The 268,054-nt window shown below is 44.6% G+C and overlaps 3 protein-coding genes across 4 annotated transcripts; 2 read left to right on the top strand and 1 right to left on the bottom strand.

Moving 5' to 3' along the window:
* Positions 1-22,569: 22,569 nt before the first annotated feature.
* CHGA (chromogranin A) lies at positions 22,570-59,507 on the top strand. 2 transcript variants are annotated; one of them, XM_048485619.1, is made up of 8 exons: positions 22,570-22,880; positions 24,010-24,056; positions 38,850-38,943; positions 39,424-39,492; positions 42,209-42,307; positions 43,770-44,306; positions 45,536-45,984; positions 58,908-59,507. In XM_048485619.1, the coding sequence occupies exons 1-8, from the start codon at positions 22,835-22,837 to the stop codon at positions 58,989-58,991; spliced, it is 1,425 nt and encodes a 474-aa protein (XP_048341576.1). In that variant the 5' UTR covers positions 22,570-22,834; the 3' UTR covers positions 58,992-59,507. The 2 variants fall into 2 exon arrangements, with proteins under 2 accessions (XP_048341576.1, XP_048341577.1); XM_048485620.1 differs by lacking the exon at positions 39,424-39,492.
* Positions 59,508-66,027: 6,520 nt separating this feature from the next.
* On the bottom strand, positions 66,028-218,695 carry ITPK1 (inositol-tetrakisphosphate 1-kinase). Its single transcript, XM_048485251.1, has 10 exons — positions 217,849-218,695; positions 183,342-183,366; positions 123,581-123,706; positions 106,876-106,993; positions 82,154-82,252; positions 80,594-80,634; positions 77,888-78,053; positions 74,116-74,183; positions 72,116-72,278; positions 66,028-68,871 (listed from the first exon to the last, which is right to left on the bottom strand). The coding sequence occupies exons 1-10, from the start codon at positions 217,941-217,943 to the stop codon at positions 68,552-68,554; spliced, it is 1,221 nt and encodes a 406-aa protein (XP_048341208.1). The 5' UTR covers positions 217,944-218,695; the 3' UTR covers positions 66,028-68,551.
* A 31,179-nt stretch (positions 218,696-249,874) lies between these two features.
* Positions 249,875-263,590, top strand: TMEM251 (transmembrane protein 251). The gene is made up of 2 exons (XM_048486788.1): positions 249,875-250,031; positions 262,694-263,590. Exon 2 carries the CDS (start codon positions 262,710-262,712, stop codon positions 263,103-263,105), a length of 396 nt encoding a protein of 131 aa, XP_048342745.1. The 5' UTR covers positions 249,875-250,031; positions 262,694-262,709; the 3' UTR covers positions 263,106-263,590.
* Positions 263,591-268,054: the final 4,464 nt, after the last annotated feature.

Raw genomic sequence — 268,054 nt, forward strand, 5'->3', positions numbered from 1 at the left:
CTTTGCTATGCAAATAATTCTCTGTTGAATGTATTGTCAAAGGCTTTCACGGCCGGAATCACTAGGGTGTTGTGGGTTTTCCGTGTTGTATGGCTGTGTTCCAGTAGCATCTTCTCTGGACATTTCGCCTGCATCTGTGGCTGGCATCTTCAGAGGATCCTCTGAAGATGCCAGCCACAGATGCAGGCGAAACCTCAGGAGAAAATGCTGCTTGAACATGGTCATACAACACGTAAAACCCACAACACCCTAGTAATTCTCTGTTGTCTGTAATGTTCTCAAGATACATCTGATTATGCAAGACAACTGAGGTTGAAGTGCAAAATTGTTATATATTTCTGTAAAAAATAACATTTCCAGTAACAGTTATGTTAACATTTCCAGTAACAGTAAAAGGGATGGGTGGAAGAAGGGGAAAGTGAGGATGATGTATGAGTCTGAAATTGTGTGCATCGAGGAATGCTGCTGTAAATTTCGTTGTGTGTGCACAATGACAATAAAATGCTTATGCTTATGCTTATGCTTATGATAACAGTTCAAAGGAAACATTTATCTGCACAACCTTGCAAGAGAATGGTTTTCTTGGCTAATGAACAAAAAAGGTATGCCTTGTGGGGTTGAGTATAAATATATGATCAGATTCTGTCTCATCCTCCCAATGGAATACATTAGTTATAATAAATGCAGAGCAGATGCTTTTTAGTGTCCTCTTCAGAGTCTTCCATCTTCCTTTCCTGCTTATTTTCAGGTCCTAGAATATCTATGACATGAGAGATGTTTAATGTGGTGATAATGTGCAGACAATTTTTATTCCCTAGGCTCCCATGCATCAGGGAGGTACAGCACCCCCATCACACATGATACAATGTCCTCATGGTAGCTACGAGGATTTCATAAAGTGCAGGTGTTTTGTGCTCTAGAAGAAGAAGAAGAAGAAGAAGAAGAAGAAGAAGAAGAAGAAGAAGAAGAAGAAGAAGAAGAAGAAGAAGAAGAAGAAGAAGAAGAAGAAAAGGAGAAGGAGGAGGAGGAGGTGGTGGTGGTGGTTGGATTTATATCCCCCCTTTCGCTCCTGTAGGAGACTCAAAGGGGCTTACAGACTCCTTTCCCTTCCCCCCTCACAACAAACACCCTGTGAGGTAGGTGGGGCTGAGGGAGCTCCGAAAAGCTGTGACTAGCCCAAGGTCACCCATCTGGCGTGTGTGGGAGTGCACAGGCTAATCTGAATTCCCCAGATAAGCCTCCACAGCTCAAGCAGCAGAGCGGGGAATCAAACCCGGTTCCTTCAGATTAGAATGTGCCTGCTCTTAACCACCAAGCCACTGCAAAGGTTGTTTCTCCCTGATATTTCATATACAGAAAAATAAGACATAACTTTTACTTTTATAGACTTGGCATTCAAAACGTACAGTGTAAAAATAAGCATAGAAATTCCCTTCCACCTAAATTAGCACCCTTAAAAGCTTGATGCTTTGACTGTTTACATTCTCTCTTGGTCAAGCTGGCCCTAGTAACATGTCAACCTCTGCTAACAATCCCCTGATCTTCTTTGATTGCCTTAGGGGAGCTTTGCATTGAAAGTCAAAGTTCTGGAACATAAAACTATGTCCTGTCCCTTTAATGTAAGCTTCATGGAATGTTATTTACCTGATGATGACCAGCTTCAATTGCCCATTTCTATACATTAAGCCTCTGTTAAAGGAAAAGGCAGTGGTGTGCCCCATGTCCCCAGGTGCACGCCGTTTTGTCACGTGATAGGGCGCTGGGCACCCCCACATGATGAAATAGTGTGTGCCCGAGTTGCCTGCCATCAAGCCCCGCCCCCTCCCAGCCTCCCTGCAGTAAAGCAGGGGAGGCACTCCCCACCCACCCTCCCTGCCGGCTGGTTTTTGCCCTCTGCAGACCCTGGGGAGAGCAGAAGCCAGCCTGCAGGGAAGCAACGGGAATGGGGCGGGCCAGCCCCCCAAGCCCCACCTTCCCCTGGTCTCCCTGCTGGCTCCCTGGCTCCAGTAAGTGGGGTGTGAGGGGGGTGGGGAGGTGGTCATGCCCCCGGGTGCAATTTAGCCCTGGTATGGCACTGGAAACAGGACATCTTTTTCCAGGCCTAGCACCAGTGGTTGCGAAGAGACATGCTCCATCATATGTTTTTCGTATGTCCCTCCTCCAAAAGTTTCTGGGTCAGAGAAGCAAAGAACCCCCCCTCCCCAAAAAACCCCCAGAAACAAAGCTTCAAAATACCTTCCTCCTTTGTGAGAGCCAGAGTGGTATAGTAGTTAAAATCAGCAGACTCTACTCTGGTGAACTGGGTTTGTTTCCTCACTCCTCCACATGAAGCCTGCAGGGTGACCTTGGGCCAACTACAGCTCTCTCTGAGCTCTCTCAGCCCCACCTCCTTCCTACTTTGTCTGTTGTGGAGAGAGGAAGGGAAGGAGTTTGTAAGCTGCTTTGAGACTCCTTGAGAAAGGTGCGGCATTAAAACCTACTGTTCTTCTAAAATGCTTGCATGCATATTCTCAGAGGTGTTTGCAGTATTTGACAACATCTGTCCTTTATTAATTGAGCATCTCAAAGAAACATAGCACTCTAATTTTCTGGGTGTGTTTCTTTCCGCTGCTTTGGTTTGCTGAGTATTCCACAAGTGCTTCAGTACTGAACAGTAGTGTTTCTAACGGGCCTGGAGAAAACAAATCTTTTTTTTCTCTTTCATATAGACTGAATGTGTGGAAATGAGCGGCTGAAACTTGTCTTGCCATGGGAATAAATAACATCACCTGGTAAATAGCACCCATCAAGCCTCTGTTATTTTTTTTCTTTCTGGAAATTGGCAAGCCCATGCACTTGAGCAAATGCATCTATCACTGCAGACTTAACCCACAGGGCTAAAAGAATAATGGAAACCTTAGATTGTGTTGCATTTTTTAAAAACCCACATATATTTGGCAGAGCAGTTTTCAGCTAGGGTTTCTGGAGCTGCTCGCACATTACTCGGTGTTGTGTTATAACAGTCATTTGCACCTTGGTGCTGGGGCGTGGGGGTGGGTGCGTAGATAAGCCAATTCATTTGAGAACGATTGCAACAGCGCAATGATAATGCAAAGTCCCGCCACGTGTGGATACAGACCTCGGCTTCTGCATCTTTAAGAGTTTAGTTTAGTTTATTCAATTTATATCCTGCCCTCCCCTGAAGGTCTCAGGGTGGCACACAACAATGGTATAAGTAACAATATCAATATCAGCAATATCAATGCTAGCAAACATCAATAAGCATCACAATGTACAAAAACATTCATAGACATGGGCAGAGGTGGGATCCAGCAGGTTCTCACCAGTTCCCGAGAGTGGGTTACTAATTATTTGTGTGTGCCGAGAGGGGGTTACTTATTGGGTCTGCTTTTCCATTAGAAATTCCATTAGGTCCAAAAATCATAAAGTCCTGTTGTTTCCTATGTGGCCGGTTAGCGAAGGTAGAAAAAGGGAGATAATTCTCCCTGTTGGGCTGTTTTAGAAACATGTTTTAGTAATATGGTAAAGTTCCTTGTTTAAGGAAAGTATCCTTCTTTTGATTTCTAGAAACAAAATTAAGTATTTGAAAGTATTAAGTATTTGACAGGCAGTCAATTAGAGGAGAAGTAGTTGTTTCTGTTGGCAGTAGACGATAGGACTTGCTATAATGAGTTTAAATTATGGACAGAAAGATACCAGCTCGAAATTAGGAACTTTTTTTTTACAGTAAGAGTTTTTTACAGTAACAGGAAAATTATTAATGCCCCGCCTCCGGAATGCCCGGCCATGCCCCTGTCGTGCCCCGCCCAGCCCCATTGGTGCTACGCCACTGTTTGAATCCCACCACCATGGGAACCTGTTACTAAAATTTTTGGGTCCCACCACTGGACATGGGGAATAAAGTCAGCAAAATAACAAATCACAATATCGTACTTATAAAGTATACCATCACACAAAATTTATCAATCACATGACACATTAGTTGTGTGATGAATACACCTCAGACCATGAAACTTCCGAATTGAGATACTGAAGCTTAAATCTGGTACCTTCTATAAGCAAGGCAAATGCGCTACCACTGAATCTCTGCTGTGGCCCCAAGCCAGACATCAGCTCATCAGCTGCACCTGTGTGGCTGGCAAAAAAAAGGTATCTGCTGTTGTTGCTTGTGAAGAGGTATTGAAAGCACGAACGTTTCATCAATAGACAGAATGGCTAACTCCGATTTTCACGCATTGCGCACAGATTTGCATGTGCATTGGGTTGTTTTTGAAAGTGGCCCTTTAAGCAACTACAGCTATCAATTATCTTTCTTCTTTTTTTAAAGTACGGATGCCCTAATTGCAAATACAAATCTTTAGCTGTGCTGGGGCTATTAACTACATCCGGCACTGCTGCTGCTACTATAAACTGGACAGAAGGAACTGTGCCAGCAGGACTGACTGGGGACTGCTTGGCCATCTGTAGCTCAAATAACATTGCCAGTGGCTGTCATAGACCTAATTGTGAAAAGGATTTGAATTAAGTGCTGCTGCAGCTGTGGGGCGTCCAGCGTCCCGTGTCTCGGCACAGTTGAAATACTTGTAAAAGCTGAAAACTGGACAACTATAATATTTTTTTATAGAAGAAATTAATTTGGGGTCTGTGGAGAATGAATGAGGGAAGGACTCTCCTATAAATTGCAGACAGTTGAAATCTAATGTAACTGCATCTGAAATGGAGAAAGATGAGCTTGGAATTATTCTCAGTGCTAGCAGTGACTATGCTGAATTTGTGACTTGAACTAGCAGGACGCTGAGATTCTGAGCTGGAGATCAATCTTGTTCTTTTTAGTCTCCTGACTTGCTGGAAGTTGCAGCAGTCCCGTTTCTCCTACCTTTTTCTCCGTGGGTTTTGTTGTCTTCTCTTCCTCTGCCTGCACTAACTGCAGCTGCACAGCAAGGGAAGGGACAGCGGGGACAGTAGATCCAGAGGAGATGAACAGATGGAAGAAACCACATCTGCTTCATCTCCATATGGTTTTGGAGATGGGCGGCTCAATCCTCAGCCCAAGGCAGCTGGGGATGGCACTTCTGTGGTGCTGCCCCTCTGCCTCCAGAGGGCTTTCTGGCAGCATGGGGAGGGAGAAAGATCCCCCCCCCCGCACAGCCCTTCATAGAGTTTAATGAACTTACACCACTTACAAAAGCGTGGTGTAAGTCCAAGTCCCAGGCCATGGTACAACTGCCTGCCAAACTGAGGTGGAGGCCAACTAACACCCTAGCCTGGCCGTCTGGCTGCCCCCCACCCTCCACAGCATATGGATGGATACCAGTGCAGCTCTGAGGCAGCCCAGACTTCTGGGTTTCGCCGCCATGAAGCTGAGGGGCAACCAGCCACCAATGCCTTTGCCCCCTCAGCTGGCTGCGGTGCCCCTTGTGCTGGTGAAGGGGGCAAACACATCAGTGCAGCCTTATTAGGCCCCAGTGATATGCCCCCCCCCCCCCCAAATAGGACTGGGCTGTTAAAAATACAGGGCAGCTTGTGATTCTTTGCTACCTCTGAAGCCTTTTCCCCCTCCCCACTAGCGTCTGCACCTTTTCCTTCATCTCTGGTTCTCCTCTTTGGAAAAAAAAATCCAAAGAATTTGCTGTGAACTGAGAACAGGATAATATTACACTGAGGAACAGGGATGCACACGCTGTTCAACTTGCACTGTTTAATTTGATTGTAGAGGTGACATGTCGAACGTGTTCTGTGGCCATAACCTATCTGGGAAATGCAGTCTAAACACATCCTCTCCCCTGGGCCACTTAGATAAATTAAATTGTAACGTATATGACATTTTTAATGGCTATTTTATCTTACATCGAAGGATTTAAACCCTCACCCTGGTTTTCTAAACAGAGAGAGATCAAGATTTTTTTTTCTTCCTCAGCCTTGACTGAGAACAAGATAACGGCCTCATTAGACTGTTGAATGTTGTTCCTTTTGGAAGCAGATACCCTGTCCCCTCAGTGTTTTCTTTAACGGCCACATGGAGCATTTGTGGTAATTAAAGTAAGCTCTGGGCCCATTTGCAAGGACAGCCAAGGTCACTGTTTTGTCTGCATGTCACCATTGTTCCTCAAGGTTAGTGTATTTTGGACACAATTTCATAAAGTAAGATTTAAAACACAGGCTGCCTTACTTGGCCACTTGATCTAATTTGCGGTGCTGTTCGCAGATTTGCAAATAAACATCCTCCTCCCGCCCCCAAATAGAACCTAAAATATAATCTGACTCGCTGCCCAGGTGTGGGAAAATGTTGGCTCAGTTTCTGACAATGAGCATTCCAAGCCCCTTCTCCTGAATTCTCTTAGCAGCCAGCTTGGTTAAGGAGGTGTCTTAGCGCAGGCCTTTGAATGAATCATAACATTGGCATTATGGAAATCTGATTCCATAAAGTATCACAACTGTATTTATAGACAGTGGTCACAATCTAGAATTCAAACCTCCACACACGTATCAGTCCTCAAACTGCTCCCAGTAACAAGCCAGAGATTCCCTGTGGTTGTTCTTGGTGACAATCTCCAGTGACAACCCAGAGGTTTACTGGGGTTGGGACTGTTGGTAGAGTGCTAGTTACACAGAGAAGCGGCAGACTCTCTGATTAAAGGTAAAGTTAAATGTTTATTAGGGAACTACATTTCAGATAGGAAAGCTGAAAGGTGATTTGCCATTGCCTTCTCCTGCATAGCAACTCTTCTATTCCTTGGTGGTCTCCCATCCAAGTACTAACCAGAGCTAATTCTGCTTAGTTTCTGAAATCTGACAAGATGAGACTAGCTCAGGTCACATAGGTCAGGACAAGATTGGGTCAAGGGGCTTTTTCGCACACACGGTTTGTTCTTGATTTAATATATGAGGTCGTCACGGTTTCTGCCTTTTTTTCGCACACACTTGAGCCGTAATGTGGCCCAACCCCTAATCTGTCGCTCATTTCAGCCTTTGTCTCACATTTTTCCTGTCGCTCGATAATTGTGCAACTTTCTTGGATAAAACGGATTCCCCCCACAATCTGGTGCCTAGGTGCAAAACGCAACTGGAACAAGCAACTGCGAGGGATCATGCCCACTGTGCAATGCGATTTCTTCCAACCAATCAGGATGCGGTAGAGCTTGCCAGTTGCGCGCGCACATTTCACTGTTTCGTTTCTGTCTCACTCTCCTCCCACCCCTCCTCGCAGTCACTCATGCAGTGCATTGTTTCCAATGCCGCCCCGATATCTCGAGATAGCGAGTTCTCAACGCAGTGGTACACTGAGATAGTGAAATCATGCTGACTCATTAGCTCATTAGCTCATGTTGACGGGGCCAAGCGTCACACAGAACACGCCCTTGGACAGCACAACAGCCAATCGAAACTCTCGTTTGTACTGCATTCCAGGGCAATGCAAAACCAAGGGGTTTCTGAAGCATCAAGAACATCCACAACAACCTGGTGATGTGTGAATGATCTCGAGCGACGAAACAGCAACAAAAAGGTCAGGATGTCGATGTGGATTGTCTTAATTCAAGAACAAACCGTGTGTGCGAAAAAGCCCTAGTATTGCCACATGCCTAGCACAAAAAATGTCCTCATCGAGGCTTAATGGATAAGTGGGTGCTGGTGGACAGGGAACACACAAACTTCCCCGTACATATGGCAGCCAGCTTGGCTTTGCTGTAATCTTTCCTAGAACACCAAAGTTTTGGGAAAAGATGCAGAAAATTCAAGGAAAAGCTGTGTGGCTCATGGAAGCAGAGGAAAAAACACTTTTAACATTAATTCTGGGGCAAATCAGCAGTCTGTAAATGGCCCACGGCAAACAGGATGCTGGACTGATCCAGCGTGTCCGGCTCCTATGTGCTTCCGCCACACTGAGTTCTGTGAAGGAAGAAAGAAAGTATATAAGAAGGAGATGTGACTTCCTTTCTCTGGGTCTAAAGAAATGCATGAAAAGCAGCCTTGAAAACGATTCCTTTTAATGAGCTGGCAACTGGTGAGATTGTGCACAAGGCACTTATGTTACTGCCCAGCCTGAACAAATCAAAATAAGACTTTGGGGGATGAAAGCAGCCATTTCACAGAGTTCTGCCTTGCTGTGCTTTGATTACACAATTGCCAGATGCCCACAAGAACTCCTTTTCCCCAGCCAATGATCTCTCTCCCCCTCCCTTTCTCGATATTTGCTGCTGTGATGCTTGAAAGCCTTCCTTGAGCGTTCTATATTGCTTACCTCTTGGTGTTGGTGGGCCCTTCCTGGTACATCTTAGCATCCAGTGGTGAGCGACTGCATTGCTGGCTTCTGCACATCCCCACCACGAATTGAAACAACAGATCCAACGTCAGAACGGCTGGCAGTGGCTTGCCAGGCTGGCTTCTGCCTTCCTCCTCAAGTGACTGGCACAGAATAGGAACAGCAAGGAAGCTGCCCAGGATTAATTAATAGATCCTGCATTAGCCAAGGAAGCCAGTCGAGATGCCAAACCCAGCTTGAAAGTTCTAATCTCCAAAGAACACCCACAGTCTGCCAAGTAAAAGCATTCCAAACACGTGTCCAACATGGCAAAATAGACCTTTGGCTGCTGTTACCCAGACCGTGTCCATTGGCAGAACTGGGGCCCGTTTCCCATATGCATTTGAATCCCACTTGGTATCTCTTATACTTTCATTTTGAATTTTCCCCCTTTACTTTTGAATCTATGCCCACGAACATCCATATAGAAAAAAAGTCAATTCTGTATTGGCTAAAAATGGTGGATTACAGTCTGAGAAAAATTTGTCGGGATCCTCACTCTGCCATGAAGCTTGACCTTAGGACAGTCAGTATTTCTCCTAGCCAAACCTACTGCACAAGGTTGTTGTGTAGATAAATTGGGTTTGGAAGAACCATATATGCCACCTTGAGCTCCCAGGGAAAAGAGAAAAATTAAAAGTACTAGATTTGTGGCATGGGAGCCATCATGGTGGTTAAGAGTGGCAGACTCCATTTTGTGTGCTGCAGCAGATTCGCTGTGGAGATTCCCCAAGGAGGTTTCCTCTGCTTGCAGCTCATCTGTTTGTTATTTCAAATAGGAAACAGATGAGCTGCAAGCAGAGGAAACCTCCTTGGAGAATCTCCACAGAGAATCTGCTGCAGCACACAAAATGGCGGGCACCACTGTGAACCTGACAAGAGCTCCGTGCAGCAGGCAGGAAAAAGATCAATTTTGGCTGGCAACGCTTGTGTTCTCCCACACTGTGGGAGCACAAAATGACAAAATGGATCTTTTAATAACATCTTAAAGGGCCTTTCCCCACTCTCCTCGTTCCCCTCCATGCCGCGCGCTTCTCCCAGCGCGCAGCATCCCAGGCGCGCGCCCGGCCGTCCCCACGACCCCGTGCTCTGCGCGGGGCCATCAAAAGGCGCCGTTAAGAAGAGCGCCTTGGATGCTGCGCGCTGAGGGGTGCGACAGCAGCCGCTTCGGGGCGTCTGCGCTGTCGCCGCCCCTCTCAGTGGGGAGTGCCGAGGGACCCCGCACTACTGTCCTCGAGTAGCGCAGGGCTTAAGGTAAGTGGGGAAAGGCCCTCTTAAAGATGTTATATTTATGCTGGGCAGAAGCCACCACATTCTGCCTTATCCTAACTGATCTCACAAGATCACTCTCAGGTTAAATTAATACTTTGCTGGCAAAAGTACAGTGGAACCTCGGTTTTCATTGCCTTCAGTTTTCATCGATTTTTTCAGTGAAAAATTTGTCTCGGTTTTCATTGATTTGCCTCGGTTTTCATCGATTTGCAGTAAGGTGCAGGGGTTTGTGGAGAAAAATCACCTGGACAAAGCTGTTGCAGGCCGTGTCTGCAACTTGTTTAACGACAATGTCTTGCCCCATTTCAGACAAATCTTAAAGAGGCGTCAGAAACAGAGCTCTTTGGACAGCTTTCTGGTGCGACATTGGTCCACTGGCTCTGAAGCTGGTCCTAGTGTTATTGTTTGTTACTGTTTTCAGCATTATTCAGCATTAAACAGCATTAAACACAGTGGCGTAGGAGGTTAAGAGCTCGTGTATCTAATCTGGAGGAACCAGGTTTGATTCCCAGCTCTGCCGCCTGAGCTGTGGAGGCTTATCTGGGGAATTCAGATTAGCCTGTACACTCCCACACACGCCAGCTGGGTGACCTTGGGCTAGTCACAGCTTCTCGGAGCTCTCTCAGCCCCACCTACCTCACAGGGTGTTTGTTGTGAGGGGGGAAGGGCAAGGAGATTGTAAGCCCCTTTGAGTCTCCCGCAGGAGAGAAAGGGGGGATATAAATCCAAACTCTTCTTCTTCTTCTTCTTCTATGTTTGTTCACCAAAAAATGTGTTTTTGGTATGCTTTTTGGAGTGCCTAGAACAGATTAATTGGATTTACATTGATTCGTATGGAAAAGTTTGCCTCGGTTTTCATCGGTTTCGGTTTTCATCAATTCTTTTCGGACGGATTGCCAACGAAAACTGAGGATCCACTGTAATTCTGGAATTCTAAAAAGTGGCCTATGAAAATCAGCCTTCTGTCTATAGCTATCTTTACCCCTTGAGCAAATATGCCTCATTCACATAAGTTTTCCCAGTCCCCCCCCCCCCACTCTACTGTCGTTGGGGATCATTTTTCTAATTGCAAGCAAGAGTGCAGTTTCTACAAGCCACTTTTAAGCAAAGCAAATTTGTTCAGTCTTCTCAGGTTCTGCATTAATATTAAGAAGTTAAATATACTTAATATATGATTGCTAGATTGATGATGGCAGGAATCTGGTATCTTGTCAGATGGACAAGCATATCACTTAATGGCATGCATCACTTCCTCCCCCTTAGGGACCATTAAACTAAATTGGTGATGTCATTTTCAGCCCTTGAAGATAGGCATATGTGAATGCAGGGAATAAGCACATAAGAAAAGCCCCACTGGATGAGAACAGTGGTCCCTCGAACATTTCCTTTTCTTTCCAAGGCCTTTATTGGCATCTAGGCTATAAAGTATTGCATAACATACCAAAATTTAAAATATACAGAGATTTAAAATAGATAAAAGAAGTCATACAACACAACATTGCATGGCATTAAAAAGAGTTAGTACTGTAGTCGACCCACGTGGTCAGCGCAAGAACGAGACGAGACGCGGAGATAACATCTGGTGGAGATCGCCAGCAGCGGGAGCCCGGAGGTCCGTGTTCCTAGCGAGTCTCCCGCCTGCTGGTTCCTGGCACCTTTTATTGTTATTCTATCGGGGACGTGTAGGAGGGAGGACCGGGGGGAGTTCCGGGAGAGCGGGAGGCGGGAGGTCGGGAGATCATCATGTGATGCATGATCTCACCTGGCTACGTGCGGAGAGGAGCGTAAGCGTCTGAGCCTAATCCTCACCTGGGGGCAAGACCATTGTCCCTGCGCCCGGTGATTGAGCCAGATAGTTCATGACCCGTGACTCATAGGGGGATGAGGAGTGGGGGTGCGGTGCGACCAGAAGGCCGTAGGTCCGTTGGCGTCCCAACGTTCTACTACGGTGCTGCTGGGTCAGCAGTGCATTACTACAAGTACTATTGTAAAAAGGACCAGAATAAAAATTAGCACCCTTTCTTTGGAAGACAGAGCTTAACGGCTTCTGGAGAAATTTAGCTACATTGTCGCGTGTTTCTAAGACGGGGCTATTTTGTAATCAAGATCAGCTTGGAACTATCAGACCCTCTGTCTTATATACTTCGCTTGAATTTCATCGTAGAACGGGCAGTAGAAGTAAGTGTGCTGTACAGGGGCAGAGTCTTTCTATAAAAGTAACGTTTTGGAATCTTCCATAAAGGAGAGCAGATGGCAAGGTGTTGAATCTGGCCAGGGAAAAGGTCTTTGGTGATTTGGATTTTGAAGAAAGTAAAGCTAATCAGCCGTTTGGCCAGGTTTAATTGAAATCTTTAAGCCCAATGGAAAACAGGTTTTTAAAGCCATAGTATAAAGTTTTTGTGCTGCCGATTCCAAGAATCTAAATGTGATTGCTTTAAAGGCCTCAGTAGCAGAAAGCTCATATCATGAATTCGTGTGTAAACCAATGGAGCTAATTTTTCTGGTCCACCTAATCCAGATTCCTGTATCCTGCATTGACTTCAGAAGGCTGGAAACCAGGGCCAAAAGGCTGTCCCTCTGTTTTGTTTCCAACTCACAACCGGAATTTAGAGGTCTCCTGCCCCTGAGCATGGGGGTTATATTTGACCTTTGATGGATCCATCTCTGTGAATTCGTCTAATGTTCTTTTAAATTCATCTCACCAAGTATCCATTGCTATGTCTTTGGGCAGGGTATTGATCAAGCATGGACCAGGCTAGCCTGATGTCATCAGATCTTGGAAGCTAAGCAGGGTTGACTTTAGTTTGGTGAAGAGAAGGTTAAGAGGTGATGTGATAGGCATGCTTAGATATTTGAAGGGATGTCATGTTGGTAAGGAAGCAAGCTTGTTTTCTGCTGCTCCAGAGACTAGGGCCAGGAGTAACGGGTTCAAGGTGAAGGACAAGAGATTCCACCTAAACATCAGGAAAAACTTCCTGACAGTAAGGTCTGTTCAACAGTGGAATGCTCTACCTTGGGGTGTGGCAGAGTCTCCTTCTTTGGAGGTTTTTAAAGAGAGCCTAGATGGCCATCTGGATGGCCAGGAAGTGCACTCATTGCAACCTGGCTAATGAGGTTACGATCCTGCAAGGACTTAGTCCTCCTCAGATGCAGACGCCCCATTTCACAGAGCCTTCTGCCATACCAAGCAGCAATGCGAGCACATCTCCTTTGTAACTGTAGGCTCTGCCTTTGCCTTCTTTGTGCTGCTGGCTCGTTACTTGGCTCTTCTGAGATTCCTGATGGCTCTCAGTTGCACAGCATTAGGTTGTGCCTTGGCTTGCAGAGAAAGTGCTGGAGCTGGTTCTGCTGCATGCACCTCTTCACGAAAAGCCAGCTCTGGTTCCACAGTGTCTTCACATCAGAATCCTTAGTTTCCAAGGACTGGCTCATGACACATGGTGTGAAGAACTTCCTTTATCCTGATAAATTTCCTTTATTCATTGGGTGCCCAAGGTCTAGTTTTATGGGCAAAAGAAAGTAGGGGGGGGGGCTGTTTCTCGGCTATCTCAATGCTATGCACAATCTTTTCCCCTTTTGTCGGAATCATCATGCTTGATTATGAACTGATAGGCCCCAAATTCTTTAGCTTTTCCTAAAAAGAAATGTTCTTCAAGTCCTTGACCGTTTGGTGGCTTACAAGCTCCTTTCCCTTCCAGTCCTCCCAACAGACACCTTGTGAGGTAGGTGGGGCTGAGAGAGTTCTGAGAGAACTGTGACTAGCCCAAGGTCACTCAGCAGGCTTCATGTGGAAAGGTGGGGGATCAAATCCAGTTCTCCAGATTAGAGTCCACTACTACACCCATCTGGCTGTGATATCCCTACTACCGTCTTGGCCAGGTTTCAGAACACAAACTAACCAGGTTTGTTTGAGGGATGACCTCCCCATTGCTTGCGTGGCAGATTCCATTTCTGGTGCTCGTTCTCCCCGTTAATCCGCGTTCCGGCAGGACCTGGTTGCAAGTGGCATAGACCCCATTAACACAGTTCAGAGCTGATCCAAGGGGAGGGATGAGGGTTGAAACCCTGACTCGTTTCCCGCCCTGGAGTGTGACGCAGAATTTGGGCAACCAATCAGCGCTGCAATGCCTTTCCTTAGTTTTGTTTCTGCTTTTGCGATCAGCCAGCAGAATGGAACGCAAACATTAAACAGTCAAACGTGTAACTTTGAATCGTTAATGGTTTACACAGGTAATGATTAACTGTTTGCGCAGTTAAACAGTTAAATGTTAAACTTTTACACGCTGGTTTTTTGATCACGCCCCTACAATGTACATTTCCACAGTGGGAAAAGGTCCCGCCCCATCAAGGCACGCCAGCCAATCAGGGGAGACCGGCAAAGCGAGCTCGCCTGGTAGTGGGGATTGCTAAGAGTTCTGCAACCAGGTGTGTCTGCTGTGTGCTCGCTGCGGTGGGGAGGGAGAAACTCCGATGAAGAGGACACGGTTTCACAACGAACAGGTTTGGATCTGCGTGCAAATTTCAAGTGGGGATTCGACCATCTATATGACAGATAAAGAATGGCAATTCACACATAATCCCACAGACAGAAATTTCAGGCTTCTGCAGGCTCAATGATTTTTAATGGAGTATGTTTCTAGATTCTGCTCCCTGTCAGGTGTAATGCATATGCCTGTGTCAAGCAACTTTGTAACATTCTTTTCCAGTCACTTGGATCTGGGCTGCACAGAATTAGAAGGAAAACTAGATTCAGAATTTCCCAATAAACTTTGCTACTCATGAAAACTGCAACCACATTTTCAGAGACGTCATAAACTAGTTTTTATTGAGTTTCACTTAAATTTTGTACATTCGAACTACAGATTTTGTTTACTTGTCACCATTTCAGAGCAATAAACACTACCAGATGCTGTTGCAAAATAAGGATTTCACACGCTTTGGTCTCAGAAGGTGAATCAGTGTTGCGCAAAACCGAAATATACATTGGTGAATACACGTGATAGAAAGCTATTTGGGGGAGGAATTGTGTCTCAGGAGCTGAAAACACACTTTGCATGCAAAATGTTCTCGGTTCAGTTCCTGGAATCCTCACAGGGAAAGATCTTCCATTGCCTGAGGAAGCGGAGTGCTGTTGCTAGGTAGAGAGGCTGTTTCATTTGTTTGTTCAAAGTTGTAATACATCAGGCAAAGAAACCTATTTCTATTTACACTCCAGTGTGGCAAAAGAAAAAAAATCATAAACCCCCCAGTTAAATTATCATCATCTGAAATCAGTAGGCAAAACTGGCCTTGATTTGTGGCCACAGATAGTTCAGTTAGGCAAGACAACACATTCCTCTCATTCATTGTCAGCACATATCACTCACCATATTTTCGCTAACAGTTAAATTATTGCCAAGCCTACTCAGCCCAACAGTGCTCTCCTAAGCAAAGGGGTGGGGCATGTGAGTAAAATGCTCTCATAGAATCATAGTTGGAAGAGACCACAAGGGCTATCAAGTCCAACTCCCTGCAATGCAGGAACACACAATCAAAGCACTCCCGACATATGCTGATCCAGCCTTTGTTTAAAAACCTCCGAAGATGGAGACTCCACCACTCTCCGAGGCAGTGAATTCCACTGTTGAACAGCCCTGACGGTCAGGAAGTTCTTCCTAATGTTTAGGTGGAATCTCTTTTCCTTCACCTTGAATCCATTACTCCGCGTCCTAGTCTCTGAGGCAGCAGAAAACAAGCTTACTCCCTCTTCGACATGGCATCCCTTCAAATCCCTCTCAAGTCTCAGACAATTTATAGCAACCCAGTAGAGGTTTCAGGGCAAGAGATCGACAGAGGTGGTTTGCCGTTGCCTGCCTCTGCATCGTGATCCTGGTATTCCTTGGTGGTCTCCCATCCAAGTACTAACCAGAGTTCGTCCTGCTTCGATTCTGAGATCTGACGAGATCAGGCTAGCGTGAGCCATCCTGGTCAGAGCCCGAAGCAAAATTACACCCTTCTAAATCCATTGACACTAATATGCTTGGAAAGGTGTGATTCTATTTAAGATTGCTCTGTAAATCTTGCAATCTAGGCTTTGCTTCCAGATGATGAAACTGGACTCAACTGGGCCAAACCAGTGAGAGCTGGAATACAAAATTCATCAGGAATTATGGGTTGAATCCAACTATTATTTGCATAAATTCCAGCAAGCAACTGTGGGAAGTGTGAAGCCTACCTAATATAGCCTAAGGAGCTGCTTTCTAACTGAAGTGGTGAACAGGAAAGGTCACTTTAGCTGGAGGCAGGCTCCAAAGATAAGGGGATATGCTGTTATCTGCCAGAGGAAGATTATGTCTGCTAATAGAGAAGGGGTGTCAAACTTGTGGCCTGGGTCCCAGATCTTATCAGGCCCGTGAGCTGACTTCCTCCAGTACTGATCTGGCTGGTTAGCACACTGAGGGCTCACCAGCTGAGGCAGCCATTCCTTAGCTGAGGTAGCCACCCCTTCCATGCTGATCTGGCCTGGCAAGCCTGCTGTAGACTTGCCAGTGAGGCAGCCACCCCTCCCAGTGCCAATCCCCCCACAGTGATCTGGGCTGACAAGTCTGTTGTGGGCTCACCAGCCAGGGTAGTGCACCCTCCCCCACCCCCCGGACCTGGCCCCAACCAAGTCACAATTATGTCATATCCAGCCCTTGTAACAAATGAATTTGATACCCTACAGTAGAGGAAAGAGGTCAATTTGACAATTCTCCTCCTTCCCACTGTACTGCACTCAGTGCTGTTCTCGGGGTGGGGGGTGGGGGCGCTGAATGGAGTTTTTGGAGGGGCACAGTGGGCTGCAGCAGCAGAGGGGAGGCCGGAAGGTTCCATTCTGCATTGGTTGATTGGACGTAAGCCAATTCCACTCAGGGTTGATTGGATGCAAGCCAGTCTCTGGTACTGCACAAATCTATACGTATTTTGGATAAGACTGTGAGATGCTCAGCAATTCGTGTAATTAATTCCAGGCTGCTACAAACACAGCCGAGGCAAAGAAAATCAAAGGGCTTCAACATCAATTCACCGCTGACCTAAAAAGACCGTGGGAGACAAATTCTGTTTTAAAATGCAGATGGATGACAGTCTAGCTTTGAAGATGTTATATTTAAGAGAATTTATTAGTATGTTTTGACATTCGTTGCTTATGCTGTGAAAACAGCTCTATTTCTGGGGAAATGGGAGGAACTGTGGGAGCTATTCTACTCCCATGAATCAAGAGCTCAGAGATGAACCATAGGATAATCACAGGGTACCTTGTCTGCTTGTGTTTTGTCTACCTGTTCAGGCAATAGAAGTGCCTCATTTGGCAAGGAAATCAGGGTCAGCAGGATTTAGTGCAGGTTCACCTGGCCTGTTAGGTGGAGATGTCCCACCAGGCCTTTGGTTGAGGCAGCTTCGATTTTGTCCAGTGCTGATGGCCTCCCAAATCCACCTCTCCCAAACCCACCCCTCCATCCTCTTCTTCCACTTATTATGTGTAGTGTGATTTTGTATTGGGAAGACCAAGAGGATGCTGATGGAACTCTAGAAGCTTACTCCAATGAAAGGGCCACAAAAGTTGGAGGAAACTCCTTAGATGGGAGGAAGGCTTTAAACTTCAAGCTGACTGGAGTGGAAAGACAGGGGTACGATCATCCACTATATAACTATAATGATCAGGACTAGTGTACTAGATAGCAATTATAAATATGAAACCATAAATAAATAATATGAAATAAATATGAAATATGAAATAAATAAATATGAAATATGCTGCTACTATCATCAACACACATACAACAACACTCCTGTGTTGAGCTCCTCCTCCAACACCTGATCGTGTCCTGAAGTCTGTGCCTTGACGATGGTTAAGTAAGCTGCGTTAATGTGATACTGAATTATCCATTCGCAGCGGATTATTTACATCTACTGAAGAAGTAATCTGTGAAAATGCTTTGTTGTCTCGAACAGCGTTCTAGAATGGCCTTCTGCTGATTACTTCGTGTTCCAAAGAAGAAGTACAGCATCCCTCTAGTTCCCTGTCATTGCAGTCAAGACTGTTATTAGGATAATTGTTTGATTCATATATGTTTTGTGTACTTTTATATGGTGGAAGGTTTTGTATGTTTATACTGTTCTAGAGCAGGGTAGGGAACCTGCGGCTTGAGAGCCGCATGCGGCTCTTCTGCCCTTGCACTGCGGCTCAACAAGCCAAGCCACTGGCCCCATCCTTGCCCGCCCTGCAGGCAGCAGGGCAGACGCATCCATGTGCTTCTCAGAATGAGCAGAGTAAAAGGTAAAAAAACCAAATATATACAGTGTTATATTTATTTTAAATATCAAAAATTATTTGCGGCTCCAGGTGTTTGCTTTTCCCATGGAAAACGGGTCCAAATGGCTCTTTGAGTGTTAAAGGTTTCCCTACCCCTGTTCTAGAGTATTAAGCCACCTTTATTACTTTTTCACTTCACTAAGTAAATGGTTTAGCTCAACACAGGAGTGTTGTTGTATGTGTGTCGATGATAGTAGCACATAGTATCACCGCAGTTCCCTAAGCTGGTTCAGATCTGCATTTATTTTAAAGATATACAGGGTAGGACAACTGACGAGAACCCTCAAAAGGATATGTATAGGAAAGCTGACCAGCAGTAAAGAGCAGAGGAAGAAAAGATCTTAGGCTCATTTGGGCCTTCGGGTATAAGGGAGATGAAAGTTTTACCCCTTGTAGCCCACTGCCTTCATAATGGCACTTTCCACCGTCACCACTAGTTCTCCAGTGGGTGTTCATGGAGGAAATGTGGGAACAGAGAAAATAAGGCCAGGGAAAGGTAAACTTGGGAGCAGCAGGCAAAGGAGAGGGTTTACCTTGCCAACTTTATGGTAGTGTTAGCATGGCCTTCATCCCCTGCCTTATGAAATATTGGATTTTCATATCATTTCTTACACTGTGTGCTATAAAATGCCAGTTTCCATGTTTGTATGGGTGGATAGCAGAGTGTCCAAGCTGAAAGCAAGCCTAAGGCAAAAGGTCTGTTTGCAAGATTAAATCAGTGAATGAGTTACTCCAGTCAATAGAATCTGGAAGCCTCATGGACTATGGACATATCTTGATTACCACACCCCGCTAAGCTGTTGTGACACAATGGATCCCAGAGAACTCCCTTATACTAAATGTTCCATTTAATCTACCTTTGAGAAACCATTTCCTCAACTATTGCTTCTTCCCTGCATTTCCTCCACCTTTCAGATACAATCACCCTAACCATTGATCCCTTCCTGATCCAATCAAAGCCTCGGCCAAATTGAATACCAGGGCAGAGTCCTTTAGAAGACTCTCTATTCAAAAGCCCATCAAGGCTTTCCTGATATAATCAAGAACCAATCGACTCTATTATCCCAGGAAGTAGAAACAATAGACAGAGCTATTAATTAGCTAAAGCCAGCAATCCCAGCATGGGAAGTCCCAACAGACACAGGAAAACGAAACTGAAACTTACTTGTTCCCACTCTTACCTGTGCAAAAGGTATAAAAGTACTGTGCACCCCAGAGTCAGTGGCTAAACCTCCCTTGGTATAGTTGGTTTGAGACACGATATCGTCCTTCACATTGGTCTCTATGCTGGCATAGGAATCCTTGCCTTCTTCAAGATCTTCTCTGCAGAATTTAGGTAACGTATAAGTCCCCTGCTCCCCTCCTCCAAGTCTATCATCCAAACCTATCCCTCTCCTCCCTTTTTATATCATTTAGGAACTGTGTGTATGCTTCTCCATATCTTACTGTGTGATTGTGTACAACCAAAACTAATATAAAAGTATTTTAAACTACAATTTGGTCTCTTGTGTATTCTCTGTAGAACGTTTCTAAGCCAATTCTGGTGTAGTTGTCTATAAGATCCCACCCAGCCTGCCTCTCGCACTGCCAAGCTGAGTAATTCCCCATTGCTATTTAAAAATAAGTTCTTATACAGTTAAGCTGGGTAACAGTAGTAAAAGTCTTTTACTGAAAACATTTCATGTAAGTCTCTTCTTCTTTTTTTGGCGGCCTGGTACTTTTAGGATTGCGTAATCAAGGCAAACAAGGGGGTTCGGGTTTGTTTCAGAAAACTGTCCTTATTTGTCATTAATGTATGTTTTAATGCCACCATTCCTCCTAGAAACTCAGGGTGGTCTGTGTAGTCTCTTCGTCCCTTTTTGCCCTCACAGCAGTTCTGCAAATAGGTAAGGCTGAATGTGTGTTTGTATGTGTGAGTGGCCCATGATTACTAAATGAGTTTGTGGCAGAATGGAGTTTTGAGCCGAAGATTCCCCAGATCTGGTCCCATTATTCTTACACACCATACAAGACTACCTCCAGTTGAGTAAGGAACATTAAATTGGGTTATCTGAAATGTCTCGTTGCTCATTTCTTCACATAGCCCCCACCTTAGCACACATGAAACCAAACCCAAATATATATTTAGTGGTACAGTACCTCCAGCAAACTTGGTAGCTATTCATAGAAGACTGTTCAAAGATCTGAGTGCATGCTATTTCTCTGTGCATTGCTAAAATCCACCAGGCTGGTTCTTTATCTTTCTTTGCCACAATTTCAACCCTTGCTCAATGAAAACAAGATGTGTTCCTTCTTCTGCAAGCAGGTGTGTGTGACATTCTTCCACAATGCCTTGCAAATCATTTTCTGATTGAGAACACTCTGGAAACAGCAGGTCTCAGGAGATGGGTAACAAGGCAGAACAGCTAGACACAAATTGCCAAAGCTTAGGGGGTTTGATGAGAACTGAGTCTGTGCCTGTGCATAAAGAGTGAAAGATGATGGCCAAAATATTAAATTATTTGGACAAGTCCCCAACTCTAAGGAATGTGCTAAGGGAAAAAATTCTTTATAGATAGAAGCACTTTTTTACAATGCTAGCAGTGTTAAGTAGGTTCCAGAGTACAGCTTTATGGAAATTAAGCATCAGGTCTAACTCATTCTACCTATGCCTTGCACCAACACAGAAAAATCAATCAACTACCAATGAATGCGAGTCCTCTGCTGTGCTCAGTGCAGTTTTCTTAATCTATCTCTGGTGGTTGTCAGAGCACTTTCTCTCAGCAGAAGATTCCTTTGAACCAGAGGAAAAAACTTTGCTATCAGAATGGATTCAACCCATTGTCTGTAAACTGATATTTTTACTTCACCTGCAGTGCACGACTAAGCAAAGCTATGCCCCTTTAAGCCCATTGATGTCAACCAGTTTGGAGGATGTAACACTGCTCAGGATTGCATTGTTGGGGTTTTTTTTAAACACCCAAATTATTTGGTCACTTGGGGTTCATAAACATTTGCATTTGTAATGCCAGAGAGAAGTATAAAACAAACAAACAAATAAATTGATCTAATGTATACAACTTCAACTGACCTTTATTAGGCATAACAGTAAACATAAAACAAAATACAGGACAGCGCAGGTGTTAAAACAAGACATAAAACTGGATAAAGCATGTAAGGTTGGTAAAGAAGAGGTGATCAAGCTTCCATTATGTCAGTCATGTATACACAATGACTTGTGGCAGAATATGTAAACTCATTCTGTGGGGGAGGTGTTGTTTTGGCCATGTCACAAAAATACTATCTGAGACATTCTGTCTTCAAGGTCCCATTTACATACATGAAAGTAATTGCTGGGTCCTGCCACCCTCAAGGGATGAGGCACATGTCCGATTATCCTCCAGCCAATTGTATGACCTGGGTTAGAATTTCTCTTGTGTGGGCACATTCTCTTCCAGCCTCACAAAGGTTCCTGGTTGCCTGGGTATTTAGCAGAAACAGAGCTCCAGCTTTACTGTAAGGTGGCTCTAAGGGGAAAACTTCATAGTACACAAATACTCATGTAACAAAAACCCAGTGACTACTGAAGGAGGAAAAACAGTTCTGGCGGGCCTTTGGGGGTGCTTAACACTTTCCTCACCTGCTGCTTCTCTGCTTCAAATTGTCCATTCCCAAACAATTTCTCGACTGCTAGGATAAGAACCCCATAGTGCAGAGCAGCAAACTGCAGTACTGCAATCCAAACTCTGCTCACAACCTGAGTTTGATCCCACTGGAAGACAGTATCAGGTAGCCGGCTCAAGGTAAACTCACCCTCCCCTCCTTCTGTGGTTGGTAAAAATGAATGTGCAGCTTGCTGAGATGGGGGGTAAGGTGTGGGCTACTGGAGACGGCAATGGCAAACAATCCCATAGACATAGCTTGCCTAGTAAATGTGATGTGACATCAACTCATGGGTGAGTATTGATCAGATGCTTGCACAGGGATGCTTGCACACCTCTTTACTTACTAATTAGAATGCCATGTGATGTAGTAACCAAGCCCAAAGTGTGTAGACGTGCAACATGCTTGTCAGTAAGGCAATATCAATTATTTTAGTTATGGGCCATGCAGGGGAGGGGTACCATGATTTCAGGGATGTTTTGAGGAGGACAGGGGAGAGGTTGCAGGGTGTGGGTGCAACAGATTCAGACGGCAGCCCGAGCAACTCAGCAACATTAAATTGCCCCCAGTCAGCCTGCTTCCAGAGTATTTGTCGCTATTCATTTTTATTATAGTTGGTGTCATGACAGACAACGTCCAAACGCTGGCCTTTCCCACCTCGGTTACCCTCCTTCCTTTGGCATCGCTGGTTCGACTGGACTTGAAGTCTGAGCCATGAGCCGCAGCCAGAATTTTGAACCCAACCATCGTGCCTGAGAGGCCAAAACCGTAGCGGGGGAGTCGAGCAGCCGTACCAGCCGCCGGGCGCCTTCGGAACGCAACGCTGCTTGCCCCCTAGCCGCGCTTGTTGGGACTCCGGCTCCCGGCTGCGCTTGGGAAGGAGACTTCTCGCAATTGTCAGCAAAGGCGATATTGGCCGTAGCCCTGCTGGGAGGGGGACGGACAGTTTCCTCCTGACGCTGTTTCCGGATGCGGGGAGCGGGGGAGGCCAGGGGAGGGGAAAATATATAAAGGAGGCGGCTGCTGCAGTGCCCCGTCGCCAAAGGCTTAAAGAAGGAGGGGAGGATCGAGGGACGGGTTCATCCGCCTGGCAGCTCAGCTCAGCTCACGCCCAATGTCATCCTACGCCTCTCTCCAGCCCAATCCCGCTGCCAACGGCTACCTCTAAAAGCCCGGCCCTCTGCAAGCAAGCCAAAGGAGAGCCCCCACCCCCACCCCATACACTCACTCTCTCTCTCTCTTTCTCTCCACCTGCCGCCCCGCAGCCTGCCGCTCCCCTTTCCAGCAACATGACCCGCGCAGTATTTGTGGCTGCGCTCCTCCTCGCAGTGCAAGGTAAGCCCGCAAGGCTGGCGGGGAGCCGGGGGGCCAGAGAGACAACGGGCTTCCGGGGCGCGTTTTGGCCAAGCGCGCTTGCCGGGGATCGTCCGCCGCATTGGGCGTCCTTTTCAGCACCAAGGACAGCGCTAGAGAGCCTTTGCCCGCCTGCGGAGGCGCTCGGCTAGTTCAGCCCAAGCGTGGAATGGAGACCCGTCCTCATCAGTCCAGCATCTTCGGGTGGGGGAGGGGGAAGAAGGGTCCTAGTTTTGGAAGGGGAGGGGGGACGTTGTGTACCTGTGAGGAAACCTGAACGGGCTAATGCAAGAGGGTAGCAGGATCACAGTTTACCTCCTTTTCAGCGTAAGAAACTTTGAAAGTTGGCCCCTTCTCATCATATCTTTTCTTCTGGGCTCCTTTTTCAAATAACGATTTGGTCTTTAAAGCGACGGCCCGCCTTCAGCTTCATTGCCTTTTTAAACTCAATGCCTTTGGTTGTTGTGGGCTTTCCAGGCTGTGTGGCCGTGGTCTGGTAGATCTTGTTCCTAATGTTTCGCCTGCATCTGTGGCTGGCATCTTCAAGCCCGGAAAGCCCAGAAAGCCCACAACAACCAGTTGAGTCCAGCCACGAAAGCCTTCGACAATACATCAATGCTTTTTCTCTTGATTTGGCTGCACATTCTTCCTCTTCTATCTCTCTGCTGGTCTGAAATCCATACCTAGTGCAGTCATAAACAACTAATGGACTGGCCAACCAGGTTTCTGAGATCCAGGAAGCTGGAAAGATTCTACCACTGTCTTCTGAGTGATTTATCGCATATCCCTTGCCCATATGAAACCATTACTGCGATCTTCAGCTTTTCACTCTGGATGCCTGTTTAAGTGATTTGAGACATGGATCCTATCACTGCCCCTAGTTTTAAAGACTGGGAGATGGGAACAAATTGGTGATGCTGAATTTTGTACTTTTTAAATTGCTTGTGTGATCAAGATTAGTCCCAGTAATGAATCTCTGTGTCAACATCTTTTTTTAAAAATGGCTTTCCTTAGCTGAATTTTGAATGCCCTTGAGTCAGCTGAGTGGAACCATTTCAGGAAATATACCATATTAAATGTATCCCCTTTCTCTCTTTTTTCTTGTTTGCAGTAAATTCACTTCCAGTAACAAGTCCAACGGCTAAAGATGACCCCAAGGTGAGTTGTTGGAACAAAATAGTTAACTATAAGAGAATCGCTTATACTGTTATTTATTAAGTACATATATGGAGCCATATTTTAGAAGATTTCCTTGTAGAGTCATTGAAATGTCAAGAAGGAATATCTACACATTGCAATTTAGGCATATACCTGTGATTTTTAAAGAATGCTCTTTTAAAAATATGAATGGAACAAACAGATGTTTAAAATGAGGAATACTTGTTAGAAGGTCAGGCCACAAATCCCAACCCAGCAACAAGCCTGTTGTGGGTTTGTTGTTCAGTAATGTGTGTAACGATCATTTAAAGAGATTTTCTTCCCTTGTTTCCTGCTCCTCTTTAGATTTGGTGGGATTACACTGCATGCTGGAGACATGAGTGTGGATTTCTTCAGTGCAGTTCCATAGTAGTAGATGCTGCTCTTGAGTACCTCAAGGGATACTGCATTAGCTTTCCAATTATATCCAGTCTAGCTCTGTAAGCCCATTGTGGGCTAACTTTAACCCCTTGCAGTTAATGCGCTTAAGTGTTACTGGTAACACAATTGAAAAATGCCTTTATTTTAGACAGCATATCGGTTTGTCAGGCAACCACAGATATTATAGAAATGTATCATTGAGTGATTTAAGGGGCATCAGTGCTTAGATAATCAGTGGGGTAAATATGTATGCAGACCACATAGACTTGGATCCACTGGAAACAGCATGAAAAGGGTGTTGGAAGTCTGCAGAGGGGGTGGGACTGGTACTTCTATCCACTTTACACCTGCAGGAATCATCTGCTGGCCCCAAGCCACAGACTGACATTGAAAAATGGTTACAAGGGAGATGAAATAAATTAGCGCTGAAACAAAGGATCAGTGGTGCAACCATGGTTCCATAAAAATTGACTTAGGAGCTTGCAATAATGAAGACGCCATGAGGAATGCTACCCATCTTTAAAAATCTAGCCAAAATCTTCCATTTTTAATTGCTTTTCGTTAAATATATTGGACAAAATATGTATTTGACTGGAAGGAATGTGTGTGAAATGATACATACTGACTGACTCAGCCTTTAGAAGGGCTTAATGCTGTTGAGAATGGCACTGGCACTGTCAACTGAGACTATTGTTCATTAGCACTATCTACAGTTACCTGCCCTTTGCTTTGGGGTGCTGGTGGTCACGTTTCAGCTCTTGGAAGACAGGAATAGTCACACAAATGCATCTGTTTCTGTGCTTGCAACTTGTAGTCTTAGAGAAAGTGGTGTGAATACACATTCACAATCACATTAGAACAGGGGTCTGCAATCTGCGGCTCTGGAGCTGCATATGGCTCTTTCAGCCTTATACTGTGGCTCTGCGTGGCCTGGAGTCGGAGGGTAGCGTGGGCGTGTCCTCCAGGCCTACAGAGCAGCGCTGGAAGGAAAGGTGAGTGGAGGGGCTGAACTGGAGGCGGCTCCATGTGGAGCCGCCTCTCCGGCTCAGTAGATCTTCAGGGCCATGGAAAATGGTTCCAAATGACTCTTTGGGTGGTAAAGGTTGCCTACCCCTGCATTAGAAGTTTGATGAGGACATACATCACCACCCACACTCTGAAGACCATATGCTGCTTCTCATCCAGATGTGCACCAACAATGTAGATAAGTAGCCAGATGCATGTTCAAATCAAGTCTGCCCATGCTGTTCCCAGCCCATGTGGAAGACTTGTTCCTTTTGGAGCAGCAGTGGCATAGTGGTTAAGAGCAGGTGCATTCTAATCTGAAGGAACCAGGTTTGATTCCCTGCTCTGCCACCTGAGCTGTGGAGGCTTATCTGGGGAATTCAGATTAGCCTGTGCACTCCCACACCCACCAGCTGGGTGACCTTGGGCTAGTCACAGCTTTTCGGAGCTCTCTCAGCCCCACCCACCTCACAGGGTGTTTGTTGTGAGGGGGGAAGGGCAAGGAGATTGTAAGCCCCTTTGAGTCTCCTAAAGGATAGAAAGGGGGATATAAATCCAAACTCCTCCTCCTCTTCTTCTTCTTCTTCTTCTTCTTCTTCTTCTATTGTTTTGGCCATGTCAATAAAAAATAATATCTGAGACATTCCCACCTCAAGGTCCCATTTACATACATGAAAGTGAATTTATAATCCTGCTCACCCTCAAGGGATGGTGCACATGTCCCATTATCCTCCAGCCAATTGTATGACCTTAAGAATTCTCTGTAATAATATCTCTTCCAGCCTCACAAAGGTTCCTGTCGCCTGCATTAGCAGAAACAGATTCCAGCTTCTTTACTGTAAGGTATTCTAAGGGGAAACTTCATAGTACACAAATACTCATGTAACAAAACCCAGTGACTGGCTGAGGAAAACAGTTCTACATGGCCTTTGGGGGGGTGCTTTTAACACTTTCCTCACCTGTTGCCTGCTTCAAATTGTCCATTCCCCAAACAATTTAATTGCTAGATAAGAACCCCATAGTGCAGAGCAGCAACCGTAGTAATTGCAATCCAAACTCTGCTCACAACTCCGAGTTTGATCCCACTGGAAGACAGTATCAGGTGTAGCCGGTTTCAAGGTAAACTCCACCCCTCCCTCCTTCTGTGGTTGGTAAAAAATGAACGTGCAGCTTGCTGAGATGGGGGGTAAGGTGGGCTACTGGACGGTAATGGCAACAATCCCATAGACATAGCTTGCCTAGTAAATGTGATGTGACATCAACTCATGGGTGAGTATTGATCAGATGCTTGCATCAGGGATGCTTGCACACCTTTACTTACTAATTAGAATGCCATGTGATGTAGTAAATCCAAGCCCAAAGTGTGTAGACGCGGCAACATGCTTTGTCAGTAGCAATATCAATTATTTTGTAGTTATGGGCCATGCAGGAGGGGTACCATGATTTCCTTTGTGGGATGTTTTGAGGGAGGACAGGGGAGAGGTTGCAGGGTGGCGGGTGCAACAGATCCAGACGGCACCGAGCAACTCAGCAACATTAAATTGCCCCCAGTCAGCCTGTTTCCAGAGTATTTGTCGCTATTCATTTTATTATAGTTGGTGCTCATGACAGACAACGTCCAAACGCTGGCCTTTCCCACCTCCTCGGTTACCCTCCTTGGTATCGCTGGTTCGACTGGACTTGAAGTCTGAGCCATGAGCCGCAGCCAGAATTTTAACCCAACCATCGTGCCTGAGAGGCCAAACCGTAGTGTGGAGTCGAGCAGCCGTACCAGCCGCCGGCGCCTTCGAACGCAACGTTGCTTGCCCTGCTAGCCGCGCTTGTTGGGACTCCGGCTCCCGGCTGCGCTTGGGAAGGAGACTTCTCGCAATTGTCAGCAAGCATATTGGCCGTAGTCCCTGCTGGAGGGACGGGACAAGCCTTCCCGGACGCTGTTTCCGGATGCGGGGAGCGGGGGAGGCCAGGGGAGGGGAAAATATATAAAGGAGGGGCGGCTGCTGTGCCCCGTCGCCAAAGGCTTACAAAGAAGGAGGGGAGGATCGAGGATGGGTTCATCCGCCTGGCAGCTCAGCTCAGCTCACGCCCAATGTCATCCTACGCCTCTCCAGCCCAATCCTGCTGCCAACGGCTACCTTCTAAAAGCCCGGCCCCTGCAAGCAAGCTAAAGGAGAGCCCCCCACCCCCACCCCCCCCACCCCATACACTTCTCACTCTCTCTTTCCACCTGCTGCCCCGCAGCCTCGCCGCTCCCTTTCCAGCAACATGACCCGCGCAGTATTTGTGGTTGCGCTCCTCCTCGCAGTGTAAGGTAAGCCCGCAGCGTTATGGGGAGCCGGGGGGCCAGAGAGACAACGGGCTTCCGGGCGCGTTTTGGCCAAGGCGCTTGCCGGGATCGTCCGCCGCATTAAGGTCCTTTTCAGCAACTAAGGACAGCGCGCTAGAGAGCTTCGCCCGCTTCTGCGGAGGCGCTCGGCTAGTTCAGCCCAAGGTGGAATGGAGACCCGTCCTCATCAGTCCAGCATCTTCGTGCGGGGAGGGGAAGAAGGGTCCTAGTTTTGAAGGAGGGGACGTTGTGTACCTGTGAGGAAACCTGAACGGGCTAATGGCAAGAGGGTAGCAGGATCACAGTTTACCTCCTTTTCAGCTGCAGAAACTTTGAAAGTTGGCCCCTTCTCATCATATCTTTCTTCTGGGCTCCTTTTCAAATAACGATTTGGTCTTTAAAGCGACGGCCCGCCTTCAGCTTCATTGCCTTTTTAAACTCAATGCCTTTGGTTGTTGTGGGCTTTCCAGGCTGTGTGGTCGCGGGTCTGGTGATCTTGTTCCTAATGTTTCGCCTCGCATCTGTGGCTGGCATCTTCGCCTGGAAGCCCAGAAAGCCCAATAACAACCAGTTGAGTCCAGCCAATGAAAGCCTTCGACAATACATCAATGCTTTTTTTTCTCTTGATTTGGCTGCACATTCTTTTCCTCTTTCTATCTCTTGCTGGTCTGAAATCCATACCTAGTGCAGTCATAAACAACTAATGGACTGGCCAACCAGGTTTCTGAGATCCAGGAAGCTGGAAAGATTCTACCCACCGTCTCTGAGTGATTTATCGCGATATCCCTTGCCCGAAACCATTACTGCGCATCTTCAGCTTTTCACTCTCTGATGCCTGTTTAAGTGATTTGAGACATGGATCCTATCATCGTCCCTAGTTTTAAAGTGACTGGGAGATGGGGAACAAATTGGTGATGCTGAATTTTGTACTTTTAAATTGCTTGTGTGATCAAGATTAGTCCCAGTAATGAATCTCTGTAATAACATCTTTTTTTTAAAAATGGCTTTCCTTAGCTGAATTTTGAATGCCCTTGAGTCAGCTGAGTGGAAATCCATTTCAGGAAATATACCATATTAAATGTATCCTTTCTCTTTTTTTTTCTTGTTGCAGTAAATTCAATTTCCAGTAACAAGTCCAACGGGCTAAAGATGACCCCAAGGTGAGTTGTTGGAACAAAAATAGTTAACCATAAGAGAATCGCTTTATACTGTTATTTATTGGCACATATATGGTTTCTCATATTTTAGAAGATTTTGTAGAGTCATTGAAATGTCAAGAAGGAATATCTACACATTGCAATTCTTAGGCATATACCTGTGATTTTGCAAGAATGCTCTTTTTAAAAATATGAATGGAACAAACAGATGTTTAAAATGAGGAATACTTCGTTAGGTCAGGCCAATAAATTCCCAACTCCAGCAACAAGCCTGTTGTGGGTTTGTTGTTCAGTAATGTGTGTAACCATCATTTAAAGAGATTTTCTTCCCTTGTTTCCTGCTCCTCTTTAGATTTGTGGGATTACACTGCATGCTGGAGACATGAGTGCAGGATTTCTTCAGTGCAGTTCCCAGTAGTAGATGCTGCTCTTTGAGCACCTCAAGGATACTGCATTAGCTTTCCAATTATATCCAGTCTAGCTCTGCCCATTGTGGGCTAACTTAACCCTTGCAGTTAATGCTTTTAAGTGTTACTGGTAACAATTGAAAAAATGCTCTTGGTTTAGACAGCATATCGGTTGTCGTATAACCACAGATATTATAGAAATGTATCATTGAGTATTTAAGGGGCATCAGTGCTTAGATAATCAGTGGGGCAAATATGTATGCAGACCATTACAGACTTGGATCCACTCGAAACAGCATGAAAAGGGTAAGCAGTCTGCAGAGGGTGGGATCGGGCACTTTATCCACTTTACACCTGGCAGGAACACCCTTGCTGCCCCAAGCCACAGACTGACATTGAAAAAATGGTTACAAGGAGATGAAATAAATTAGCTGAAACAAAGGGGATCAGTGGAAACCATGGTTCCATAAAAAATTGACTTTAGAGCTTGCAATAATGAAGACGCCATGAGGAATGCTACCCATCTTTAAAAATCTAAAATCTTCCATTTTTAATTGCTTTTCGTTAAATATATTGGACAAAAATATGTATTTGACTGGAAGGAATGTGTGTGAAATGATACATACTGACTGACTCTCAGCCTGAAGGGCTTTAATGCTGTTGGAGACGGCACTGGCACTGTCAACTGAGACTGGTTGTTCATATTAGCACTATCTACAAGCTACCTGCTCCTTGCTTTGGGTGCTGGTGGTCACTGCCAGCTCTTGGAAGACAGGAATAGTCAACTGAAGTGCACACATTCACAATCACATTAGAACAGGTCGCACCTTCGCGGCTCTGGAGCTGCATATGGCTCTTTTCAGCCTTATACTGTGGCTCTGGCGCGGCCTGGAGTCGTGGAGGGTAGCGCATGCGGTCCTCCAGGCCTACAGGAGCAGCTTGGAAGGAAAAGGTGAGTGGAGGGGCTGAACTGGAGGGGCGGTTCCCATGTGGGAGCCAGCCTGCCTAGTAGATCTTCAGGCCATGGGAAATGGTTCCAAATGACTCCTTTGGGTGGTAAAGGTTGCCTACCATTGCATTAGAAGGTTGATGAGGGCATACATCACCACCCACACTTCTGAAGACCATGCTGCTTTCATCCAGATGTGCACCAACAATGTAGATAAGTAGCCAGATGTATAAAACCAAATCAAGTTCGCCCATGTTGCTCCCCAGCCCATGGAAGACTTGTTCCCTTTTGGAGCAGCAGTGGCATAGTGGTTAAGAGCAGGTGCATTCTAATCTGAAGAACCGGGTTTGATTCCCCTATCTGCCACCTGAGCTGTGGAGGCTTATCTGGGGAATTCAGATTAGCCTGTGCACTCCCACACCCACCAGCTGGGTGACCTTGGGCTAGTCACAGCTTTTCGGAGCTCTCTCAGCCCCACCCACCTCACAGGGTGTTTGTTGTGAGGGGGGAAGGGCAAGGAGATTGTAAGCCCCTTTGAGTCTCCTAAAGGATAGAAAGGGGGATATAAATCCAAACTCCTCCTCCTCCTCCTCCTCCTCCTCCTCCTCCTCTTCTTCTTCTTCTTCTTCTTCTTCTTCTTCTTCTTCTTCTTCTTCTTCTTCTTCTTCTTCTTCTTCTTCTTCTTCTTCTTCTTCTTCTTCTTCTTCTTCTTCTTCTTCTTCTTCTTCTAAATCTTTGATGAGAGGTTGAAAAGTAAATAAATAATGGACAGTATCTGACAACAGGCTGGTTGAAGTTCCTCTAGCCTACGGATCTTTCCCCCAACAAGTGAATCTTCCACTGGAGGAAAAGCCACGTGAGTTGGAAGAAAACGCTTCTTTGAAGGGAGGAAGGCTTCAGACTTTTCTTGTCACAATGACAGGATACAGGCTGATATATTTACAAGTCACCTCCAAATCTGGACTTTGAGACAGTTGTGTGGAACAGAGGCTCTCTGCAAAAAGGACTTTGCATGCCTTAAGACTGAAGCAGCAGCCACTGTTACATTTCCTACCTTCTCCCTACATACATTTTCTGTGAACAAGCAAAATTCTATAATGCTCTGTTCGATGTGGGACTTTTTCCAAATCGCTGCCTTTGTTCAATGTATCTAAACAGGCTTCCCTAGTAAGTGCCAATGGCATTGAACTGCCAGTCCCAGTTTCTATGTTCTTCCCCATCTTTTACTATTGTGTGAATAAGCCCTTGTTGTGAGCTTCTCAGCTAGATTAATTTTACTTAATCTCTCCAAAACACTATTATTACTTCCAGTCCTGGAGATCTAAGAAATATGGCATGGTCCTCTCGCTGCCAACCTGGACCCTGAAGGGCACCTTTGTCTGGATTGCGCAGCATGCCAAGCAGCAATTGCAGAAGTGTCAGGGCCTTTGCTATGATTCCGCTCTCATTTGGGAGAGGCCCACGTGGCCTCAAATCTCTATAATTGTGTAGTGTTTCCCAAGGTACAGAGCAGAGTAACATTTTCCAGGGTACTGCACTGTGCAGACTGTTCAGCGGTGGCTGTTTGAGAGGAGACTATACTGTGTTCCACAGAACCCCCACCCCCCCCCCCCCCCCCCCCCCCCCAACCCCCCCCCACAAACCCCCACCCCACCCCCCCACACCCCCCCCCACCCACCCCCCCCCCCCCCCCCACCCCCCCCCCCCCCCACCCCCCCCCCCCCCCACCCCCCCCCCCCCCCCCCCCCCCCCCCCCCCACCCCCCCCCCCCCCCACCCCCCCCCCCCCCCACCCCCCCCCCCCCCCACCCCCCCCCCCCCCCACCCCCCCCCCCCCCCACCCCCCCCCCCCCCCACCCCCCCCCCCCCCCACCCCCCCCCCCCCCCACCCCCCCCCCCCCCCACCCCCCCCCCCCCCCACCCCCCCCCCCCCCCACCCCCCCCCCCCCCCACCCCCCCCCCCCCCCACCCCCCCCCCCCCCCACCCCCCCCCCCCCCCACCCCCCCCCCCCCCCACCCCCCCCCCCCCCCACCCCCCCCCCCCCCCACCCCCCCCCCCCCCCACCCCCCCCCCCCCCCACCCCCCCCCCCCCCCACCCCCCCCCCCCCCCACCCCCCCCCCCCCCCACCCCCCCCCCCCCCCACCCCCCCCCCCCCCCACCCCCCCCCCCCCCCACCCCCCCCCCCCCCCACCCCCCCCCCCCCCCACCCCCCCCCCCCCCCACCCCCCCCCCCCCCCACCCCCCCCCCCCCCCACCCCCCCCCCCCCCCACCCCCCCCCCCCCCCACCCCCCCCCCCCCCCACCCCCCCCCCCCCCCACCCCCCCCCCCCCCCACCCCCCCCCCCCCCCACCCCCCCCCCCCCCCACCCCCCCCCCCCCCCACCCCCCCCCCCCCCCACCCCCCCCCCCCCCCACCCCCCCCCCCCCCCACCCCCCCCCCCCCCCACCCCCCCCCCCCCCCACCCCCCCCCCCCCCCACCCCCCCCCCCCCCCACCCCCCCCCCCCCCCACCCCCCCCCCCCCCCACCCCCCCCCCCCCCCACCCCCCCCCCCCCCCACCCCCCCCCCCCCCCACCCCCCCCCCCCCCCACCCCCCCCCCCCCCCACCCCCCCCCCCCCCCACCCCCCCCCCCCCCCACCCCCCCCCCCCCCCACCCCCCCCCCCCCCCACCCCCCCCCCCCCCCACCCCCCCCCCCCCCCACCCCCCCCCCCCCCCACCCCCCCCCCCCCCCACCCCCCCCCCCCCCCACCCCCCCCCCCCCCCACCCCCCCCCCCCCCCACCCCCCCCCCCCCCCACCCCCCCCCCCCCCCACCCCCCCCCCCCCCCACCCCCCCCCCCCCCCACCCCCCCCCCCCCCCACCCCCCCCCCCCCCCACCCCCCCCCCCCCCCACCCCCCCCCCCCCCCACCCCCCCCCCCCCCCACCCCCCCCCCCCCCCACCCCCCCCCCCCCCCACCCCCCCCCCCCCCCACCCCCCCCCCCCCCCACCCCCCCCCCCCCCCACCCCCCCCCCCCCCCACCCCCCCCCCCCCCCACCCCCCCCCCCCCCCACCCCCCCCCCCCCCCACCCCCCCCCCCCCCCACCCCCCCCCCCCCCCACCCCCCCCCCCCCCCACCCCCCCCCCCCCCCACCCCCCCCCCCCCCCACCCCCCCCCCCCCCCACCCCCCCCCCCCCCCACCCCCCCCCCCCCCCACCCCCCCCCCCCCCCACCCCCCCCCCCCCCCACCCCCCCCCCCCCCCACCCCCCCCCCCCCCCACCCCCCCCCCCCCCCACCCCCCCCCCCCCCCACCCCCCCCCCCCCCCACCCCCCCCCCCCCCCACCCCCCCCCCCCCCCACCCCCCCCCCCCCCCACCCCCCCCCCCCCCCACCCCCCCCCCCCCCCACCCCCCCCCCCCCCCACCCCCCCCCCCCCCCACCCCCCCCCCCCCCCACCCCCCCCCCCCCCCACCCCCCCCCCCCCCCACCCCCCCCCCCCCCCACCCCCCCCCCCCCCCACCCCCCCCCCCCCCCACCCCCCCCCCCCCCCACCCCCCCCCCCCCCCACCCCCCCCCCCCCCCACCCCCCCCCCCCCCCACCCCCCCCCCCCCCCACCCCCCCCCCCCCCCACCCCCCCCCCCCCCCACCCCCCCCCCCCCCCACCCCCCCCCCCCCCCACCCCCCCCCCCCCCCACCCCCCCCCCCCCCCACCCCCCCCCCCCCCCACCCCCCCCCCCCCCCACCCCCCCCCCCCCCCACCCCCCCCCCCCCCCACCCCCCCCCCCCCCCACCCCCCCCCCCCCCCACCCCCCCCCCCCCCCACCCCCCCCCCCCCCCACCCCCCCCCCCCCCCACCCCCCCCCCCCCCCACCCCCCCCCCCCCCCACCCCCCCCCCCCCCCACCCCCCCCCCCCCCCACCCCCCCCCCCCCCCACCCCCCCCCCCCCCCACCCCCCCCCCCCCCCACCCCCCCCCCCCCCCACCCCCCCCCCCCCCCACCCCCCCCCCCCCCCACCCCCCCCCCCCCCCACCCCCCCCCCCCCCCACCCCCCCCCCCCCCCACCCCCCCCCCCCCCCACCCCCCCCCCCCCCCACCCCCCCCCCCCCCCACCCCCCCCCCCCCCCACCCCCCCCCCCCCCCACCCCCCCCCCCCCCCACCCCCCCCCCCCCCCACCCCCCCCCCCCCCCACCCCCCCCCCCCCCCACCCCCCCCCCCCCCCACCCCCCCCCCCCCCCACCCCCCCCCCCCCCCACCCCCCCCCCCCCCCACCCCCCCCCCCCCCCACCCCCCCCCCCCCCCACCCCCCCCCCCCCCCACCCCCCCCCCCCCCCACCCCCCCCCCCCCCCACCCCCCCCCCCCCCCACCCCCCCCCCCCCCCACCCCCCCCCCCCCCCACCCCCCCCCCCCCCCACCCCCCCCCCCCCCCACCCCCCCCCCCCCCCACCCCCCCCCCCCCCCACCCCCCCCCCCCCCCACCCCCCCCCCCCCCCACCCCCCCCCCCCCCCACCCCCCCCCCCCCCCACCCCCCCCCCCCCCCACCCCCCCCCCCCCCCACCCCCCCCCCCCCCCACCCCCCCCCCCCCCCACCCCCCCCCCCCCCCACCCCCCCCCCCCCCCACCCCCCCCCCCCCCCACCCCCCCCCCCCCCCACCCCCCCCCCCCCCCACCCCCCCCCCCCCCCACCCCCCCCCCCCCCCACCCCCCCCCCCCCCCACCCCCCCCCCCCCCCACCCCCCCCCCCCCCCACCCCCCCCCCCCCCCACCCCCCCCCCCCCCCACCCCCCCCCCCCCCCACCCCCCCCCCCCCCCACCCCCCCCCCCCCCCACCCCCCCCCCCCCCCACCCCCCCCCCCCCCCACCCCCCCCCCCCCCCACCCCCCCCCCCCCCCACCCCCCCCCCCCCCCACCCCCCCCCCCCCCCACCCCCCCCCCCCCCCACCCCCCCCCCCCCCCACCCCCCCCCCCCCCCACCCCCCCCCCCCCCCACCCCCCCCCCCCCCCACCCCCCCCCCCCCCCACCCCCCCCCCCCCCCACCCCCCCCCCCCCCCACCCCCCCCCCCCCCCACCCCCCCCCCCCCCCACCCCCCCCCCCCCCCACCCCCCCCCCCCCCCACCCCCCCCCCCCCCCACCCCCCCCCCCCCCCACCCCCCCCCCCCCCCACCCCCCCCCCCCCCCACCCCCCCCCCCCCCCACCCCCCCCCCCCCCCACCCCCCCCCCCCCCCACCCCCCCCCCCCCCCACCCCCCCCCCCCCCCACCCCCCCCCCCCCCCACCCCCCCCCCCCCCCACCCCCCCCCCCCCCCACCCCCCCCCCCCCCCACCCCCCCCCCCCCCCACCCCCCCCCCCCCCCACCCCCCCCCCCCCCCACCCCCCCCCCCCCCCACCCCCCCCCCCCCCCACCCCCCCCCCCCCCCACCCCCCCCCCCCCCCACCCCCCCCCCCCCCCACCCCCCCCCCCCCCCACCCCCCCCCCCCCCCACCCCCCCCCCCCCCCACCCCCCCCCCCCCCCACCCCCCCCCCCCCCCACCCCCCCCCCCCCCCACCCCCCCCCCCCCCCACCCCCCCCCCCCCCCACCCCCCCCCCCCCCCACCCCCCCCCCCCCCCACCCCCCCCCCCCCCCACCCCCCCCCCCCCCCACCCCCCCCCCCCCCCACCCCCCCCCCCCCCCACCCCCCCCCCCCCCCACCCCCCCCCCCCCCCACCCCCCCCCCCCCCCACCCCCCCCCCCCCCCACCCCCCCCCCCCCCCACCCCCCCCCCCCCCCACCCCCCCCCCCCCCCACCCCCCCCCCCCCCCACCCCCCCCCCCCCCCACCCCCCCCCCCCCCCACCCCCCCCCCCCCCCACCCCCCCCCCCCCCCACCCCCCCCCCCCCCCACCCCCCCCCCCCCCCACCCCCCCCCCCCCCCACCCCCCCCCCCCCCCACCCCCCCCCCCCCCCACCCCCCCCCCCCCCCACCCCCCCCCCCCCCCACCCCCCCCCCCCCCCACCCCCCCCCCCCCCCACCCCCCCCCCCCCCCACCCCCCCCCCCCCCCACCCCCCCCCCCCCCCACCCCCCCCCCCCCCCACCCCCCCCCCCCCCCACCCCCCCCCCCCCCCACCCCCCCCCCCCCCCACCCCCCCCCCCCCCCACCCCCCCCCCCCCCCACCCCCCCCCCCCCCCACCCCCCCCCCCCCCCACCCCCCCCCCCCCCCACCCCCCCCCCCCCCCACCCCCCCCCCCCCCCACCCCCCCCCCCCCCCACCCCCCCCCCCCCCCACCCCCCCCCCCCCCCACCCCCCCCCCCCCCCACCCCCCCCCCCCCCCACCCCCCCCCCCCCCCACCCCCCCCCCCCCCCACCCCCCCCCCCCCCCACCCCCCCCCCCCCCCACCCCCCCCCCCCCCCACCCCCCCCCCCCCCCACCCCCCCCCCCCCCCACCCCCCCCCCCCCCCACCCCCCCCCCCCCCCACCCCCCCCCCCCCCCACCCCCCCCCCCCCCCACCCCCCCCCCCCCCCACCCCCCCCCCCCCCCACCCCCCCCCCCCCCCACCCCCCCCCCCCCCCACCCCCCCCCCCCCCCACCCCCCCCCCCCCCCACCCCCCCCCCCCCCCACCATTGTAGTTCCTGAACATCTGGAGAGCCGCAGGTTCCCTACCCCTGGTTTAGACAATACTTTACGCCAGGCGTTCGCAATGCATGTCTCACAACCCCAGCCTTGTCCAATGAATGAATGGGTACAGTGAATTCTGGCTGCGGTTCGACCTACCCCATTAGTTATTATCATTACAGCGTTCATTTTAAATTTTACATTTTAAACTGGTTATTTTAAAATGTGGATTTATATTTTAATATCTATGGATTGTTTGAATTGTGTTCTAACCAGCCCAGAGCCCTCCAAGGATAGGATGGGATATCAATCCAAGAATAAACTGTGCATTTTTAAAAGTAGGATTTTTATTTATTGACTAGCTGGCCCGGCCACGCTTCGCTGTGGCGTACGGTGGCGAGGTAGGAAAGGACCCCCACCACCCCCCCCCCCCCCCACCCCCCCCCCCCCCCACCCCCCCCCCCCCCCACCCCCCCCCCCCCCCACCCCCCCCCCCCCCCACCCCCCCCCCCAACCAGGGGTAGGGAACCTGCGGCTCTCCAGATGTTCAGGAACGACAATTCCCATCAGCCCCTACCAGCATGGCCAATTGGCCATGCTGACAGAGGCTGATGGGAATTGTAGTTCCTGAACATCTGGAGAGCCGCAGGTTCCCTACCCCTGATTTAGACAATACTTGAATAGGGACCATTGGCAACAGAAATCAATCATCACCTCATATTAATATTAATAGTTGCTTTAATAATCTAGCATGGCACATAACAGATTTTTTAAAAAATATGTATAAGTTGTGTGTGGTTGATGATAAATTTGTTTGGTGTAAAGAAAGAAATAGTGCTCTATGATATGCAGAGTTCCCTACCCAATTCCTTTTTTTTGCTTCTTTGAGAGGAGACCAATATGAACAAATGATTTCTGTAAAAATCTCACAAAAGAGGATTGTGCATAGATGCAAAATCAGATATTAAATATTGCCCTGCAAAGCAGCAATATTAATTGTTCACATGCATGACTTATACATTATAATGTGAACTGCAGTTTTGATTTAACTTTGGAAAATCTTGATAGGTTATGAGAAAAGGGTTATGAGAGTCAGAGTGGTTTAGGGGTTAAGAGCAGCAGATGCTGGGTTTGATTCCTGACTTCTCCATATGAAGACTGCTGAGTGACCCTGGGCCAGTCACAGTTCTCTCAAAACTGTTTGTTCTGCTGCCATTAGAGAACAGATGTACTTGAGAGGTAGGTGGCTGTAACCACGGGAGTTAAGAACTCACAGTGGATGTAAAAAGGACATGGTGGAAAGGAATGTGGATGGGTGGGCATAATGGGGCCCTTGGGCAGCTCCCCATAAAAACTGGAACCATCCCTGAAACCATCTTTTGAATGCCAAAGAAGGCTTTGCAGAAGGGACTTGCAAGAAGGATATGGGGGAACTCTCCTAGTGCAATGCCATTTTATGTGGCTGTCATATCTATTGACTCCAAAAAGGAAGAAAAAGGAACTGGAACGATGTCAAATAAATTACTACAAACTCCACCTAGACTCAACAACCTTGCAACCGTTTCCACTGAAATGTTGACCTGAGAAGACATAGAAATCAGATTGGTGGGAAGGAGCCATAGGGTGACAAACAAGGCTCATTGAATGGAAGTGCCTGGATTTGGACCAATCAGAATGAGATGAAGACTCCTCTGCATCTGCATAAGAAGAGAAGGGAGGACAACATGCAGGCTTGACAACTAACTAGGACTGCAGCCATCTACAATAAATGGAGATTTGTTCATTGCTTCTGAATTGAGCCTCATGGGTGTCAAAGTTATCCCACTGAGGTAGTGAAAATACTACCAGCTAAAGGGAGGAGGGAGGAGGAGGAGGGAGGAGAATTTACACAAAGCAGGCTTCGAATCATGTAATTTTAAACTTCGCCCTTGTATTTTTCCCTTTAGGTAATGAAGTGCATTGTAGAAGTCATCTCAGATACAGTGTCAAAGCCAAATCCACTCCCAATCAGCCAGGAATGCCTAGAAATCCTTCAAGGAGGTAGAATTCCTGTTTTCTCCACTATCTTGGATTTATTTTGGTTCCTTTAATTAATCTGCTTGGATTGGGCTGGATCCTACCAGCTTTGCAGGGGTTCATGAAAATGAAGTCTCACCTGATTCCCCATTCCCATCTGGCTATTTGTCCTGGCGAAAATCTTTGCATCGCTGAAAAAGAAAATCCTCTCTCTGTTTCATGTGTCATCAAAAAAGCTGGTAGGATCAAATCCAAAAGAGGTTATAGCCTTAGCTTTGATGCAATCAAGGCAACGTCAGCAGAGTCTAATAAAATATCAGATATTAATTGCCTCCAATTAAATTGTTTTTTTAATAGGCCATCATGGAGAATTAAAAAAACAAAACAAACAAAACAAAACCTCAACCAACAGATCTGCTAATGGAACTATGAAAGGCAAAATGCATTGCCTATCCGTTCATACTGCTGCCGGTAAACTTCCATAACGAGCTTTTTTTCCTGCAGATGAAAGAATCCGTTCCATTCTTCGGCATCAAAACCTACTAAATGAACTGCAGGAGATTGCAACCCAAGGTACTATTTTGTGGGAATGATGGGAAGTGGTGACTAGGGAGTAGCACTGTGCCAAAACATTTGTTTTGCATTAAAAAGGTCTCAAGCTCAATTCCTGGCATCTCCCCTTCAAGGAATCTTGGGCTGGGGGACAGAAGTAAGATTGAACTAGCTGGTGTTGAAATCACTAGAGTGCAGGAAATTAAGAAGCAGGAGCGAAGCAAGGGTAAAATCTTCTTGTCAGTATACTTGATTTTTGTTTGGTAACAGAGGCCCCTTCCACATACGCAGAATAATGTGTTTTCAAACCACTTTCACAACTGTTTGCGAGTGGATTTTGCTATTCTGCACAGCGTCAAAGAGCATTGAAAGCAGTTTGAAAGTGCATTATTCTGCATGTGCAGAAGGAGCCAGACATTCCCCACCCCTGCCACACACACATACATGCACTCACTGTTTTAGTTATGAAGAGGTAGAGGATCCACAAGGGAAAAACATGCTAGTAGAGGGCTTGGTTGGTGGTTCTTGGCAACGTTATCATCCACAACGTCATCATCCATTCAGCCCTGCCTGTATGGCACAGAAACAGCCCCATGATCTTGCAAAATATAGGGAATTTTATTCCTTGTATATCTTATGTATCTGCTCAGCTTTGCTTGGGTTGCCAAAGAGCGTCTTGTGTTTGCTCTGCAAGCGAGCATTTTGATTGCCTCCTCTTGGTCCAAGAACTGGCATGGAGGATTCCTTGAGCTACATCCCGGAGATTTCCTTTCAGCCAAACAGGGAGAACAATTACAGCTAAAAATATGTCTCCTATTGAAATGCGGAGAGAGAGGAATAATTAAAACAAATAGTTTTACTAACATATTTATTGAAGCGTGATCAATTTTTAAATACCATTAAAATTAACCCCATTTAAAATTGCGTACATGTTTAGTGTTGGATTTTGTTTCATTTCCTAAATAAGATGTTGAAAGAATTGAAATGCTATTCCAGTCAAAACTCTGATTGCATAAATCTATCATATTTGTTATTCCCATCTGCTCTCCTCACCTGTAATGACATAATCAATGACTTCTGTCTAAAACAGCAACATATATCAAGCTACACAGTACCTCCAATGGAACAGCCGTTTCTGTTTGCAAAACTGGGAGGTGGTGATCTCCACAAATTCCCCCTCCCACTGCAGAGACCCCCACATTGTTCTATAGAAACAGGAACAGGAACAAAATTTAGGTGTACGTGACTCAGGAGGCTGTAGATGGAGGGGAAAGTGGGAAAATCCTGCTCAGATTCTTGGATGGTTGGTTTGGTCTCCTGATGGTTGGTTTGGTCTCTTTCCTTGCACAACACAATTTCAAACCAGACTCAAACTGGAGTTTGAGGATCTGGTTTACTAGGAAGGAAGCATGTGACCAGTGACTGTGGTTATCTACAAAAGCAAAAGTCTTTAATGACCTCCCTGCCCATGAAAGAACAGGGAGGAAGTATGGAAGAACAGAAGCTGAGGTATTGTCGAAGGCTTGCACAGCTGGACTCAACTGGCTGTTGTGGGCTTTCCGGGCTGTGTGGCCATGGTCTAGTACATCTTCTTCCTAATGTTTCACCTGCATCTGTGGCTGGCATCTTCAGAGGTGTATCGCAAAAAGAAGTGTGTTACACACTGTGTCCAGAAATTTGAGGATTTCCCTGGCTTGTAGAGTGCAATAGTTAAGAATGTCTGAATAGGATCTGGGTAGCCCTGGGAGTCTCAACTTCAGGATTATTATTATGATAAAATGGACAATAGGGGAATGATGTAAGCCGCTTTGGGTGCCCACTTGGAGGAAAAGTAGGGTGTACATATCTAATTAATAAATAATAAATAGTGACAAACCTTGGTTTGTCTTTACATCAGAAACATGCCAGTGTGTAGTGCAAACTTGACCAAAATCATTGAAGTTCTCTGAGGTTCACACATTGCTTAATGTTCTTTATGGGGGCCCCACCATCCACTGGTGGCCAGAGGGGACATGGCAACCCTCTATTCCGTACACCTCCTGACTGGCAGCTAAATATCTGAGTGACTCCACTGCAGTGGAGAGAGTATTATAAAAGTTCACCCTGTTATATTTGTGACAGCCCATTCTCACCCGCAACCCGCTGTTGTCTTAGTGATACATGGACCCCTGAGCTTCCCCTCCTCATGTGCAGTGTCAGACTGAGGCCTGGTTCACCCATGGAGCAAACGCAGGCTGAAGCCGATTGAGGGGTGTGGGCAGTGGCTAGAATGCATCGCTTTAGACTGCAGGGAGTGGGATGGCATATTTGTGAACCTGCGTTAAAAACGACAAACAAATGGAAAACTAGTACAGCAGACAAATTGTTTAGCTTAGAACTTTCCTCTGTGATGTACTGCTTTTCTCTCTGAGGAGGGTTTTTTTAAGGGGTGGGAGTTAAAAGGTAATCCCCCCGCCCCCGCCCCTCCCAGCTTGCAGTCTAGAAAGCCATTGAAGTCCTCTTGTAAAAAGAGTATGTAAAAACAAAAATAAAACAGAGTGCGGCCCATTCCACCACCTCATTTTCTCTTCCTTCTTTCCCCCCACAAGTTCTTTTCAATTCTTTTAGTGTAGGTGACTGGGAATGGGTTTTTCAGGGTACATTTATTGCAGTGAGAATGTCCTGAAATAGTGTGTCTTTTCAAAGAGAAGATCTGTCAGAGTGCGATTTTCCCCTCCCTTTCTGTGTGTTGACACAGGAGCCAGCGAAAGGACGGAGCAGCAGAAGAAAAGCAGCGGTTTCGAAGATGAGCTTTCTGAAGCCCTTGAAAGCCAAAGTAACAAGAATACAGAAAGAGGTTAGTGTCAGCCTAACCCATACAAAAACCAGGCAGAGTCCTGTAAATGTGTGTGTCACTTCCAGTGGCCTTAGTATGCTCTTACATATATGCATCTGCTCTCCACTGGAGGTCTTTTCCACACTAGCATAATCAGGGGACCTCCATGTCATTTTGACATTGAAATACCTGGCTAGTTCATGATAGTGGGAATCATCTATAGTTAACTTTCTGCGGCCCAAATAGCAAATGCTGAAATTTTCCTCCTTCATCAACTTCGCCTTTCCTTTATAACCTGAAAATGAATGTCAAACTGGCTAAAACAGGATGAGAAAAAATCTTGGTGGCATATTCTTGATGGTTCAGTTGTGGCATATTTGGCAGGACTGTGGTTTAGGCCTAGAGCTGTGGACCTAGGCTAATGGAATATCACCCCACAACATGGCTATACCACATTGTGTTGCAGAACAGGTGTTTTGGATGTTCAGAAATGCATAATAATACAACATGATACTTTATATATTTAATAGCACTTTTTATTAGTACTCAGAGTAGTGTGTGTAGACAGACAGACAGACAGATGAGTGAAGGGAGAGAGAGGGAACTAGTCAGGTATTTCATCCAAACCTAATTCCCCAACTTACTACAGCCATAGTAGGACCCCATGATCTCCGACATGGCAATTTTGGGAAGTGGTCAGGGAAGCCCTTCTTCCTTTTCTTAACCAATAAGGAAGCTGGTTGCATCCAACCAGGGTTGCCGGCCCCCTAGTGGAGGTAGGGGGTTTCCCACACCATTATTCCTGTTTCCTACTGCCACTCAGAGCAGAAGTTGGAGAAAAGTTTTTTTAAAAAAAGTTGCCAGGGTGGTAGCATGACACATCACTTCCAGATCGCCCCCCCCCCCCCCAAGAAGTGATGTTACACTTCTCTAGGAATCATCAGAAACTCTTTGGTTTTACCATAGAATTTCTGAGGATCCCTGGAGAGAGATGATGTTATTTCCTGGGAAACCCAGTAGTAATATCACATCATTGCTGCCACATCATTGCTGCCAGCTCCCATGTCCCTGCCCCCTGCCCCCTACTCCCATTCTCCTATTTGCCTACACTTGAACATATTAATTTCCTTACATTCCTAAGTAGAACTACTTCCTCAAGACCAGAGTTAGGATTACAGTGTGATATCTTCAGCCTGTTCTGAATGTAGGACAAGAGCCATAAAAACCCTCTAAATAAATAAATAAATGATACCTATGCTCTGGTTTCTAAAAGAGAACATCAATATGTTTCTGTTGTTTCAATATTAGACAGTTCATCTATGTCTGTTTTGAGTTATAGTTTTCCAAAGCTCTGTTCCCCTTATAGGGGTGGAGAAATCTAAGTAGCGGTTTGGGCATTTTATGACAGGATACTGGGTTAGCTTTCGGTGAGAATTCAGCTTTCACACATCTTTACTGCTTTCTTTATCGTTTTGACTTGCAGATCTACCAGAGGGGGTCCCTAATGATGAGACCACCAACTTATTTGCGGAGCTACAGACAGAGAGAAGTCAGATGGACAATGAAAGGGATATTTCAAAAGAGGACAAGAGCAATAGCTTGGAAGAGAGAGAGACGAGGGCTCAAGAAGTTGACCCTGAAGAAGCAAAGGAGAATGTTGTAGGCTTTGAAAGCAATGAAGTTGGCGAGACTGAAGAATTGCCTTGGGATGACACGGTTGACAATCATATCCATGACGACCTCGGAGACAATGGAATGCATGAACAGGGACACCAGGAGGATGAAGAATCTGCAGGGAGAGAGGAAGCAGATGCATTTGAGGAGAAGAAGCATATTTCGGAAAACAGTCAAGAGGAGAGCCATGAAGAAATAGAGGACACCATCCAAGATCATGCTGAAAATGAAGAGGAAGACGAAGAGGAGGTGGAGGAGGAGGAAGAAGAGGAAGAGGAAGAGAGAGGGACCTCTGAAGAGGAGCATGCTGCTAATGAAGAGGATGAGGATGATCAAAAGGAAATTGGTAGGTTATGTCCAAGCCCTTGGATTGGCTATGTGTTGACTATATTTACCAACATTAACATCTATCTGAACTTTACTGGGCATGTTATCCATTTTATGAAAGAGGCAACATCAGGAGAAACCCTTGGTCAAGGCCCCATGGCCTGTTCTTGGTCCTCCAGAGTAACTGGTTGGCCATCATGTCAGACAGGATGCTGTACTACTTGAACCCCAGGTCTGATCTAGCAGAGATCTTCTTATGTCTCCTAAGTCCTATTAATTTCCTAACAGACAAGGCAGTTCCACCATGACCCAAAACTTAAATTGTGATTTTAAGCACTCTCATTTGGAGACAAAGGTCATTCAAATGTTCAGAATTCTCAAAATTGCTCTGAAACAGGAAGAACTGTGCATGGGGAATTTGTGCTGCTTGCATTCTTTTCTTCTTGTCCACATTTGTTCCTGACCTTTTGCTTCTGATCTTGTTCAGTACAGAAGTCTTGTTCTCTTTCCTTGTTGACTTGAGTGACTTCTAGTCCAGCCTTAGGTAGAGTTATTCCAGCTTAGGGCTTATTGAAATGAATGATCTTAGACTTATTTCAGTTGATTCATATTCTGAATTCTCACAAAGAGAGCAGAATTTTGCCATAATTAAGCATTTTATTTTTACATCCCATTAACTTCTACTGGAAGGACTTAAGGATATGTTTCCCTTGTTTAGATAAAAAGTGGGACATGAAAATGTCTAAATTTGGCTGCGCTCTGATATATAGGTCAGCATCTGCTTTTTCTCAAACTGACTGTCCATAAAACCGAAAAGATACACCTTTGGTGTCATTTGTATATTAGTCTTTAAAAGCTTCTAGATTATTGTATGAATTTGTATTCAAAATATTTTTAGCTTCCTTACAATTCCACCGTAGACGGTAAAATGAACCTTCACAGCAGAAGCATAGCTATAAGGGGACAGGTGGGTGCGTCAGGCACCGGGCACGCACCAGTGGGGGTGAAAAATCGCCCCTTTTTCCCTCCACTCCCCCCACCGCTCCCCCCCACTTACCTTAGTTTAAAAGCAGCCTGGTGGGAACTATATTTCCCAGAAGACCTTTCAAGCCCCACTCCCTGGGGCTGGGAGCCATTTTTCCCCAGGCGCCATTTTCCCTGCTTCATAGATACATCTGGATTTAAATGCCTGGGATTTTTAACATAAAGATCCATGTGTAATTTGTTCTGTACTTTTTATTTCTTCAGAAAATGAAGACAATAAGGATTCTGAAAAGGATGACAAGTCTTTGGAGGAGAGAGAGAAATACCGTAGCATGAAACGAGGGAGGCATCACTCTCTGGAGGAAAGCAAGCAACCAGAAGACCTTTCCCATGCCAGAGATACTGATCGTGATGAAATGGAAGAGGAGTCCCCCAGAGATTTAGAAGATGCCAAGAGATGGAACAAAATGGACGAGTTGGCTAAGCAACTGAGCACGACAAAGCGTACAGAGGAAAACGAAAGCGATGAAGATCCAGATCGGTCCATGAAATTGGCTCTCTGGTCTCGCAAGGATGATGTTCGTAACCCTGAGGAAGAGACGAGGAGCCCCCAGGCGCCCCACTCGAAAGAGGACACCAGCGAAGGAAGCTTCCCTGTTGCTTTGCCTGAAGAGAAAAAAGACGAAGAAGGAAGTGCAAACAGAAGAACAGAGGTAGGGCCCTGTGTTTTCAGTCATTTGCTGCTATCATTTAACAAACTCTTGTCAAATGTTAGGAGACCGTAAATGGAGGTTTAATATTGTCATGAGTTCAGCCCTAAATTATGACCTAGTGCTAGGCACAAATATTCATTTAGCTCCAATTCTAGCTCTTGTTCTAGATTAGTGAAGGTTCATTTTGGCAACTCTGTAGTACCAGTCATAGCCCACAATCCATTGGTGTTTCTGTGGATCATCTGGGCTGGTATGCCCGTAACTACGCCAAACAATTGGGATTCACATCCATCAGCAGTTTGGCAAAGAGAACTAAATTAGACGCATTTACCCCTTGCGCCTGTTCCCTCTTCCCACACAAGCTGGTTGGGAAGCTGGCGCTTTTGTTCTGACGGGGTCACAACCACATAGCCTTGCCTGCTGTGGTACACAAGGACATTATTGAGATACCTGAGGCTGGATTAATATATAAACAACTGAGAAGAGGTATCTGAATATGCAGAAATCCAGACCTTATCTGTGGCTGGTCTGAGTTTGCAGCTTTTGTGACTGGCATGGATCACTCTATTTACCATTATATTTAGTGATAGTGTCATTGACAGATCTCACAGCAAACCCCACATCCTGCATTGCCAAAGGCTAGCCATCTAAATTACTCACCAATCTTCTTTTTCTGCTTTTGTGTAGGCTATGATCTATTGTGGAAGTTCCTAGCTGGGCGGGGGAGGGGGCAGGGAGAAGGGGATATTGACACTGTGTTGGTCTAGTTGGGCGTGGAATGCTATACTCTAGCCCAGTCTCATCAGACCTTGGAAGTTAAGCAGGGTCAGTACTTGGATGGGAAACCACCAAGAAAGACTTTGCACGGGAAGACAATGGCAAGCCACCTCTGCTTCTCAGTTGCCTTGCAAGCCCCTTGACTTGGGCTCCCTTAAGCAGACTACAGCCCAACAGCACTTGACACACTCACATTGGTCTAGTTGGACTAGCCCTGAGGGAATAAGGGGTTTTGGTCCAAAATTAGAATAGAAGCACTATTTTCAATATTTAACTTTGAAATGTTGAGGGAATGCAATCCCCAAATCTCCAGCCCCCAGATCTTCCCTTTGCCCGTGCTGCATCCCTAGAAGGCAGGGCTCTCTGCCATTTTAAGAGAAAAAGGAGAGTTTGGATTTGACCCCACCTTGCTCTCCTGTAAAGAATCCCAAAGCGGCTTACAAATTCCTTCCCTTCCTCTCCCCACAACAGACACCTTGTAAGGTAGGTGTGGCTGAGAGAGTTCTGAGAGAACTGTGACCAGCCCAAGGTCACCCAGCAGGCTTCAAATGTAGGAGTGGGGAAACAAACCGAGTTCACCAGATTAGAGTCCGCTGCTAAGTGGAGGAGTGGGGAATCAAACTCAGTTCTCCAGTTCAGAGTCTACCTGCTCTTAACCACTACACCATGCTGACTCACAGTGTGGATAAACAAGCTCACACTTCTCACCCGAGTGGCAATACCACACCCTCTGAAATGCCCCTCTCTTGAAAGGTAGAGCGGTTCTCTCCTCCTTCACACCTGGCAACTCCAGCTGTTTGCCATCAAGTTGCAACCAACTCATAGCGACCCTATGAAGTTCCAGCTCATGGGGTTTTTAGGCAAGAAGTAAGCAGAGGAGGTTTGCCACTTCCTCTGTGTAGCAACACCAGTCTTCCTCCCATCTAAGTCCCAATCCTGCTTAGCTTCTGAGTGCTGATGAAATCAGGCAAACCGGTCGATTAAAGCAAGGATTGGAGCAAACAAACAGGAGGTATGTTGGCCTTAACAGCAACTTCTTTGCTATCATTACTGAGAGTTTTCCAGCGTTCAACTCATCCTTGCTTAGCACACAACATCACCCTGTTGCCTAGGAGCTAGTAAGATGCCCTCAAGACACCAGGGAGGCAACAGGAAACCTTGGTGCCAGTCTCTCCAGAACCAGCCACAGAAAAACAGCCCTCATGATCATTTCAGCAAGCAGAGGGAAGAGGTGGGGGTGGGGAGCGCATGTCTCACTGGTTCAGATTCAGTCGGCTGTCAGGGTCCACACTGGTAGCGGGGGGACTGGAATTTGTTGCAGACGGGATTGCTGGAGATCCCTGATGCATGAAAACCATTTGGGTCTCACTGCAAACTGCTTTACAGTCACAAATTATTTTCCATTCATACTACCAGCTGGGGCCAACGGAATGGAAAATAATGTGTGGCTATAAAGCAGTTTGCAGTGAGACCGCCAACTGTTTCACGCCGCAGAGAGAATGCGCTGCACTTCTCTATGTTGGCTTGAATGTTTTAAATTATTTTGTTTTTAAAAATGTTATAGATTGAAATTAACGAAACCCAGTCTCATCAGAAATTAACAAAACAGAGAAAAGAAACTAAAATCAAATCCCAGTTACAGTTAGTTCCAAACTGGGGGGCAGGGTGGGGAGTGCCTCTTGGAAATGGTGTGGACCTGTACCAACACGTTTGCCCACCCCAGCAGCATACGTGGCATCTACGCTGGTGGGGAGGGCCAACAATAGTTTTAAAAAGGGCTTGGACAGATTTATGAAGTTGATCTATGGCTACCAATCTTGATCCTCCTTGATCTGAGATGGTAAATGCCTTAGCAGACCAGGTGCTCGGGAGCAGCAGCAGCAGAAGGCCACTGCTTTCACCTCCTGCATTTGAGCTCCCCAAGGCAGCTGGTGGGCCACTGCGAGTAGCAGAAGCTGGACTAGATGGACTCTGGTCTGATCCAGCAGGCTCGTTCTTATGTTCTTATGTTCTAACAGGGCAACATGCAGGTGCTGCACAGCTCTGCGGAGGCCAGCCTGGAAAAGGCTGCCTCCCCCAGATCCATACCGGCATAATTGAGGACAGCGGCACAACTAGGGGCAAGCTAGGGACTTTCCTGAGGGTGGAGTTGACTTCCACTGGGTTTTTGGCCTGGGAACATTCCCTACCCTGGCTGCAGACTTATACCATGGGAAATCGTGGCTCAAGGCTGTTTGGCCTATGGAGTCATTTGGGCAGCAGGAAAGTCTTTGTATATCCCTCCTTCCTACACTGCCCAAAAGCCCCTTATTGCATGGTCCCTGGTCGCCAGACTCTCCCACCCTCCCCTGGCCACCAGATTCTCCCACCCTCCCCTGGCCATCTCTGGCCACCAGACTCCCCCATTCCCCGCAATCTGGATTGGGCTGTAAGAGACAAAAACATGTTAAACATATTATATTCTTTAATAATCAAGAAACAATTCCTACTAATAGCTATACTTAATATGAATTCTTATTATCCAAAATATATTAAAATACTTGTTTTTTTTACAAAATAAAGATTATACTGAAATATGCTCATTTTTCATAACAGGGTTAATCATTTATATATTTCCCTTCTAACCCCTTTTCAATCTAACCTATCGTCAATGAAAATTTAAAAATAAATATAATTTCAACAATATCCTTCGCTTCTCAACACTATTATTTTTTTGAAAGAGTACACATAATATGCTTTCCATCTAGCATGAAATTCTTTAATTGGTCTCTTATTCACAAAATGTGCTCATTTTGCCCTTGTTGCGCATTAGTTTATTTTCCCAGTTATCTTGACTTGGGTCATTTTTCTGCCTTATATTTTGTGGCTGCCATTAACAACTATTGATAACAACTATTGATCTGCTAGAACACGGCCATACAGCCCGGAAACCACACAGCACCCAAGTGATTCCGGCCGTGAAAGCCTTCGACAATAAACTATTGATAAAGTTCTTCTGAAATATTCGGTATATTTTTTGGCAATACGCCTTTAGCAGCACTTTACAAACCCTCTGCTCCCCCACTCCCATTTCTGTGCTCCCCTCCAAATTGTGCTCCTGTGCTTCAGGGGACCCATAGAACATTGTGGGTCTATGTAAGGGTCTGCAGTGGGTAAAGGGACTCAGTAGCAATCACTTTCTCCTGCTCTACCAATGGCAATGCATCCATCTGCAGAACTGCTGTTATCCCAATGGAATCGCAGTTTGGGATCCAGGTCATGTATTCCGCTGAGGAACAGTGCAACGGCGTGGATTGCTATCAGAAATCCTGAAGCTTTCATTTTAAAAAGCAAAAATTCTAAATTTGAATAATTGGGCCCAAAATGTATGTTCCCCTGGTACAGAATTTTGTTTTTTTCTTTTTGAAAGGACAGCATGTCTACAGTACACAGTTGTCCTTAGATACTGCCATCTGCACAGAATCCAATTGCTGCCAGGGTTGTCCAATACCAACAGCCAGGAAAACCAAAACCAGATCCAGCCCCTCTTTAAAACTTTCCATGAACACCTAGTGGGGCATTTCTGCAGACTGCAGGATTACAGTCCATATAGTTAAACTACTTCCCCTTCCTCTCCCTCTGCTGTCCTAAATTCCCCCCTCCCCTAATGATTCTTGTGGATGACAGGGACTCCCAAGAGCAGCATTTCTGGGGAGGGGGTATTTGGGGCAGTGGCAGCAGGCAGGTTGAGGGAAAACAGTGTCTGTGGAAATGCTCTGGTGCATAGGTGTCAAACTTGTGGCCCTCCAGATGTTATGGACTACAGTTCCCATCATCCCCTGCCAGCATCATGCTGGCAGAGGATGATGGGAACTGTAGTCCATAACATCTGGAGGGCCGCGAGTTTGACACCTGTGCTCTGGTGGATTCAAGCCAGCAGCTTCTGGTGTGTGTGGATGGTTTGAGTAGCTCAGTCATTCTTAAAATGTGGTCCAGATACCTTTAGGCATTGCCTGTGTTCACCGTGGGATGAAATAAATAAGAACCACAAAAAGGCCGAACCAAATTCCCTGTACCTGTGCATTAATTACATGGTCAACCTTTTTACCAAAAATGGGTGGATCAGCTAGTGTTTTGGTCTATGTTCCTGAAGATTTAAATTTTGCTTTGAGCCAGTTTCAATACAGTTTGCATTTCTTCTCTGCAGTATGTATTGCTTACGGGTTTACTTCTTGAACAACACTTTCCCAGTAGCATTGCTTCAAAGGGGTCATCCAAGGACATTTGCCCTGGGGGCCACCATTATAGGTCACATGGGGCACACAATGGCCCCCCACAAAACCACACCCTGCTGCCAGGCCAAGCATGAGTACAAATGCTTCAGAAGCCCAGGTTACACAGAACCACACTGGCTCTTTACATTAATAAAAGTTGTTTTTTTAGCAGGCTTGGTCCTGCCTTTGGGCTATATTTAAAGTTATGGTGAGCGTTTTTAAAATTATGAATTTTAACTGTAATGTAGGTTTAACATGTTGTTGTTGCCCTGAGCCCTTCTGGGATGGGCAAGGTATACAAAATAAAAATGAATTACATTTTTTAACAGCATACCCATGAGCCTTTGCTAAATATGCAAACCATTTACAGTTATTTACATTACAGTTAAAAATCATAATTTTAAAAATGCTCACCATAACTTAAAAGATAGCCCAAAGGCAGGACCAAGCTTGCTAAAGAACAACTTTTATTAATGTACAGAGCCAGTGTGGCTCTGTGTAGCCTGGGCTTCTGAAGCACTTACACTCATGCTTGGCCTGGCAAGGGGGGCATCCCCATGGGGAGGGGTTTCAGACAGGCCTGCGGCATTTTGTCTGGCTCTGGTTCCCCTTCCTACGCCTCTACACTTTCCCAATACTGAGCTAACCTCTCCACTGGGGAAATTAGTATTGGTTTTCCTTCATACACAGTTATGTAATATTATGCAAGCACCAAAAGATATTGCTGTTGCGGGTTTTCTGGGCTGTGGTCTGGTGCTTTTAGCTCCTAACATTTAGCCCATGTCTGTGGCTGGCATCTTCAGAGGCACATCATGGTGTGGCACCTTTTACCATGCCTCTGAAGATGCCCGCCATTCTTACATTCTTGCAAAGAACACTGCTGAAAAAAAGATAACAAATGCAAAGCTATCTTCAGGTTGGGTTGTGGGTTTTCTGGGCTGTGTGGCTGTGGTCCAGCACTATTTGCTCCAAACATTTCATCCACATCTATGGCACAGCGTAAAGTAACTATGTGGTGGGGAAATATATTTTGTCCGCCCCACTCCATGCTGTGCCACAGAAAAAAACACACATATTACTGTGACATGTTTCTGAAGATGCCAGCCACAGATGCGGGCAAAAGGTTAGAAGCTAGAACCACCAAATCCACAACAGCCAGTTAATCTCAGCCACGGAAGCCTTCTACAATACACACCAAAATATATTTTGGAATGGCATGGTGAAAGCATCAATTCATTGGGACAGCAATGGGGAAAATTTATGGTAGGGATTATTAGAAAACAATTAGAAATCAAACAACAAACATCATAGGGTAAGGTGACCAGATGGTCACCTTTGTGAACCAGGACGGGCGGGTAGGTGGGTGGATGCGGATGCGGATGCGGCATATATCATCGCCAAGCCACAGGAGCGCCTCCCGTTTCCCGCCCTGTGACAGGGCGGGAAACGGCAGCCCCCCAGAAGGCCATGCTCCTATGGCCGCGCGCTGGAGGCTGCCACACTGCCTTGCGCCCCAGAAGGCAGTGCAGCAGCCTTCCAAAAATTGGGACAATTGAAGTAACCCACGGGATGCGGGACAAATTGTCTGGTCATCCTATCATAGGGCTATTACGTAAGTCTGCAGTGCAGCTGTGTTTGGAAACCTGTTTGTTTTGCTTCATCTTAGAAAAGATTTTGTAGAGGCGGAAAAGGTGCAGAAAAAGGGTAACCAAAAGATGTAATAGATTAGAGCATCTCCCCTTGAGGAAAGGTGCTTAAGACTTTTTAATCCAGAAGAAAGATGATTGAAGAGGGTGCAGGATTCATAAAATGACCAGGGTGGAGAAAGTACAATCTTTTCTCCCAGTCTCATGTGATTAAAGTGGCGTCTAGAGAACTAGCTGTGTGTCAGGAAAGCTTATGCTAAAATAAATTTTCCTAGTCTTTAATTGACCGCGGGAGTTCTGTTTCATTTTATTAGTTCAAACGTCATCCAGCAAAATTGTCTGGCAGTCGGACAAACCGAAGGAAGTACTTCTTCACAAAACATAACATTCATTTCAGGCGTGTGTTGGTTGTACATTTCTAAGTGGACCTTTGATCCCCAGTTATTAAAGGCTGCAGTGATGGACAGGCAGCTTTTGTGGGGGTGCGTCAAGTCACGGCCAAAGAGTTCTCTCAGAACCCTCTCAGCCCCATCTACTTCACAAGGTGTCTGGTGTGGGGAGAGAAAGGAAAAGGAGATTGTAAACTGCCTTAAATCTCCTTATAGGAGATAAAGGCAGGTTTAGGATCCAAACTCTTCTTCTTCAACTTATGGCGACCCTGTTGGGTTCTCAAGGCAAAAAACATTCAGAGGTGGTTGGCCACTGCCTATTTCTGCATAGCGATCCTGGTATTCCTCTGCTTAGCTTCTGAAATCTGAGGAGATCAGGCTAGCCTGGACTATCCAAGTCAGGGCAGGTGGCATCTGGAGGAACCCATTTCCCTACCATGGGAAATCAGGATGTTGGACTAGATGGGCCTTTGGTTTGATAAGGCAGGGTTCGTATGTTTTCTTATCATTTAGGTAAACAGAGGCCACAACCTGCATGATTGTATGTAGTATAAATATTAATGCTATCATCATATCTTCTTTTTGCCCTAAGGTGTTGTAGCAAAATGGCACGTGCGAAATGGTTCTTACACATCTTTAGCGTAAGAGTCTTCTCTGTTTTAACACGCTGCTTGCCCTGCCTTGGCACTGAGAAAGAAATGTAGCCCAGCAAAGGAAGGGTTTCCTTTGATCCTGCAAAATCCTCTTTCCTTAAGTCACATCAACATATTACTGGCTAAGCTGTTTCTCAGTGATGCCGGCCCTTTCAGTACGCAGGCAGCAGAGCTGGGGACTTCCGACAGGATGCCGGTCTTCTTAAACAAGGCCGGAAAGAAGAGATGGGAGGAGAAGCGTGAGCTCCCATTTCTGCAGACTGGGGCACAGACACCTTGTTGGTGCGGAATGAGTTCTGTGGATGGGTGCACAGGCACTGAGCACAAATGGGACTGATTCCATGTACAGGTTAAACATGGGCGGTCAGGGAACTATGGGAACAATTCGTTGTGGCTCTACCCCATGACAATGTCCCTCCAGCCACGTCCTCATTACCCCCCTCCTCCCTCAGAAACACCTTGAATTCCCCCCTGCTGCTTTTAAGCTTTAAAAAACCCTCAGAAGGTAAGAACATAAGAAAGAGCCTGCTGGATCAGACCAGAGTCCATCTAGTCCAGCTCTCTGCTACTCGCAGTGACCCACCAGGTGCCTTGGGGAGCTCACATGCGGGAAGCAATGGCCTTCTGTTCCCGAGCACCTGGTCTGCTAAGGCATTTGCAATCTCAGATCAAGGAGGATCAAGATTGGTAGCCATACATCGACTTCTCTGCCATAAATCTGTCCAAGCCCTTTTTAAAAGCTATCCAGGTTAGTGGCCATCACCACCTCCTGTGGCAGCATATTCCAAACACCAATCACATGTAGCGTAAAAAAATGTTTCCTTTTATAATTCCTAACCACAACCCCTCCCCCCCACAGCATTTTCAATGTATGCCCCCCCTGGTTCTAGTATTGTGAGAAAGAGAGAGAAAATTCTCTGTGTCAACATTTTGACCATAGGAGCAGCAGTGGCATAGGAGGTTAAGAGCTCGTGTATCTAATCTGGATTCTGCCGCCTGAGCTGTGGAGGCTTATCTGGGGAATTCAGATTAGCCTGTACACTCCCACACACGGCAGCTGGGTGACCTTGGGCGAGTCACAGTTCTTCTGAGCTCTCTCAGCCCCACCTACCTCACAGAGTGTTTGTTATGAGGGGGGGAAGGGCAAGGAGATTGTAAGCCCCTTTGAGTCTCCTACAGGAGAGAAAGGGGGATGTAAATCCAAAAGAAAAGAAAAAAGGATATATTTTCTACCCCATGCATAATTTTATAGACTTTAAGATCCATTATCTCATTGACTCCAACCCTTGATATAAGTCAGCTATAAATTGTCATTTATTAAGCACAACCCAATGTATTAGGAGTGACTGGACAGTCTTAAATGGTTATGATTGCCATGTTAACTTATTTGCTACAGCAACTAGTAGGTAGTCATATATTTAGGGATAACTTTTTTCCTGATTATTGATTCTTTTGGTTTTAAGTGGTTTTTTTGTCTCCAGTAGGGCTTGATATTCAAATAACTGGATAAGTCTAGTTTTTACTGAATATTTACTAAAAGGGGTTGAGGGGATGCATAACAGCATTTGTAGGAATAGCTCCAGGCTAGCCTGATCTGTCAGATCTCAGAAGCTAAGCAGGGTCAGCCCTAATTAATATTTGGATGGGCAACCTCAAAAAGAATACCAAGGTCACGATGCAGTTTCTCCAAATGGATCTGAACATCTCTGTTGCCTTGAAAACCCTACGGGGTCACCTAAGTCAGCTGTGACACACACACACACACACACACACACACACAGGAACTACCTGCCCCCAGTTTCTTCTCTTAGATCATTTTTAAAAACTGTCTCTTTAAAGGGGACAAATCTCTCCAAAGAGCTATTCACAGAGCACAGGGATTTCACAACTTTAGATCTTCTACATCAATGCAATATGGGCGTTCTAGCTTCTCTTAGATCTTAGGGAGCTGGCTAACAGCCAGTCTCTTGGATGAAGATGCTCTTCAGGTGTTGTATTTGGTCTGACACTCCTGGTCTTTGAAGTAAGGCATTGCAAACTGCAAAAAAGTAGACGAAGAGATTAGATGGAAAACTTGGAAATGTGTTGCGGTAGCGAATAATAATGAAGAGGGACATGTGACCCGCTTTGTGCAATGCTAAGTATGGACTTCTTTGGCCCTTGAATTTGTTGAAATGCTTTCAGCAGTAGTTGTCTGCCACCAATGGAGGTCACAGCCATCGGCGCCACTGCATTAAGAAGTGTGCTTTACCTTCGCCCATGTCTTTACACAAGTTCACGGTCCCCATGATTTCCATAGAAATAACGGAGGCGTTCCCTCCAGATACAGGATTGCACAGTTCCCATCATCCCCTGCCAGCATCATGATGGCAGGGGATGATGGAAACTGTAGTCCATAATATCTGGAGGGCCGCACGTTTGACACCTGTACCATAAACGCTTTCTAGATACTATCAGTTAATGGTTAAACTCGGATGCGGAAGACTCATGTTCAAACTTCCATCTACTAGGGGAGCTCACTGAGTGACCTTGGGCAAGTCACCCTCTCAGGTATCGTTAGGATAAAAGCGAGGCAAAGAGAATGATGCTTTAAGCTGCTTTGTGTCCCTACTGACAGATAATATCTAATTAACATAATTCAGTAGCTACAATTCCAGATGTGAAGCCTTGGCCATATATGCCAAGAGAGGAAGTATGGGGAATGGTTAGAGCCAGAGGTGGGATCCAGCAGGTTCTCACAGGTTCCCGAGAGTAGGTTACTAATTATTTGTGTGTGCCGAGAGGGGGTTACTAATTGGTGATTTTGCCACGTGATTTTTGCCTTAGTTACACCCCTCCTCTCAACAGTAGCGCGCAGAAATTGAAGCAGTCTAGCAGGAGGTGCACCCGCGTACGGAGCAGCCCGCGCTCTGCCTGCATTCGCTTCCTCGGGCCTAAGAATCGCCATGCGCTAGCGGCATGGTGTCCTTTGCCACAGCCCCCGCCCCCAGAATGCCCTCTGCCTCCGAATGCCCGCCATGCCCCCTCAGTCGGGTGTCCTCCCTTAATTCCCAGCTCCCATTGGCGCTTAAGTGCTACACAGTTTGAATCCCACCACCATGGGAACCTGTAACTAAAAATTTTGGATCCCACCACTGGTTAGAGCATCTGGACTCCAAACCTCACATAACCTAAAGCTCACAGCATGGCCTTGGGCCAAGCATATACTCTCGTTTAACCTACCTCACAGGGCTGTAGTAAGGATCAAATGGGGACAGAGACGATGAAGGAAGAGCAGGATAAAAAGAAAGGGGCTATGTTCATAAGCCACAAATGTCTTATAACCATAACTGTATCAACTGTTTTGATTGTTTCCTGAACTGTAGCAACGATTTCTATGGCTTGGATTGTATAACGTTGTCCTCCTTGCGCTTATCTTCCCTTCTCTTTCCCTTCCCTTTTCCTTCCCTGCGGCACTCATTTCCTGCACTGTTAGGACTTCTGTGTGCACAAGATAGACATTCTTCAACACACATGGAAGTTCTGGCAGCATCTACTGTCCCCTACTGTTTGTTCCCTACTGTCCCACACAAAAATCAATAGATTTTGCTGCAGGTTCCCAATCCCCAAGAAGCAACGCGCCATGGAGATTGTACTCAGTGGACTGCTGTGTGTGTGTGTGTGGGAGGGAGTTTTGCTCCACTGTTGGGAGTTTAGTTTGAACTGGATCCAATCCAGTCGTTTGACTTCTTTCGTAACCAAAAATACGGGCCAGCCACAGAGGCCCAGTGTGTATGTACATAGGCAGTCTTTTAAATAACAAGAACAGGCAGAACAACACTGAAATGTAAGAGGAGTTTGTATTGTCGAAGGCTTTCATGTCCGGATTCAACTGGTTGTGGTGGGTTTTCCGTGCTGTGTGGCTGTGGTCTGGTGGATCTTGTTCCTAACGTAAGAGGAGTTTGTTCCCTACTGTCCCACACAGTTACCTATTCCAGACTACACCAAATGGGTCGTGGGCCCTCTCCATTGTTTATCAGTGTGTGACTTGTATCATGACTGTGTGGGGAAACAGCATCACCCTTCCCTCATGTTCTTTTCTTGACCTGAAACAGTATGTGTGTGCGGGGGAGATAGTGTGGTCCACTCCTGGCAAATGGACCAATGTGGCTATACTTCCAGTAGCTCCCCCCCTTCTGAGGTCCTTTTCCTTCCCATATTTACTGCGGAAGTTTATTGAGGACTCTGTAATTAGGGTAACTACGTGCATGGGAATTGAATATAAATCTGTTACAATGCAGGATTGGGATCCTGTACCCTACTTGCGTATTCTAATGAACATTCAGGTTTTGCAACTGACCTATGTTGATAATGTTGCTGCAGCAAAACATAAACCAAAACCACATTTCTAGACACCTTAATCCAGAGGTGGGAGCTAGCAGGTTCTCACAGATTCCCGAGAGTAGGTTACTAATTATTTGTGTGTACTGAGAGGGGGTTACTAATTGGTGATTTTGCCACGTGATTTTTGCCTTAGTTACGCCCAGTGGTGGGATCCAAAAATTTTAATAAGAGGATCTGATGGTGGTGGGATTCAAACAGTGGTGCTGCCGCACACACGCACCTTTAGTCCCTATTGGGCAGGGAGGTTGCTTTAGTAACCCCTTCTTGGCACTCAGAAAAAATTAGTAACATAGAGAAGTGGTGAGAACTGGTTGGATCCCACCTCTGGTTACTCCTCTTGTAGCAGTAGCTGCAGAATCTTGAAGCAGTAGGCCAAGAGTGAACTTGAAGCAGAAGCGCCGCGAGAACTTCTTGAAGCAGGAGGTGCAATCCGGGCGTGCCCTGGGCAGCCTGCTTCTGTGTGCATTCATTTCCCTGCCCAAGGATCTCAGCACATGCTGCTGCATCCTCCTTAAGCCACAGCCCTCACCTAGGGAATGCCCCGCCTACTCGAATGTACCTGGCCATGCCCCCATCGCGTCTCCTGTTAGCCCCATTGGTGCTATGCCACAGTTTGAATCCCACCACGGGGACCTGTTACAAAAAAAATCTGGATCCCACCACTGCCTTAATCTCAATTTTCCGTAAATAGAGACCAAGCGAAAATCTTGTTGCCACCTCCCTCTTTCCCTAGTGGAACCTCGTGGCCCCACAAGACACCCCCCCCCCAAATCCGCTGAAACAGTTTGCATGAAGCAAATTGCATTCCCTTTTGTCTTTCAGGAACAAGAGCTGGAAAGCTTAGCAGCAATCGAAGCAGAGCTGGAGAAAGTAGCCCAGAGGCTCCATGCCCTGCGGAGAGGCTGAAACGTTTCAACTATTTGTCACCTGAGCAAAAAAGCAAGAGGTTTAACTCACCCTTTGAAAACACTGCAATTTATTTTATTTTTATTTTTTAAACGGAGCAGGGGCATTTGGCATAGGAAGCCAATTATCAGTAGAAAACAGACTTTTTTTTCCTGTGTGTGTCTACAGTAGTTCTGCGCTTGAATTGCTTGCCGTTTGATTTTGTGCTCCCTTTATTGGCTATTGATTTTCTATTGTAACTTTTGGATTACAGCAGCAGTGTAATTTACTCATATATTTTCTGTTGAAGGGGGAAAGGGGGGGTAGATTTGGGGGTTTTCCCCTCTTATTTTTGATTTTTTTAAAAAAAAATTTACAAGCCATGACAGCTTTCTAGAATGTTTTACTTCTATTATTAGGTTTACTGAATAAAATAACTTGCAATAATTTGTTAATCTTTTGATTAAAAAAAGTGAGAGAACTCTTAATATATTCTATATAGAACTTGAGGACAATAAAAAATATAATTTTGGGCTCCTTCATTTGTCTCTCTTAATCTTTCATAACCCCTCTGATTGTTCTACAAAGCTTTGGATTTTGACCAGGGAGACTTGGGTTCAAATTTCTAAAAAGGTAAAGGTTCAAATTACTAAAAAGGTAAACTGCACAAGCCCTGAGTCATTACTTACTCATGGGATGGCATCACATCACAACCTTTAGTGGCGTAGGAGGTTAAGAGCTTGTGTATCTAATCTAGAGGAACCAGGTTTGATTCCCAGCTCTGCCGCCTGAGCTGTGGAGGCTTATCTGGGGAATTCAGATTAGCCTGTACACTCCCACACACGGCAGCTGGGTGACCTTGGGCTAGTCACAGTTTTTCAGAGCTCTCTCAGCCCCACCTACCTCACAGGGTGTTTGTTGTGAGGGGGGAAGGGCAAGGAGATTGTAAGCCCCTTTGAGTCTCCTGCAGGAGAGAAAGGGGGATATAAATCCAAACTCTTCTCTTCTCTATGGGGTGGTTTGCCATTGTCCTCCCCAGTCATCTATACTTTACCCCCCAAACTGGGCACTCATTTTACCAACCTCAGAAGGATGGAGGATTGAGTTAACCTTGAGCTGGCTACCTGAAACCGACTTCTGTTGGGATTGAACTCGGGTTGTGAGCAGAGGTTTGACTGCAGAACTGCAGCTTACCACTTTGCGCCATGGGTTTCAAATTCATGTTTGCAGTAAAACTTGCTGGTAACCTTGTGAACTTTCAGCTGTTGTGAGGACAAAATGGGATTTCTGCCAAGTGTGACACAGCAAATTTCTTGAAGAAAAAGCAGGACATAAATAAAAACACAAAGTAGGGCATTTACTTCTATTCTTATTTTAAACAATTGGTCCCCTGCAGATGGCTTTGTTTCCCAACTCTCCAGTAGTTCACCTTCATTCCAAATGTGTCCTTGTTTGATCAGATATAGACTTTAGTTAATTTGAACTTCTTTTAAAACATGGGAAACACACCAAATAACTATAAGGAATGCAATAGGTTTTTTCCCTGTGCATTTTAAAAAACAGATCCAGAAAAAGTATGCAAGTGTATATATAACTCCAAGATCGAGGGGGTCAACACGGCTATTGACAACTTTCTCCCCCTACTTTATTGATTCCTAATTTCAGCCATGGAATAATTTGGGTGCTGTGTGGTTTCCGGGCTGTATGGCCGTGTTCTAGCAGCATTCTCTCCTGACGTTTCGCCTGCATCTGTGGCTGGCATCTTCAGAGGATCTTAGCCTTCGACAATACATGGAATAATTGGTTAGCAAGGTGGAAATAAACTGGAAAAGGACTATCTACACATGATAATAATAATTTAACAGGGCTATAATTTGATATTCCTTGTGAACCACCATAAATTTAACTCAGAAATAGCTGAAAGGGAGATCAACATGGTCTTTCTTCGAACTTTCAGCTGTTAAAAAGAACTGTGTTCCTTGAATGTGTTCCTTGAATGTGTGTTCCTTGAATGTGTGAACTGTGTTCCTTGAATGTGTTTCTCAGTCAGATTTGGACGTAGGTAAACTTCATTTTGTCAGTGGTGATACGCCTTCACTGTTTATATTTTCTTCCCAGAATACAAGTACTTTGAAAACCCAATCCTTTCCCAGATTACTATCCACCACGTCCCACCCTCAGCCCCTAGCTCCTTCCAGTCACTGACAAGAATGCAGGATAAAGTCATTATAATAAGGCATTTATTTTTTTTAATCGTGTATTTGAAAAAGGATAGTTTTTGTCTCCAAAGCAGACACAAACAACAATAGAAGATAAGTGATTTTTTTTTTTACTTTACTGTTAAAAATCAGAGTTGTTCTGTCACAGCCTGACTTTTTGGCAAACAAAAGACAAAAAATGGGACAAATTACTATTCGAATCGATGGTAAGCGAGAAAAGAAAAGCACCATATTATTTCAAAAGGACGTCTGTCATGCGGTACGATTAAAAAGTCCAGGAGCTGATATTTTTTGGTTTTTATATAGACAATAATTTTTTAAAATTTATATTATATTATATATATATATATTTCTTGTATATGCATTGTGTGTATATGTATCACACACACACACAAATTAAATACAAAAACAATTTAGTTTTTCATAAAAGTAATTTTAGGAACAGGACCAAAGCAATCACAACACTCACTAATACTATAAAAACTGGGTTTGGGGGCGGGTGGGGGGGAGATCAGTCACATACTGACAGAAATGTTTGCATTCGGCATGAGTAAAAACATGGTCCCAAACAGGTTGGACTCTGATCTGGAACAGACAACGCTGAATATGCCTTAACACGCTCACATACACACAACATTAATTTTCACTGAAAATCCTCATTGAGTAGCATCCAATAGTGTCTTTCCTTTGATGGTGATACCTTGATGGCAGATACCATCAATAGAAGGCCCCAGTGGATCCAACTCATTCATTCTTTATCATTTTTTGATGCTAAACTATCAATAAAGAGGAGACCAGTAAAATGGAATATTTTGGGATCTCCCTTGGAGGATGCCCATAGACTGAGGAAGGGATTACCGAAATAAATATTTTTTTAAAAAAATACATCTAAGGTATTTTTACAGCACTGCTTGTTTCTCTATCAGTCTTTTTTCATCTGTTTTTTTTTCTACAAAGAGATAAAATACCTCTAGTGTTCTTGTGGGCTCCTCACAGTTAGAAATATAGAAATCACTGTTTTATACTTACATATCTGCAATGTTTAAATACTATATGATTCATCATACACTGAAATTGTATATTAGGGAGTAACTGTGGAGATAATGGAAGATTAATGTGAATGGGGCAGGGTCACCAAGAAAAAAGGAAGACGTGATCATCTCCAGCCCCCCCAAACTTTACTCATTAGGAATTATGAATGGATTTCAGGATCCACTCTGTTTTTACTAATTAAACTGATCAACACACCCCGAGCCAGGTGTGTGTTTTTTCAATTTAACAGCCTGAACAAGGTATTAGATTATGTTCAGTGAGACCTGGTCTGCACAAACAGAAGAAAACCAACATGCCCTGTCAAAATAAGGTCTGGCCCCTGGAAGCAAGTGCCACAATTATTTGCTATTCTTTGAGGTAGCACATAACTTTTTTTTGCTGTCCCTGGATACCGTTTGGTCTGACAGCAGTTGGGTTTTAGTGCACTGATTACTATCTCATATTAAGGAATGCCCTAGATGTCAGGGGGAAGCCGCCCCCCTGATGTTCTAACTTTCTGCATACACTTATTTGTTTCCCCCACTGCACAATATTGAAATAAGCAAAACTGAAGTCTGAAGTGCTAGTCTAGGAACAAATTTCACCTCATTATCTGTGCTGAGCCTCAGCTGTGCTGGGAGGGTGTTGAAACCTGAGTAAAACCAAATATTTAATTCTGGTTAACTTAGTGGGACCATGAAGGAAAGAAAATTCTACACAAACATAAACAGAGAGAGAGAGAGAGAGAGAGAGAGAGAGAGAGAGAGAGAGAAGGAATGAAGATTGTCTTAAACAGGTTGGTTTGTTTAAAAAATCCATTCTGTGGTAAAAAGTGATCATCAACAGATGTCCAGTAGCAAAGCTCAGATGCGTTGCAGAAATAGATAATGCTCTATTTTTGCTACAAACTTCAGTTTGTCAAATTCTACCAGGAGGAGTGGGTTCTTGTGACTTTTAATTTAAAAAGTATAATTGGTTAAACAGCTAATATCCACAATCTCATACAATCATTTTAAGCCACATAAAACCCTGCAGAATCTACTCTTAAAAGAGGGAAATAAACGGAAGGTTAATGGTTTTGATTTAGCAGGTACAAAACAAAAACAAACAGGCAAAAAAAAAATAGGAGCTGGAAGAAGGGTAGACCCTTGTGATTTTAAGTTTGCAAACACAACAATAATTCATGTAATATTAAAGATACATAAACCCTAATCTTCTTGCAAAAATACAGTTCATTGCTACAAGTAATTTACATAAATAGGCTATAATTTTACAGCAGACTGAAAAGAACATTTGTTCAGTCAACTCACACGCAACCGAGTCACTCTAAGAGCGGCAATGGCTATTGCGTTACATTCACACTGAAGGTGCTAGGCTTCCTCATTTTGCTAGAAAGAGACGCTTTCATAAGAAGGTGTCAAAATTTGTTCTTGCTCACCACAGTTCTTGGGCCACGACAGCAGCAAAACACAAGTATCAAGGAGAGTCTGAAGGATGCTAGGGCTTTGCTTCCATCCCATACTTCCAGATAACGTGGGAAGCAGCCATCTGGAAAAGGGCCTAAGGCGGCCAGCTGGTTCAATAGAAGCCTAACCTGCTTTATCATGCTGCAACTTAAAGAACCCAGTACAATAAATATTTGCCAAAGAGCTGAGAAGTTTGCACTGGATTAAAGAAGGAAATGGTAGTCTCTGCAAAGAACAGCCAAGGGGTTGCATTTCCCCCCGCTGATGATGCAGTGTATTATGATTAGACTGTTTGGGTTTCTTAATCACTGTATTTTAATTGATTTGCATGTATCATTACTGCATAACAATTTAAAGTAATAAAAGCAGGAAGACTGAAATAAAAAAATTACCTACTGTATTTAAAAAAAAATTAATTTGATTTTATTCTTTCAGACTTTTCTTCAACCAATTTAGGATCAGCCTGAACGTATCATTACCATAGATTGAAAAAAATGATGATTTAGTCACTGGAGGGACACTGTAGTAGCATCTATTCACACAAAGACATTCCCATACAGCTGAAGTAACCCGTCATCAGAGCCTTCCACTATTCCAGGGGTCTTCAAACTATGGCCCTCCAGATATTCATGGACTACAGTTCCCATCAGCCCCTGCCAGCATGGCCAAGTGGTAGGGCTCATGGGAATTGTAGTCTATGAACATCTGGAGGGCCATAGTTTGAAGACCCCTGCTGACTATTCCAATGAATTATACGCTCCCATGCCATCAAGGGGCTTCAAACTGGATTTTCCACACTAAAAGCAGAATGTTTCCTACCACTTCTCAATTGTTACCATGCAAGCGTCTGCAAAGCACATATTTCAAGGGCAGCTTCATATGAATACTTACCAGGCTTAAAGTGACCAGGTTTGGTATGCATGATGCCCAGATGTACTAGGGAGATATGTCAAAAACCTGTTTCTGAGAATACAGCAACCTCATGGCTGAGTATAATTTAGTCTTATGTTGTGCTGCATTCTTAGCAAAAGATTGCTGCCTGGGAGAGATGGCACTTTAAGAACAGTGATTTCCCAAGCTTGGGTTACCCGACAACCCCCAACCTTCAGTCCACAGTTCGTGGATCAGTTCTTTTTTAAATTTTAAAGCAGATATGTACTGATGCACACATACTTCCATCCTTTACTTCCCCTCTGCCAAGTTCATAATACTTTGAAATTAGTGGCAAAACTGCTCCATGTAACTATTGCTATCTCACATATGCCTGACAACGTCAGCTTTTCCTGTTTAAACTGAGCCACACCAAAAAAGATAACAAAACACTTTGTTGTATATAGATCACTTGGTGTATGGATCTGTGTTTCACATCAGCCTGTGACATTCCACGAGAAGGACATTTAGGAGTGTGCTGTGTGGTTTCCGGGCTGTATGGCCGTGTTCTAGCAGCATTCTCTCCTGGCGTAACAATGAAGATAGCAAGGTCAATAGGTGGGAGTATCTGAATAGAAGTATCCTGGCCTTTGTTTCCTCCCATGCTATAGACTTCATTGTTACTCATACTTCTATTCAGATGCCCCCACCTATTGACCTGGCTGTCTTCTTTGTTACTCACAGACAATGTTTCTTCACCCACCCTGGACACTCCAACAGGTATATATATTCCACTTGCTTTCCCAACATCAGATCCTCTGAAGATGCCAGCCACAGATGCAGGTGAAACGTCAGGAGAGAATGCTGCTAGAACACAGCCATACAGCCCGGAAACCACACAGAACCCATGTGATTCCGGCCGTGAACGTCTTCGACAATACATTTAGGAATGTGTCAGGCTATACCACACCACAGAATGCAAGTGAACGAGGCTTTTCTGAAAGGGCTTACACAAGACAGGGGGGGGGGGGGAAGAAATAAGGTAGTGCAAAACAGGCAAACAAGAAATTTAGATGCCCTTCGCTCCATGCATGAAAAATACCATGCATGTCAAAATCCAAGAATGTTCACATGTGGTAAGTTTATGCCCGTGGAGCCTAATCACGGAACCTTTTCAAATCTCAAGCAGGCTCAAGGTCTGCAATACAATCATGGTTCAAAGATGAAAAAAAACTATTTTGTACTGATGTAATTTTCCTTTTCTGTTAGGATCTACAATTTGCAATCACACATCCTTGTTTCTTTGAGGCCTTTATGAATTAGGATTCTATGAACAGTGAGACTTGAGATCTTTTCAGGAAACAAACTGTGAGAAAAGTTAGATGTTTCATAGTCAACTCGGCTGTAATGCTTATTACATAAAATTTTGCAGGAGACCTAACTGGTGAATTAAACTGGTTGGAGCCAAGATCAGGATTGTATTTTTATAAGATTTTGCCATAAGACTTTCGAGAATTCACAAAAAATAGACTTACTAACAGTTACCAGAATGATTTGCCAACAAACATAAAATGCACAATCATATTTCAGTAGTTTTATTACAGAGAAATAAAGCAGTGCAAAATAGGCTAACCAAAATTTAGAAGGCAGCCATGTAAAGGAAAAAAAAATTCATTGTTAAAAGTAGGAAATAACATAAAAGACACCATAATTGGATCCAATACTCAGATTCATGTAAACATCGTTAGTTTTGAAATGCCTCCCATTAACTAAATCACAACAAACAGAATAGCTCCTCTTCTTGTTTTCTCTCCCTCAGCTCAAAATTTAATTTAATATTGCCATTTCATTTTGCAGGGTGGGGTGGGAGGAAAAGAAACAGAAAGCTTAATAGTAAAAAAAGAAAATCCACAGCCCAGTGATATCATATAGGGTGCTCTCTAAGGTAATCAGTGCCTGGAACTAGTCCATGTTTCTTTTCCCCTGTTCTCCCCCATTATATTTAGTAAAGTACAACATGACATCATTGGTCTCAACAGCCAATGAGATGGAGCGGGGGGTGGAGCACGTCACAACACGTTACACATTTCACCTTTTTAAATGATATTGGGAGCAGCTTTGGGTGGTGATCACTTGTCAGGGGGAAACTGTGTTCCAGCCTGCATCGCTCATAAGAACAAGGGATTTGGGGGGAAAAATAAGTTCCGATTACAATCTTAAAAAAAAAAAGAAAAGATCATGAACTTGCGAGAGGATTATGGTATCAAAGAGTTCTGCAAATCCACGCTCAACCTACTTTTCACTCCTGCCTAATGCTTGTTAAAAATGTGCACTTAAATCCCTAGCCATTTTCACTGTGATCTCTCAGCAACTGTCGATAACAGAAAGCATCATTCAGAACCGCAGCAATCCAAATCGGATTCAGAAAACCCAGATGAATGTCTGATAATGACCCCTCCGTGGAAACTTCTGAACAGAAACAGCCTACTTTTAAAGGGTGTTTATATCAATGACTAATTACTGTGAAGTCTTTATAGAGGCCTTAAAAATACACAGCAAGCCAAGCATTTTTCCTCCATATGGACACTTCTAGGCAATCCAAGAACACAGCTAGAAGGGGCAGGCCAATACATATGAAATTATCTCGGCAATCTTTTTGTCCATTTCTCTGTCCCAAGATCTTACCAGGTCTTCCTACGTTCTCCTTCCTGACCAGAAATTCAAGAATGTTGGACTTCAATGGGGGATTAAGATAGTTTATTCTTTTTTTTAAGCTGGGAGGGAGGGGGGGTTCTGGTATTACTGCTGGGGGAATATGAGCATTCACCAATACCAGCCCTATGACATAATGCATTGGGTTGGCCACGTGCGTACATGATTTACATCTTCCTTCCCCCTCTCTTAAAAAGGGGGGAGGGTACATATTATCTTTGGATGCCTTCACTGTGAGCACAGGAACTCAATTCTGCTGAACCTAAAGGCCCAAAGCTCATGTAAAATGTTCAGCTGCTTCACTAAAGCTTAGACAATTCGAGATTTAAAAAAATGTTTTCTTTCAAATAATTTAGGGATTGTTTCAAACAGGAAGAAGTTCTCAAACTTAATAACAGAGCTTTCTCTTAACAGACTTAACTAGTTCCAGCTACTTTTGATATAATAGCTGGAACTGGACAAGGTGGTACAAGACTCTCAGTTCAGTGGAAAGAAACTCTTGAACACTCCTGGTTTTGCTACTGGTCTTCGGTTACAGCCAGACAGTGCAACAGGGGTTTATACATTACCCCATCAGGAATTATTGTAGAGCAGGGGTGTCCAACTCTGGTCCCCCAGATGTTCATGGATTATGATTCCCATCAGTCCCTGCCAGTATGCCAATTGGCCATGCTGGCAGGGGCTGATGGGAATCATACTCCACGAACATCTGGGGCACCAGAGTTGGACACCCTTGTTGAAGAGAGTCAACCCAGGAGAATAAAGAGGCCAGTAGGGTAAAACGCTTGGCCTGTTCTTGAGCACAGTGAGTTGCAGGGAACATTCCGTGCGCTCTCTTGCCATATTCTTTGGGTTGAGCTGAGAGGACATTAAGAAAGGCTGTCGAATTTCAACTGGAAAATTTTCTCAAATGCAATTCATATCAATTTTGCGAGGTTTACTGGTCACGAATGATTACAAAGGAAAACAAAGACGAAACAAAAAGTTGAAATCCCCCTCCCCATCCTCCCATATTAAGGGGTCTAGTGTTTAAAAAGACACGCACACACACAGACAGACAGACACACACACACACAGAGACACAAGCATGTGTAAAATCACTACGAAGTTGCAGCAGGAATCTGATGAAGTGGACCCAGATCACTAATTTTTTTTTTCCTTTTCAAAAAATCATGTTGAACTAATAAAGATTTTTTTTAAAGTAGTAGTTGCATCACCAACCCAGCCTGCTTTGATCCAGGGGCCCGGGGTCCTCCCCCTCAGTCCATGGTGCCGGTTTGGGTTATTGAGAGGAAGCTTTCGTTGCCAATGTGGCAACGCAGTGCTGCTGAAAGCTCGGGGACACTGCCGAGTTATAGCCTAGTCTCTGGTGCTGAAGTTTCACTGAGGGGGTGGTCTCGCTGTCCACTATCCAGGGGTCTTTGCCCGCCACGCTTCGGCAGCCATTGCTCGCACAGCATGTCCTCTCTCCTGCTAAGCTGCTGGTCTGTTCGGCCAGGTGCTTACTACGGTTGAGCTGGGACACCTCGGGCGCTTGCCCCTGCAGGACGGCAGTTATGTGGTTGAGAAGGTCAGTGAAGAATTCTGAGACACCCTCGTAACCTAGAAGAAAAGAAACCGAGAAGAAATTAGGCACCGCCGTCTCCTTGGCCATTCATGCTTTTCAAAGATTCATACGCTCCTAACCTAAAGCAGGTTCATGAAGGGGACTATTCAATAATTCAAACTGCTTTTCTAAACATACTCTCTCACTCTGAATTAACTGCAGGCCACTGCTTGCAGGTTTGCATGTCATACCTCATTGCCGTCGATCACTGTGAAGGAATACTAGCCATTAGTTATTTAGTGAGTTTGCATTTCCCCATGTTTTTATAGAAAAAGCACTCCGCGAGTAAAACAAGAGCTAAACAACAAAATAAGACGAACAACAAGACGGTGAGAAAAAAGAGAGCAAGATTTGAATCCAGTAGCACCTTAGCGACTCGACAAGATTTTCAGGGTACAAGCTTTTCAATGTCAAAGTTTTCTTTGCAGGTATGTAACAATATGGGAGGTTCAACTTGAAAGCTCATACCCTGAAAATCTGATTGGTATCTTAAGGTGCTGCTGGACTTGACTCTAACTCTTCTACTGCAGATCAATATGGATAGCCTCTGAAAACACATTTAACTATTGAGTTCTGCTCATTCTCCCCCACCTTATTGTCACACCAACCAGTACCTTCCATGACCAGTTCTCCTGATTTAATGGCTATTTTAGCACTAAACTCCCAAAAATACAGTAGGGGTCCAGTAGCAGCTCCAACTCAGTGGATGGGGAGTGAAGAGATTACTGATGGGGCTTTGGACAGGATAAGGTAACCAGGCCGGGTAGAAGAGCCCCACAACAGCTTAGACCACTGGTTTTAAAGAGGCAAAGTGGGTGGGTAAAGGAAACCATGCTCATGACGCTGGCTGTGGAGCATCATTGTTGAAAAGACCCACTTGTTGAGCAATTTTCGAATACACCGTTGTGGCCCTGTTGGAGTGCTGCTGCATCGTTGCAGCGTCGTTTCTCCAGCAGCGGCCATGCAAAGTCTCCGCCCATGGTGCTGTTTTTACTGTCCTTTTACCGGCTTTTTTGGCTTGTGCGGAAACGGCCTATGTAAGACACAATGTCCAGCTGCTCCTTGATGGTGCCACTGCCACAGGCTCCCACCAGTATGCTGGCAACCCTGCTGCTTCTCTACCTGTCTAACCTGGCACAGGGTGTTGATGAGGGGGCCCTCCTAGGAGACTTTAACATTTATTCCAAGGCCTTGATCTTTGGTGTGACTCAGGATTTCATGGCCTCTACGGCAAACCTGTGCCAGTCTCGAATTACATCTGACCTCACAGATTTGACAAGTTTAGTGGTCTTTAGCACCCTGTTCGTCAAAGGAATTATCATGTGGATTCAGGGGAGTTCAATAAACTATTTTACTGGCAGAAAGATAACTGCTCAGGGTTACAGGGCCACTGGGATCATGCAAAGTAGGGGATCAATCAGGCCAGCCTGTCCTCAGATGGATTCTGAGAGGATCCTGACAGAGGAAGCAGGAAATTGTCTTGCCATATGACTGGGTGGGTAAAAGTAAGGTTTACCTTCATAGCCACTCTGTTGGGAGTCTGACTGTGGAAAGAAGAACTGAGGGAATCAGAACACCTATTTTCTTAAAAGGCCACGGTTGGAAAGCATAAACGTCATTTTTAGCTACAATATTTTAGGAAAGTTATTTTCCAGAGAATGATAAATCCTCACGACAGAATAAAATAAACATAGGATAAAACAGGAAAACCTGGACATTTTAGATACTACAGCAAAAAAATGTTAATCCAAACACATGCGAGATATATCCTGAAACTGAATTAAGGTTCTTTTTGTTGTTGAATATTTCAGTTCAGGGAATCAGTATTTTTCCCCCAAGGAAAAAGAACACATGCCGTGCTTGCTGTAGAAAATATTATTTTCCACCAGAGCCTCCCTGCAAAGAAATATTGTTACACTCAGCAGAGACGTAGCAAGGGGGGAAAGCGCCCGGTGCACTGGTACGTCCTCTGCCCCCCACATCGCCACAGGGGGCACACGCCCGGTGCATCGCGCATCCCCCCCTTTGGAGTTACGCCTCTGACACTCAGTTATATGTATATCTGGGAAAACTGAGTGGACCAATTTCCCTACACCTAAATATGCTAGAACTCGAGATATGTAAACACTCAAGTAAGAAGAATCTTGAACTCTTTTATGTAAACACACATCTTGAAACTTCTTCCTCATTCTTCTTTTACGCAGATCGTGAGATATATTCTATTGAAAAGGTTCCAGAATTTCCAGAACTTTTCTACTTTAATACTTCTACTTTTCTACTTTAAAAATTATTTTTACATCTTTAAAGATCACTTTTAAAATTGGTAATTATTATAGTTACATTCTTTTATTTTTTAAAAAATTAGTATATCTACTAGTCATATGAGCCAGCCGGGTAAAATGGTTAAAAGCAACTGACTCTAATATGGAAAACTAGGCCTGCTGGGTGACCTTGGGCTAGTCACAGTTCTCTCAGAACTTTCAGCCCACGTGGAGACAGGCAATGGTAAACCCCCTCCACGAAGTGACCATAAGTAGCTGTGACTTGATAGTCCTTTCTGCAACCATACTGGTCATATTCTTTGACTGGTGTGCATGATTGAGCAGCACAGTTTCAGTCTGTTTTGTGGAACACTAATATTGTGTGCAATTAATTCTCCACAGGTTTTTGCCTCTGGGGAGAGAAAGGGGCAGCTCATACCTACAAAGCTGCCTCATGGTGAGTCAGCCAAAGGACACTTCTAGCTCAGGGGTCTGCGGCTCTCCAGATGTTCACGAACTACAATTCCCATCAGCCCCTGTCAGCATGGCCAATTGTAGTTCATGAACAGCAGCAGGTTGCAGACCCCTGTTCTAGCTCATCCTCTCCTGCTGACTGGCAGTGGCTCCTCAGGGCCTTGAGAGGAGGTCTTTCACATCCTCTCCTATCAGTTCCTTTTAAATCAAGTGCTTAGTAAACTCAAAGTATATCACCTGCTAAAGCTAATCCTCCACAGAAAGGTGGGTCATAGAGCTGCAAGCAGGTAAACTGCAGTAGCTATAGCTAAAGGAAGAAGAAAAGATCATAGAGAAGCTGTTGGAAAATTGACTGTTCATGAAGGCAGAAGCAAAGTGGAATTTGCAGATGCTGGTAATTAAAATAAAACCCATCCATCCCATTTTGCATGGATCTAAACAGATATCGAATTAGGTCTGCCATGGGCAGAGTCTACAGGGCTTGCAGCAGCCCGCTCGTTCTCACCTGGGAATGCATTGATATCAATCACAGCGTGCTGACCAGACTGATTGTTAATGATGATGTCAATCCCGAAGAGAGACACGCCCAGGGCCTGCCGCAGCGCCTTTGAGATCGCTCGGATCACCTCGTCATTTGGCCTCTCAAACACGCCTTCTATTTTATCAAGCTACAAAGAGAAGAAGAGAAAGGGGAACAATAACGAATTTAAGAACTGTAGGATATGGATCACCTCAGCAAATAAAAAAAAAACTAATTAATCAGTAATAATATGAAAGACTATATAAATATCATCACCGTCATATGTGGAATTTATTTACTTCATTCGTGCCTTAGTTTTTTCCCTAACGGAGAATCAAAGTGGTTGATAACATTTTCCACTCCATTTTATCCTTACAACAACTACGTAAGGTAGGTGGGGCTGTAGGTGGGGTTGAGAGAAAGTGATTGGCTTCCATGGCACAGTGGAGATGTGAACCTGAGTCTCTCAGATCCAAGTCCGATGCTCTACACCACAGGTGTCAAACTCGCGGCCCTTCAGATGTTATGGACTACAGTTCTCATCATCCCCTGCCAGCATCATGCCCTGCCAACATCTGGAGGGCTGCGAGTTCGACACCCCTGCTCTACACCATGCTGGCTCTCACTACAATGCTTGCTGTTATACGCTTTAGGAATCATCCTATGTAAAATGTGTTGTTCACAGTAGGATCTAACGAGTAAATGTGCAAAGCAAGATTATTTATTTATTTATTTATTTATTTAATTTATAGGCCGTCTCATCTCCGAAGGGCTCGAGGTGGCTCACAATATGGCTGTTCTACCGAACAGCAATCAACAATATAAAATCAACAACTTAAAACACTAAACCCATTAAAACCTATGCTGGAGCGGGTAACTCGTGCAACTTTTACAGCATCCGTGCCTAGTTCTTGTTGTGGTAGGAAGCACGTTGTCCACTTGGGAGGGGGACTCATGCAATTGAATGTTGCCTCTTGCAAAACAACATCTAAACACAGAAAACTGATTTGATAAGGAGGAAGCCAAATCAGGCCCCATGTTTCCAATATGCTTATTTTCTGCATGAAGAGATTATTATTTCTTAAATGAGGGAACATTTTCTAATGTGAGCTGTTACTAGCTCAAGCAGTGCAACCCAAGCACAGCTTAGTGAGAAGCATGCTTAATTCTTCACTGGGACACTAGAGGAAGAAATCTCTCCAACAATGCATTCCACTGGTATGCACCCCAATGATTACTAAGAAGAAGAGTTTGGATTTATACCCCACCTTTCTCTCCTGTAAGGAGACTCAAGGGGACCTACAAACTCCTTTCCCTTCCTCTCCCCACAACAGACACCTTGTGAAGTAGGAGGGGCTGAGAGAGTTCCGAAGAACTGTGACTAGCCCAAGGTCACCCAGCAGGAATGTAAGAGTGCAGAAACACATCTGGTTCACCAGATAAGCCTCCACCACCCAGGTGGAGTGGAGAATCAAACCGGGTTCTCCAGATTAGAATCGCTCTTAACCACTACACCTCCCTGGCTCTCCACCTGAATAGTGCAGGGGCTTCTGTCTGCCAAGACTAGGAGAAGGATGACCTGCATCTGAAATTCTTACATAACCATGAAAACCTATCTCAGGCTGAATAATTTTGGAGACTATCCTGTTTGACTGAGTGAGCCCTTGTTCAACAGAAACAATAATAAAACACAGCACTTTAAAACGTTCAGCCTCTTCACATACGTTAATTCGTTGCATGTCTCATAGCAGCCTTGTAGGTAAGTAAAAATTACATACATCTTCCAACTGGAAGGCACTCCAGCTTGCCCTCCAAGCAAGTTTGTGAAAGAAGCAAGCTTCAAATTTATTTCCAGGCTAAACCAGCAAAGAACTGTCTCTAGCTGAGAAATCCTTTGAAAAGGAACATTGAGATCTCTCTGCTATTTGCACTGTAGCAGTGATAAGCAGTTAATCGTCTTTCAGAAAGAGACTTGTAGCACTTACTGCTGTTAAGACTGAAGAGGATTCTGGCTTTGATACGTTGTGGCTGTTGAAAAATATCGATTCTCGATCTGCAGTTGAGAGAAAGATTAAAAAGGGCGTTAAAGCGTAATTCTGGAAGCTGGGAATATACAGGTACAGTGGTAGCATAAATAGCATAAAATGCTTTCTTTTCAATTCTAAATTATCATCTTCATTCCTAATAGGATTACTAATAGGATTTTCGCTGAGAAAAACCAACACTAGGGGGCAGCGCAGTCCAGGAACTAAAAAGGGCATTTCCATCAGCCATCCACAATCTCCAAATTTATCATTATGCCTACAGGTGGGCTAGCTCCATTCCAGCATCAGTACCACAATAACCCACAGCGCAGACGGTGAGATGAAAGCCTTGCTGCAAAACAGCATGTACAAAGAACATGACCAAGTTCATTATGCCAAGACACAGTCTATTGCTGCAGGAGAACATGATATTGATGGAGCTTGGTGCTTTTTGCTTGGACAAAGACTGGAAGAGGGCTCTTCCTTTGGAACATTACTGCAGACACAACCGAGGGTGCTGCTCCTAATTAGTGATGTCCTCAGTCCTGTCTAATAGGCTCCTGAGACACCCTGTAACTGTAACTCTAACTAAACCTGCCATTGCTCCAAGGGACCTTACACTGTGATTTGATGGCAATACACCTAAGACTTGCCCTTTACTTGAAGGGAAGACATAGAAGAAGAGGAGTTTGGATTTATATCCCGCTTTTCTCAACCATAAAGAGTCTCGAAGCAGGTTACAACCTCCTTTTCCTTCCCCTTCCCACAATAGGTAGGAACTCCCACAAGAGTTCTCAGAGGACTGTCACTAGCCAAAAGTCACCCAGCACATTTCATATGTCGGAGTGAGGAAACAAATCTAGTTCACCAAACAAGAAGAAGAAGAAGAAGAAGAGTTTGGATTTATATCCCCCCTTTCTCTCCTGCAGGAGACTCAAAGGGGCTTACAATCTCCTTTCCCTTTCCCCCTCACAACAAACACCCTGTGAGGTAGGTGGGGCTGAGAGAGCTCCGAGAAGCTGTGACTAGCCCAAGGTCACCCAGCTGGCGTGTGTGGGAGTGCACAGGCTAATCTGAATTCCCCAGATAAGCCTCCACAGCTCAGGTGGCAGAGCTGGGAATCAAACCCGGTTCCTCCAGATTAGATACACGAGCTCTTAACCTCCTACGCCACTGCTGCACAAGAGTCCGCAGCTCATGTGGAGGAGTGGGGAACCAAACCCGCTTCTCCAGCTTAGAGTGCTTTTAACCACTCCACCTTGCTGGTTCTCAGTAGGAATCCAGCTCAAACTGTGAGAAATAGCCAATCATTTCCTGAACACCCCTCCCACATGCTGGCCAAGATAAGGATGCAATTCCATGGTCCACTCTTCTCAAAAAGTCAAAATTGTCCTCCTGACAAAAATGAATTTCAGAGAAAAAAATCCCACCCAACTTCATCCCCACACTCATTCATATGTGTTGCTCTGCATACAACAAGATGACAGTTTTATATGTTAAGACTTGAGAGTACGCACTATTCGTCAGACCCAGTGGGGTTGACCTGTGGCCAGCAGAGCATCCCCCTTTGCATCTTGTTTGGTCAGACTGGCTGGCAGGCATCCTGGCTGCCTGCAGTTTGGATAAGTATTTGGAATATTGGTTGTTTCTACACTCCCATACCAAACTGCTCTTCTTGCCTTTAACACAGCTTGAGTTCTACCTTGGATCTTTGGGCAAATCAAAGCACCTACATATAGCAGCTACATAGTTTGGTTCAGCAGAGAACCAAACTGAGTCAAGTAAAGGAAGATACAGGAAACAGATACAGGGTGAAACGATGCAGGAATTTCTCTCTTCCAGCAAGTGAAGATAAGATGCATTAACTTTTTTGTTTCAGGTGGCATTTTCTGTCTATGGCTCTTTAAACCACAGGTCTGTAAAATAAAGACATAGACTTGGGATACTACGAATGGATTCCATGCATGTTCAATAGTATCCGCCACACAGCATGCTTCCACTGGAAAAAATGCTGATTTTGTGCAAATGGCAATTTTAGTGGAAGGACACTCCATGGCAGACACTATCTAGCACGCACAGAAATCTTTCACAGGATACAAGTATTTCATCTAGGATTTCCATACATTTGCATTTCAATGCAGATTACATCCTTCTTCCTATGAAAAAGCAGTACAGTCTACAAGAAACAGATGTCTTTTCTGTAGACTACTTCAAACCAGATACTCTGTAACTATGGGATAACACCCCACCGCACCCCCACTGAGCATGTACATGTACCCAAGACACCTGGACGGTAGAATGCAAAAGATTAGAGATGCTCTCCTCCAAGCAACAAAGGTTTAGCAATGCAATGACCAAAACAACTATGCTAAGCAGGGATTTGGATACAATGAATTGGCTACAATGAACACTCTGCTTTTGTGGGACTGATGTCTTCCTCTTTCTTTCCTTATGTCCCCAATTCTCCGAACCATTAAGAACAAGAGGCAAAGCAGTGCCGGGAGGTGATGATGCACAAGCAAGAGAGGAAGGTGGCAGAATTCACCTCTTCCATTTTGCACCATCTCTTCTACAAATGGAGCAAAAAGCTGCACAAGAGACCATGGGGTGGGGATTTCTGCTTATTTCTCTTGAACTACAGTCCTCCATTTCACATGTCACTTTGTTCCCAAACATCTACCCCTCTGAGGTCCAGGAGCAGCTCAAGGAAGGCAGCAAGGGGAGAAATCTTGCCATGGAAAACACTGTCATTCCATTTGGCAGTCCTTGGAAACATGGAAGCAGCATTAAGGATGTTTCTGGTGACAATAGCTCCACCTTCTCCAGCCTTGACTGGTTGCCTTTAGATGAATTATTGTTTCAATCGACTGATCCTGACACACACACAAAACTGTTCCCTACTTTCATGCAGCTCTGCACAAGGACTGCATGCTGAGGAAATAAGTTGCAGAGATTTGAGAGGCCTGGAAGGTAGTGAAAGTTCAGACCCTCCCCGTCAAGCTTAAATAAAAGATTAAGAAGTGATGATGAACGAGTAAGAAGGATTTTCAACTTGAAAACTCCCGCGCTTTGATTTCATATTTCCTATCTGTAAACTGAACTTGCAAGTTTAATGTCTGTGCCATTTCCCAATACCAAGTTCTCCAGTATTTTCAACAATATCCTTGCATCTATTAATTGATGATTAAAAACAAACAAATAAATCAGGAAGACCAGCAATGATGATGATGATGATGATGATGATGATGATGATGATGAAGAGGAGGAGGGGAGGAGGAGTTTGGATTTATATCCCATCTTTCTCTCTTGTAAGGAGACTCAAGGTGGCTTACAAATTCCTTTCCCTTCCTGGCCCCACAACAGACACCTTATGAGGTAGGTGGCGCTAAGAGAGCTCTAAAGAACTGTGACTAGCCCAAGGTCACCCAGCAGGAATGTAGGAGTGCGGAAACACATCTGGTTCACCAGATAAGCCTCTTCCACTCAGGTGGAGGAGTGGGGAATCAAATCTGGTTCTCCAGATTAGAATCCACTTGCTCTTAACCACTATACCACGCTGGCCCTTGCTGGGAATGAAAAGACTCTCAGCCACCATCTACAAACACAAAAAGAGATGGAAAATGGAGAACAGGTCCCCCACTGTTCAAAAACACCATTTGCTTCTGGCCCACCATCAACAGTGTTCTTTCAGATGGATGTTTGCAGTCCTACGCTACTCTCAAAGAGACTTTACCTGAAATGCCATCTGAGAAGTTCTTGAGAGATGGCCTCTTCACCACACTGTATGACTCTCCAACCACAAAGACTTTGTAGAGGACGGCATTATGGTTGATGAAGCTCTGAATCACACATGGGGGCTTTATGGCCTTCAGGCCTTCTTGGTTGAATATGATAGCCATCTGAAAAAAAAACCACACTTGTCTTTGCCTCTCACAGACATTGCGTTGTAGAATGAGATGACCCTTCTTCCAAGCCCGTATAGATTACCAAAAAATTAGGGAGGATTTTCCACTGTCCCTAATCTAGCATGCATCTCCTTCTCCAAATTTCAACGGGCCTTTTCAAGAACTCGTTTTAATGTCTTCCCATTGGCTCTGCGGAGGGGGTGACTTCATTGTGTATCGATAGAAGCCCAACTGTGTCTTTGCAACTCTGAGGCAATTGAAATGACTACCCAGTGGTGGAATTCAGCAGGTTTGCACCCCTTCCCCAGAACTGGTTGTTAAAAGGGTGCTTGTAAACAATCAGTTGTTAAATTATTTGCATCCCACCGCTGTGACTACCCACATTCTATTTATTGTGAATTTTGTTGGGATGTTAGAAATTGGTTGATTTTGCCCTTGCTGACCAGAACTGTTAGATATTCTGATGATTTTATTGTTAACTTTTCACTTGAGGAAAAGGATATTACTAATTCCTATGAAGTGGCGAAATTCTGTTGTACAGTCAGTAGTGGAAATCTCTGTCTGGTTGGTGTAACAAAATTGTAACTTTGCTGGTTGTGTCTGACTGTCCTCTCAGGTTTTTATCTGCTGGTCAAATGATCCTAAATGAACTCAACTGAACAACTGTCTTTGTCACAGCTCACATTAATCCCAAACGAGCCTGTTATGTATATACTAATATCACAGGGGTATTTCCCACAAGGAGCCATGTGGCGTAGTGGTTAAGTGCTTGCACTGCCACTCACACGGTCAGGAGTTCAAGCCCCCTGTGGGTCAGATATCCTGGCAGCTGGCTCATGGCCAACTCAGCCATCCATCCATTCCTTGGTCGATAAATGAGTACCTAGCTCATCGCTAGGAGGTAAAGAATAGTCGGGGAAAGCAATGGCAAACTATCCCACAAAAGAGGGTTGCCTATATAATCACTGCTCACAGTGGTACCCCAGGGTCAGACACGACTAAAGGGGAAACTTTACCTTTATTTCTCACAAGATCGTACATGAAATGTGTGACATGAACATGAATCTGACTGGGGCATAATTTAAAGATTTTTCCCCCCATGCACGGATGTTATCCATGAATTCTTTCATCTTTGGCTCCACGGATCATAGTTCCATTCTGCATGCATGTGAACCGGAATATACTGACATGTATGCTTGTTACTCTTCTGTGGACAGTATACCATGATCATGCTTGCTGTCTAATATATATGGCTGCCTAGCCCATTTCCCAAACTTTTCAAATGAAGAAGCACTTTCATAGGGTGCAAAACCAGCTTCAGATAAGCCAGTCACAGAGGCTCAGGGCCAATATGCAACTGAGCACTTAAGGCAAAATCAGAGACAGATGGAAGTTGAAAGCCATTTCTTGACATTCCTTAGAGCCCACTATGTTCAGAAATGGTCAAACTGGCTTTTTAAGGACTGCCTTGTTGTTTTGGGCCTTATTTAATAGCACTTCATGTAACCTGCAAAGTCTAGGAACAGTGGCACTTCTGTTTCAAAAACTACCACAGAAAATGGGGATAAAAATTTCCTCTTCTGGACCTGTGAAAAACAGCAGCCACAGTAGACAAAAAAGAATGAGACAGAGCATGCATTGTTGGAAAGCATGTATGTCATTTATAAGGTAAGGCTTAAAACATTTCCCCTGACTTTTAATTAGGAAGTTTTAGGCCCATAATTCTTCTATGGGATGCAAGAACAGCTGTACAAAAATAAATAAGAACAGGGCCACCTCCCAGAGGAAGCTTCTGCCAGTTTGCAACACGGCTCAGACTGAACCTGAAAACAACAGGCTGTGGTAGGCACCAACTGGCCACTGCCAATGTCATCATCAACCCCTCTCCCCGAGCCCTCACTTCCAGAGCAGCTTTGCAATGGTTTAAATTTTTTTAAAAATGAATATACTAATGGCTACACGAAGCTCTGACTTGCTGCTGTGTGAACCTGTTATGCAAAATTCAGAGCTACACTGACAGTTTGGATCAAGATGATCACCCTGACCCAGTTTAGCCTCAGAGCCCTGATGAAATTTGAATGAACAAGGCTTTCTAAATTGTCTCATTCACCCTTGAAGAAAAATCTCAACAAGAACGAGCACACATTAAGGGATTCTATATAAATAGAAACAACATTTTTAAGCTTCAACAAACAGCCCTGACTGATAGTTAAGACTTTCTATTTTCATGTTCTTTGCATACCACATCTGTTTTCTTCAGAAAATATCTACTGCCACAGCAGTGCTAACAGCTTTCTGGCTAAGGGGCTACGGATGCAACACAAGAACATTTTCCTCACAGAAAGCCCCACTAAATGAAATGGAGCTTATTTCTGAGTAGACCAGCTTCGGAATGTTCACTGCTTAACAGTAACTACTACTATATTCCTATGAGTAAATCAGGCATGGGCAGAGTTTCTCCCCAATCTTGTTACTCTAAGTAGTAACCCAGGCACATTATCAGGCAGTTCCCAGAGTCTTGGGTGAGTACTCACTTCATGAGAGTTGGTTCCATGGGCCACTCTTGTCTTGCAAACTACAACAAAACAGAAACACAACCTGTGAGTGAGGAAAGCTGAGCATAACAAAATGCTCCACAGCCATTCAACACACCTGGTTTGAAACGCAGCTGTTCAATCCTGGCTAAAACTAGCTGCTGATGAGTCAACATTTTTCACCTTTCATTCCGATTGAGTTGGATAGCGGAGTGTCACCCACATAATGCAATATCGTCCATATAATCACAACGCTGAGAAGCGACCCGAGGCAGTATAAATAAAGGTCAATGCAGACTACAATGCAGTGCAAGCGGGAGCAAGTATCAAGTATAGTGTTATACCAAATGGGAGACCCAGACTCAAATTCCCATTCTGCTCACTGGGCGACCCTGGGTCAGTCACTCTTTCAGTGTAACCTACCTTATAGGGTGGTTGTTGAGAGGATAAAATGAAGAGGGTGCGGGTGGAGAATGATATTTCAAGACACTTTCTTTCCCAATTGAGTACAAAAACATGATATAATTATCTAAGTAAATATAAATAACTAGCAGTAAAGTCCATTTTAAAGTAAAAAATGGGCTCTAGATGGAGGGTGGAGGAGTGATTGGGCTGGTGGAAGAGCCGCTGCGTTTCCTAGCCACCCCCGAAACTCCTGCTGGACTGGGCTTGCTGTTGAGGGTGGAATGGGGAGGCTTGGGGTGGCGGGATGACGGAATCAGGAGGCTTGTTTGGGGTCTGGGAAAGGCTGGGCAAGGGAGTGGGGAGAGTTGGCCTGGGCCGGCAAGGCAGGATACAGCAACCCAATGCTGCCTCGGTGTGCAGCTTGAAGCTGCTGCCTGCCCTGGCTTGCTCCTGGGTTGGAGGACGGCAGGCAGGGAAGTGGGTGGAATGTCAGGAGGACCACCTTTCCACCAATCGGCACACAAGAGTGAGTCCTGCGCACCGTTTGGTGGTAATGGTGGTGGTGGGTTGTCATCTGGACATTCCAACCCTTAGTGAGTCATGTATGGCTAGAAAGCTTCAGATGATCCACAGGGGACCTGGTATGCAAACCTCATCGTCCCTCTTTCCTGCTTGTGGGTGCATGCTGGCTGCAGAAGTACCACCATCTCCTGCCAATTTAAAGAATGCTTTGTTTCCACTGCAGCAACCACCTACTTTTTAATGAGCAAAAGTAACTGACTCTTCTTCAGTTACACTTGGACAGTTTGCTCTGAATGTTATGACCTGAACTGTCCACCATCAGAGCATTTGAGCGAACCCTGCATTTGAAATTAGACACATGCAGGCTCAAATGTGCAACCGCTGTCCATAATCAAGAATACTCACCAATCCTGATAGTTCTGAGATATTACAATAAACTTTGGGAACATTTTAAAACTTTGGGAACATTTTAAAACTTCAACTTTTCAATATTATTTATGGGTGTGCTGCAGTAGCTATTCCCATCTCCCCCCCCCCCTTTTTTTTTCTTTTACACTGCCTTGGTAACCAGCATCTCCAATGGAAAAACAGCTCAGGAGTTCCCTTATTTGGGCTAGATGTTTGTTTACGTACTAAATGGGAAGGCTATTCCACTCTTCTCTATTTGCTGCAAGATGTCTTCTCCACAGGCGCTTGTCAGTTCCATAAATGGTGGTGAACAGATCCTCTCATCTGCAACACAGACAAAATGGGGGATTTAGTTAAAATCTTGGTTTCCCAGTTGGTGACACTGTGAGTAACCACCACACCATTATTCCCACAGAAAACTCTCAGAATGTTATCACTGGAGCCCCACCTAACAGCAATCACCTAGGTCAGTGGTAGTGAACCTATGGCACTCCAGATGTTCATGGACTATAATTCCCATCAGCCCCTGCCATTGTAGTCCATGAACATCTGGAGTGCCATAGGTTCGCCACCACGGACCTAGGTGAATTTCAGTTACTGAGACCATAGGATACCCAACTACACTGTTTAGAGTTAACAGTCCTACTGTAACAGGGCATGACCCTTGACCCTCACCTAATTTTGGGAGAAAAGCTGTCTATAAATGCTACCAATAAATAAAACCAGATCCATGAAGGCCATTAGTTAAGTTTAACTGATGCATCAGCTGTGATCCAGTCACAGTTACCCATGCTCTGACAGCATCCAGGCTGGCTGACTGAAATATTTTGGTTGGACCACCCTGTGAAGATCCTTTGGAAACCTTAACTGGTACAATAGGCAATTTCTTGCTGATAGGTACAATAGGAAATCTCAGTTTCAAAAGATTTACACTAGCTGCCTATCCAAAGTGTTGATCAATATCTGTAATGCTGTAACCCATGTGGAGGTAGGTTTTTTAATTATGGCCTCTTTTTCCATAAATCTGACCATCAGTTACTACTGACTTAAACATAACTGACCATCAGTACCCTAGCTGGGGTGCTGTGTGGTTTCTGGGCTGTATGGCCATGTTCTAATAGCATTTCCAAGCCATACAGCCCAGAAACCCCCCAACACCGCAGTGATTCCGGCTGTGAAAGCCTTCAACAATACAAAGTACCCTAGCTTCAGGTGGATAAATGCCAAAGATAGAGACTTCTCAACTGGCACCCTCTTCTTCACAGCAATCTGGCTGTCATCGAGCTTTCTGGACTTTAAGTACCACACAAACACCTGGATTTTTGTAGATGTTGACTTCTACTATTCTGGATTTTTGTAGATGTTTCTTGCTGATTTTTCTCTTCACTAATACCTCTTCCCCTGGTCTGATTATTTATGAGTTTTCTTGTCTGCTCAGGTTTTGTATGAATATACTAATTTCATGGTTCTGATTATTTCGTTACTGCTATTGATGTAAGTGTTCAACGTAGTGTCGAAGGCTTTCACAGCCGGAATCACTTGGGTGCTGTGTGGTTTCTGGGCTGTATGGCTGTGTTCTAGCAGCATTCTCTCCTGACGTTTCACCTGCATCTGTGCCTGGCATCTTCAGAGGATCCTCTGAAGATGCCAGCCACAGATGCAGGCGAAACGTCAGGAGAGAATGCTGCTAGAACACGGCCATACAGCCCGGAAACCACACAGCACCCGATATAAGTGTTGTTACAGACTGCTGCTGGTGACATCCTGTCAATTTATTTTCATTGGTATTATGGACTGTCTTAACTTATACAAAAGGGAACTTGTCCACTTTGAGTGCAGGATATAAGCAGTTCAAATAAATGAGTTGCAACAAATCTATAGGAAACCACACATTCAGGGCTGGAAAGGCCAGAAAGACAGTCTAAGTATAGCCATAGCCATCTGTCCCAAACATACTTTCCACGGCTCTCCATGACACTTGCAAATCAAACCACCACAACTGCAGTATACCCTGTTTCCCCTAATATAGGACATCCCCAAAAAATAAGACATAGTAGAGGTTTTGCTGAAGTGCAAAATATAAGGCATCCCCCGAAAGCAAGACATAGCAAAGCTTTTGTTTGGAAGCATGCCTGAGGAACAGAACACAGAAAAATAAGACATCCCCTGAAAATAAGACATGGCACATCTTTGGGAGCAAAAATTAATATAAGACACTGTCTTATATTCGGGGAAACACGGTAGCACAAATCAGGCTACGTCTTGACACCTTCAGGTAAGTCAAATTTCAATGAAGATAATCTGCATTTCAGAGCAACCTTAAACATGGAAGAAAGGGGGAAGGTGGAACAAGCTGACGCAGTTGGAGTGGACACAAGAAGCAAGACAGAAAATTAGGGGCATCCATTTTGACAACATCCAGCTGCACATGATTCACTTAAACCTAGAAAAACACAGTCCAATGACTGATCCCTCACCCTGTTGGAAGGTTCATCTCAAACTGTAAGATTGAAGCATACAACATCCCCAGTGTTCTGCTAAATCTGGTTCCAATAGTGTGCTGGTCAACTTGTGTGAGCAGCACAAAGCTACAACCAAGAATTCACATGATATTAGGGTTTTCCTGGGCAATTTGTATTTTCACAAAATATGGAGCCATGAGCTTGCAGGGCCAACTTTACGCTGATCATGTGACAACTCCTAACAGTGGGGTGGAGTCTGCGTTTTGTGAGAGTGTGTGTGTATGCTCATGTTTAGGCCGACCAATTGTAATCAGAACTGACTAAGAGTCAGGAGGAGTACAATGAAATCCACCAGCTGTGGTAGGGAGAGGCAGGGCTGTTTTCAGATCCTGAGGCCATTCACTTATTATAATGAATTTTAGGAGAAGCAGCCTGGATAACTTGTACAAACACAGGCTGGCAAACAGACTGATGTTTTGAGGCCGACTTAGATCTAAAAAGAAAAAAAAATCCAAACAAAGTTTCGCAGGCTTCAAAGCTTTTGTCTCACGGCTATGATAAGACCAAGCATCAGAATCTGAAAGCTACAGCGTTACAGTATTTATGAGTTTCTGCCAGAAGAAAGCTCCTGAAGTTGGTTTAATCTGAGGACTCCCTTAGTTTAGAGAGTCATGGGAACATCTCAAGCCTTGGCTGAGTTCCCGCCCATATGCCTGAGGTTCACAAATAACTCTTGTCAGCCATGCAAATTCAGCGGGATGTCTGGTTCTACCTCGGCTCCCTCCATTTGTTTCTGGTACAAATAAAAGAGGGCAGAGGGATACAGGATTCTCATGACTTATGAATCACCAGGGTGAAAAGGAGAAAACTTGTACCAACCAGGCTACAATATTGTAGCCTGGTTGGTACAAGTTTTCTCCTTTTCACCTTGGTTGTGTACCTTCCCCTTTTGCATAGCATGGAGGAATCTCCTTCGGGGGCTCTGGTGTCTACTAGCCTCCTGGCTTTTAATGACCAGGATAAGGATAGGATTTTACAATCCTTAAAAATTATTTTGGTTACTTACAAGTAAACTCCAGTGGGAGTTGTGGGAGACACAATTTTTGAAGTATAGTTATTGTAGCCTGGTTGGTACAAGTTTTCTCCTTTTCACCTTGGTTGTGTACCTTCCCCTTCTGCATAGCATTATGAATCATCAGTGCATATTTTCACCACACACACTGTACCATTGCTGCCTAATTAAATAAGAACTGGGGTGCTAGACGCTTGATTTGAAGCACTGTCGTAACTCAACCCATACACATCAAAAAAGCAGGTCAGTAGCAAATGTCATTGGCTCATGCCTCTTTCTGCATGGCTGTTCTGAAGCACGGTCACAACCGGTTGTATGTTTGCACCATGTGCCTGCGAGAGCTGATTCAGTCACAATAGCATGGTACCCAAATGCACATATAGGATGGAGAGGGGATAGTGATGCTGTAGTTTACATGAGGCAGGTAGTTGAAATAAGGGTTGCCAAGAGCAGGCCACAATATCATGGGCACCACTACATCATTTTCAAGGGAAACCTGGAGGTGACATAGAAGAACTCTTAGAACAGTGGTGGCGAACCTTTGGCACTCCAGATGTTATGGACTACAATTCCCATCAGCCCCTTCCAGCATGGCCAATTGGCCATGCTGGAAGGGGCTGATGGGAATTGTAGTCCATAACATCTGGAGTGCCAAAGGTTCGCTACCACGGTCTTAGAGTTTCCAGTAATTCCTAGAGCTACCCAATGCCTCTCCTGACTGACATAACAGTGTATGCAATTCATTCATTCATTTGTTTATTATGTGATTTTTATACTATCCTTCCCCTTTCAGGTTCAGAGTGGTTTCCAACTTCCTAAAAACACAACATAATAGATATAGTATAAATAATTTAAAAATTTTACCATTAAAAGTTAAGCTTAAAACATTACATAGAAATTCATTAGAAAATTTTAACCTCATCTCTGCTCAGTTGCCCCCGCTTCTTGGTGACATCTGCAGTTTAATTTGAACGGGGGCTCCAGCAGAGGAAATCAAAAGAAAGGAAATAGGGCAGGGGAAGGAAGGGAAAGGGGCGATTCTCCCAACTGGGGCCTTGCTCACCATTGAGATCCTCTTGGAAATATCTGAAGGAACCACAGATTCAGTAGTCCAAACTAGATTTAAATCCACTTGGTCTCAGCGCTTTTGATGGAACTAGAGACCCATTTAAGAGCATGAGTCATCGCTGGACGGCATTAGAAAATGATCTCAATTTGACAAAGGGAGTAAGACACACAAATTGCATGTACCCGAAGTGAAGTCTCTGCCTGGGAACGCATGGAACAGTTTATCCAGAGGACTTACGCACACAGAGTACATTTTCCTCCAAACTCGGTAGCCACAGGCAACTCCATACAGAATCAGCCCAGTAAGATTTCACATCATACGAAGCAGATTGCAGCCATACCTGGGCTACAGCACTTCTCTTCAGAATTCTGTCAGTGGCTGCAAAATGTTAATTTCTTTCTCCAATTAACATATCACCCAAACAGTCACAGAATATGCCTTATCGGGTTTAAATGAATACACTGCAGGCTTTGAGATCACAGCAGCTAAGCTAAAAAAGGCCTACTTGCAGTCACCAATTACTGTCATCTTTATCTCCAGCTTAAGGATGAGAGCGAGCGTCCTATTATTACTGAGGGAGAAAACACTGACTTGGGAACACAAGGGAAACAGAAGGGGGGCGGGGAGAGAGGCAAGATTTGACAGGAAATTTTTCACAGCTTCCACAAAAAAACATCCAAGGGAGACCCAGTTATGTCATACTAATCCAAGGCTTGTGTAAACCGACCCTTATCCAGCCAGCCTCTGGCTCGCCCTGGCTGCATAACAGCAGGAACTGAAAGAAATAGTAGTTTTCACAGTTAACAAGCTGTAGAAGGAACCATAAGGTAGTAACAAGGTGAGATGATGAGATTCGTTCATCGGAGGCTCATGATGTACCTATGCACAGTTCACTGCTTCTGAGATTCAGCAAATTAGACTTTCTCTTCCTATTACAGAGTCACTGGTTTTCATTTCGTACCAGTGGCTTGGTAAACAAATAAACAAAATGGAATTAAGTGGAGCTTTCCTGCGTGTACGTATGGGAATGCTGCGTGCTCTGTTTTTGTAATGTCCACAACTACTTTACTAAATAGTACCTTAGCATGACTCAAATATGTAAATCCTTCAGAAGGCATTAAGAAAACATTCATTTCCTTAAAAGCACTGTGATGTCAAAGGCTTTAATTTGAAAGCATCAACAAGCATCTACCGTATGTGAAATGCCAAGAGAAGCACTATATCTAATGAGGAACGGTCTGGTCCCTGCAAGGAAACAGCACAGCTGAACTACCCGCAGAAAGGAGCAGGGATCTTGATGTACAAGGAGCTGCCCTAGGTAAGCAGCAGATGGGTGTGTGTGATTTTGCGGGCTAACCGAAAAGGAAATAGCAACCATAAAAATGGACGGATGAGGATTAAATATATTCCAGAAATGTATGGAATAATGAGAGCAACTGAGGGTCAGTTAAAGGGGGTGGGAAAGGTGTGCTTGCTGAAGTGTTCACGAGCTACAGAGGATCCTGATGGCGGACATGCTGAAAGATGGGCTGGGATTTCCAAAGTGTTGTTCCCTCAAGGAATTCTTCCCAATTCAACCACTCTGTCTTTACAAATACTGTGATTCCATAGAAGGTGGAGTCTCCTTCTTCGGAGGATTTTAAACAGAGGCTGGATGAACATATGTCGGGAGTGCTTTGATTCTGTGTTCCTGCATGGCGTGCTGGGCCAAATCGTGCCCCCCCCCCAAATGTGGAGCCCTGCTTACTCGTAAGTAAGCGTGGCTTGCTTGAGAGTAAGCCCCACTTACTTGCAAGATGGACTCCAGCCCCTCTTCGCTGCCTAGAAGCCAGGCACGACGGAAACTCTCACTCAGCTTGCAGGCAGGGAAGAGGGGTGGGCTGCCCAGCTCCCCTGCACTGCCTACAAGCCAGGCACGAGGGAAACTCATGCCCGGTTTGAAGGCAGGAAAGAGGGGCTGCCCGTTTGGTCACGTGGGGGGGCCATCCAGCACCCCCCACAAGACCAAAAGGTGTGCGCCCAGAGACCTGGGGTACCCTATGTCCCTAGGGCTGTACGCCACTGCCTTGTGGTCTCTTCCAACTCTATGATTCTATGATTCCACAGGACAAGACAGGTTTTCAAAAAACAGAAGGTCACAAGAGAGTCCAAGCTTGATCCAAGAAGATAAGAACTGTTTTGAAGTATCAGCCCAAGGTCCATGTTGCCCAACAGGCAACCGGATGCCACTGTGAAGCCTACAGTGGGACACAAATACTGGAAGCCTCCCTGGCAGAACAATTCCTTCTGCATTTCTAGATGTAGCTCAATCTTTCAGCAGCAATAGTTGAAAAAAGGCCACAGGTTGGAAACCTTGCACTCTAGGCCAGGATCTGGACATGGCAAGGCATGGTCCTGACTTAGCCCTGATATGTAGCTTAGTAATTTATGTGAGTAGAAACCTCCAGGCGGAGCTACACGTGCACATGTGATTTGCACTTTTGTGGTGTTTGGGAAGGGCAGCTTCGGCAAGCAGGACAATGCCGAAGAAGGGAGAATATTGTACAGTGGCTAGTACAGAATTTGCAAGGAGTTTCCTAGATCAGAGACTCTCAGCCTTTTCTCCCAGTCTCTCAACCTGATCCCCCAGTCACTGTATCAAATAACCTTAGCCCCATATTTATTTATTTATCATTCAGAGTTATTCCCCACCCTTTACTACAGTCTCATAGTAGAAATAAAACACTTATTCTTCTCCAGGATGGAAATACATATGTTTACAGGGATTCTGTTATTATACTTACCATTTACAGTTTGAGGGGATACAGTTTTAAGGTCATAAACATTAAATATTATTGAGAGTAAATTTTATTCCTGTGGCTTTAATGGATAATCCCTAGCAGGTAGCGTCAGCAGGCACATCAAACATACTTGCTAGTGAGCAGAGGAAAGGGGATTGGGAGAAACACTGAGTATCCAAGGTTACTACTAGCACGTCAAAAGGTTACAGATGGGTGTGGCACATACGGTTGGCAGCACATCACATGGAGGTGGACATGAGGACTAGGGCAGACCTAGTAATTCCTAGTAATTGTTGTGAAAACCCTCCATTCTGCCTGGAGTATTCCTGTGTACCACTGGTTGGGAACCATTGCAAGCAGTCAGACACCCCCCCCCCCAGTCCCACTAATGGAAGGCACAGGTGTCAAAGACTGCCATAAAAGCAAAATATTGCTTCCCACAATATGGAAGCCTCTGGGCAAGAAGGCTGAAAGCTATTACAAGTCTTCAGGTGGCTTAAAGCAAAGAAATCCAATGAAATACTTTGTTACAGGAAACCATCCTTTGAGCACTGTCACTATTGCATAGCAACATAAATGCATTATGTTCTTTTTAAAAAAAAAACAACAACTGGACTACCAGTCATGCATTGCAACTGGCACACAGGTTTACACCTAGGCTTTTTAAAAACAAAAAACAAAAGCACACTACTGCATTCATCAGTTCAGCAGGTGATTTCTACCTGGACAGATGGGAAACATTCAGCTACTGCCAAACCAACACTAATTTTGTTAAGCCAATGTCCTTTTCAGTTCAACTGACAGCAGTCGCAATGGCTCCATTTTCAAGGATGCACTTTTCATATTTGTTTCGTGCATTTTGCCTTCAGAAAGCAGTGTTTCCCACCAGAGCCGCACAGTGGGAAAAGGTCAGGTTGGAATAGCGGCAGTTCCAATTCCGCTCAAGAGAAACAAGAAACTGCTTTCACAAAAGCATGTTAACAAGGCCTTTTTTCAACCAGTGCTCTGGACCAAACAATGAACTCAAGGGACTGTACAATACCTGTTACAGGCTGAGAGGTTTTCTTTAAAGGCACCCACATGCAAAGCCCTCAAAATATTCACAACGGCTGGAGACAGACCAGTGCTGCATAATTAGCAGTTTGTGCCCAAAAAGTTCCACAGAAGACAATTAAAATGAGGGCCACCGCAGGAAAGTATGGGCAGAGCTTTCAATTCACACAGGACTTGGAATGAACATTAATTACCTCCAAACTTCTAGGACTCTGCGCTGAGAGAAAATGAACATGGTTACACTGGGGTTTTTGACAGGTGGGCTCTGTTTAATTGGTCAGATCCCTCAGCAACTGCCCAACTCCACCAACCCCTAGGCCCAGTCATAATGTATTCATTTTTTTAATACAAATGATTGCAAGAGAGAAAAATTCAAAGGAGGCGGACTTCCGGAGAAAATGGCGCTTTGAACAGAGTCTTTGGGAGCGCTCTGTCACACACGGTTGCTGGGCAGGTGTTGGCATTAGGACAGACAGGACTTGGTCCAAGGCGAACTGGTCTGGGTCTTTTGTTTGGACCCACTAGCTCTGATCCAACCCAGAATCAGTAATGTGTGTGACAGACATTTGGCTTTTAGAAGCTTCTTTCTGTTTTTTTCACCCCTCCGTTTTCTTGATTTTTACTTTCACCTTTTCTGGGTGCTCTTCTTTTTGGATTTTCTATAGTTTTCCTTTATGTCTTGGATCCGCAGCATGATTTTTTAATATACTGTACAATTATTAAACTATTTTCAAAGAAAGAGAAACATATAAAGGACGCCAGTTGTTTTATACCAAAGAATCCAAAGTTTCAGCTCTATCGCGAAGAGAAACTATGGCTCCTTCCGCACATGCAGAATAATGCACTTTCAAACTGCTTTCAATGCTCTTTGAAGCTGTGCGGAATAGCAAAATCCACTTGCAAACAGTTTGAAATAGCAAAATCCACTTGCAAATCCACTTGCAAATGGTTTGAAAACGCATTATTCTGTGTGTGCGGAAGGGGCCATATGTATATTTACGTTAGCTTGAGACTTCCACATTTATAACCGCCTCAGGGATTAAGAACGCTCACTGTGACAAAGATTAAACTTTTTTGATTCGATTCATACAAATAAGGAAAACTCCCCTTTCTTTTCAAACTTGCTAATCTATGGAGAGACTGGATTTTAATTTGACCCGCCCAGAGCCCTTCCGGGATGGGGCAGGATATTAATTCAATAAAATAAATAAAAATATTACTCATACATTTTAATGCCAACACCCACTCCCCTTCTCACTCTTAGCAAAAGGCTATAGTTACCCATCAGCCCCACTTTTTGCAGATGGTTTGGATTCATCCAAATACCTAACTTCACCTCCTTACTCCACAGACCTGCTTTGCTGTGCTCCCCCACCCCCGAATCCAGGGGTCTGCAACCTGCGGCTCTCCAGATGTTCATGGACTACAATTCCCATCAGCCCCTGCCAGCATGGCCAATTGTAGTCCTTGAACATCTGGAGAGCCGCAGGTTACAGACCCCTGCCCTAATCAGTTTCAAGCTCCTGACGCTTGGGTCTTAGGGCTGCTGAGGGCAGTCCCCCTCCCCCCCCTTCTCTCCAGACTCATCTGTCTTGTTTTCCCCTTTGAGTTTTTCTCTATACAGCAGATAGTTTATTAAGGAAAGATTTGGGGCTGTTGCGTTAACGCATTTTAATTTTCTGTAAACCTCCATTTTGCCTTGCAGATTGATTAACTTAATTGGGTTTCTTTTCTGCTACATAAGCAAAATCCTTTTTCTGTTTAAGAAAGTTTATTCCTCCTTGTTATTCCAAGTGTTGGTCTGAATCTGCACCTTGGTATACACAGATTTACACAAGGGTACCCCAAAATGCAAGTGTCTTTTCCCATGCTAACAACGATCTTCCCACGTATGCCGATTTGGGTGCCGAAGCATGACAATTTCCAGGTACCCAACCACGATTATACAAAAGTGCCAAACAACTGCCACAGCACACAAATGATTAACACAGGAGAGAGAAAAAAGAAATGGCATTCCAATCCATACTAAAGGAGCTGGTGGCCAGATCAATGCTGTGCAAACTACTATGCCACTTAAGGAGATAACACTGTTAATCATAACATGTGGTAACTGCAAACATGAGAGTTGGGTTTAACAGCCAGGATATGAAACACAAATTGCAGATGGGGAAAACTACATGTTCAAACTCAGATCCACATTAAACATGACCTGCCAATAGAGAACACTAACATGGCAAGGTTAAAGGTATGTGGACAATTTATAACCTCACTGGCTATGTTTTTTTTAGTGTATGGGGGAATCTGTTTGTGACGAGCTCTCAAACATGCCATGAATGACCTTCAATCTGAAAAAGCCAAGGCCAAGAAGGGCTGCACCATGTGATAGTTCTGAACACAGCGCATCGTTAAGTAGCATCCCTAGGCAAGACTGTCTCAGGCCTGTATTCCCCCTCTCAGCTTTTCTGCTAGAATAATATAGACTTGGCTCGTTCAAAAGGATGTCATGAGGATTAACGAGAGGATGACTACATCACAGTAATCATTGATTACAATAATCATTGTTGTGAGAGCTTCAGAAAGCTGCAGATGGAAAATCAAACATCTTTTCAAAACACCATGTCATGCAAAAGATCAACTGATAACAGTCTGTAATATGTAGATGATTAACTGATTTTTAAACATCCTGATCCAACAACAAGGGGCCCTTAATTATCTAGGCAAAGATTTCAATGTAACCCAAACCATGGAAGGCAAAGTAGTATCTTAGAAGAGGAATTCTTTCCTGCCCACATGTTGGAGGAATGCCTCTTCTAAGGTGATACCTAGTATGGCATGTGGTCTCATACCAGAAGATATATGCTTTTTCTTCACAACTGAGTATTTCTATGCAAATTTATAGACCAAGTGATAACTAAAGCTTTACCAATCAACTAGCATTTCTGAAAACATGTGACAACTCTAACCCATCTGCTTGCCGAAGACTATTTGGTTCTGTAAAAGAGTAATCTATTCTCTCCCCTTCCAGATGCTCCCAATCCTATGTAATAGGATGCATTTATTCCCAGGAAATTATTTTGTCACTGAAAGAACATCCTGTCCTAAGCACCTGTTTCTCCAATCTGCAAGAATAATGAATCTGCTCTGAATGTGCCTGTCATTTGGTCAGCACACTTACTATTTTCTTTATTGTACTAAAGCTCTTTCACAGCATGAAAGGATCTTTTTTTTCTCTTCCTCCTCAGCTTGGATTGTGTGTCTCTGCTTCAGAAGGACATGATTAAGACTTTTACTTTTTTGTACTGAAAATGAAGGGATGTCCGTTTGAGCCAACCAACTGGAGATGTGGGGGAGGGGGGAGTGCACCCAATATTCAGTGAACAAGTAATTGTAATTTGTCTCGCTTCTTACATTCATAAAGGCACAGGCTCAAACAGAAGTTTATTCTCCCCTACAACATTGTTGCGTCCATTCCCACTGAACTGGCAAAGAAGTCAAGAGCCACCTTCTTTTGATGGGCAGGTGTTTTCAAATGGAGAATATTTAGATAGGTAGATTTTAAAAATGTGTTTGTTTCAATTTATAGGCCACTCTTCCTTGCATGGGCTCAAGGTGGCTTACAACATTAAGATATAACCTGCCTGGTGGAACACACTTCCATCAGCTGTGCGGGCCCTGAAGGATCTTAGTGATTTCCGCAGGGCTTGTAAGACCGCATTGTTCCACCGGGCTTTTGGGGAGGACAGCCGCGGATTGGATGTCCCCATGTTGTGTGCCGTACCATCATCGGCATTACCAATGTGACATCTTTTTGGTATTGTCTGTCCCCTCCCAGCCTTGGGATCGGGTGCCATCATCAGTATCATCTTTATTGGGTTTAGAATGCTGCTATCTTCCACTGAGTTGAGTTATGAATTTTAATTATTTATTAATTATTTATTGTGCAATGTGCACTATTGTTTTAGTTGTTGTTCTGTTGTACACCGCCCAGAGTCCTTTGGGGGTGGGCGGTTTATCAAATTTTAATGATGATGATGATGATGATGATGATGATGATGATGATGATGATGATGATGATAAAATCAATAAAATATAGTTGTCAGCATCTCAGCTCCATAATCACCTCTCCTGAAACACTGGGTATAAGATTGATTGCTTTAGCCATTTGGGTTTGTTTCTAGATGGACGGACAGATATATATTCAGGTACAGATCATCCCTAGGACTAGGACCTGGACCCTGTCTTTAAACTAGAACAGATTCAGAATACATCAAATGAGACATTTAACATGGAGCTATCACTTCAGTCTCATAACCACACTTCGTGCACATTATTAGAGCAATACAGAACAAAGTCCCAGAGGACAATCTTCACTTAGGAACAGAACACTTCCTCCAGTAAGTTTATTTTTACTTACTATATTCATAGTCCTCCTTTCTCTCACTGAAACTCCAAGCAGATTATACAGTGTAACAAGATGCAATCACAGAACGTTAGACATGATACGGAATACAGATACAAAGCTGAAAAATGGCATTACATCAGCAGAAAATTATGTGGTGACAACGGGACAGTACACTCAGCACAGAGATAATATGTTCTGTACGCCATGGTATAGTTCATAGTCCCGATCTCTTTCTGAAGTGCCTTTCTGGACCATTCCTTTACCTTAAATACATGCCCTCCCATTACCTTAAATAAATGTCCTCCTAAACAATTGTTTTACATGGTTTGTGGAATGCCTGAAGTGTGGAAGCCTTCCTGACTCCCACAAACAGGCCAATCACAAAATTGTCAGACTCATCTTCTGCCAAGCCAGGGTTACAAAGTCTTGAGAATGAAATCGTATAGTATAGCAGGACACCCTGGCAACAGCAAACAACTGTAAGCAAATATACACCAAAGGCAAGGCTGGTCCAGAAGTTTTAAGTCAATAAGTTCTTTACCAGCAGCGCTGCTGAGAGCCACTATGTCCCTCCCAACAAAGTTCCCTCTGGCCCCCTATGCCCCTGATCGAAATGCCCTCCTCTTCTATCTATTAATGAATGCACAACTTCCCGGCTTTCTTTGTTTCAGCCCCTGAGGATTCTCTATATCTTTACTCAGTTAACACAGCCTGCACCTCTCAATATTTCCCTCCTCCGCCTTGAATCTTATTTTGTAATTTTATATTATACTAGTGGTTCCCAGCCACGCGTTGCTGTGGCCCAGTATGGTGAAATGGGAAAGAAAGAAAAGCGAAAGCGCACGTTTTTCAGATGTTTGATTTAACAATGCTTGTGGGTGTACAATATTTCTTTTTGTTGCATTGTCTGTGCAGATGTAGAGATTGTGTGGTTTGCCAACTGTGGAACACGCAACAGATAACTGACCATGTGAGAAGGAATCCGTGTCTAGATCTAGACCGCAGAATTTTAAAGAATGGCCGTGAGGTTTGCTGATGTTGATTGCAAACGGCAATCGAATTGGGAATTACAATCTGTCAAATTGAAATGAAATATCCGTTGGAATCCTCTGTTGATGTCACTAAATTGCACGGCAGTCATGAAAGAACTTTGTGAGAAGCAAGGATGTTGCCTCATTGAAACCAACCAAGCCTCGGGCAACACGAGGGGGGTCCCGTGGTGCTTTTACCCCCCCCCCCAGATTTCCCCAGCTGCAGCTTGGGGAGGCTGAAGGAAACACAGTTGGGGACGGTGGGCTTCCTGACCAGGCGGGCGGAAAGTTATGGAGAAAGATGGAGAAGCTGCAGGTCTCCGTGGAGTTTGAAACAGATACCCGTTTGCAGTCATTGTGCCCATTTGACCTCTCCCTGCCAGATTTCCCAGTCTGCATTGGTGAAGCTTCAAAACGAAGATCTGTAATTTTACTGTGTGTCAGAGAAAGTTGTGTAAGTGAGGTGTAGATGTTGAGAAAACTGTCCACGTTAGAATATAGTCCCAAACGAATATGAGCACAGGCAACCAGAGCACAGGCAACATTGGAATTTATGAAAAATAACTGAAACAATGCAATCGGAAACATTGAAGTGGAAGCGTAAAAGTGGAAATTTGGGAACCGTACATGGATTGTAAATCGGAAACATTGAGATGGAATCGTAAAGTAGTGAGTATAGCGTGTGTTGCTGTAACGTCCACCAGATGGCGCTGTTTTTTAAAAAGCATGGTTTTACCTGTCACAGGTGTGGCACCTGTATCATAGTATAATAGTAGGTATATAAAAACATGCGCGTATTTGAATGCAACATTGTGTCAAAATTTCAAACCCATTGGTGAAGAACTTTAGGAGATTTAAGATTTTGAACAAACGAACATTTACATTTTTATTTATATAGATGTAATGTTATATTATACTAGCGGGGCCTGGCCACACGTTGCTGTGGCAATTGTCCTTCTCATCACAGTCCACAACCCACACAGATATCCATGCAGGTCCAATGATCCGCAGCATAGCCTTTTGGGGTGGTCAAATGGAATCCCTCTTTCCCTTTTCAATTCACATTGTTATATGGTGGTGTCTTTTTTTTAGTATAAGGTAACTCTTTCCATTCCACAACAGAACTGTCCAGAGTGCGAATCCCGCTGTCCATGAGGCTGGTTGACATGGACAGTCCTGGCTTGGGTAAGGCAGAACTGAGGCAAGGAGGCTATTTCAGTCAGGCAGCAGAGGCAGGGTGGTGAGGCGCTCAGATCGAAGCCAGCTCCCTGGGTTCTTAAAGGGCCATGTGCAATAGAAGCGGAGCCAGTAGTGTTGGTTCGCCCCCACTTCTTAGAAGAAAAAGGCAAACTCCAGCTCACTTTTAGTAAAAGAGAGTTGTGGCGAATATGGGTGAGGAAGTGGGTAAGTGGTGGTTGGATGTGAGGGAGGGCAGAGTGAGGTGTGTGAGGATGAGCTGGATGTGTATGAGAGTATGTTTGTTGTGTGGTAGCAGTGGGTGAGGCACAGAGAGTGAAAGTTACCTGCGTGTGAGGGGGGAGGATCCCACCTGACATCTCACATGGCAAAGTGTGTATGTGTTTCACTTCCACTCGTATTACCTAACAGCATTACCTATTTACTGTTTTCACTGCTCATCTCTGGCCATCTGCGCGAACATTCTAAGGGCATACCAACCCCTCAGGCCACAGACATGCTGCACAAACATTCTAAGGGTGACAGTTAAACACAGCCAGCTTCATGGCCTGGTGCGCCAGGAAAAAGATGTTTTACCTGGCTCAGGTATGGACTTTTGGCGATTTGAAGGTCCGATTACCTGCCCGCAACAGGGAGGGACATCATGTGAAAATTTGGGGGCGATCCGTCCAGCCGTTTCCGCGTTAGGGCATGAGTAACAAAGTCACTGTTAGCTTTTTAGATATATATAGATTATATAGCACCATAGGATATTAGTTCTAACTTCTGATCTCAGACTTCACATGTGCTTTAACTACAGCTGTTTCTGCATGGGCAAAAAAGGTCGGTAAAACTACAGTAAAAATAATGCTATGGGTGGAGACTTTGCACAGCCGCAGCTACAGAAACGCCTTCTCTCTGTGATACACCTCCAAAGATGCCAGCCACAGATGCAGGCAAAACGTTAGGAACAAAATGGCCACACAGCCCAGAAAACCCACCACAACCAGTTGAATCCGGCCATGAAAGCCTTCAACAAAGTTTTTATCCTTTATTGGCAAGAAAACAGGCCCCAAATCAAAGATATAAGACTGACAACAGCACATTTTTACAACAGTTCACACTGCCAGTTTCGTCTGTATTATTTCCAAATCATGTGAACCACCCCAGTGAAACACCAATAGCTTAGAGAAACTTTGGTTCTGCATCATAAATAGACACAGGGAGAACCCAAAGGGAGGAGGAGGAGGAGAAGAGGAGAAAGAGTAGCATAAATTTACAGAAAACAACAGCCTTGATACTATCTGGTCAGCCATCTGCCAGAGTTGTGCCTATGGAAACATTTTGAGTTGGTAAATAAATAAGAATAAGTAGCAAATCTAAAAACAAACCCACATTGCTTAGGAAACAAGACATGACCTTTCTTGGTCACTCTGGGCAGTAAAGATTCAGACCCATAAAACTTGAACAAAGATGAAGGGATTCCAAATGTAGAACAACATTATAAATCATGTTACCTGCTTCAAAAATAAATCCCTCACAGAGCCAGAATCTGATTTAACAAATGCGAGGCGGACAAAATTACATTTTCCCTTACATAAAATAATTACAGTATAAGAGGGCAAAGGAAGATTAAACACCAAAATACCCAAGGTTTCCACAAGGTCTCTGCTGTGACCCGCTATCCCCTACAAAAACGAAGCTTGTAGGGCTGAAATTAAAGCATATTCTTTCCCACTTTCTTCCTCCTCTCTCATAGAATCATAGAGTTGGAAGAGACCCCAAGGGCCATCGAGTCCAACCCCCTGCCATGCAGGAACACACAATCAAAGCACTCCTGACATATGATCATCCAGCCTCTGTTTAAAAACCTCCAAAGAAGCCTCCTCTCCTCTGTCGTTTAAAATCTGCCCAGTTTTAGAATTTAACAGGATTCCCAATTTCCAGGTGAGGCCTAGAGTTCTCCTGGAACAGGGGTCTGCAACCTGCGGCTCTCCAGAGGTTCATGGACTACAATTCCCATCAGCCCCTGCTATCATGGTCAATTGGCCATGATGGAAGGGGCTGACGGGATTTGTAGTCCATGAACCTCTGGAGAGCCGCAGGTTGCAGACCCCTATCCTGGAATTACAGTTGATCTCCAGACTACAGAGACCAGTTCCCCTGGAAGAAATGGCTGCCTTGGAGGGTAGACTCTATGGACGTGTTGGCGAACCTTTGGCACTCCAGATGTTATAGACTACAATTCCCATCAGCCCCTGCCAGCATGGTCAATTGGCCATGCTGGCAGGGGCTGATGGGAATTGTAGTCCATAACATCTGGAGTGCCAAAGGTTCGACACCAGTGCTCCATGGCATCGTACACTGCTGAGGGCCTTCTCCTCACCAAACTTCACCCTCCCTAGGCCCTCTCCTCAAATCGGCAGGAATTTCCCAACTTGCAGACAATCCTAATTACACCCTTCTTGGGTTGAGGACCTGTCTACCTGCACTGTGGAAAGAGTGACAACGTTGACTGCATAACAGTTACGACAGCGATGAGAAAGATCTCAGTCCAGAAATACATCGATGCCCAAGAAGACATCCAGGAAATAAGGTTCCAAGAGTCAAAGCTGCCTTTGCTGGAAACAACAGTGAGAGTGAGTTTAATTGTGGGAACAATGGCCTGTATCCTACCAAAATGTCAGAGGGCCAAGAGTTCTAACATCTGTACTGAACAAAACATCACCAGCACTGGCTAAAAGTCCTTGAAAGATTACAGAGGCGTAGCAAGGGGGGAAAGCGCCCTATGCACTGGTGCATCCTCCACCCCCGTCCTGCCCCAGAACGCTCCCAACCCGCCATGCCATGCCCCGAAAAGCCCTTGCTGCAGCCCCACAGGGGTGTGTGCCCGGTGTGTCGCGCACCCCCCTATCCCCTTGGAGATACGCCTCGGAAAGATTAAGAGCCTAGGACAACAGTTTCTTCTGTCTTGGCTATTAGTACAAATCTTGGAATATGTATACATAATCCCCCAAAAGCTGCACCTGAAGGATGGGAGACTGCCCAGAACTTAAGGAATTGCAGCCAGAAGGCATAAGTGGTTGCAGGTGGAAATGAAATGAGCACCTCTTTTGATCCTGGCCACTGTTCACCAGAAGTTCCCTTGAGCTGAATGGGGCCTACACCCAATAATGCCATTTTAGCTTTTGGAGGAGCGGTGGCTCACAAAGAACTCAATTTCCAGCTGCTGAGTAATGCAACAATGACCAGCCCTCCAAACAACTAACTGAGAAAATAACAGTCCAATCCAGAGCGGAGTTACATACTTGTACGCCGAGGGACTTCAGTGAATACAAAAGGGGCAACTCGACTTCGGATAGCACTGTACATCCATGAACCAAGACACCAATGCACTAATCTTGGCTGGGGGGATGTAAGAACAGATCTAACAGAGGATTTCTCAGGCAGCAGTGAACATTTTCAGAGGAAGTTTGTTCCTTTCGTGTTTTGCATTCCCTGTATTCAAGTTTGAAGGGAATGAGATACACAACACTAAGGAAGAGGTCAAATTCAACAAGCAAGAGTTCTTCTGCTTCACAAAGCCTTAAATTCTCTCCAACATAGTCCACAAATGTTGTTTTGGATCTAATCAATTGTGGGAAGATAGTGACAGGTAAGTGTAGCATTCTGGATAATGCCATTTTATTTGCATATGCTTTCCAGAATACAATCCTAGCACTGCCCAGTGACAGCCTAAGGCAGTGACTGGATTATTTAAGAATGTACTTGAGTCATAGCACAGATCAAGCAAGCAAGTCTTCCTTAGGAAACAGCACGACTTAATTGCTCCCTGTTCAGTCAGTGCAATAAATGTAAATAGGAGCCATGGGGCACTGGTGTAAATGAATGTCTGGCCAAGAGGGGCTTTGATACCATTCTTCTGAGGAGTCTTGGACCCTGTCAAAAAGAGCTTTGATAAGAGTATCGTAATAGAAGACAAGCTGGCCTGAAAAAAATTGTTCTCCATGACTAGTTTCCCCAAGCAGTTTCCAGCCGGAGGAGCGATCTAAACCTGCACAGAGCTGGGATAGCTGTGTTTCTCTGCCCTTGCAAAATAAATCAAAACCCCTGTGCTTCTTTAAAGACTAACAACATTTGTAAGTCACTGCTCACTTTCCGTCTCAGCCCCTCTTCCCTTCCCTCCCTTTGTAATCTTTTTTTCAAAGTCATTTATTTTATTGATTAAAATACAATAAACATATGTCAAACAACAAACGTACAAATTATCAAAAGGAAAAGGCTTACGATATCGGCACTCCTAACCAAATAAATGCCCTGAACACATCGGTACAATATTTTCAGTAATACTTATAATCCATGGAATGACTTCTATTCACAAAATGTTGTTATCTTAGAAAGTAATATCTTATCAATATCAATCTTTTCCATTAATAATCAATTGGAGAGAAATCTGCGTCCATATTTCCTTTTAAGTAAGTAATCCATGGATGCCAGTTTTCTATATACACTTCTGCAGGTAGTAATCTGGTTTGGTGTACTCCTTTATCGAAAATGAAAAATTGCTGGACTTTAGCTTTCCAGCCTTCAAGGGGAGATATGATATCTGTCTTCCACAACTTTGCCAGGTTCAGCTGTGCTGCCATAATTAAATGAAACGATAAGTGCGCTTGAGATTTTTTTGAAACTCTTCTCTGCCATGCATATGTAATCTTTTCTTTAAATAGAATTCCCAGTTTGATTTCCTTCCATATATCTAAGAAATTTAGGTGCGACTCCAGGAGCTTTGAAGGGCAGGGAAAGATGACATGTGACGTCACTTCCAGCTACACAACCAGACTGCAGAACTATAGAGGGAGACCCGGCAAGCCTAGCCTGATGTTATGTTTCACACTGATGAAACAATTGACACTTAGTATTTACTGGACAACCATTTCTTTTATGTGTTTGTGTATCCTTACACATCTCTGTTTATAGTAAGCATTACTGGTTAAGAGCCTGCATGAAAAAATGCTAGTTTCTGGAATTAAAGGTCTAGACTTCATTCATATTAAACAAGAACGCACAACTTTGGCACATGTAGGCGTGCAGATCTGTGCACATTTGCACACCTGCACACATGCCAATGGAGAGAATTTAAAAAAGTCCTGACGAATACCTTCTGACCTTTATGTCGGTGGCTGGGGTGATGGCAGGGTGCCTCCCATGATGCGCGCCCTTATACTCATGAACCTGAAGGTAGGAAACTGCTCAAGCGTGTGTTGAAGGAGGTAAAATACAATTCTAGGGTCACAACATCTCTGTATTCCAATGAAGGAAAAAGAAATCCTTACTTACATTGGGTGTTTGGGTAGATAAAGTTACCGCTGTACACATGAATTAATTCATAGGCTACAGCTCAACAACTTTACCCTTGGATCCTTTTATTACTCAACTTACGCAGGTGGCAAGATATTTGGTAGTGGCTCATAGGCATCAAAAAAGGTTCACAGCCCTCTGGCCCCTAAAAGTGCCTAGATTTGGTGACACATAAGGAACTAATTTTTGGTTGCATAAGAAGAGTAGCAGATACTTGCTATTTGCCAAGCCTTCCCTCCCAGCATGCAGGCCCTTGTTTTGTTTTATTAAAATATTTATATCCTGTCTAGAAGCTCTTGTGTTGCAACTCTTTCAAAATGTAAGTTTGTCTATTTTTAATCTTTTGAAAGACACTTATGGGGCCATTTTAAGCAAAGTTACACCCTTCTAAGTCCACTGACATCACCCAAGAGTAATATTATATTCACCCGAACCTCCTTGGCTTAGAACTGCACTGCTAGTCTGCTGATAGCTTCTGTTTTCATAATAAATAAAAAGGTGATTCATCTCTAGCACAGCACAAGTCCCAATTAATACCTAGACAAATCTAAGGTGTTATAATGATTAATTTCTCAACTAACAACCACACACCGCCAGCAGCTGGGATGCCACAAAAATGGATTGCATGACAAACCTGAAACCTTTGCATACAAATTAATTTATCTGTCAGGTATTCAAATTTTATAATGTTTTGGTGGAGGCTTCTCAGAGACTGAAGATGAGAATTCTAAATTGCACCAGAGACTATTATGTAAAAGAACGGAGGAATACCCTGGAGTTATCCAGGCAGTACAATTCTTTAGATCGTGTTTTGGCAAGTGGGAATGAATTCTTGTGGTAGCATGCCTCTACGGTAGCCACATTCCAAAGCTTAAATATAATCTTCCACATAATCACAAGAATGTTGGCCGAGGCATGGACTTGACCATACTGTTTTCCTTTTGCAAAATTGCTGTATGGTAATATTTTTAGAATTTTTAATCCCCCAAATTTTTAGGGAAAAATATTCTTTCTTGTTCAACATTGACTGCAGCTTGCATGGAAAGTTTTTATGTCACCTCCATGCATTTTACAAGCAAAACCTGATTATCAAGGGTAGACATCAAAACAGCAAGCCCCCCCCCCCCCAAGTTTATATCACGTGACACTGTTCACCCATTTTGCTTCTTGTCCATTCTACAGGTCAAGATCACAAAGCAAGTGGACAGGGATTGGGGGTGCAAAGAACATGACTGCAGGAGCTGGTCGGGTTTACCCAAGACATACTCCTGCTTAAGTTAGATTGCCTGATTCTGATTATTGACTGAGAGTCATTCAGAAGAACTTTTAAGATACTTTTCTAGGCTGGATATAGAAGTGGCATTGTGTCATCATGTAGTTTACAGCCAATACTGGCTTCTGTTTCTCAAGTTCAATATATCATGTTGCTAACACTGCAGAATTCGTTCATGTTTCGTTAGATATGGTGCTGTATTGGTTGAATTTCTAGGTTAGTCCACCTGGCAACAATGATAGTTAGGTTTGCCATTTGCCCACTGAAAGCGGGAAGATTTCCTGCGGTCCTCAGTCCCCGCCCTCCATAATTGGAGGAATGGGATAAAACTGGAGAGGCGTCAATGGTGAGATCCTTTAAGAATTTCCTCTAGATTCTAAGGTATTTACCATGGAGATTATAGAAATTTCCTAGAACATCACCCAGGAGTAACATTACATTCTTCTGAATCTCCACCCTCCCCAAGTACTGCCACCCAAATCTCCTGCTTTTGTTGCCTCAGAGCTGGAAACTCAAACTACAGCCTGTATGTTGTGTGTTTTAGTGCTCACAGAATTGAAGAGGGTCCCCTGAGGAGGTGACTGGGGCACCATTTCTGGGACATTCAGGAGACAATGCAAAACTATTCTGCTTGCTAGATGGAGGCTTTAATGAGGTGTAGGCATTATTGGGGGAGTCCGTAGGTTTGCCATCATTCGTTCAATGAAAAATAAAGAACCACAGAGTGATGATGAAAGTTATGAAAGTATGTAGATCATTTTTCAAGACAAAATGAAACACACACACTTGCACACATCAAACCACAAAGCAGTTAAAGTGACTAAGACAGACAACGAATGGTTTACTGCTTGTTGAGAGCTTCTTTTTGCCTAAGCCTGTGTTCCGCAACATGATGCCTACTAACATGTCTTCCGGTGGCCCTTTACTTCTACAACACTAAAAGCAAACCTTAGCTTTTCCCTACCTCTCTGGAGCAGGAAATGTTTCAGAAGAATCTTTGATTCATTGATTGCATGTCTGCCCATTCAGAAACAACTGCTTCCATAGCAGCTGATACCAATTTGGAAAGTGCCAAAAGTACCCTCAGCTTCAATACACTTTTAATGCCATCTCTGCCCTACGTAGAGGTCCTGCATGGTAGAACCTGAACACAAGACTCAAAACTGCATGTTCAGGAAGGATACACTAGCTAACACACATGCCAATTTACCTTCTACAAGTAAAGCCAATGGGCAAAATGATCCCCCAGCTGAATCCCACAAAAGTCAACAAAACCAAACTGCATTCGTTGACCATGTGGCCTAGCATAGGTGACAGTGGAACCAGCAGGAATTCCATACTCGAATATTCAAATAATCATCTTTTAATGATAGCAGTTTCTGTGGCTTACAGCCGAATTCACTTGGCCCATTGAAAACAGGATTCAGTTCAGAAAATCTTATGCCACAGTTTATCTTGTACAAGTGCTACCATAAAACGAACACGACTCTCTTTGCTCCTTTCATCAAAGCATAAGAATATTGCTACCATCCTGGAAGGCATTCTTTACAAATACTGATGCTGAATTTTTCTATACAATTATTCTGCAAACCTGGCCAGCCATGAACTGATTTGCAAGGTAGCATACAGAATGTGTTTACTTCAGCAGAGGTATCTGAACGGATGGTATTTTATGAAAATATCTTGATGTGTATCCAGTTTTCTGGCAAAATGATAAATGCTTGAGTGAGGTGTTCCGTAAGTCAATTTGCATAAAAGGATATCAAGGAGAGTCTCAATATAACAAGCACACCAGCTAAAAAGTGAATTAGGAAGATACACAACCCAGAAGAAAACTCTGCTACAGTGATCACAAATTGCTGTTAGATGTTTGCTAGATGTTCCAAACTGGCATTTAGCATTTGGCTCCTCCTGCTGTGCCAACAGAAAGCATGAAGACAAATTTAAATATTTCAAAGGACGACGACTTAAGCAACGTCCTTTGCGATTCAGGAACGCAGGCCTCATCTATCTTTATCTTCTCAGGTATTTTGTAACAGTCTTCTCAAGAAGACAAATCCATGAGTAATTCCGATCTCAAACAATTAACACTGCCAGGACACACCAAAAAAAGCTTGCATAAGTGTGGACCAGCCCTTATATGCTTTTGCAATCAGATGGGTAAACTTCATCCCATTTGGTAAATGACAAAAACCATGCAGTAAGTGATACTTCAAGGTTATGAATTGTCAAGTAAAAGCTATTCTCTTGCTGTTGATCATTGCTTATAGGATTTTTGTAAGGATAGAAAATCTCCTGAAATTTTAGTATCAGTAATTTTAGTTGCCAAATAAACAAATGGAACCATGGATGGCAGTACAGAAATATATTTGGTCCTTTTTGGAGTTGTGCCCCTTTTGTTTTGGGAAACATTTTTGCCCATTTGGCACCAACTAGCCTGGCTCACACACCTTCCGCAAGGTGAGCCAGATAAGTGCCTAGATGGCAGGGGTCTAAAACCATCAGCAGACTGCTTCTTTGCTCTGAACAACTTCCAGTAGGAAGAGACATGTTGGAGTTGCTTCATACCAAAAGCAGTAACAGCTGCAATCCCTTAGGCCCTATTCAGGGCTCAGGTCCCCAGTGAGTTAGACAGTCAGTTAAGGTCAATGTCCCTTATATTGGCTCTCTTTACTTCGCAGAAAAACTGACAGAAAAGCCATTCCAGCAAAGCAACATCTGTTTTACTGACAATGTGTGACAATAAAATATAATTACAAAGTTCCTTTACCGAAAAGTTTGTGGAACTACTCAATGTATCTGGGGAAGAGACACATATTATAGCTCCTAAGCAGCATAAATAGAGTCTCCCCAATGTCTCTCCGTCAATGCAGCTCTTTGCTCCCTGATATCATGTTCCTTTCAGTTACTCACCTGAAGGAACAGAGAGAGAGTCTGTAGCAGGAAGGGGGAATCAGCAAAGATCTCCTTCCCCAACACTGCAACCAGAAAAGTTGTTCCCTCCAAGGAGTTGCTATAGCATTGACTGAATGGCACCATGGAGTCTGAGCTACAGTCTTCACGGATGGCCTATTCATCCTTTTCAAGAGGCCACACACTCAATGTGCTGAAAATAGCTATTATTTCTGATAGTGGGCAATTTGCTTCGGCAGAAGTGAACTTGGCAACCATGTACAAAGGCAGACAGCATTCTGGACAAGGTCTCGAACACTCTCTACCTCCCTAAACATGCGAATACCACCAAGCTCAGTTGAAAAGGCAAGAGGCTTACCTTTCATATAGGCCTCTATCTGTCTAATAAGCTCATAAGACTTTGATCGATCCAGCAATGTTCTGATAGCCGGAAGGGGGTCCAGAATGATGGTTTCAGGGTGAGCATCAATATACTCCTATGAGAAAGATGAAATAGGTTACTGGACAGCACAGTAGATTGGTTGGAAACATGGAGAATGAATATAAGAGGGAGTACAATATCATGTAACAATGAAGATGCACCAAATTCAGATTACTTATCACTAATGGCACCTGAATTTCAGGTGACTTGGCAATTTATCCAACGCACTTTGCCATTTTGAGAAAAGCAGAAGTTTAGGTTAACGATTGATAGTCACATTCTGTGATTGATAGCCACATTCTGAAATAGGGACCTTGCAGGCTATGGAATATCTCCCTACTCCAACCCCACATGCTAAATGGACGTGCAAAGTAGATCAGACGCTTGAATGTCTTCCTTGAATCTCTAGTCTAGCCAAACGAACACGCTGAAATCCCCAAACATGAAATAATGAAAGACCCTCAAGGTCATTACTGAGGCAATCTCCAAGACAGCCAAATGTTTGAATAGCATTGAAGTTAATTCCACTCCTACAGAGCAACAGAGTATCCATGATGCATTGAAGGTCACGATGGCAGCGGCTGGCAGACTTAAGAATATTTCAAGTGCTCACATCACACTTGCTGTGAACATGGATAATATCACTGGACCATCTAAACCAGGATAGTGGATCTCCAGGGGCTCAGGTGAAGATCCCTCCCATGACAGTTTTGTTTTTGTTTTAAATGGGAAGACTATGCTATGCTATGATGCCTCTTCCATCCCCTACAATTACGCATTTATTTGAACAGAATAAAGAACCACAGCAACTGTACTGCTAAGTCTTATATGGTACAGAAATCGCAGCACGTCGTGAAGTGTTTCAAGGCTGCCAGAATGTTACGACAAAAGTAATTACACCAATGCATACTCAAACTCACTGAGTAATTGCTATATAACATATATAGTTCTACCTTTCATTCACTGATAACAATTCCAAAAAGTTCAAAAATAATTCAACTGGTAAGTTCAAAGTCTGATTTGGCTATAAAACCTCTAGATTAGGTTTTATTTCGGAAATCCTTTGTCAAGCCAATCTGCAATGTACAAATACAAGTATCAGTATGTACAAATAAAATATACTCATTCTTATAATTTTCAAAATCCCAAAAGGCCTTTTCCATATGCACTTACATATATTATACATAGCTTTTCTTTCTTTTCTCCTCTAGGAGCACACTGGTTTTTCCCAAGCTACATAAAAAAATAAAACACGCATATATTTTTAAATAGGTTTTATAGCCAAACTAGACTTTGAACTTTCCAGTTGAATTATTTTTGAACTTTTTGGAATTGTTATCAGTGAATGAAAGATAGAATTATATGTAATATAATAATTATTTAAATGATACTCAGTGAGTTTGAGTACGCATTGGTGTAATTACTTTTGACAGTACCTGCTGTACACCTGCCTTGATTAATATGGAGACTGCTACGACAGACAATCATGATGAATCCAGATCCATATTATTAAGCAAACACACCAAGCAAACCGGAAATCAACTTGTCTTCTTCCATATGGCTAAGCAAGCAAGCAATGGGGGAAAATATTAAAATGTTTAAATATACTGGAGTCATCTGGGCAGTGAGATCTGGGGTGTGCCCCAGATTAAACAGCATTCCTCGATTAAGGATTGACAGCTACACAAACAAAATCAGTCCTGCTCGAAAGTCCTACTGTTGTAACCGTTTTCCCTAGCCTTGTTATCACCTCCCCTCCTTGGTTTATCAAGCATACCTATCATATTTACATGCACCTCCATACAACACTTTTTGAGAAGACGGTGTTCCTGGCCTGTAATTAGCCTGACCCAGATACACTGAACATTTCTTTTCTTCCTATCTAATCTTTAACGCAATACAAGACAAACAAAAAAGGGACTTGTGGGTAGGTTTGTCCCTTGCTGGCTGATGGGAAGCCAACAAGGAAACTCCTGTTTGATTGTTCCTACAATGACATAGGAGAGCCACAGTGTACCAGTGGTGGGGGACAAATATTTGTAGAGAAGGAATAGAATAGATTACTGGGATATTTTCCATCATACCCGAGAGTTCTGAGGACCAACAATAATTTGCAGGGGCGAGGGCACTATTGACCTTCCCAATATCCATCATCCAGCCTTCCCAGGGAACCTTTCAGACTCTGTCAGCAGAAAATGAAGATCAGTTTCTTCTGCCAGAGCTGTTCTGAACTTTGGAGTCAACAGCAGTATCTCCTGGACCTGCCTCATTGGCATAGCAACCATAGAGAGCCAGTATTGTGTAGTGGTTAAGAGCAGTGGACTATCATCTGGAGAACTGTTTTTGATTCCTCACTCTTCCACATGAGTGGCGAACTCTTATCTGGTGAACCAGATCCTACACATTCCTGCTGGGTGGCCTTGGGCTGGTCACAGTTCATTTGGAACCATCTTCCTCGCAAGGTGTCTATTGTGGAGAGAGAAAGGGAAAGGAGTTTGTGAGCTCCCTTGAATCATCTCCTCCTCCTCCTCCTCCTCCTTCCATTTCAAGTGGTTTTTGCAGAGGTCCTTTCTTGAAAAAATACCCAAAGGCTTTATTTCTTGCTACTGCAAATCTCCTCCACCCAGCACCAGGAACACCAAAAGATACCATAACCAGGAACAATTTAAGCCCCATTAATAAATTACCAGGAGCAGCCATCATCCCCTGAGGCTGCTGTATCCATCTTCCATTAAATCACAAGGGTGGATCATGTCATTATACTCCAAATTACGAATCCCTGCTGCGGTGTTTGGGTAGAACAACATGCAAGCATAAATTCCACCTTTCCTACCACTTCTGCCCATATCAGGAGTGATATGGCAGCAACCTCACCACTCCCGGTAATATAAAATCCAAGCCTTAGTCAAACACTCATTGAATGCACTGGTGTTCCCATAGAAATATCCTGTCTTATTTCAAGTCTACAGATCAGATTGGAACTGGCCAAGTAAAAACCTTGTTCCTAGAGGCGTCTTAGAGACCCGTGTCAAACTGTCGGCCTTCATTCATCCTTGCATCAGCTTTAGTGGAATGGCATTAGGCATAAAACCAGCAAAACAGCTTGCATCAACAACGGCTCACAGGCAGAGCACGTGCTTTGTATCTGGAAGATCCCAAATTCAATTCCTGTAATTGAGAGTTAAAAGAAGGTATTGGATGGCAGATGTTGCAGAAAACATTTTTTTCCAAGACTCAATAGAGATCCTGGAATGATGCTTCCAGTAACAGCAGGCAGTGCCGAGCTAGATGATCAACAGTCCAACTCATTGGAAGCAGCTTCATATGACATCAGTCTTGCTCTGGAACCTTCTCTGGAACCTAGAGATACCAAAAGCTATTTGCAGCCAGTCACATACTCACATACTCTGGAACCTGTTTCTCCTAGTGATACCTAAAAGCTATTTTCAGCCAGTCACATTCATAAAAATTAGCATACACAGATGTATGGAAGAACATAAGCATAAGCATTTATTGTCATTGTGCACGCACAACGAAATTTACATATTGCCAATCTTTCTAGTACACCTCCCCAAAAAGCACAGCTTGGGAGACATACAGTTTGAAAAATCAGCAAGGCTTGTAACTTCCAGAGAGATGTGAAGTTTGAGTTGCATACTTAAATAATTGTTGCCTGGCTTTGACTGATCAGAAGGACATTAAAATTGGCATTTGCAAAATGCCTTCTGAATATCCAGAAGAAATTAAACAGGAATACAATCCTAGAAAAAAGAGGCAGTAAATTACTTCCCAGATGGGGCTCACAGACCAAGAACTTATGAAGGCCAGAATCAAGACAAAAGGGTAACTAACTCTTCTATTCCCCAAACAGTAGGTACAAAAATGTTCCATGATAAACGCCAGTTTATAAATGCACTAGCAGTAAAGTCTGTTGAACCAAGACACACAATGAGCACTACAGAACTTGGTGGGTTAAGGGTGCCTTTCTTCCCCGCTTGGACTGGCCTCACCCAGTGCCAAAAATGGAGCCCAGGGCAAATACTAAAATTGCCCCCAAAAATTGTGGGGGGGGGGGGACAGGAGCGGCAGGCGAGCAGCAGGAGCTCAGCGGGGGTGGCAGAAATGGTGGGGAAGCAGTGAAGGGTGGCAGAAGTGGTGGGCAAGCAGCAGGAAAGGGGCAAAAGTGGTGGGGTGGCAAAAGTGTGGATGAGTGGCAGGTTAGCAGAAGAGGTGGGGTTGGCAGAAACAGCGGGGTGGCAGAAGGGGTGGGTGAGCAGCAGGGGTGGAAGAAGCAATGGGGCGTAAGAAGCAGTGGGGGTGGAAGCAGCAGCAGGGGGTGGCAGAAGTGGCCCTGCTTGCACCTTGGGGGGGGCGGGGAGGGGAGGTGGAGTGGACAGGCTGCTGCCAAGCCAGGCGGGAGGGCACATTATTGCTGCTGCTACTCCGCCAGGCCCTGCTTGCTCCTGGGTCAGGGGGAGAGTAGGTGAGGGACAGCCGGGCTGCAAGGAACGCCATGGAGCAAATCGCTGCACAGGACTCACTCCCACATACAGCTTGGCTGGAACTTAGCCCTGTGCACCGATTTGTTGGAAGTGAGTCATCAGATATTCTATCCTAAAGCAATTATGTCTTAGGATAATAATCCATCTAGCTTTTCAAGGAAATAGTGAAATAGTATCACTAAGGAAAACTTAGTTCTCAAGTATTAGTTTAAAAGCTACTGTTTTTATATTCTTTGAACAATTGCTGTTTTTAATACTGTACTGTTGGTTATTTTATTATTGTACTTGCATTCTGTGTTGTTGCCGCCCTGAGCCCTGTAGGGGAGGGTGGGATATAAATATAAATAAAAACAAAAACTATGGACAAACTACAATGCAAACCAAAAAGAATATTATGTACGTTCTGACTTAGCAACAACTCACATCTAGTTAAGAAGCTGTTGTGCTACTAGGATCGTGGTTTCTTTAGCCATAGTCTTTTACATTTAGAGAGAAAAAATCCAAGACATCTTCAGCTCTTCTGAGATTGTGCAGTTTGCTAAAACTGAAAAAGTATGTGACCGTTCCACCAAGAGAAATGTGTAACTATTTTTTTAAATGCAAGCAAGGAAAATGCCCCTTTGAGCAACAGCAAACTAAAATGGCTATATTAAGGCATTACTTATTTTTAGCTTGAGCCTGGATTCCTCTAACTCTGTATTTTCAGTTAGGTCTAGGGAATAAAGCTGGTCAGGAATACCTACTATCTTATGCAACGAGTTAGCATCTGTTGGCTCAGCTACTTTCACACAAATTAAAGATTTTAGAGTAACAACAATCTTACTGCTACGGGTGGTTTGTTTTAGCGCTCACAGGAACCATTTTATTGTTACTTTGCAGTACAGTGCTATACAGCCCATTATGATGGAGGAGGGGGTTATTTTGAATACTAAGATTGTCAGAAATATTTGCCACTGTAGAGGCTTTCCCCCCCTTAAAATAGTTTTATTTGTCTCTTTTTTGTGGGATTTAAAAGTCAGGTTAGCAATTTTTCATAATAGCAAATGTAGGTTACATCAGAACAATACAGCTGAGACAGTTGAGAAGTTTAAGTTCAAGGGATAATTGTACTTCTGAATGTATCAAGAATTTCACATACAAGTGTTCAAATCTTTATTTTCCACTGAGAGGGCTTTCTCTTGGCAGTCTCTGGTTTGCTTCTTAAACCTTTGTTTCTTTTACAGAGCATTCCTTTATGTGTAGGAGTCAGGAACATTAACACACTTCCCCAGTGTATCTCTTAAACTGGCCTGGGATCACCAGGACTGGATCCGGGAGGGGGGGAGGGGCAGATGGCCAGGTGGGCGGGCAGCACGTGTACCTCATTCCCCTGGTCAGGCAGCTACTCAGAGGTGGTGAGGCTGAACTGACTAGCAGAGGTGGCTCATTCTGCTTTGTGTAAGCCCCTTTCCCCCAATTAGGCTGCGGCTTGGAGGCAGGGGAGGCTCAATTGTACAGAAAAGATGGCTTGTTCTGCAGTGCCTGTGCTCTGGTCCCCCAATTAGGCTGCTGCTAGAGAAGAGAGAGGGAGACCCTAGACCTGAGGCGGAGTTTCAGCCCTTGCTAAGACAGAAGCTGTGACTGTGAGTTGGGCAAGACTATCGTGAGTTAAGAGGAGGAGGAGCTAAAATATCCTGAGGAGATGTTCAAAGATGTGGAAGAAATAGACCCCCCCCCCCCCCGGCCAGGTAACCTTCCTTGGCCTCGCTGATCTCCCTCCTTCCTCTGACAGAGGCAACCTCCACACTTCCATCTGCAGGACCTTCCAATTCCTTGTTTTCTCACCACCACCCCTTTCAAGGACTTCATGTTGACAGAACTGTGGTAGGAATAAATTAACTACCCTGTTTCCCCTAATATAAGACATCCCCCAAAAATAAGACATAGTAGAGATTTTGCTGAAGTGCAAAATATAAGGCATCCCCCGAAAATAAGACATAGCAAAGTTTTTGTTTGGAAGCATGCCTGACGAACAGAACACAGAAAAATAAGACATCCCCTGAAAATAAGACATAGCGCATCTTTGGGAGCAAAAATTAATATAAGACACTGTCTTATATTCGGGGAAACACGGTATGTACAGTTGCCTGGAAGTAACAGTGAAGGCAAAGTGTCCTCCTGAGCTCAGTGGAGAAGGACCCTTCATGGTAAGTTCCCAATGGTTGCTCTCTCTCTGAGCCGGAGGACATCTTTTGGGCCCTCTCATAGCAGTGTCCCTATGTACTGGATGGGTCATCGTTGTCTGATTTTTGAATGTATCAAAGCACTCCTCTTCCAAAGGCTTTGTCATGTCAGCCTTCTGAGCATGATGGGCCCTGGAAGAGGAGCCAGAAGCAATAGAAATAAATCAAACCCCAGAGGCTCTGGAAACAGCCGAGGAGGTAAACAAATCACAGGCAGATAGGCCCCCAGGGCAAGCAGAGTCATAGAAAGAAGGATCAGAAGGTAATGAATCATTAGAGTGGAGGAGGCAAAAACAGAGATGGCAGCTAAAGAGTAAATAGAGACGCATCCACATTGCAGCTTGATATGGCAGAAGGCTCTGTGAACTGGAAATATCGGCATCAGAGGAGGACTGAGTACAGCATGAAGTCTTTGCACGATTCTGCCTCGGTTGGCAAGGGCATCTTATGTAAGACTAGTCTTGGGCTTGGCTCTGTCTGGGTGTAACAAGTATGATTCCATGAGAAGCACTATGTGCCTGGACTCCTCCTTAGCCACTGCCTCTAGTCTAGTTCATGCCTTGACCTCTGGACTGCCTGACCTCTGCTTGCAAATGCCTCCTGCCTTGAGCCCGGGACTGCCTGACTTATGCTTGCAGATGTTACCTGTCTGAACCTCTGTGCTGCTCAACCTGTGCAACCACTCCTCGGTTGCCTTGGCCATCTGTCAGCCGGTCGTGCCCAGATTCTAGCAGCCCAGGCTGCATCTGCAGAGCTACAGATGTTGATCTTGTAATGCCTTCCAAATCCTGACACCTATGGCCAAGTTGCCACTTTGCAAGTTTCCTGTACAGAGGCATTCTCTGCCAATGTCACCTTGGCCACTGTGCTCCAGATGGAATGAGCGGTGATACCTTTGGGAAGTTCATGCTTCTGTGCTTGGTGCACTTCCACAAAGCAATTTTTGAGGCACCTGCTAACTGTGGCACTGGGCTCTGTCTAAGATAAAGATGTTAGTTTGGTCAGTTGTAGCAGTCGTGAAAATTGTACGCTTCTGCATTAGAATATAGACCCGAACGAATATGAGAATTATCATTCATGTTTATGTGCTGCCTTTGTCAAAACCATTATTTTTGTGCATTATTTTTGTGCAACATGGTACTTTGATATAAGAGCGTTTATAGTTCTTTGAATGACTACCATCAAACTTTCAAATGGATTGGGGGGGGGGGGGAGCAAGGCTAGGTAGGCACTAGGACCCAGATGGAGCATTCTACAACAAAGAAGGCCCGGCATGCTTTATTCTGTGGCAGAGGAATATACAGTCTACTAATATTTTTTCGTGAGACAGAGTATGGATACTTCACAGCCCATGTTGGAAGGAGACACAACAATGAACAAGGCTTCAGACTTTCTGATGTGTTGAGTCCTGATAATAAACACATTGACAGCCCCTTATCCCAAGGCTGTGCCACTTGACCTCCTTCAGATGTGGCCAAAAGTGGGGGAGATATATTTGTTGTTGTCTACAGAAGCAGCAGTAGCGTAGTGGTTAAGAGCAGGTGTACTCTAATCTGGAGGAACTGGGTTTGATTCCCTGCTCTGCCGCCTGAGCTGTGGAGGCTTATCTGTGGAGCTGTGGAGGCTTATTCAGGTTAGCCTGTACATTCCAACACCTGCCAGCTGGGTGACCTTGGGCTAGTCACACTTCTTCTGAGCTCCCTCAGCCCCACCCACCTCACAGGGTGTTTGTTGTGAGGGGAGAGGGGAAAGGAGATTGTAAGCCCCTTTGAGTCTCCTTACAGGAGAGAAAGGGGGGGGGATATAAATCCAACTCCTCCCCCTCCCCTTTCTTCTTCACAATGCTGAGTTCCCTTTAGGGGTGAAGGCTGGATCCATTCTCAGCATCCTTATCCTTGTGAAAGACACAGTGATGAATTAACTGAAAGGGTCCCAAGTTCTGAGACCCTCCCAGCTGAGGTGACAACTACCAGAAATATTGTCTTCACCCTTAGGAAAGCATTCAGCTTTCAGCTTCCATATAGGAAACCGGTGAACTTGGGGCTTGCAGACTGATGATCCATCTCAGACCATTGTCCCTAAACTGGAATGTCTTCCATCATCGCTCCCCATCTGGATAGGTGGGCATCTGTGACGATTTGGTGTTGTCTCCGCACCAAATAGCCTTGCCTTGTGTCAAGTTGTTTGTTTTGGTCACCATGGAAGGCTGAATTTGATCTGTTTGGCAACTGGAATGGCAAGGTTCTCCATACTGGGAGCTGAAATAGTCTGAACAGTTGTTATAGCTTTCTTGAGTGCAGTCTTTCCAGTTCGATCATGTCCACATTTGAAATTAACAGATCCATGGGGCTGGACAATGTCATTAGCATGAATTATCTGTTTGGACAGCTGCAACCGGAACATTCACCAGAGGAAACCGCAAGAGCTCATCTGCATAGTCAGACATGGAATATAGCTTTTTAAAATAAATTCTGGAAATTGATGACTGGCCACAGGTTTTCCCCACTTTGCTTTTAGTAGTTTATCAAAAATTATGAAGAAGGAAAACTCATTTTATTCAGGCACTCACTGGGGAAGAATTCTTTGTGGCCTTCGTGTCTAGATTGGGTCAGAGGCGTATCTTCACAAAATGATGCCCCAGGCACAGAGCCCTCTCCCCGACATGCCCAATCCGCAGCCGAACACCACCACCCCCGCCCAGTGGCACTTACCTGAGGAAGTCCAGGCTTGCGTGTAGTGTCTGCATCACTACCAGAGGATGGAGTGTTGTGGTCTAACAGTGAACCACAGCCTTCCTCCTCGACAGAAGGAGAACCAACTGAGAGAATGAGATTACTACACGCTCTCAATTCATTTCAGAATCTCATCTATTTATATATTTGAGGGGTCAATCAAATACTAGGAGTGAGGGAATAATCAAACTGCTCTCAAGACATGCAAGACAGAAATATACGAGAACCAGGGCCTTTCCAGTAGGTACCCCAGCATTGTGGAGTGCTCTTCCTCAAAGAAACACACATCTGGTCCCTAATCATGCCTCTTCGTAGAGGCAAAAAGACATTTGTGTTCCACTACACTTTCAAAAATAAGCTTTATTTACATGCTGGAAGATGGATCCTGCTCTGTTTTGTTTTTGTTAGTTCTAATAACATTATTTTACTGCTTTGTAAATGCAGCAACTGAAAAGAGTGGGGTGTTGTGAGGTTTCCGGGCTGTATGGCTGTGTTCTAGTAGCATTTTCTCCTGACGTTTCCCCTGCATCTGTGGCTGGCATCTTCAGAGGTTCTACCAGAACACGGCCATACAGCCCGGAAACCACACAACACCCCAAATGATTCCAGCCACGAAAGCCTTCGACAATAAACTGAAAACAGGTTACAAATAATGATTATGTGTGAATAAATGGTTAAACAAACCACTGTTGGTATGATTACTGGCTTTTCATCCTAAAAAAAGAAAAGGAAATAAACCAGTGTTTTTCAGCCTTCGTCAGGAAATCCTTTTCACTTAGATTCTCCTGTCAAGGAACCCCTAAACAGGTGATAAACTAAACCTTTGGTCTATCCAGGTTGGTACTGTCTATCAGGACTGGCAACAGCTCTCCAGGGCCCTTTCAGCATGGGGCCAAAAACAGCGGCCCAGGGACGGAAAAACACTGGTCCCTGGGGAGCTGTTTGCGCAGCAACCCCCCGGGCCCTGTGTGGGTTCCTCGGACGCGTAAAGCCAGCTTCCACCTCCCTTCCCCGGTGAGGCGTTTTTGAAGGTGCAGCTTCCTGCTCCACTTCACTGCCACGTCCTCAAACCGGTCCTGGAGGGCTGCTAAGACCTGCCCACTCCTGACCCTGGAGGTTGGAGGACGGCAGCATGCGTGAGTCCCTGCAACCAGACAGGCAGCTGGACTGCGTCCTGCAGAGCCGCCTCGCTCGTGCTTTGCCAGCCTCTGTAGGGGGGGGGGGCTGCTTTCGCCCAGCTCAGCTTTGCGAGGGCACAGCCCCTCCCTCCACAAAGATGCAGCTTATAATTTCTGCCAGTGGAGAGGCGCCCTTTCCGCTGGGTTTTCAGGCAGAGATCTTTCACATCACCCACAGTCAGTCCTTTTATCCGACTGGAGATGCTGGGGACTGAGCCTGGGATCTTTTCTATGGAAAACTGGTGTTCTACCACTAAGCCACGGCCTGTCCCCGAACCCTACATGCTGCAGAGATTTCTGATAATTGTTATGACCCACACAGTATTATTTGCACAGCTGCACAACGCTGGGGAAAAACAGGAGGGGAGGGAGAAACTGTCTTTCGGAGAAATTTGTCTGTCATGGACAGCTTCGGTGAGAAGGCCCAGGTTTCCCTGGAACTCAATCTATTGCAATGAGAAATAAACAATTGCAGAGTTCCAACGTTAAGAGCAAGTTTATGAGCCAGTTAAAGTCTATTGTTTGCTTTACATGGACACCCCATACTTCAGGTTTTTAATAACCTGAGAAACATTAAGAACCATCTGCCAATGTCCATTGAGACATCCAATCAGTAACCAGACCTGCGTTCTGCTCCCAGACTGTTGCTAGCAACATTTCCTCCCTACATTCATTTCTAAATAGGAACTGGAATCAAGGAAAATCAACACTAATTGTTTACATCATAAGGATCACAACTGAACAGGTCCTGAACTCTCCGCACAGTATAGCACAAAGGTGCTTCTTCATAAAGAAATTCCCTGAAGTAAGATCCAAAACAGCCCCAACCCCCAAAATATTGATTTTTTTCACAGCTTATTTCGCATGTGTTGTCCACTTGATTGGTTCAAAAAATTGTTTTTGAGCTAATAACTGAGCCAATAAAAGATAGGTGTCAACAATTTGGTTTGGCCTGTCCTAGGTTACAACTACTTATACATTTTAAATATTATTTTATCAACTCGAAGACAACACACAAGTTTACTAAACAATCCCGATATATTTGCTTTACATTGGCTTTAATATTCCATCTTATTTTAACTACTGCAGCATTTTAAATGGTGGTATACGCGATCTTGAAAGCTCTTGAAATGGGAAGGTAGGGCAAAAACAGAAATAAGATTTAAAAAATTGGCTTGAGCCTTCTGATTGACTGTAATCAACAACGCCCAATCAATAACAGTCAAGATGACAATCCATCTAGTCCAGATGCCTGTTTCTAGAAGCGATCAATCAAATTACCAGAGACCAGCAGCAAGGTGGTATTATATTCAGACAAGGCATTTGACAGAATCTGCCCTGAAAGATTCAACCATTTCCAGCCTGAACTTCCTCCAGAGGCAACGTATGAATATTCTCCATTGGCATTTTGACAGCCAGCAGCCAAACCAGTACAGTGATTTCATTTCAGTGTGTGCTAGCCACTGGAATGAGAGCAGGCAATCAGTTAAAGACATACATAACTAACAGTCACATTCGCACCCTCTTTGCAGTTTGCTTGAAAATCCTGTAAAGAAAATGCCTTTTAAAGTCAATTCTGATCACACAGAAAAGAATTCATCATATACGGCATTTACATGAAGAACAAGCAGACCTACTTCCAAAAAGATAAATGGAAGGCCTAATTAATAAAAGAGAAGTAAATCTTTATATGGAACATATGCTCAGCTGCTCCACATCTAGGGCGAGATATGATACTACCCAGCACATTTACACTCAAGCGGTGACCTCCATATATCTGTCTGTGTTTGCAAAAATAGATAAATAGCTTTAAAAACACACACACATCTTGTCTAAGAAAAGGCAGCAATTAATTAAAGTGGGCATAAATTAGCTGAATGTAGACAGACAGGGTAATAAGTTAAATCATAAATGGCCATGTTAGGTTACTAATAGTGCAATCCAATGCACAGTTACTCTAGTCTAAGTCGATCAATTTCAATGGGCTTAAGACTGGAGAAACTACAATGTATGTATGTATCCCCTTCGGGGATAGGGCGGGGTACAAATTAAAATTGAAATGAAATGAAACTCCACATAAAAGTTTTAAAAAGTTAACTATTCTTAGGTAATATGTTTATTGTTTTGTAAGTTCTATAGAGCTACTGTTAGGCATAGTTAGATTTGTCTTAGGTATAGTTTAGTGATACGATGCTGTATTTTTAGATTAGTCACTAGACTAGGCTTGTTGTACTAACGTGGCTGTAGATTAGTTGGGGTCTTAGGTCATTGTGTTTTCTACAGTCTTAGGCTACAGAAGGAGAAAGTTGCCATTGATACATATTATGTCTATTTATGTTGATTATGTATGTTGTTATGATTATTGCTGCCTTATAGCTTATGATGTTATGTTTATTGATGTTCTTGTTGTTTATAATGCCATGTTTATAATGTTATGTTTATTGATGTTTTGTTGCTTGATGTTATGATTACTGATGCTTGCTATTATGCTGTTGTTGTGGCAATGTCAATACCTAGAAGCTGTGGGCAACCCGAATTTTGAGCAACTAGAGCCTAAAGATATCCCCCCCCCCCCAAATCAATGACCACAGAGGAATTGGGCCATCATGCTAAAAGCATGATGCTAAAAGCATTTTTATGAAGTGGGTACATACCTACAACCCAATGCACTTCAGGTAGAGAAGCCTCTACATTTACAGAAATTCATTGAAAGTAATTGTCAAAAGTCTGTACAGCAAAAAATGCTGCAGAATTCAAATGATTTTTGAGATAGGCCACTATGTTTTATTAATGCAAAATTACCTGCTAATTAGGACACAACAATGTATGATTCAATAATAAGCCCAGGGGAAACCCCAGCCTGTCAGGTAATTAAGAGGTCAGACAAATGCTATTTATACACTGGCAGGCTTTTCTGAGCACGTATCCTTGCCTTCTACTGCATAAGTGGGCAGCCCTTAGCAGACACTTCTCCTTGAACGAGATGTGCAGGCTGTTGCCAATTAGTGCTGAGAAATGAGGGACCAACCTCTTCCACAGTAACAATTCCAGCAGTAAGCAGGAAAGCTGGACAGCAGCCAAGGCAGAAATCAGACATACAGGGGTATGCCCCAGTAGAGAATCTTGAGAGATACGTAGCTAACTGAGAGGAAGGAATGTTTGGGTGCTGATGAGTATTAGCCCAAACATGCAGGATAATTCAACAGCTCCTCCTCAAAGACCTCTAAAACAGAAATGCCGCGCTTGGCTTCAGTAGTTATGTAAGAAGGTACTTAAACCATATATAGATTCAAGTGCACGTATTGAGAAATCCACTTTGAAAGGACAGAGTAAACTAATCTCTGGGAACAATATCTGCCTTGCCTTGTTTATTTGAAGTTTGGCTGAAACCCTCATGCAAAGTTCTTCCCGTTATTTTTTTTTTTTCAAAAATAGATCCCTCCACATAGAAAGTGATAACCAAGGGCTTGCTTCCTGGTAACCTGTTGAATGTGCAATGTTCACACAGCCAAGACTGAGCATTTATAAAGTCACAAGAGCATATTTCTGCTTTGTACATAGATTTCTCAGTAATGGATATTAACAGGAATAGCTCCCCAGATTTAAGTAGGTATGCTTTGCCGTTTGTCTCCCTGTATGTTGTGTAAAGAGCAGCTCAGCAACATAAAATGCTGCAATTGGGATTTGTCACCCACAATATTCTGACCAGGTATTGAACTCACATACAAGAAACTACCTTATACTGAGTCAAAAACATAGTTCTCAAAGTAAATATTTTCTATTGTGACTTGCAGCATTAGTCTAGGCAGGGGCCTGCAACCTGCAGCTCTCCAGATGTTCATGGACTACAAATCCCATCAGCCCATGCCAGCAGGGCCAATTGGCCATGCTAGCAGGGGCTGCTGGGAATTGTAAGTCATGAACATCTGGAGGGCCCAAGTTTGACCCTATGGTCTAGGGCCGTGGTGGTGAACCTATGGCACTCCAGATGTTCATGGACTACAATTCCCATCATCCCCTGCCAGCATGGCCAATTGGGGCTGATGGGAAATGTAGTCTATGAACATCTGGAATGCCATAGGTTCACCACTACTGGTCTAGGGTCTCAGGAAGATATCTTTGGCATTACCTACTACCTGATCCTTTTGATAGGAAATGTCAGAGACTGAATCTGAGATTTTCTGCATGCAAAGCACAGGCTCTATCACTGAGCTATGGCACTCCTCGTCTCAAGTTCATTCACCATTCTCTCCCCCCTTATGTAACTTTAGGGAGGGAAAAAAACCTTTTGCCAACACATGGAATAGCCAAGAGAACAAACTATATTCTGTGCTCATTTCAGGATAACAAAGTGCATGTCTTTAATTCCCAATTTAGTTAGTTACAACTTTTATATATCGCCTTTCTACCAAAGCATTCAGGATGTTTCATGCTCTGAGACATGATACAAAAGAGACAGTCAGGAGAAGAAAACAAACAAATAAATACAAGAACAATCAACTCTTCTGGCAGCAGTTCATTCTGAGAGGGGAGATGTTAGATGAGAGTCAGCTCTGGCAGAGCCAACAAACAAGGCCTGTGCTGTCTTGCCTTCATCTCTGCTGGGGCCAGGTGGAATGATGCTGAACCTTACTTAACTTTTCTTTTACTGCAGGATCTGCAGTACTTGATGAAGAACTACCGGAGTTAATGGGAACCACACATTATGTGCAACTTGGGAATGTCACCTGAACTAGCACCCCTATGTTGTTCACTCTCTTCGTCTCCAAAACCATGTTTTCTCCACAGTCACTAGTCAACCACACTGAGGGATAATTACAAGTTATGGGGGAGAAAAGAGATGCCTCTTTTGGGAAATGTGCCATTTACTGGGCAGTGATGCCTGAAGAGGACAAGACTCTCAGCCTTTAAGGTGACAATGGTAGAAAATAAAATTACAGAAGTTTCTCGGGGAAGCGCTTCTGGAGATGCAGTCACAGGACCAGACCTATACATGCTGCAGGACAGCAAACAACTAGACTATGCAATCTGAGCTCTATTCACAGAGTACCAAGTTTACAAGTTTATGCATGGGGTAGAAAATGTTGACAGAGAGAAATTTTTCTCTCTTTCTCACAATACTAGAACCAGGGGGCATTCATTGAAAATGCAAGGGGGGGGGGGATTAGGACTAATAAAAGGAAACACTTCTTCACACAACGTGTGATTGGTGTTTGGAATATACTGCCACAGGAGGTGGTGATGGCCACTAACCTGGATAGCTTTAAAAAGGGCTTGGACAGATTTATGGAGGAGAAGTCGATCTATGGCTACCAATCTTGATCCTCCTTGATCTGAGATTGCAAATGCCTTGGCAGACCAGGTGCTCAGGAGCAGCAGCAGGAGAAGGCCATTGCTTTCACATCCTGCACATGAGTTCCCAAAGGCCACTGCGAGTAGCAGAGTGCTGGACTAGATGGACTCTGGTCTGATCCAGCAGGCTAGTTCTTATGTTCTTATGTTCTTACAATGTCCTACAGTATTGAGGAATATTCTCTTTACAAAGATTTACTGAGGATCAGAGGCAGAGCGAGGGGAAACTGCGCCTGGTGTGTGCACACCAATGCCCCTGCCGCAGCATTGCCCCCCCCCCCGACAGCCCAGCCACGCCTCTGCTGCAGCTCCGTCCTGGGCGTCGCGCCCCGGCCCCATGGGTGCTACGCCACTGCTGAGGATACAGCAAGAGTAGGTTACACATGATCCTGCTGTCTTGCAGCACACATTTCTATGGTGTTACAGCACAGATTAATTGCAAAAGATAGCAGATTAAATAGTAACTGTTAATGAAGAAAGTTTGAGGCATATATGAATGCACTAGAGTCACTGCTTCATAATTAAAGGCAAGTGGCAGTAGTCGCTACCATCTTGCCATCCGCCTCTGCTATGAATCACAATAAATAAAATAAATAGTAATATAAATTGTGATAAATAAATAAGGCAACCCCCACCCCGCAAAAACTGTTACTCACCTGGAACCTGTGAACCAACTCCAATGACTGGCTGTCATTTTGGTCCGCTTCAATGATGACATCCGTTAGTTTGTGTATAATCACATCTAGTGGGCCCTGGTCTTCTATTGGTCTGGTAAGGTCAAGCTGGAAGAATCACACACAAAAAAAACATAAAATGAATTTATTCCATGAAAGATCAGAAATTACTTGTTTTGAAGGTGGAAACTGAGAAAATCAACTTCTAATGTAATATAAACCTAGCCTAACTAGTCTACTTCACCCACACTAGTACTTCTAGTTTGACTGGTAATGGAACTGCCAAGCAAAAAGTACCAGACCACAGCCACACAGTCCAGAATACACAACAGACAGTATGATACGTCATTTGGACCTATGTCATCCATATTTCATTAAACCTGCTAATGTTGACAGCACAGTCTATACTGGATCACAGAACTGAGAATTAATTCTGCATCTATCCATATTCTGTCAATACGTTTGCATTGGGTTCCCTGCTTCTCCTCCATGATGTGGTATAATATGGGGGAAGGCACCTAACTTCTCAGGACATTTTAATATTGCATACAAAGCTTTTGATCAGGTGCAAATTTTCTGCTGTTCTACAAGTGGAAACACAAGAAAGACCATCCGCACAAAGTCATCGTGACATGCCTCTGAAGAGGCCAGTGATAGATGCAGGTGAAAAGTTAGGAGGAAAAACTATCAGACCATTGCCACACAGCCTGGAAAACCCACAACAGCCCATTGATTTTGGTTATGAAAGCCTTCAACAATACAACTCATACTGTGTCTGTTTGTGTGCTGTCACGTCACAGCTCACTTATGGCAACCCTGTAGGCCCATTCTAGCTTCCCCCCTTTAACCTTTATTGCTTTTATTGCCCCAATGAAAGCCAAACTGCTACTCTAAAATCCTTAGGGAGGTGCTAACAATGAATACATGCAGAAGTGCTAGTTCCACCCTCTAGCAGCATGCAGACCTTAAATCCAGAAACTCTACTCAAGTCAGCTGATGACTACAACCAGTGGCGTAGCACCAAGGGTGTGTGTGTGTGATGCATCGGGCATGCACCTCTGCGGGGGCGTGGCGAGGGTGTTCTGGGACAGGGGTGTGAGAGGGGCCCTGGGGCAGTTCCCCCTCGCTCCGCCCCAACTACAACCCAGGACCCTGGTGAATCATCAGCAGACAGCTCAAAATGGCTACTGCATTTAACATGCACAGGAGGGAATCTCACAGCCTCTCTCTGAAGCTGAGCTTTTATAAAGTCGGCAGGCAGATTACTCAGAGCACTTGAAAAAAGGGGAAACAGCACGTTTAATTTCAGGTTAACCTCAACCCCTCCTAAGTTCCCTGGAAGAGAGACAGGATGCAAATGCAGCGATTAAGCTTTACCTCCTTTTTGCATGCAGGCTTGTCTTTTACCTTGTAAAAGAGCTGCAGGAGCGAAAAATAAATCTAAAGGGATGTCACTTGTACTCCTATCTAGAATTCAGTAGCTCCAGCATAAGAAAAGACATTCAAATGTGGAGTAAAAGTTGAACTTTTGAAACCAAAATCCATATTAAGAGCAATCAAAATGCGTGTGTGTTAATAGTTGAATGGGTTTAAAGTATCAGCCGGGAACAGAGCAAGCAAAACTTCGTATGGGACCGCTGTGTGGTCCTTGCTCATACAGCTGAGAAATATACTAGAATCAAACAGGGTAGGCTATAGGTTGCTTTCTTTGACCTAGAATCTGAATTTGATATGGTCCTTCAAGATAAATTAGGGAAGAAGATATGTAAGACAAATATGCCTCTTGGGTTACTTTTTCTGATTAGTTCTGCTTTATTCTAACACAGATAACAGAGTCTGTGATGGAGCAAATAGCTGTTTATTGGCAGGCATAAGACAAGGTTGTGTTCTTGCTTCTACCTTGTTGAATCTCCACATCAACGTTTAGTCCCTTGACTAAATATGCTGTCTTTGCATTCTCCATGGCTGGGGACTTATCCAATTCTAGTTATGTTACATGAAGCTTTGAATTCAGTAACCAGAGTGGACTGAGTCAATCAACTGAGATTTTTATTCAGTATTGTGCTGACGAACATCTGGTAATCAACTTTAAAAATCTAATATCTGCTAGATCTTGTAAGACAAAAATTTCATACTGGAATATATTAGGCCACTCTATGGAAGATGTTCAGTTTTATACATATTTGGAAGTTATATTTTGATATTCACTGTCTTAGACTTCGCATGCTAAAGGACATTTTTTTAAACAGCTGGTGTTAGTTATTCAGTTATAATATTAGAAATACATAGATAATTATGAAATTACTGCAGGATGAACGATCTCCACATTCATTAGGGATACCAGGTCATGTTTTTCTTTGTCGCAATGTTTGCATTTTGCGTGAATGCCTGACTTACCAGTAGATAGAGGAAATTTATTAAAACACTCCCAAATTAGGTCTCTGTTACAGTCTGCTACCATTATAGACTTTCTCCTCCAGGGAGAGAAATATATGATAAATCTCAGCCTATACACACGAAGATCCCAAGAGGTGTGGAATATTCTGCTCAAAAAGTCTCACTTACATTTTTACTGCTTGCCCTTCTCTCCTCACACTCCTTGTACAGAACTATCCAACCCAAACAATCTTCTATTCATTGAGCTTCTTGAAACTTAACACTTAAAAGGTAATGGGTTGATTCTGTGTACATAGATTTGAAAAGGAACAATGGGACCAAGGCAGTGGTGGGATTCAAATAATTTAACAACCGGTTCTGGTGGTGGGATTCAAATAATTTAATAACTGGTTGTTTACAAGTGCCATTTTAACAGCCGGTTCTGCCGAAGTGGTGCAAACCTGCTGAATCTTACCACTGTACCAAGGTCTTCCTCAGATCAGTATGTTTATTTTATAACGTTTTTGATGTGAAAAAGATGTATCTTACCTCTGCAGACACAAATTCTCGGTTTTGAGACCTGCAAACCCATGCATCTGTGATAATATCTTCTAGATAGAAAAAAATTACCCAAAATAACCTCTGGAACAGCATGGCATTGTAAATGGATTAATGGAATTCATTTACCCAAAAAATTGAACATTGTATGAACATACAGACTCATGCTACAAAATTAAAAACTAATTTTTATTTGTATTGTCGAAGGCTTTCACGGTTGGAATCAATAGGGTGTTGTTTGGTTTCCGGACTCCCCCCCCCCCCACCCCCCCCCCCCCCCCCCCCCCCCCGCCCCCCCCCCCCCCCCCCCCCCCCCCCCCCCCCCCCCCCACCCCCGCCCCCCCCCCCCCCCCCCCCCCACCCCCCGCCCCCCCCCCCCCCCCCACCCCCCCCCCCCCCCCCCCCCCCCCCCCCCCCCCCAACCCCCCCCCCCCCCACCCCCCCCCCCCCCCAGCCCCACCCCCCCACACCCCCCCCCCCCCCCAACCCCCCCCCCCCCCACCGCCCCCCCCCACACCCCCCCCCCCCCCCCCCCCCCCCCCCCCCGCCCCCCCCCCCCCCCTCCCCCCCCCCTCCCCCCCCCCCCCCCCCTCCCCCCCCCCCCCCCCCCCCACCCTCCCCCCCCCCCCCCCCCCCCCCCCCCCCCCCCCACCATCTTCAGAGGATCCTCTGAAGATGCCAGCCACAGATGCAGGCGAAACGTCAGGAGAGAATGCTGCTAGAACACGGCCATACAGCCCGGAAACCACACAGCACCCAAGTGATTCCGGCCGTGAAAGCCTTCGACGATATTCACAGTGTCCTTTGAACAGTATTCTTTTACCTAGCTAATCTAGAAAGAGTAAGAATTTAACATTTGACAGTTTAAGAATAAGATTTGGTGACCGCCCATCACATCAAATGCCTATTAAGGCAAAAGTATTCGTGCATTCTATGTATTTTATTCCAGCAGCCAATTAATGTCATAAATAAAATGTCATAAACATATTGTCATAAATATTCAAGCTTTTGAGTGGTTGTTTCAGAGTTCTCTGGCAACGTGCGCTCCTTCTGCTGAACAGAACGTACAGGGCCAGCCCAGGCTAGCTCTCTCCAAAGTCTGCATAGGGCATTCCTAAAGCAGCTGTGTTATTCCTGGGGTTACGGAGCAAGAGAAGTTTTTATACCTTATCTTGAGTTTGAGATTTCAGCTTATTACGCTGACCAAAATCAGGGTTGTGTGGAACGTTACCTTCTAAGGCAAATCTGGGGGGAGGATTGCCTCGATAATTCATTCTTGCTACGTGCAATCCCAATGCAACAATCAATATGGCTAATTCTCAGAGTGGCCAAAGTCCTGCCTTCAATGCATTTCTTTTATCATTCCTACTTGTCTAAAAGTTGCTCTCCCACTGACGCCAAACTCACTTGGCCGTTTAGCACTTGCTACTGCTGATAACGGAACTAAAGGGAAGGGACGGAGAACTGCCTATGTATAAACCTTCCTTTGTGTCAAGAGAGTCAGGCTGATCCCTTTTTGCAAAAGGCAAACTCAGACTAAGCCATTGCAGACTTAACAGAAGAGTGAAAAGTTCAGCGAAATTTATAACCTTCTCCCCCCACTTTCTACATGGCACGTTCAAGTTCTGCTGAAGCAGCAAAGGGCGGGGAAAGGAAATCCACTTTCACTGCGGAAGTTTCCCAGCCTCCTCCCACCCCCTTTCGCCCCAACTAGACAGATGTCTGCACCACTGATAGTCAAGACAGAATCCAGCTCCCACTGTGGATGAAAAGATGTCAACACACCACTTTTCAGTTCTTCACAGAGCTCACCAAAAAGGAAGTTAAGGTGATGATTTGTCATTGCCTGCTGAGATCTGTATTGCAAGATAACTTCTCCTTGCTATTTTCACTTTATGTCCAAAAGCCAACACCCCAAGTGTACGATCCCACGAGTCTTTTAATTCTACCCTGTTAAATTATTGTATTATTACATACAAACAGCCCTGACCTGGATGGCCCTGGCTAGCCTGATCTCATCAGTTCTGAGAAGCTCAGCAAGATTGGCCATGAATGGGAGACCTCCAATGAATTCCAGAGTCACTTCACAGAAGAACACAAATACTGCCTCTTTGACAGCCTGTTGGGGTTTCCATAAATCAGCTGCATTTTCTACCACCAAATACAAACAATAGTCATTTAAACCATTTACACCTCACCTTTCTCCCCCATGGGGATCCCAAGTGGTTTACGTTCTTCTCCTCTCCATATCTTGGTAATTGGATTGCTGACTGGCCCAGGCCCTCTTGGACACTAGTATAGGGTAATATTCCCCCTTCCCTGGGGCCCCTGTTCTGCTCCCCAAGTGAATCTGTTTTTGGTGCCCTGTACTTGGCTAGGACACAGTGGGGGAGACATAAGCCAGGTTCAACAGTTCTTACAATAGGTTTATTACCTGAGAGAAACAGGACCCTAACTCCTCCCTTGGGTCTATCTAAATCAGAGTACTTGCTTGTCTTGAGCAGATTTGAAGCTGTAGACTGTGTCTTCTCTTGGCTGCTTTCAAGAAAGTCCACTGTGTCTTGCTTCCTTTCAGTTCTTTCAGTCTTTGTCCAGTTCTAACTGTTATTAAACTTGACTTGTGCTCTATGGACCACCATATACTAATATGTACGTCATGAATATTCCAGTCTCCAACTACCCTTGGCACCTCACTCTGACTGACTGGCTAGAACTAAAACAGGGGATTGCTGGGTAAAGAAAGGAAACTGCCTATTAGGAAATGTCTTAAAGGGACAGGGGCTAACTAAAATATCCTCCCTCAGAAGACTTAACAATGAACTAAAACCATGCTAACTATGGGGAAACTGAATCTTAATGGGGAAATAACAAAAGCCTTTGTGGGAGCATGACAGCCCCTGAGCAGTCTCCTAAGGCAGTGCTTTCCAACCTTTCTGGTATGGTGGCCCACATGTCCAAACTTTTTGAGTACTGGGACCCACTTGGAAAAATAGAGAATGCACAACTCATTAAAGCTTCAAAATCCTGGGACCCCTTGCACAAGCTTCACAAACCACTTTTGGGTCAGGTTAGGAGACATGGTTCTGACATTTTGGTGCAGAGGGCTTTTTTGCAGGCCTTATGAACTGTAGATTGAACCTGGTTTTTCTGCATTGAAAACATCCACTCTGAACATTGAGATAAAACCGCTTCCCCAAGTTCAAAAGCACAATTGTGGATGAGTAACATAACCCACAACAAAAGGTCTCCCTCAAAACATTCTTTGTGAAATTTAGACGTCATTTTTCTGGACTGTTATGAATCATGGCAGCAACAAAGGTTCCCTCAACAGCTGCCATCCTTCTCTCTGGTCTTATCTACAAGGTTTAAAGTTCTGTCTCAAGCTTCACAAATGAGAGTTACTGCAAAGATACGCCTGCATTCAATCTCAATCTGCATTCAATCTCTACCACCCCCAGCATGAAAATGTTTTGATCCATAATTTTTAAATTATGTACAATTCAAGTAATACTTAAAATTATTTACATTGTATCAGTATTTTTTTGAAAGCTGTTCCTAGCCATGGTGATTAAAGGGAACCTCCAGCTTCAGAGGAAGTAAATCTCTGAATACCAGCACCAGGATGTAACATTAGGGGAAGAGTTTGGCCTCTGTGCTCTGTTGTGGTACCTCCAGAGGAACTGGTTGGCCACTGTGGGAGACAAAAGGTTGAACCAGAGGGATCACTGGTTGGATCCATCAGGATTCTTCTTTTGTTCTCATGGCCCTTTTAGCTGGAGATGCTGGGGATTTAAGCTGGGGCGAAGCAGATGCTCTACCACTGAACTATGGACCATCCCCAAAGGGTACTCAACCACCACTACCTCTTGTGATTGAGAGGATCTGATTTAAGAACAGTTGAGAAGAAGAGTTGGATTTATATCCCCCCTTTCTCTCCTGAAGGACACTCAAAGGGGCTTACAAACTCTTTTCCCTTCACAACAAACACCTGTGAGGTGGGTGGGGCTGAGAGAGCTCAGAAGAACTATGACTAGCCCAAGGTCACCCAGCTGGCATGTGTTGGAGTGCACAGGCTAATCTGAATTCCCCAGATAAGCCTCCACAGCTCAAAAGGCAGAGCAGGGAATCAAACCTGGTTCCTCCAGATTAGAGTACACCTCCTCTTAACCACTATGCCACTGCTGCTCCTTAAAAACTCTTAGCATGGGTCTGTTCAAGGGTTACCTTTCTCTGACGTCTTCCTGAGACTGTGTGCCCGGCTGAAGTGATCATCTTATTCTCCAGCTCCACACTGTTTGGTTTATTTTACCCAGATTCACCTATATTCATGCCCCAGGTCTGATCTTTCTGTAGCCTGCTGCTTGAAAATTTAACACGTTAATGTCTTCTGAGGCAAGTCTTGTGAGCAGAGGACTCACAGAAAGACTGTCATTAGCAAATATACATTGTGCAGGACCAGACCACCCTGGAATTCACAAGTCAACCAAGCCTTGCCGCAAAGACGTTAAATGTTTACTGCAATATATAAAGATATATGGGTGGCTGATTGTTTAACCATTTAAAAATATTTAAATTCAGCCATAAAACCTTGTTAGGGGAGAGCTTGGGTCAATCAGAGACTCTCAGGCTAACCTACTTCACAGGGTTGTGGTGAGGATAAAAACTGAAGGAAAGGAGAAACCATTCTGGGTCCCCAGAGGGGAAAGTGTTGGTAGAAAAGTGCTACCAAGTCACAGCCAACTTATGGTGTCCCTATAGGGCTTTTTAAGGCAAGAGATGAACAGAGGTAGTATGCCATTGCTTACCTCTGCTTAGTAACCCTGGGGTCTACCACCCCAGCACTAATATGGACCAACCCTGTTTAGCTTCCAAGATCTAACAAACCTGGACCATTTAGGTCAGTGTCCTGGGAAGAATGTGTGTGCGTGCAAATTGCCATCAAGTTGCAGCTGACTTATGGCAACTCCACAAATTTTCAAGGCAAGAGATTGTCAGAGATGGTTTGCCCTTGCTTTCATGGGCACAAGAGCCCTGGCATTTCCTTGGGGATCACCAATCTAATTACTACCCAGCAGCTGACCCTGCTTAACTTCTGAGACCTGCGGCTAGCCCAGACCATTCAGATTAGGGCAATGGGAAGAATAGCAGGACCTAAATATCTGCAACAATAGTAAATAATATCTTATATTCTTAGTTGTGGGCCCAGCTAAAAAGACATTCAGGAATCACACAGAACCAAACAAAACTTTAGCTGGAGAAGAAATGATTTGGACTAAGCTGGTCATCTTTGGCAGGAAGATAAGCTGTAACCCCACGCAACATGAGTGTGGAGAGAAGACAGGATGTTGCAGACATTTTTACTGCAGCAGAAGGCCATTGCTTTCACATCCTGTACGTGAGCTCCCAAAGGCACCTGGTGGGCCACTGCGAGTAGCAGAGTGCTGGACTAGATGGACTCTGATCTGATCCAGCAGGCTAGTTCTTATGTTCTTACTGGCCAAGGGAGATCTGACTAAGGAAAGTAATAACTAACTGCATATCACTGCTATCCATTCTACACATCAGTGGGTGTCCTTTCCCAGAAGGAATATTTTTTTGGGTACACTCCAGCAGTGGGACAGACTCCCATTTCTGGATGTGAACTTTCATGAGGACAGTGAGACTAAAAGGGGAGGAGGCTTACTGCTAAAAATAAATGCCTTCCTGATTTTTTGCCAAATCAAATGGATTCTATATGAATAATCTGTGTAGCAACCTGTCACAGCATAGTTGTGGTGTGTGGCTTATCTGAGAACTAGCGGAAAGGACTAAAATTGAGGAGAGTCAGATGTTGGGGCAGAAACCCCTCCTCCCCTTCCCTTCCCTCCATAATTCAAACAAAGATAATCAGTACTGACCTATGTTTATACACTTCAACTGCAAAATGTGCTATGCAAGGGACATCTCTTTCTGGTGATTATTTAAAGTCACATGGAGCAAAGAGAAATTTAACTGAGGAAAGAGTGGAATTTGGCTTGCTGGGGATGAAAACTGTATGATGGGTTTTTGTTATGAAGTAGATGACAGAAGCGCTGCATAAGAAGGTACTCATGCTCAGAGCTAATTTAGTCACTACATATTTCTTAGATATTAAACAATTTATGTTGAATTTGGAAGCAATGTAATACAACCAATTATCAAAACAGGGAATGGATATCATATACAAACCGTTCCTTAGGGGGAAAAAAGGCTAGAGGTTGGCAGAAAATCACAACTATATATTTTTCAGGTTTCAAAACTGAATAGCCCCCACTTAAAACACTTCTGGGATAAGTTGAATAGATCCCACCAGGCGCATAAGCTAAGTACAGAGGTGCATCCACTGTTCACCCCCCAAAAAAACAAATCTGCATGATGTGCCCACATATAAAAGTGGCCCCAAATCAGCATGCACTTTCATGCAAATGCCATTTAGGTGATCAACTGCTTGTACTTTATAAAAAATTCATTTGTTTCCCAAATCTATCTCTGAGTAAAAGTTACTCATATGAAAACATAATACGGTCTGCAAACCTTAGTTAGTAAATGAGAACTATCTGAACAATCCTCCCTCTCAGAACAAATTCCTTGGCAACCCTTCAATATCTATCTTAAATGTGAAAAATAGTTCTTATCCCATAATACACATACAAGGGCTCCCAGCCATGATTTGAAGGAGGTTTGCAAATGCAGGTGAAGAAGAATTTTGTTAACATTAGCCATAACCTGCGACAGAATAATTCTGAACAACGATTTGCACCAAGAGAAAATTTACATCGGGGAAGGGAATAGGGGAGAGGAAATGAAAATAGTGTTTAGGGGTGGATCACTGAATCACCAGGCAAGTGAGGAGAAGGGGTGGCATGCAAGGGGAGGGGAGGGAGGGAGAGGTGGCATGCAAGGGAAGAAAGGGGAGGTGGCCTGGCATCTAGACATGAGTTATCCCCCCTAGCGGAGGGAGTGGGAGGGGAGGGAGGGGTGGCATGCAATGGAGGGAAGGGAGGCAGGGGAGGGGAGGGGTGGGGTGGCATGCAAGGGAAGGGGAGGGAGGGAAGGGAGGGGTGGCATGCAAGGGAGGGGAGGGAGGGGAAGGGGACACAGTATTGAAGATCAAATAAAAATAATGTCAATGATCTCAAAAAATTACTTCTCCCATAACAATTCTTTTCATTTTCAATCAGTCTCTGGCTGTGTTCTCAAACCAGCCGGAAAAAACATACAGAATTTTAAATGGAAACTTGTCATTTGGTTCACGGCAGTTCCCTGCTGCTTGTTGCAATGACTGCGAACGAAATATTGAACTAATAAAAAGACTGAAGCTCTTCCAACCAGTTCCCATTCATGATGCCGTCACAAATCTGTACAATCCTCTCATCTGCTTGACCCTGGATCTTGTCACTTTTATGGACTAGCCAACATACAGGGTGAAGAAGACACCATTTCTGTCCACTTTCTGAAAAAATACATAAAATTGTCCTCTTTCAGAGGTCTTTTGTTAACGTTGGGACATTTGTATTCTAAGAACAGACTCTGAGAAGCTATTTCTCAACCCGGCCCTTTATTAATGATGAATTGTGTTACAGTGGTTACTGAGTCTGCAGAGAAAGTTGGGATGTAAATGTTTAGATAAAATATATAAGAAACAAATAAAAGCTAAACATATCTGAATAAGCTGGGCTCACACCCCATTTGCCTTTGAACACAAATCTACTTTATACTGAATCAGATTGTTACAGTGCAATCCTACTGGGGAGGCTGAATTCAGCTGTGGAGCCAGGGTGAGGCTGAATGAAAAATTGGGATATTTGTTCACAATTTCATCTGTCCTTGTCCAAGTTCAGTGATGGTGAACCTTTTTGAGACCGAGTGCCCAAATTGCAACCCAAACCCCACTTATTTATTGCAAAGTGCCAACCCAGCAATTTAACCTGAATGCTGAGGTTTTAGTTTAGAAAAAAACAGTTGGCTCTCTCTTCCTCCGCTCCACCCGCTTGAGCAGGGGCCAGCCTACTGTAGGATCCAGCAAGTCCCACGCGCACTGCTCTGTGCCTCTATAGCATCTCTACACCCTCTGCGCCTCCCCCCCCCCCAGGCAGCAGCCACCCAGAGCACAGGCACCAGGCCCGCCAGCCGAGTCCTCCCTGCTCACTGCTGTGCGCACACGTCGTGCTCAGTGGCCCAGGCCAGCCTAGATGGGTGTGTGTGTGTGTGTGTGCGCGGGGGTGATTTTCCACCCCCACATGACGAACTCCATGTGTGTGTGCCCACAGAGGGCCACCTTTGGAACCCGTGCCATAGGTTCGCCATCACTGTCCTAGTTCACTGTAGAGTTTATTTCTACACCTAACCAGAGATGCCAATACCCTTAAACTGTGTTAAAACATGTGCGTGTGTGTATACTGGGTTATCAATGAGCATGCAACACACAGAGCTGCTGAACAAGAGAGAGTTAATTTTCTAAAAAGGTCTTTCTTCCAATCTTATGCAAATGCCTTAACAGTTAAAAAAAAGCTTGAAAAGCAGGGCTGTCTGGCAGCCTTCTGTATTTGTGATGGGAAATCATTATCCTCTAACCTCTGGAGTTCAATATTTGAGGGCTTACACAATTTAATATGGCAACTCCTGAAGGAGTATTTGTTCAAAACCTACCATTACCCAGGGTTATTTTTCCCCAGGGCAAATAAGCTGTGTAGAAAGTAGTCACATGATCAATCTTGCTTACACAAAAATCTTGGTTATTGGGATAAACCTCTCCCTGCTCTACAAGGCAGGGAATTGAGAGCCAAACCAGACTTTCTGGAAGCAGCCATGTTTGTTCACATATCAGTTCGGTTTCGATCTGAAATGGATATAGGGGGAGACATGCTCATTTTTAACAACATTTGTGTGCAACCAACAAAAACTTCCTTTCCCTCCTCACCACACATCACTGCTGAAAGCTTTTATCCCTTCAAGCTGAAACATGAGAAAAGAAATGTGTGTGTGTGTGTTGGGGGGGGTGGGGGTTGAGTTCAATTCCTCTAAAAGAAAGAACCTCTCCCACAATCATTTCAGACAACACAAAGCACGTGAAAAAAAACTCCTCAGGAGGAGACTCCTTATATCTAGATGTTATGGGTTGGCCCCATCAGCCCCTTCCAATTGGCCATGCTGGAAGGGGCTGATGGGAATTGTAGTCCATAACATCTGGAGTGCCAAAGGTTCGCCACCACTGCTCTAGTTGGTCCCCAACTGTTCCATACCTCCATGATAGTAGTAATAGTAAGTAGTAAGTATCTACTCAAAAAGCAAAATTAATGTCATGGACACTTGTGTTTATTGAGAAAATATCTAAAAGGGAATTCATTGTATATTAAAAATTCAAGTTTCATATGGACGAAAGGGCACACTCCAGTAAAAAAAAAAGAACACCAAGAATGGGTCAAGGTCTATTACCTTCTATGGAAGACTGTTGGGGCAAAGCCTAAATGTCCTCTGAAAGGAATCGGGGCACTAAAGTCAAGGGCAGATTTAGATTCTAACCAAATCATGTCCTTTAATGCAAAACCTTGTTTCCGCCCATGTAAGGTAGTGACAGCTCTTCAAAAATAAAGCACATGATCACAAAATGAAGCTACTTCACTCTTTAATTTCAGAAAAGTCAGAAAATATCCTGTCCCTCTCCTCAAAACTCCCTCTCCTCAAAAATGTGTAAGCCAGAGGTCCCTAACCTCTTCCAGCCGATGAGAACATACCTTATGGGAAGAAGGAAAGCCAGAAGGGGAAATGTACCTATACACTGACAAAGGCATCATACAGTCTCTCATGGTTTACTAGCCCCCCAATCCTTCAGTGGAAAACGTTTTCATTTGAATGAGGGCGGCAAATAACAAGCCCTGCCTTATGATGTTCATGGACTCCCTTTCTGAAAAGCTCATGGGCACCAAGGGAAATATTGGTGGGTACCTTGTTGGGGATCCCTAGTATATTTCCATGCCTACTTTGTGTGAATCTCTCTCAATTATCTTGAACTTTTCTGCTTAGTTTTTCTGCATTACAAGATGTCAGTACTGGTCTGTTTCAAATTGGTCTAAATTTAGATATCAGTATGTCATATATTAGTTTCTAAAGTTTAACTTTCAGTGATGGGATGCTGTTATTTAACAATCCCAGGGTATGGTTGGAAGGCACATGTCAAAGCCATCTTGTTGAAGAGAAACAAGATTTATCAGTGCCTGGGTAAGAGACTCTTACACACACTGCACAAGTTCCATTACGGAAGTAAGACAGGTTAGAAATACATTTTGCTCCTGCCCTTCCTTCACAGTGCTCAGAGTAGTGTGCCAGAGTAGTGGGTATTCTTTCCACTTTATGCTCAAGAACAGCCCTGCAAGGTAGGTGAGGCTCAGAGAGAGCATAACTGTGCACCTGGCCCAAGGCAAGCAAAGGAGTCTCACAGGTGAGTTGCAATTTAAACCCAGAGCTCCCTGGTTCGATATAGCGGTCTAGAATCTAAAGAACATGGAGCATTTAAGGATGGGGTCCTGCACTGTAGATACCATAAGGATATTTATCCTACCATCTACACACTGCACACCCTGTTTGTCTCTTCTGCTGCAGCCCTATTAGGTCTGTTCTAGGGAGGGAATGGAGGAAAGATGGGGGTTTGCGGAGTATTGGGGAACCAACTTCTTCTGTGAATGGAAATGCTGTTTTGCCAGGGAAGCTGAGTGGTTGGGTATGTGCAGGGTATCACCAGCTCTCACCCTACACCTCCTTTCCAAGTATCTGCTTATGGCAGGGGTGTCCAACTCTGGGGGCTCAGATCTCCATGGACTACAATTCCCATCAGTCCCTGCTGGCATGGCCAATTGGAGCTGATGGGAATTGTAGTCCATTAACATCTGAAGCGCCAGAGTTGGACATCTCTGCCTTAAGGCAAAGCAGGCCAGTTAGGCACACCTGCATAGCCTGCCATCACTAGCTCTCTAGACTATACGAGGACCAGTGATGAAATGCTTAACAGAGTTTACGCAGTTCCCTGAAAATGAGCCAATTTTACTGGGTATTCAGTCCAATCAGTTTTCCTGAAAATTGAACAATGGAGGGTCCTCCCACCTCTGATTCAAGGTAATAGTATCAGAGATTCTATTATGCCCGTTTATGCATTCTATTGTTCAACAAGTGGATGCTTATCAGAGCCGATTTAGGAAAATTAGTCTTTAGTTTTGCAGGTAACAAACACAAGCCGAATGTTCCTTTAATTCAAAAGGGATTATTTTATTAAAGAGGCTAATGTTGATATTCCTCTGCGCACAGCAGGTGATAGAGAACATGGGGGCTGGGAGAACAAATTCCCATTTCAAGCAGCAATTTAGATCCAGCTATCAAAAGCAACAGGAGTTCTGCCCGTGTACAACTCCTAGCACACCGCAATGAACACTGAGCCATATGAGAACAGAAACCGTGACCTCTAAAGAGGATCTGAAGCTGAAAGCAAATATTTTGAATTTATTGAGAAATCTTCATGTAGAGGTGGAGCCACTTCAATTCTTTCTTCACATTTCTTGCACATACCCTTTGCATTAAACGTGTCAACAGATTTCACCAAAGGCATAATTCTACAAGGCGATGGATAGTGGGTAAAACTCATAACCAACCCCAACTGCTCTGTCAACCAAAACCCCGACACAGCCACTGATTCCTCCACATATATTTTCTTACCTCTTAATTGGCAAATGGAGACCGCGATGTCCTTCAGGGTGGTAAATCTGGGCCTAGAGGCTCTTGGTTGCAACCTAGGAGTCTCTACAGCTAAATTTGCCTTCCTGAAGGTTATCTTGTAATCTCCTTTTGCCAATTAAGAGGTGAAAAAATATATGTGGAGGGATCAGCCATCCTGAGCCCAGTCTAGGCTGAGGAGAGCGGGGTACGATATTGAATAAATAATTAAATAACAATCATCATCATCACTAGGTCCGAGGAATTAGCTTGTGGTGATGTATGTGGGTCGGGGGGGGGGGGATTTCTCTCTTTCTCTACTCCCCTTGTGAAACTGACTGACAGTTGATTCAAAATGAACAAAAGCCCTTGCTCAGGCAACACATACATAACCATGAAGAGTTTGGGATTTGTACCCCACCTTTCTCAACTGTAAGGAGTCTCAAAGCAGGTTACAAACTCCTTCCCTTCCTCTCCCCGCAACAGACATCTTGTGAGTTGATGGAACTGAACAAGTTCAGAAAGAACTGTGACTGGCCCAATGTCACCCAGTAAGTTTCATGTGGCGGAGTGGGGAATCGAACCTGATTCTCCAGGTTAGAGTTTACCAGAATTTTATGCAATTCTATTCTATCCCTGACTCCTGCCCCTATATCAGTTACAGTCAGGATTGCCAATTTCCAGATGGGGCCTGAAGTTTTCCCAGAATTCTATCTGATCTTCAGAAACCAGTTGCCCTGGAGAAAATGGGAGTTTCACAGATATACCACAAATTCTATGGGGCAGGCTTCTCTAGCAGACAATATTCCTACAGTAAGGATGAGGGGACGGAGCCAGGGCAGGAGAAAGGGAAACCCCTTAGGGAACATCTGGCCAGACACTCACAGAATGGGAAGTAACTGGCTGGCTGTATCCACAGCGGTGAAGGGTGACAGCATGCTACTGGGGGGGTGGGCAACTGGGAGCAGGTAGGGAAGAAGCAGCCATCAGGGAGAGATTTAAGAGGCAAAGTTCATCATGCAGGGAGAGCAGGGTGTTGCACACAGAGCTGATGATGGAGCCGGACAGTGAGGGAACTGCCCTGGGCGTGAGGCCAGTGGATGTGTGGAAGGCATATTGCCAATAAACTCTTATTTACAGTGACCCTCCAAGCCTCCAAACTCTTTATGAGACCGTGGAAGCTTTCCCGTCCCTCAGTCTCCCATGCTACAGGTGCCTTGAACCAGCCCAGCAGCGGTGACTGAGTCCAGGAATCCTTTCTCGCCCCCCACCCCTCCACAAGCCCTACCCCCAGATGTCCAGGAATTTTCCAGGCCTGAGTTGGCAAGCCTAGTTATAGTCACAGTAATTTTTTTAATTCAAGCAAAAGAGAACAGATTTGAAACAGGGGCTCATTCCGTACATGCAGAATAATGCACTTTCAAACTGCTTTCAGTGCTCTTTGAAACTGCGGAATAGCAAAATCCACTTGCAAACAGTTGTGAAAGTGGTTTGAAAATGCATTATTTTGCGCGTGCGGAAGGGGCCTGAGTGAAATGCTTCCAGCAACTGAATAAGTGGAACAGCTTTTTTGCGTGTGTGTGTGTGTGTAGACAATGAACTTAATAATTGAAAGGGGACAAAGTGAAAAGCACAGGACAACTCCCTGAGCAAGTTCAATCACTTCTGTTTACTGCCCTGATAAGATATTGGCGAGGGTGGGAGGAGGGACATTGAGCTGTGATTAGCTAAGCAGCTGAGAAGTAGAAAACTGCACCTGCACAAGGCTTTCTGGCCTTGATGCCTCAGCATATTTGAAGGCTATTACAATACTCCATTGTGACAGCTCAGGGTAACTGGCACAGTTGTCAATGGTACACCAGTAAGATATGGCTCCAAGGCACAAACAGGCTCAGATCAACATCACTGCAGCTACGCTGGACACTCAACACACAGGCCTGTTGTAGCGGCAACAGCGCCTGACCTCATAACCCTGACTAGGGGACTGGGAGAGCCTTGTGGGTTCACATGCTTTCCCCCTCCTTCTTAAATTGCATAGATTAATGGTCTCCACTGTTTCCTAGTCTGAGTGTTAACCCCTTCTAGCCCACACTGCTGTTTGCAGACAACTTCATGGCTGCAAACTATGCTTTGGAGATAATCGTGGTTAGCAAAACAAAAGCCAAAAAAAAAAGTATACATATAAAATGCTATCTGAATACTTGTGTGTTGTCAAGTCACAAGTAACTTATGGAACCCCTCGTGGATAGGGTTGCCAAGCTTCAGGTGCTGGCTAGAGGTCTCCTGGATTATAACTAATCTCCAGGCAACAAAGGATCAGTTTCAACAAGAGAAAATGGCCGCTTTGGAAATGGGGTCTATAGCATTACACCCAATTAAAGCCCTCCTCTCCCCAAACCCCACCCTCCTCAGACTCCACCCCCCAAAATCTCCAGATATTCCACCCAGAGCTGGTGAACCCTACTGATGTGGCTTTCAAGACAAGAGATGAGGGAGGGTTTACCATGGTCTTCCTCTGCACTGCAGCCCAGGCCTCTTTTGGTGGTCTCTCACCCAAGTACCTAATTATCTAATTATCTCTCACTCAAGTACCTCGTACCTTCGGGACCGCATTACCCCGTATGTCCCGAGTCGACCTCTGCACTCAGCAGAGGCCAATTTACTGGAGATCCCTGGCCCCTCAATGATGCAGCTGGCCTCCACTCGGGCCAGGGCCTTTACGGCTCTGGCCCCTGCCTGGTGGAACACTCTACCACCAGCTGTCCGGGACCACCCTGCGTGGACTCCTTGGAAGGAAGTTCGATGAGGGGCCTGCAAGGACCTAATTGTTCCTAACCGGGCCTTCGGAGAGACCACCAGCCGGCCATGAGGGTGCTCCTTGCTTTTTATCCTCCCCCCTGCTGTATAGGGTCCCTAACATCATCGGGACCCATCATTCTTCTTGGGAGGGTTGCATATGGGTTCGTGGGATACTGTTTTAGAATGTAAATTTTAAACTTTTACATGTTTATGTTTATATATGCTTTTATATTGTTCACCGCCCTGAGCCCTTTGGGGATAGAGCGGTATACTAAATCAAATAATAAATAAAATAAATAAATTATGGCCAAGGCTGTGTAGCTTACTCTGTGCTCACCTTGGTTATCCTAAAAGTTAAAAGGATGAGAGAAACTCACTGTGCAAAAGACGAGGAGGCAACACAATATGTTAAAAGTAAATATATAATATTATTGGATTTCAGTTTTTGAAACCTGACAAGTTTCTCCAAATATTGGGGATGGGGTGGGGGAGAGAATAAGAGATGCAAGTTCTTTTCTTTTTTTCTTGCAGGTCCAGCGACCACAGATGGTCACCTGCTTGTTTTGAAAACAGATCTACATGGGTCCGACCTTTTGTCTCCTTCTTTTATTGTTCCCCACACCTTCTGTCTAAATTTAGACAGTAAGCTCCTCAAGGCAGGAGTTTCTGTTTATCCTAAGCAAACACCCTCAGAACACTGTGCCTACCAGTGTCACTGCTTAAAGGAAGCAAGCAACATGGTCTATTCTAGCAGCAATGTTAATTCAACAATGCTTCCATTTGCCTTGTCCAAAGAAATGGCTTTGGATTAACATTTCAGGCCTTCTAGAAACACTGGAAAGAAAACACCCAAACACAAAAAGACATTTTAATCGGACACTTCTTGTCAGGAAAGTAGTCGCTGTACCTTCTGCACAATTAGGCTATTCTATTTAAAGCTCACTCAAGGTTCCCTGCAGATATTCAACTCCACATTTCTAACCTCCCCCCTTCCTGTTTTTTTACTGTGGTTATTGGAGAACCATTGCAAAGCACACAATGTGTCGTGCCCCCGCTGTTCAATAATGAGACTCTGTGTTCAGATGGTATCTTTATTATGAAACAGCATCAGGAACAAGCATTTAGACTTCTATTGACAGAACTAAAGCAGAAGAAGACAAGTGCCCTCCATTATACACCATGCCATGCCCCATGTCACATGATACCATGCCTGAATACCTGTTCTCAAGGGGGTAATGGCCCCTCACCAGTCCCATGGTCCAAGAGGCAAGACCCAAAGACAAGGCAGCCTTCCCCAGGGTCAACAACCTACATTCCACCACTGACAACTACAACTACTAATGAGCTGATAAGGCAGTCCTCAGGAAGCCAAAGTACAGAGAAAGCACACCCAATTACAGTAATAAGGAAGGGGGAAATGAGGAGAGAAAAGATCCCCGTCCTGGGCAGGAGAGACATGGCAAGATCAAAACAGACATGGGCTGATCATGACACAATAGCACGTCACAATTCCTAAGTGGACTTGAAATGCATCCTTTTAAAAGACAAACAATGAGATGTCATCCTTTTTAATACGAACAAAGGAACCCAGAGGCACTAGCGGGTCAAGAGCAATCTTTACAGGATACACAAATCCTGGAGTTATGTACAGTGGAACCTTGGTTTTCGTTGGTAATCCATCCGGATTACCTCGACGAAAACCGAAACCAACGAAAACCAAGGCCCACATTGGCAAGCAATGAAGCCTGCATGGGTCACCGGTTTTCGTTGCAAAATTGGCGTGCGCAGGCGAAAACGAAACACCCAACGAAAACAGAGACAACATTTTCGCCCAAAGATTTGGTGAAAACCTAAATGAACGAAAACCGATGTCAACGAAAACCGAGGTTCCACTGTATATACAAGATCCGTGCTATCCTCATTTTTGTACTACATCAGCTGCCAAAGTTCAAGCTATTCAACCGTTGCAAAGTTAAGAGATTTCCCATTTTGGCATAAAACTACATTTCCCCCAAGTTCTCTCTTGACAGAAGTTACGAAGAGTAGGACAGCCAACCAATACAATATATTGTGATGGAGATCCACTTAGATACTATTGAATGGCCATCTCCACCAGAAGGCTGGCAGTTTCATGAAAAGTGTGTGTGCGCGCGCATAGCCAATTCTTATTAGAATGCAATACTTTGCAAGAGTTCCCGAGGACTTACATTACACAAAGCCATGTCGGGCCTGCCCAGACCTGACTAGTAGGCTGCCCTGATACCAGCATTGGAACATCAGGCTATGACGGCCTGAGCAGGATTACAGCTACCACTGCATATTCTGCCAGTGGGGGAGAGGATTTGTCCAATATGCACTATATGGGGTCTAGGTACTTCCTGGGCAAAGAGCACCTAAGCCAGATGCAGACAGAATATTGCTATGGGTTCCATCTTTCAAGTGTTGCCAGGCACTGCTGGGGGTGGGAATTGCCTGGGCCTGGGCCCTGCCACTGGCTGTGGATCAGCTGCCTGGTGAAGGACTTATGGGCTGTGGAGGATGGCCCAAGCTGGCATTGCAGCAACATTGCCAGCAACATCACTTCCGGTGAGCAGTGGAAGTGATGTCACCATATCACCAGCAGCAAAGGATGCTCTAGCTCTAGCATTTGGGCAAAAACTCTTTGGTAAAAATAGCTTCTACAATACAGTTTTTGCCCAAATGCTAGAGTGTCCTCAGTGACATGATGATGTCACTTCTGTTGTATGCCGATGACATCTCTGCAACACCAGTTTACGCCTCCCCCTGCTGCTGGTAAGTTCCTTCCACTGGTGGCTAGGAGCTATTTAGCAACTCTACATCTATCTCAAACACCAAATCTGCCACTGAAATATAGATGTTTACAGTATCCTTGCTTGACAGGCCTATAAAGAAACAGCTACGCACTGGTTTACGGCAAACAAAACAAAACAAGACCTATTAGGCACTCTTCACTAACTTTACCAGGATGTTGTTTGAAAGACATTTATCAGCAGCAGACTGTTCCCATTACCTTCTCCATTTCAAATCTTTCTTGATTACATTCAGCAAAGACTTGCGGGCCAGCTAGTTGCATCTGGCCTTCTGAAAAGGTTAGGGCAGTGGTGGCGAACCTATGGCACTGGTGCCAGAGGTGGCACTCAGAGCCCTCTCTGTGGGCATGCGCACACAGAGTTTGTCATGTGGGGGGGGAAATCACCCCCCTACACACATCTAGGCTGCCCTGGGCCCCTGGACTTGAAGTGCATGCACCTCAGTGAGCAGAGAGGACTCAGCTGGCGGACCTGGCGCCTGTGCTCCAGGTGGCTGCTGCCCCGGGGGGGGGGGTGGGGGGGAGCAGAGGCGGCAGAGATGCTAGAGAGGCGCATGTGGGACTTGCTGGAGGCTACAGCAGGCTGGCCCCTGCTCGAGGGGGTTATTCAGGTTAATTGCTGGGTTGGCACTTTGCGATAAATAAGTGGGTTTTGGGTTGCAATTTGGGCACTCGGTCTCGAAAAGGTTCGCCATCACTGGGTTAGGGTTTAGTGTGAGATATCTTATGTTGCTTTATATGCTACACTACTTGGGAGTTTGGTGATTTGCTGGAACTGCCATTTACCAGAAACTCATTTGATACTCCCATCACATACTCATGCTATTGACAACTAATACTTGTGTGAAAATTCATGGAACTGGCGATGTAAACAGTAAACCAACTGGAACGATCGAACTCTGCTGCAAGCAAATATTCTAAAGAAAACTGCTTTGGATTCACTCCTGATGAAGGAAAGCTACAGAACTGAAACTTGGTATTCAAGGAGACTCCCATCTTCCTCATATTATCCGAGGTCTTCCATATGTGGCAAATGTCCAAAACAACACACGAGTTACTTGCCGTTTATTTATGTTCTTCATTAATATTCGAGTTTTCTCCCCAAGGGGACGTAAAGTGACTTGCGTGCATTTCATCCTCACATCAACCTTGGGATCACATCAACCTAGTAGGCTAAGCGTGTGTGATGGGCCCAAATTACACAACAAGTTTCCGTGGCAGGGTTGGATGTACACTTGTATCTGCCAGAAAATAATGGGCTAACATTCTGTTTAACTGTTCAGATGTACACCAAAATTCTAGTTGCCATGTGCCTGGGAAATTAAGTTCAGTAAGCATAAGTCAAAACTCTTATTTGTATAGCCTTACTAAAGCAAATAAATCTACAGACAGTACTAAGAAATCTTAGCAGCCAGTACTTCCATACATATCAATGTTTACTGTGGCTTTTTAAATACACCCACACACCATTTCCCAATTCAAAAATCTTTTCCCCTCCAGGTAATCTGGAACTAAAATTTACCTGCCACAGGTGGCCAAACAAGTAGTCATTTACAAACCTGGTATCAGTAACAAGGGAAATGACCTTCAGAGATGGTTCATCATCCCTGATGTGAAGTTGAAAGCCAAGGACAAACAAGAAAGGCACCACAACCATATTGTTAATATTTTGCCTCAATCAACCTTTCAGGAAGTGTGTAACGATATAACTGATATTCAATGTAACTGATAGCAACAGACTGTACTGACAATACCTTTAATTTGAACCTGGTAACAAATGAACAGCCAATAAAGTGTCTGCAGAATAGGAGTAAAGTATGTTCCATGTACCCCTGGATAACAACTGAGCCGTTGCATTCTGCTTTTACTTTTATGCTAATACATTGCTGCAGGGAAGAAAATTGCTTTTAAAACATTACATCTCCAAAAAAAGCAATTTAAACCATTTAGTGATTTTTCTTTTCTGTTTAAGACAGAAATGTCATGGGTTATCCAGACTCACAATCCAGAGCTGATGACCCCTTAATTACCTTTTTCATATCCTTCCAAAGTTGTTAAAAACCCTATAAAATATGCATTGTTATCTGTTGAACATCTCCAGAATAGGGGCGAAGAGAGGCATGACCCAAGTCAGTGCACTAGTATGCCCTAGCTACCCAAAAATCCCCTCAAAATAGAAGTGTAATGAGATTTTATAGAAAACTTTGTCCAACATTCTGTATCTTTCAGTTTCGCCTAGTACTAATCCTATCTAATTTTTTTAAAAAACCTAAGAAAGAGATTATATAACCTTCTTATCACTTTGATCCATTTGCCAATGCTTTTTATAGTGGCAAATCAATTTTTTCCTGATTGTCTAACTAAGCTTACCTCATTGTCCATGGCAGTATGACAATTTGGTCTTTTCCAGATAATCAACACATCCCAACTATTTCATCATTGCGCTAATAACTCATGACCACCAACTTGTGCTATCTGCTGCATACCTTAATCCAGTCCACAAAAGGTGGGAGGGAGAGAATAGTCATGCACTTTGCTCCTTTTCAAAACAAAATCTACAAGGCTGCATGGTCAGGAGGAGGACAGGAGAAACACTCAGATGGTGAACAAAGGGGAGGCTGTGACTATTGCAAGGCCTTTGAGAAAATTAGCAACCCCAAAAGCAACTGCAGAGCAGGTGAGTGAAGCTTCAAATTCCTGCCCCCTTTTAAAGTATAAACATAAGATGAGAGAACATGTCTGAGCTATAAAGCTGCTATACCTGACACTGACTGATACCATCCAAACCTTTCTCCATTTGCCTTTGCTTAAAATGGTAACGCTTGAATTAACCATGACACTGGCAAGGTACTTTCTTCTGGCAATTTCTACTTGTTTATAATTTATTAAAATATTTATACCACACTTTTCCTCTTGGCTGCAGGTGACTGTGCTACCCTTGCAAAGCAACAGTGGCTCTACTGCACAATTTAAATAAAACATTCTGTTCACTGTGCAATAAAAGGAGCATTCGCTCATATCCCAATACTTTATCCATGAATGGGGCAAGCACATGAACATAGTTGTCTCCATCTCATCTTGTTCGGTCTTCAAACCTACACAATCAATATATCCCCTTTTCAATCCCATTAGCTGGCTGTGTTATAACAGAAGATTATCTAGATCGGGGTTCCCCAACATGATTCCCAATGGCGATGTGGTGCCCATCAGGACTTCTATTGGCATGCACCAAGCTTTTCAGAAAGGGGGCAGAGCTGGGTTTTTGACTGCCCTCATTCAGTTGACAGGGTTTCCTAGAAAACCAAGACATGTGCTTCCCTTAGTGGGTGGTTCCATTCCCCCTTCAGGCTTTCCTTCTTCCTAAGAAGCCCTTCTCGGCCTTGGCCACACCCTGGTGGAAAGCTCTGTCAGATAAGACCAGCGTCCTGCGGGATCTAAAACAATTCTGCAGAGCCTGCAAGACAGCGCTGTTCCACCAGGTTTAAGATTGTGGCAGAAGGACCTCTACCAACTTTTGGCCTCCCTCGTTCCTATTCCCGCCCCTATCATTACCACCATGACCATATTGGAACTTTTATTGCCATCTGTGTTAGTTTTAATGTTAATTGTTTAAAAAACTTAATATGAAGCATTTAGTGTATTTTTACAAGATGTAAGCCGACCTGAGCCCAGAAGGGGAAAGGTGGCACACAAATATGATAAATAAATAGGTGTGTGGAGGGGGTATTTCATTTGGTTCCGCCTTCTACAGAAGTCATTTCCGGATTGGCTCCACTTCCTGTGGCAGCCACTATCACTTCCTCTCCACCACTAGAATATGCTTGAAGGCAAAAAAAAAAAAAGGACCTCTGATTGAGAGACTGACTAGGCAAATCTCTGTCCACACCAAAGTAAACAAGCACATTCTGCATCTTGTCACAAGTGCAAGAGGAAGTTCTCTTTTTGTCGGTTTATTTTTTCTAACAGTGTCTCCTTTCATTTCCAGAAGGATGTAGGTCAACAAACTGGGTCATTTCCATCCCAAATTTATGATCTGTAAGTGAATAAAATGAGAGGCTTTTAACAGCAGCTCATACAAATGTCGGCTATAGCTGTTAGCTGGGATGGCGCTACTGAAAAGCAAGCAGGGAATGTACTCAACAAGATGACAGAAGTCTGCTTCTAACAGGTGATCCGATTGGAGTGGGCTTGATGACAAATCAGTCACAGAACAGAGCAGAGCAGCCGTGACGGCTTATTTGGCATACAGGAAGCAGCGAGATGGAATTATGTTTATCTTGATGGTTACCATTGTCCCAATAAAACTAGTTTCTCTTATCCTGAGAAAAATGAATGCTTCCCAGTTTAAGCAGCTGACCTTCTACTATCCCATCACAATTTAGGGGAGAAGGGCAATAGCTTTCAATCTTTGTACCTTATGAGTACATATTCAACACTGATTTGCTTAACACATAAGCTCTTGCAGAGATTTATGAGAAACAGATGGGATCTGTGAACAGAGAGTTATTTGGTCACCATTTCTTTGCCATTTCTGGTAGCTCTATTATATCTCAGGAGTTCTATATCCATATTTCTGATTCTCGAAGATCTATGGGAGACACTTTTTCAATAGTCTTATAAATTTTTCAATAGTCTTATTAATAGATTGTTTTTAAAGTATATTTTGCTAAGATTGCCACAAGAATAAAAATGTGAAGGCCTGGGGGGATTGAAAACATCAGACTCCACTCCCAACCACAGACTTTAAAAAAATGAATTTTAAAAAGTTAATATATTTTTACTTTTGAAAAGTTTTTTAAGACAAGGTTTTACTCACACTGTGTAATATGAAAAATATATCTAATAGCTATGTATACTGTATGTATTAACAACATATTTCAAAAATAAGCTTTCTGTTTAAATGCAAGCAACTGCAACATTAATTAAGTGCAAATAACATCTGCAACAATTAAGTGCAAATATCATCTGCAACAATATGCTAGCTATAATGTGTTAAATGATAATATGTTTTTAATAGTTCAGCGTTTTCAATGTTTCCAAGTTTAACTTTAAGTCCAAATATGCTGATAGTCCTACCTATTGTGACTTTATGAGTGTGGTTCTGCTCAAATAATACACTTTTTTATTACAGATTTTTCTACAGCTTATTTTTCACCATTTAAGATACAACTGCTAAAATAGGCTACAACAATTTGCAACTCTCTTGGGTATACCTGCAATTTTTCTTATAGAAAATCAAGAAATTTATAGTTTAAAATTCCATAAGCATGCTAAATAGCACAAACTTACTTTACTAACTAAAACAACATTAGCAAGATTTGTTAATTTGGATAGGAAAGTAAGTATGACATGAATTTATTTTCCCCCCTCAAATCTCAGGTTTTTTCACACACACCTTGGTAAAAAAAGCTTTTGTTCCATGGTGTCAAATTTCTGGAGAGTTTATACCTTCAAATAATAATCGTAATGAAAGGGTACACTGTGTAATTTTATGTAAAAATAGGCTTACATTTTATTAAATTTTTCATTAAATTTCATATTTATGTTCGAACTATGTTGAGAAACGAGGGTGTCATTTCGCCAACAACCTGCCTTGCATTATTTGGTTTCTTCTCATTGTATGATCAAATCAGGGCCTCTTTTGAGTCTATCCACACTGACAGAAGGCCTCCACCACCATAGGAAAACATCTTTCCTAGAACAGCCATGGAAGGTCATTTAATTGGACATTAACAGGACAACTAAAGTCATCTGAGAACAATAGGACCCAGTTCCAGACATTTGGCCATCTAGAAAATGTAAGATTTGTTTGATTTTTTTTCAACTGCCTCCTACATATGACATTGTGGCCTTGTTTTATTGTGGCCTACCTCATTCTTGGTGCTTTTCCTATGTATAGCTTACCTCAGTGCATTGGGGGAATGCTAAAGATCCACATGCAAAGTCATTTTGAAGACCAAGTATTTAGCCATTGTAACCTAGCCAGAATATGTCATCCCCAGCCTGCGTAATTACTTCTATGTGACATGACTCCTGAAATCTGACCTTGTATTCCTTCAAAATTACCAAGATCAAAGTCTCTCCATCAAAGTCCACCATTTATGATATGATCATTACACTGCTCTGACTTATCAGGCTGTGGTAAGCATTAATAAAACAATATAAGAATTAGGACATTACAGAGACTCCCACACTTTCAGCTTTCTGCAAACTATGTAAAACAAACCTGTTCAGGAGGCCATTTTTATAATAGGACTAGGACTACATTATAATGGAATGATTCAGGTTGCCATTTCAGTAGAGGGAACAGTACTTCAGACCATAGTACCAATATGTATTAGTTGTTGCTATAGGTTTTTATCTTGTTCACACTGTGTCAAATTTATATAATACTTTTTCTTGCATTATTATGTCATGTTTAATAATTTTGCTCTGTTTCAGGTTTCTGAAGTCCTAGACTTGTTGCATTGCTTATTATAAGTCTCCTCATCCTATTGATTGTACTGACTTATATTACATAATCAACCTTGAGTCTCAGTAGGAGAGGTGGACTATAAACAACATCAAATTTACAGTGTCATCAACATGAAGCCATTAAGTTCAATGGGACTTGCTCCCCATTGAGTGTGTTTAGGATTGCTGCTGTAGAATGGTAATGCAGTACGATGCAAATAATGCCTTATCCCAAGAAACCTGGGTTTTATTATCAATTAAAATACTTAAGACTTGCACTCTCAGCAAAGAAGCTACAAATAATAAAATAAAAAACAAGACCAAGACCAATAACAAACACAATAAAAATAGCAAAATAAGATCAATAGCACAAGAGCAGAAAAACTGGCAATCAAGAAAAAATGCTACTTAACAAACAGTTGTGGGGAAAGGGTTTGGACCCTGGTGCTGAAAGCTATTGAATCCTGCATTGGTTGAAACCTCTGAGCATTTTTAAAGGGGATCTCAAATATACTGATGTAATCTACACTGGATGGGATCACAGCATGGATAACCATGGATAAGATCTTGCCCATCAGGGAGAGACCAAAACCAATTCCCCCAAATCCCCCAAAACATATACCAAAAACGTGCCACAAGGAGACCTAAGCTTTCACCTGAAGGCTCAAAGTTCCCCTCAAGCTAGGAGCCTCATTCACAAGGACTCCCCCTTAACTGGCTATTTTATTGTCCTTTGAAAAGTTATTTAGTATTTTGCAATTTTCCCCTTTCTGGAAAAAAAATTACAACAGGCTGAAAAAAGAACTGAATTGCACTACCGATTGAGAACTCTGGCAGGGCATGAGTAAGTTTAAAAGGATTAAGGACCATCAAGCTGCTCTCGACCTAAATTTTGTAAAAAAAACATGTATAAACTTAGTTCTCACTCTTTTAGAAACTAAATAGATTTCTATGTTCCCTAAAACACTTCTGACAAAGGGAACAATTTACAACAAAGACGACTGATGCTAAGTGGCGGAACAGACCACTGGCACATCTCCAGTTGTTTACAACATTTGTATCCTGCCTGTTGTGGGTTTGAGGAGGCTTCAAACAAACAAGCAAGCACTGATGAACATTAAAGCACAATTTAAAAAAAAATCAAAAGAGTAATCATGAAAAAGTGCACTCTAGGGAATTATATAAGATCTGAACACAAGGATCTCAGGAAACAGGGCCGAAAGACAGAGAACACAAGCCCCGCATAAAATCTTTGAGAGCACCTGCCAGTTAATGTTGACACCATCAATCACTATTCTAAGGCAGATTCAGGCAGATATCCATGTTGGTCTGTAGTACTAGAGCAAGATTCAAGTCCAGTAGCACCCTAAAGACCACTGCCTTGTTCAATCCCCCTAAGATGATTCCCAGATCTCAGATTCATAATATCCACCGGGGGGGCCATGCCCCATCACCACTGATGACACAGATCTAAGGGGCAAGTGCTAAGCTTTACAGTACCCCAGATTCTGTCAACATAAGTCTGGGAGAGACCTGAATTTGTCTAAGATAGGATCTGAAGATGGTCAAACAGCCTCTAGTTTGTTCACTGTATCAATACTGACAAGGAGATCTTGGCAGAGCAACAAGATTTTATTAGCAAAATAGCTCACAAAAGCCTCACAGCTAATTGCCGAATCACTAATGCTTTTGGATCCCTCAGAAAGGGAAGTTAATTGTGATGGGCAAGAGCTAGCAGATGCAGTGGAGATGGCATAATATTCCTTTTTAGTGGCCTTCACCATCATCTCATAGGATCTCATAAATGTCCTACAAGATCTTCTTGTAGTTTCGTCACAAGTGTGCTGCCAAACCTGCTCTAGTGATCTAAGCTCCATTTTGTCCTCCATAGCTCTAGTGATCTAAGCTCCATTTTGTCCTCCACAGGGTTAATGTGAAACAGAGGTAAAGAGGATGTCAGGGAGCGACAGCTTCAGAAAGATGGCGATGCCAGTCATCTACCAGAACATCTACCATGTCACCATGAAACAATGGATGCTGCATACCATTATAGAAGCCAATTGGATCCTTTAGCCTCTGCGGGCAAGCATAAATCAGCTTGCTACCTATGCAGGAAGAGGTCAAGATACCTAAATGGGCCTTCAGGGCAAAATGGTCTGACCACAGAACTCTGTCAATGGAGCCAGGCCCACATCTACCCCCTTGCCAAAGATCAAATCCAGTGCATGTCATGCTTGATGCGTATGACCTCATATAACCTGAGAGAGTCCCAGTGCTGCCATGGAACACACTAAAGCTATAACCTGTGAGGAAGCAGCCACATCAGTGTGGACATTGGTGTCTCCTAGAACTAATAACCTGGAGAACGCCAAACCTAGACCGATACTGCCTCCAGCAGGTTTGACAGGGTACCCGCCAGTGCTTCAGGCAGCCAGTCCAGACAACCTATCCACGTCACCATGAAATAAAAACGAACAGATTTGCAAAGGTAGTCACAGTTGCCAGGGTCTTTCCTTGTATCTTGCTGTCCTGGTAAAGCACTTAATTAAGCAGAAATTTCAGGACTGCAGAGCATTCCTCCATTGAGCAGCAAGGATTCCTTCCTCCTGCATTCCCTCCTGCTTGACTTGCCTTTAACTCATGTCATTAATTCATTAGACAGCAAACTTTCCATTGCACCTGCTTGTCATTCCTTTTGTGCAGCTGCAGGTTCTGGGCCACCTCCTCCGATATCAATCTCTGTACATGATACTGAACAAGAGGCACTGGTCCTCCAACCTTCTCTCGCTTGACTGCTGCAGTTTTGATAATAGCTTTTTAAATCGGGCCTATAAAATGCTGTTGTTGGTTAAAAGTTGTCTACCGTGTATTCTTTGCAACCGCCTATCTCAGGAAACAAATTTAACTTCAAGGTCAAGTGAATACCGGCTGTCCACTCAGCTGTTTGTATCCTAACAAACTTCAATCTAGAAATGGCCATTGCCAACTGTTCCACAAAACTGCCCCCTTGTGAGGCCCTGCCATGGTTTAGTCATCTCTGGCAGTGCCCCCGATGGTTTCATCTTTGGGCGCTGCCAGCCCCTCCCAGCCTTAAGGCTGGCCTTGGGACCGGGTGCCACCAATATGGGTAGTCTGTTATTATTGGAATTGATGCTGCATATTGAATTTAAATGTTTTTAGATGTTTTAAGTAACTTATTGGTTTTTATTATATTGTGAACCGCCTAGAGCCCTTTGGGGATGAGGCGGTCTACAAAACCTGATAAGTAAATAAATAAAAATAAAAAATAAGCAGGTGTGTCCAACTCTGGCCCTCTGGATGTTCATGGACTACAATTCCTATCATGCTGCCAGGGGCTGATGGGAACTGTAGTCCATGAACATCTGGAGGGCCCCAGCTGGACATGCCTGCCAAAAACATTACAACAATTAGAGATCCTTCTACAATTAACACAAATGCACGACATCTGGAACCCATGAAGTCATGAGGTCTGGCTAAGGAACCAAGGTCCTTTTGGTTTTAGTTCAAGATGCATGGAACAGGCCACCAGTTCCAAGAAGAAAATCAAACTATGTGCAGCTTAGCTTTGTTATTATTTATTATTACAAAACCATTTTCTCTGCAAGGGACTTTGTTCAATTTCTCAGAAAACTGTGGGTTTTGTTTACTAAGAGAAGCAATCGATGAAGCATTGTTTTAAACTTCTTCTCTCTATAGAAGATTGCAGCAGAATTCCTCCCAAAGATTCACAGTTTTGTTTGTCATACATGATCCATTTTGCAAGGAACTACTCCTACCTTCAATGATAGGGATGCCACTCAAAAAACATGGGCTTAGATTCTACGCTCTGCAACACTAACATCATTGCTCTCCATCCCTACAAGGAATCAAACACTGAATCAGATCAATAGGAACCAACTTTTGGCAAGCCACACACAAAACTTTGCCTAAATCTGTAAACCAGTTACATAAAAATATGTACTGCTCATCTTGTACAGTCCAAGTATATCAAGTCAGCTTAAATGGAAGACTCACTTGATACTATCTTACTAAACATATAATTGCAATGGATCTAGAAAATGCATGATAACAAACATGAAAAAGGGCATAATCTGCTTACTCTGATAGTGCTTATGACAAACCGCAATTATTTGTATAGTCCCAGATGTGAATCTCCGCACTGCAAGCTAGTTACATGATTTTCCTTATTCCTGTTATGATGATTTCACTTGCCTCCCTGAAGCTATTCCATTTACAAAAAAAGAAAGAAAGAAGCTATCTTACTCAATCTAGGAACAGTATTTAGAAGCCACTCTGCTTTCCATTCCAAGAAATCTGGATGATAAAACCACACTTCTCAGAGGTTTAGGACTTCTGACGCCATTATATTAAATTGAATTTAACCAGTTGCCAGTTTCAAGCCAGATAAGGGTTTCTAATAAAGCTGTAGGTCAAAATGCAGCAAGCCTTGAATCCCAAGACAAAGCCTATCAGGAAGGTTCACGTCTATTTAGAGGCATTCCGTGTCACAGCAAGATCTTATGCTGGGAAAACCCACATTATATACGGCTACTATTTTCACACTCATGGAAACAACAGAGGTCGAAGAGATTTCAGTCACAAGAGCTCCAGCAGTTTGTAATCATCTCCCATGACCGAGGAGCTATCCTCCATTCTGTACATTACAGGCTTGCACTTCAACTTGCAACTGAGGAGGCAGATTTAGGGTGGCACCAAAGATAGTTAAGCAAAATAGGGTTGAGTCCTTGGAGAGAACAAGGCTGGTAGTGATGAGTGATGTACATGACAAGTTGCCACCTGTAAAATCTGACTGCATAAAATCAGGCTGGAATACAGGGAGGGAATCAATATCGCTACTCTAAGAACAGCAGAGGAGAAAACGTCCTGTCTGGGAGAGGGGAGAGACATTCATGAGGTAACAGATGAGATCTGGGCTGGTCCCGCTTCCTGAGGTCTCCCACAGGGAACGCAATACTTCACTACAATGGAGCATCTACACTGCCTTGAAGCTTTTAATAACTAAGCAAACAGCTGTAGGGGGGGGGGACTTTATTCCATAACCAGATTCTTGACAAGGTCACTACCACATGCGACACTGACACTTGGCTAGCAAGTTAACAGTTCAGACTAACCAGTTCAGTCTAACCAGAAACAACATGATGGGCCTGAACACAACCCATTTGGATAAAGTGGAGTATCTAGGACTGTATGTGCATGATTTCCCCTAGCTTCAGTACCTATAGTATTTTCAACAGCTGTGTGAAGGCTAATCTTTTAAGGCACAATCAATGTTTTACAAAAGCAATGAAAAGCATGCTGCAGTGGTTAAAGCAGTGATTCCCCATTCCTCCACATGAGCGGTGGACTCTTATCTGGTGAACCAGATTTGTTTCCCCACTCCTACACTCCTGCTGGGTGACCCTGGGCTAGTCACAGTTCATTCAGAACCCTCCCAGGCCCTCCTACCTCACAAGGTATCTGTTATGGGGAGAGGAAGGGAAAGGAGTTTGTAAGTCGCCTTGAGTCTCCTTACAGGAGAGAAAGGCGGGGTATAAATCCAAACTCTTCTTCTTCATCATCTTGCATGGGTGAAAAAGGTCCATCACATCACAGCTGGCTTATGATGATCTCAGCAAGGGACTTTCAAGGCAAGTAAGAAGCAGGGGTGGTTTATCATTGCCCTCCTCCACAGAGTCTTGCTTGGTGGTCTCTCTTACAAGTACTGACCCTGCTTAGCATCCAGGATCTGACAAGATTGGGCTACACCATGCTGCCTTCTCATTATTTTTATCCTGGTGCATGCCTTTTAAGGCAAAGTAGTTTGCCTTTCAGAACTTCCCCACCATTAGGTTGAGGCTGATTTTCACTTATATTTTCAGCAGAGGTTTTTCCTATACCATCACAACAAATTATCTCAGTGTTGCAGTTGTCTTTGGGAGGGAGGGTTCCACTTTTTCCCCCTCACCCAATTGCTCCTCAGCTAGGAAGAGAGGGCAACTTGCTCAGTACTCCAGCCATCTTTTCTGACCCCAGGAAATTATGTTCCCAGGGCCACAAGACACATGAGAATCAACAGTCACATAGCTCAAGAGGCTGAAGTGGACAGAAAGAAGGAGGTAAAATCATCCTTTCTGCCTTTTCCAGCAGCAAATACATTATGTGGTTCAAATTACCAAATGTAAGCTAGTTATAGATTGGCCTAAATACCTTCACGTCTGGGAAAGGAATTTCCTTCACCAGAACATATATGTGAAATTTACAGATTATTTGAGATTGCTGTAAAATTATACACAAGAAAGTCTTTTTCCTGAAAGAGCAAACCGGTCAAAAATGAAAAATTAGTCACAGTTTAAAAGTTAAAAATGATTTAATGTGTTCATTAATTCAGCCATGCTTCGGCCTGATCCCTCAAATTGCAATTGAGGAAGTGGCTAGGGCCATCGGAAGTAAAGCAACGATGACAAGATACCATCAGTGCAAATCTGAAAGATACAGGCCTGCAACCAGATAATGCACTCAATCGAGAGAAGTGGTGTTTAAAAATCTGAGCAGCGGACCCTGCATTAGAGGGACAACGTGAGGAGGAGGAGGAGGAGGAGGAGGAGGAGGAGGAGGAGGAGAAGAAGAAGAAGAAGAAGAAGAAGAAGTAGTAGTAGTAGTAGTAGTAGTAGTAGTAGTAGTAGTAGTAGTAGTAGTAGTAGTAGTAGTAGTAGTAGTTAATTCAGCCAAAATTAAAGATGACAAGTCCTCAATATGGCAAGTTTGATTCTTTACAGATAAGTTTATGGTCAACCCAGTCTAACAATTATGTTATTGTTACTAATAAAGTTATGATAGGATTGAACTTTACAGCTGGCAAGTAAATTTGGCTGTCAAGCCAAACCAAAATTTGGGGACCCTTGGCTGTAATTCAGTGAAGCAGGCTGAAAATATTGAGAAGTTTGTCAGAAGTGTCTGAAGGACTTTGTCCTGTCTCTTAACCTCAAACTTCAGAGGGGGACCTGACTAGAGAGTCAGAGAGATAGAGGCGTCAAAGCACTGGGCATTCTTTCTCTACTGCTGTGACACAATTTTGATGTGTCGATTGCTACTATCAGGGAAACTTTCTTCCACCTTTTACACCTTCTCCCTACTCCACTTTTTCATGTTGCAACCATGAGTACAGGATGAAGGGCCTGTATATCCTTCCAGGATAATTAGACTAGAATTCACAGATGTCAAACTCATGGCCCTCCAGATGTTATGGACTACATGATGCTGGCAGGGGATGATGGGAATTGTAGTCCATAACATCTGGAGGGCCGCGAGTTTGACACCTATAAAGAAACTATACTGACTCTATTCTATCTAGAAATGGAGTTTCTACAATAAATGAAGTATATTTGTTTGAATAGATAAAAAAAAGTTCTGAATAATTTTATTCTTGGCACACACAGAGATTAGTGCTATGTGCACGATGCTAAATCAACAGATCCAGAGTCTAACAGGTTGAGGGACACAGATTCTGAACCTCCCAACTAGAAGGACGAAAGGACACCATTCCGACATACCTCAATGATGAAACAAAACATGATGAGACAAAAAATAGGTTGCTATGGTTTGTGTTGACCAAATATTTGATAACACAATATTCTAATATACATAAACTGGACTGGAAACATCCAAGTTCCTGGGCGCTGCCACCAGCGCCTTTAAAGGGGGAATAATTAGCAACAACAAAACCTACAGGGAAATATTAGCAAAATTCCTCTGCAACTGGTTGAAAGCTTCCAAAACAGATACCGAGCACAAACAACTAAGCACCCAATACAGAACTTGATAGTACATATATTTATATTTGTGCAGGAGAAGGAATAAAACAATTGGATCAAGATGCACTTCAAGACTTTTACTGGGCATCGTCGAGCCAAAGCTAAGCATTTTGAAATTGCGTTTATTTCAACAGGAGAGCTTTAAGCTTGTGCTTAAGGAACGCAATAAAATTGATGGGAGTTAGCACTGAACTTTGGCTGGCTCACCCCTTTTGATGTTTGTGCACATTGGGATGTGTGGGTTCAAGTGAATTTATGGCTGACCTTTTATTCATGAGCATTTGTATGTGAGGGCAGTGTAAACGGACAAGTCCAAATTACACACACAGCTTAGCCAAGGAAACGTTACCAGGAAGCAGCTCTCTTCACAACTATTTAATACTTCCTGTCTCACACTTAGGGAAACCACGTCTGTAAAGGGAGGGCTTCTTGACTTACTGAGCCGGTTGTCTGGCTCAATAGCCCTTGGCTTGGCCAAATGTTTGATCTTCCTAACATATGGGAAGGCTCAATCCCCCCCCCCACAAAAAAAAAAAAAAGAACACAGACAATGATTTACAAAAGGTTGTTAATGATGTGATTGGTTCTTCCAAAAACTGGCTTGTTAAATAATCTGGCTTGGCTCAGTCTCTGCCTAACCTGTCAAACTGAGCTTAATTAAAATCCCTGACATTCAAAGCAGGGCCTCAGTATGGCTATATAAAGCTTCAGAATATATTTCCAACGTTTACATACTGCAGCTATAGGCTAGTGGAATAACCCTGATGGGCAGATAGCTGAATATACATTTTAAATTAAGATTCTGAGGAGTATAAAGCATACTGGGTTTTAAAAAAAATAAATCTGAGGCTTTTAAAACCATATTAAACAATTATTTTGTTTTGGTGGATTCTTCACTTCTATTTATATTACTGAGCTGGAAACATTTTTTTAAAGTTGCCTGCTTTATCATCTACGCTTTCTCTTCATCGAGCCTGACCATTGCTGCAATATACTCCGTTGCTATGTCACCATTTGACAGAAAAACACATACACACACACAAAAATGTTCTCTGGGAAAAGCCATACATAACCTTGAAAGATATGATAAAGAAAGAGCTGAAGTGTTCAATCAGCACGGAATTGGGAGGAAGTTAGCATTCACAGCCACCAAATAAATTCACTTTGTGTTATAATGGACCTAAAAAAAATAAATACAGAACATTTTATATACGAGCCTCTTGCAAAATGCATTAAAGGAGCTACCAGATTAGATGTCAGAGATAATAATGGGATCTCTAGTCAACTTTCATTTTATTTAAAAGAAGCAAGAGAGGAGGGAGGGACTGAGGCTGTAGCTCTGAGGTGTGTGTGCATGGGGGGTGGGAGGTGGGTGGGATGCCTTCCACTTTCTATTCTGCTTTCTAGATAAAGTCTGCTGCTGCCCCCCTGCCCAGCCCTGCAAGAGGAAGAGGCCCAGCAGGGGGGGGCCGGGAGGTGGTGGGCCTGGTGGACCCGTGGCAGGCTTGCTGCGCCCCACCAGCTGTTGCCGCCCCCTGGCCCTGGCTCAACTTCCATTGGCGATGGCCCGCTGACTCCCTGCCTCGTCTTTCCTGCCCGCCTCCTCACCTGGGCAAAGCAGAGAGAATGGCAGGGAGACCTCTCCAGTTGCTGCGGAGACAGCAAGCCGCCGCCGATAAAGGTTGAGCCGGGGTTGCAGCCAGGGGGGGCGGCAGGAGCCGGTGAGTTGTGGCAAGCCTGCCGGCTGCTGCCAGCCCCCGGCGCTGGCTCAACCTCCACCAGCGGCGGCCCGCTGCCTCCCTGCCGCCTCCACAGGCATTGGAGAGGTCTCGCTGCCATTCCTGTCCAGGTGAGGAGGAAGCCAAGTGGGGAGGGCATCCCGGCTGGAGACGGGCGCCATTTTTGTTCTGTACCACTTAGTTCAGGTTTGCCACTGATCACAGCCATGAAATTTCAGGTGACACGCCAACATTCCCCAACACCCAAAAACAACTATTCTCCATGTTTGCATTTGAGTCATTTTTGTAATTATTTGATATATCTTTATACAATACATAGCCCCACACATGACTGGACCGTGTTTTTTAAAATAAATGAATATGTAAAGAATTGTTTCACTTTCATTTGAGGTGTGTGCGGGTGCGTATGACATGTCAGCAGAGTCAAGTTAGGCATTTTCCAATTTTTTGGCATGCCGAGCCCAAAAGGTTCACCCTCACTGTTCTAGTCTGACTGAGAATAGCTTTCCAGGCCCTTCGTGTCATTCACTACCTTATCATTTTTAAAGTGCCAGGAATTGAACGTGCTGCCTACCAGCAGATGCTCTATCAGTGAGCCATGGCCCCTCTTCACAGAACAAGCACCGCATGCACGCTTAAGGGGTTCCAGATGATCAATTTACTAGGCAAATGTGCTCATGAAACCTCACACTGGGCAGCTTGGAGACTGACAGAAGAGCAGGAAGGAAGCATTCCCCCCTCTAACTTTTCTGCAGCAGATCATTTCTTCCTGATGTCACTCTGCAAATTGCCACGAGGTTCTCTCTACACGTGTTCAGGGCTGGCGATATGCATCGCACACATTAACTGTTATCCCTGCACACTTCATGTGGTAGACTAGGTATTTCCACCCCCTCCAAGACTTCACCATGCTTGTATGAGTCATGAGTCAAACCCCCGCCCCCCAAAATCAGTCAGAAATACCAATGACAGTTTGCACCATTATGATGTACTTTGCTGAAGGCTTTACTCCAAAGGCCATCTTTAACTGGACTGATGGGGTCAAGGAAACGGCCTTCTCCACTTGTTATGAAACAAATGTGCTCTAGTGAGGCATGTTCTTATTTTAGCTTTTGGGAAAGCCATAAAGTCTTTCCTTTTTTTCCCAGCAAGTATTTGAAGGAATGGGGAGGACGGGAGGAGAATGAAAGAGAGAAGGGTCCGGTTTTAGTTTTATTAGGATCTTGTTCTCAGCAATTTGTTTCACTGGGGTTTATTGTGGTTTATTTATTGTTCTGTTTATGTGATTTGTTGTAAGAGCCCTAATGACTCTTCAGAAATAGATGGGGTGATACAAATGTCAAAATAAATAACTACACAGCAATGACCGCTCTGCTTTAGCTTCTTACAAGCTCCTTCAGCCTCTTGCAATAAGAATGAATCCTCAAAAAAATCACTACAGCTGTATTTGGTTCTCATAAACACACGTTTATTTGTTGGAAGGCAAGCCCACTGGTATGGTCCCTTCTGAAGACTTCTTAACTCAGTTATAGATTAGTTTAATGTAACATTCAAAGTTGATTCTTTAAACAAACTGCAGTATGTTTCTTGTTTACAAGCTAGAATTCTAAACAGGATAAAATGGTGATTATGAGAGCCAAATCTAAGGGTAATCACCCACAAAAAAACAAAAAAATTGCTAAAGGCTTTACAAACAATTCCTCAGTGGGTAAATGCATAATGTGTTCATACATTCACCCACTGAGGAACAAACTCAGGTGGATGACTGTATTAACATCAGCTTGGGGTAAGTGTTAGAGATTCAGTGTAAGATCTAGGAGACCCTAGGTCAGGGGTAGGGAACCTGCGGCTCTCCAGATGTTCAGGAACTACAATTCCCATCAGCCCCTGTCAGCATGGCCAATTGGCCATGCTGGCGAAACTGATAATAGTTCAACGCAAATTCTAACCAGGGGAGTGAGGAACCACCTCTCTGGCTCTCCCAGATCGACTGGGAACTACAATTCCCATCGGCTAGGCAGCCCCAGGTGACGTGCTGGCAGGGAGCTGATGGATGTTTGATTGACAGGAATCCCCACATTTTAACGAAAGTTTGCTCAAACCCAGTCTAGGTAGGGTTGAGCAAAACATTTTTGACTCAGTAAATTTTAGGTTCAACTTTTAAAAATCCAGAAATGTTCAGTAATGCCAAATAAAGCCACTTACTACCCATCAGCTTTATTCAGCTCTTACCTTCTTTTCTTTTAGTTTTAGTTGAAGTTCTCCCCGCCCCCCCTTTCTGAAGTCCCCGTGGACCTGGGCTTGAGCTCTGCTGAATACTCAGGGGCTTTTCTAGTGAATGAGAACCCCCCCTCCCAACCAACAAAAACAAAAATGTTTTTTCAGGTTCTTTGGGCGATTTGGACTGTATTATAATACAATTTTTTTTAAAAAAAAGAGATATCACAATACTCCTTAACCAATGAGATTTGTAAGATCTCTGAGGACAATGTGAGTAGTCCCAGAGGCCCAGTATGCCCCGGAGCCCCTGAAAAGGCAGATGGTTTGCCAACCCAACTGAACTTTTTTTAAAACTGCAAAACGCTTGAAAGAGCTTGGCGCAGTTCAAGTAAAAGCAAAACTAGCAACTTCAAAAAACGCTCCCGTTCACAACACATTGGCAGATAAACTTTGCTCGGAATCCTCTTGAATGGTTTGTCTTCTCATTTAGCGAGCTCCCAATATTTTCATCTCACCAGGCAGCCCTTACAAGTGGTAAGACTAACAACAATAATCCTGGTCTGTAATGATTTCCCTGGTGAAAAATATTTTCTAATGCCTCTGAGGCCATCAGACTCAGGGCTGCAATCAACAAGATTTAAAAGTTTTCCTTTATTTGTGTGGAGCTAGCCAACATTCTTTCTGCTTCCCTTGCACGTTGGTCCAATTCACTATTAATGTAATATTTCACCAAGTCTACAATTGAAGCCATTATGGACCATACTGTGTCATACTGGGCCCTGAGATTGTACCCCCTCCTCTCTCGCCCGCACAGGATTTTATAAAGTTAGGCTGAGAGTGGGGTTTGATACATGGGCAATGTGTTTGTGATTCCTTGTCCCTATTCTGGCAGTCCAACTTTGCTGATGGAAGGAGTGAGCTTGCTCAGTGAAACTCCCCCCACCCTGCCAACCCACATGGCCACAGGAGCAGTGGTGGGATCCAAAAATTTTAGTAACAGGTTCCCATGGTGGTGGGATTCAAACTGTGGCATAGCGCCAGTGGGGCTGGGAAGGGCACAACGGGGGTGTGGCCAGGCATTCCAGGGGCAGGGCATTCCTGGACGGGGCTGTGGCAAGGATGCAGCCGCTGCGCCGGTCCTTGGACGGGAAACGAATGCACACAGGCGCAGGCTGCCACACACGCCAGTGCACCTCCTGCTAGATTGCTTCAAGTTTTGCGCACTACTGCTGAGAAGAGGGGCATAACTAAGGCAAAAATCACGTGGCAAAATCACCAATTAGTAACCCCCTCTCGGCACACACAAATAATTAGTAACCTACTCTCGGGAACCTGTGAGAACCTGCTGGATCCCACCTCTGCACAGGAGTCTCAAGAACCTGGAGGAAACCATTTTTGGGGAGGTAAAAACGCGTGCACAGGAAAATCTTAGATATCCTTAGATTAGCATAAGACGTCTACACTTATTTGTAAAAGTCAAGCTTGTTGAAGCATGTACATCATCCTTAGTCCAAAAGCCACAGAGGTTAGTGTTGCCAGACTATTGAGCAGCTGGCATCCATATGAAAATAAACAGCCTTCTTCCCATTCCAGAGAACTTGTTCTCCAACATCAGTCAAACCTGGCGTGCCTTGGAGGGGTTCCAGTCAAGACTCCATGTATACGGACTTTATACGCTTCCTCTCCTTGGATATATTCTGCTGTTCCGTGCTTACTCAATCAACGTTTTATACAAAAATAAACCTCTCAGCATTTCCAGACAACAGCTATTCCCTGGCAACAATTAATGGAAATTCATTTTCTTCAGTATTTTACTTTAGCGGAAGATAAACTCAGCTCTTTTTCACAGCTTTCTGATGAATCCAGCTGTTTAAAAGTGTTTGGCTTTCCCTTATGAAAATAATCAATAATATGTCAAAGTCATATCTGAGTATAAACAATGCAATATACTTAATATCATTTATAAAACATTGATTTTTAAAAGCAAACAGGTTACAGAATGGCTCCCTTTTCCCCTTCAGCCTCCTAACCCCCTCCCCTGAAAAGTTAAGGGATCTTTAGGGATGTGGCCCAGGGAGGCAGCAGCAGTGAGATTGAATATTTAGAAACAGCCTAATATGACCACTGTGAAAACATGTTTGAAAGCTAACGGGGAACAAGAAAAAGAAAAGGCAGCTGCATTGTCAAAGGCTTTCACGGCCAGAATCACTGGGGTGCTGTGGGGTTTCCGGGCTGTATGGCCGTGTTCTGGCAGCATTCTCTCCTGATATTTCGACTGCATCTGTGGCTGGCATCTTCCCTTCCTAGTATCAGATCCTATGAAGATGCCAGCCACAGATGCAGGCGAAACGTCAGGAGCTAGAACACGGCCATACAGCCCGGAAACCACACAGAATCTCAGAAAAGCAGCTGTTTCTCTTTTAAAGATCAGCTAGGTTTGAATCCACTAGCACCACAGAAGACAACAAGATTTTCAAGGCAGGAGCATCCGAAAGTCAACATCCTTCATCACATTAAAGATCAGACTCTCATCTCCACAAGTGTAATCCTCTTGATTAGTTTTCATAGATGGTGTCTTGGCTGCATATTATTTGCATTTAGTCTGCCTTTCTCACTTGGACTCAAGGTGGATTACACAGAATAAGTCAGCAGAATCAACAGGAAGAAACATCCGACAGACAGTGCAGTAGGATTGGACTTGTAGAACTATGGATGCAAGCAGAGGTGAAGGAAAGCATATAACATTGAAAGAATGCAAAAGTTACATAGTAGGAGTTTACCTGAAGCAACAGAGTGCTTTCACATCCTGCAGGTGAGCTCCCAAAGGCACCTGGTGGGCCACTGCGAGTAGCAGAGTGTTGGACTAGATGGACTCTGGCCTGATCCAGCAGGCTCTTTCTTATGTTCTTAGTGTATGAATTATACAGTGGTAGATACAGTTCCTAACCCTTCACCCCAAGTTTCTTTTCCAACCACACTGTTACAGTGCAGTCCTATCTCCTGCACAAAGGGCCTTCTTGAATAGTTCAGTTTTGTACAGGTTGTAATGTTAAAGGCCCAAGGGCTCCAGCCAATTGTGTGAGTCATCCAAAGGCCATTTATCACCAACTTTAAACAATACTATAAATACCAATCAGAGTGGCGGTTGCAGGCGGTCCGGACTGCATGACCATCATGTGGTAGTTTTTGCTCCTAATGCTTCACCCGCATTTATGGTTGGTATCTTATCAGAGGCGTGTCACAGCAATCTCACTGTGGCATACATCTGAAGATGCCAGCCACAGACATGGGCAAAACGTTAGGAGCAAAAACTACCAGATCACAGCCACACAGCCCAGAAAACCCACAATTCTGGGGGTGAAAGCTTTGGACAAAATACCAATCAGAGTCTTTCACTCCAATTGGATAGAAGATGACATACCAGAACGCCAGACATACCATGCTGCTCTTAGCTTGAAGCTTAAGCATGCACACTGATGAGAACTAGAAAATTTGGGCATGAACCCACCCATAAAATTTGGATAAGGCTCCGCAAACTCCTGCTTTCCCCAAGTGTGCGGGCATATGTCCCAGCAGTGTGAATCTCCCATAGCTTCAGTTTTTCCCCTCTGAATCAGTACAAGGGTAACATACAAAGCAGAGAGCGGGAAATGAAAAAGGTGGGCAGCTTGCAGCTATGCCCAGACACATGTGGTGGGGGGTGGGGATAAAGTATATATCCTCTTTCCTCCCAGTTAATCCCAAAGTTAGTTCTTGCTTTTTAAATTTATGTTATTTGTTATACGCTTTTTTCACAAGGGCTCAAGGTGGATTGCAAAGAGCAAGGCAGTACAAACAATAACATGGGGCATTCAGCAAAAAATGCACTAGGATTTTCGAAGTCTGGTGCCACCAGAAACTGAAGCATAGCTAGAGCTTGTCATCTGAGTGGTTTTAACTGTTTTTAACCTTTATTATGTTTTGATGTTTTATTGTGATTTGTACACCACCCAGAGCCTTTCGGGGGAGTGCCAGTATAATAAATATGATAAATAAATAAATAAGTATTAACATGACAGATTAAGTGATGCAGAAATTACACAAATAGGATTCTACTTACAATAAGCTATACACAGCAGTGTAGACCACAGACCCTACTCATTCATGCAAGCAAGGCTGTGAACGTATTGTCGAAGGCTTTCCCAGCCGGATTTAACTGGTTCTGGTGGGTTTTCCAGGCTGTGCGGCCGTGGTCCACCACATCACAGCCACGCAGCCCGGAAAAACCACCAGAACAAGGCTGTGAACCATCTGGTACTGTGCAGCCTGATTACCTGTGAGGAAGAGCCCTCTTCAATAGTTCAGTATTGCCTAGTTCGTGGAAGGCCAGGAAACCGGGAGCTTTCCTGATCTCCTTGGGAAAGCTATTCCACAAGGTGGGGGCCACAACAGAGCAGGCATGTGTAGGGGCACAGTTATTCATTTTGCCAATTTAAAAGTGGGTGCCTGCAGAATCCCCTCTGGCATGAGCTAAATTGTCACGACGCAGCATAGGGAAACAGGCAGTCCTAGAAATAAGAGTGGCCAAGGCCACGAAGAGGCTTGTGATAGCATGCATTCTACAATGGTGTGGTGATCCTGGAGATGAACAGGGAATTTGGAGCCCTGTTTCTGGTCCCCAGAAAAAAGAAAAAAGGATCTAGCTAAAAAAAAACTTGTGTACTTTCTGTTACAAGTTGTTTGGCTGTTGCCAGTAATACAAGCAGGTTTCTGCTAAGCTTGTCTCAGCTCACAGTGGGACACCTTCCTGGAAAAAAAATATCAAAGCACCCCTGCTGCTGAACACAAATATACCTCCTACCAAGGTGTCCTTGTCTAGCACACTACAACCCAGAGCAATCTCTCCCTTGCAGTCAGAGAGACTAACGATTCACCTAAGGTATAGCAAGATGATTCTCCAGGAGTCCCTGGTGTGAAGAGATCCAATTGGATTTTTTAAGTGTGTAAGTTTTTACCTTCAGCATTTCTCTCCCTCTCGCTTTTTCTCTCTTTATTTTGCACTGCATGCAGAATGGTTTAGCAGCACAGAACTGACATCTTCGAGCGCTACCAGCAATTTCATGTCACAAGCTCAGTAAGATTTATGGGACTTTGTTTTGCCATGAGAAGAAATCTTTAATACAAGCCAACAGACAAAATACGTAACCCGGCAGAGAGCTGGCAGTGACCAATTATTTTCATGCTATAGGCCTGCTATGTCATCCTCTGCTTTGAAACACAGCAGAGGTTTTGCTTAATTGGCCACACAAAAATACATACAAAATGGTACAACCTTTGATGGATGTAAGAAAAGCATCAGCGATGGGACACCCCACAGGGGATTCCTAGTTAAAGAAGGTCAGAGGTGGAACAGTTTGAAGAGCAAACGAGTTGATTTGGGATGCATGCCTGGCTAGAGGGGACCAAACTGTGCTCAAACTGCGTGGCCAGTGTTATTTGAAGTCGTGAGCCAAAAAAGCAAAGAAGGCTTTTCCTTGTGTGCAGAGCTTAGCAACACCTGCTCGATAAAAATCTTGAAAGGAGTCTGTTTTTCACTGTCAGCTGAAACGGCCTTTAATTTCTGCCTTCACCGAATTTATCTTTTTTGTGCGGTTGCTTTGCTTTTAAGTTGCCCCGCAGATCATTTTAAAAGAAATGTGGTATGTAAATGCTATGAACGTAATCTTTTTTTGGGTGGGGGGGTGGGGGGGTTTAAAGGTAAAACTTGCTGCTACTTTTTCTTTCATAATTGGACTTGACCCTTCCTCAAATGGAGCTTGCAGATACTCGGTTGCTCCATTTTATCATCAGAAGTCTGGGAGCTTGATTAGGCATTGAAAGATGGAGTCTGGTCCATAGTGAGGTTTTGGGGTGAATAAGGATTTGAACCCGTCTCCCAAGCCCTAGTCCAGAGGACTCTAACTCACAGCGCCATGCTGGCTTAAATTAACATCAAAATTGAACCCCACTTTTCTCCTGCCCCGTCTCTTGCATCCCCCTGTCAAATAAATATTTAAAAACTTCCCCTCATCTATTATTTTCAGATAGATAGAATGTATTGTATTTTATGTAGCCATAGGCCATCACAATAAGTCAAAACAAAATACAAAATACAACAAAGTATAAAGGTTAAATATATAAAATACAACTGTTTATTGCATTCCTATTATTCCTTCAAAACCTATCACTGTACAATTGATTTATTTAAAACATTTTTTAGCTTTCTACCTCTCTGAACTCAGGGCGGCTTACAATCTAGATAAAATACATACCATAGAATACATTAAAAACCCACAAGATTTGAAAGCATAATTTTAAATGTGATCCTAAATAAAACCATCTTCAACTGCCTCCTAAAAGTCAAAGGGGAAACTCCCTGAGGAAACTGTCCTGTAACTGTGGAGCTGCTGGTGTGCCTACCAGATAAACTTTTTTGATTGATGAAACAGTTAGAAGGTCCTCTCCTTGTGGTCTTAATTCCCAGGCAGGAACATATGGGAGAAGATGATCCTTCACGTACCCCCGTCCCCAGCCACTGTAGGGTTTTACAGCAGATGTAGATTCAAAATGCCACTCTATCACAAAGCTCAGTAGAAGACCCTCAACCTGCCAATAATCTCTTGGCCTCAACTAACTCACAGAATTCTTGTGACAATAAGGGCTGTTCAACAGTAAAATGTACTACCTAGGAGTGTGGTGGAGTCTCCTCTTTTGAGGTTTTTAAAGAGAGGCTTGATGGCCATCTGTCAAGGGTGCCTTGATTGTGTGTTCCTGAATTGAAGGGGGTTGGACTTGATGGCCCTTGGGGCCAGTTCTATGATTCTATGAATGATTCTATAGGGACCTCACCATGTCTGATTAAATTGTTCAGAAAGAATAAAATGAGATCAAACCCTGACAAGAGGAAAGCAATACCTTTGGTGAGGTACCTCTGCTTGGGAGATCTTGCTTCCCAAGATCTTGCTTCCCACATTAAATATTATCTAATTTTCTTTGGTAAGTTTGCTAAGAGCTTAGAAATCCTGAAGAAACAGATGTCAGCAGTGACCGAAGTGTTTTTGACCAACTATATTCGTCCCGTAAACTCACTTCCTATCTGATGACTGCTCCTCTGGTTTGATGATCCATGTAACGATAATCTCAAGGCTTGACTGCTATAAGATGGTCTATGTACGACTGCCCTTGAAGACAACGGGGAAGAACAAATATGGCAAAATGCAGCAGATCATCGGTTATCAGGAATATCTTATTCATATTTTGTAAACATTGTACTGGACACCAATTAGTTTCCAAGTTTAACTCAAGATGTTGGTGCTTACCTTTAAAGCCCTATTGGTGGAGTCCATATTTGAAGGACAGTCTCTCATAATATGAGTCCATGGGCACCTTTGCTCAAGACATTACTATCTGATGGTGTGTTCTGCGGTTGCCCACTCAGGGGCTATCTCAACAGCTGCTCTAATCCCATGAAACAGCCTCCCAGAAGAAAGTAAGAATGCCCCATTTATTCTGCCATTCTGAAGGGGTCGCAAGACTGCAAGTTTTAAAAGAGAATCTCTGGAATCTCTTTTTGTAGTCTGGTTTGTTCTTACGAAAGTCATTTATGAGGTTTCTAGGCAGTTTTCCATAGTTTTAATAATCTAACGCTTGACACTGTGTTTTATATGTTTTTAATCTGTTCTCTGCTTTTGGCACCAGTTACCTGGTGAGATCATCAGTGTTTTAAATAAATATATAGATATGTGTGTGGGGCCTAGTTTCTTCTTCAGTTGGAATTCCAACCCCGAGCGCCTTAGAAGAAGAATGGGGAAATGTAATAATCACACATGTCATTCAATTACTGTGAAAACAAGTGTATTGTGGCAACATGTCTGGGCAATTTGATGACAAAAATATTTATCCCACACCGTAAGATGTCCTGCAGCGAAACTACAATTCCTAAGAAGTGGAAAGTGTATAATGCCAACCCAGTGAAGTGAGAGAGATATTCTTCATCTATGCGTACACACTGTACTGAGACAAATACCTCAGCTGTAGTGAGTAAAAAGGAGCTTGCTTCCTCTTAGGAACTGAAGTAAGGAGAGGAGACCAAGCCATTTAAGTCCTGCAGAACAGGGAAAGTAGAGGGCAAAGGAGAAGGCCAAGCAAGTGTTCTCTTTATGTACATATAAGTCTTTAGAAAGGTTCAGAAAACACCATGTTTTTGCTTCCAGAGTCCACGAGAACTTTTTGTAATTCAGGAAGCTTTTTTAAAAGGGAGTTTGTATTTAAATGGTCATTTTATTTCAAATCCGGTAGCTTATTCTAATAGAGGGAAACATTTTGAGACCTAAAACGCGGAATTGGCATCTGAGGTAATTCTAAATGCAATTTAAAAATTAAATTTAAAAAGAATTTTTAAAAAATCAGACCACTTGGGTTGGCTTCAATAAGAAGCATTTGAACGATTTTACAGAGTCACTGTGATGCAGTGATGAAGAGCGTTTGTTCCTCCACATGAAGCCTGCTGGGTAACCTTGAGCCAGTCACAATTCTGCCAGAACTCTCTGAGCCCAGATAGAAGCAGGAAATGGCAAATTGCCTCCGAACATCTCTTGCCTTGAAAACCCTACAGGGTTCTCATTAGTCAGCAGTGACTTTCCACCATCATTTAATTTTGCTCCTTTGTATGTGGTGACATCCTGCCCAGCTTTGCAATGATTGTGAGGAAGAGAGTTAATAAGAATACCCAGTCACCAACATTTTTTCGTGAACATTATGAGGACATAGGAGAGCCCTGGTAACTGACAGCAGCTTAGAAACAGAAACCAGCTTTCCAGTCGGCAGTCTTATTGTACTGCAGCATCCCACTGTGAGTGCCGCATTACAGTCAAACAGATTCCTCAGAAGCCACCGTAATTCTCAATATTAATATTTTATTGGCCTTGCTTTGCATATTTCAGTCAAGCCATTTCACGCACACGCCAACAGGACAACAGATGAAGTGCGGAGAGCAGGGAGAGTAGACATTACGATCTTCAGGTTAGGATACAACTAACGCTACGGCAAATTTTGTGGCTCCTTTCATTAGTAGTCCAACATGCATTTAAAAATCAAGGTCAGCATATCAAACAGTTTAATGAGAACTCGAAGGATGAGTCACATTTCCTTTCAAAACATCAAACACAACATTGTACATAGTTTTTTTTAATCCTATGCATACCCGCTATACCACACATCAAATTGGTTTTCCATATCCTGCATGAATAATGACAAATCAGTACATTTTATTCACTGCAGGCAAGGCATTTTTTTTTAAGTAACAGAAGGAAACAGGGGAAGAGGCAAACGCAGCCATAAATGTGGAAGGGTGAGTTTCTCTATGGTGGCATTCCAGTCTATGCATCTTAAGGTCAATTTATACATTAACAGCTGCAATACGAAAGCTGCTTTGAGTCTCTCGCTGGGACAGCTTTCCATTAACTATTTTTGACCACCTCAAACCGTTCGGATTAAACGGTTTGCTGCGCTGATCCAGTAACTCTTCCCCTCCCTGCCAGAAATCATACTTAATGCCTAAAATAACACTTCAGAATACAGAAGCCCTTTCAGGTGGGTGGAAAGTGCCATCAAGCTGCAGCTGACTGACCCCTTGGGGTTTTCAAGGCAACAGAAATTCAGAGGTGGTTTGCCATTGCTTGCCTCTGTGTAGCAACCTTGGACTTCCTTGGTGGTCTTCCATCCAACCACAAATCCATCCAATCACTAACCAGCTTCCAAGATCAGGCTAGCCAGGGCCATCAGGTCAGGGTCTGTTCCAAATACCTTCCCAAATTTTATTTTGAAAATTCCGTGTCTCTTTTGACAATTACTGTTGTCTCTATTTGGCAAGTGATGGGAAACAATAGGGGATTTTGTATCACTTTACTTCACAACCAACAGTGCAATCCTGAGCACAGTTACTCCAGTCTAAGAACACTGAAATGAACTGGCTTAGACTGGAGTAACTCTCTTTAGGATTGCACTGCAAATAACTCGAAAGTATAGGAATCTAGCATCACCAGGGCCTAAGAAATTATCGAAATTAGATGTGTATCTGTACAGTCCTGTTTGAAACTCTATGGATATATCATGGCTTAGTTTTGAAAACTAAAAATCAAGAGTCACAAGTTTAATGAGAGCTAGAACATTCAGTTCCTGACCAAATATTGATGACTGGGTAGTGGAACTCAGGATGGGCCCCCTAGAATGATGGAATATTTACACAAGGAAATATCTTACATAAAATTCGGAGGCATATGGGTTGCCTTTTTGGCATTCTTTTGATGACAGCTCTTTTGCTTCATTCCAAGAGTCTGGTATTTTGCTGTTTGCTTAGGTGACATAAAACCCTGATTTCTTCCCCTGCTTTCTGTCTCCCTGCCCCCTCATGTTGCTCCCTGTTCACCTGTAAAATGACTAAACTGTGAATAAATAGAGATTAAATAGTCAAGATTAATGTTTACACAATTCTTCACTTCTGGATAATTTTGTATAACCCAGATAATGGGCTGGGTAGAAGACTCTTATACTTGCACCTGCTCTTTTTTCTTGGGCAAGGATAATTTTTGCACCAGTGAAAAGACTCACATCAAAGTTAAACAGTGGAATTGTGGGAATAAAGTCATAGGTTACACTTACAGCATTTGCTTTTCTGAATTTCACACTGTCTTCTTGGATAACCCTAGATTCCTTTCAGTCTGGTTCCAGACCAGGCTATGACATGGAGATGATTCTGGTGGCTTCAGCTGATGATCTCTGTTTAAATTTATTTTATTGATTTTATTTTATATTCATATTTATACCCTGCCCTTCCCAACAGGGTGGGCAGCAACGACAAAATTACAGAGTTAAAACAACGATAAAACATCATTAAAACCTTTAAAACATTAATACAGATAATAGATGTGGACAAGGCTTGTGCTCATGGGTATAGTGAGGGAGGGCAATAGGGGACTTGAGTACCGGGTGCTCCTTGAGTGGGGGCAAATGCAAAGCCCCCACCCTGTCTGGAATCGGGCATCCTAGCTTGGCCTCCACAGCCTCACTGTGTTATTAACTCAAAGTCGAATTATGAACTAAAAGCTGAGTCCTAAAAGTTAATAACTAGGGCTGCCCAACTCCCCAACCTGAATTCAGTGCCCCAGCATAACCTCCAATAGCCCTTCCCCACCAGCTTCTGCCTCCCACCACCTTGGCCTGTTGCAGTCACCGCCACCTGACTCTTCCCAGTGTGTTTTTATTTATTTTATTTATTTATTATTCGACTTATAAGCCGCCTCACCCCCGAAGGGCTCGAGGCGGCTCACAACATGGCTGTTATTCAAACAGCAATCACACAACATAAAACTTAACCTATTAACCAATTAAAATTTAAGCAGAAGTTACACACCATAAATAAAAATTAAACAACAAAAGTTGTTTACCAGTTGTTACACACCAGCAGTTGTTACACACCAGGACCAACCAATTAAAATTTAAGCAGAAGTTACACACCATAAATAAAAATTAAACAACAAAAGTTGTTTTGTCTTCGCTCCTTTCTCTTCCTTCCATTCTTCCCATAGCATCTGTATGTATGTCTGCCTACCTTTTAATTAACACAACTATGGTTGCTCAGCACACATTGTGAATCTTTGTTTCTCTAACCGGAACGCAGCCTTTGATACTGTAGAGCAGGGGTCTGCAACCTGCGGCTCTCCAGATGTTCATGGACTACAATTCCCATCAGCCCCTGCTAGCATGGCCATGAGGCATTTTGAGAAGAAGCAGAGATTACGGTTTGTGCCCCAAAATGATTTAAATACTTGCTTATGGGCAGGGCTTAAAGTATTGCAGATGGAAGCCAGCTGTACAATGACAGGTATGGGCCGTGTGTTGTGGGGTCCCTCAGCACTCGGTCATCCTCCATGCTATTTAATATCATGAAAGCTCTATAGGCTTTGGGTAAGCCCTCATCAATATTCTGATGATACCCAGATCTAAATTTCTTTATTAAAATCATTGGTGGTGCTGTAGAGGTCCTGAACCAGTGCCTTACTGCTATGCTTAAATCAGTAAGAGTGAACAAGAGGAAATGGAAGGATCAAAATAGTACCCCCCTGTTTTGATGAGGTCTAGCTGATCTTTGACACTCACTGACAATTAAGATCCTGAGGATTACACTGGATCCATTACTATTGCTGGAGAAGCAGTTCATACAGTTGTAAAAATGCATTCTTCCAGCTTCATTTATCCCAGAAGATGACCTCTCATCTTGACTCAGCTGATCTGGCCATCCAGAACTGTGCTAGGGTTACCTCAAGGCTAGATTATTGTAGCACACTCTACATGGGTCTGCCATTAAAGACAACTTGAATGTTCCAGTTGGTACAGAATAGTGCAGCCTAGGTGCTATTGGGTGCTTAGGTGGATCATGCATGCAACAGCCATACTGTCATTAGTTCATTGGTTATCAGATTGAATTCAAGGTATTGGTTTTCACCAACAAATGACTTTGGACCCATGTACTTACAGAACTGCCTCTCCTGCCAAACTCCACTATGACAGGTTCGCTCATCTGAGCAAAGTCTTCTGAAAGGGCCACCTTGCAAATGGGTACAAGCAGCAGCTCCCCACTCACATATATTCTCAGTGGTGATTCTCATACTTTGGAACAGCGTGTCTCAAAAGGTCAGGAAGGCTCCCACACAAGTATATTACTTCATAGAATGAACAGAAAAGTTCAGGAAGGCTTTTTATTAAGGGATTAGAACTGTAGTAAAATGGAATAGTCCAAGAGGAATTGTAGTCTTCTGCAGTGATTATTGTTGGTACCACCATACTTTGAGGTACTGTATTATACCTTGCCTATTTTGTTCATAGTATACCTTGTCTCAGGAAGTTCATTGCACACTCTGTGTCTTAATTCTGTGATCTTAGTCCTACTGCATCACTCACTGGTTGCTCCACGCTGTCTACGCTGTATCTAGTGATCTGCCTTGAGTTTTGGCAAGAAAGGTAGGCTATAAAGCCAAAAAACAATAATATTGCTTATTGTTAAAGACAATGGGGAAAATAAACTATAATTTCAAGTCTGCCACTATCCCTCAATTTAACTTCGCTCACTAGGGCAGAAAGGGAACAGGGAGACCATATAAGCCACCTTGAACTCTCTGGAGGAAGGTCATGATCAAAAACAAGCAACATTTACTTCATTTAAAAAGACAATCCTACTGAGTCAGAGGCCAATTATGAACAGCTGTGCGGTGAAGGCAAGTGTCCGTCGCAGCAAGATTTCTTGTACAGATGTCTTTCCTCAAGCCCTGCTTTCACTTTCCATCCTCTACATGGCAAGTTACAACATTTCTAGCACAAGTTTAATTTCCTTCACTGCCAGAGCAGGTCAGATTTGCCAGTGAGCACAGCTTTGACCTGGACATTTTCCCTCCACCCACGGCCTGCCTACCTTGCTTCACCCTTCCCACTCCCTTGCACTGCGGCCCACGCCTTCCCCTTACCCCCCCTTCCATGCTACCAGCTCATTCCAGCTTCCTGTTCTCCTGGTGACATCTTTCAGTAGACAGGAAGTCAAAGTCAAAGAAAAGAAGCTCAACCATACGGACTTAGCCAAAACACACTGACCATTAAATTTCCATATTATTATATAAAACTATTGATATATCAATAAGAGAGAGAGCTTGGAAATAACAAGCTCTCTCTCCTCCTGCAGCAGCAGGAATTATGTATGTATGTATGTATGTATGCATGCATGCATGCATGCATGCATGCACGGGAAGGGGAGAGAATATCAGCTCTATGACATGGTCCCCTTCCTTCAGCAGTGTTTGGTTCAGGGAAATGTTTTGCCTTTAAGGAAAGATTATTTTTGGAAAGGGCTACAATACTGATATATTGATATAACAGTAATTAAAAGGCTTTACAAAGCCAGCAATCTTGAGACTACTGGGTGTGATGAGATCGGCCCATTGGTTACTTACCGAGAAGGGGCCTTCTGCTGATGGAAAGGAGGACGCCTTGTTTGGGTGATTTTCCAACCGGAACTCAGGGAGGCAGGATCTCAAATCTTGTTACTTCCCGTGATTCGCCCCGGACGTCCCTTTGATCTTCAGTAGACACCTGTCCGAGCAGTAATGGCACTCCCCTCTCTAGAATAACAGGAAGTGCTCCGCAGAAGGAGGTAACAAGAACAGAACGGAAAAAACAAGAACATCAACAGTAACGGTAACTATGAAACAGAGCGAAGCTAGGGTAATTGCCCTAAACAACCAGCTATGCTTATTTATATGAAAAACTGCCCATTTCAGGAGAATTGTATGGAGGAGTATTGGGGATTAATAATGATCCGGGGAGGGCCAAGGCGTCCTCCTTTCCGTCAGCAGAAGGCCCCTTCTCGGTAAGTAACCAATGGGCCGTTCTACTGGAGGAGGAGGACGCCTTGTTTGGGACCTCCCAGAGCAGTGTCCCTCAACGGGCGGGTCAGGATCAATCCCCAATAATATGCTCCAGCACCCTTCTGCCGAAGGTGGCCTCTGAAGCTGCTATTGTGTGGATTTTATAATGTCTGACGAATGAAGACACCGATGACCAGGTGGCCGCTCGGCAAATGTCTATGACTGAGGCCTGGTGTCTCAGGGCAGCATTGGCAGCCGCGCTACGTGTAGAGTGGGCCATGATTCCTGATGGTATGGGTTGGTCGACAGCTTTGTATGCTTCGATAATGCATGCCTTGATGGTTCGGCTGATGGCTGCTTTGGACATCTGTTGTCCCAGATTAGGTTGCGAAATGTTGATGCAGAGATTGCTGGATTTACGAAGTGGCTCAGTTCGAATTAAGTAGGCTTTCAGCGACCTTCTAACGTCCAAATTATGCCAGTTCCTTTCTTTAGGGTGAGTAGGATTTGGACAGAAGTTGGGAACCACAATGTCCTGATTGAGCTGAAAGGGGGATTTCACCTTAGGCACGAAGGTAGGGTCCAAGCGGAGTACCACCCTGTCTTGGTGGAAAATGCAGAGATCTTTGTGAACTGAGAGTGCCTGAAGCTCCGAGACGTGTCTGGCCGAGGTGATCGCCAGAAGGAATAAGATCTTCAAGCGCAGCCATTTCAGATGTATGGTTTGCACGGGTTCGAATGGGGACTTCGTGAGTGCTGATAACACGAGATGAAGTCTCCAGGTGGGGAATCAGTGATTAACTGGAGGTTGAAGTTGTTGAACCCCTTTTAGGAATCTCAGTACATCTGGGTGTCTGGAGGCCGGGGCTCCTTGGAAGTGAGGCCAAATTGATGTGAGGGCCGCCACTTGACAACGCAGGGTGGTGCTGCGTAAGCCTTGGTCAAAGCCCTCCTGTAGGAACAGGAGTATTTGGGAGATGTTGGGAGCTTCAGGGTTGACTGCGTGTCTTCTGCACCATCTGGTGAAGGCTTTCCACGTACAGTTGTAAATTTTGTTGGTGGAAGGTCTACGGGATGCGAGGAGGGTTTTGGTTACCTGTTCCGAGTATCCTTTGAGCTTTAACAGTCTCCGTTCAACAGCCATGCGGTTAGGTTGAACCATTGTGGGTTTGGATGATGTACAGGTCCCTGCATCAGCATGTCGTGTGGTGTTGGTAACGTGAAGGCTGGAGTCACCGCGAGGTCCAGAATTGAAGATAGCCAAGGACGTTGTGGCCAGAAGGGAGCCACTAGGATGACCGGGGCCTTCTCTGAGAGGATTTTCCGGAGGACCTTGGGAATGATCGGAGTGGGTGGAAATGCGTACAGCAAGGTTTTGGGACATGGGGCTGTAAGGGCATCTATCCCGACTGGTGCGTGATGATGGAATCTCGACATGAAGTTCGGGAGTTGGCGATTGTGGGCCGAGGCAAACAGGTCTATTTGGGGATTGCCAAACCTCTGAGAGATCAAGTTGAAGATGGAGGGATTTAGTTGCCACTCCGCCTCCTCCACCGTCTGACGGCTCAGCCAATCTGCTGTGATGTTGAGGCGACCCTGGATGTGTTCTGCCGATATCGATAGTAGATGTTTCTCTGACCAGGTTAGGATGTTTATCGCTTCCTGGTGCAATCGGGATGATCTGGATCCTCCCTGATTTTTCAGGTATGCTTTGGCAGATACGTTGTCCGTGCGGATGAGGATGTGTGATCCCTTGATCACGGGTAAGAAGTGTTGTAGGGCCAGGAATATGGCTCTGGTTTCCAGAATGTTGATCGGTAGGGTTTTCATTTCTGGGTCCCATTGACCCTGGATGAAGCTGTCCTGCACCGTGGCTCCCCATCCCTGCAGGCTGGCATCGGTGAAGACCTCTATTCGGTTCAGGTGAAGGTAGACCTTCCCTTTTTCCAGGTTGTGGCGTCGAGTCCACCAATTGAGGCTGACCTTGAGGTGAAGGGGTAGAGACAGGGAGCGGTCTCTCTTGTTCATGATCTGAAATTGGAATGGCTGGAGAAATTTCTGAAGGGGACGGGCATGAAGTCTCCCCCATTGGACCATGTCAAAGACTGATACCATGAGTCCCAGGAGGCTTGCAAGTTGGAGCAGGGATGCTTTCTTTGCAGCGATGTTGTGTTTTACGGCGGACTGTATCTTGGAGGTCTTGGATGCAGGTATGAACAGAGAGTTCCTGGAGGTGTCTATGATGGCTCCCAGGTGTTCCATTCTTTGTGATGGAGTGGTGACGCTTTTGGCAGAGTTGATTAGGAAGCCGTGTTGTCTCAGGACATCCTGGGTCCTGGTGACGTCTGCTTGTGCCTGAAGTGCATTTTTGGACCTTATCAGGATATCGTCGAGATAAGGGTGGGCGTGAATGGCCTCCTGCCGTAGGAGGGTGATGGGTGCTAGGAGCACCTTCGAGAAAACTCTTGGGGCCGTGGAGAGCCCGAACGGAAGAGCTTTGAATTGGTATTGTTCCTCTCCTATGGCAAACCGGAGGAATTTCCGGTGGGAAGGATGGATGGGGACGTGCAGATAGGCCTCTGTCAGGTCGAGGGAGGTGAGAAATTCCCCGGGTCGAAGATTTTCCACGATGGAGCGGAGCGTCTCCATGCGGAAGTGTTGTATTTTGATGTGTTTGTTGATGAATCTTAAGTTGAGGATTGCCCTCCAGTCTCCGTTTCTTTTGGGAACTGTAAAGAAGTGAGAGAACACTCCTGAGGACCGTTGTGATGTCGGGATTGGCTCTATGGCCTGGATTTGGAGCAGATGAAGGATGGCTTGACGTGTTCTGGTGGCTTTGGCTAGACTGGAGTTGTGAGGGAATGTGCGGAATCTGGGCTTGGGGATCTTGCTGAATTCTATGATGTACCCTGATTGGATGATGTCCCTGGTCCAGTTGTCTACGTGGTCGCCTGACCAAAGGGATTTGAATAACTGCAGGCGACCTCCGACTGGAGCCGAATAGCCAGGATTTGTTGTTGTTTTGGTTGTTTCTGTCGTTTCCGAAGAACTTGCCTGACTTAGGCTGGGATCGAAAGGACTGGTTATTGCTGTTGTTGTTAGGTCTTCTGCGAAAGTTCTGCTGAGACTGCCATCGTCTGCCATCCTTGGGTGCCCTGGAGAGGGTCCTGTGTGAACGGAAGGTTGAGTTGGTTTTGGAGGAGCTGTGTTCCAACCTAAAGTACTTGGGCATGGTCTTTTTGTTGCCTTTGGTTTCCACTAGGATTCTGTCAAGTTCTCGGCCGAAGAGGGTTCCTCCTTGGAAAGTGAATCCGGCTACCAGCTGTTTGGAATGGAAGTCGGCTTGCCATGATCTGAGCCATGCGAGGCGTCTGGGTACCGAGGCGGTGGCGATGGCTTTGGAGATAGCAATGAGGGCATCGAAATTAGAGTCTGCCAAGAAGGACTTTGTCAGTAGTACCCTCTCGATTCCTTCCCTAATTCCTTGAGCTGACGTTGGGATCATCTCCAAGAGTCTGCGTAACCAGACAATACCAGCTCTGGCCATAGTTGCAGATGAGGCTGAGATCTTGAAGGCCATGGCCAGGGTGTCGTGTAGTCTCTTGAGCACCACGTCCAGGCGTTTGTCTAAGGGGTCTTTAATGTTGCCCTCTCCGTCTTGGGAAACTAGGCCTCCTGATTGGAGTGCAGTGACAGGGGCATCTACCAGAGGGGTAGTAAGGAGACGTTGAACATAGTCTGGTACCGCGTACAATTTTTTGAAGCTAGACGGAAAGGTCTTGCTGGAAGCTGGATTTGACCATTCTTTCTTGGCACATCTCACAAAGTATTCTGGAAGTGGCAAGCACTCCTTGCTCTGTTCCTCCTGGGGGAAAATCTCGCTTTTGCCCTTGGGGCAGCCTTTAATAGGTTTGGATGGTGTGCTGGATGAGGCAGAGGGGTCCACCGCGTCCTCAGAATCCTTGAGGTCCAACGCAGCGATGGCCTTGGAAATCAGGAGGGGAGAGTCCTCCACTTTGAAGAATCTATGAACTTGTTCTGTAGTGAGGGGAGGGGTTTCCTCTGGGTCCGAGAAGTGGTCAGAGACATCACATTCACCTTCGCTGGCATTCTCTTCCCCAGGGAAGGAAAAGGGTTCCCGGTGTGATCTGGGAGAATTGGGGGGGGGGGAGTGATGCAGAAGTGGAGGGGGATCTGGCCCTCCTGTGGTAGGTCCTATGATAAGTGTGGATCTCCTCCCTCATGGACTTTCTAAAAAGGTCCACTAATTGCTGAGAAGAGGCTTGTTGCCAACCCCCCTGGAGGAGTGGGTCGAAAGGGGCAGTGGAAGTAGAAGCCCGCCCCCCACCGTCGCAATCTTGCCTGTTCTGGGTGGAGGTCTGATCCGCTGTGGGTTCACTTTGTTCTGGCCCCGTGCCCTCCGCATTTCCTTCCGGGGTGCTGGCAGCGTTCTGGGCCGGCTCCGGGCTTCTGGCGTTGTTTTCTTCGGAGCCCTGGGAGCCTGGGAGAAGAGAGCCGTCTGCGCGGGCCTCTCTCGCCGTGCGCGGCCGCGTTGTCTCCTCCGCGCCCCTGCAGGTGGCGCTGGAGCTATTGGAGCGGCCTCTGTGTTTGCCGGTAGCGGCCGGCGGCGGCGCATCCTCCGTGCGCGCCTTTTTCTTCGCCGGCTGCTTTCCCTTCCCGGCTTTGCGAGGCGCCAATGCCTCCTCGCGTCCCTGCTCCGCTGGGGGAGCCTGGCGGGAAGAGCGCGTCCTCTCTGCGGAGGAGCGTGAGAAGACCTCCCTCGGGGGAGAGAAATGGCGGGCGTCCATGACGCTCTGAGTTTAGCCGGGAAGAGGGGGGGCGGAATCCCGGCTTGCACCAAGGACTCCCACCCAAAACAGCCAGATAGAGAAAAAACAAGAAGGAAGCAAAGAATAGAGACAGATATAGGTTAGAAATATTCAAGCTGGAGGAGCTCGCTCTGAGTGCTGCTCTCCCTGCTAGGCAGGAAAGAATACTGAAGATCAAAGGGACGTCCGGGCGAATCACAGGAAGTAACAAGATTTGAGATCCTGCCTCCCTGAGTTCCGGTTGGAAAATCACCCAAACAAGGCGTCCTCCTCCGCCAGTAGAACTGTGCCTTTAAGAATGAGTTGATAGGCGAAGTTAAGAGAACCAGGAAAAGCAGGCCCAGGAGGGTTCTCAGCAGAAAAGCTGCTAGTCAAGGAGTGAGTGTCTCCTCACGTGTAAACAGAGAAGCACGAGGAGACCCAACTACAAGCACACTACAATGTGAAAAACCCTGAGGTAAGAATTGCATACATAATGGGCCAGAGAAATGGTCTATGGTACCCAGCTTACATTTTGAGATGCAGACCACAGGTTAGAGATATTTAAAAACAGAACCTAATGCTTACTGGGGATTTTTTTCTTTTCTTTTCTCTTGACAGACACATTTCATGTACTCTGGACACTTATTTTGCTTTTAAAAACAGCAACACACTGTGGGCAGGACTAGCCAGCCCCAAATCCTATGACATGAAATAATGAAAAGCAAGATATGATGTCATCGAGGCATACATTTCATAACCCCATATAACAGAAGGAGGAGGGGGACTAGTCTGTGCCACAAGCAGTGATGCAAGATGGAAAAAATTCTACTGCTATATTATGCATTTCTTAAACTGCATTGTTTAATAAATTAATCAGGGTCACAGTGACAGGAAACATCAACAAAGCAATTGGACAATTTCAAAGTTGTAAATTTTTTTAAGTGCCTATTCCTAGGAAGCACATATATTACACACAACAAGCATAAGTTGGTCTCCCCCCCCACATCAAATATTTCATGCTGACCACAAGTTTACATTCTGTTGCAAATTGTCAACAGAGGAGCGCATTTACCCCAACTTTTTGAGGAGCTATGAGAAGGGGTGAAGTTAAAAGTGAGGACCAAAAGTCTTGGCTTTATCCTGTTTTAGCTTCTTGATTCCAAGGAGTCACTGATCTTATTGTTTTGCTAAAGACCTCTGATTTCCCCCTCATGCTGATCCTGGGGGTACTGTTTCCAATAGGAACAATATTTCTGGGTGTATTTGGGACTGCAGAGAAATCCCACTTGGTGGACTGAAGGGGGTCTGACTGCTGAAATTTCAGTGAATCCAAGCCTGAATGATGACTTCTTTTGTCATCACGCCGGCACCTTTGGATTTAAAACTGAAGAGAAAAATAGCACTCAGCAACAACAGAGGGTACTATTGCTGCCTTCAAGCATGGAAAGAAAAAGATATAGTTCAGCAAAAAGTATTCACGAAAGTTTTTCCCACCCTCTCTCAGAAGGCTGCATTTAAGAGAAAAAAGTTTGGTTGCAAGCTTCTAGCTGGGTCTTCTGTATTCCTGCTCAGCTATTTTGAGCTACCAAGAAGCTTCTCATATTGATACACTTTGTAAAAAATAAGATGGCATACTTATTTGGTTTTGTAACTCCATTTAATTAAAATAAACATACCATATCCAGTGCTAACAAGTTTACATCATTCCTTAAACAGAAACCATGTTTCTAGCAATGCCCAATGCTATCACACCACACTGCGATCACGCAGGCTAAACACTACCTAATGAGCTGTAACCACCATTAGCAATCTAAATCAACCCTCAGAAAGCAAGGCAACATTAAAATGAAACAATGCTGTTATTTACATGTCTTACTATACAAGGGAAAGTAGCTTTTCTGTCCAATATTCATTGTAGAAAAAAATGAGAGGATTTTTTTTTACAAAAACAGCTTATAAATGTTTCAGTTGGACTCACCTGTACAACTTCTATTCCCCTTTTCCTGAAAAAAAAGCAAAAAAAGAAAAATGAAATTATTAACAGTAAAATAGAAAACACTGCATGTTGGCATTAAAGACGTTACTAAACATGTATATAGATACCAAGCTGGGGAAAGATACTTCACATTTTTAAAAAGCTGGCACCAAATTCTTGGTACCATCCCATATACATGTCCTGGGGAATAATTTCAATTGCCAGGCACTAAAGTCAAAGTTTCAGGAGTGTGGGATTTTCTCTGTACTGAACCTGGAATCAAAACGTTTAGAAATAAAAAAATATTAAGGTTACTTTGTACCTCCAAAATGTTAAGACTACCGATATACTTCTGTTGTGTAAATAATGGCAGTATAGAAGAAGAAGAGTTTATATCCCCCCTTTCTCTCCTGTAAGGAGACTCAAAGGAGTTTACAATCTCCTTTCCCTCCCCCCCACAACAAACGCCCTGTGAGGTGGGTGGGGCTGAGAGAGCTCTGAAGAACTGTGACTCGACCAAGGTCTCTCAGCTGGCATGTGTTGAGTGCACAAGCTAATCTGGTTCGCCAGATAAGCCTCCACAGCTCAGACGGCAGAGCGGGGAATCAAACCCGGTTCTTCAGATTAGAGTGCACCTACTCTGAACCACAACACCACGCTGGCTAGAAGACTGGGGCAAGGCTAGCCCAATCTCACTCAGATCTTGGAAGCGAAACAGGGTCATTCCCAATTAGTACTTGAATGGGAGACCATCAAGGAAGTCAGGGGTTATTTTGCAGAGGCAGGTAGGACAAACCACCTTTGAACATCTCTTGCTTTGAAAATCCTACAGGTCACCATGAGTCAGCTCGACGACAGCACTTTCCACTATGTAGAACAAGGATCCATTAGAAACCACATTTCAAACTTTCCAACGTTCAAACCGGAAGACGATTCCAAGTGAATACAATCCAGCAAGCACAGGCCTTTGGAGAACAAACCCTATTATCTACAAATACAGCTTCAGATGCAGAATTGTCCGACGGTCAGTGCAAATTTAACCAAAGGATTCACCCTCTCGCCAGAGAAACACGTACTGAATGATTTCCAAATATGGGGATGATACAGAACACAACATTACAGGAAGGTAGCTGAGCTCCAAAAGTTATTGATCCTTATTTGGGTGTAACCTTCCATGACCTCAATAGGGCTTGCTTTTGAATAACGTTGCATAAGATTGCAGACAACATCACCAAGCAATTTCTACACAGCCTGAAGGACCGAAAGGAACATTATGCAACGACCAGCTGTAGCTGCTTAGAGAAGACTGCAGGGTTTTTTTCCCAAACAGAGCCATTTCCATATGAAACTGTTCCAAGCGTCTTCAGCAATTTGGGTCTTATAATGAGCAACGTGGCACTGGGGCGGGGGCAGGGGAGAAAGCACTGGTAGCTCATCCCCAAAGATTCACATTTTCTCCCTATACTGCAGTTTTCAACACTGCTTTCCAAAGAACCCTGTATCCGTGAAGTGGCCAAACATCACAGCTTCCCAGAAAGCCCTTTAGAGTGTCAATTAAAAAATCGCCTTCATAGAACTAATGAACTATAAGGACTATCTGTGACCAACAATCCAATGGAAAAGGTATACCTTTGACTACTGACCAATTCACAGTAGTACGAAATCTGTGTGTGTTATTTGGGGGGAAAATTGAGTAAGTGAAGTTACAAAAGAAGGAGGGGGTTTGCCATCAAGTCACAGCTGACATTGCAACCCCATAGGGTTTTCAAGGCAAGAGCTGTTCAGAGATGGTTTGGCATTGACTGCCTTCGCATCATAACCCTTGGTATTTCTCAGAGGTCAGGAAACTTAGTTTAGTTTGTAGAACCTTAAGAATTGCTTCTGACTTCTTCTTTGTCCAAACTGAGATCTACGTCTTTGGACAAAAGAGTAGATAACAGAAAACAAAGTTAGTCAACTTGTACTACCTTTGCAAAACTTGATTTTTGAATGTAGATCACTAACAGTAATCTAGTGAATAAGTGACTGTGCCCAACTCACTGACAATAGGTTTCCTACTCCCCTACCCATCAGTTCCCCCCTCCCTTTCACGTCTGGAGCAAAATCTTCTTTAACCATTAGCTCAAACCACAGTTTGCAAGGTTTAATAATGGGAGGAGGGTATAGAAAGTACACAAGGGTACACAGGGCACTCTTTGAGACATGGGGAGTACATTGTACAGAATTCCCTAGTAGGAGTTGCAGGACCAAACTTTGACAAAGACCATGGCAAGTGTAGGAGAGGTAAGCCTGCCCCCAACAGAACCACTGATTTGATCTGTAGCAGCCTCGCAGAACAGGGAGCAGCAGTGGCGTAGTGGTTAAGAGCAGGTGCATTCTAATCTGGAGGAACCGGGTTTGATTCCCTGGTCTGCCGCTTGAGCTGTGGAGGCTTATCTGGGGAATTCAGATTAGCTTGTGCGCTCCCACACACGCCAGCTGGGTGACCTGGGGCTAGAAACAGCTTTTCAGAGCTCTCTCAGCCTCACCAACCTCAGAGGGTGTTTGTTGTGAGGGGGGAAGGGCAAGGAGCCTCTTTGATGCTGTTTGGGGTGAATTCCAGCATCACAGCGGCTGCTCATGGGGCCCCCTCCGCAAAACTCAGATTTTGCACCGGGCTCCATTTTCCTTAGCTACATCTCTGCCTGGAGGGGAGGGCAGAAGGGACTGCCAACTGCCAGCTGGGATCCCACTGGGTGGGGGGCGGGGCAGGGGGGTCTGCTGTCCCTGGCCTCAGAGAGATGCTTTTATAAGCACTGAGGCCGGGGTGGGACTTGGGGAGGCATGGCCATCTCCCAGGGTGGGTGGGGGCGTGACCCTGACCCTCCCATAAAAATCTATATCTAAGTCACTGGTACAGGCAGTGTACCAATCAAAAACCATACAAATAAATAATAACAATAATAGTAACAGTCAACAACTTAAACCTCATGATGAAGTTTTTAGATCTGTGATCTTTCCCCGATACTCCAGTACAGCATACTCTACCTAGTTCATTCATATATAATACACTAGCGGGGCCCGGACACACATTGCTGTGGCTTATTGTGGCGAAATGGGAAAGGAACAGTAGCAGCAAATCAATTGCAGAGGCCAGCAGTACGTGCTCATGCAAACACGCAGCCTGATACTGTGCAATGTCATTGATGTGTGTGCCCGCATTCCTGGGGGGGGGGGGATGGAAAGGCACCCCTCCCACACATCTAGGCTGGCTGGTCATGATCCTTTACCTGGGAGTAAGTTTGGTTGGTGAAAATGGGTGTCGCTTCTGAGGAAACCCTCTGAGGGGTGCGACGCAGCCATACAAAGTATGTCACGGTTGCTGTACCGAGCTTACTCCTGAGTAATGCGTGCCTAGTTTTCTTAACTGTAACCCAGTATTCAGGGAATCTAGGGTGCCCGGCCGCTTCCTCCTGTCCCTTGAATGTCGCCCCTCACTGTCTTCCCTCCCTCACTTCTCTTCCCTTGCATGCCACCCCTCCCCCTCCTTCCCTTCCCTTTCCCTCTGCTAGGGTGGGTGGGTCATATCAAGATGCTGGGCCCCCTGCCTCCCCTCCCTTGCAATGCCACCCCTCACTCTCTCCCCTCTCACTTCTCTTCCCTTGCATGCCTCCCCCTCCATCCCTTTCCTCTTCCTCCCTCTCTTCCCTTGTATGCCACCCCTCACTCTCCCTCCCTTCCCTCTCCCTCGTGTGTATGTGTGTGTATGTGTTTCACTTCCACTCGAGTTACCACCTACGTACTGTTTTCACTGTTCATATCTGGCCATCTGAGTGAACATTCTAAGCTGCACGAACATTCTAAGGGTGACAGTTACACACAGGCAGCTGCATGTCCTTCACCATGGAGCGCCAGGAAAAAGGCGTTTTACCTGGGCCAGGTGTGAAATTTTAGGTATATGAACATCTAAAAACACTCTCACCTGGCTGACTATAATGGCTGGGAATTTTCAGAGGAATTGGCCCAGCAGTTACTGAATTATACTACCATTAACAAAAACACTGTTAGCTTTATATATAGATAGATAATTACAGTTCACAATGGATTAGATATAGAAACACATTGCTAGTGAGCTTTCCCTAGCACAAACCTATTGTTTTCCCTAAGGTCAGGAAAAGTGCCTGCTGGGCAAGAATTATGTAGAATTATGTTGTTCCCTAAACCGTTATGTTGATGAATAACTCTACGTTCTTGCAAAGTACAAACGAGTTCGGATCCCGTGACTCCATTCCACCACTTTCTATCAGCGCAAAAGTGAGTATTCTGCAGAAGAGAAGTGCCCCCTATTAGCATAAACCAAAGGTGTATGATCCAACCCTTGTTTGGATGTCCTGGTGCCTGACAAAATGAGAAGAGGAAATGAAATAAATCCACTATATTACAATCATTTCCACAGAAGAGTGACATGACAGGATGAAACTTATGCACTCCCTAATATTCCAAAAGTAACATCCAAATGTTGAATAAAAGCAACAATAGAATGACCTGTATGCTGCTCCAGACTTCAGCAAGGTATTTAAGCAATTCACAGACCAAGGACAGATTTTCACTTGCTTGTTAATATTTGTATGGGTATAATCCAGATTCAAAACACTCACACAACTGTCAACAGCAAAAGGGCACAAGTGTGTAAAATTCAAAAGTCCTGTTGAGAAAGCAAACATTCCCCTTTGCCATACAACTGAGAAAGTATCAGGGCGCTGATTCCCCGAGCATTTATTTCTAGCCAGCTGGAGTGGTGGCCAAAAACTTAAAGAGAGACATACCCTAATATAAATAGTCACGCTTTGATTACAGGAATCGGCCTGTACTGATCTTGATTGATTCGATTTGCCCAGAAATTTCTAAACCACAACAAAGTGCCTTACAGAGGCATGATAATACTTTTCCTCTTGGCCTTACAATTCAAAACAGAGAGATTGCATCAGGGCCTTGGCAGCAGGCAAATACGTGTACAGATTTTGTACGAGGCCCGGCTGAAACCTCAACAATCTTGGCATTCAATTGAAAAGTTTTTCCAGCACTCTTTGGGGCGGCTAGAATGGAGGTGACAGATTCAGATACCGGAAAGCAACCCGGTCATACTTTCAAACCTCATAAAGGAAGGACTGAGTCATTATTCTGGACACTGGGGATTAACATTACGAGAGTTTTTGGCCACCTCTCCAGCTGGCTAGAAAACCGTGCTATTTAGAAGGGACTTATCACGGCTAACATACCAAGGATTGTTCCCCGAACATGAACTGCCAGGCTTGGAAAACCTAAACCGAAGATATATGGGTCATGGAGACCGACAGCCTCCGAGTAACTATCATTAGTTTTCAGCGGTGTGTGAGGAGGCTAGAAGATGTCAGACTGATCCTATATATCCCACTGAAACTGGCAGAACTGAACACAAACATAATTAGTATCTTCAAATGCACCCTAACAGCAGTCACTTGAAACACACCAACAAAAATCTTTTGGCTTTTCACTACAAAAACAGGAAAGGCACAAGCGAACATATTCAGAATTCCTGCTTTTGATGATATCTGGCAAACACACACAGTGTTTGCCCTTGTTACACAACTGCCTGAGTGTCAAACTAATTTTCAAAGAAAGCAGTGCACCAAATAAGACCATCAATGTTGGGGGCAATTTCGGCAAGAGTTTAAGCTTCTTTGTCTATGAGAAATTTTCACTAGTGGTTGGGACAGAAGGAAACATTCTTATTTTTGTATTGTCGAAGGCTTTCATGTCTGGATTCAACTGGTTCTGGTGAGTTTTCCGGGCTGTGTGGCCGTGGTCTGGTGGATCCACCAGACCACGGCCACACAGCCCGGAAAACCCACCAGAACCATTCTTATTTTTGATAGGAGTCTTGCCAGACACGTTGCTTTTATGATCATCCAAATTTCATTTGGAAGTTTCCCTTCAAGCACACGAAAAGGTATACAAGATATGTCAGCGGAGTAAAGCTGATGTTTTCTGGGCCACCAGCAAGGTTCCTGAGTGCTGTTAACAAACCAAAAGCACTATACTTCTCTTCTGTGTTCACACAGGACCTGAATGACCATCCCAATAAAACGGCCAAAGGACGCTACGATCAGCAATCTGCTGGTGATCTCTAGCCTGAAACATGTCTGGCTGGCCTCAGCAATTCCACAGAGCCTGTAGGACAGAGATGTTGAGAGATGGTACAATTCTCTACCATCGAAAGGACTCCCTCTTCCCCTCCCCTTCTTCTGTTGTTCTGTCTCATTGGTTGGGATGTTACGGAGTTCCAGAATTGTGTGTATATTTAAGATTAATGTTTAGCCACCATCTATGTTTTTTAATTGTTATTTAATGTATGATTTTATTGTTTTTACATGATGGAAGCCATCCTGAGCCTATGAGGGGAACAGCAGCATGCAAGCTGAAGTAATAACATAATAACTGAGTAATAATAACTGAGTAATAATAAGTAATAACTGAGTTCTGTGATGAAAGTCTGTGGTACAGGTACCCTCCAACTGTGGTACAGGTATACTTGAATTCAGAATTTCATATGTCTCAGTCCCCCTGAGGTCAACTGCAAGGACATCGGAAAAGTTATGTAAGGCAAGGCTGTTTTTAAAAATGAAACAAAAATGTTAAGACCACAACTCATAGGGATCTTAAGGCATCAGCTGATCTAAAATAAAAGTCACACTGATTATTACTGTCCCACCTTAAACAAAATAAATGATACCCTAAAGCTGTTGGATAAGTGTAGTTTTACTAATGATACCTACAAAATTATACAAAAGCAGTGATTAACTAATTATGCTGGATTAAAGAGGACTTTATTGTGGGTAACGGCATACAGATCTTACATTTGTTGTAAAAAAAACTCGAAGCCTATCCACCTAAGAAACATCATCATCCTACGCTGTGCACTGTCTCATAGAAAATATTCATATACAGTGTTTAAAGAAAATATTTTGAAGAGTCCAACCTTGACCTAAAACAGTTCATTCATTCCAAAAGAGGCATTTCACAAGGTATCTTTTTTCCAGAGTTTCCCCAAAATTCCAATTTTTCTGATAGTAAAAATTAAATAAACAAAAAGAGTAATTGAAGACACACACACAATTTTTCTAGGTTTTTCTATCTTCATCTGAAACCCAACATATCATTCATGATCAGCAAAACCCTTGTGGGATTAGTCCTATTATTTCCATTGTAAAGAATGAGACATGAAAATGAGAGTGATTGGCCACCCAGTATTATTCCACAGCAAGATAAGGGTCAGGCTAAGATCTGAGTCCAGCTATAAACAGAATAAGCTATTCACTAAATCAGTGCTGGTCCTCATGTCAGTATGTGGCTAACTTTCCCACAGAGAAAACAAGAAATAACCAAGGTAGAGGATTCGTTGTACTACAAACACTGCATGCCAATGCATGAGGAGATCAAACGTCTTCAAAGCAAGAGCCTAGAAGAGACATGACTGCAGAGCTGATTTGAGTCTCTTGGTGGAAATGTTCCATTAATTATAAAAAGCTACCTCTCATTTAAATGCAAATGGTGCACTATAACTATGGCCCAAGAAGAACAGGATGTCCTAAGTAAGAGTCCTCAGTTGCAAAACAAAAATAAAAGCAAAACACCCCCACGGCACAACCAACAGATGACTTTCTTGCTCCATAAGAATAGCCCCTTCTTAGGAATTGGCCATTGGTCACTTACAGTGAAGGGCCTTTCTTCAGGTAGACATAGGAAGTCTCTGTTGGGATTTCCTGTGCTCTGCTATCAGGAGGCAGGTTCTTGCAAAAACAATCACTTCCCATGTGACCCCTTGCCAGGGTTAAGTCCCAGTTTGCTTCCTGCCTCTGATAGAAGAGCACGGTTTTCTCAGAGCTCCATGCTGATTTACAGGCTGAGCTCAAAACTCTTCTCCTGAGTGCTCATTCTTCGTTTTTTTTGACAGGGCGGTTGTGTGAGTGTTCCTCCCCCCCATTTGGAGTTCTCTCTGGTGCGGCTCAAGTTCGTGCCTACGGGGGGGGGGGGTTCCGACAGCCCGTCCCTCAGGGACTGTGTACAACCGGCGGCGCCACTTTTTTCTCAAGCGCGCCACATCGTTTGATTGGCTGCTGCAAGGGGAGGGGTTTCGGCAGCGTTAGAGCGGGGGCCATTTTGGATGCCGCTTTTTCCTGACACGCCGTGCTGCCGATGCAACTTTGGGCGTGAAACTGAGGCATTCGGAGCAGAGCCTCTTCAGGCACCTCTTTCCCACCTTAGCCCGGCCTTGTTTTTCACCAATAGCCATGGCAGATGGGCAGTTTTCTCCCGTCAGGGAGGCTTTTGCCCGCACTGCCGCGGAATTTACCCGGGCTTCGGTGGCCAGGGCTTCCACCTCCCAGTCTGGGTCAGTCAGGAATGCCTCAGCTATTTCAGACGGCGCCTCGTCCGACCGTCAGCAACCCAATTCGGGAAGCTCTAAATCGGCGGACCAACGTCCCCAGACGCAGAATTCAGTTCTCCACTTGATCTGCCAAATCCTACCATTTTGGCTCATGTCTTATGTCGAGGTGTAGATTCAAAAAGACTAAAATAAGAGTAATGTTAAAAAAGGAAACAGTTGGCAGAAACAATAAGGTGAATTTTAACTGTTACTTATAAAGTGCTGGAAGTAAGGCATTGTACAAATATTAAATTAGGTAATTGGGAACAGAACATATTGCACTTTGCCACTCAACTATTTACTTAGTGTATATATGAAAAAACATACATGACATACAAAAGTGAACACAGTGCTAAAGTGCTACACAACAATGCTATAACATGATAAACATACATAAACTTCTACAAAGCAAAATATTCCCATTTGTACACATGATCCTTTAACAGATTCTGCGTTTTGTATTGAGTCTCTACATCCACTTCAGAATCTTTATTCAGATTCCGATCTTCTTAAAGGGAAAGAGTAACAAATACTATATACCATGTAAGTCAGGAATAAGAAGTTATCAATCCTGAATAATGTTGTTGGATATAGTTCACAGTCTACACATATAAATAATGTCACACACTATTTTGGAATGAATCATCTTGTTTAGTATGCAGTGCGTTGTTTATATTGTATAGTTTCCATTCACTGATGGTTAGTTTCATAGATTAGCCGCACCTGTATGAGCCTTCATGTGTCATTCTCGAAGGATCTTGATCGCACGTATGATTCCAGAAGGATCTTCATCAAAACGGAACACGCGTTTTGTTGCTGTTTCGAACTACCGTGTTTCCCCGAAAATAAGACAGTGTCTTATATTAATTTTTGCTCCCAAAGATGCGCTATGTCTTATTTTCACAGGATGTCTTATTTTTCTGTGTTTTGTTCGTCGGGCATGCTTCCAAACAAAAACTTTGCTACGTCTTACTTTCAGGGGATGCCCTATATTTCGCACTTCAGCAAAACCTCTACTACGTCTTATTTTCAGGAGATGTCTTGTATTCGGGGAAACAGGGTAGCAACTCTTCATCAGTGCAATAATCCTTTTGTATCCAAACATTTACTTAGCCATAGAAGGGTTGTAGTTCCCACAAATGGTGTATTTTCCCATATAGGCTATTCTGGCTCTATGTAATATTAAATTAAACAGCAAATAGTGTTTATCTGATACCTGAGACAAAATAAAGTATGCACAACATCAACTCATTCTTGATTTTTTAAAAAAAGGAAAAGCAGGTATTTTAAAACAGGTGCCTTATTTCAAAATATATCTTGCCGACATATGCACAGAAGAACAAGTGTTCCATAATTTTACTTTTCTTCTGCAGAAATGGATGAAACCACATCACCCCTGCCCAAGATCTCACTGTGTTTGTGGGCTACATCAAGCCTCACACAAAAGAAACTTGACAAGATCATTATTCTGTTTACAAAATCCCAGCAGCACCTTCCTACCCAAATTTTTTCCAAGATGCTGAAATTCAGATGAGTATTACAGCTATGCATAAGCCACAAAGAACATTTTCAGGTTTTCTTCTTAAGCAATATAGGAGCACTGCTTCTACTTCCGCTGTTGTCTGTTCACAGACATTCCACTATTGAGCAAGTGCTCACAATAGAAAAAATACATTCTCTATCATTAAGATGCCTCTCTTTTTATCACAATACTAAAGAGGGGAGAAGAACAATTATAAAGAGAAGCATAACTGGAAATCCAGACATCTGAAAAGGTGTGCCCTACACCACCCTCACATTAAATACAAACCAATCATCTCCCTTCCAGCATTTTAGTTAAGTAAGAAAAGGATGTACTGACAACAGAGAGGACCTCCAGGTGAAGGCAAATTCCATTTTGCCCTACCACATATCCAAGTCTCATCTCTCAGCACCAGCTTTCCCTTTTCTTCCCCACTGCCCCCTTTTGCCACCTCCTTCAGTGCCAGACTTCACTTGCCAATTAAGACTGCTACAGCAACCCAAAATGCTACATTTCCAACTATTTTTGCAACATCTGCCCATAGGCAATTATTTGGGGAGATACCTCCCAATTTTTTTTTCAGGAGGTTAAAAACAAAACTTTTCTGCAAAACTAGAGGTTCCCCTGGGCTTGCAGAGCCTGAAAGGACAGTCGTTGGCTGTCCCCAATAACTAGGAATGGGTATGAGATGCAGGTTAATGGTGCTGGACGGTGCTGTCAAGTCCCCGCCAACGCATGAGGACCCCAAAGAGTTTCCAAGGCAAGAGACAAAGATGATGAAGAATAAGAGTTTGGATTTATACCCCAAATTTCTCTCCTGTAAGGAGACTCAAGGTGGCTTACAAACTCCTTTCCTTTCCTCTCCACACAACAGACACCTTGTGAGGTAGGCAGGGCTGAGACAGTTCCGAAGAACTGTGACTAGCCCAAGGTCACCCAGCAGAAATGCAGGAGTGCAGAAACACATCTGGTTCACCAGATAAGCCTCAGCCACTCCGGGGGAGGAGTGGGGGGGGGTCAAACCCAGTTCTCCAGATTAGAATCCACCTGCTCTTAACCATGCTGGTTTGCCATTGCCCACATAGCGACCCTGTTTTTCCTTGGTAGTCTCCTATTCAAGTAATAACGAAGGCCAACCCTGCTTAATTTCCGAGATCTGACAAGACTGGGTTAGCCTGGGCAATCCAGATCAGGGTAACAGATTATTAGATACAGTGGTCAAAGTAGGCATAGGATCCCAGTGGAATGGGTAGCTCAAGGACAACTCCTTTTTCCAGATTTAACTGAGGTACAGATCCAACACATGAGCTGAGACAAAGAGCACAGTCTGCGGGAGCAGGGGCAAATTATGGAAGGGGACCGCCACCTTTGGAAACGTTTTAAAATATATCTGAACATTTTTAATGTTTCGACATGCAAATGGCAAGACAGCAAAGCTCCAGAAGCTTGTGCTTTCTGAATGCTCATTGTCAAAGAAACCGACCAAATGTTCTTGAGCAATTTTGAATAATTTAGTAACAGGAAGAAGTTCAGAAACATGGAAGAGTACTTCAGCAAATAGTTCAGCTGTACTTCTCTTTTTCTTCCTGAAGTGAACCGATGCCTATTAGTGCAAATCTAGGCAGAAAGAGTGAAAATTAATAAAAACTTGAGAACATTTCAAATGGAAGTTTTGCTATACAGAATGTGGTGTAGATAGAAGCAGGTACCGCTTCTGTTTAATCAAAAAAAGTTATGGATATCTAAAAACTATTTATCCAATGCTACTTCAGTCTGCGGATTCCTCACTACGTTGGTCACCAAACCCAAGCAGGTATTATACGTATCCTGAGCCACTGAGATTTAAGACTCTAACATCCTGTTTTACTGTTGGGGTACCAGTACATATCTTTACCTCCTACATGCTGGGAGTTGCAGGACACACACACACACTGATATTTAAACACAAACACGGAAACACAAAATATGGAGCAGTTGTTGACTTGGTCACTTTTACCCCCTTTGGCTACCTTGCAACACTTCAGTGTTTACACATCTCCAAAACATGTGTTGTCACTCACATGCAGGATTTTCAACCTCTCACATTTACAGCAGCCTAGATAAAAAGGAAAAAAAATCTGGGAGCTCTGTGCTATGGAAAAATACCTAAACTACATTGTATTTAAAATTTTAACTAAAGAAAGAGAAACCATCATAAAAAACAGAGAATTCTTATTCTGGACATCTAACCGCCATTTAGTAGCACAGATAAAGGAGAGTTGGTTTTTAATGTTTCTCTATCTTAACGAGTCTCAAAGTGCCTTAAAATTGTCTTCTCCCCCCACCACCCACAGCGGACAACCAGCGACATAGGTGGGGCTGAGAGACTTCATATGGAGGAATGGGGAATCAAACCCAGTTCTTCAGGATCTTCTGGTGGAATGGTGTTTCACTCTGGTTGAGCTTCTGAGAACTCCCAAACTATATATTGTTCATGAGGGGCTATTTTTGCCAGCTGTAGAGCAAGTTTTTCTGATTTCTCACCTCCCCAGATATTGGGTACTTTAAATTTGACAGGTAGACTGGTAGGGTCTGGATTTCAGACCCACTAATTCTGGAAAAATATTTTTCCCTTCATCAGACTACAGCAATCCAGCTGCAATACTTCTCTTCACAAGAGATGTGGAAAGCGCAAACCTTAAAACTGACATACGACACATCATGAGACATGGAACACAAAGAGTCCCTGTTCTCGTTCTAGCATCACACATCAGGATGAAATGAAAACCGGCTTTCCAAATCTTCACATTCAAAAAACTTTCTTTAGTTCTTCCACTTTCTGCCTTTTTAAGGGGTTTTGCAAAACAGGCGCATATTGATTCATAATGCCATTGTAAAGTCTATGTGGGCTAAGATATATATTCAATTTAAAAGCCGCTCTAAATTCCACTTGCCCACATTAACACTCACACATGGTTCAGACTACAATAAACCCAAGGGCACTCTGCAGTTACATAAATGGGACTCATTACATTTGATCATTGCCTTTAAATAAGTTTGCTTAACAATGTGAGCGACTGCACGTTTGTCATTAGATGTTCAAAGATTTTATGCCCCAGCAAATATCTACTACAGCAAGAGTCTCCAGGTATATTTGAGGGATGCAAGTCACACGTGTAAATTGGATATTTAAGAACCAGAAGTTTCTTTAACAGGCACTTCCATTTCATGGGCAGGTTACTAACGCTTTCTTGATCTCCCAAGTCAGACTCTGATCGGGAGAGGGCAGGATAAAAATCAAATAAATAAGTTAGTAGCAGTTAACGTTTTCAAAAGCATGCAATGCAAGTGGTCAGTCTTGTGCCTCATGTGATTTGACAGGTCAAAGGTTATCACCACAAACACAGTCATCACTTCGCCTTCAAAACACTAGGAATGTTAGAAATGAGACAACCATTGCAGCACAAAATCTTCCCATCTTATTATCTACCCTGTTTCCCCCAAAATAAGACCTACCCCCAAAATAAGCCCTAGCATGATTGGGGTGTGTGTGTTGGAGGATGCTTGAAATATAAGCCCTACTCCAAAAATAAGCCCTAGTTAAAGATTCCCCGGTGCAGCTGATCTGGTCACATGGGTGGCACAAAATCATGGGGAAAAAATAAGACATCCCCTAAAAATAAGCCCTAACGCATCTTTTGGAGCCTAAATTAATATAAGATCCTGTCTTATTTTGGGGGAAACATGGTATTTTCATTTTACTTACTGCCAGGAAGGAACTGATGAATATTCTTTTAATTTGAGACACTGCCACTCAAGAAAGGGAGGGTTGGTTTTTGTTGCTGCCCTTGTTACTCTGTAATACTAAAAACCAAGGCCTCCATGTATTTTGTAGAGCGGGGCTCCCCAACATGGAGCCTGCAGAGGCTGTGGCCTCTGCCAGTACTTCTTCTGGAACCCACCAAAGTGGACTGGGCCTGATTTGAAATAGGCAGCGCCTGTTCCTAGCTGCTCTCAGTCAAAAGGAAGGGTTTCCCACTGGAGGATCAGGAGGTCATGGAAGCCCTTGGGGTTTTCTTAGCCATTACGTGGTCCCATTCTCTCTTCAAGTGTTCTTTCTTAACAAGAGGAGGGAAATATCAAATTTGGCTCTGTCTCTTATGGCAGCTGTTTTAGGGTGGCCCTCACCACCCCTCACAAAATTCCAAGTGTGTTCGCAGTCTCAAAAAGGTTGGGGACGTCTGCATGCAGAAGTCAATTGTCTGCCACGTAAACTTCTGTCACAACTAAGTGTTTAAAAAATTGCCTTCTAAAACTGCTTATCAAGATAAGACATGTCAGAACTGCGCTTCTAGAGAAAACCAAGGCTGGACTGGCTCAACACTGCCATTAACCCTGAAATGTTTAAAGGCTTACTGTGATTCAGCTAATGCTTACAATATGACTAACAGGAACCTCTGCAGAAGATTACAGATATAATTGTGCCAAGAAATACTAGTTCCAGAAGTGAAGTGGCAGCCACGGATGGCTCACGTGCTATTCTGAATAGCCTACTTCCGACACACAAAAAATCTCCCCATAGCCTTAGGCATGGTTACATTGGCACTGGAAGCAACTTCATGGATTTTATTTTAATTGGGGACTGAAGCAGGTTTGAAATCATTGGACAAACTCAAGGTCAGCAAGGAATTTGCAATTGAAAGGAAAAGAACTGGGGAGGGGGGATCACACATGAGAGATCACACAAGCCCACTCTACGAAGTGAGCAGCGTGACAGCAACAGACAAGATATGGTATAGCAAGATTGTCAAAGTCATCATTTTTATTTTTGGCTGTTGTGAGTTTTTTGGGCTGTGTGGCTGTGATCTGGTAGTTTTTGCTCCTAACGTTTTGCCTGCATCTGTGATGGCATCTTCAGAGGTACGTCACGATTCAATCACATACTTCTGAAGATGGCAGCCACAGATGCAGGTGAAATAGCTTTTTAAATGCCACGAGAATCAGGAGTTGGGGGGAGGGGGCAGAACAGGGCAGGCACTAGGACCAATTGGCCATGCTGGCAGGGGCTGATGGGAATTGTAGTCCATAACATCTGGAGTGCCAAAGATCCGCCACCACTGCACTAGGACCACAGCTGAGTTTTCCACTGCAACAAAGGTCCAGGAAGAGAGTAAGGACTGATTCCACATTGAGGTTCTTTCTTTTGTTGAGATAGGGTATAGCAACTGTATACTAGCTCTACTACTGGATTTAGATGCTACTGGATTTAGAGGTGAACTTTGCAGGGTTCATCATCCATGTTCCAATGGGGAAGGACAACAGACCAAAGCAAATTTAGGCATGAGAGATAGCCTTGTATGTCTTTGTACATACTCTAGCCCTCACAACTTTCTTTATCCTTCAAGCCCCTGGCTGTCATCTCTGCATGCTCCTATCTGTCCTGCCTTCCCTATGATACCCGAACGCAAGAAGTATTCAGAAATTGTTGTGAGCTAGTAAAATGTCTTCTGCTACAAACATAGCAGCTTTAATCCAATTACATATTTTGCCATATTCTAATAAACCAAGTAATTATTTTCAAGTTGTTTCAACAATTTTAAAAGCCATTTGCTCAGCTTAACTGTGCTAACAATAGACAATCCAGTAATTTCGGGGGGGGGGGGGGGGGAGATAATTCCACACCCCTATAAAAAGGTGTTATTTTGTATCCATTGAAGAATAAAATCTAAATTTAATTAAAATGAAATAGGAGAGATTCCAAACATTCCAAATTACTTGTCATTTGGACCAACTGTTCATAAATGCTGAAGAAAACTTGAGGGTTTTTTGAAAGTTCCTGGACAAAATTGCTTGGAAACTATGGATGATTTGGATCAAGTTTAGTCTGAACTGTTGAGGGTTTTCTGAACTGTGGGGTTGTAATCTGATAGTTTTCACGCCTAACTTTTCTCCTGAATCTATGGCTGGCATTTCCAGAGGAGAGAAACACATTTCACTATGACATTCCTTTGAAGATGCCAGTCACAGATGTGGACAAAATATCAGAAACAAAAACTACCAGATCATGGCCACAAAACCCAGAACAGCCAGGTGATTATGGTCGTGAAAGCCTGCAACAATACGTTCAGAATCTGGGTTACAAATATAAAGATGCAGATTCCTACTTTCTGCAGCTTCCTTAATAGAGATTTTTGAATGCTGAAACTGTCCACTGTATGTATCAAAACACAACTTGATGTTGGAAGGTGTTAGTTATTAGAGAAAAGAATGCAACCTTTAAATAACATTTCACATTCAGGCAAAGGAGAAAAAGGAGGGGGCCCAGCTCTCAGTCACTTCTGCATCATAAGATATTCAAATAATTATCTCCCACAGGATACTGCTGTCAAACTGGAAACCCACACACAAGGACCGATACAGATTCTTAAGAAATGAACAACATGTAGTTAGCAGAAAATATCCTTCCTGTAGTCCTCTGGTGATTAATACCAGAAGCCAAAGTAATAACACTGGTATCATTCTTGGCTACATGGAGCAGAATGAACCTTTCTCCCGCCCCGCATAACCATATCCTTTTTCATTCTTAAAAATTCTTTACAGGAGCTCCTTGCATTCTTACGCACAGATTTAAACTAGAGGGAACAAGTTGGTATTAAATCACAGAATACATTCAATGACAGACTCGCTTCCAAACAAGGAAAGGCTGCAGAAAGCTACGAGCAAGTAACAGCCAGTCTGTGACACGAGTATAACCAATCCTTTCTTGTGTCAAATAAAACAGGACAAAGTTGCTTAAGAACATTCTGACTAGACAAACACCCATAAATACAGTTTCAGACCTTCCTGGGTTTATTGTACAGGTTTGATTGTATGTTTGGGAAGGGGAAGTAGAAAGGCAAAAGATAATTGAATTTTGTTCTAAGGAAAACACTACAGAGGAAAAAGTCTTGCAGAACTAGGAGAAAGAGCAAGCATTCAACTGCAGCGCAAATCAGACACTAGTAGATACTTTAGATAAACAATTTCATAGTTCTCCACAGGTTTCTGTATGAATGTCTACCCTGAAGCAATCTGACCTTTGGCTATTTTGCCGTAGGACACTGTATTTTTGCAAGAATTTCACCATAAAAGGTTCTCGTGTCACCTTCTCTCAGTTCTTGCTACATCATGAACTCTGCCTCTGGTGATTAATACCAGAAGCCAAAGTATTTGGTGCAAAAATGGTTTGACGTGGTGGTTGTAGTGAACTTCATTTTGTGGTTGTTGCAGTGAACCTGGTTTTGGCTGTGTCATTATGAACTAGTTCCTGGACCCTCTTTCAAGACAACTCCACACATAGTGTGTTACAGTAGACATTCATACAAAATTCATACAGAAAAATACATTAGGTGGCCAAAAGCAGCTTGTTGTTTTACAGCGATAAGTTTTAGAGAATGAAACAGAAGGAAATTCTCTCCTCTCCCACTGTAAGCTGCAAAGCAGCACCCTAAATGGACCTTCTATTCATAAGGCATCTGATGCCAGGTCAAGTGACTCTATAGCAATACTCCATTCAGAAAAGTCCTCTCTAGCACAAGAAAATAGAATCATTCACACAGGCTCATAATAGCAATGCACGAGCAATTTTCAAGTTCAAAGACTTGGAAAATTACATCCCGTATCGACCACAATAATTAGCACACTATTAAAGCAGCTACTGTACATATTTCACTTGAGGAACTAGAGGCCAAGATTAAGATGCATCCGTGGAGGAGAACAGTCAATAGACCTAGAAAGAAGCAATTTTTCACCTATATACCTGCTTGCGTTACAGAGCTAAATTTGTCTCCCTTATGCAGCTGCCAAAGGGTTATAAAGAATTTTAGCTTAGAGTCAATGAAGCTGAAGACTCTTTGAAGCCTGCCATATGCATGGACGAGAGTTGTTGACAGCCAAGAACATTTGTCTCCCAGAAGCAACGGTTATCATGGGTAGAGCTGGCAAAAAAAAAAAATCACATGGGTTTGGATTGACTATTACTTTTTAACTTCCAAGGCAAAAGTAGAAAAAAAAATATATGACAGGAAAAGTGTTCTTTGCCAATTCTCCCACTGAACAATGACCATTGTGCAAGTGTGTACATAGAGGGTGACAGGCTGATCAGGAAATAACTGCGCCACAGCAAGCAAGGGTGGGGGAAATTTATGAACATAATGGGTGAAGTCCATCACTCACAACTTCTAGAGGTTATAGTACTTGGGAGAAGAAGAGTTGGCTAACATACCCTGCTTTTTCTCTACCTTAACGAATCTTGAGGCAGCTTACAATTGCCTTCCTTCCCCCCCCCCCCACCTCAACAGGCACCTTGTGAGGTAGCTAGGGCTGAGCGAATTCTGAGAGAACTGTGAGTGGCCCAAGGTCACCCAGCTTGCATTATAGAGCATGAGGAGGAGTGGCGGAATTGAACCCAGTTGTCCGGATTAGAGTCTACCACACATGTGGAGGCTCAGGGAATCAAACTTGGTCCTCCAGGTTAGAGGTTACTGTGCTGAACTGCTACATCACTCTGGCTCTACCTCTCTACAAACCACGTACCAGCCCAAGTTTGGAATAAATTCATTTCGGGCATGTTCATATTTATTTAATGGTAGAAAAAATATCTGAAGATTTAACAGAACAGATGAGCTGAAATGCAAACAAACAAAATTCAGTTTCCTAATGCTTCTGTTAAGCTCTTACCCACTAGATCAGAGATGGCAAACCTTTTCGAGACCGAGTGCCCAAATTGCAACCCAAAACCCACTTATTTATCACAAAGTGCCAACACAGCAATTTAACCTGAATACTGAGGTTTTAGTTTAGAAAAAGCGGTTGGCTCCGAAGCGTGTGTTACTCAAGAGTAAACTTGGTGGTAGTCGGTGGCTTTGCTTTGAAGCAACCATGCAACTCTTCCAACGGGTGAATCACTACCCTAGGAGAGTATACTCAGAAGCAAGCCCCATTGCAGCAACCAAGCTTCCTCCCAGGTAAAGGATCGTGCTTTAGTTCTTCACATGAAAATCAGTGGGGTTTAACAGCACTTAACAGGGTTACCTACACTGCTTCCCCAAAACTAGGTCTTAAGTTTAATGTTAATAATCGAGCCCAGCGGCCCAGGCCAGCCTGGGGGGGGGGGGGCACTCTGTTTGCATGTGTCCACAGAGAGGGCTCTAAGTGCCATCTCTGGCACCCATGCCATAAGTTCGCCACCACTGCACTGGATGGTCAGAATAAAACCATCAGCACAAAACGATAGCAAGGAAACGATATATCAGCATGTACAGTAGGGTTATTTCTAAAAGGGAAACTCCTCACCAGCCTTCTAAATGCTATAAAGCTAATGTCAAAACACTTAACAGTCCAATCCTAAACAGGAAACTTAGCTCACATGGGAAGTCAGAGCCTAGAAACAGAAACCTAAAGGGAAGTAGGTGGGTACTGCTCCTTGTCAGAAGACGACAACAACCAGTGGCCAAGGAGGAAAAAGAGAAGCATTGACCACATGCCCGCTCTTGCACTCATGCTATGAAGCAAATTACTACAAAGCAGGAGGGAGGGAGTGGGGAATCTGGGGCTTTGTATTTCATTTTTGTTTTCGGCTAGGGATGTTTTAGCTATCATTGTAAGACTGTTTGAACCGAGAGGAAAGGTAGGACATAACTAATCAACTAATTACCCAACTAGGGAGGGGGTCCGAGCAGGCAGGTGATACAAGAGGGGAGTAAAGTTTCCACAAGATCCCCTTTCTGTACAAGACTCCCCCACTGGATTTTGTTTCGACGAAAGAATTTGTATCCTGCATTTCTGTGGGAGCCACAAAACCTTCTGCAAAAATAAGCACTCAAACAGAGGGGCAGCAACCATCATTCCTCCTCCCTGTGACTGTGGCAATTTTGGAGGCTCTGTCCTAGCTGTGTTTCCCACTTTTAGAACACAAGGAAGTTAGCTGCTTTTTCTAGACTCATGGTTGTAGTTCCTGCATTTTAAAATTTCCAGTTAAATTTTCAGACTATCAAATCACTTTAGACAGTTCCATAATTCACCTCTTCTTTGGAATTATTTCTTTTAGTCTGCCCGAACTACAAAACACCTCAGACCCAGGGAGCCAAGATGGCTGCTACATGGCATCTGTGCAAGCTAAACTCACTACTGACAACCAAATGCCTATTCTGCCTGTGATCACCCTGAGCAGTTTTAAACACAGTAATATACACTTGAATGGGAAGGAAAGTACTACATGATGCTATTCTCAGTACCAATGCTTACTAACACTGTTAAGATAGGACTGTACTGATTAGTTCAGTCATTACTGAGGAGACCAGGAAGAAATATCACGAGGAAAATTCTGCCAATGCAGTTCAAAGACCTAGTGTGGTACAGTGGTTAGAGTGCTGCAGCAGAATCGGGGAGACACAAGTTCAAATCCCCCGTGCCATGGAATTTTATTAGGTGACCCCGGGCCAAACATACTCTCTCAGCCTAATCTACTTCACAGAATTGCTGTTGTGAGGATAATACATAAAAGGAAAGAACAATGCTATCAGTTGCTTTGGTTAGCCATTGGGGAAAAGTGGAGTATAAATATCAAACCAACTTATAACAATAAAATAATAATAAAATAACAATATAACAAGAGCTATCCTGCAAAGAATACTAGGACACATAGTCACCCAAATATAATGTCTGCTGCCATATAAGACCAAGGGTTTTTTTTAAGTCAGTTGTAAAAAAAAATTACAACTGTGTTTTTGAATTTGTTTCCTCTTTGTTTTTAAATCCTGCCTATTTATGCCATGACAACGGAATCATGGAGTACTTTGAACCAAGGTATAGCTTTTCCTAACCGCAGAAATAATTTAGGGGTGGCGTAATGAAACAAGTGAAGCATTTTATCACTATAGTAAAAGGGAAGGGAGCGTTCTAAATGAGCCTTTTATAACGTCTTCATTTCTCTTGCCCATAGCATTAATCATCGAATATATCACTTGTTCAGTTAACAGTTAACCAGCAATTCCAACAGGATGATAACACTTAGATTAGACATGCCATATACAATATTAGATACAGTTCAAACACACAAACTTTATTAACTGCAATGAACATGGGGAAAAAGTTTTACCCACATACATAGAAATTATTTGCATTTTTAGACCAATAGATGTCCACCAGTCAAGACTTTTTAAAGGAATTCCTACTTTATATCAAATTTGCAAAGATGAACCAGTTTCATTCTATTTTCTGTACATGTTACTTTACTGATCAAAAAGAAATCAATCACTTCCACTCCAATCTGGACTCCAGTACATGTGTGAGATATCATCAAGTGTCACCAATCCATTGTTTCATTTTAGAAGTCCACGGGATATACAGTAGTGTGAATAGCCCAGACTACTCTCCCTGCTGAGGCAGGAAAAATACTGGGGCAAAGATGGATGCCAAGGCTTCAACAGGAAGTGGAAAGTTTTTGTTTCCTGCCTACCTGAAGAAGGGCTGGAAATCACTCATTTAAGATGCCCTGCCTCCAGGAAACATTTCTTCACGTAACACATGATTGGTGTTTGGAATATGCTGCCACAGGAGGTGGTGATGGCCACTATCTGGATAGCTTTAAAAGGGGCTTGGACAGATTTATGGAGGAGAAGTTGATCTATGGCTACCAATCTTGATCCTCCTTGATCTGAGATTGCAAATGCCTTATCAGACCAGGTGCTCAAGAGCAGCAGCAGGCCATTGCTTTCACATCCTCCATGTGAGCTCCCAAAGTATCTGGTGGGCCACTGCAAGTAGAAGAGTGCTGGACTAGATGGACTCTGGTCTGATCCAGCAGGCTCTTATGTTCTTAAAGCAGCTGAATTCAACATTTTTAAAGTGTCACACAATCCTTGTCTGCTAACCATAAGACATCTTTCCATTTAACATAAGGCACTTGCACATATGAATACTGCTGACTTTCTAATCTACGGTATCCCTTGCTACACAATTTTTATCATTTCATATAAACACCATGCCCACAGTTTCCCATCACCTAATACCAACAGCTCACTGTTTGGTTGTTGCAGAATAGCTAAAACACTCTCCCTCTTTAACGAGCCAAACCAAAAGCGTTATGGAACATTATAGCACTAATAGCCCATAAAAGCTATTTGTAAACTTTTACTAGGAGAAAAGAGCCTTTTTAAAATATACAAATGCCTTTGTCTTCACTAATTTCTTCTTTGACAAAGAACGTCTTTTAAGCTGGCTTTTTTCTGAAATGTGAGTAGGTTCTATCTACCCATATTGTTTTTGATACTAGTTGCTGACTGCTCCATCAAGGGCCTAGACACCAAATCTTAGCCACAAGAAAATCACCGTAGAGACTCATTGCTCATCTATGCTTCAATCAATTGTAGGAGGCAGCTTTTAGTTCCAGCCAAAAACACAGGTGGCTTCAAGAGGCGAAATAAATGGATAGAACCATACAGTATGTGTTACATTTCTTCTGGTTTTCTTCCAATTCCTAGCACCAATATCATGTCAGCCTGGCTTTCACAGCTTCAAATATCCATAAGTGTGCTAACAAAAGCAACAGGAGTAAAGGAATGAGGTCCTTGGCCTTCTATCCAACCTGGTTGACCAGGGAATTTCTTCTGAAATTCCAAGAATTCCTCCAACACTGGAAGGGAAATCCATGATAATTCTGAGGCAGCAGCAAATTCTGTCAGCATGTCTCTCTTATATCAGGACCTCCCCTACATGTGCAACTTGTGAACAGATTGATTTTGTCAGCCATTCTCTCTTGCATGTATACCAGTCCAGACACGGTACAACCTTCAAGTCGGCCCACTCAAAAGCTGTTCTGAGGGAAGTAAAGAGATGCTCCTCATTTAAACCTATTGTACTTTAACTCTTTAATTAGACTGCAACATAATGGGTTTCAAAAGGTCATTGTCTTGATTACCACAACTGCGCTTTGGCAAAGTTGAAAGGAACTTCCTACCAAATGAAAGTAATGCCTGCTCAAAATAGTCCTGTTGCTCTTCAGAATAAAAATCTACTCTGTAAGAAATTTTTAAGATTTGCATCTTTAAAAATGATCACTGTTGCAAATAAAATTAAGAGGACTATATTTAATGTACCATCGCTTCCACAGAATATTGGAGAGTCAATTCTTAATTGATTTGAATGTGTAATATTTGTAAGAGCCAGTGTAGTGGTTAAAGTGTCAGAATAGGATCTGGGAGACTCAAGTTTGGATCTCCCTTCCCCTGACAGGAGGGCATAAACTACATAAATAAGGTAGTGAATTGATTATAAATATGCAAAAGTGTTCACCACAAACAGAACACTGCATATACTGGGAGCTGTCTTTTCTTCTGTTGTGTAATTTTAAAAACATCAACCCAAATAGTCTCTTGCACATTAAATAGAATGTACGTGAGACTAAAAAGAACTTCAGCCATTTTCCCAGTGTCTGAGAATACACAGGAAACATGTCCCCAGGGTCAGTGGTAAGGAACACATGCCTTGACATGAAACGTCCCGGACTCTCAGGAAGCAAAGCTAGGCAAGAAGGTTTCCACCGGAGACCTTGGAGAGCTGCCTCCAGCCAGAATATATAGAAAAGAGGACAGCTCCTTATAACCTATACCAGGGCTGTAAAACAAGGAGCCTGGAGGCCGGATTGAGCCCCTTGAGGGGGCTTATCAGGCCCGAGAGCCAGCTGAGGCAACCCTCCCCTCCCCCATATTGCCTGGCAAAAGGGGAATTGCCTCAGCTGGCTCACAGGTCTGTTAAGCCCTCTCAAGGCAGCCTCCCCACCCCACTGTAAGATCACCAGTCCAGGAACCTCCCTCTCAGTACTGTTCTGGGGCCAGCCAAGGCAGCCACCCACCCACACCCCGCCCCAGAGTCGACCAAATCACATTTATGTCATATCCAGCACTCGTAACAAATGAGTTCAATATCCCTGACCTATATGTATCATATATAATTAAGGTGAATGTCCTCCAAGAGTACAGAAAGTTAGAACAACAAGAACTCTTGGTCCTGATTTACTGTCCTGTACAAAAAGTCCCAAGTGTTCCCCTGATGCAAGGACGTAGGTATAGATTTTTTTATGGGGTGGGTTCTGTGACTGAGCAACCACACACCAATGCGGGTTTGTACATTTGGGAAGAAGAAGTCAAGAGACCGTATTAAAAACTTTTAGAATATTTACGGTAAAAGTTTCTGTGCTTCTAAACACATCAGTGCTTTGGATTCGCTGCAGTTTGTGTTTGGTTTTTTAAATGACAGGCAGAACTAGACTGCTGCTCAGAAACTAATCACAATGAACTTCAGGTGTGTTTCAGGATGCCATCCCAGACACTTTAATTGCTTGAGGAAAAGGAGATTGGCCAGGTAGGGTTGGATCCAGTTAAAATTATGCGCTCTGGGAGGGTTGCCATGTGCCTGGAGGGGAGGGGGAGTGTGCTGCCCCTTTAATAGAAACTTATTGGCCGAAGGATGTCATTGATCACCAAGTCCTGAAAAGCTCCAGCTGCCCATTTCCACGTATTAAGCAGCTCCCATTAAAGGGAAAGGGAAGCCACCTACACAGGCACAGCCCGCATCGCACACTCGCAAACCTGCTTCGCGACAGGTGAGACTTTCTTTCCCTGGCTGGCTTGCAGCTTGCAAGTGTGCGATGCGGGCTATGCCTGTGTGGGTGGCTTCCCTTTCACTTCCATTGTGTGCGCATGCCATCACCACCACCACCACCCCCGTGAACTGGCCTCTCTATTGGGAGTGGGACTGACGCCTCTGCAGCACCGCCACCGCCGCTCGGTTGCCAGCAAGAAGACTCAGCCCAGGCCCAGGGGGAGGCACAGCTGGGGCGGGAGGGGCACTCCCCCACCGGACATATAATGGGGGGGTTAAACCTATGAATCCCCCTTACCTTCGTCCCTGCCCTGATGGCAATTTCCTGACATGCCACTTACATATCCTGCTCAGAAACTTTGCTTTCTTCCAGTTCAGAACTCCTTTGCTGCAGAAAGAAGGGGTGTGTGTGTGAATTGTATGGTGTAAGAGACGCACCAATGCTCCAACTGGGTCCGTACATTTAATGTTACCCTTTACTGACCCCACAATTGTCCCATATGTTCCACAGATAAATGGAGGCCCATAAGTGGAGTTCAGGATATCCATGACTGGTGGGAATGAGATACACCAAATAAACACATCCAACAGCCTCTAGCAGAAGCACACCTTCCTAGAAGGCAGAACCACCCAGATATGTTACCTGGTACGCAACACAGTGGCTTGATGTGGGAATCTTCAGCAACATAGTCATTCTGAATTTCAGACTTGACAGGTCTACTCAGAGATCAGTCCCATGGAATTCAATGGGGCTTGCCCCCAGGAAAGTGCCTGTAGGATTGCAGTCAATGGCTTTCACCTTTTTCCTACACAGCAACATTACATGTGCATTACATTTCACTATGGATGAGCATGGGTCACAGACAAAAGAGATATAAAATGGGGAAGGAAGATAGGACTCAGGGAGCAATTTCAGGCAGACAAGGGTGGGAGAAATTGCTGACGTCTTTCTGCTACCCACACTTTCCTTCCTCAAGTGTTTTTCTTTTTAGTTGATCTTTGGGAAAGAAATGTAGCTGAGAAAGATATTGACTCTGCCAAGCTGTTTTCAGGAGAAAAGGCTTGGAAAGGGGAAGGAATTCTGCACCTTCTTCCTGCATGCTGACTCTCCACTTTACATAATCACTACACCATACCTCAACCAGTTTTATAGCTGCTTAGCTTTATCCACATAACAAGTCATGCTGCCATTACATGCAACCAGACAAAGCGTTACCTACAGGAAAAATATAACATGATTAATTGATCTAATAAACAGAACACAGAATCTGGAAGAAACATCATAATAATAGACCAATAGGAAACATACAGAAAACATCACTAGGTTGCATTTCCATATCTACCAGAACAGAGAGTTAGCAAAAGGCTAAATCAGGGGTAGGGAACCTGCGGCTCGAGAGCTGCATGCGGCTCTTCTGCCCTTGCACTGCGGCTCCACAAGCCAAGCTGCTGGCCCCATCCTTGCTCGACCTGCAGGCAGCAGGGCGGGAGCACCAACTGCTCGCAGCCGGATGGGCCGCGCCGCGGGCTTCCCCTCTTGCCTGCCCCGTTGGAGCGGGGCGGGCGCTTTCCTGGTGGCCGGCAAGGCCGAGCCGCTGGCCCCATCCTTGCCCACCCTGCAGGCAGCAGGGCGGACGCAACCATGCGCTTCTCAGAATGAGCGGAGTAAAAGGTTAAAAAAAACCCAGTATATACAGTGTTATCTTCATTTTAAATGTCAAAAATTATTTGCGGCTCCAAGTGTTTTCTTTTCCCATGGAAAACGGGTCCAAATGGCTCTTTGAGTGTTAAAGGTTCCCTACCCCTGGGCTAAATGAAGGTTTCTTGGATAAGCCATATCAACTTTCAAGAGACTGACAGCATTCCCAATACATTACTGGTCATGAGCCCAACCCACACATTGCAAAAATGATTACTGTGCTGGTTTCAAGTTGAACATGCTCGTATACACATGCACACACCCTACTCATAACCAGCCACGTCACTTGGAAGTAAGCCCAACTGATTTCAGAAGGCCTCCCTTCCAGACAACAAGTTTATAACTGCAGTGTAAAAATTAGCAGTTTCAAAGTTGGTTTTCTAACCAAGGCCTCATCCCAATTTCTTTAAATTAGTATGGCGCTGATTTTTAACACACTCAAGGAAGAAATGCTTTCAGAATAGTGCAGAGTATTACAGAGTATGGTGTGTTTCTCTACAATAATAAGAGATGGCATGCTGGATCAGACCAACGGTCCACTGGTCCACCATCCTGTCTTTCACACTCAGCTAATACAGCCTCTTAGTCCTGTTAATTCAGAGGTTTACTGTCTCAGATCATGGATGTTCTCTTCAGTTATCATAGCTAGTAGCCATTGGTGGATTTCTGCTCCATGAATCTGTCTAATCCCCTTTTCAATCAATGTATGTGAATGGTTAGTGGGATGGGAAATGGATGGTCTTGTCAGATCTTGATCTTGTCTGATCTCAAAAATGGAGCAGGGCTGGTACCTGGATGGGAAACCACTGCAGAAGAAGGCAGAGGCAGCCACCTCTGTTTCTTGCTTGCCCTTGCTGGGGTCACCACTAGTCTGTTGTGATTTGACAGCACGTACATACATGCGCTAGCGGACATCACTACATCCATTGGTAGTGAACTCCACAATTGTGTTAGTAGCTACATTTAAGTACTGTATACATATTTTACGTATTTGCAGCTGGAAACACCCATGTACCACAAGAGTAGAAGCGACAAACACAACTACTTCATAATGTTTGGAGTTGATCTCTCTGGATCTTTGACCCAGCTCTCCAAGATCCTATTCTAACAGTCCACACTGGATCTCCTTCATAAAAATTCTCTTTCAGACAAGAAGTGAGTAGCACCTGGAGTTACAAGCTTATTATCAGGATTTTGGTTCCATCATGGCCACTAGGACATGTAGTAGTAGTAGTAGTAGTAGTAGTAGTAGTAGTAGTAATCTGTTGCTGCTGCCTTTAGCATACAATATAAAATAAAATCAACAGCTAGCATAAGGTACCTCACTGCTCCTAAAACCCGGTTATCTACAACTAACACTTGAAAATTACAAAACAGTCACGGGTAACAAGAGACACTGTTATTCAACATGCTTAAGTTTAACTTTAGAATCTAAAGTAAACTCTTCACTGGCACAAGGAAGGCATCTGACAAAGGGCTATTTAGGTTTTGCAAGCTTTCTGGAGGAGTTAATGAGAATTCCTAGGAGGATACGCAGTATGCTTGGTTATAAAAAAAGCAGATTAATGTCTCAGATCAGACTTTCTACACCTCCATCCTATCATAAGCACAGTCTCTTGTGCCTAGAGTACTATGCAAAATGAACAATAGTGCCCAAGTCAGACTATTAACAAGATAAACACAAGATTCCAATTAATTACTGAGAACTATAACTTGTGTTGCTTATTCAGAACTGCAAACAGAAAATGGAACAACATCCTGACCCATGTATAAGGAATCTCTTCCAGCACCACAGAGAAAAGAGTATTCTCAGCTACCCTATGATACATGCATTAGACCATCAGGTGAAAATACCATCCTGCTGCCAATTCCAAAAGCATGGCTCAAGAACATGAAGGAGTGAGTGACCACACACTGAGAAACTTTGAGTAAGTGCCTCAAAAGATTGTTATAACTGTTTTTGTATCTTCATTAAAAGGTAAAGGTAGTCCCCTGTGCAAGCACCATTACTGACCCTTGGGATGATGTCACATCACAACATTTACCAAGCAGACTTTGTTGACACAGTGGTTTGCCACTACCTTCCCCAGTTGTCTACACTTTTTACCCGCAGCAAGCTGGGTACACATTTTACCAAACTTGGAGGGATGGAAGGCTGAGTCCACCTTGCGTGAGCTACATGAACTGACTTCCACCAGCCTCGAATTCAGGTAGTAAGCAGAGCTTTAACGGCAGTACTGCATCTCACCACTCTACGGCACAGGGCTCTTTCCATCCATCCATCCATCCATCCATCCATCCATCCATCCATCCATCCATCCATCCATCCATCCATCCATCCATCCATCCATCCATCCATCCATCCATCCATCCATCCATCCATCCATCCATCCATCCATCCATCCATCCATCCATCCATCCATCCATCCATCCATCCATCCATCCATCCATCCATCCATCCATCCATCCATCCATCCATCCATCCATCCATCCATCCATCCATCCATCCCCTTTTCAGCAAACCAGAGGCAGTGGCTGAAGGGTAACAAAAAAGTCTACCATTTCTCTTCAAGTTATATGACAGTGTTGGCGAACCTTTTTGAGTACCACCTCTGGCACCCATGCCATAGGTTCACCATCACTGTTATATGAGGACAGCCCCCACAAAGCTGGTTTCTTCTCCATTCTCCATTTTCATGTCAATGACAGCTGATGAGAAAGGGATTGGGGTCATGATTTGGCTACCTCTGTAGTAGTTTGTATAACTTCATTAAAACAGACATTATTGACTACTCTTTGGTCTTACTTTGCTCACATTTTGGACCTTTCTTAGGACTGGTTTGCTAACCTAGCAAGGTAGCCTAGTGAGTTAGCAATGCATTAAAGAACAAGCTTTTTGCCTTGAAGCTCAGAATGAGATGGAAGATGGAATTAGGCCACTGCTTGTTTACTTGACAATTCCTCTCTGATTTTCCCGCCGCAAAATGAACCCAGAAGCTATTTGGTAACCAGCAAAGTTAATAAAACACTCCAGCACAGCTCAATTCTGAGGCAGGCATAAACTATAGTTATAGTAAATCTTGAATCACGCAAGAGAAATCATGCACAGAAGTTTACGGCAAATTCCTAGTTTCAAAAATCCTGGCCTGTAATGTGATCCATGAATCACACTTGAACATTCACTTCACGTTATTTGAGCATTGTCTTATCTAGTTCTTGAACAGGCCAAACTGGGTTACAACACATCTAAATGAGAGTCATAAAATATATATACAGTGCCATGATAAAATCTACCCACACACCAAACATTTTAATAAGGCTATGAGGTGCAGAGAGATCATGGAATGTGATTTTGGATACTAAACTTGGCTTCCCAAGAAGCTTGGCTGTTATTTTATTAAAAAAATATGTGGGTGATGCCAAGTGAAACCTAAGCAAGGAGAGCCTAAGATTTCCAAAGGTTGAGTGTAGCGCCTGAATGCCCTGCACAATTCCATAGCTCTCACTAAGTGAGCTAAAACCACAGTAAATTGAACAAAAATTAAAAAGCCATTGAGCAAACTTGATTAACTAATGCAAAAATTCCTGCTGTTAACCCAAAATGTGGATTGTCTGGGTGTGGGAATCTAGCCGTTTTAAACATGGTATTCTCACATCGATAGAGCATGCAGTCACTTCATATTTCTCACTAAGATGGCTGGAGATAACATCCAGTGCCTTCAAATTATGGTCGCAAACTGTGGCAGCAATCTGACAGCCCCCTGAATCTCACTGACCCCAATACAGATCCAGTGCTACACACTATTAACATTAAGGCACACCATGCAGGGAAGGAGAGTGCATTCATAAGGAAGGAAGGAAAAAGCATTCAACTCCACTTCATGCTCCCTGAACTACGGTCTAGCAGCCAGGGAACAGGACTCTTAAGCAGAGTTTTAAAAGGATGAGCATTACCAGGTTCATCAGAAGTTAAGTGAAAACTGCTCACATATAGATACCAGAAAACCCATTAGAACCCTTGCAAGATTAAATGTATAATCCAAAAGATAAAGTAATTATGAACCAGTATTATGTGGGGCAACGGGGTGAATTTTGATAGAGTAGGTAAACTCAAGATTCTGAGAGATTGATAGGGAACAGGTGGAAACGCTGGCCAGGATTTAGGAGCCCACAATGCACACCTTATTTCAAATCTGCCATTAGCTGGCACGTTGTTTTCACAAAGAGCAAAATGCACATTCACTGCACATTTTATTGAAGTGGAGAAATCCAATTACTTTGGTGCGGAGTCTGAAATCCCACTCCTCTATCCCTATCTTATTTATTTCATTCGACTTGTATCTCGCCCTATCCCCGCAGGGCTTGTGATTAAGCCTGTTCTCAGCTATAGTTTACTGGGTACAATAAGGAACGGCTAGCATCTTAGTGCCAGTTTAATTACACTGTTTGATATGCTACAGGTGTCTTACACACTAGCATTCCCGGAAAGAAGCAGGAAGGTTCATGAGACTGTGACAGCTATTATCTGCTCCCCATTATTATGAGCAGAATTGCCCAAGATATGGTGGGAAAGGTACACTGCATATGTGCCACAGTTCATGCTACAGGAGTGCTCTTTTATGTTTCAAACTTGCTCAGTATCACAGTTTGCAGAAAGACTGGTCACCAGTTGATGCTATAATATTAGAACTGATTTCAAAGACAGAAGAACAAGGCAAAGATGAGAAATTTCAAGAGCGCCAGCTATGCTTAAATACTAAAAAATAGATGTTTTAAAGCACTGGGGGTTGGGACACCTTAGTAGTGGTATTTGAAAAACTTGCAGTAAAAGCCCATTTATAAAACTGGTTGTAGAAAGGGGGGGGAAGGGAAAGCGCCGGCAAAGCAAACCCCCCCCACCCGGCTTCTTCCGCTCCAACTCCCCTCCTGCCCGCTTCTTCCAAGCCCCTGCAGAACTCACCGTGCACCACTCTGTACAGGTAAGATCAATCTTGGGTTGGATGTTTGGGATGGGGAGAGGGTGTGCAGGTAAATGGGAAGGGGTTCTGGTGAGCCAAGTGGGAGAGCGACTTGCCATCCCTGTTCCGGCTTGGTTTTTGAGTGGGTTTAGGGTAAACAGTAGCATGGGGAGGGCTTCTGGAGGAACTGGCCTGGTCTTTAGGAGGGGGGGGAGGCAGCAGGCAAGGGAATGGAGGGCTTTTGCTGGCCTTGTGGGGGCTTGGGTTTTGAGCTGGGAGGCAGTTTGATGGGGGACACCATCTGAGTCTTCGGGAGGTTGGACATGGTGGGTGGGGAAATGGGGGGGCTTTCTTCCAGGCTTGGCTTTTGGGCGTGGTGGAATGGGGAGGAAGTGGGAGGCTGTTGGCAGGGGGCAGGGCAGCGGGTGCCAAGGTACCCTTGCCCCACCAGACTAACTTGGTTTTTTGGAGGCTGTTGGCAGGTCAGGCATTGCACGAGGCACCAAGGTGCTGCCACACCCACCTGGGTCAGCTTGGCTTTTGAGGGTGGTGGGAAGGGGAAACTGGGAGGCTGTTGGCAGGCCCAGAAGACACCAGCGTGCTCCTGGTTTGGGGGAAGGCGGATAGGAGAGTGGATGGAATGTCACCCACCAATGGTTCAGTACGAGGCAGCTTCAAAAACAGAAAATGTCATCCCCAGTATAGAAAAATGGTAACGACTGATGAGGTAACTGGAGTCAACTCAGAAGTGGAAGATCAGAGTTCAAATGCCCACACGGCCACAAAGGGCGACCTTGAGCCACAACACTTTCTCTCAGCCTAACCTGCCTCAAAGAGTTATTATTGTGAGAATGAAACAAAGAAGAAAAGAACCCTGTTTTCTGCCTTGAGGTCCTCTAAAGAAGGAAGAACAGGATGAGAATGAATGAATAAATGAAGAGAGAGATGACAATCTTGGCCTCCGACCTAATTACAAAGTCTTAAGCATGTCTAAGCCACAGCGTCAGCCTTTCAGAAGCAGCTCCTGAAATATTAAGAGTGGCAAGAACTCCCCTCCCCCTGCAAGTGTCTGAAGCAAGAACAGGATCAAGCTGTTAACAAAAAAACATTTTAAGAAACTAGACAATCTGCCTCCATTTTGCATTTTGAAATCCTGGCCTCACCTTCTCTTCTGCACAGTGATATTAAGAGAGGTGATTTCCAGGAAATAAGAGGGAGGGACACTTAATCCTTCTTTTACTCATCCACACCCCCAGCAAGAGTTCTAGACCACACAGTTCTAACACCCACACACTACAATGTCTATCTTTTGGATCAACTTCCTAAATAATTTGATGGCATGTAAACAGGCTCACAGCTGAAAACAACACTGTTAGGGTATAACCGGATAAGCATCCATCAAGACATACACTAAACTAACCCCAAATCAGAAGGAAGAAACACGAGGAATTTCCCTCAGACTTTTAAAATTAAAATTAAAAAGAATGAATAAATACAACAGGATTATCATAGGGCAGATGGAATTTTCTATCTCTTCAAGTCTATAAGCAACATTCAAAGACTCATATAAGCCTGAATAATATTTATATTAGTCTAGAACTCCTTTTTTTTTTTTTTAAGGGAAAGGATCTGACCAACCTTTAGAAAGCGAAGAAACCTCCCTCACCACACCCTGGCGGTGTATATGTTTTACCCTGTCAAAAATCTGCTCCCTAGGTCTTCCTCTGTATGTGGTTGAGCAGATTTCTCTCCTCCTCATCCATCCCACATTTTCAACGAGTGTAACAGGAGGCCCAATAAACTTTGTTAGCTTTCTCCAGCCCTCACAAAGGAACATACGAATTCAGCTTTTCTATTTTGCCACAAAATACTCGTGAAATCTAGCTAGACGTTTCAAGAGGAGATCACATTCATTTTTCAAAGGTGCAAAGAAGACTGTCCTAGAATAGAAGCCCAGTTGTCTGGATGCTGAGCAATAAAGCCTCAATTGTGCACATTTGCTTTTAGCTGAAAATCTTATCTGGCCTAATTGACTCCTGGAATTCAGCAGGTCAAGAAAAGGTAATAAGCAACACAGGAAGAGTTGCCCAGAAAAGGAACCAGGGGAAATAATTACCTTTGTGTGAAAATTGTCTCTTGACCTGAGAAGATCTACATTACTCTTTAACCATTCGTATCTCACCAAAAAAATGAAACCTCCAGTGTCTCACCAAACCACATGAAACCTCCAGTGTCTTTAGTGAGACTAAGATACAGTAGACCTCAATACTTTGTGTTCCACACCAAGACAATCAACTCATTCATCAGTTCAGGTCTTATTAGCAGAAGCCGTTTATCGCTGCCACTTTAATTCCCAAGCAAAAGTCCATCTTGTCTTTACTGATTAAGAAGTCCAAGGAGCTTTCAAACCCAGAGCACACAAGTTTACTCAAGTCACAAACTGACACAGTGTTAGAAAAAGCCATTCATATTCTTGTTTTTCCAAAAAGCCAAATCAGGTCCATTTCAGACTAAAGCATATGTCTACAAGTACGGCACATTCAGGGAGAAGATGTGTCATCAAGCACAAATTGACCGATAGGTATATAACTCAGAAGTATATCCCAGTGAATTCATTGGTCTTAAGTGTGCTTAGGACTGCAGCCTATATTTGACTGCTTAGGACTGCAGCCTATATTTGACTGTACAAAACACCATAGATATACGCCACTTCTCCACCCATATTACCCAAAAATCTTACTACCCTGTTTGCCTGGTTCTTCGGCTTGCATGCAATTGCTTTCATGGACCAGTTGCTACTACAGCATTTAAAGGACAAGAATTTTCTAAGCAATCCAAACCAAAGCTGTCACTTCCCTTTCCCCGCTTAAGCCCTGCAAGTGTCTCTGTAATTCCCAAAGCCTCACATTTCAGCCCCCTCTGTTATTTAGTACACAGGGATGGGGAGGGAGCTCAGGAAAATTATAAGGTTGGTCACATCCTCCTTGTGTCGGGCACGGCTCTGCCTGGTTTAGGGAGTTAGGAAGGTGCCTGGCTCGGTTTCCCAAGTGGCAATTACCAAGATCTGACAAATTGCACATTCACTGGCTAACCAGAAGATGGTTGGGAGGCAAAAGGCCCACCGGTGAACGTGCTTCCAAAAAGGAAGCGAGGAAAAGGCCAAGGAGGGTCAAGTGAAGGGATCCCAGAGGAACCCGATTGGGAGGGGGGTCCTTTAACCTCCTCCACCCCACCCGCAACCCACAACTACGGTTTGTTCCTCTTACCTGCAAAGCACCGCAAACGCCTGGAAATTCAGCTTCTTGATTTTCTTTTCACTCAGCCAATAGCCCACCCTTTTCCCTTTCAGAAAGGTCTGCATCTTCCCTTCCACTCCTCCAGAGCAAGTTATTTAAAATAAGAAGAAGTAGTAGTCCAGGAGGAATGCGGAGGCTGGACCCAAGCGGTAAGGGGCCCACTTCTCAACACAGGGCGCTCATTCAGTCTTTAGGGTGCTGCAACTATGTTGGGGTGAGGGGGGGGGTCTTTTTAGAATTCCCCATGCATTTGAGCTTGCAACCAGCAGGGACCTCGCAGAGGGAGCGGGGAAGAGAGCGACCGCCCAGCAGCCATCTGGAAACTTCCCCACGCCAAAGGCTGCTTGCGAGCAGCAAGTTGGGTGCAACCCTTTTTCTTGCAGGCCCTCCGAGGCGAAGCAGATCCGGGAACGTTCCGAGGCGACGGAGAGGAGGGAAAAGCGGCAGCCGCTCTCCTCCTCCTCTGCCGGCGAAATGCAGCAGGCACAAGGCTGTGCCTCCTCCAAGCAGCACAGCCTGCGGCGACGGCAACTGGGAGCTTGCACAGCCCGCCCTACGGGAGGAGAGAAGCCGCGCTCGCCTGCTCACTGCTGCAGCCTTTCAGGGCTCCATTTGCCCGCTATTCTCCGCCGCCTCCACTTCCTCCTCCTCCTCCTCCCGTCGCTGGTCTCCACCCCCCGGACCAGCACCGAGGGGTGGGGGGCGCTCCAAGACACACCCCCGCTGCAGCAGTGGCGGCGGCGGCGGCACCTGGGGGCTCTTGGAAGCCGCCTGCTCCTGGCGTCCCTCGCCGTAGCAAGACGTCGTCCAGCCCCAGCGCCTCCAAGAAACGGGTCCAGGCATTCACAAGTGCAGCTCAGCCTGCAGGCGGCGGCAGCGAGTTGGTTGTGGCAGGGGCCGAACCCTATTCCTCCCCCTCCCCACGTTTCCTCGGAAGTAAAGCCCCGCAGAGTTCATGGAGGTTTACTCCCATGTAAATAACTCTAAGCCTGCAGCCTTAAAGACCCGCTCAGGGTCGCTGCTGAGCATGAAGAGAGAAGAGTTTGGATTTATACCCCGTTTTTCTCTACTTTTAAAGAGGTTCGGAGTGGTTTACAACTGACACCTTGTGAGGTAGGTGGGGCTGAGAGCGTTCTGAGAGAACAGTGACTAACTCCAGATCACCCAGCAGGCGTCATGTGGAGGTGTGGGGAAACAAACCCTGTTTTCCAGATTAGAGTCCACCACTCTTAACCACTACAACACACTGGCTGTCATAGGCTTCCCGCTTTCACTTGGAGAGTGTTCTTTGCTAAAAGCTGAATGCCTCTGAGCTTGCGCAGAGTATCTGAGGAATGGGTTGGTAAAACCGTATGCAGTACGAACATACAAAACAGCCTCATACTGAATCAGATGGTCAGTCAAGGTAAGTGCTTCTGTTCTCTGAAAGCAGCTATCCAGGGTGCCAGGATTTTCCCTCACCTATTGTCTGATCCTGTTAGAGGAGCAGGAATTGAATCCAAGACTTTGTACACATAAATCAGATACCCTGCCCCTGAGCCACAAACCTGCTTCTCTTCAAGGTCTCTGAACCCGTTCCACAGCAATGCACAGAAAACAGTGAACTTCCTGACTGGACTGGTAAAATTCTGACCAGCTAGCAACTCTGACAGGCGCAAATGGGATTTGTTAATTTAGTCAGTTGCAAATAAGGTTCACAAGGACTTACGCCCCAAAATGGCCAGGGATGTTACATGAGAAAATAAGTTTCCTTTGATCATACAGAAATCGCCTTTTCCACTCTGTTCAATAACCACAAGCAGTCCTGTCATACTGGGAGGTAAGGACTGGAGAGGATAAATTCCAGGTGGACGTAAGAAAAGCCCTGCGGCATCAAATCAGTAATCAGTCTGGCATCCCTTTTTACATAGCAGCCAACCAGTTATTCTGAAGGACCAAGAAACAGAGGCCAAGGCCTTCCCTGATGTTGCCACCTAACACTGGTATTCAGAGACTGACTGTCTTTGCATGGGGAAGTTCCCTTGACTAGTCACGGCTAGTAGCCTTCCATGGACCTTTCCTCCTCCATGTCTTGAACCAGCAGGGGCAACAGAGAGAAAGGAAAGGGGACACAACATTCAGGTCAATGTGAAGTCTTCTTGTGAAGGTGGGCGAGTCCCATGATTTGATTTCATATGATGGTTGGGTCTGGACAGCAGGAGAAAGGCCTAGAAGACTTCTTGGACAGGGAAACCATGGAACTTTACCTGAGGAGAATTGCTGCCACCAACAATTTGATTCAGTGTAAGGCAGATTCATGTTGTGTTTATGTTTTACTGTGACTCTTGGTGGTTTGGGGCAGGAATGGGGTCTTCTTTGACCCTATTCTATCTCAGCTCTTGCTTCTTTGATGCCACCACATTTAAGACACGTACTAGCCAATGGTACCCCCATGGATTCTTTATTTAGATCATTGAAACCACAATGCAGAAATGACTGACAATTGAAATTCATGGTACTTCTTCTGACCATTTGAGAAGAAAAATAAGTATGAAGATAACCACGTACTCTCAAAGCAAATACATGGTGGCTTCCCCATGACTTCCATTGTTGACAGCAGGTTATTACAGACGACCAGTTTGTGTGTGTAAAGTGCAGCCAACTTATGGTAACCCAGTAGGGTTTTCGAGACAAGAGACTATCAGAGGTAGTTTGCCATTGCCTTCCTCTGCATAGTGACCCCAGCATTCCTTGGTGGTCTCCCATCTGAGTACTAACCAGGGCTGACCCTGCTTAAGCTTCTGAGATCTGATGAGATCAGGCTAGCCTAGGCTATCCAAGTCAGGGAGACAATCGGTTTACCACATGGGAAACATGGGGAAGATGACTCATTTCTTAAACATGTGTTGAATTACTACAATACAGGCGACCATGTCTGGTTTTGCAGTATTCTGTGGTGGCTGTTGCTCCACCCCTAGTTCCTGACTTGTTTGCGTTGCTATGGTGTGACGATATTACTTCTACCTATCTCCCCACATATTGCTGCAGCGTTTTATCACTATTTCCTGGTTCTTTCTTTAATGATGTAAAGGTATGGACGACACGTTAAAGCAAGCCCCTACTGTGGATAATTTAAATTATGGATGCACTTCCTTTATACATATTATTTACACAACTGGATTTTGTGAGGGGTTTTTAAACTGCACTACTTTGTTTTCGACTTCTGTAAAAATAAAAAATCAGGGGGAAAATCCCCTTACATGTTCATTTTAAAGTTTGAATGTCAAAATGAAATGTATATATACACACTTCACCCAACCGTTTCATCATGCAGCATACATATAACCCCTTAAGTCCCCAAGGGCCAGGTTCAAAATCTAGTGTAACTCTAATAAACTCAAAATATAAATAGTACCTATTAGAGGTCTCTGGCCTGAAACACATCTGGCTGACCTCCACTAGGGCCAGGGCCTTTAGGGCCTTGGCCCCTCTCTGGTGGAACAGGCTCCCTAAAGAGACCAGGGCCCTGCGGGACTTGCAGAGTTTCCGCAGGGCCTGTAAAATGGACCTGTTCCACCAGGCATTTGGCCAGCCAGGTTGAGTGTGATTCCATCTGTTTAGGCCTCCAGCGGGCTTGGTGATGGGAGGGGGGCTTTTAATCGCCATCTGTGCGATGTGGTTCTTAATTAGAGTATTTATTGGTTTGTTTTTATGGATTTTTATAATGTTTTATGATGTTATATTATGTTACTATATTCTATGTTGTTCACTGCCCTGAGCCATTCAGGGGAGGGCGGCTTACAAATCTAAAGTATAATTACATACATACATACATACATACATACATACATACATACATACATACATACATACATACATACATACAATTTATTAAAATACAACACAAAGCATTTGTGAAAATGTTCCCAAAAAGATTAACACTGATTCACTAACCATTTTCTTATAGCACAGTCCTCTTCACAGTCCTTTGCAGACAGCACTGTGTGTTCTCCTTGAGACCAAGTCTGGAGCAGAGTCCCAGAAGATCCTTCTTGCCACAGCAGGATCTCTTCCTAGAAAGACACTGGATGAGTCTTCCAGCTTGGTCATTGCCCTAGGAGCAGTTCCCCTTTTCTCCTGGCAAGACAAGGTGAGGTAGCTCTGGATTGGGGTGCTTCAGTGCAGTTCTTCAAAGAGTTCAGCTATGGCAAGTCCTGTTGGCTCCTCTTTCGAGTTACTGCTGCTCTAAAGAAGATGGCTCAGCCCTTCTCAGGTACAGTGGCTCTTAAGAAAGATTGTTCAGTTCTTCTAGTGAATAAATTCATCCCTTTTGGTTCTGTTCTTTAGCTTTGCCCTTCAGAGAAGACTACCTTCAGTGCTTCTCAATCCATCCCCTCTTGTTCTTTTAGCTAGTCCAGTCCTACTTTATACCACCTTTTAGTGTTCTGGTGATCATTTCAACAACATTGTTGCCCAAAATGTTGGCGTCTGTCCTCTTTTAGAGTGAGGAATTAGCAGACCTTGTGCAGGGAGAGTCTGGGAACTATTACGAGATCTTTTATGGAGGTGGTTTCCACAAGAAATCCACAGGAAGCAGGAGTAAAAGTAACAATTTTATTAGAAAAAAGAAACATAATAAACATGCAAGCACACAAATGATAAAAGCATACAGAGAATTCACACAATACTAGGATATAGACAGAGTTGAGGGTATAGGTCTGGAATAGGTCAGGGCTATGGGGAATGAGGCAATAATTACCTTATCCTGAAGAAGGGGTCCGGAAAAGCAGAGCTCACTGCCTGCATTGAGCTCCAATAGAGATGAGGTGAAAGCAGCTGGCAGTCAGTGTAACTGAACTAGGGCAGCTCAGAAAAAATTGGGTGCAGTGTTACTAAACCATAAGGTTAGTCCAGAAATACTGAGCACTGACTGCAAAGTGGACAGCTATTTTACAGGGAAAATCGGGCCCTCTAGCCATGCTGAGTGACTCAGTCTTCCCAGGACAAAGGCAGCTCTTGTTCTCTGGGAGAAAACAAGAGGAGGACTCTTAAGCTTAATGTTCTAAATCTGTGGAATGCCTTGAGATGATTCTGAAAAGTTTTTATAATGGAACTGATGCAATTACAGCTCCAGGATAATATCAGTATAGATGAAGGTGGTCTTTTGGAGAGGTTAGTTGGGAAACTAGAAGAAGGGATTAGTTCATTAAACAATGACTGAGAGGAAGTTTTCATAACAGAAAGGAGGGAAATTTAAAAACTCTCCTGCCGCACAAATATCCCCATAAACCAAGCAGACTTATGCCACACTTTTTGTTGTAAGTCTGTGGAGCGGGGGCAGGGGCGTTCCTAGGCTGGAAGGCTGGTGGAAGCCGACTAAAGTTGATTCCACCCTGTATTGCCCCTGGCCTGCACCCCACTGTGCCAGCGTCTAGTTGCATGCCAGCATAGCTCCTAGACAACAGCTACTTTCAGGTGTGCTCACTGCAGAACTGTGTGGCACCTGCATGCAGGCATATTTGCTCTCCTGCTGGCGTAGGTACCTCCTAATTCAACAGATTGGGCAAACGTGCCAGAGCAGGTCTCTGCTGCTCCCACAGGCTGATTCACCCCACTCCATCTGGATTGGGCCCGTCATTTCAGATACTCAGTAAACCTTTTTAAGAAACATTCCAAAAACATCAACATATATATGATTTTTAAAAACCTTATGGAAAATGCTATTGAAATCTTTAAAGGACCGAGAAACCATTCGGTATCGTTAAATCTTCAGGGAGTAACTTCAGGGGGAATCATAGCTCTTGCTTTGCATAGAGAAGGTCCCAGGTTCAATTCCCAGCATCTCCAGCTAAAAGGGCCAGGTAGCAGGTGAAGTGAAAAACCATCACCTGAAATGCTGGAGAGCTGCTGCCAGTTAGGGTAGACAATGCTGACCTCCATAAGCCAATGGTCTGGCTCATCTTCACTAAGCTCAACAACATCATCCATGGATGACCATCCAACCATGTGAAAAATACAAGGAAGCCTTATCTCTTCTGAAAGATGTTAACCTACACAATGCATGTCATGTGCAACAAAACAGCAACAGATTTGTTGGTTTACAGATGACTGAGCCACACAGTGGGCAAAACGTCTATATGGTAAATTACTGCACAGGCCCAGCCTGCTAAATGTTATGTAAAGGCCAAGATGTTAGGTTGATGGAGAAGAGGTCCATCGCTGTCCAATAGCCTAAAGCAGGGGTCTTCAAACTATGGCCCTCCAGATGTTCATAGACTACAATTCCCATGAGCCCTACCACTTGGCCATGCTGGGGCTGATGGGAATTGTAGTCCATGAACATCTGGAGGGCTATAGTTTGAAGACCCCTGGCCTAAAGGGAACCTCCATATTTAGAGGCATTAAGCTGCTGAATACCAGTGCTCGGTGGCAACATCAGTGGAAGGTTGTGACTCTATGCACCATACGTTGACCCTTCAGGGCAGATAGTTAGTTGCTGTGTGGATCAGGGTGCTGGACTAGATGGACCACTGGTCTAATCCAAAAGGGCTTTTATGTGCTTAAGCTGCAGTAGAAACTCGACCCCCCCCCCCACTCCACCCGTCTGCATGGTAGCAAATGCCAAGTTGCAACTTGGTGACTTAACACCTTTAAATATGCAGGACCGAAAGTTGTTGCAGCTATTTCCCCTTGATCTTTGCCAGGCCCTTGCCCATTCTCATCCTCCTCTAGATACAGAAGTGTGTTTTTTTTTTTGTCTATGTGTAGAGGGAACACAATGATGCTATACAAAGTCAAGGAAAAGCAGCTGTGGCTCCCCTGACTTCTGTTTTGCTTTTAAAGGTCAATGCATTGCTCACTCTCCGCATTGCAACCTGTTTCATGGTGCAGAATTAAGGAGGGAGCCTGACATATGTTATCATTTACTGCTGATTACTGTTATCATCATTTATGGTTCATTGTTTATGATATCACTGTTTAATACAGTATAGGTATATTGTTTTCTTTGCCTTGGAACGTCATCGCAATTAGATTGGATGTGGTTTTTAATTCTCTTTTCCTTTACTCTTTTCTGTTCTGTTCTGTTCTGTTTATATCGATTAAAAATAATTTTAAAAGGAGGGATTCTGACAGTATCATTTGTCTTTGAAGATCGTACCGTTCTGCCATTCCGTCCCTATCCTTGGATTTTATGCGCAGCTCTTGCAGGCAGCTGCAAGGTTCTTCGGCTTTCCCACCCTGACTGAACAGGAAATAGAACTCTGCATCTCCAAAGATGCTGCGCAAAGACTGCTGACTCACTAGACGGGGTGGGACCTGTTAACTGTTCTGAGCTATTTAAAAAAGTGACAGAGGTTGGCTGGTCTTTATGGTAGGGGGAGAGACTTTAGGGCACTTACAGGAAAAGTAGGGAGGAGGAGGAAATGAGGAAAGAGCACATTTTACAACAAGTCTGACATGTACAGTAAACGTGGGCAGTGCTATTGTTTGCATAACCAGGAAAAGTAAGCCCATAGAGGAGGTTTCTCCTTACTCAGGACACGATGATTTGATAAAAACCATCTATATTCAGTTCCACAGAGTGGGAGTGCAAAAATGCCATTGTGAGTGTTCCCTGTAAAAGCATGTTGCCAGGAAACAAGAGATGTAGCAACCGGGTCACGGTATTTTGTACTTTTAAAAAATCTGATTGAATTAACTGGCTGGAATTTTTCCAACCAAGGAAAACCGCAGTCCATAGTCAAGTTGATTGAATTTCATCTTCCAGCACCTGGATTTGGAAGACTGTAAGCGAACACCAACAATCTGAAGATCTTTTCTTGAAAGAAATCCGATCTCCAGAACTGGCCCAAGTGGTTTTCAGGCCTGAGCCAAGAAACCTAAAAGGTTCTTCCTCATCCTCCCCAATTACCCCCCCCCCCAATAAATACCTGACAACTTTCTGCCTGTTAAATCTGAGTTGGCCACTTATTTCAAGATGGACTGCCACTGATAGTGTTGCCGACTATTTTATTCATTCTGTTTGTATACAGTCATACCTCATTTTTCGATGCCTTCGGAAATTGTTGGTTTAGGTTCTCGCCAATGGGATCCAGTCATTTGTTGCCTTCGGTTTTCATTGGTTGCCTTGTATTTCGTTGGTGCTGACAAAATCCGAGGCCACTTTTGCGTAAGTTGCTATGCCGTTTGCGTTGTACCTGTGCAAACAGCATAGCCTTGGTTTTCGTTGGTTTTGGTTTTCGCCGAGGTAATCTGGACGGATTACCGATGAAAACCAAGGTATGACTGTACTGCCTTTCAGTGTAAATGGTCAAAGCAGTCTGCAATTTTAAAAAATGTAAACTAACATTTATGTTGATTAAAACTATGGCAAGCAGGCCAATCAGAAGGTTTCAGGAGAATAGACATTTTGGTCTATAGTAGAAGAGCTAGATTTGACTCAAAGTTGATGAAGAGAGTTTTGACTTTCAAAAGCTTATACCCTAAAAATCTTGTTGGTCTCTGAGATGCTACTGGACTTGACTCTAGATCTGAAAAAAACTGTTCACTCTCAAAAGCTGAATTTAAGTATCATTACTTGTGTTCCTAATGTAGGCAGGAAATGAGGTCAAATGCCCTTCTTGAGCCGTGTCACAGAGTATGGGTAAAGAACATCGAATATGTATTAGGTTGCAGTTAAGGCGGAAACCCTGTAGGAATTGGTCCATCTGGGTTATTCCAGCCACCTCTGCTAAGTTTTCAGTTTTCATTTTAAAATAGGTAAATCTCTACCAGAGCCTTCCTAAGCACAGTTATGCCTTTCTAAGACCATCATTGACTTCCAGAGAAAATTGTAGCTCTGCTTGGGATTGCACTGTGGGGTTTTTTATATATGGAGAAATAAGGAAAAATGAGCAGGCAGTATTCCACCCAAGTCGCTCACTAAGGAGGAAACCAGTGCCCATCTTTTAATTATTTGGTTTAAAAAAAAAACAATCATTCTTTATTGAAAGTTTGAAATGGTTTACAATCAGTCACATGTCAAAAGATAGGAGCATGATTAATTTCAGAAACTAAAAAATAATTTTTGTCTTTCCAATAAACCACTCAAAACAAATTAGCCAGAGAAAACCTTCCCATGTGCTGTTCAGTGAGATGATAATCTGATTACAGAGTGTGGAGCACTTATTTCTAACATTCTATAAATTTTCCTTTAAATAACATCATTTTCCTTTAAATAACATCATTTAATATGTTTTGTGGTGCAGTCCTAATCAGAGTTATTAGGGTTCCCAACATTATCTAGCAAAATGTCAGGAGATTTAGGGGATAGTGCCTGAGAATGGTAGACTTTGGGAAGGATGTGAGGTCACTTCCACTTGATGCTCTAGGCTGCTCCTTCTGATCTCTACCGTAGACTGTGGAAATTCCTAGTGTTCCTAAATGTATTGTGATTCTGTGTATTGTGATTCTGGTTTTCTAAAATAATGTGTCAACAGGCTTCAAAAGGTGTTATCCTACTTAGAAAGACACTGATAAAAACTGAATGGATGGTCTACTTAAATTTATGTTTCTGCAGGGTCACAATGACTTTGTGATGGTTTCCTACCTTGCCTCATTTCTTGCTACGATCCTCACATGTATTTATTTTACCTTTCAGTAGTTTGGTGTGTGAGAAGTGGGGTTGATACTGACATACCCCTTAGTCTGCACAACAGAACATGTGTGGAAGGGAGGGAATACACAAAGACACACCCACACACTATAGTGACACCTGCTCGATTTCATTTCTTAACCTCTCCACAGTCCCAAATACAATACATGCCCCATATGCATGTACTTTCCTATCGTTGATGTATTTGCTTTAAAACATTTATTAAAACTAGGAATGTGGGAAGGGATAATATCTTGCCGTGGGCGGTTACTGAACAGATAATTTCCTGGTAAGAAAATTCCCCGCTCAGAATTTAGTGACACATCCAGTCATCAGGGCCTTGCAGGCAGGTTGTCCTTCCTCTGCCGCCATCTTGAGGAGGCTGCTGAAGTGGCCAAGAGTTTTAAAAACTACACCCTCTGGTTCACATAGTGTTCAAACCCTCTTTGATTGCAGTTTTTCTAGAAAGATCCTAGAAAAGCCAGGTACAAGTCAGACAGTGCACAACTGGATGTCCACATCAAGTGGATTCTCTGAAAAAGACTATTCCAGTTTGGGAGTCAAGGCCATGAGGAAGCAGACAAGGATGAAAACTGCAGCTTGCTCGACAAGTATCTCTACTTCCTCTTTAGGGAACTGTACAAAAGAATTTTGGCTCAACCAAACACATCTGAACCATTTTGCACATCCTAAGTCCAAAAGACAATTCATTCATAGCACAATGCATTTCTTCCCCAAATGGAAAGCATGAACTTGGCATTTACACCATCTGATTACAATCTTTTTCTGCTCTCCAACATTAAAATGTTAGACTTGAGTGCTTTGTATCATTTGGTTAACCTTCTATTTACTTACGGATTTATGACTGTCTTGTTCGGTTTTGTAAGATCCCTATTTGTCTATTTGTTTTTCTCGTGTCTTTCATCTCGGCACATCCTCTTTGGGGTGGGGTTGGTTTTGTCTGTGTATTAGAGCTTTCAGAAAATCCAATAAATATATAATTGAATATGGCAGACAGCCAACAAGTCCATTGGTGTGGCTTAGAAATAGTAGACAAAACCTGGGAAGGCCCTTCTTTATTTTATTGTTGAGACCAGAAACTTGGATTGAAGGTTATAGGTACAATTATTCTTCCCCTTGACAGTGTTATGGTGATAGTATCAGAGGCGTAGCTGGGCCAAACTGTGCCCGGTGCGCCCCCATATTAAGTCACTTCCAGAGTTTATCATAAGTGACATAATCACATTACCAGTGGCATGGAGACCCTCTGATATTTGGGCAAAAATTCTGTGGTAAAAACAGCTTCTACCACAGAAGCTCTGTCCAGATACCATAGTTTCCCCATGGTGTCAATAACACAACGAGGCCACTTCTGGTCAGCATTGGAAGTGACAAGATGCATTGCTGATGACCAGGGGCTAGGGTTAGGGTTCACCTCTAGCAAGTCTTTTCCTCCTACCCTTCCTCACTGGTTGCCAGGGCAACCCTAACTCCCATCTCATCCCTTATTTCTCTGGAAACTGCAAGTGAGCGTAACATTAATTAAGCAGCCTTCAGCAGAGGCGTACCTCCAAGGGGCGGGGGGGTCATGACGCACCAGGCGGGTTCTCCTGTGGGGGAGTGGCAAGGGCATTCCGGGGGCGTGGCGTGGCGGAGGCAGAGGACGCACCGGTGCACCAGGCGCTTTCCCCCCTTGCTACACCTCTGGCCTTCAGTAACTTCACTAAGCCCAAAAGCCTGAAACAACATTTAAAAGACTAAGAATTGGCTAGACCAGGCTGTTTTTTAAAAAATGACAGCGAGACAAGACTTGTTAAGAAACCAAGATCTGGAATATTGGTTTTTCTTGGGAAATAAAATTAACAATACATTTAGTTGCAGAACGTGATGGAGCAAATTCACACTGTTTCTTCAATTTTTTTCCTTCTTTGTAAAAAAAAGTTTGATTTTTAAAAAGACAGGAGGGAAAGAACTGGCCGAGAAGGGATGGCGGAGCAATTCTGTTCACATCTTTTAAATACCAGGTTGATTTTTAAAACGTGTTGTATAATTAAAAACAGGAAATGAGACTCAGAAACAGTTCACAGCTCAGACTGGGGCCTCCACCAGCACAAATTGCAGTTGCTGATGTTATACAGAGTAGACCCAGTTGGACTGAAAACAAATGACACACTTTCCTTCCCAGAACTGTGTAGCAAAAGTTGCCAGGCTGAATGGAGTGCAGGTACACACATTCCCCAGGGAAAGTCTTCTGTCAAGGAAGTTGCCTGGTCATTTTTTTTTTTATGAAGCCAAGAAGTTGAAGAGACAATGTATGTAGACTATTTGTTCTGCACACAGAAGCCTTCAAGCTGTTATAACTGCCATAACAGATGATTCAACCGGGCTTCTGAAATGTAAGAGCCAGAAGAAAATGGCTAGAACTGTTCAGAGAAGTCACAATATTTATTTTTGTACTTTTAAAATTTGACTTTTATGCCATGTCTCCTATATATATGCAACACTGCCTTGATTTCAAAGGTCTTTTCTTAGCAGGGGTGGCAAGAAAAGGTGATGATGTTCAAGAAACACATATGTGAAGTACTCCAGGATGAGTTTGCAGAACTAGATGAAAGATTCCTTGGGTGGTGGACAATAATATGTCTCCTGGGCCAAGGGCATATGAAAGAACAGAGATTAATTCAGCTGAGTAGGGTGACCCAATGTCATTGGAAATCTACATTTTCCCACCTCATCAGCCCAACCATGTGTTAGATAAATTTGCATCCAAGTTATGGCTCCCCCACACCATATGTACCACACAAGTGTACTGCACACTATAGCAGACCCTATGAGGTAAACATCATTGCCAAATGTTTGACATATATACCCAACTGTCAAGAAAGGAAGGAATTGTAACAGCAGTGTTGTACTAATTGCTTATAACCTGGTGCAGAATCATTAGCTTAATTATCCAGATCTCTCATTATATCAAGCCATGATAATGTCATAACTAGTCCATTTTTCTCGAGTATGATATTGTTTACATACGCTACCCAGTAAATATCATTAAAGTTATTAGAAAATTTTTTACCTCAGAGTGGGCCCAAAAGAGCTTGAGAATATATATGCATTGCTATTAGAAGTGGATACAGCCCAAAACAATGACAGACCCTCCAACATTACGTAGGTAAAAATGGGATACTTATATTTGTTTCTGATACCAATCATCACTCGCCCTGTTCGCATGTTACAGTGAACACAGATGCATCCCATGTGTACATGTGCACATCTGTTTTGTAATAAAAAACTTTGCAAATGAAACCTGGGACCAGTACCTGAGTAAGTGTGGAATTTGTATCTAGTGTTTCCAGCTCCAAAATGGGAAATACCTGGAAATGGGGTTTGAGATGGAAACCGAGGAAGGTGGGGTTTGGGAAGATGAGAAACTTCAGTGGTGTATAATGCTATAGAGTCCAAGCCTGAAATAAATAACAAAATCCTACTGGTTAAATATACTGAATAGGACAATTATGCATAGAAAGAAGATTTGCTCTACTGAAGTTTCGGATTCCTCTCCTTATTGTTAAAAAAAAACTAGAGGAATTTCTGTGATTTTCTAAAATTTGAGAACCTTGAAGATTTTCTAATACCTCTGAGCAGTAGTGGGATTCAGCCTATTCGCACCTATTCGGTAGAACGGGTAGCTAATTTTTTGTCTAGTTCAGAGAACTGGTTGCAATCCCATCACTGAGTCCTTTCGGAACCGGTTGTTGAATTATTTGAATCCTACCACTGTTTTAGGTTCATATTTTTGGACAAATTACATAGCTCATTATTTCAAGACATGTGGATTTCCAGGAAAGTGTTGGATAGCTATGGATCTCACATAGGTCTACCAGTCTCCACACAACCTCTGTCTATGAAAAAATTCAAAGCTTCCCACAGTACAAGATGTGATTCTGAAGAAAAGATTTTACCATCAACAGTCAGTTGTGTTCCATTACTGCGAAAGGTAACTTCACTGTCACCAAGAGCGCATGTGTAGATTCCAGAATCTGCTACCTCCATCTTGTTCAGAATCAAAAGACTACGTATTTCTTCTTTACTTGTAATTATTGATGTCCAGTTTGTGGTAGTTAATCAACTTCTTGTTCCTTTCTTAGACCACTCAATATACCAAATGGGCAAGTTTATCTTCTCCTTAATAAAGCACTCCATGTGCACTGTAAAACCTTCCAGAACTTCCACAGCAGGTGGTGTCTGGATTACAAAAATTTGCTGAGGTGCCTTTTGAGGAGTCTGAAAGACATTTAAAAACACTATCAAGGACAGCAAATCATTTCTGAATGATTACACACACACACACACACACACACACACACAAATGCATATAATCTCTAATCTGGAAATAAAGAACAGAAAAGGAGATCTAGAAATTCGAAACCAAGGACAACTAAAACCCACTCATTACTTTCTCTGCAAAAACCAACAGGCTGGAAGCCTTCCTATGCAAATGAGGCCAGAGGTCTGCCCCCACCCCCCTTCGCCCAATCACAGTGAAGCCCAGCTACATCCTCGACCTCTCAATGATCTTTGTCTTCCTAGGGCATAGGACTAGATGCCTCTCTCAGAGATGTAGCATTTTTCATTGCCTTTCTCGGAGAGGCAGCATCTGTGTGCTGTCTCCATTCTTGGGGAGATGGTACCCCCTCTCTCTATTTTTCTCTCCCAAATCTGTCCCTTTCCGTTCTGCTACATCCCCTCTCTGTCCATTCCTATCTTTCTGCCGTCCCCACCCAAGAAGATAAGAGAGAGATCTCTGCATGTCCCTCCTCTCCAAGAGGGTGAAGAAACAGAAGTCAGTTACTGATCCAACTAGTGATAGGATTTAAATAATTTAACAACTGGTCATTTACAACCGGTTCTGCCAAAGTGGTGTGAACCTGCTGAAACCCATTGGATCTTCAGCCAACAAAAGGGCCAGAGTTGGTCCATTAAATCTGAGACTTCGAGGAAACCTTGAGAAGATCAGGCGCATAACTGATACACCCACCGTGCTTACCTGACAGTGCAGGCTTATAGCTGGTTGCCTGAATTGGAGCTGAGAAGGAATTTTTCCCTGTGTGCCCAGATTGGCCCTGGGGGACTCAGGTTTTTTGCCTTCTCTGCACTGCCTTTATTGGAAGCAACTCAGGACTTGCCTACACAGGACATCCTTTCTGGGTTTGCCTTGGGTCCTCAGGACCTAGAGCAGATCTGAAAACCACTTCCTGTGTAGCCCAAATGAACACATGTGGGTGTTTTAGGGCTGCCTCTGTAAGTATAATTCAAAAAAGCTAAATAGTTTACCGTTTGTCTCTCTGAGTCTTTCTTTTGTGTCTGGGCGATCAGGTTATTTGGTAGCAATCCAACCTTTCCACAGAGTTTCCAGAATGACTTCCTCCTGACATAAGGAGGCTGAAACCATTTGAACCTCTGCCACCTGTCAAATAAAAAAGGCTGACATTTTATTTGGGTCTTTCTTTCATTGAAGCCTGTGGTAATTATTGGGCAGAAATTTATATACATCAAACAAACATGGTGACCTGGATTGTCTGAATCTTGATGCTAACAAATCAGCTTCACAATTTGGAGACAGATCGGGATGATTTCTATGAAGAGTGAGGCCTGTGGTTACCACTATGAGCATACACAGTGAATCTTGATTAGACTGAGAAGCACATGGGGAGGGATTCAAATTCCCCTGACCCTCAGGAGCAACTTGGAGACAATCTGTATATGGAAGGACATCTGTTTTTTACTCCATAAACTTTCCATTGCACACCATTTCTATTGGGGGAGGTTTGATGTATTCCTGCATCTTTTTTGAAATGTAAAAACTTGGATGTAAATAGTTCTGGCTGTGGGAACATGAATGTGATCATGTTGACACACCATCCTGTAAAAACAGGATATAACAACATACCTTCCTTTTAGGGAACGTGTGTGGGGAGGTTATATGTAGAAAATGGAAGAATGCAAATGCAGTCTTGGTGAGAACTGGATTTTCTTAACATTGGAAACTCTGTTACCAAGCCAATGTGAATTACCTCTGGAGTAAGGATGAGAGTCTTAGGAGAGTGTTCAATTCTGCGTAAAGGAGGCTTACCCTAATCCAGTGGTGGCGAACCTTTGGCACTCCAGATGTTATGGACTACAATTCCCATCAGCCCCTGCCAGCATAGCCAATTGGCTGATGGGAATTGTAGTCCATAACATCTGGAGTGCCAAAGGTTCGCCACCACAGCCCTAATCAGAGACACCTTTGCATGTGTGAAACTAAACGTAAAGTTATTTGAAAGCTGTAACATCCGTATTGAAGCGAAGGGATCTAGTAACTGAAAACCAGAAACCATTGTAACTGAAACTCTCCCTCAATCCAGTGCTCACCTGCTGCAGCTATCTTTTAGTAGATAAACGTTTTTCCAATAATCTGATTTAATCTGCATGATGTAGAAGTTTTAATAGCTAGTTTTATTCTGTTGTGTTTTTTAAAACTATGCAACCTGCCTTGAGCCCATTTTATGAGAAAAGTGGACTAAAACAAAAATAAAATGAAGAAAAACTTTGTTAAAGACTCTAGAAAACAGAACAAGTTTGCACCTATTCCTAAATCACAAGCACTAGCAGAGTTAAAACCAACAATTCTTGAGGAAGGAACAGAGAAAAGTGGCCAACTGGGTAAACACACGGACAGGACCAACTTTTATATGCAAACGTGAGTACCAAAAATGGAAACTTAAAGAGGAAATGGTTTGGAGAAGGAATGCAAATATAAATTTACCACTCTGTCAAGTGAAAAGTGGTTTGGGACATGGGAAATTGATGGGCAGGAAAAGGCTAATTATCCTTCCTCTGCCACTTCTCCTTTCTAAATTGTCTGTTCCCAGAGTTGCTTTGCCTTGGGAACCACCGGGATTTTTATTACCCATAGTGGGGGGTAACATGGTACCTTAGCCCATTTTTTTCTTTTTGAGGGTACCAGTACAGATATCTAGTACAAGGTGCTGAAAACTGCTTTTAGCTACCAGCAGATTTGAGTTTAATTTGAAACTGTTGAACAAACTGGTGGAAGCAGCAGTAATAGAAACAAGCATACAGAAGAAATTAACTGTGTACTTTGCTTGTGTGAGAAATAGCATTGTCTTCACGGATCCATTATTGGAATATCCATCATAGTTTCGAAGAAAAACTGGAATTGGTTGTGGTGGGTTTTCTGGGCTATGTGGCCGTGGTCTAGTAGATCTTGTTCCTAATGTTTCACCTGAATCTGTGGCTGGCATGCGAAATGTTAGGAACAAAATCTACTAGACCACGGCCACACAGCCTGGAAAACCCATCACAACCAGTTGAATCTGGCCGTGAAAGTCTTCGACAAAAACTGGAATGCTTTTCCTTTAGGTTCAGTAGTGGGATTCAGCCTATTCGCGCCAGTTCGGTAGAACCGGTAGCTAATTTTTTGTCTAGTTCAGAGAACTGGTTGTAATCCCACCACTGAGTCCTTTCGGAACCGGTTGTTAAATTATTTGAATCCTACCACTGCCTCTGAGCCATGAAATATAAAATATATATTTGAAATTATTTTTACATTTGGAATAAGGGAACTTATGTTTGTAATCATATGCCAGACTACTAACACCCACCCTACTGTCGAAATATTTCATTAGTGGATTGTGTTACATGCTTCCATCCAGAACGTCCAAAACCCAAACAAAATTGTCCAGGCATGGTGGGGGCTGAGATGATTGTTAATGCCCAGAGATGCAGAAAGGTGACAAGGACAGCAAGCTGTGGAGTACGAGGCTGGTATTGTTTCATTTGTTTTGTCTTTTGGAATAATGTGATGACAAAAACAAGCGTTTCCAAATTCCGCTGCTCGAGGCTCTATGCGATTCCAAATGTCAGAAGGAACTAGCTTGCCATTTCAATTAGCTGCACTATAACTTGGTTCATTGACTCTTGTTTTTGCATCCCAAATTCAACCCCCAGCATCTCCAGTTAAAAGGGCCAGGCAGTAGATGATGTGAAAGATCTTGAGCTGGGATCCTGGAGATTTCAAGTAGCAGATGTTGGGAAGACCCTTTTCTGCCTGTGATCCTGGAAGGAGTCAAAGTACATGGACCAATGGCCTCGCTTGGTGTAAGGCAGCTTTCTAATTCGTAACAGAAGCAGCTGGCACCAAGTATCAATTGAAGTGTGCTTTGAGAGTTCTATGTGTCTTTCCTGTTGTACCTCTTGAACGTGATTTTACTAAATGTAGATAAAAGAGTGACAGTGTCATCAGGATATCATATGACACATTTAAGCCAACAACAACTCATGTTTTTGAAAAGCCTGGTGTCCATTCACTTTGTTCAAGTTTAACAGCCCATTAGCTGGACATCAAAAGACATTTAAGAGTTAAAGACAACAGCAAAGAAATATTGGACCAAATCAACTTTGCAAGTGCTACAAAAGCCACTCAGAAACAATCTCAATTTATGAGAATCCAAAGTGGTTGAACATTTTAATAACCATTTTGCAAGAAATTTCTCTCTAGTGCATATGTGAAGCCCATGAAACTGGTAAAAATGCATGCATTATGAGGAATTATCCATGTATTTGGGGTATTAATTACTGAGAACTTAACCCTGTGTATCTTGACTGGGGTCAAGATACAGACCAACACTCAAACAAAATGAAGGGGATTAAGCTTCTTAAAAAAGCGAAAAAAATTGTTGAATTAACAGAGAGCCAAGTTAAATCAGGTAAAAAGTAGAGGTGCCACAGAAAGGAAATACATGCATTTGTGAAGTACAAACAATTAATCCCTTTCTGTAACAAACTATATACCACTAATGGAGGAAATAAAAGAGAATACATATTCTGGACAAGCTTCCAAAATATGGTGAAGTGGTTTCAGAGCAGGAAATTAAGCAGACAGGAGAAGAGCAGCAAAACAGGGTGGAAAAATGGAGAAGCCAGCTATATAGTTGGGGTAACAGGCTGGGATCCAAAGACAGCTACCAACTAGATGGGCTAAGGAATAACTTTTAATACATTTTTGCTAAGATTGAAGCGGGTGAAGGGTTTTGACATTGCATTGTGAGAGTGATGAAAAGTCCACCTATCTAGAAATGAGTTAATATGGAAAAGGGTGGGGTTTTTTGTATGCATTGCAGAAGGGAGTTTTCTTCTTTTGCATTAAAGGTAAAAGTATCAGTAAGTGTTCATTCCTTGATGGCTGAGTATATTACATGATGGAGAGGGAAAGAGATCTTCCTGTCCAGTCCTTAAGATAAAGAATAAATAGCTGGGGCTGGCCTGTTTCTCATTGACTTGATTATTTGGCTTGTACAGTAAGTCCAGATGATTAGAGAGGAGACAGGTCCTTAGGGGGAAAGGCACTTTGGTTGACTCACACCAGATATGGCTTTCACATGATTAATGGAGGAGCTGTCTTTACATCCCTTCAGAGTGACTCACTGTCATTCTTTATATCGGTTTGACTCAGACTCCATTTTTCATTGCAAAGCCCATGCTAAGAGGTATACATGTACAGGGAACAAAATGGGAGTCCCCTCTGAGGGCAAGTCCTGAGGCATCACTAGGTACAGTATGTTTAGAACAAGAAAAGAAAACATGCAATAACCAATCAGCATGAAGAGCAATCACAAAAATGTTGCATAGTGGTCAATAGCGGTTGACTCTAATCTGGAGAACCAGGTTTGTTTCCCCACTTCTACACATGAAGACTGCAGGGTGACCTTGGGCTAGTCACAGTTCTTCAGAACTTTCTCAGCCGCACCAACCTCACAAGGTGTCTGTTGTGGGGAGAGGAAGAGAAGGAATTTGTAAGCCGCTTTGAGCCTCCTTGCAGTTGAGAAAAATCCAAACACTTCTTCTTCAGAAGGAAATCCCAGTGAAATGTTCCTTCATCTGAAGCACAGTATTTTTTCAAATATTCTTTGCTACAGATGTCACATGCTAAAAATAAGAACTAAATCTTATTTCTCTTTAAGGTATTGTGCTCCATCTAGTGGACTTCAGTAGGATTCTGAGAGCTTGAGAAAAAATGAGTGAGGAATTTAACCAAATCTGTACCTGGACGGCTTTGAACTGGTAGGGTAGTTTATTGGTTTGCACCTTGTTGCCAACATCATCCATTTCTGATGTGCTTATTCTTTGTGGATGGATCACACTAGCTGTTGGTTAGCGAGATTCCCCTGAGAGATTCCTTTATGTTTCAGTTCTCCATAGCTCAGTGGTAGAGTATCCAATTGGCATGCAGAGGGTCCCAGGTTCAATCCCTGGCACCTCTAGTTAAAAAGATGTAGTGGAAAAACCTCTGTTTGCCACTATGGATACCTGCTGCCGGTCAGAGTAGACAATACTGAGCTTGATAAACTAATGATCTAACTCAGCAAAAGGCAGCTTTGTGTATTAAGTTCCATGTGTCAAAAGGCAGCTTAATGGAATTGGCTAGTAGATTAATAGTTCCTTCTCAAGAAAGATCTAGACCAGTAAGTGGCGTAGTGGCTAAGAGCAGTGGCCAAGAGCAGGTGCATTCTGATCTGGAGGAACCGGGTTTGATTCTCAGCTCTGCTGCTTGAGTTGTGGAGGCTTATCTGGGGAATTCAGATTAGCCTGTGCACTCCCACACATGCCAGCTGGGTGACCTTGGGGTAGTCACAGTTCTTCGGAGCTCTCTCAGCCCCACCTACCTCACAGGGTGCTTGTTGTGAGGGGGGAAGGGCAAGGAGTTTGTAAGCCCCTTTGAGTCTCCTACAGGAGAGAAAGGGGGGATATAAATCCAAACTCTTCTTCTTCTTCTAAGTAAATTTGTGAATGTTTTTACTAAATTCAAATGTTAACTAGAATGACTTCAAAATAAAAAAATCAGTGAAATCCTCAGAATCATAATTAAGTGGAGATATTCTTATGAATAAGCCTAAAAACGAGGAACAAGTATTTGAATTAAATACCAACAGGAATCTTGTCGCCTCTTACAGACTTCAAAGATTTTATTCCAGCATAAGCTCCTTCAGATGCACATGGTGGGGGTCCTCACAAGGTAGACATTCATATTTATTTATTTGTTTTTAGATTTATAGGCCGCCCTCCCCCAAAGGGCTCAGGGAGGCGAACAACAAAATAAAACAGCATAAATTACAAATTAACAACTTAAAAACACACAGAACTACCAATAACTAACAGGAACTGTAAAACATAAACAGATGGTGATAAAAGCTCACACACACCCTCATATACAGTTATGAAGAAAATAATTATAAACAGCCAAGCTATACAGATTAAGATGTAATTATACAGAAGTCAAATGTGATTAAGATAATTACGGAGACTTATAGTGCCATCCTAAGTAGAGTTTTGCTGTTCTAATTCCACTGAAGTAAATGTGTGTGGACGGATGTAACGCTGTCTAGAATTGCACTTATTGGAATTTTGCTATTGTGACTGGTCCTTGTATTGCATTTGAATTTTACATAATTGCATCTCACCTTCTATTTCTCACATTTCATGGCCCATTGACCTTATTGATCCCTTCCACCATAATCTTGTATCTACATGTTGGCCTAGCGAGCATCCACTACATACCACCTGACAAAGTAGGCTTTCATTAATGAAGGCTTGTGCTAAAAGAAAATCTTGCTGCTCTTTAAGGCAGGGGTCCCCAGCATTTTTGAAAGTGGGGGCAGTTTCCTTTGGAATTCTGATACAGCATGGTGGGTGCAGCCGCAGTAAGATTCCTGTAGGAGGCAAAGCGAAGGGCAAAATAGCTGCCACATATTTTATTTATTTCATTGCATTTTTACCCCACCCATTCCCAACCATAATCAGGCTCAGAGCAGCTTACAGACATATAACACACTACAAGTGGTCCCATACCTCTCCTGCTCTGATCTGGCCACAGTGATCCATGCAATAGTCACTTCCGGCTGGATTACTGTAACTCGCTGTATGCTGGCCTATCCTTGGCTGTGATCCAGAAGCTTAAACTTGTGCAGCATGCGGCAGCCATGCTCCTTACTGGTCCTGTAACATCTTCACTGGCTGCCTATCAAGTTCCAGATCATGTTCAAGGTTTTGGTTTTGACCTTTAAGGCTGTGAGTGGTCTCGAACCTACATACCTGCGGGACCGTGGCTTCCCATACTGCCCCTCCAGGGCCCACCATTCTTCAGAGGAGTACCTGCTAGAGGTCCCCGGCCCCAGCAATATCCGGATGGCCTCTATGAGGGCCAGGGCATTTACAGCCTTGGCCCAAGAGGTTAAGGCCCTGTGGGACCTACAAGGTTTTCACAGGGCCTCTAAGACAGCCTTGTTCCACCAAGCTTTTCCATCTGGCAAGGTGGGAAGGTCAATAACATCATCCGACTTCCCTTGGGTACGGAAGGGTGGGGAGTGGTTTTTGTTGCCATCTGTTTTTATTGTTGGGATGTTTTACTGGTTTTATATATGAGATTTTATACTATTTTATGATGTTGTGCGCCGGCGTGAGCCAGTGGTGGGATCCAAACATTTTAATAACAGGTTCCGATGGTGGTGGGATTCAAACAGTGGCGCTGCCGCACACACGCACCTCCAGTCCCTATTGGGCAGGAAGGCTGCTTTAGTAACCCCTTCTCGGCACTCAGAAAAAATTAGTAACCACTTCTAGAGAAGTGGTGAGAACTGGTTGGATCCCATCTCTGGCCTGAGCAATTCGCAAGAGGTCGGCTTATACATATTAATAAATATAAAAATGTTGTAACTATCAAGTTCAGTCGCTGGCATTAGTTTAAAAGGACCAGGTAGCAGGTGATAGGAAGGAAGGTCACATGGTATTTTCCCATCTCATCAGATCTCTCAGAAGCTAAGCAGGGTCAGCGCGAGGACGGGAGACCTCCAAAGAAAACTCTGCAGAGGAAGGCAGCAACAAACCATCTTTGCTTCTCATCTGATGAGGTTGCCATCAATCAGCTGTGTCTTGAAGTCACTTTAGACATAGAGTAGGTGATGTAAAAAACCTTGACCTGAGACGCTGGGGAGATTTAATCCCAATCGGATTAAACAATACTAATCTTGTATTGTCAAAGGCTTTCACGCCCGGAATCACTAGGATGTTGTGGGTTTTCTGGGGTTAATGGCCATGTTCCAATAGTATTTTCTCCTGACGTTTCACCTACGTCAGGAGAAAATGCTATTGGAACATGGCCATACAACCCAGGAAACCCACAATATCCTAATACTAATCTTGATGGACTGATGGTCTGATTCAGTACAAGGCAGCTTCATGTGTTTTCAATTTCATTTCTAAATTAGAAATTATAACTTTGGTTATGTTGCTTGTTCTACTTCAAAGATAACCTCGCCTCCACTACTGTTTGTCTCCACTTCAGCCACCAAACTGTAGTGTTTTGTTGTTGTTGCTCTGGTTTTTTTGGGGGGGGGCAGGGGGAGGAGAAGCTTCACAATGACACAACTCCAGTTGTGTTATCCCCCTCTTCAGCATGTACTTTCCTAAACTTGTTTTTTTCACTGTTTTTGGGAGTAGCACAGTCCACTGCCAAAAGACTATTTTGGGGTTTAAAAAAACCTCTCAATAACTGCTAGATCACCATAGCGCCGTGGTGGCGAACCTTTGGCACTCCAGATGTTATGGACTACAATTCCCATCAGCCCCTGCCAGCATGGCCAATTGGCTCTAAGGCTAAGCCAATTGGCCATGCCTGAAAACTGATGGGAATATGTCCATAACATCTGGAAATTATAAAAAATTTCTATTTCATCAACATATAACAACCTACTAACAACCTACTGAAATTAGATTGTCGGACGCCATCTTACAAATTAATTTAATTATTCTTTTTAGTCCTTTATCTACTGCTGCTTTTAAAGGTTTTAACTGTTTTTATCTGTATACAATGGTTATCGTTTTGTACACCGCCCAGAGCCCCTAGGGGATGGGGCGGTCTAAAAATCTGAAAAATAAATAAATAAATAAATAAATAACACAATTTACTAGGTTTTCTGCAGTTCCAATTTTCATTTTTTAAAGTAATGCTCTGGGCCTTTTGGCTATGGAGAAATAAAGGTTGCCCATTGTCCCTTATACCTCCACAATAAAAATGCTAGAATACTATTGCTTTCAAATGAAAGCTGTGAACAAGTAGGTCATAGCAGTAGATTGTTATATGTTATAGTGATCTAGCAACTCCTTTTTTCTTTTTAAGATTCCAAAGAAGCCCTCTTGTGGTCTGGGTGCTGCATTCACAGCACAATGAAAGCTAGGTGGAGAATTGTTTTCATGTGAAAGTGGTACTACTGAAGTGAAAATACCCTGAGAATTGTGCTGATAAATCTTTCCACAGTGTTTCCATGAAAGATTGTTGATTGAGTTTAGGTTCTGGCCTGCCATGTGTCTTCCTGGGAGTACAAACAAAACATCTGCACCTAGGCCTCCTTGTAATTCTCCTGGAATGGCTAAGGGCTCAAAATGCAAACTTCTGCCTGCTATACAACTCTGCCTGGCATTTTTTCCTATAGTAGTAATCCCCTTTGCAAGCTGCTCTCTGAAGCACTTTGATGAAAAGGGATGGCTATTCAAAGACTTTTTAAAAATTATTTATTCCATGTCTATCCTGCCTTTTCCCAACAAAAGTTTAGCTCAGGGTGGCTAACAATCCTAGCAGTCACACAACCATATTAATTGAATAAATATCATAAAACGTACCTAAAACCATAATAATAATTTAAAACTTCGATTAACCAGAAACTTATTTAAGCTATTCAACAGGTGGTGTCTTTGTAATAAATCCCCCTTGTCCTAAGAGTGAACAACCAACAGCAACACCAATGATGGAGGACACAGCAAAAACAGCAGGGGGTACAAACCATAGAAGGATCCAGCAGGGGAAGCTGATTGATGCATTTTACAGGCCCTACAGAATTGACTAAAATCCCGCAGAGCCCAGGTCTCACTCCACATTGTTCCACCGAGCCAGAGCTGTGGAATGGTATAGCATAGCCAGATCTTGTCACATCTTGGAAGCAAAGCTGCATTGGCACTTGGGAGGGAAGCCTCCGAGGAAGATGCTGTGGAGGAAGTCAGTGGCAAACCACTTCTACTTAATCACCGGCCTTGAAAACCCCACCAGGGGGTGCTATAAGTCAACTGTGAGTTGGCAGCACTTTGGACACAAATTCAAAGACTGCATCAAAAAAATATCACAGTGTCCGTCCTAGGAGCGTGAAGTGCCTCTGCGCCCACTCTGACCCACTGTTTATCTTGCTGGGGCTTCAAAATATCTGCACATGCACTGTAACCAGAGGTGGGATCCAGCAGGTTCTCACAGGTTCCCGAGAGTAGGTTACTAATTATTTGTGTGTGCTGAGAGGGGGTTACTAATTGGTAATTTTGCCATGTGATTTTTGCCTTAGTTATGCCCCTCCTCTCAGCAGTAGTGTGCAGAACTTGAAACAGTCTAGCAGGAGGTGCACCGGTGTGCGTGGCAGCCTGTTCCTGCGTGCATTCGTTTCCCGCCCAAGGACCGGCGCAGTGGCTGCGTCCTTGCCACAGCCCCGCCCAGGAATGCCCGCCCACACCCCCGCCGTGCCCCGCCCAGCCCCATTGGCGCTACGCCACAGTTTGAATCCCACCACCATGGGAACCTGTTACTAAAATTTTTGGATCCCACCACTGACTGTAACTCTACTGTGAATTCCAAGTGTCAGTTTCTCTTTTCCTTCCTTGGGGTTCTCAAATGGATGATGGACAGGAGGTGGTCCTGCCTGAGAGGTGAAATACTCAGTTATTTTCACACTTGAGCCTATTTATGGGAGTGCTGCTCCAACATCCAATCTCCTTTCAGAGGGAGGCTGGGGACTGCTGGCAGGAGAATGCAAACAGAAGAGGGACATTGTCTCAGCAAGGGTACAGACAATCTTGGGAGTAGCTGGGCCAGGTAGCGTGGCACAGTGGTTGAAAGAAGACAAAAGAGGCCTGTTTTTGCTGATGAGTAAACCTGGTAATTACAAACTTTAAAGATAATTTACCATATAACCTGTATATAAATAAACCTTTTTTGCTGCTGAATATACATACACCTCCGTGTTGTATTGAATGTCCTGCTTTTGTGATATCTGTACTCTTCGTGCACAAAATAAAACTCGTCTCATAACAACTACCGAAAGCCCTTACACTTGCTAACCTAAGAACATTTCATAACTAAGGGAATGGTTTACATCTTAAAACCAATCCAGTTCCCCAAGTTCATGTGGGTCCCCTTGGTTTCAAGAAAGGGCTATTAGTGATAATGTTACATGGATTTCTGAGTGATGTGTATTTGTCTTTAAACTAGGAATCTATGCATCATAGTTCTTGCATAAGAACAAATCTTCCAGGCCCCTAGAGGCACAAATGTTCTTGCTAAATCTGGTTAGCAAATGCCATGAACATCTATTGGACATTTCCTCTGACATTACTGCTGATACCAGCTTTGCTCCCTGCCATCACCCACCGCCCCCGTTTCCTCTAAAAAAAGGGCACAAGGGGCTACCGTGGCATGCATTTACATTCCACAAGGTAGCCATGTTTGACAGATAGGAGGCTGTCTTGCCCCTGAAGGGAAAATTAGCCCTCAGGTGAGCCCATACGAGTGCTGCTTTGGCATCCATTCACCTTCAAGAAGGGGGATGAGATGTTGGAGGGAACACAGGAAAAGAGAGAGTTGAGTTCTGCCTCAGGGAGAGAGAACAATGAAGTCTGGCTCTGGAGGAAGAGCACACAAAGGCAAAGGGTAGCTCTGCCTGTTCGTGTGGCAGAGGCCCTTTCCGCACGGGCCAATTATCCTGGGGTGGGGGCGGGATTAAACCCGGTTTGGGCAGGAACTTCACACGGTTCTTGCCCCTAAACCAGGTCAATCCCACTTTAAACCCCCAAGGCGGGATATTTGAGAATTGCAGTATGTGCGATTCTTTTCAAATATCCCACCTTGGCGCTGGGGCTGAGTGACTGGCGGGGAGGCAGGTTGACAGCAGCTGCACAGTCTCCTTTCCTCTCCCCCCCTCCCCGTGCTTACGTGGCTATGCAGGTGTGGGTGGCTGACTGGTCGCCACTGTGACACCGGCTTGTGGGTGGAGGGTGGGTCCGTGGGGTGTGGGGCGCAGGTGGTAGCCTCGGCTCCATGTGAAGCCACGACAGCAACCCGCTGAAGCCTCGCAGGCTGCTCCCCCTGGCTATGTGAATGGCCTGTGGCAGTCTCGGGGCCATTTATCCTGGCTACCTGCCAGAACAGTTAAGGTCTATTACTGCAACAGAAGAGAATGCTAGATTGCTAAACCTGTCTCTGATGATAGACGTTGTAGTCTGCCTTTGGTGGAAGGGCAGGCAGCTGTGGGGTGGAATCCTGTGTGTGAGAGAGGATTCAACCTGTTGGCTAGTTTATAAAAGTCTTTTTGTGCCTGAAATCATTGTAGAAAAGTCTAACTACTCTCTGATGTCATAACCAGTTTAAATTTTTGTGCCCAAGTCAGGTGTCTACTTTGTCTACCTGGAGACCTGCACTACTGGTTTGCTCCTTTACCATCAACATATAAACAAACAAATAAATATTCTTAGTTGTTTATATATTAATCCAGCCTGAATTATTTCAACAATCTTCTTGAGCATCACACAATTTTCCTCACAGCAGTGAATCCAAAGCCAATAGAACCTGTAGAACACTTAGAAACTGAAGGGCAGGTGTAACGAACTTGCCCCACCCTGAAGGGCGGGGCCTAGTGGAGAAGGCCTTAGCAACAGCCAGAGTAAGAGAAAAAGGCTCCATAAGCAAAGAACCCACCTGATTGGTTGGAAAAGGTCCAATAACGTTTGGCCAAAGCTAGGGGGAGCTAATGTGCTTACAGCACTTAAAGTGAGAGTCAGTTCTAATCAGAGTCTGTCAGAGAGCAGTTGATCAGTCAGAGTTTGGGGTCTGAAACTGACAGTTGAGAGAGAGAAGGATTCTGACTCAGCTGTGTTAGCTGTCAGGATTCAGATAACTCTACGAGCTGAAGAGGCTTGCTAGAGGGTGGAGGCCCTGAGGCTGGCGGAAAGGGACCCGCCAGTCAGAGGCTTGACAGTGAGACTGTCCAAACCTAGAGTCTGTCCTACCCAGTTCAACACCAGTCTTGGGAGGCCCAGTCTAGTGGCAGTTTGGCCAGTTTGGGACAGTGGGAGAGGGAGGCTTGGATGCCAGAATCTCACAGGTCATAGACTGGGTGTGTGTTGATTCAGTGGGGTGAGGTACAGCAGAAGACTAGCGTCTGTCAGTAAAGGCGTTTGATATTTTAAAGTAAAACCTTTCTCTGAAGAGACACCTGCGTGTGTCTGTGAAACTAAAGTGCCAACAACGTCTCTGAAACCTAGATGAAAAGAACCTCTCTGTAACCACCAAGCTTTAGTACCTCTCTGAGCCAGTTTTAAAGAAGCCTTTCTTTTGTTTTAAAAATAAATTTCAATTACCGTGTTCAAACTCCCTCGTGCCTGTGAGAGTCTCTCTGTGTGTGTCTTTAGAGTGGGTGACTGGCTAGAAACCCCAGCCATTAGGAATTCCCTCCAAAACAGTTAAAGGGACTCTGAAGTAATTTCTCCTCAAGTCAGAGTGGGAGAGAGGTGGGAATCTTTAAAGCCTTGGTGACTAGTAACAGTGTGGGGTTCTCTAGTTATCTGAATTAAATGGTGGCAACGAAAAAGTTAATTAAAAGGAAGGTTCCTGAAAACTGCTACCAGGAATCCTTTCTACCAGAAGCTTCGATCCTGTTACAGCAGGTTTATAGTTCAAAAGGAACCTAGATCCCAAAAATATTAGTTGGCTGTGTTGTTGTAATCTGGCAACTGCCAGTAATGAAGGAGTCAATGTTGTGCATGCTAATTAGTTAGTGAGGTCAGAAGCCAGTGATCAGGTAACTGACCCTCATTGGTCAAGCAGGTCTACATGCAGGTCTGTTTGTTACTCTGCACATGCTCCCCAGTAGCTCGTTAGCCATGTAATAGCAAGGTAAGGGCTAGCTATTGGAGGTAGCCTGTTAGAAAGATATTTTCTTGTTTTGTTTCCAAGTTTCCCCTTCCCTTCTTTTATAGTACTAAGTAAACTCTGTATTGCCTCTGTCTCATTACTGTACAAACTCTGCATTTATAAGGAGTGTGATATTATCACAGCTAAGATTCCCAACATGTGTGCATCCTCTCATTAGAAAAAAAATGCTTGTCACACAATGTTAGTCTACTGCAGCAAAAGAAAAAGTGCTAAAGCACCTTTAATGACAAGATTTTATTCTGACATAAACTCTCTCTCCCTAGGACAGGCAGGGGAGAACCCATGCAAAAGGATAAATGGACAAAAGTCTGACATCAAAAATGACAATATTCAGAATCCAGTGGGAAAACACTTCAGGACATTTTGTTCCTCATTTACAAGTCAACATTGTCTTGCAAACAATCTTCAAAGGGATAATCCAGCATGAAAGTGCTAAATTGGACTTTATCAAGAGGTTTGATGAACTCCCCCCTCCTAAAGTTGACCAGGGACTTGGGTTTTCTTAGACCAGGGGTAGGGAACCTGCGGCTCTCCAGATGTTCAGGAACTACAATTCCCATCAGCCCCTACCAGCATGGCCAATTGGCCATGCTGACAGAGGCTGATGGGAATTGTAGTTCCTGAACATCTGGAGAGCCGCAGGTTCCCTACCCCTGTCTTAGACACTATAAACGTTAACTGATCTGGGTCTCACCACCCCACTGTGGGTGTTAACTAGTGCAACAAAACCTATGAATGGTGTTTGTACTTTAGATCTGAATTTTATTTTACCCTGAACTTTATGTGTTTCATAGTCTCTTTACTCAGCTGTTTATTATTATTTTCAGACCTCCTCTATAAAAAGTCTGCTTAATTGGAATTATTGCTTGCCTGAAGAGCTTATGCCAGAATAAAATATGTTTAGTCTTTAAGGTACCTCTTGACTCCTGTTTCTGGGTTTGCATGCAACAGCTCACTTGGTTCAGAGATCAGAAAGAAACATAGCTTCATCCACTGTAACCTCCTGTAGAAATCAATTGTCTAGAGCGAGCCATTGCACTTTGTTACTGCAGCTTGTTATAAAGTGAGATTAAAGTCTAAGAAAAGCAGTGAGATAGAGAGAATAAGTAGATACGTAAAAATCATATGTTCAAACTCTGTTGCCACCAGATCTGCATGCATATCTGGTGACTGCTAACATTGGCGCATGCTATAAATGCTTCTATTGCACTATGACTAAAAGGGAGGTGGGGAGACATACACTTATTTAAGAGGAAGGGATGGATTCCCTATTGACTTAACTATCACCAATGAGATATGGTAGCTTATACAACTAAGTGTAGTGTATTGGAATGAACATCGGCATAGATATACCAGAGTCATGCATGCACAAACACAATTTGATTTGGGAAATGGGAAGAAACCTCTTTGCCCTACTCAAGAACTGAAACTAAGACCCTCCCCATGGAGCTATTACTGATTCCTTAAATTTTCCACAATCGCTTTATTTATTATTCTTTTATTCAATTTATAAAATCAACTCAATTAAAATTCGAGTACTTTGTTCCTTTTCCATAAAAGCAGAGCATCCTCAATATTGTCAAATGTAGTCTGCATAAGGGACAAAGATGGGATACTGTCAGATCCCAAAAACAGAAACAACTCCATGTAAAGAACAGAGGTTTATTCATGATCTGGAGGACAGCTTGGAAAAGCCAAGACTGGCTTTTCCCGTGCAATAGACAGTAACATGTTTCCACCTCCCCGCCCCCCCCCGCCCCCACATGAGAACAGTACTGAGAAAATATGCAGACAGTGAGATAGCATGAACTGTACCCGCTGAGGATGGCCTTGACCAGCACCTGGTGGTACTAGTACTAGGCAGCCAAACCCCCACCCGCAGTAAAGCACAAGGCAGCCCCAAAAGCACCCCTTCTACCAGGCATCCCGACAGATACACAATAATGAACAACTGGGAAAGAGAGAAAAGGAGGAAGAGGAAAGAGGGAGAAAAGAGGGAAAGTGAAAAGGCGAGGGATGCCATCTTATGTGAAGGCTGTTGATGACCTCAACCACAGGCCTGGCAGAACATCTTCTTTTTACAGGCCCTGCAGAACTGAATTAAGTCACGCAGAGCTGAAGTCTTGTCAGGCAAAATGTTCCACCGAGCCCGGGCCACAGACAAAAAAGACCTGGAGGTTGCTTCCCATGGAGTACAATACTCAGAGGTATACCAGAAGAACAATACAGAAGTACAATACCCAGAGGTATACCAGAAGAGATACCTCAGATACACTGTTCCCAGACCATTTAGGGCTCTAAAGAAGCTCACAGGACTGGAAGCAGACAGAGGTTGCAGGTAGCCAACTTGGTCCAAAGCAAAAACCCCATGTAATACCTTTTAAGGCTTTTATTCTGCAGCTGTTTGGCCTATGGAGCAGAAATTATTCTGCAATCAGAAAAGTGCCTGTCAATGGAATTCTGCTTTTAAGCATTAAACTTGCCTGAAACTGAAGATGTTCTCTATTGAAGTGAAGAAATACGGCACAGCACTACACAGATTTGTAGTGCCATATGCCTATGTCCTGCAAATGCCAGCATTATACATTTCCTACCACAGTCTAGAATTTTCCAGAATTTTGGTTTCTTTGGGGGGTCTGTTGTTAGTGATGCAATAATAGCTTTACATTTCTTCAGAGTGACTAGTCCAAGTTGGACTCCTGCCATATGCCTGTGTCCTGAAAATGCCAGCATTGTGCATTTCCTACCACAGCCTAGAAATTCCCAGATATTTTTCTTATTTGCATGTGGGTTTATTGCTGTTAGGGATGCGATAATAGCTTTATATTTCTAATAACAATTTCTAATAATTGGTCTTTATGGTACCCCTAGCCTACTACGACAGACTAAGGCTCAACCTGCACAGCATGCATATATATATATGCATATATTTATTTATACCCCGCCCACTCTCCCGAAGCACTCAAGGCGGCTTTACATAGAATACATAATAAAAACATCATAAAAACAGTACAAAACCACAAATACAAATATAACAAGTTGCAAACGTTATAAATAAACTCATTTTCCCTTTTCATTTACAACGATTGCAACTCGTTATAAATATGCTGTGCGGAATCCTCACGACCTCAGCTCCACCAGCAACCAAAGGCCAGGTCACCACCCATTCATAAGCCTCTACATTCTCTATGGTCTTTTCTGCCAGAGCGTCGACTCCGGAAACAGGAAATCCGATCTGCGGGAGCAGGGACTCTGTGTGTGGAGTATCACGAGCCCCTAGCTGCCGCTGGAGTGGTCGGCGGGCTACCCGGAAGTAAAGTGGGTGGGCGGGTCCTTAGGTGACGGAAGGGATGGCACCCAGAAAGCGGCTGGAGCCGCACATTCTCCGTTGTCCGCCGCTTTCAGATCGGAGTGGCGGCGTGATGTGACTGGGTCGCTCTCCCGGCCTCCCGGCGGAGGAAGGTAATGGTGGGCCGAAGGGATGGAGAGTTTCGCCTGCCTGGGTTGGGGATCGCTGAAGTCCAGCTGCGTGAAGCCAATAAGAGTCTGGGGTCGTTTGTTATAGGAATCTGTAACCCCTTACTTAATAATTTTTAAATAATATTGTTATTTATTTTCAGAGTATACTTAACAGGATAAAATTAGAAAAATAGACTCAGATAAGAATTAAACAGAAGTATTAAATATTAAACATTACACAATGGATCCCGATGTGACTTTCTTATATTACTAGAGAAACCGTTATAAATTCTTTAAATCTCTGTCATTTATCCACCCACGCCAAACCATCTTTACTGGTTAGACTATTATATTTTAATCATTATCAGTTTTTAAATCTTCAAATTATTTTTGTTTTTACATGATCGATTCTTCTTCGTGTAGAAAGTAAAGTCCCTATATCTCATTGAATTTATGTTTTGAGCTTTACAAGATTGGTTAGCCTAACTTGAGAATTTTTTTTTTTTGCATGTGGGTCTGTTGTGGTTAGTGATGTGGTAATAGCACTCTGCACATGGTTAGTGATGTGGTAATAGCACTCTGCACATGCCCAGGAGCATGCTGACTTAAAGTTTGAGTCCTGCCTTTGCAAGTAAGCAGACTGGGTCCAGTCGTGGCACAAATGGAGCCTTGGAAGGAAGCAAGGAGGTGGCTTTACAGTGCTGAGAGAGAAAAACATTGACTTTCTCCTCGGCTTTCCAACTGCTTTTTGAAACCTGTGTTTTCTCACTGTGCGCCTGGAAGAGAGGCCTGGCTCCACAGTCATGGAATGGATGTATATGCTTTCGTTCATGCTCAGTGGGAGAGTTCAGGCTGTTTTTTCTGGTGTGTTGAGCAGAGGATCAAATTAAGTTCTGAAGAATGGTGAAAGGCCACACAGCACAAAATGGCCCGACAGACTCCAGAGCATTCAGGCAGAACTCCTGGAGTAGAAAGGGAGCCAAGTGCTTTGTGGAATGTGCTATAAGAAGAATGGGCAAACAGTGATCTGGGGCTGAGACGGGGTAGGGAAAAGAAAGAGCAATAGAGCAGTGGTTCTCAACCTTCCTAATGCCATGACCCTTTAATACAGTTCCTCATGTTGTAATGACCCCCAACCCTAACATTTATCCTCTTTACAGATGGAGAACACTGATGCAGAGAGTCTTAGGCGACCCCTGTAAAAGGGTCGTTTGACCCCCAAAGGGGTCACAACCCACAGGTTGAGAACCGCTGCAATAGAGCATCATCTTTATTTTTAGGTTGAAATCCTCGAGTCCATAGCTGTTAGATATTTCTGTGGCTAGGCAATCTTTTGAGTCCAAGTGCTCAAAAATCCTCCAAAGCTTGCCTGCAAAGATGTTGGCTTTCTGACATACAGGCACATGCATGTGTGGAGATAGAGACCAGCATTGCCTATGGCCAGACACACTAGAAGTGTGTTGAACTCAGTGAGATTCATTACACCTTACAGTGTTTCCAACTGGGCTGGCTTATTGACAATAATGTGAGCCATCTTTCAGCACACATAGTGCAGATTATGTACTTTTCAGTTAAGCAGATTTATTTTATCGCATTGATGTTACAGTCCCAGTACTCAACAATGATAGTCTCCCTTGGAACTTTGTGTGCAGTGGAAGTGGGCTTTGGGTGACTGAATAATTCCACGCAGGAGGACTAGTTCTTAAGGGAGGCTGAACAGATAAAAATCTCTATGCAGGAAGGGAACCGTTCATGTGGTTCAAACTGAAAACCAGCATCTGACATGACAGAAGATGATAAGCAACGTACTGTAGCTGGAGCCAGTTCTTAATCTGCCTACTTCAGCTAGTGTTTTCTAATTCAGCAGGAGCTCCTATGAAGAGGCAACTGCAAAATAGGTAGGTTGAACAATGTAGCTTTCTGGCCCTGCGGTGGGATGTAATTAATGTTGTTTGGCTGTAAAAATTTGAGGCACGTAATGTAGTTGAGATAAAATCTCCTGTACTTCGGATTGAGTCAGGTAAAGATCATGCAGTGATTTAGTGAAAAATCTTGCCAGTCTCCTCAAGAGCATAAACAGAGCATGTTAGATCAGACCAGTGGTCCCTCTAGTCCAGGGGTCTGCAACCTGAGGCTCTCCAGATGCTCATGGACTACAATTCCCACCAGCCCCTGCCAGCATGGCCAAGTGGCAGGGCTGATGGGAATTGTAGTCCATGAACATCTGGAGAGCCTCAGGTTGCAGACCCCTGCTCTAGTCCAGCATATTGTTTCACACAGTACCTAATCAGCTAGCCCACAAGGCCAACAACACACAGCAGTAAAGGTCAAGCAAGGCCTTTTCCCAATGTGGCCTCCGACTGGTAGTACTGGTACTCATAGGGTTCATTGCCTCTATATATGAAGGCTGCCTTTTTTCACACTGGATAGTAGCCACTGATGGATGTGTCCTCCATGAATCTGTCTAACCCCACTCCTTTCAAAGCCATGTATTAGGTGAGATGTTCTCCTTGGAGAAAAGACAGGGTGCAAACATAATAAGCAAAGGATTATTCACAGCCCTTTTGGTTCAGCAAGTCCATTGACACCTGAGATTCCCTCATTCATTGCATCACGAGTAAAGCGGGATGATTGCAGGAGAAGGTCGGTGGAATGTATTAAGGAGTCCATCGTTAGAATCTGCACTCTTTCACATTTTTGTCTGTTGCATCTAAAATGTTGAAGAGCATTTCTCACAGGGTACATTCTGGCATATCACTTAGGAAGGTGAGCATCCACTGAGACTACATTGGGAAAGATGGCTTCACTTGTAGCCTTATGCTTATTACCTGTATCCTGTAATATTAAAGCAGTGATGCTGAGGAGCCACACGTGGCTCTTTGGCTTGCCACCTCTGCCTCTTCTGAGTATTGTTTCTCAATGTTGCACTGGACCCACATTTCATGAAAGCAGGCAGAGACGTTGCCTGATGGAGGTTTCTTATCAACCGGTGGCTTTGCCCTTGAAACCACTGCTGCTGGAGAACGGTTAAGCTTTGAGCGTCTCTGAGACATGTACGTCATGCCAGTGATGAAAATAAAGGGACTGTTCTCTCCAGCAGCCCCCCTCTCCCCGCCCCCACTTCACAGCCTCATCCCAGCACACAAGTGGCTGCAAGCAGGCTGGCATATGGTCCACCAAAAAGAGAAAGTGCAACTCTTACAGTAGGTGCCCTGGAAATAAAAAAGAAGCTGGCCACAGGAGTATTTGGATGATCTTACTTCCTTTTTCCCCACTGTTAGTTTAGTGGCAGTCTCACTTTGTGGCATTAGATGCTTTTGGTGAGAACAGAAGGCAGCGAGGCAAGCCCTTCCCCTTGTCCCAGATGTCCAAGAGCTCGCTAAGGTTCAACAGTGTTTTGATAAGACAGCCTTACATGCTCGCACGTCATTTTAATCTGGTCCTTTAAAAGAGTATAGTTATATATTTAAAATTAGTGGCTACATCTTCATTATTTTGTGAATGTGTTTGTCGGGGAAACGCACAGGGCACAAAACAGTCGTGTGGCTTTTTGTGGCGAGGGTCGTTGCAAATGTGGCCTTCCGTGAGCGGTAGAGTGAGCATGTCTTCACTAAAGCATCCCCAGGGCTGCCCCAACATATTGATTTTATATTGTGTCAGTGCAATGATTAGGAGATAGCATTGAACACCATTTTGTGCATTACAATACGCAGAGGAAAACCCAGGCTTTACACAGAATGTATGTTTACCAGGAAGCAGACAGCCATGGTGGTCTGTCAAGTGTACCTGCATGATTCATGTCTTTGAAAAAATGGGCTTGTTACATTAACACAGGTACGCTTCAAAAATCTTTGATGTACAGTTGAAAGGTTAATGTTCGAGATGGCCCTTATATATTTCAAGGGTTCCAATATGTTCGTTGTATCAGTGATCTTATGTTGTAGGGCATCCACATGCTAAAGATGGGGTAAGATTAAAGGAATGCTAGCTTTCTGAAACATTCAAGCGCTCAAGGGTGAGCAGAAACTAGATGTATTGTCGAAGCTTTCACGGCCGGATTCAACTGGTTGTGGTGGGTTTTCCGGGCTGTGTGGCTGTTGTCTGGTTGATCTTGTTCCTAACGTTTCACCTGCATCTGTGGCTGGCATCTTCAGAGGTGTATCACAGAGAGAAGTCTGCTATACATTGTGTCCAGTCTGTATCACAGAAAGAAGTCTGTTATACACTGTGGCAGCTACATGATGATATAAGCTCAGTTCTGTAATGCTAACCATGTTGCAACAGGATTAAGGATCAGGGTGTACATGTAATTTACCACTTTGAAATATTGCCTTTGATGCGTCTTGCAGCAGCAACAAAAGATATTTGCTTCTGCGACTGCGGGACAAATCAATGTGACTAGAACTAAATTTCACAGGATCATCTTGAGTGACAGTGTTCAGCTTAGGAATGGTTTAGGTGAAGCCTATTGAAAAATCTTAAATACAAATAAGAGAAGCAAACTGACTTTTTATATCAGATAAAGATCCATCTAGTCCAGCAATCAGTTGCCAAAAACAAAGCCCTTTTTGCCTCTTGTAGATAACAGGCAGGGTGAATGCTTCCCCTGTTGATTGTGACCACCCAGTATCTATTATTCAGAAGCATACTGACTCATCCATGGAAATTCATGTTCGTGGCTGATATGCACTGATTGTCTGACCTTTTAAGAAACGTGGAATTTGACCTCTTAAAATTGGTTTGATCCAGCTAGCTTTTGAATTCGGTCTCACCCAGTTCCCTTACTTGTGTGGCTTTTGTAAATTATCATCACACCAAGAAATTGCGTTGCATCAACCTCTATTTATATCATACCATGTGCAATAAACAACCATAACATATAGCAGTGTAAAGTTACCATAGTCCTATTCTAATACAATTCAAAAATTACTGCAAGTCCGTCTTAAAGTGATAGTATATCTCAGATTGTTCTTAAAGAACCGACGTCTTTGGAAGCCTTGTATTCCAGTTATTTGGATTACTTGAGAATCATGCAGGTCCGTCTGAACGGAATGCGCGTTATATGCCGTTTTTGAAATTGATCTTCTTCAGATAAGATTCTCCTATTTATCAATCAGCCATCTCAGGGGTCTATACAAAAGTTGATACATATGTTACATAGGCATTACCTCCTTAGCCCATAGGTCATTGGTGGAGGGTCCCCTCCTTCCTTTTTCATTCCCAGAAAAACTGTCCGAATATAACCAGTGTTCCTTTCAAAAACAAAGGGTGCCTGACATCACCACGCCACAAACATTTTGTAAAATATTAATACAGGATCCTTAATTGCTTACAAAACTCTACTAATTTTGTAACGTTGAGGCACGGCTTCAGTTTTCACAGGCGGTTGGTTCCCTTGAGTTTGCTGCCTGGTTGTCTCACTTATCCATATCTCCCTTCCAAATTCACTGTGGTCATAGTTTGAAAACAAGGTGGTAAAAGAGACTTCCAGATTTGACTATTACTGAGGTCAGACAGGAGTTCTCAAATCTGTGAACTGAGCTTATACAACGACCCTGATTGATTCTTGCAACTGTCTTGAATTCTGCGCTTTTCAAGACTGCGGGTGAGATGAATGGTTGTCTGTGTTGTGTGAGGGGGGAGGGTTGGTTCTGCAGTGTATTCTTCTGACCAGCATGCGCTTTTGAGTGTCATGGTCATGCTGGAGTGAGTGATACTGGCAGCTACTTTTTTAAAAAAAACAACAACTGATAATAGTATGATTACATGGGGCACTTTGAGCTGCTGCTGAAAAGGGAAGATGGACAAAAAGTCTCCATGAGTAGATAGACTTCTGCTTGTGAAAATGTTATTTTCTTTGTCCTTCTTGCTAACTGAATGGTATAATCTTCCACCACAGAGCAAGAGAGATTTCCAGCTACCAAGAAACATATCCCTGATTAGCCATTAACAAGTGGGAACCTGCAAGGACTTGTGGAAGGCGTCTCATTTCCTCTTCTGCCGCCGTTTCCCTTTTCTGGAAGTTCCCACAGTCTCTCTCTTTTTTTTCTGCCTCCGTCTCTCCTGCCAAACAGCCAACCTAAATTTAGGTGCCCCTCTGGTTTCAGCTTTTTCCCTCTCTCAGCCTCTGCCTAGAAAACTGTGGCCCAGTTGGGGCAGGCTCACTTGCCTCTTTTCCATTCCTGAAAGCCCTCAAAGAGTCTCCACTTTTCCTGCTTCCTTCTTTCCTTAAGGTTTTCAGCTCCAGGTTGGGAAATTCATGGAGATTTGGGGGTAGAGCCTTGGGAGGTAAAGTTTAGAGAGAGTTGATCTCAGCCATGTAGATTCTCTCTCCAAAAGCCATTTTTTTCCCTAGGGGAACAAATCTCTGTCATTTGAAGATCAGTTGTAATTTCAGGTGATCTCCAGCTCCCACCTAGAGGTTATTGCAATCACTGTGGGGAAGCATGCATAAATAGTAATCAACCTAATAGCTGCACCTTTTGGGATTCCCAGTCCATTAACTGTATATATGAAACATATGAAATAAACTACTATTAATCTTGCACTAAATATATTACAGTGGAACCTTGGTTTTCATCAATTTTTTCAGTGAAAAATTTGTCTCGGTTTTCATCGATTTGCCTCTGTTTTCATCAATTTGCAGTAAGGTGCAGGGGTTTGTGGAGAAAAATCACCCGTGTCTGCAACTTGTTTAATGACAATGTCTTGCCCCATTTCAGACAAATCTTAAAGAGGCGTCAGAAACAGACCTCTTTGGACAGCTTTCTGGTGTGACATTGGTCCACTGGCTCTGAAGCTGGTCCTAGTGTTATTGTTTGTTTCTGTTTTCAGCATTAAACACTATGTATGTTCACCAAAAAATGTGTTTTTGGTATGTGTTTTGGAGTGCCTAGAACGGATTAATTGGATTTACATTGATTCCTACGGAAAAGTTTGCCTCGGTTTTCATCGATTTCGGTTTTCATCGATTCTTTTCGGATGGATTACCAACGAAAACCGAGGTCCCACTGTATAAACAAGACTGAGTGAGCAATATATTCTTTGCCTCTGGCACTAAACATTTCACACAACAGAACCAAAAGATTCCCATACACTTCCAAACACCTTGGTGCTGACTGTGCCTCACAATTTGAGGGTGAAAAATGCAAACATCTTACGCTGGCTGTCATTCAGCAGAGCAAACAGCTGCATCTAAAAATTATTTGGAAGCCTAACAAACCTCTTTCATGTAATAACAATGTAAAGAAAAAAGCCCCTCAAAGCACTCCTCAAACTGTCATGTTAACTGATATAAACTTTGCTGTCGCGCTCTTCAAATGCTTGAAGTATATTGAATGCTAGAACAAATTATACCAAATATGATAAGCAAATAAATCTTGAAGTAAATCCTAAAAGTGTTATGAAATACTGTTTCAATATACTTATAAATTATAAGCTTTCTTAAAGAGTGGCAGAAGGCTCAGTGTGAATCTCATAGGCTTTTTACAAAACAGACAGCATGAGAGCCATCTCAGTTAAATAAGTAAAGTACCTTCTGAGCCACAAACATGAAATCACGTATTATAATTACCACGTGAGGACAGTGTTGCCTGCAAATCAGCAACTGCCCCCTCTAGTCCTTGTTACAAGTATTACTCTATTGAATTAAGTAAGCCCACATCTGAGTCATGACTGATGAACTCATTAAGCTACTCTCTGTACTCTGAGTCTGCAACTACTCATATAAAGAGGGACAGGTCCAAGTTTTGGTTCAGGCCAAAAGATTCTACTGAATTCAGACAATTAATAAAAAAAATTCCTTTTGCAACAACCTTCTATGAATATCAAAGCATTGTTTCACTGAGGTAGTCATCAATGCTAATACAAAGAATTGCAGGGACTTTGGTGGGCGTTGATGGTTGATAAAGTTAACCAGTATTGCTTCCCTGTTCTGGTGGTGTATCCGTCAGACATGCTCCATCACACGTGTCATGATCTTGCATGTTGTACTTCTCACCTAATGAAGACCACATGGACATACAAGAACAAAAATGGCATTTTTTGGGTTACAGTTTGAAAAATGACATTTGCTGTAGTTCACTGATGAAAAGCTGAACTCCTTGCACTCTAGAGTTAAAGGGCAATCAACACAACACAATCCACATCAATAATGTTCTCTAATCTGACAGACATGTTGGTTTTTTTGAGACTGTCTAAATGAACTAACGTTCACAAACTTTTTTGTTACTGCTTTGTTATAGATAGGAACTCTTATTTACTTTGAGTCATTTCACCCTCCTATGTGTTGTTTTTGAGAGCCAAAAGAAACAGTACACAAAACAAAGTATCCAGATCCCTTGAAGTTCAGTACACAAAACAAAGTATCCAGATCCCTTGAAGTTCAGTTGTTGAACCGTAATTATCCACGGCATATAATAAAATCTGCAAGGAGAAGAGCAGATGAGGAGGATAGAAAAGGACTTATGTCATCTAAAATCATGGATTCTCATAGGCGGTTAACCTGCTCTTTAACCTTTTTCCCTCTAAGTAATAAAATTCAAAATATCCTATATACATATTGGTCCTTGGTAGAGGATCTGTCTGGTTGTGATTGAGTTCTACTGGTGGGACTGAAACATTAAAAAATTGAATTCAGTAGAACCAAAACTTATGAGTTGTTGCAGACTCAGAGAATAGAGAGTAGTTTATCAGTCATGACTCAGGTGCAGACTTACTTAATTCAACAGAGTAACACTTGTAACAAGGACTAGAGGGGGCAATTACTGATTTGCAGGCAACGCTGTCCTCATGTGGTAATTATAATATGTGGTTTATCTATTATGTTTCATGTTTATGGGTTAGAATTACATTGCTTATTGAACAAACACTGTTCCCATGATGTTTTTTGTAGAAAGCCTATGAAATTCACACAGAACATTCTGCCATTCTTTAAGAAGGAAGCTTATAATTTGTGCGCTGAAACAGTATTACATAACACTTTTAGGCTCTACTCCCAAGATGATTTGCTTATCATATTTTGTACAATTTGTTCTAACACCAGTATATTGCAAACATTTGAAGAGCGCGACAGCAAAGTTGATAACGGTACTTTGCGAGCTTGAGAGGAGCTTTGAAGGGCTTTTTTTCTTTACATTGTTATTACGTGAAGGAGGTTTGTTACTCTTCTAAGTGATTTTTAGATGCAGCTGTTTGCTTTGCTGGATTGCAGCCAGCGTGAGATGTTTGCATTTTTCACCCTCTGCTTGTGCGGCACAGCCAGCACCAAGGTGTTTGAAAACATGCGGGTATCTTTTGGTGCTGCTTCTTTAAATGTTTCGTGCCAGAGACAAGAATATATTGTTTGCTCAGTACTCTTTCATTCTGAATTTTGTTTATAATATGTCTCACCTGGAGACTTTAGCTTTAAAAAGGGCTTGGACAGATTTATGGAGGAGAAGTCGATCTATGGCCGTGTGGCGAACCTATGGCACTTTTCTGCCATGCTGGCAGGGGCTGATGGGAATTGTAGTCCATGAACATTTGGAGTGCCATAGGTTCACCACCACTGATCTATGGCTACCAATCTTGATCCTCCTTGATCTGAGGTTGCAAATGCCTTAGCAGACCAGGTGCTCAGGAGCAGCAGCAGCAGCAGGCCATTGCTTTCACATCCTGCATGTGAGCTCCCAAAGGCATCTGGTGGGCCACTGCGAGTAGCAGAGTGCTAGACTAGATGGACTCTGGTCTGATCCAGCAGGCTAGTTCTTATGAGACTTATTCTCTTAGTTCCCTGGAGAAAACGTCTATTTTGAAGGGCATTATACCCTCCTGAGGTTCCTGCCCTCTGCACACCCATCCTCCCCAGTGCCCACCCTGCCAATCTCCAGGTATTTCCTGACCTGGAGTTGTTAACCCTATTTCTTCCTCACTCAACAATGAACCTACCATTATTTCCCTCCCCTGCCCCTAGCAGCCTTTGCCTAGGAAAACTGTGTCCCAGTTTTGTAATACTGACTGCTGATCCAGGAACACTCAAGGATTTATGGGGGGTGCCTCTCTTTCTTTCTCCCTGGCAACTCATATGATTGTGTAGTCGTACCCACGAGGTCCCAGGGAAGAGACGACACGTGGAGATTTCATCTGGTGGAGAGAGCCAGCAAGCAGGAAGCGCGGATCCCGCTGATCCCAGCAGTCCCACAGCAGCAACTCTGCCGTCGCAGCCTTCGTGCCAGCACCTTTTATTAGGGGTTTCCAATGGGGGCGTAAAAGGGGTCGGGCAGGCAGGAGAACGGGAGGTCGGGAGATCATCATGTGATGCATGATCTCATCGGGCTGCTACGTGCGGGAGGAAGCATCCATGTCTGGGCCTAATCTTCACCTGAGGGCAGGAGCCTTTGTGTCCCTTTGTGTGGGACACCCTGGGTGACAAGCGAAGTCCAGGCAGTTCATGACCCGTGACTCATGGGGGGAGCTGAGGGGTTGAGGCTGCAGCTGTGCTTCCCTGGAAGGTCAGTAGTCCGGCACCGGGCAGCTGCCTAGCAGCCTCCCTTCTACGGTTCTGCCGGGTTCGCGGGCTCACCCCTACAGATTGAATTGCTGGTCCATTGCCATGAAGACAAATGGATTTGTGCCTTGTTTTTCCCTTTTGGCACGAGTTGCTCTCCACAGTGAGCATTTCTTGTAAAAGGATTTTGCTGCAATGATATCGCCCCCCCCCCCCAACATACTAAATTAAGACTGATGCAACCTTTAATTTATAGTATCAAGGAAAGGATGTGGCGTTAAATAAAAGTAGGCTTGCACCAGGGACATCTCATGCCCATTAATAGTCGCTCAGGGACTAATCAGAATTTCTTCCTGCCGTTCAGCTGAGTCACCATTTTGAACTAACAGGTTCTCCCCCGACCCCACTGGAAAGGAGGCCACTGCGTAGCTGAGTCAGTGTTTATGACAGGCATTCAACTTCCTCAACATTTTGGGGAAAATGTGACAAGCTCAGAAGCCAGTCTAGAACAGTAATACCTTTGGGTTTGGATCTTATAAGACAAAAGGGGAAAGGATCCTTTATAATTGAGCCTTGTTTTCTGTATACATTCTGATGGCCTCTGTCAAGGATGATTGAGTTTTCTAGGATAACTCCAAACCTAAATTATTTTTTGCTTTGCATCTATATTATTTCAGTAGGGATTTCTCCCTTACATGTGACCAGTCACAGCGTGTGATCTGACATTCTTATGGGGAAATAGTAGCAAGAAGTAGGGGACAATTTCTGGAATCAGAATGCATAGATGGATAAAGTGAATTGTCCTACGGATCCCATGGAGGCAGAATAGAAAGAAAAAGTGTCACTACAATGTTGAAAAGAAAAGAAAATGTTTTCAGCTGTAACTGCATGGATCTGGTTTACTTCTGCAGTTGCAGTCATATAAATGCCTGGGTGGCTGTGGTGATCTCAGCATTTTGTGTTTCCAGAAACTATACAAGTTTGACTTTGAAGTCTTAAAGTCTAACAAACTCAGGTATAGACCCGGAGAGACCCACATTTAAACCCCTGTATGCCCTTGAGGCTCGCGTGGGTCAGTCACCATCTCTCATCAGTCTGTCATCTTAACCTGTCTCACAAAGTTATTATGGAGGTAAAACAGGGGTACTGAGGTGGGTGGAAAATAGGCTTTAAGCTGAATTCCTAGAACGGGAGTCCCCAGCCTTTTTGAGCCTGCAGTCACATTTGGCATGGTGGGTGCAGTAACAAAATGGTTGCCACTGGAGGTGGGGCCAGCCACAAAAATGATTGCCATAGCTTAATTTAAATAAAATTGTGCAGATCCTTGTGCTGTTGTGGCAGCTGTTGCCAAAGCAATATTCTAAAAAATCTGCACAGCCAATCAGAAACCTTGCTGGACAAAAGCCTTCCCAGGCCCCACCCATTTCCTAAAGACACTTGCGAGGTGCCACAAAAGGTGTCAGCAGACCCGATGGCGCATATAGGCAGCATGTTGGGGACTCACTCTTGCAGCACTGCCCTGGATTGGGCACCGTGTCAGAATCCTTATAGATTTAAGCAACTTCCTCATTGCCTGCCTTATTTATTCTGAAAACCCTGGAGGACACACTTGAGAGAGGTTAACCCCTTCTCCTTCTCCTAATCAAGTCTCAGTCATACATGACAGGTTAGCCCTCTGTTTTCCCTACCATTGCCCTGGCATATAGCAGCAGATTTTTATAGCCTGGTGAGTTGTTGATATGGTTGCCAACATTACTTTGGCTGGAAGAACTAGAAAGGGCAACATCGCACTATTGTCTGCTGTCCCTTCTCGTCACCTGGTCTGCTCTTATGAATCATACCATCCCACACTATGAATCATGCCATCTCTCATCCCATCCTGTCCCTCAAGTCACCTCTTTTCCACCGGCAGAAAAAGGGAAAATAAAAAATAGACGCCCACGCTTAATAGACAGATCCGCCTCTCACCAAGGTCAAGCAAATGCAAGAAGTCTGAGTGGTCCACTGCATGTCTAATGGATGTCCACGGGGGATCAAAAAATTACGTGGGTCTGGTTTAAATGAGGTTGCTGCTGTAATAATTTGATCTTGCTGCGCAACAAGTATTTATACTTTTTTTTTAAAAAAGTAATTAAAGAAACACTAAATTGACTAAATTTTTTTCTGCTTTCTTTTCAAGGTGCAGAGCATGGAGAATGATGAACTTCCGCCAGAGGATGGGATGGATTGGTGTGGGATTATATCTAATAGCAAGTGCAGCAGCCTTCTACTATGTTTTTGAAATCAACGAGACTTATAACAGACTGGCACTGGAACACATTCAGCAACTCCCTGCAAAGCTCAGAGACGAAAGCACCTGGATGCATTCCTTAAAGACACGACTGCTGTCCTTGCCTTTTTGGCTGTGGACCGTTATCTTTTTAGTCCCCTATTTGCAGATGTTCTTGTTCCTGTATTCGTGCACCAGAGCCGATCCCAAAACGGTGGGTTACTGCATCATTCCTATCTGCTTGGCTGTCATTTGCAATCGTCACCAAACGTTCGTGAAGGCCTCCAATCAAATCAGCAGACTCCAGTTGATTGACACTTAAAATTATTCTGAATTTTTCTCATGAGCTGTTTTTGATAATCATGAAGCTGTGCTTGGCTGTGTCAACTGAACACGTGGATGGAACTTAGGAGTCTTTTTATCAAGTCGTTAACTACTGAGTAGAGCACCCGCCTTCTATTTTTTAAAGAAGTTGATTTTAAATATGGCTAATTTATACTTGGGAGAATGACAGAGGGCCATCTTTGAGACTTGAGAGGGACATTCTTCATATTGCCTTACGATGCAGAATTTCTACACTCCATCTGAATCTTTTGTGGGGAAACTATTGGAAACCTTAATTCACTGTGCACAACACACCCCAGCTCTTTCAAGCCTACTTTTAAAAGGATAATCAGTGAAAAAGGACTTCTTTATACTAATGTATAAAGTTTGGAATGATTAAAAAAGTGGCATTTAAAACATGGTTGTGCTTTCTCTTGCACTCAATAAACCAGGGTTTCATTCGTACACATGATGAAAAGGAAACCAGGCCTTTGTTGATCTTCTTTATTCTAGGAAAGGTTCGGCGTAACTTCATGGGGACCACTTCTTATGCCTATTTATAGTTTACTACGAATATCTCACCACAAAATATGCTATGTAGTCAAATAGGAAGTCTGTATTTTAGTCCCATTTCTCTTTATGATGTAGAAGGGAAAATCTAATAGCTTGTCATTTGTAGAAAGTTATTTGGCTTTCACTGGCTGCATTGTCTTCCCACCGGCATCCAAAACACTGCACAATTAAAATGATTACACAGGTAACCTTCAATCCACAAAACAGCCACCAAACATTAAAACTTGCAAACCGATAAACTAATGTACCATCAATTTGCTGAATAGACAATGTTGGAAGGCATCAGATTAAAAGTTGCTAGCATGCTTTTTTCCTATCCAAATGTAGATTACTTGAGAAATGTACAGAGGATTGCCCGTCATTTTCTTAATTGCACAGCAGCTGGAATTAAGTTTAATTATAGCAGTTAGCTTTTGCTAAGACTAAAACTCAGCATTGTTATGTTACTCTGCTGTTTTTGTAAACCTTTACTTTTTATTTTCTACTCATTGCACTTGCGAACAGTAGGAATGTGAGAATAATAACAGAGTTGATCAACTCCAGTGCTAGACTGATTTAGTGACAAACTAGATCTTACTTCAGGAGATCTGGGAATGGATCACCTACAGGTTTTCAAAATGTAAACAGAAGTGATGAAAATAGCAACGAAAAAGGTTAAACTCTATCCCTGAGTCGAATCATGCCTCCCCCCGAAAAATTCTGAAGCCATGGGGAGAAAACCTGAGTTTTCCCCCCATTTTTAAAATAAAACCAATTTTTTGAGAGAAAATTGAAATACTGCTGTCCCTGACAGTTTCAAATCATTGCCATTCTAACAAACTTTTGTGTATTTGGAAGCACAGACAAATGGAATTTATGTTCCATCAGCCTTACACTGGGTTCCAGTTAGCTCAGTGGATTTTTATCTGTGTTGTTAGGGTCAGTTTTTCAGATATCTTGTGGTATTTTTGTAATGCTTGTAATTTTGGACACGATTTGCTTATAACAAGACTTCATTTGAATGTAGACAGCAATTCCTGTGAGCTTTCTTCAGTGTAATTTGTGTTGGGTACTGTATGCACTGATCCTCATTTAATTCAAATGTAGGATCCCTGAGCTATAGGCCTGGTGGAACAACATTTTCTTACAGTCCCTCCCTGTGGAAATGTGAAAAATCCCTCAGGGCCCTGGTCTCATTTGACAGAGCATGCCACTAAGCTGGGGTCAGAGCAGAGGTGGGGTCCAGCAGGTTCTCACAGGTTCCCGAGAGTAGGTTACTAATTATTTGTGTGTGCCGAGAGGGGGTTACTAATTGGTGATTTTGCCACGTGATTTTTGCCCTAGTTACGCCCCTCCTCTCAGCAGTAACGCACAGAACTTGAAGCAGTTTAGCAGGAGGTGCACTGGCGTGCGTGGCAGCCTGCACCTGCGTCCATTTGTTTCCTGCCCAAGGACTGGCGCAGCAGCTGCGTCCTTGCCACAGCCCCGCCCCTGGAATGCCTGCCCACGCCCACGTTGTGCCCCGCCCAGCCCCATTGGCGCTAAGCCACTGCTTGAATCCCACCACCATGGGAACCTGTTGCTAAAAATTTTGGATCCCACCACTGGGTCAGAGGTGATAAAGTTCTGGCTGTGGTCAAGGACAGCCGGATAGTCAAGCCAGGGACCACCAGCGAGTTATTTGTTGAGCGAAGTGCTCTTCTTGGCAAAATGAGCATGTGACTATTATACTGTACACAATCTGAATGCACACCAAAACGTGATCATATACATGTTCATTTGAAACTATGTCTCACTGATTTCAGTGGGACTTGCTCTTAGGTTTACATAGAATTGTAGCTGCAAGAACATACAGTCAGGCTCAGCATAGAGATTTCAACCATGTGATATGAAAACTGAGCACTACTGCAGTTGTGAATTACATAGGCCTAAGTATATTCATTGATTTGTACTCAAGCAGCTATACCTGTGAGAGCAAGATTCCAATCATCCTTGTTAAATAGAGGGTACATTGACTAGAATTGAGACACTGGGCTGGATGCTAAGCCTTGTTTTCATTTATCCATTGTCCAAGTAGCATGTGGTTGTGCAACGATATGAGGTGTTTTTAGGCTTATTGATGGATGCTAGTTTGAGGAGTAGGGAAGTCAGCATGGTGTAGTGGTCAAGAGCAGCAGACTCTAATCCAGAGAACTGGGTTTGATTCCCCACTCCTCCATGTGCAGCCTGCTGAGTGGCCTTGAGCTAGTTACAGTTCTTGGAATCCTCAGCCCACATGGAGGCAGGCAACAGAAAACACCACTGAATCTGTTGTCTTGAAAAACAGGGTCACCATAAGTCAGCTTTGACTTGACACCACTTCACACACAGAGTTTTGTGTGCGTGTAAGCAAGCCTGTAGCATTGCAGGATCACCTCCTGCTGAGGAAACAGCACAACGCAAGGAGAAAGCAAGACTTCTGATTTAAGCTTTGGCACTGAAAAGTGCAGTCAAAACCCAAGCATGGAAACCAATATTCTAGGATCCAGTGTTTTGTCTTTTCAAAGCCAGCACAGTGTAGCAGTTAAAATGATGGACTAAAATCTGGAAGACTCAGGTTCAAATCCATCCTCACTATGCCATGAAGCTTGCTGGGTAACCTCAGGCTAGTTATTCTCTCTCCAGCTAACTGTATTTACAGGGCAGCTGTGATAGTAAAATGAAGGGGACCCGAGAATGCACCACCATGGGCTTCTTGTTGCAAGAGTGAGACACAAATGCACTGACGGAATGCTTCAAACTAGAGAAACACATTCAGCATTTTGTGAATGAAGCTTACAAGGGTGTTTCATTGAGAACTCTGCTCTGTCTAAAACCTGCAGTACCTGATTGATGGGGAAACACCCTTTGAAACTATCCATTTAAATCCATATAGCAAGAGGCATACGTTGGTTGAAAATTCATATTACCATTTTAACAAATAGGCACAAAAATAGCACTGTCATCTCCCTGTTATAGCTAAAGATGTTTATAGAAATTATTTCAACCATCAGAATAAAGACTTGCCTTTATTTCAAGAACAGGAAAGCTCAACTGACTTTCCTGTAAAAGGGGATGTAGCTCAGTGGTAGATCATCTGCTTGGCATGCTGACAGTTCCAGGCTCAGTCCCAGCTAAACAGATCAGGAGGTGAGATGAAAAAGCTTTTCCCTAATAGCCCAAGGGTTTGATTCAGTATAAGGCAGCTTCATGTGTTCTGTCTAGCCCCAAAACTAGCTCTCATTTGTCATCTAAGGGTTGGATGGACCTAAATTTTCCAGCAGCCAAATGACACTTTCCTGTCTCTCCCTCTCCACTGCAGCCAACTGATCTCCATTAAATGCTGCTCTTGGGGGCTAGGCGAGTGAGGAATGACATGAAGAGGATCTGCAGCAGCCAGGGAAAACTGGTAGAAACTGCCATTGTAGTCTGGTGATTTTTGGAAGTCTTCAGTGGTAAGAAGCTTATTGCCACAGGTTCTTTCCATAAATGAAGTATCAGCAAGAATTATAAAGCACAAAATGAAAGGGTTACTCAAAATTCCAGCAAGGCACATGTGAAATTATTACTGTGTGATCTGTGAACGCAATGGCACACTTTGGCACACTTTGAAAGATGGTAAGTTGACCAATCTATGGGTGTCCAAGAAAAAAGAGTTGGGTTTTATATCCTGCTTTTCTCTACTTTGTCTCAAAAGACTACTTTAAGGAGTCTCAGAGCCAGTGTGGTGTAGTTGATAAGAGCAGCTGGATTCTAATCTGGAGAATTGGGTTTGATTCCGCACTCTTCCACCTGAGTGGCAGATGCTTACCTGGTGAACCAGATGTGTTTCCGCTGGGTGACCTTGGGCTAGTCACAGTTCTTCAGAACTTTCTCAGTTCCACCTACCTCACAAGGTGTTTGTTGTGGAGAGAAGGGAAAGGAGCTTGTAAGCCACCTTGAGTCTCCTTACAGGAGAGAAAGGTGGGATTTAAATCCAAACTCTTCTTCTTCTATTATCACTTTCCCACAACAGAAACCTGTGAAGTAGTGGGGCTGAGAGAGTTCTGAGAGAACTGTGATTGGGCCTAGGGTCACTTAGCAGGCTTTATGTGGAGGATTAGAGTCCATCACTCTTAACCGCTATAGCATGCTGGCTCTGAAACAGAGTGAATTAAGAAATACTGCAAATCTGAAGCATAACTAGGCCTTTACTATTATAAATACTTATCTCGAACAAAGCTTAGCTGAATTCACATTTACTTCATTGAAAAATTGCACTCCTTAAAGATCCTTAAGCTAAACATAGAACTACTCTAAACCATGTAGAAGAAACATGATATTGCCTGAATTTTAGAATGTTAACAAGAACAAAGTCACAATTTACTTAGCTTTGAA

This window comes from Sphaerodactylus townsendi, linkage group LG02 (genome assembly GCF_021028975.2).
Source record: "Sphaerodactylus townsendi isolate TG3544 linkage group LG02, MPM_Stown_v2.3, whole genome shotgun sequence".
Classification (NCBI taxonomy): domain Eukaryota; kingdom Metazoa; phylum Chordata; class Lepidosauria; order Squamata; family Sphaerodactylidae; genus Sphaerodactylus; species Sphaerodactylus townsendi.

Coding starts and splice junctions, on each gene's coding strand:
- CHGA (XM_048485619.1), top strand. CDS start 22,835: ATGACCCGCGCAGTATTTGTGGCTGCGCTCCTCCTCGCAGTGCAAG. Junction 22,881..24,009: donor GCTCCTCCTCGCAGTGCAAG/GTAAGCCCGCAA, acceptor TCTTGTTTGCAG/TAAATTCACTTCCAGTAACA. Junction 39,493..42,208: donor GCAGGAGATTGCAACCCAAG/GTACTATTTTGT, acceptor GTGTTGACACAG/GAGCCAGCGAAAGGACGGAG.
- TMEM251 (XM_048486788.1), top strand. CDS start 262,710: ATGATGAACTTCCGCCAGAGGATGGGATGGATTGGTGTGGGATTATAT.
- ITPK1 (XM_048485251.1), bottom strand. CDS start 217,943: ATGCAGACCTTTCTGAAAGGGAAAAGGGTGGGCTATTGGCTGAGTGAA. Junction 106,994..123,580: donor AGTTGGTTCACAGGTTCCAG/GTGAGTAACAGT, acceptor TCTTTCTCATAG/GAGTATATTGATGCTCACCC. Junction 68,872..72,115: donor TGATATCAATGCATTCCCAG/GTGAGAACGAGC, acceptor CTTTTCTTCTAG/GTTACGAGGGTGTCTCAGAA.